Raw genomic sequence first — 288,358 nt, forward strand, 5'->3', positions numbered from 1 at the left:
ACCTCTCCAGCATATGCTGTTGCTTGAGTTTTCCATCTTAGCCATTTTGATAAGTGTAAGTTGAAATCTCAGGGCCTTTATAATTTGCATTTCCCTAATGGCTAATGATATTGAGCTTTTTTTTTTTTTTTTTTTTTTTATCAATGCAGTTTATTCAGGATCTTGAAAAATCATCTGACCCTGGGGAAAGCCAGCCCACAGCTTAAATAGCCTCTGGGTAGCCAACCCCAGCATGCCATGTGGGCAATGCAGATAGGTCCACAGACATGGAAGGAAGCCAGATCCTCAGCCTTAGCCAAATGTGGAATTGTTCGTGACAAAGAGCACTCACTATCGGGAAGGTGGAAGGCAGAAACCAGCTCCATCTTTAAGGCATAGCATTTCTTTAAATGTTCTCTGCCATTCTCTATTTCCCTGCAGAGAATTCTCTGTTGAGCTCTGTTCCCTAGTTTTCAATTGGATTATGTGGTTTGCTTCTTTTCAGCTTCTTTATTTCTTTATATATACAGTATATTAGCGGTCTGTCAGAAATAAAGTTTGGTGAAGATTTTTTTCGAATCTGGAGGCAGTCATTTTGTTTTGATGACAGTGTTCTTTGATTTAGAAAAGCTTTTTTCAGTTTCATGATGTCCACTTTATTGATTGTTGTTCTTAGAGCCTATGCTGTTGGTGTTCTTTTCAGGTAGTTCAAATCTCTATAAGCCACAAAATTTGAAAATCTAAATGAAATGGACAATTTTCATGATCGATTCCACTTAGGGAAAACTGAATCAACCCAGGTAAATCTATTAAATAGTGCTATATCCCCCATGAAAATAAAAGCTCTCATCAAAATCTCCCATCCAAAAGAAGACCAGGGTCACATATTTTCAGTGCAGAATTCTACCAGAATTTCAAAGAAGACCTAACTCCAGTTCTCTACAAAATATTCTACAAAACTATAACAGAAGGAGCACTACCAAACTCATTCTATGAAGCCACTTCAGAATTTAAACCTGTCAAAGACCTGACAAAGAAAGAGAATTTCAGGCCAATCTCCCTTATGAACATTGCTGTGAAAATACTCAACAAAATCCTTTCAAACTGAATACAAGATCACACCAAAGATGTCATTCCCTATGACCAAGTAGGCTTCATCCCAGATATGCAGGGGTGGTTCAATATGTGGAAATCCATCAATGTGACCATCCATAATAACAAATTGAATGAAAAAAACAAAACAAAACAAAACATGATAATCTCCTTAGATGCTTAAAAAGCATTTGAGAAAATCAAACATCCATTCATGTTTAAAGTCTTGGAGAGATTAGGGATAAAAGGCATATATATAAACATAGTATAGGCAATATACATCAAACTGAACAGGGAGAAACTTAAAGCATTCCCACTGATATCAGAGACAAGTCAAGGCTGCCCACTCTCTCTATATCTCTTCAACATAGTTCTGAAATTCCTTGCTAGAATAATAACAGAGTTGAAGGAGATCAAGGGAATGCAAATTAGAAAGTAAGAACTCAAATTATCACTATTTGCAGATGATATGATAGTTTACATGAGTGACCCCAAAAATCCTTCCAGGGAACTCCTACAGCTGATAAACACCTGTACCAAAGTGGCCTGATAACAAATATATCAAACCATTCAGTAGCCCTCCTGTACACAAAAGATAAAATGGCTGAGAAAGAAATTAGGAAAACAACACCCTTCACAATAGCCACAAGTGACATAACCAAGCAAGTCAAAGACTTGTTTGAAAAAAATTCAAGTCTCTGAAGAAAATATTAGAAGAGATCAGAAGATGGAAAGATCTCCCATGCTCATGCTTGGCAGGATTAACATAGTAAAAATGGCCATCTTACCAAAAGCAATGTACAGATTCAATGCAATTCCCATCAAGTTACCAACACAATTCTTTACAGACCTGGAAAGATAAATTCTCAATGTCCTATGGAATAACAAAAAACCCAGAATTACTAAAACAATCCTCTACAATAACAGCTCTTCTGGAGGTATCTCCTTCCCTGATCTGAAGCTGTACTATAGAGCAACAGTAATAAAAACTGCATGGTACTGGCATAGAAACAGGATGGTGGATCAAATGGACCGAACAGAAAAAGCAGAAATAAACCCACATACACACTTATGGACACCAGATGTTTGACAAAGATGCCAAAACCATACACTGGAATAAGATAGCATCTTCAAGAAATGGTGCTGGTCAACCTGGATGTCTACATGTAGAAAAATGCAAATAGGTCCATATTTATTAGACTGCACAAAACAAAACCTCCATTGGATCAAAGACCTAAAAATAAAACCAGACACATTAAATCACTTAGAAAAAAGAGTGGGGGAGGCCATAAAACACATTGGTATAGGAGACAACTTTCTGCAGTTCTTTAAGTCGTGTTAAATGCTCTCCTTTCTTTTGACGTAGATTCCCTGAGGGATTTGACCTTCTGACTGAGTTCAGTTTTAGTGTACTGAGCTGCATCCTCTATGTCAGAATCAAAAGGTAAGGCTGGTGCACAGAAAGGAGGAACTTTAATATATGGAGTCAATAAAAAGGGGGCAGCTGCCAGAGCCAGGAAAGATGGGAGGCGTTGCCAGTCTACATTACAGTATCTGACAGCTTTTTCCTCAAGGAAAGTGGCCTTTTCAGGGAAAAGGACTGTCCTGTTTCTGCAAGTGAAGAGTTGTAAAGGAAGGGTAAAGAAAATGGGCTGCAGGCTGAACTAGGACTGCAGCCTCTGGTTCTGGCATAGGTATGGCGATAGGGAGGGAGCTCGGGAAGGTTGGGGTATTGCAGCCTTTTTCCTACCTACTTCAACATAATTGGGACTGCCTCTAGAATCCTATTTGAGGAACTTTCCATTTTGAGAAACTACCTCAGACAAGTCAGGTTGGGACTGTCTGACCTGAAGAATATCATTAATCAAATTCCAGTAATAAAATGTCTGGACAGGCACCTTTTGTGGATCAGAAGAATCAATTTTTTTAAGACAATTTCCAACTTTCTGCCAATGTCTTACATCAATACTGACTTCTTGTGGAAACCAGGGGCAAATATTAGTAATTGAATGAATGAAGGTAACGAAATCCTGAAATCCTTTTTCTTAACCCTTAGTGAAGGAGTCTGGTAATTGGAATTCTGCCTCTTGTCCTTGGCAGATTCTGGTCTTATCCATCACTGTCCTTGGTGGTCAGTCTCTGCAGGCTGGGTGCTCTGAGTCTGAGAAGTACATAGCGAGCTCCCTGCAACCTTAAGAAACAGACTGTAAACTTTGTGCAACCTCAAGTGAGACCTCTCATGTTTTGGCTAAGTAAAATTGCCTGCGTGAGAAACTGCCTACACAATTTGCCTATGTTAAGTGTTAAACTTACACTCATTAAATCAGCATGTAGACTAGGTGTCCTTCTCTGTGTCGCCCTGTCTCTCTCTCTGTCCAGCTTTATCTCAGGTGGTATTTAGCTGTCACTGTTGGCAGGTGACATCCAGCCTTTTTAAATGAAGAATGTATTTCATAGTTTTTGTTTGTTTGTTTTTTTACATGATATATTGTTATAACTGCGGTTTTTATTTACTTGGCTCAAACAGCATGGATTGATTTTTACTTCTCAAAGTTCATAAAATAAATACCAAGGTCTTTTGACCTTACCTAAATGTTTGAGAAACTTATTTAAGCTTCTTTTTAGACTGACCAAAGGTTATTGTTTTAAAATACCTGATAAATTTTAAAATGTATTGTAAAATTTAACTCTGATGGTCCAGGACCAAACTCAGAGGTGTTGAGTCAAACTGTCTCATGTGTAAAAATATTAATATCATCAGCCAGATTTCAAAATATCATCTGTTTGTCCACAAATAAGCATAAGCACACATTAAGACATAGCTAAGGAACATAGAAATCCTCCATTGTCACCTTGGAGTAACCAGAATACTCAAATACCAGGGCTTGACTAGCATTTACTGGACACAAGTACCACAAATTCCAGAAGGAGTGGACCTTCTCACGAGTCCCCTCCACACACATAGATACCAGAAGGAGCAGAGCACCCAGGGCCATCTCCACAGCTTCCAAATGGAGAGTGGGCTCCAGCAGCCCTATTATCACACAAAATACATTCTCAGCAACCCTTTCTCCTGGTGCCAAAAAATGTAGAGATGTATAAACCTCTTCCCAGGGAATTGGAGAGTCCTTCATATTCCCTTGACCAGATTGCAAACTCTCCCAGTTTCCCCAGACTTGGAGAGCAAATCAAAACCAGAAATCAAAGCAGACAGCCAGCACAAAAAAACAGAGACAAGAGAAAGAACAATGGTGGTCCTTGCTTTTTAAATATTTACCTATTTTTTAAAACCTGTTTTTGTAATATTAAAAGAAAGCATGCCCTTTAGGAGTGAAATCATAAAGCACATTTATAATTTTAAAAGTAAACCAACTTTAAAATTTACCAGTACAAACAATCCAATTTTCTTGTTATTATTATTTATTATTACTATTACTATTACTTTTATTATTATAATTATTACTATTGTTTTTATTTTAATTTTTCTAATTCTCTTAATACCTGTACTTGTTTCCTTTCCAATTGCACTTTCTCTTGAAGAACAGTAATGTCTTCCTGCAGTGGTCATGTATCTCCTGCAGAGATGGCAGGGAAAGCCATGGGGGGAGGGGACAGCCAGTCTGAATTATGAGACTAGGAAGTTTCTTCCTCTTACTCCCTTTCATCCTCACTATCTAGCTCTTAAATTATTTTCTGCTCTCAAATTACACAGATCTGTTTGAGCTCCTTTATGAACATTTGAAATCACATTAGAAGTACTTTTTTTTTTTTTTCCTGCCTGTTTGGCTGCTCCATTTTCTTTAAGTCATTCTTTAGCTTGTGAGATCAAAATTTTTCATTTTATCATTCTCATGCCTAGGATCCAACACATCTCTAATTAGATTCCACAGAGGAAAAGATATAACATGTACCTTTTCAGGACCATTATTTTTGTAATACTCTTGCAATCATTTCCCTACAGTCTCCATGTTTCCATATTTACATACCTTACACTGGGAAGGAGGGACATACTTCATTTACAAACTAAAGGGTATAAGGGAATTTCTCCCAACTCATCCTGTTTATTTTAACACTGACTTTAAAGTCCCATAAATAACTCCCTGCTACTGTTCTGCCCAACAATTGAGCTGCCTACCTACCATATCTTCCTCTGTATGATGGGCAGTATCAAAAAGCACTGTTTTTACTTAGGCATCTGTAGCTCCAAAAACCAATGTTTCTCACTTTTGCCCCCTTTTTTCAAGGTCCCTTTTTTGGCCACCAACTGACCCATCCCACAGGCTAGCTGAACAGATTCCACATGAAAGGGGAAAATTGAGAGACAGAGATGTAAAGAATAGAGGCAAGACAGATTCCTGATCAAGTTTCAATTTACTGAATGTGCAAACAACACTTATAAAGCATAGGGTTCAAGAAATTTTTTTCACAGTAGTAACATATCTGTGCCACCTGGCAAGGCATGCAGAATTAACTCAAGGTTATACAAAGTTTGCTGTCTGGTTCCAAAGGGTGCAGGGAGCTTGCTATCTACTTCTCAGGCTCAGAAAAGTCCACCTGCAGAGACTGAGTGCCAAGGAAAATATCTGAGAAATGGAACTATAGATAAGACGAGCATCTGCCAATGCCAAAAGGCAGTAATCCAGTTACCAGACTCCTTCCCCTTACTCCTCCCATCCTGAAGAACTCCTTGAGACCCTGTAAAAATAAGTCATACTTACTCTTATAATTCATCATTCTGACTTGCCTCTTACTAATTCACTGCTGCAGAAGATTGCAAACTGTTTTATGGTTTGAGATACCTCCTGCAAGATATCTCAAGAATGTTTCCTTAAGATATCTCAAAGATGATCCAAGACTGAGGAGCAGATGTTCTCTCCTAAATCTATCATCCATAACCTAGGGTCCTAGTGCGGATTTTGGTAACTTTTCCACTAATTGGCATTGGCTCCATTAAATGGCTTTGGCTCACTAATTGGCTTTGGCTTCAGTAAATAGCTTTGTGTCCAGGCATGCCTGTAGTTCCCACCCTCAGGAAGCTACAGCAGGAGGATCACAGAAAGCTTGAGAACAGCCTGGACTTGATGGCAGGATTCTGTTTCAAAAATGGTAAGAATTATGGTGGTCGGGTGGTAAACTATCAAGGGAAATGTCTCAGTAATAGCTACTTGCCCCATCTGCACAAGACTCTCACCTCCACCAGCCCCTCCTCTTTCTACTTTCCTCTCTTTCTCCTTCTCACTCTACACCCCCTCTCACACACACACAGAAAGAGAGAGAGAAAACTATTTATGTAAAATTGCCTGTCGTTGTAGTTTTATCAAGCAAAGCATTTTGCAGGCAAATTCAGGTCACTGGAGTATAGTAGACTTAAGGTTCTCAGGATAAACATAGAAATAACAAAAGTTAATGGAATTTTTAAGGGATTTCGTGGCTGGATCCATGACGTATTTTTTAAAAGATAAAATTTTCTCTAAATGGAAAATAAAATTAAGAGAAAGAATTAAGATTGAACTAACATTTCAAAGTTCCTTCTAGCCTTGTCAGTTTGCATCCTGGAATAACTTCCTTGGTAAATAAAACGTTTTCCCTCAATTCTTTTAACTGGACAAAGAAGCCAGACAGACTTCCAATAGTGAACAGCAAATGGTACCAAAATTTGCTAACTAGAAATCTGGGGCTTCTTTTCCCAGTGCTGCTTTCTCAAAGAGGTCTAAGTGGCTCCTTACCAATTCTACTCATGTGACTGGACCAGTTGCTTTCCTATTCCATCTTCCAAGGCGGCATCATTGTAAGTAATATGATCTCTGAAAAATCATTTTGACAAGCTATCTAGGAAGGAGGGTCCCCTCATTGTCTAGCCTGTCTTTGCAGCAATACAATTAGGCAAATGCAATTGAGGCTGCAGGTGCTTACCCAGTGTTTGCTCCAAACAATGAGGCCATCAAGAAGTATGTCAGGGAGAAGAAAGCCACAACTCTAGTAAGTGTCAACAGCAATATTCAACATTTTGTCTTTAAGATTTCTTATTAGAGTCAGATGCAATGGTGCACACCTGTAATGCCAGCACTTATGAAGGAAATGGCATGAGGATCTCTGTGTGTTCCAGGACAGCCTGGTCTACAAAGTGAGTCCAGGACAACCAGAAACACTCTCTTTCAAAATCCAAACTAAAAAGATTTTTAATTTTTGTGTGCTTTTAAATTTTTTTATTAATTATTTGTTACATTTTCTTTCACTTTGTATCCCAGTTGAGGGCCCCTCCATCATCTCCTCCCAATCTCTCTCTTGCCTTTCGTCTTCTCACCCTATGCCCCTCTCCTAGTCTACTGTTAGGGGAGATCCTCCCCCACTTCTATCTGATCCTAGCCTAGCAGTTGTCATTAGGAGTGGATGCATTGTCTTCCTCTGTGGCCTGGCAAGGCTGCACTCACCCCCACCCCCCTCAGGGGGAGTGATCAGAGAGTCAGCCCATGAGTTCACATCAGAGAGAGTCCCTGTATTGCATACTAGTGAACACCCTTGGAGACTGAGTCTATTGGCTACATCTGAGCAGGGGGGTTAGGTCTTCTTCGTTCATGGGCCTTCTGAGGTAGGAAAAGGAACTTCCCCAAACTTTTATCTGAAAGAGGGAGGGTTACTATCCAGAATACATGAAGAACATAAGATGTTAATCACCAACAAATCAAGTCATCCAATTTAAAAGTGGGGTTCAGAGCTAAACACAGAATTTTCAATAGAGGAAAATCAAATTGCACAAAAACACTTAGAGAAATCTTCAACATCCTTACTAATGAGGGAGATGCAAATTAAAAAAAACCTGAGATTTTACATTACCCCCATCAGAATGGCTACAAAATAAAAATCTCCTGTGACAACACATGCTGGAGAAGACATGGAGAAAGAGGAACCCTCCCCCATTGCTGGGGGTAATGTAAACTTGCACAACCACTTGGGAAATCAATCAGGTGCTTTCTTGGGCCATTAGGACTAGTCCTTCCTCAAGATCCAGCTATACCACTCATAGGCATATAACCCTTTAATTTTATTTTTGGTGGTGCTTGGGTGTGCATGTGTGTGTGCATGCCTGCATGAGTTTGTGTGTGTATATGAGTACAGATGGTCACAGAAGCCAGAGGTATAAAATCCAAAAGTGTTATACCTCCCAAGAGTTCCAATATTCATACCAGGAACTGAACTAGCATCCTCATTCCCTCAAATACCAATCTTTAACCAGTGAGCCAGCTGTCAAGATTCATCTACATTTCAATTTTTCAGTCATATGCCATTTAAATTTTTGTCAAAACCTCTTCATTCAGTGCTGCCTACTGAATAGAAAGACCCAAGCATGTCAGAAAACTTCCCATGTCACAGCTACTGTGAAAACAAAGAGAGAAACTAAAATATTAAAAAAAAAAGTTTCAATATGTACAGCCAAGGTCAAGATCCTCTCCTGCAAACAAATGTTGAATGACCTGAAGGGATACAGAAGACAGTGTCTCTATGAAATATTTATGAAATCAAATAAGCCCCATCTATGATTGCCTTCAATCAGCCACAGTTGATTTGGAAGTTTGTTGGCAAGTCCAATGAATACTGACTTCAAATTCTGTGAATATAGAGACAAGCCATGTTTGGATCAAATGTTAAAAGAGTTAAGATTGGGCCATAGAGGTTCTGTGCCAACAACCAGAGGAAATTAGCTCTAGCCTATAAGCTTGTATTCTGCTATGCAAAGGGTGTGCTTAGGTTTCACATGGTTATAAAATATTATACACTGTTATATAAAATATACACACTTGCCTTACAAAGCTCACATAGCAGGTGTCACTGTTACAGTGAAAATTAATACAATGGATGGTCTTACTCTTCTTACCTCACCTGAATAGTATGATATCAGACCCAACTGGGGTGTGTTAGACCTTCAGAATCCATCCTCAACATTGTTTCTCCAACTAGACATTCTTCTTCTTTACCTCTGTGTTTCTCTTGTGATATTTTTCCTTAGTTTGAATGCCTTCCCCAGCTGTCTAGTCCTCCCTCAAGGCACACAGTGTCCCATTTCATAAAGCACATTCTCAGAACATTCTAAGCCCACTCCACCCCTTTGGAACAGTAGCCCATTTGTCATATTTTATATGAACACAGCTGGCATTTGCAGGTCCTTACATGTTTGGTGGGTTCCTCCTTTTCCCAGGGTGCAGCAGAATTTATTGGGCAATTTCTATACACAGATCAGTTCTGAAAAACTTTTGTTTCCCAACTTGTCTTAGACTTCCCAAGTGAGCAACTGATCTCCCTATGCAGGGCTGTATGGGATAGCTGTCAGAGCTCCCCTTTGGGTTCCATGGACTCCTATGGGGTACCCAGAACATCCTGGATTTACTCATGTTGATTGAGTTGTGTGTTTTTGTGTATGTGTGTGTGTGTGTGTGAATGTGTGTGTGTGAGTGTGTGTGTGTGTATGTGCTCATCTTGATTGAGGTGTGTTCCCATGCATGTGTACATGTGTGCTCACATGCAAATGCCTACTGTATAGCAGGTACTTTCTAGGTCCTTTATGAAGTAGCATCACATTTAAAACTCACCACAGTTGTCTGGGTTTAGTGCTATTATGATCCCCATTCCACAGGTCAGTAACCAGAGGCTATGAACACTTACTCCCCTCAGTGTTGGTGTCTCTCCATGTGCTAGGCCCAACAATTAATCACCAACATAGAGTGTTTTATCTGTGTGGTATGGGTCATGCCCAGCTGTCACTACCTCTCCATCTCTTTCTCCCACAGAATAGTTCTCTAATCTCAAGAAGGAGCATCTTCACCTTACTCCTTTGTCACATGTAAGCCTACAGAAATTCTGGGTTTCAACACCAGATGACTGAGAGGAAAGAAAAAAGAAACAAGAAGGACAAGACTACTACTAAGTATGGTAGAACAAGAAGAAGGACAAGACTGCTTCTAAGTATAGTAGAGAAGAAGTTTTATTGTAGATAAAAGGTTAAATAGAGCCAGAGGCTGAGACATCTGGGAGAGTCCACAGTGAACAAGGCCAAGCTGAGCAGGGTCATTTGAGGGGGGAGGAGAAGGGAGAACAAGAGAGGAGACAGTCATAAACCAAGAGCAGCTGCCTGGGCCAGGAGACTGACCAAGAGATAAAAGGGCCAGAACAACCACCCTAGCCAAAATAACTGGATTATATAGGGATAAGCAGCTGGCAGAATGGCAGGCTAGTTCCTGGGCTTTAGGTTTCAGGGTATGGGCAGGATATGCAAGCCAGGAGTACCCTGCAACAGCTAGAAATGGAGGGATGCTTGGAGCACTTGGCTAGCCAGCCTCAGCTTTGATGTATTAACAAGTACAACACTTAGTATTTTGTCCAGGGTTTGACACCTGACACTGTGATGATTTCTTTCAACACCTTTTTTTTTTTTTAACACAGTCCAGTTCTTATGCATCTTCTCCTACATAACTTTAAATCTAGAAATTGCCTAGGACCCTAATCCTGGCAACCAAAAGCCACTCCAGTGCTTGTCCCCAGGATGCTGTGACTCCCCCCCCCCCCGAAGCCCAAACACACACACCCTTGCTGTGTGCCTGGAGGTCCCATGATTTGCTTCTCATTGGCACTCATTGTAACTGACCCCACCCTGGAGGTTGGACTCTTCCAACTGTAGTTTATGACCCCAAAACCTCCAGCACCACCAACTCCCATGTTCCTGTCTTCCCATGTAAATAAACTAACTTTCAATGCCTCTGCCCATCCCTGATGAGACTTCCACCAGGCTTACTCATTTCAATCCAAAGATGTTTTCTATAGGCTATGGCAAAACCACAGTACAAGTCTTGGCATGTTAGCCACATGCCTCAGTATGGGGCTTCTTCCAAATGGACCCTGACTGTTTGCTTTAGGACCCTCATTAAGGCCTAGGTGTGCAAAATCTGCACTCCCGGTGCAGGGTCCGTACCGCTCCCTCCCCCAAAGAGACTCACAGCTTGCATTTCAATGCAAAAGCAAGAGGCAGTTTATTCCGATTGCAATGGGGGTCGTCCCTTCAAAGCAGGAGACTGAGCATACTAAGCACAGAGTTTTTATTCCTAAAAAAAATCAGAACTTTACATTGATTAGTCAGCAGAAAAGATAGCAGTAATGTGGGCTGGCAGCTGTAGCAGGGAGCTCAAAGCTCCAAGGACAGTCCTCCCCTAAATTGCCTGACTTGTTCTTCTTTCTTTTTAGCTAGCCCTTATTCAAGGTCCAGTTGTTTTTCTTTCTAATATGGGATGGTCCCATTTCTCAGGTGTCTAGTAAAGTAGACTTCACCTCAATGGGACAGGAATGTCTTAGCTGTAGCCCATAGGTCTGTACACCCCCAGATTACTATGGTCCAAAATTGTTTTATTTAAAACATTATGAAGCCTGTTTTGCAATTTTCTTTGTAACTGTTCTTTGTTCTATGGTTGCCAAGTGTCAACTTTGTAGACAACAATATGGTTTTGTAGTGGCAATAGGTTGCATATGCCTACCTGTAAAGGAGCAGTTCTCAACCTGTGGGTCTCAACACCTTTGAGGTAGAATGACCCTTTCATGGGACTCTCCAAAGACCATCAAAAAGCACAGTTATTTACCATAGGAAAATTACTGTTATGAAGTAGCAAATAAAATAATTTTTTGTTGTGGGAAGGACAACTGGAAGAACTGTATTAAAGTGTCATGGCACTAGGAAGGTTGAGGACCTCTGCTCTAGAGGAGATTCAGGCCCCTGACTATGGAGGCCACCTGCTGTTTTTGCTTATAGGCTCACATAGGTGGGGCACTGGTTCACATCAGCCTAGAGAGGCCTGCTCTGTAGACAGCACAGGTCAAGTGGGCTATCCAGAAAGAGACTGAGATAAAGTTTCTATGTTCTCTTTCTGCTCTCCCACCCTCCTTGGAATGAATGAATAAGGAATTGTCATTTTTCCCAGAAGCAGCTGTCTTTTGCCAGTAGATAAATGTGAGTCCCTTCCATAGTACACTAGCCCTGACAACATAAATTATTTTAAGATAAGGAGTTTGTGCAAAAGAAAACTGGCAATGTATCTTGGGGGTGGATTGGGTGGAACCTGAGGAGCTGCTTCTCCTCTTTTTCTGCTCTTTACATTCTATCCCACCCCTGGAGACCTTGTTTTAAAGTCAGTGGGGCTTGGTCTGGTCACCAGTGTTAACATGGAGAGCCAAGCTGGAAACTGCAGGTAAAAGGCCAGGTAGCTGAATTCCAAGCAATTCAAATACATAAGAATAGCACTAGCCACCACATGGATTTTAAAGAAATCACATAGCTTTGTCAGAAAGTTTAATGTGACTTACCTCATAATTCACTACAATTTGGACTTACAGTTGTGACCTGGGAACTGCATATGTGTTTATCTCTCTGCTTAACATATTTGTAGAGCTTACTTTCCAACCCAGTAGAGGACAACATAAAAAATTTCATCTCAAGCAGGTTTTGGTGGCATGGCTTTGATCCTAGCCCTCTGGAAGCAGAGGCAGGTGGTTCTCTATGAATTCAAGGCCAGCCTGTTCTACAGAGAGAGTCCAGGATAGCCAGGGCTGTTACACCCAGAAACACTGTATCAAAAGCAAAGCTAAAAGAATCTTGTCTCACCCTGTCCAATTGTCTAGATCTCTGTCCTCTTGGGCTGAATGGATTGGGATGTCTGCCCTAGCCAGACATCATAACAGATTGTCCTTCTATGTAAGTATGTGCCAAAATAGGTCTTCCTCAGACAGCAGTCACTCAGAGAACAGCTCCCTGTATGCTGAAGAACCACTTGTTCTACATTGGAGGCTCAGTACAACTATCTCCATAAAGCAAGGCAGGGAACTACTTCCTCTCTTGGCATGCTGGCTTCCCTGTGGCTATGCCCAGTCTCACCCCTTGCAATGCCAGCCCAGTAGCAGGTTAGAGAGGGCACATTTCCCCACAACCTTCTTTACATGCTTTTGTCTTCAAACTTGAACATCATTCCCAGGAGAATATTCACCAGAAATCAGTAAGTTCTTTGTTGGGTTTTGTTGTTGTTGTTGTTGTTGTTGTTGTTTTGTTTTGTTTTGTTTTGTTTTGTTTTGAGGCAGGGATTTTCTGTCTGGCCTTGGCTGTCCTGAAACCAATTTGTAGACAAGTCTGGTCCCTAATTCACAGAGATGCACCTTCCTATGACTCCCTGAGTGATGGGAATACAGGTACACACCAACATATCTGGCTTCAGTAAGTACGATAAACAAAGATTTAGGGGATTTGGGTTGTTTTTTATGTATTTTTGGTTGAATATTTTTCTATCCAATTGTTGAACATAACAATAACCTTTCTGGGCATGAATGAGACATTGTTGAGTTTGAGACAGGCTTCATTCTCTGCAACCATTTTACACTAAAGACATAGTAGAAGTCACATAGTCCTTTCTACACATTGCAATCACAAACACATATACACACAGACAAGACTGTTTATCTGCCTTTTCATTACAATTTACATGTATGACCCAATCAGGAAAATCTTCACTTTCATAAAGATCCACACATTAAAGAGGAAAAAAAAAAATTCTTAAAAGAGTAATTGAGTCATCAAGCCAAGTTCTGGGTGGAGTGCTAAAGGAAATTCTCGGATCTTCCTAGTGTTACTGTAGTTACATCTCATGGGATGTCATCATCTCTTATATCATGTAATTCTGCCCAGAGAGTAGCTAACATTACTCAGGCCACTTTCTCTCCTCCTGTGACTCAGAATTTTTCCTTGCAGTCCAAGCTGACTACCACCTCAAATCTCACTGTCCTTCTGCCAACCTAGGAAGCCATTGAGGAAATGGAACAGAAAGGGAAACCCTTTTGTCTGTCACAGAACAATAATCCAGCCCTGATAATTGGGTGTCATTTATCTTATCTTCCATGCTATATGACTGTCATCAGGGTGAACATTCCTTAATCCGATGGAGAAAAGGGACAATAGTCTTCACCAGGATGGCACAAGCAACCCTTCCCTGAGTCAGGACAATTTATCTGTTAAGAGCTAACTCTCAACCAGTGGGTCTCAACCTTCCAAATGTAGCACCCCTTTAATATAGTTCCTCATGTGTGGTGACCTAAAACATAAAATTATTTTCATAGCCATGTCATAACTGTAAATTTCCCAGTGTTATGAATTGTCATGTAAATCTGATAGGCAGGGTATCTGATATGTGACCCACAAAGGGTTTGCAACCCACATGAAGAACCATGGGTAAACCAAGCAATGTGCTTTCTATAAAGCTCAGTTAACGCTCCAAACACCTTTGAGATGGTTGTTACACTTGACAGATGTGAAAAGTGAGGCACAAATGGTTAAAGATTAACTCCAGCTAAGGGTCATCACTTCACACTGTGCGTGTGAAGTTTGCATACGGGAGAACATAAAATTTGAATGTCATAATTTGACTTCAGAGCTGATTGTCCTGTTGTATTTCTCCCTGGGACATGGATTTATTTTTTTATTGTGACCCTTATGACTAGGTGCTTTAGATACCACATACTCCCAGGCACTTACAAAGTGGTGGATCTGCAGACCCTGTCATCCTTGCACATGCTAGCAACATCATTGCTGGGAATCTTCCTTCACCTGGACAAGACAGATGGGGTAAGAGCACTGTCATCTTTGGGGAGTGGTACCTTTCTGAAGTGTGATGCAAATTTCCATTTATGTACACAGAGAGAATAGATGCCTGTGTGAACATCTCCCAGTTACAACAATGATCACACATATACACATATTTAAGAGAAGAAATAGAAAGAGAAGAAAACAATGACAACAACAACCAGAAAAAACTAGGCTACACCAATGTATTCATTAATTTATTGCCCATGAAATTAACCAAGTGTCTGACAAAAGCAACTTAAGGGTTTATTCTGGCTCAGAGTTTGAGGAAACTGTTTAAAATAAAGGGGAAGTTACCATGGCAAGAGGGGAAAGTAGATGCTCACATTGCCCACAGTTAGGAGAGCTTAAAAGGGAGGGTGCTTGGCTAGCTTTCCACCTTTGGTGGAGTTCAGGGCTCCATCCCAGGAACTGATATTCCTGAGATTTCAGTTACTTCTTCCTGTTTTCCTTGTGCATGTGCCTTGTGGCTTGTTCCATGGAGAGTATGGAGCTCACTGAGACTTGCTATTACAAAAGGGAAAATTACTTTTATCCAATGGAGTGTCACTGTGTATATTGACCATACTCTAGGGCTGGTCTCATGACTGGAAGTTTATGGTCAGCGCAAAACGAATCCCATGGTTGTATCTCAGGTTTTGTGAGATTTTTTTTTCTCTTTATTTTTTGGTCTTACTGCCTTTTTGTTTGTTTTGATTTTCATTTGTGTGTCTATTTATTTAAGAGAGAAAAAACATAATGTTATGTGGGGAAGAAAGGGGGGAGGATCAGGGAGGAGTTAAGGGAACAGGAAAACATGAACACAATATATTGCATGTGGCTGTAGAGAAGGCTCAGTAGTTAAGAGCACTGGCTGCTCCTCCAGAGTACAATTCCCAGCAACCACATGGTGGCTCCCAGCTGTCTGTATTGCAATCTAATTCCCTCTCCTGGTGGGCCTGAAATCAAATCACTCATATGCATAAAATAAAGGAATCTTTAAAATATATATTATATGAAAAAAATAAGAAAAAAGGAAAAAGAAGAGGATTAGCTCTCTGAAGCAGTAATCCAAAATGCAGAGCAGTAAGCTCCTCCTGACATGACATGGAAAGGGTGAACATATTCAATTCCACACACTTCATTCTGGTGTGTACTGACACAAACATCGCAGTGGTTCCATCACCAGTAACAGGATGTCATGTAAGAAAGCTAAACTACAAGCCTATGGTGAGGGCCAACTCTGCAGACACAGGTATCTTGGTGATAGAGCAAGGGCAATGTCCACAGAAGTATAGAGCTCTAGAGAACCTGGTTGTCACTTTCCAGTTTCCCATAATCTGTCAAGGACTCCCATGCCACTTCAAGGGGTAATTCTGGCTTCCTGCCTATGATTGGTTGGGTATTAAATTCTTTCCATGAGTTGACAAGGTACAAATATGCGAGGGTTCTAGCAAGCAACTACTGTCACAATGACACCTTAGGCAGCAATGGCTCAGAGCATCCCAGCTTCCCCTTCAGCCTATGAGCACTGGGAAAAGAATCTAGTGAGCTGAGCTTACAAAGCAGGGACATGTGCTAGCCTACATATGCTTTCATGGATATCTTACAAATCTTTGGAAATTCCAGGAACACTCATGTTATTTTCTGAATTGTTTAAATACAAATTTGGAGAAAAACAGGGTACTGTGAAAAAAGACTTTAACCTCATCCCTGGAGAAAACAGAGGCAATTGGATCTCTGGAAGCACTTGTGTGGAGGCCTACATGTAATCACTAGAGCTCCCATGAAAATCAATGAAATAGCTGGAACAGAGGATTTGAACATTGTCATCCCAGGAAGAAATAAAGGATGAGGATGACAGAGAGCTTGAGTTTCCTAATTAGACCACTGCATAGTGTGTAAAATTGCAGTGAAACACCACACTGCTCACAAGAGGTAATTATCCTTATTAATTTTCTTAATTTACAGCATGACTTTGGGTACTCATATAATGTGCTTAGAAAATTCATTGGCATTTCAAAACTTCAATTTCAAAACATTAACATCTACCCTGGCATGCTACAGGTTGTACAAATCCCAAAATGAAAAATGCTTAGCCTTAATATAAAATGAGGCTCAGTGTGCTTCACTATTTTTGCTAGAATCTCATGATGCTCTCTCCATTCAATCAGACACTGATCTCTAATTCACCACACCTCTCTGGCAGCAGGGCCTCTGTTTCATGTTGCCTCCTGCATATTCTCTCTCTTGTACATGGAAACATCTTAAGAGGCACAAATCTAAAATCAAGAATAAGGGAGAAAGATATTGGTTATCATTATTCACTCCCCTCCCTGTGCTAAGGTATCCTAAGAAAGAAGAGGTATAGAAGAATCTAATGGAAAGAAAACTAGGAAAATATCCAAAAGATTTTCACTTTTCACCTAAGTTCCAAATCAAAAGTACTCATAGGCATGCAAAAGATGAAAAACGTGGAAAATGGGTTGTCAGCTAACTCATGAGTTCCAGTTACTATGTTAGGATCTTCGTTTTAGAAGAAATTTCCAGCACACAGGAAATATTCATGAGGTGTACATCTAGGGAGAGAATTATTTCCTTGTATTTTCAATAAATTGTTCTCATTTGGCATTTATATCCTCAATTTTTAAAAACCATAACTGGACAATTTCTGTACAAAAGAGTGGATGTTTGGAGGTCTCCATGATATTGAAAGTCCTTCCAATCCTCCTGCATTATCCAGACACTTTTCTCACAGCAGTGTTAGCAAGAGATTTAGCTTTTATGGGAAATTATGATTCCATATAATGCCAAGTGACACTGCTTACCACAGTTTTCTCTCTAGTCTTGCTTTCCAGAGTACTAAAATGCCTATAAAATATGATTAAAAGAACATAAAATTGGACTGTGGAGATGGCAAAGTAGGTAAATTGCTTGTCACACTGAATTCAGACTGAATTCAGAGCTGAATTCAGACTGTTGGTGTCCACGTAAAAAGCTGGTTACACTTTCCTGGATTTGTAACCCCAGCACAGGGGAGAAGAAACAAAATGATCTTTAGCCAGTCAGTCTAGATGAAATACTGAACTCTAGGCTCAGTAAATACAAAATACACACACTCACCTCTTCTCCCTTCTTACATCTTTTGAATAGACAGGGCTTCCTTAGTAAGATGGCACCTCAACCCACCTCTTACCCTGAGCTTATCACCATGGAATAGAGAGTCCCAAAACTTCAGTGTCCTTCCCACACAGTCCATAGCTGCAAAGTATGTTAAAATGATAGAGTCTGCAAGTAACCAGGGCATACCTAACTTTACTAGCATTCCAACATTGGGCAAAAAAGCAAGTATCATTACCACAATTACTTGGCTCTATCTGGCTAATAATGAATAAAAATGGGGGATATAGACAAACAGGTGTGGGCTTATAGGAAATATTATGAGAAGCCTTAACCCCTCCTTGGAACATCCTGCGTCAGTTCTAGAACTAGCAGTGGTGGTGTCCGAGGTCTGAGTAGGTTCAGGAGACCATTGCCCCCAGGGGCGAGACGTGCTCCATGCCAATTGACTAACTCCATGTTTTCCTCCAATTTTGAAAGTCATTTAAGGTTCTTAAATTATTTATTTCCCTTTTTACTTAAATTTTTCGTCAATTACACTTTATTCATTCTGCATCCCCCCTGAAGCCCCTCCCTCCTCTCCTCCCAATCCCACCCTCCCTCCTCCCTCTGCTTGCATGCCACTCCCCAAGTCCACTAATAGGGGAGGTTCTCCTCTCCTTTCTGATCTTAGTCTGTCAGTTCACATCAAAAGTGGCTGTATTGTCCTCTACTGTGGCCTGGTAAGGCTGCTCCCCCCCCCCCCCCAGAGGGAGATGATCAAAGAGCAGGCCAATCAGATTATGTCAGAGGCAGTCCCTCTTCACATGTAACCCATTTGTACTATGTAACCCAATTGGACTCTGAACTGCCATGGGCTACATCTGTGCAGGGGTTCTAGGTTATCTCCATGAATAGTCCTTGGTTGGAGTATGAGTCTCTGGGAAGTTCCCTGTGTTCAAATTTTCTTGTTCTGTTGCTCTCCTTGTGGAGACCCTGTCCTCTCCAGCTCTTACTATTTCCCAGTTCTTACCTAAAATTCCATTCACCTGCCCAACAGTTGCCCATCAGGCTCAGCATCTGCTTTGATAGTCTGAAGGGCAGAGGCTTTCAGAGGCCCTCTGTGGTAGGTTCCTAGGTTTTTTCCTGTTTTCTTCTTCTTCTGATGTCCATCCTCTAAGCCTTTCTGGATGGGGATTGGACTTTTTAGTTAGGGTCCTCTCTCTTGCTTAGTTTCTTTAGATGCACAGGTTTTAGTGGGTTTGTCGCATGCCTTACTGGGTGCCTGTGCCCATTGATGCCCCTCACGCTATGACTCTCTTCAGACAGAAAAGGGATCTTGGAACTGCAGCCACCATTGTTACTACCATCTCATTGACGGCTGTTGGAGCTACCAACAGGGCATTAGCCATGAGTCATACTGGGCAGACTGCTCAGACCCTGAATAATCATTTAGCCAATGTAGCTCATGCCTTAGTTGTACATAAAGGAATTAATGCTCAACTAAAAGGAAGCTTGATGGTGTTCAATCAGAGGATTGACCTCATGCAGGAGCAAATTGATACCCTATGGCAAATCGCTCAACCTGGCTGTCAATGAAAGTATGCTGGACTTTGTGTCACTAGCATACAACATGAGAATTTTCTCTGTGCTGCAAATCTGTCTAAACAATTGTCGAGCTATATTTTAGGTAATTGGACTGGAGAATTCGATACTACGATGGAGCAGCTGAGAGTGGCCATTGTCACAGTAAATTCTACCGGAGTGGACACAGGACTAGCCACAGGATTATCAACATGGATTGCTGCAGCCATGAATCATCTGAAGGAATGGGCGGGCATGGGAGTATTAGCAGGCCTTCTGGTGTTGGTCTCCTTGGTTTGCCTGTGGTATATATGCAAGATTAGATTCTCACAACAGTGTTATGCAGCCATGATCATTCAGACCTTTACAGCCATTGAAGCAGGACATTCTCCCCAAGCATGGTTGGATACCATAAAAAGCTAAAATGATATGCTCAGGATGCGAGGCTAAGCACTGCACTCAGGGTCAACCGCTTTGGACCCAGAGAAGAGCATGTCTGATTGCATGCGGGTTGATGCCCCAGGTCCCCCCTCTGAGAAAAAGGTATTGGACGGGTCTGATGCTCTTTGGGTGGATGACACCTAAATGAACATCAGTACAAAGTCCCAATTTATTTCTAATATCAGAGATCAGACCTCTACTCTTGCCTGATGCGTCTAAAACAAAAAGGGGGAACTGTAGAGATCTGCGGAATGCTATGCCTTAAAGATGGAGCTGGTTTCCGCCTTCCACCTTCCCAATGGTGAGTGCTCTCTGTCACAAACAACTCCACATTTAGCTAAGGCCGAGGATCTGGCTTGTTTCCATGTATGTGGACCTATCTGCATTGCTCCCGTGGCACGCCTGGGTTGGCTACCCAGAGGCTATTTAAGCTGTGGGCTGGCTTTCCCCGGGGTACGAGGATTGTTCAATGTTCCTGAATAAACTGCATTGAAAAAAAAAAAAAAAAACAAAGGGGGTGGTGCTATCATAAAGGCTGATGCCCAGAGTAATCCTCTGTCCTCCACAGGAATGCATGTTAATGATCTACATTAACACATACACACATATATTTATATATACACTCACTCCCCAAGATATATGTTGTTACTTTTGTGTATGTTTTTAGCATATTTTTAAAGCATGATATTCCTCACAGAATAAAATCATTATTGAAGAAAACCATAAAAAAAAAAAAAAAAGATAGAGTCTGAGTTCTTCACTAGCTGAATAATCTTCTGGAAGTCATCTAATCCCTCTAAGTTTCATTTACCTTTCTTTGTGAAGATTAAATAACACCCTCTACTTCAAGGCTTGCCAGTAAAGGACCTTCAATAAATGCTGGCTTGATTCCCTTCTTGCTTTGAACTCCCTTGGGAAATTCTGTTTAGAATGTACTTGGCAGGACCACTATCCATCCTATACATGATGCCTGTTTCATGCTATAATTTAGTGACTCTGTCCTGGAGGCTTCAGAACAAACTCCTTGCCCTATGTATGATAATTGAAACTTCTGTAGGTCCATTAGATTCCACATACCACACCCCCACCTGGTGTTCCATGTGTTTCTTATAATACTAAAATGTGAGTGAGTGCTATATAATCCTCTTGTCACAGATGAGGCAACACTCAAAAATAAGTCAGTGGACTAAGTTCATAATTGTTCTTTTCTTAGCCCCTGGACTGTACTGTTCCCTCATGATCTCTTCTGTCAACAGGGATCATGCCTCCATGGTTAGGATCATTATGTACAGGTATGTGGGCTATGTGCTGAATAAAGGCACTTGGTCAAAGGGTAAGTAGAGGTGAAGTCCAGCCCACAGTACTTGGCTTGCTTTGTACCCATCAGGAGTTAAAAACTTGAAAAGAAGAGGTAGCTTTTTCAAAGTTCAGGCCTACATAAAGGTGGATTTTGTTGTGACATGAATATTAAGCCTTCATGTTCTAGCAGACCATCTCCTCAATGCTCTCCTATCTGTGATGCATATGGAACCTGAAGTTTCCCACCCCACACCCCTTCACGTATGCTTTCCTGTTAAGGAAACTGTAGGTCTAGCTTTTAGGTTGTATCATAACTACACTTTCTATTGCTGTGATGAAACACCATAGTCAAAGAGCCACTTGGGGAGGAAAGGGCTTACTTGGCATAAGCTTCCATATCCCTGTACATCTTATCAAAGGAAGCCATAACAGGAATTTTGAAACAGAGTGAGAACCTGAACAAACACAGGAGCTGATGCAGAGCCCTTGGAGTTGCTGCTTTCTGTCTTGCTTCATATGGCTTGCTCAGTCTGCTACCTTACAGATGTATCAGGAACAAATGGAACTGTTGTGAGGTAAGATATATTGGGAGTTCCTGAAATGGGAATGTTTTAATAATAAAAAAAGAAAACATTTAGTACTGTATAGGCCATAGGCATGATAGTTGTTTTTCAGACACAGCTTTCAAAACAACCCTGAAAACATGAATCAAATTCATAATATGGTAATCAAATACTAACAGGAGTTAATTTCAAAAATGTGTTATTAGAAAGCCATACACATGTCACTGCTCCCATCTCTCAGCACTGCTGTGTCCTGGCTGCTGCATCTAACACTCCAGAAGATGCTGTTATTTTCACCTAAACATTTACAAACAAGAGAAATTTCCTAAAGTGAAAAGACAAGTATTTATAGACTTCTCTTCTTATGATGTAACATGGACAATACTAAGAATAAGGGTTATATGAAATACCAAACTTCATTCTCATGATTTGGAAAAAAAAAAAAAAAACTTTAGTAGTAACTGCTAAAAGACAAAACTAAATCAATCAGTGAAGTGGAGTGACATTTACTTCTTAACCTAAGTATTCCTAAGCCCTTGTAAAATCCATAAAAGCTGCAGAAACCAACATAATAGAGCAAAGGTGGCAACAAATCAGCACAAACTACTGCTTAGGACTTTTGTGGTTCATACTCAAAGTTCAAACTGTGTTTAACATTTTAAAGTTCAGACATATCAAAACCTAGAAGTATTGAGGGTCTATGGTCTTCCATTGCCTTCAAGCAAATATGTATTCTTGTTCCAAAAAACAAAGCCACAGTAATTTTTTCCATCTTCAAGAATAAAGACAACAATTCAACTTCTTTTCTTCTAGGATATGGTTTCTTTTGGAAATAATCTCTAAGAAACTGCTTTTTTTTTTCCTCAGAGGAGTAGTCTTTGCATTCAGTAGGTTCTAATGCTAGGATATGGAGTAAATCATTACTGGCCTTAAGTTCCTTAGTTATGTTTTCATTACTCTGTCTCTTCAAAGTCACAGCACTAGTCCCTTCTTCGGGATCTGATACTTCATTACCCAGTACACACAAGGGACCTTTCCAATCTGTCCTCTGGTCTTCTGGACCCTAATGGCCATCTGGCCATTTTCTTTTGAAGGGACAGGTAGAATCAGTAACGTTTTCCTCACTGGCAAACTGCAGTTCACTGTTCTCCACAAAACTGGACCGAACTGGCAGGTCTGAGCTGTCTTTGGGTGCATGTGCACAATGAAACAAATGAAGAGTGATAGCCTTCACAGTCAAGCTTCCAGGGTAGATCCCACCACAGTGTACACATCTAAAGGTGGGCCTACTGAGGACTGTACAGACCGTAGGAATAATATGGTGTCCTTCCTTCAAGTGTAACATGTAGGCATTGGCTAACATAAATGTTGTCAAACAGAGGGGGCAGGTCAGCTCTTCTATGGGAGCTGAGTTACCAACTCAACCTGAGACCACATCTTAACATAGAAGGGCACCAGTGATGTGGAATATATGCTTGAGAGGATAGCCAGGTGGACCTCCTGTTCTACAATCTCCTCTCTTGGCAGAGTGATGATGGAATCAAGATGGGGGAACAACAGGTTGCCATCAGCATCTAGGCTCAACTGGAAGCCCCTGTTAAGATAATCCAAAAACAGCTTCTTCCTCCCCAGGTGTTTAATTTTTCTGTGCTCCAAGAGACCCTGAATGCTGTGGAAAGTACATGGGGAAAACAGGCACCCCAAGCCATGTGTGAGTAAGTGGTACATTAGCTCCTCCTCTGAGACTAGGCATTTGCAGGAGAGGCAATGCATGGGCCTCTCTCTTGTCCACTTCAGAAACGGTGCACCCACAGCCAGCTCTACAGGTTCAAGTTTCTCACTGGAGTTGAACTCACTTTGTCTGTTGAGCCCCTTCCCTGTGAGCCTTGTAGACACTGGATGGGGAGAACACATTGCAAACAGGGCAGATTTTCCACTGCTTGGCCTGTGTGGCAACCAAATTCATATCCACCTCAGGTGAGGAGACCTGAACAAATATGATCTGGTCTGCATTGCTTACCAGCCCCAGGGAGAAGGACAAGCTGGCTGGAGCACTGGAAATCAGCATACGCACACTGGGGGGTAGGAATTGGGTAGACACCTAGGTTGAAACTGTCATGATGGTAGAGCCCTAAGGAATTGTCAGAGTGGCAGGCATGGGGTCCAGCATGTAAAGGGGTTTCCCCTTGACCTGTGAGCCTGTTGGAAGCAGCTTCCTGAAAACAGAGCCTGACTTGAGGAACAGGGTGTTCTGTGAAGTATCAGCTCTTACTAACTGGCTCTCCAGCAGGAAGCTTGTGCCAACAGACTGACTGAGCTGAAACATGCCAAACCCAACAGATGGACCTGAGTTAACAGGCTGACCAAGCAGAGGAATACCAGTGCTCACACCCTGCTTCACAAGGACATCTGTGACCACCACATTTTGAGTGGGTAGCAACTCAGATGATACCACTTGACCTGTAGGGAAAAGGCTATCAGACATTGTAAGAGGTAAGAACCTGTGAGGAGACTGTCTGACCTATATGGGGAACTGTGGACTGGACTGCTTGACCAGTGGGGAGAACCCCAGAAGCTACACTCTGTGCAGCAATCACAGAAGCAGAGGTCATCTGACCCTCAGGAAGGCCTGCCAATGAAACCAGATCACCAACAGAAATTGTTCCTGGTGGCGTGGTTTGGAGAAACCCAGGGTTGTTTGAATAGCCAGAAGTCAGAGTACCAGGCCTGACCAGTCCACTTGTGGGCTCCAATGGCCTGATTGTAAGCCCCACTGATCTGACTGCAGGGCCTGCTGGTTTGACTTGTAGACCCCAAGGGCTGTGTGGGTGGTAAAATCCCAGGATGGATGGCTTGACTCACTGAGTGATTGCTCACTCCAACAGACATTTCACAGGCCCAAGTGGCTGGCTCACAGATAGTGCAGGAGGGTCTACAAGCTTATTAGGTGAAGCCTTGCCTGAAAAAAGGTCAGTTGAGGGAGATGAAGGCCTCAACTCCAACCAAGTGTGAGGTTGGTCTGACCCACAGGTAGAGGGCTAAAAGCCACATGAAACTGGGCCACATACTTCTGAACTTGTCCAGATTTTCCACAGGCACCTGACACATTCTTAAAATGTTCTGCCCTGCAATAAGAGAGCATTTGCCGAATGGCAAAGAAACACTTAAAGAAATGCTCAACCTCACTAGCCATTAGGGAAATGCAAATCAAAACAACCCTGAGATTTCACCTTACACCCATGAGAATGGCCAAGATCAAAAACTCAAGTGACAACACATGCTGGAGAGGTTGTGGAGAAAGAGGAACTCTTCTCCACTGCTGGTGGGAATGTAAACTGGTAAGGCCACTCTGGAAATCAATCTGGCATTTTCTCAGACAAGTAGGAATAGTGCTTCCCCAAGATCCAGCCATACCACGCCTAGGCATATATCCAAAAGAGGCTCAAGCACACAAAAAGGAAATTTGCTCAACCATGTTTGTAGCAGCTTTATTTGTAATAGCCAGAAGCTGGAAACAACCCAGATGCCCCTCAACTGAAGAATGGATGCAGAAATTGTGGTACATCTACACAATGGAATATTACTCAGCAATGAAAAATAAGGAAATCATGAAATTTGCAGGTACATGGTGGGATCTGGAAAGGATCATCCTGAGTGAGTTGTCCCAGAAGCAAAAAGACACACATGGTATATACTCACTCATAGAGACATACAACATAGGACAAACCCACTAAAACCTGTGCATCTAAAGAAACTAAGCAAGAGAGAGGACCCTAACTAATATGTCCAATCCCCATCCAGAAAGGCAAAGAGGATGGACATAAGAAGAAGAAGAAAATAGGAAACAACCTAGGAACCTACCACAGAAGGTCTCTGAAAGCCTCTGCCCTACAGACTATCAAAGCAGATGCTAAGCCTGATGGGCAACTGTTGGGCAGAGTGAATGGAATTTTCTGTAAGAACTGGGAAATAGTAAGAGCTGGAGAGGACAGGGTCTCCACAAGGAGAGCAAAAGAACAAGAAAATCTGCACACAGGGCACTTCTCAGAGACTCATACTCCAACCAAGGACTATTCATAGAGATAACCCAGAACCCCTGCACAGATGTAGCCCATGGCAGTTTAGAGTCCAATTGGGTTACATAGTAATGTGAAGAGGGATTGCCTCTGACATGAACTGAATGGCCTGCTCTTTAGTCACCTACTCCTGAGGGGGAGCAACATTACCAGGCCATAGTAGAGGACAATGCAGTCACTTTTCATGTGAACTGATGGACTAAGATCAGAAAGGAGAGGAGAACGTCCCCTATCAGTGGACTTGGGGAGTGGCATGTATGCAAAGGGAGGGGAGGGAGGGGCCTATGGGGGGATGCAGAATGAATAAAGTGTAATTGATGAAAAATTTAAAAAAAAAGGGGGGGGGAAATAATTTAAGAACCTTAAATGACTTTCAAAAGTGGAGGAAAACATGGAGTTAATCAATTTACATGGAGCACTTCTCGCCCCTGGGGGCAATGGTCTCTTGAACCTACTCAGACCTTGGACACCACCACTCCTAGTTCTAGAACTGATGCAGGCTGTTCCAAGGAGGGTGTTAAGGCTTCTCATAATATTTCCTATAATCCCACACCTGTTTGTTTAAATCCCCCATTTTTATTCATTATTAGTCAGATAGAGCCAAGTAATTGTGGTAATGATACTTGCTTTTTTGCCCAATGCTGGAATGGTATTAAATTTACTACCTGGTTACTCACATGCCTTACTGGGTGCCTGTGCTTGTTGATGCCCCTCACGCTATGACTCTCTTCAGACAGAAAAGGGATCTTGGAATTACAGCTGCCATTGTTACTGCCATCTCAATGGCGGCTGTTGGAGCTACCACCTCGACATTAGCCATGAGTCATAGTGGGCAGACTGCTCAGACCCTGAATGACCTTTTAGCCAATGTAGCTCATGCCTTAGATGTACAAAAAGGAATTAATGCTCAACTAAAAGGAGGTTTGATGGTGTTCAATCAGAGGATTGACCTCTTGCAGGAGCAAATTGATACCCTATGGCAAATCGCTCAACTTGGCTGTCAATGAAAGTATGCTGGACTTTGAGTCACTAACATACAACATGAGAATTTTCTCTGTGCTGCAAATCTGTCTAAACAATTGTCTAGCTATATTTTAGGTAATTGGACTGGAGAATTCGATACTATGATGGAGCAGCTGAGAGTGGTCATTGTCATGGTAAATTCTACCAGAATGGACACAGGACTAGCCACAGGATTATCATCATGGATTGCTGCAACCATGAATCATCTGAAGGAATGGGCGGGCATGGAGCTTTAGCAGGCCTTCTGGTGTTGTTCACCTTGGTTTGCCTGTGGTATATATGCAAGATTAGAGTCTCACAACAGCGTAATGCAGCCATGAGCATTCAGGCCTTTACAGCCATTGAAGCAGGACAGTCTCCCCAAGCATGGTTGGCTACCATAAAAAGCTAAAATGTTATGCTCAGGATGCGAGGCTAAGCACTGCACTCAGGGACAGCTGCTTTCGACCCAGATAAGAGCATGTCTGATTGCATGCCTGTTTATGCCCCAGGTCCCGCCTCTGAGATAAAGGTATCTGAAGGGGCTGATGCTCTTTGGGTGGGTGACACCTAAATGAACATCAGTACAAAGTCCCAATTTATTTCTAATATCAGAGATCAGACCTCTACTCTTGCCTGATGTGTCTAAAACAAAAAGAGAGAACTGTAATGCCGTAATGCCGTGCCTAAAAGATGGAGCTGGTTTCTGCCCTCCACCTACCCCATGGTGAGTGCTCTCTGTCATGAACAACTCCACATTTGGCTAAGGCCAAGGATTTAGCTTGCTTCCATGTATGTGGACCTATTTGCATTGCCCACGTGGCATGCTGAGGTTGGCTACCCAGAGGCTATTTAAAGTGGGCTGGCTTTACCCAGGGTCAGATGATTGTTCGAGGTTCCTGAATAAACTGCATTGAAAAAAAAATTGGAAAAAAAAAAAGCGGGGTTCTGAGCTAAGCAAATAATTCTCAAAACAGGAATATGAAATGGCACAGAAACACTTAGAGAAATCTTCAACATCCATACTAATGAGGGAGATGCAAATTAAAAAAACCCTGAGATTTTAACTTACCCCCATCAGAATGGCTAAAAAATGAAAATCTCATGTGAAAACACATGCTGGAGAAGACATGGAGAAAGAGGAACTCTCCTCCATTGCTGGTGGGAATGTAAACTTGTACAACTACTTGGTAAATCAATCTGGTGCTTTCTCAGGAAATTAGGACTAGTCATTCCTCAAGATCAAGCTATACCACTCCTAGGCATATAACCTTTTATTTTTATTTTTAGTGGTGCTTGGGTGTGCATGTGTGTGTGCATGCCTGCACGAGTTTGTGTGCATAAATGAGTACACAGAAGCCAGACGTATAAAATCCAAAAGTGTGATGACTCCCAGGATTTCCAATATTCATATTAGGAACTGAAATAGGGTCCTCCTTCACTCTAATACCAATCTTTAACCAGTGACCCAGCTGTCAAGAGTCATCTACATTTCCATTCATCTTTCATATGCCATTTAATTTTATTTTATCAAAACCTGTTCAATTCAGCACTGCCTTGAATCGAAAGACCCAAGCATGTCACAAACCTTCCCATGTCACAGCTACTGTGAAAACAAAGAAAGAGAGAAACTAAAATATTTAACAAAAAAAAAAAATGTTCAATATGTACAGCCAGAGTCTACATTTTCTCCTGCAAACAAAAGTTGAATGAAATGAAGGGATACAGAAGACAGGGTCTCTATGAAATATTTATGAAATCAAATAAGCCCCATCTAAGATTGCCTTGAATCAGCCACAGTTGGTTTGGAAAATTGTTGGCAAGTCAAATGAATACTGATTTTAAATTCTGTGAATATAGAGACAAGCCATGTTTGGATCAAATCATAGAAGTGTTAAGAGTGGGGCCAGAGAGCTGCTATGCCAATAACTAGAATATATTACCTCTAGCCTATAAGCTTGTATTCTGCTATGCACAGAGTGTGCTTGGGTTTCACATGGTTATAAAATATTGTACAATATTATATAAAATATACACACTTGTCTTATAAAGCTTACATAGCAGGTGACACTGTTACAGTGAAAATTCATACAATGGATAGTCTTACTGACATCTTCCCACATGTGAATACTGTTATATCAGCCCCAACTGTTGTATGTTGGACTTTCAGAATCCATCCTAAACATTTTTTCTCCAACTAGAAATGCTTCTTCACCTCTGTTTTTCTCTTGTGATATTTTTCCTCAGTTTGAATGCCTTCCCCAGCTCTCTTGCCCTCCCTCAAGGCCCACAGTGTCCCATTTCATAAAGCACATTCTCAGAACATACTGAGCCCACACCACCCCTTTGGAACACTAGCCCATTTGTCATATTTTATATGAACACAGCTGGCATTTGCAGGTCCTTACATGTTTGGTGGGTTCCTCCTTTGCCAAGGTGCAGCAGAATTTATTGGGCAATTTTTACACACAGAGCAGTCCTGAAAGGCTTTTGTTTGCCAAGTTGTCTCAGACTTCCCAAGTGAGCAACTGATCTCCCTATGCAGGGCTGTATGGGATAGCTGTCAGAGTTCCCTTTGCATTCCATGGACTCTTATGGGGTACCCAGAACATCCTGGATTTATACATGTTGAATGAGGTGTGTGTGTGTGTGTGTGTGTGTGTGTGTGTGTGTGTGTATGTATGTACTCATCCTGATTGAGGTGTGTTCACATGCATATGTACATGTGTGCTCATATGCACATGCAAATGCCTTCTGTATAGCAGGTTCTTTCTAGGTCCTTTATGAAGTAGCATCTCATTCAAAAATCACCACAGTTGTCTGGATTTAGTGCTATTTTAATCCCCATTCCACAAGTCAGTAACCAGAGGCTATGAACACTTACTTGCCTCAGAGTTGGTGTCTGTCCTTGTGCCAGGCCCAACACTTAATCACGAAAATAGAGTATCTTATCTGTGTAGTATGTGTCATGCCCAACTGTCACTAACTCTCCATCTCTTTCTCCCACAGAATTGTTCTCTAATCTCAAGAGGGAGCATCTTCACCTTACTCCTTTGTCACATGTAAGCCTACAGAAATTCTGGGTTTCAACACCAGATGACTGAGAGGAAAGAAAAAAAGAAACAAGAAGGACAAGACTGCTACTAAGTATAGTAGAACAAGAAGGACAAGACTGCTTCTAAGTATAGTAGAGAAGAAGTTTTATTGTAGATAAAAGGTTAAATAGAGCCAGAGGATGAGACATCTGGGAGAGTCCAGAATGAACAAGGCCAAGCTGAGCAGGGTCATTTGAGGGGGGAAGAGAATCGAGAGCAAGAGAGGAGACAGTCATAAACCAAGAGCAGCTGCCTGGGCCAGGCGACTGAAGAAGAGATAAAAGGGCCAGAACAACCAGCCTAGAAAAAATAACTGGATTATATAGGGATGAGCAGCTGGCAGAATAGCAGGCTATTCCCTGGGCTGAAGGTTTCAGGGTAGGGGCAGGATATGCAAGCCAGGAGTACCCTGCAACATCCTTAAATGGAGAGATGCTTGGAGCACTTGGCTAGCCAGCCTCAGTTTTGATGTATTAACAAGTACAACACTTAGCAGTTTGTCCAGTGTTTGAGACCTGACACTGTGATTATTTCTTTCCTCACCTTTTTTTTTCTTTTTAACACAGTCCATTTTTGTGCCTCTTCTCCTACATAACTTTAATTCTAGAAATTGCCTAGGACCCTAAGCCTGGCAACGAAAAGCCACTCCAGTGCTTATCCCCAGGATGCTGTGATGCCCCCACCAGAAGACCCAACACACACACCCCTGCTGTGTGCCTAGAGGTCCCATAGTTTACTTCTCATTGGCACTCAATTGTACCTGACCCCACCCTGGAGCTTGGACTCTTCCAAAACCTCCAGCACCTCCAACTCCCATGTTCCTGTCTTCCCATGTAAACAAACTAACTTTCAATGCCTCTGCCCATCCCTGATGAAAATTCACCCTATGCTTACTCATTTCTATCCAAAGATTTTTTTTGTAGGCTGTGGCAAAACCACAGTATAAGTCCAAGCATGTTAGCCAAAAGCCCCAGTGTGGGACTTCTTCTACATGGGCCCTGACTGGGGGCTGTTTTTTAAGGACCCTCCTTAAGGCCTAGGTGTCTAGTAAGCTAGACCTCACCTCAATCAGACAAGCATATCTTAACTGTAGCCCATAGGTCTGTACACCCCAAGATTACAATGGTCCAAAATTGTTTTATTTAAAACATTATCAAGCCTGCTCTTGCATTTTTCTTTGTAATCGTTCTTTATTCTATGGTTTCCAAGTGTCAACTTTGTAGACAACAACATGGATTTGTAGTAGCAATAGGTTGCACATGCCTACCTGTAAAGGAGCAGTTCTCAACCTGTGGCTCTCAACCCCTTTGAGGTAGAATGACCCTTTCATGGGACTCTCCTAAGACCATCAAAAAGCACAGGTATTTGCCATTGGAAAATTACAGTTAGGAAGTAGCAAAGAAAAGAATTTTTGTTGTGGGGAGTACACCACAACTTGAGGATCTGTATTAAAGTGTCATGGCACTAGGAAGGTTGAGGATTTCTGCTCTAGAGGAGAGTCAGGCCCCTGACTGTGGAGGCCACCTGCAGTTTTTGATTATAGGCTCACATAGGTGGGGCACTGGTTCACATCAGCCTGGGGAGGCCGGCTGTATAGACAGCACAGGCCAAGTGGGCAGGTGTTGGCTATCCAGAGAGAGTCAGAGATAATATTTCTATGTTCTCTTTCTGCTATCCCACCCTCCTTCGAATAAATGAATAAGGAATTGTCATTTCTCTCAGAAGCAGTTGTATTTTACCAGTGGATAAATGTGAGTCCCAGCCTTAGCATGCTAGCCCTGACAACCTAAATTATTTTATAGAGAAGGAGTTTGTTCAATAGAAAACTGGCAATGTACCGTGGGGGTGGAGTTGGGAGGAATCTGCAGAGATGCTTCTCCTCTTTTCCTGCTCTTTAAAATCTATCTCACTCCTGGAGACCCTGATTTAAAAGTCAGTGGGGTTTGGTCTGGTCACCAGTGTTAACATGAATAACCAAGCTGGAAACTGCAGGTAAAGGCCAGGAAATTCAAATAAATAAGAATAGCATTTGAACACAGGGAATTTCCCAGAGACTCATATTCCAAGCAAGGACTATTCATAGAGATAACTCAGAACCCTGTACAGATGTAGCCCAGGGCAGTTCAGAGTCCAATTGGGTTACATAGTAATGTGAAGAGGGACTGCCTTCTACATAATCTGATTGGCCTGCTCTTTGATCACCTCCTCCTGGGGGGGAGCAGCCTTACCAGGCCATAGTAGAGGACAATGCAGTCACTTTTGATGTGACCTGATAGACTAATATCAGAAAGGAGAGGAGAACCTCCACTATCAGTGGACTTGGGGAGTGGCATGCATGCAGAGGGAGGAGGGAGGGTGGTATTTGGAGGGGAGGAGGGAGGGGCTTATGGTGGGATGCAGAATAAATAAAGTGTAATTGATGAAAAATAAAAAAATACATAAAAAAAAGAATAGCACTATCCACCACATGGATTTTAAATAAATCACATAGCTTTCTCAGAAAGTTTAATGTTACTTACCTCTAATTCACTACAATTTGGACTTACAGTTGTCACCTGGAAACTGCATATATGTTTAGCTCTCTGCCTAAAATATTTGTAGAGCTTACTTTCCAACCCCTCGGAGGATCACATAAAAAGAAAAAATTCATCTCAAGCAGGGTTTGGTCACATGCCTTTGATCCTAGCCCTCTGGAGTCTGAGGCAGGTGGTTCTCTATGAGTTCAAGGTCAGTCTGTTCTAAAGAGAGAGTCCAGAATAGCCAGGGCTGTTACACTCAGAAACACTGTATCAAAAGCAAAGTTAAAAGAATCCAGTCTCACCCTGCCCAATTGTCTAGATCTCTTGGGCTGAATGGATTGGTATGTCTGTCCTAGCCAGACATCATAACAGATTGTCCTTCTATGTAAGTATGTGCCAAAATAGGTCTTCCTCAGGCAGCAGTCACTCAGAGAACAGCTCCCTGTATGCTGAAGAACTACTTGTTTCTACAGTGGAGTCTCAGTACAACCCTCTCCATAAAGCAAGACAGGGAACTCCTTCCTCTCTGGGCATGCTGGCTTCCCCGTGGCTATGCCCAGTCTCACCCCTTGCAATGCCAGCCCAGTAGCAGGTTTGATAGGGCACATTTCCCTACAATTCTGCTTTAAATGGTTTTGTGTTCAAAGTTGAAAATCATTCCAAGGAGAATATTGAGCAGAATTCTGTAAGTTCTTTGTTGGGGTTTGTCGTTGTTCTTTTGTTTTATTTTGAGGCAGAGAATTTTTGTGTGGCCTAGGCTGTCCTGAACTCAATTTGTAGATCAGTCTGGTTCGTAATTAAAAGAGATACACCTGCCTCTGACTCCCTGAGTGATGGGAAGACAGGTACACGCCAACATATCTGGCTTCAGTAAGTTGTATTTGGGTTGTTTTTTTATTTATTTTGGGGTGAATATTTTTCTATCCAATTCTTGAACATAACAATAACCTTTCTGGGCATGAATGAGACATTGTTCAGTTTGAGACAGGCTTCATTCTATGCAACCTTCTTACTCTAAAGACATAGTAGAAATCACATAGTCCTTTGTACACATTTGCACTCACAAACATATGCACACACACAAGACTCTTTATCTGCCTTTTTACAGATAATTTACAAGTATGACCCAATCAGGAAAATCTTCATTGTCATAAAGATCCACACATTAAAGAGGAAATAAAGATTGAGTCTCAAAAGAGAAAGTGAGTCATCAAGCCAAGGTCTGTTTGTAGTGGGGAAAGAAAGCCTAGGATCTTCCCAGTGTGCCTGGAGTTACATTGCATGGGATGCCATTATCTCTGATATCCTGTAAGTCTGCCCAGATAGTAGCTAACATTACTCAGGCCATTTTCTCTCTTCCTGTGACTCAGAATGTTTCCTTGCAGTCCATGCTGACTACCACCTCAAATCTCACTTTCCTTGTGCCAACCCAGCAAGCCATTGAGGACATGGACCAGAAAGAGAAAACCTTCTGTTTTTCACAGAACAATAATCCAGCCCTGATGTGATGGGTGTCATTTATCTTATCTTCCATGCTATATGACTATTGTCATGGTGAACATTCCTTAATCTGATGCAGAAAAGGGACAAGATTTTTCACCAGGATGGCACAAGCAACCCTTCCTTGAGTCAGGACAATTTATCTGTTAACAGCTGATTCTCAACCAGTGGTTCTCAACCTTCCAAATGTAGCACTCCTTTAATATAGTTTCTCATGTTGTGGTGACCTGAACCATAAAATTATTTTCATAGCCATGTCATAACTGTAAATTTCCCAGTGTTATGAATTGTCATGTAAATCTGATAGGCAGGGTATCTGATATGGAACCCCCAAAGGGTTTACAAACCACATTTGAAGAACCACTAGTAAACAAAGCAATGTGCTTTCTACAAAGCTAAGTTAACCCATTGAACACCTTTGAGATGGTTCTTACACTTTTATTTCTTTCTTTCTGTTTTTTTTTTTTTGTTTGTTTGTTTTTTTTTTTTTTTTTTTTTTTTTGTTATTCTCAATGCAGTTTATTCAGGAACCTTGAACAATCTTCTGACCCTGGAGAAAGCCAGCCCACTTTAAATAGCCTCTGGGTAGCCAACCCCAGCATGTCTTGTGGGCAATGCAGATAGGTCCAAATACATGGAAGCAAGCCAGATCCTCAGCCTTAGCCAAATATGGAGTTGTTTGTGACAGAGAGCACTCACCATCAGGAAGGTTGAAGGCAGAAACCAGCTCCATCTTTAAGGTGGGGCATTATGCAGCTCTCTACAGTTCCCCCCTTTTGTTTTAGATGCATCAGGCAAGAGTAGAGGTGTGATCTCTGATATAAGAAATAAATTGGGCCTTTGTACCAATGTTCATTTAGGTGTCATCCACACAAAGAGCATCAGCCCTGTCTGATACCTTTTTCTTAGACCTGGGACCTCCGGCATCAACCCGTATGCAATCAGACATGCTCTTCTCTGGGTCAAAAGCAGCTGTCCCTGAGTGCAGTGCTTAGCCTCGCATCCTGAGCATAGGTTGTTACACTTTTGACAGATGTGAAAAGTGAGGCACAAGTGGTTAAAGAATAACTCCAGCTAAGGCTCATCACTGCAAAAGTGAGTGTTAAGTTTGCATACTGGAGAACATGAAATTTGAATGTCATAATTTGACTTCAGAGTTGATATTTTTGTTGCATTTATCACTGGTGCATCAGTTTATTTTTTATTGTGATCCCTATGACTAGGCACTTTAGATACCATACATACCCAGGCACTTACAGAGTGGTCGATCTGCCGACACTGTCATCCTTGCATATGCTAGCAATATCATTGCTGGGAAACTTCCTTCACCTGGACAAGACAGCTGGGGTAAGAGCACTGTCATCTGGCGCTTTGGGGAGTGGTACCTTTCTGAAGTGTTGTGATGCAAATTTCCATTTATGTACACAGAGAGAATAGATGCCTGTGTGAACATCACCCAGTTACAACAATGATCACACATATACACATTTTAAAGAGGAGAAATAGAGAGGAAAACAATGACAACAACAAGAAAAAACAACTAGGCTACAGCAATATATATATTAATTTTCTGCCCAAAAATTAGCCAAGTGTCTGACAAAAGCAACTTAAGGGTTTATTCTGGCTCAGAGTTTGAGGAAACAGTCTCAAATCAAGGGAAAGTTACCATGGCAAGAGCAGAAAGTAGATGCTCACATTGCCCACAGTTAGGAGAGCTTAAAAGGGAGGGTGCTCAGATAGCTTTCTACCTTCTGTGAATCTCAGGGCTCCAGCCCAGGAACTGATATTCCTGAGATTTAATGTACTTCTTCCTATTTCCTTGGGCATGTGCCTTGGGGCTTGATCAATGGCGAGTATAGAGCTCATTGTGACTTGCTTATACAAAAGGGAAAATCACTTTTATCCAATGAAGTGTCACTGTGTATATTAAGCATACTCCAGGGCTGGCCTCATGACTGGAAGTTAATGGTCAGCACAAAACGAATCCCATGGTTGTATTTCAGGTTTTGTGGGGTTTTTTTTCTCTTTATTTTTTTTTTTTTTGTCTTACTGCCTTTTTGTTTGTTTTGATTTTCATTTGTGGGTGTCTGTGTATTTAAGAGAGAAAGAACATAATGTTATGTGGGGAAGAAAGAGGGGAGGATCTGGGTGTAGTTAAGGGAACAGGAAAACATGAACATGACTATGAAGGTTTGGGTGTTAAAGTCTTTCCATGAGTTGACAAAGTACAAATATGCGAGGGTTCTAGCAAGCAACTACTGTCACAATGACTCCTCAGGAAGCAATAGCTCAGAGCATCCCAGCTTCCCCGTCAGCCTATGAGCACTGGGAAAAGAATCTAGGTAGCTGAGCCTACAGAGCAGGGATATGTGATAGCCTACATGTGCTTTCATGGATATTTTACATTTCTTTGGAAATTCCAGGGACAACCATGTTATTTTCTGAATTGTTTAAATACAAATTTGGAGTACAATATGGCACTGTGAAAAAAGACTTTAACCTCAGCCCCAGAGAAAACAGAGGAAAGTGGATCTCTGTGAGCACTTGTGTTAAGTCCCACATGTAATCTCTAGAGCTCCCATGTAAATCAACGGAATAGCTGGAACAGAGGATTTGAATGCTGTCATCCCAGGAAGAAATAAAGGATGAGGATGACAGAGAGCTTAAGTATCCTAATTAGACCACTGCATAGTGTATAAAATTGCACTGAAACACCACACTGCTCACAAGAGGTAATTATCTGTTTTAATTTTCTTAATTTACAGCATGACTTTGTGTACTCATATAATGAGCTTTGTAAATTCATTGGCATTTCAAACCTTCAATTTTCTTTGAAACATTAACATCTACCCTGGCATGGTACAAGTTGTACAAGTCCCAAAATAAATCCAACAAGATCCTGGCCTACAGAAGATAACCATCAAACACAAGTGTTTCTCAAGTTCATTCCTGTGTCTAATACAATAAAATATCCCATTTTAACAAAATGTTACAGATGACCTGTGATACCACCAAGTTTGTACATGGAACTCATGTGCAGGTTTAAGCAAATGTCCCTCCTCTGTAAGATACCAAAAAGTTGTAAACAGAGGTCCCAGTAAAGGAAAAAAGGAAACCAAAAAAAAAAAAAAAAAAAAAAGAAAAATGGAGCTCAGTTTCTCTTGAATGGTAGATAGTCACTGTCTCTATTAGTTTGCAGAGATCTCTGTAAAATGTACCACAAATGAGGGGGCTCTAACAAGAGTTGATATCCTAATAGTGCTGAAGGCCTCTGGCAGGCCAAGATAGGTATTGGCAAGAATTGATTCACGGGCAGGGTAGTGAAGGACGGAGGTGTTCCAGGCTGCCTCCTTGGCTTATTGATTTCCATGGTACTGATCTAAAGGAATCTCCTCGGAATAGTGCTTTGTGTGAATTCCCTCTACATTTCTTTTTAATAAACTCAAAGAGACTGTGTAAACAGAAACTTAATTCAATTGTTTCAATTGTTGACGAGAAGGCTCACTGCCTCCTTCTACTAACCTAGATATGGAAGGCTGTCAACCTCTGAGACTTACTGTTTAATAAGCTCTCCCTTTCTTCATCTTTCTGAGATCTGGGCTGGGTGGTTCAACTCAACTGTTCTGGCTCAAACTCCTCTCCTAGCTGACTGATTCAATCTGGCAATTCTATCAACCCCTGAATTGCTCTGCTTGACCTCAGACTAACTCCAGCAATCTGCTTAATCTTCTCATTATCTGGCTCATTCCTTCTTCACCTCAGTCTAGCTTGTTCTCTCTCTGAAACCTAACTATCACTGTCCCAGGAAAACTGTCTCCTGTCATCTCTCTCGCTCCTCTCTCTTCTATTTCTCTCTCCTCTCTCTCTCTTTTCTCTAAGGATCTTACATTTCCTTTCTTCTCATGAGAGTTGGGCGTATCCTCTTCTGTCAAATCTTTCTCTAATCATCAATGTTGCTGTCACTCAATTGGATATCATTTTCAAAGGTGGGTACTTTTTTTCTACAAACTACAGTCCCTTTCATTGTTTGGGATTGAACAATGAATGTATCACCATACCTGGACCTAAGCTTTCTTTGTTTGCTACTTGGCCTTGAACTCAGATCTGCTTGCCTCTGTCTCCTGGATTAAAGATGCTGTTTGTATTCCAGCCTAGGTGGTGTTTGGATGTGATCTCTTGCCAGAGAAGCCATGTTTTAAATGAAAATTCCTCTGCCAGAGTGGAATAGACTGACAGTCAGAGAATACCACTCATGTAGAATATGATTTTCTATTGGTTTGTGATGTCTAATGGGTCACAATTTAAAGTATTCAATGGCCCAAAACTACATGGGTACAGATGATCAAAAGGCAGAAAACCCAGAGGTAATACAAAATCAAGTGCACTCACTTTCCCATTGACTTTGAACTTGCAAAATATCACAATTGGGGGCATCCATTGTGGACTGAGACAATGCAGCAACAAATGGAGTGATACACATCATTGACAAGGTAAAGATGCCCCCTCTCACCTGGCAGAGTTGCTTCCCCTCTGTGATGTCTTCCTTTAGAGTGCATTTTGGTCAAATACAAAATGCTTAGCCTTAATATCAAATGAGGCTCACTGTGCTACACTATCTTTGCTAGTATCTCATGATGCTCTCTCCATTCAATCAGACACTGCTCTCTAATTCACCCCACCTCTCTGACAGCAGGGCCTCTGTTTCATGTTGCCTCCTGCATATTCTCTCTCTTGTAAATGGAAACATCTTAAGAGGCACAAGTCTAAAATCAAGAATAAGGGAGAAAGGCATTGGTTATCATTATTCACTCCCCTCCCTGTGATAAGGTATCCTATGAAAGAATAGGAATAGAAGAATCTAATGGAAAGAAAACTAGGAAAACATCCTGGAGATTTTCTTTTCACCTAAGTCCCAATTCAAAAGTACTCATAGGCATGCAAAAGAAGAAAAACGTGGAAAATGGGTTGTCAGCTAAATCATGAGTTCCAGTTAGTATGTTAAGATCTTCATTTTAGAAGAAATTTCCAGCACACAGGAAACATTCAGGAGGTTAAGTCTAGAGAGAGAATTATTTCCTTGTATTTTCAATATATTGTTCTCATTTTGCATATACATTATCAATTTTTAAAAACCATAACTGGACAATTTCTGTTCAAAATTGTGGATGTTTGGAGGTCTGCATGATATTGACAGTCCTTCCAATCCTCCTGCATTATCCAGACACTTTTCTCATAGCAGTGTTAAGCAAGAGATTTAGCTTTTATGGGAAATTTTGATTCCATATAATGCCAAGTGACACTGCTGACCACAGTTTTACTTCTAGTCTTACTTTTCAGAGTACTAAAATTCCTATAAAATATGATTAAAAGAATATAAAATTGGACTATGGAGATGGCTCAGTAGGTAAATTGCTTGTCACACTGAATTCAGACTGAAGTCAGAGCTGAATGCAGACTGTTGGTGTCCACATAAAAAGCTGGTTACAGTTTCTTGGATCTGTAACCCCAGCACAGGGGAGAAGAAACAAAATGATCTTTAGCCAGCCAGTCTAAATGAAATGCTGAACTCCAGGCTCAGTGAACACAAAATATACACACTCACCTCTTCTCCCTTCTTACATACTTTGAATAGACAGGGCTTCCTTAGTAAGATGGCACCTCAACCCACCTCTTACTCTGAGCTTATCACCATGGAATAGTGAGTCCCAACATGTCAGAGTCCTTCCCACACAGTCCATATCTACAAAGTATGTTAAAATGATAGAGTATGAGTTCTTCACTAGCTGAATAATCTTGTGGAAATCATCTAATCCCTCCAAGCTTCATTTATCTTTCTTGGTGAAGATTAAATAACACTCTCTACTTCAAGGCTTGCCAGTAAAGGGCCTTCAATAAATACTGGCTTGATTCCCTTCTTGCTTTGAAATCCCATGGGAAATTCTGTTTATAATGTACTTGGCAAGACCACTATCCATCTCCTCACTGCTCTCCTATCTGTGATTCCTATGGAATCTGAAGTTTCCCACCCAACCCCCCTTCACCTATGTTTTACTGTTAAGCAAATTGTAGGTCTAGCTTTTAGGTTGTATCATAACTACACTTTCTTTTGCTGTGATGAAACACCATAATCAAAGAGCCACTTGGGGAGGAAAGGGCTTATTTGGCATAAGCTTCCAAATCTCTGTTCATCTAAATAAGAAAATGCCCTAAAGGCAGGAAAACATGTTTCCTAACTCTGAGAGGATAAAAACATGCAGGGTAGGGAGACTGTAGCTCTTTTGTAGTTGAAGAGAGTCATAAGAAAGAAGGGGAGTTAGTCTGATGGGGAAAGGATAGGAGCTCCACAAGGACCAAATATATCTGGGCACAGGGTCTTTTCTGAGACTGACATTCAACCAAGGACCATGTATGGATATAACCTAGAACCTCCACTCAGATGTAGCCTGTGGTAGCTCAGTAACCAATTGGTTTCCCAAAGTGAGGGGAACAGGGACTATTTCTAACAGGAACTCAATGACTGGCTCTTTGGTCTCCCCACCCCTGAAGGGAGGAGCAGTCCTGTTAGGCCACAGAGGAGGGCTTTGCAGCCAGTCCTGAAGATACCTGATAAAACAGGATCAGATGAATGGGGAGGAGGTCCCCCCTATCAGTGGACTTGGAAAGGGGCACGGTGGAGATGAGGGAGGGAGGGAGGGAGGGACTGGGAGGGAATGAGGGATTGGGACACGGCTGGGATACAGAGTTAATAAAATGTAACTGATAAAAAAAATAAAAAAAAAAGAAGAGAGTCTTTGTCATGGGGGAAATTCTGAGACCAATGAAAAGGTCATACAGCAATGGGAGAGACTTGAATTGATGGGCTGCATCCAATCATGCAATTTCTGTCTGTCTTCCTTCCTCCTCCAAACCTCCCCATGAAAGTGTTTTGTTTTTTTGTTTTATTTTTTTGTGGAACAGCCCTTGGCTGTCCTGGAACTCACTTTGTAAACTAGGCTGGCCATGTCTCCTGAGTACTGGGAATAAGGTATATGCCACCACCCCTGACTGCTGTCTGCATTCTTGAAGAGACTTGGAAAATAGACAGTTAAGAAATCATTTGGTAACAGCATAAAACCATGTGGATTTTCTGAGAAGGTTGAGATATAGGGGGGAAAAAAAAACTAGGTCAGTGAGAGAAAATGGGCATAGAGTTTATTTAGGATGACCATGACTAGTTCCATTGTCAGGGTTGTTGCAACAAAATGAACTAGAAGTAGCAGCAGGGGCTACAGAGCATCAAGAGAAGGGAAGAGGAGAAAATAGAGGACTATTGTAAAGAAGTATATCCATCCTGGGGTGAAAGGGATAAAGGTCTCCACTCTCTTCACAGCATCTACAAGGTCACTTGCAGAAGTATCAGGAACAAATGGAGCTGTTGTGAGGTAAGAGTTACTGGAGAGATTATATGGAACATCTAAATAAAGGGTGAAGTTCAGTAAGTAAAATATTTAACAGATAGGAGAATAATATGAGTATGATGCTAGTAAAGATGAGAAAGTGATCCAGGGGAGAAAGTTTCCAAAAACTCAGAAATGTTTCTGCTTTCCTCTAATCTAGGTGCTGGGAAAAAAATCTGTACAGAAACCAGAAATCGAATATTAAATTTCCAGGTCAGCTGATCTCTATCACTATTCCATTCTACCTTTGTAATATAAAATTGACCTTAGACATTATTTAAAATAAATTTCTGAGACTGTGTTCCAAAACAAAGTTTATTTTTATTTTTTGGCAGTGGTAAAACCAATTTTAATTCACAGCAGACACTCTGAAGAGAGATAACCATAGTAACAACAAAAAAGCCAGACATGGTCTCAGAATTGACAAAAGTTTACCAAGAGTCAAAACAGATTCCAAACTGCTTGGTGCATGTTACAGAAACTACGTGCTAATGTTACAGTTAAAAAAAAAATCCATTTAGTAGCTGAGCTAAGGTGGTACAGGCTTGTAATGCCAGGACTCTGGAGTCAGAAGTGGATCTCTGAGTGGGAGGCCAGCCTGGTCTACAAAGTGTGTTTCAGAACTAGCCAAGGATATACGGAGAATCCCTGTCTCTGAAACAAAACAAAACAAAACAAACAAAAAAAAAAAAACAAAAAAAACAAAAAACAAAAACAAAAACAAAACAAAACAAATAAACAACAACAAAAAAAGAAAAATCCATCTAGCAACACAGTACTGCTTTCTGGAACACCATCTGTGGATGCTTTACCTGAAGGAAACAAGTTCCTCCTTTACACATCAAAGGGCAATACTCCCAATGGAGGTAAATTAATCTCCTGGTCAAAGGAATACCCTTAGGAAGAAGGGGCTCATTTTGAACCATGCTAATGAAATAAATGTAACAATTAATTCTTTGTACTAGGAACCTAACACAGTCAACCATTAATAGCCACAATTGCTAATTATTATTCCAAGATAGAAAAAGAAAAACCAAACATAATGTGTGTGAAGAGTATTTTAAAATAAAGTGGAGAAATATAAAACATGAGTCTTTTCTATCAAATAGGATAAAACTGGTACTTAGGAATTATATTGTTGTCTTCGTCATCTATCTCAAGTCAAACTTTTGTTTATTCAAATGGTCCTATTCCTGTTCTAGAAACTTAATATTAATAAACTTATTAAAAGTGATTCCTTTCTCCTTCCTCCATTTTCCTGTGCATCAATTCCATTCAAATTAGCCAAATGTGTAAGATGGAGGTCAGACCCCAGCCAATACGGAAAAGACAAATTCACCACATTATTCAGAATAAAAAACAGTAGTATACCTTCCTCTGTGTATTCCTTCTTCATGAGCACAGCCACATGATCAGATGTTGTTTGTTCTGCTGGAAAAAAAGTTATTCCAGACATACATTGTCTGATCTGCATCACTGTGCAATCTTCTGTTGCTTATAGCCTGTGGAAAACACAGGGCTTGGAATCCACAGACCAGTAATAAACAGGTTCCTTAGCAGTCCCTCAAATGGATACCTGGGCCAGAGGTAATCCCACCTTCTCGACTCTGACACATATAGTAACATACTCAAAGTAGGAGAGATAATTCCCTGTCTAACCCATTCAACTATTAAGATTGAAACTTGTACTCCATTTCAATGGGGTCCACACACAAGGGCAGAAATGCCATAGATGTGACCATGGTGCTTTCCTCCAACTTGCTTATTGGTAGTTCAAGGAAGATAGAGTTCTGTGTCTTCTCAATGTCTATTCTAAAAATTGTCTTATCTTTTACTGGAGATTAAAGATCTGCATGTAATGGGAAGCCATTTATATGTGGGACCCCAAGGATGTTACTCTGCCTATTCCTCTCCAAAACAGGCACAAGCTATGTGTAAGTAACTCATACTAGAGTCCAGCGCCTTGCATGTCCTATGAAGTTCACAAAGGAATGCATTCCAGTCCTTACAAATACTTCACTTATAAAAGAACTTATTATGAGTTATATACCAGTTCCTGAGATGGGAATCTTTTAATAACAATAAAAAAAAAAAAACATTTAGTACTGTAGAGGCCATAGGCATGAGAGTTGTTTTTCAGATACAGCTTTAAAAACAACACTGGAAACATAAATCAAATTCTTAATATGGTAATCAAATACTAAGAGAAGATGCTATTAATTTCACCTAACCATTTACAAACAAGCAGAAATTTCCTAAAGTGAAAAGACAAATATTTATAGACTTCTTATCATTTAACATGGACAATACTAAGAATAAGGGATATATGAAATACCAAACTTCATTCTCATAATAGGGAAAACTATTTAAGCTGTGGGCTGGCTTTCCCCAGGGTCAGATGATTGTTCAAGGTTCCTGAATAAACTGCATTGAAGAAAAAAAAAAAAAAAAAAAAACAAAAAAACAAAAAAACAAAACAGAAAGCTTAGAAGTAACTCCTAAAAGACACAACTACATCAATCAGTGCATCTGGGGTAGCATTTACTTCATAACCTAAGTATTCCTAAGCCCTTGCAAAATCCAGACAAGCTGCAGAAACCAACACAAGAGAGCAAATGTGGCAGCAAAATCAGCACAAACTACTGCCTAGGACTTTTGTGGTTCATACTCAAAGTTCAGTCTGTGTTTAACATTTTTAAGTTAAAACATATCAAAATCTACAAGTATTGAGGGTCTGTGGTCTTCTATTGCCTTCTATCTTCTTGTTCCAAAAAACAAAGCCACAATAATATTTTCCATCTTCAAGAATAAAGATATTCTTTATTCAACATCTTTTCTGCTAGGATATGGTTTTTTTTGGAAATAATCTCTAAGAAACTGCTTTTTTTTTCCTCAGAGGAGTAGTCTTTGCATTGGGTAGGAACTAATGCTAGGACCTGGAGTAAATCATTACTGCCCTCAAGTTCCTTAGTTGTGCTCTCATTCCTCTGTCTCTTCAAAGTCACATCACTAGTCCCTTCTTCCGGATCTGATGCTTCATTACCCAGTACACACAAGGGACCTTTCCCATCCCTCCTCTGGTCTTCTGGACCCCAATGGCCATCTGGCCATTTTCTTTTGAAGGGACAGGTAGAATCAGTAACCTTTTCCTCACTGGAAAACTGTACTTCACTGTTCTCAACAAAACTGGACCAAACTGGCAGGTGTGAGCTGTCTTTGGGTGCATGTACACAATGCAACAAATGAAGAGTGAAAGCCTCCACAGTCAAACTTCCAGGGTAGATCCCACAACAGTGGACACACCTAAAGGTGGGAGAACTGAGGACTGTACAGGCCGTGGGAATAATATGGTGTCCATCCTTCAAGTGTAACATGTAGACATTGGGTAACATAAATGTTGTCAAACAGAGGGGGCAGGTCAGCTCTCCTTTTCTGAGCTGAGTTACAACATTAACCTGAGACCACATCTTAACATACTAGGGCACCAGAGATGTGGAATATGTTCCTGAGAGGATAGCCAGGTGGACCTCCTGTTCTCCAATCTCCTCTCTTGGCAGAGTGATCATGAAACCAAGATGGGGTAATAATAGTTTGCCATCAGCATCTAGGCTCAACTGGAAGCCCCTATTAAGATAATCCAACAACAGCTTCTTCCTCCTCAGGTGTTTAATTTTGCTGTGCTCCAAGAGACCCTGAATGCTGTGGAAAGTACATGAGCAAAACAGGCACCCCAAGCGATGTGTGAGTAAGTGGTACATTAGCTCCTCCTCTGAGACTAGGAATTTGCAGGAGAGGCAATACATCGGCCTCTTTCTTGTCCACTTCAGAAATGGTGCACACATGGCCAGCTTTACTGGTTCAACTTTCTCACTGGAGTTGAATTCACTTTGTTTGTGAGCCCCTTCCATGTGAGCCTGGTAGACACTGGATGGGAAGAACACAGTGCAAACTGGGCAGATTTTCCACTGCTTGGCCTGTTTGGCAACCAGATTCATATCCACCTCAGGTGAGGAGACCTGAACAAATATGTTCTGGTCTGCATTGCTTACCAGCCCTGGGGAGGAAGACAAGCTGGCTGGAGCACTGGAAATCGGAATACCCACACTGGAGGGTAGGAATTGGGTGGAAACATGGGATGAAACAGTCATGATGGTAGAGCCCTGAGGAATAGGGAGAGTAACAGGCATGAGTAATAGGCAGAGTCCAGCATGTAAAGGGGCTTCCCATTGACCTGTGATCCTGTTGGAAGCAGCTTCCTGAAAACAGAGCCTGACTTGAGGAACAGGGTGTTCTGTGAAGTGTCAGATCTTACTAACTGGCTCTCTGGCAGGATAATGGTGCCACCAGACTGACTGAGCTGAAGAATACTGGGCACAAAAGATGGACCTGAGTTAAAAGGCTGACCAAGCAGAGGAATACCAGTGCTCACACCCTGGTTCACAAGGACATGTGAGACCACCACAGTTTGGGAGGGTAGCAACCCAGATGATACCACTTGACCTGTAGGGAAAACGCTATGAGACATTGTCTGAGAACAGGTAAGAACCTGTGAGGAGACTGTCTGACCTATATGGGGAACTGTGGCCTGGACTGCTTGACCAGTGGGGAGAACTCCAGAAGCTGCACTCTGTGCAGCAATCACAGAAGCAGAGGTCATCTGACCCTCAGGAAGGCCTGCCAATGAGACCAGCTCACCCACAGATATTGTTCCTGGGGGTGTGTTCTGGAGAACCCCAGCAGATAGGTCCCCACACATGGAAGCAAGCCAGATCCTCAGCCTTAGCCAAATGTGGAGTTGTTCCTGACAGAGAGCAATCACCATCAGGAAGGTTGAAGGCAGAAACCAGCTCCATCTTTAAGGCACAGCATTATGCAGCTCTCTACAGTTCCCCCTTTTTGTTTTAGACGCATCAGGCAAGAGTAGAGGTCTGATCTCTGATATTAGAAATAAATTGGGACTTTGTACCAATGTTCATTTAGGTGTCATCCACCCAAAGTGCATCAGACCTGTCCGATACCTTTTTCTCAGAGGCAGGACCTGGGGCATCAACCTGCATGCAATCAGACTTGCTCTTCTCTGGGTCAAAAGCACCTGACCCTGAGTGCAGTGCTTAGCCTTACATCATGAGCGTAACATTTTAGCTTTTTATGGTATCCAACCATGCTTGGGGAGACTGTCCTGCTTCAATGGCTGTAAAAGCCTGAATGATCATGGCTGCATTACGCTGTTGTGAGACTCTAATCTTGCATATATAACACAAGCAAACCAAGGTGACCAACACCAGAAGGCCTGCTAATGCTCCCATGCCGGCCCATTCCCTCAAATGATTCATGGCTGCAGCAATCCATGGTGATAATCCTGTGGCTAGTCCTGTGTCCACTCTGGTAGAATTTACTGTGATAATGGCCACTCTCAGCTGCTCCATCATAGTATCGAATTCTCCAGTCCAATTACCTAAAATATAGCTAGACAATTGTTTAGACAGATTTGATGCACAGGGAAAATTCTCATGTTGTATGCTAGTGACACAAAGTCCAGCGTACTTTAATTGACAGCCCAGTTGAGCCATTTGCCATAGGGTATCAATTTGCTCCTGCACGAAGTCAATCCTCTTATTGAACACCGTCAAGCCTCCTTTTAGTTGAGCATCAATTCCTTTTTGTACATCTAAGGCATGAGCTACATTGGCTAAAAGATTATTCAGGGTCTGAGCAGTCTGCACAGTCTGACTCATGGCTAATGCCAAGGTGGTAGCTCCAACAGCCACCAATGAGATGACAGTAACAATGGTGGCTGTAGTTCCAAGATCCCTTTTCTGTCTGAAGAGACTCATAGCCTGAGGGGCATCAATGGGCACAGGCACCCAGCTAGGCATGCGAGTAACCAGGGCATACCTAAATTCATTAGCATTCCAGCATTGGGCAAAAAAGCAAGTATCATCACCACAACTACTTGGCTCTATCTGGCTAATAATAAATAAAAATGGGGGATATAGACAAACAGGTGTGGGCTTATAGGAAATATTATGAGAAGCCTTAACCTTCTCCTTGGAACATCTTGCATCAGTTCTAGAACTAGCAGTGGTAGTGTCGGAGGTTTGAGTAGGTTCAGGAGACCATTGCCCCCAGGGGAGAGACATGCTCCATGTAAATTGAATAACTCCATGTTTTGCTCCACTTTTGAAAGTCATTTAAGGTTCTTAAATTATTTTCCTCCTTTTTTTAATTTTTCATCAATTACACTTTATTCATTCTGCATCCCCCCATAAGCCCCTCCCTCCTCCCCTCCCAATACCACCCTCCCTCCTCCCTCTGCATGCATGCCACTCCCCAAGTCCACTGATAGGGGAGGTTCTCCTCTCCTTTCTGATCTTAGTCCATCAGTTCACATCAAAAGTGGCTGCATTGTCCTCTACTATAGCCTGGTAATGATTTGCATTTCCCTTATTGCTAATGAGGATGAGCATTTCTTTAAGTGTTTTTCTGCCATTCCATATTCCTCTGTTGAGAATTCTCTGTTTAGCTCTTTTCCCCATTTTTTAATTGGATTACTTGGTTTACTGCTTTTCAGCTTCTTTAGTTCTTTGTATATACTTGATATTAGTCCTCTGTCACATAAAGGGTTAGTGAAGATTCTTTACCAATCTGTAGGCAGTTGTTTTGTTTTGATGACAGTGTCCTTTGCTTTACAGAAACTTTTCAGTTTCATGAGGTCCCATTTATTGATTGTTGCTCTTAGAGCCTGTACTGTTGGTGATCTGTTCAAGAAGTTGTCTCCTGTGCCAATGAGTTCTAGGCTGTTCCCCACTTTTTTTTTCCAATTGATTTAGGGTATCTGGTTTTATGTTGAGGTCCTTGATTCACTTTGACTTTAGTTTTGTGCAGGGTGATAAATATGGATCTATTTTCATTTTTCTACATGTAGACATCCAGATGGTCCAGCACCATTTGTTGAAGATGCTGTCTTTTTTCCATTGAATGGATTTGGATTCTTTGTCAAATATCGAGTATTCATAGATGTGTGGGTTTATTTCTGGGTCTTTAAGGTGGTTCCACTGATCCTCCTTTCTGTTTCTATGCCAATACCATGCAGTTTTTATTACTGTTGCCCTATACTACAGCTTGAGATCAGGGATGGAGATACCTCCAGATGATCTGTTGTTGTACAGGATCCTTTTGGAGATTTTGGGTTTTGTGTTTCTCCATGTGAAGCTGAGAATCTTTTTTTCAAGGTATGTAAAGAATTGACTTGGTATTTTGATGGGAATTGCATTGAATCTGTAGATTGCTTTTGGCAGTATGGCCATTTTCACAATGTTAATCCTACCAATCCATGAGCACGGGAGATCTTTCCATCTTCTGATATCTTCTTCGATTTCTTTCTTCAGAGACTTGAAGTTTTTCTCAAACAGGTCTTTCACTTGCTTGGTTAGAGTCACACCAAGGTACTTTATGTTATTAGTGGCTATTGTGAAGGATGTTGTTTCCCTAATTTTTTTCTCAGCCTTTTTGTCTTTGGTATATAGGAGGGCTTCTGATTTTTTTGAGTTGATTTTGTATCCTGCCACTTTGCTGAAGGTGTTTATCAGCTGAAGAAGTTCTCTGGTGAATTTTTGGGGTTGCTCATGTATACTATCATATCATCTGCAAATAGTGACACTTTGACCTCTTCCTTTCCGATTTGTATCCCCTTGATCTCCTTTAGTTGTCTTATTGCTCTGGCTAGCACATCAAGTACTATGTTGAAGAGATACGGGGACAATGGGCAGCCTTGTCTTGTCCCTGATTTCAGTGAGATTGATTTAAGTTTCTCTCCATTGAGTTTGATGTTGGCTATAGGCTTGCTATATATTGCCTTTACTATGTTTAGGTATGTGCCTTGTATCCCTGATCTCTCTAAGACTGTTAACATGAGTGGGTGTTGGACTTTGTGAAATGCTTTTTTGGCATCTAAGGAGATGATCATGTGTTTTTTCTCCTTCAGTTTGTTTATGTAGTGGATTATGTTGATGGATTTCCGTATGTTGAACCACCCCTGCATACCTGGAATGAAGCCTACTTGGTCATGGCGGATGATATCTTTGATATGTTCTTGATTCAGTTTGCAAGTATTTTATTGAGTATTTTTGTGTCAATGTTCTTAAGAGAGATAGGCCTGAAGTTCTCTTTTTTTGTTGGGTCTTTGTGTGGTTTAGGTATCAAAGTGACTGTGGCTTCATAGAATGAGTTTGGGAGTGTTCCTTCTGTTTCTATTTTGTGGAATAGCTTGAGGAGAATTGGAGGTAGCACTTCTTTGAAGGTCTTGTAGAATTCTGTGCTGAAGCCATCTGGTCCAGGGTTTTTTTTGTAGGGGAGACTGTTAAGGACTGCTTCGATTTCCTTGGGAGATATAGGGCTACTCAGTCTTTCTACCTGATCTTGACTTAGTTTTGGTAGATGGAATCTTTCAGGAAAATTATCCATTTCATTTAGATTTTCAAATTTTGTGGCTTATAGGCTTATGTAGTATGACTTAATAATTATTTGGATTTCCTCAGTGTCTGTGGTTATGTCCCCATTTTCATTTCTGATTTTGCTGATCTGGATGGTTTCTCTCTGCTTTTTAGTTAGTTTGGCTAAGGGTTTGTCTATCTTGTTGATTTTCTCAAAGAACCAGCCTTTTGTTTCGTTGATTCTTTGGATAGTTATATTTGTTTCTAATTGATTGATTTCAGCCCATAGTTGGATTATTTCCAGCTGTCTGCTCCTCTTGGGTGTATCTGCTTCTTTTTTTCTAGGTTTTTCAGTTGGGCCATTAAGTTGTTTGTATGTGATGTTACGAATTTCTTCTTGCAGGCACTTAGTGCTATAAATTTTCCTCTGAGCACTGCTTTCAATGTATCCCATAAATTTGGTTATGTTGTGCCTTCCTTTTCATTGAATTCAAGGAAGTCTTTAATTTCTTTCTTTATTTCTTCCTTAACCCAGCTGTCATTGAGTAGTAAGTTGTTCAGTTTCCATGTGTGTGTTGGCTTTTTGTTGTTTCTGTTGTTGTTGATGTCTAGCTTTAGTCCATGGTGGTCAGATAGTATACAAGGGATTGTTTCAATCCTTTTGTATCTGTTGAGGCTTGCTTTGTGACCCAATATATAGTCTATTTTGGAAAAGGTTCCATGTGGTGCTGAAAAGAAGGTGTACTCTTTTGAGATTGGGTGAAATGATCTGTAGATGTCTATTAGATCCATTTGATTTAGGGATTCTGTGAGTGCTTTTATTTCCCTATTTGGTGTCTGTCTAGTTGATCTATCCCTTGGTGAGAGTGGAGTGTTGAAGTCTCCCACTCTTAAGTATTAGGATCAATGTATGATTTAAGCTTTAATAATGTTTCATTTACGAATGTCGGTGCTCTTGAATTTGTGGCATAGATATTCAAGATTGTGATGTCCTCTTGGTCAATTTTTCCTTTGATGAGAATATAGTCACCCTCCTTATCTTTTTTGATTAACTTGGGTTGAAAGTCTATTTTATTAGATATTAGGATGGCTACTCCAGCTTGTTTTGTTTTCTGGAACCATTTGCTTGCAAAACAGTTTTCCAGCCCTTTACTCTGAGGTAGTGTTTATCTTTGTTGCATAGGTGTGTTTCTTGGATGCAACAGAATGTTGGATCATGTTTCCTTAACCATTCTGTTAGCCTGTGTCTTTTTATTGGTGAGTTGAGTCCATTGATATTGATAGATAATAGTGACCAATACATGTTAGTTCCTTTTGTAATGGAGTGGGTGATCTAACCCTGTTTCATTGCTTGTTTTCTTTTCATTTTTGTTGGGATATTATCTGTATGCCCTGTTTTCTTGGGTGAATTTGTTTTCATCCGATTGGAGTTTTCCTTCTAGTATCTTCTGTAGAGTTGGTTTGCTGTGTAGATATTGTGTAAATTTAGTTTTGTCATGGAATATTTTGTTTTCTCCATCTATGTTGATTGAAAGCTTTGCAGGGTATAGTAGTCTGGGTTGACATTTGTGATCTTTTAGAGTCTCCATGATACTTGCCCAGGCCCTTCTGGTTTTCATAGTTTCTGATGAGAAGTCTGGTGTGATTCTTATAGGTCTACCTTTATATGTTACTTGGTCTTTTTCCCTCGCTGCTTTTAAAATCTTTTCTTTATTCTGTAGATTTAATGTTTTGACTATGATGTGATGTGATGTGTTTATTTTCTGGTCTAGTCTATTTGGAGTTCTGTAGGCCTCTTGTATATTTATGGACATCTCTTTCTTTAAGTTGGGAAAATTTTCTTCTATGATTTTCTTGAAAATATTTTCTGGACCTTGGAGCCTGGAGTCTTCTTTTTCATGAATTCCTATTATTCTTAGATTTTGTCTTTTCATAGCATCCTTGATTTCTTAGATATTTTGTTATTGGAACTTTTCTGATTTTACTTTTTCTTTGAGAGAAGTATCCATTTCTGCAAGTGTGTCTTCAGCTCCAGAGATTCTCTCTTCCATCTCTTGTATTCTGTTGGTGATCTTACTTTTGTGGTTCCTGATCTTTTCTCCAAGTTCTCCAGCTCAAGGGTTTTCTCATTTTGTGTTTTCTTTATTGATTCTAATTCTGTTTTCATGCCTTGCACCATTTCTTTCATGTGTTTGAATTTGGACTCCTGTCTCTTTACGATGGCCTCTATTTATATTTTCATTTCCTTTTAATATGCCACTAATTTTTCCTCTACTTGTGTATCTATTTGTTTATCTATGTTTGACAATAAGGATATTTTCTATTTATTCTTTCTTTGCCTCCAATTGATGGCCATCTCTTTGAAAGACTCGTTCATTTCCTCCTTATGAGCCTCAAATAATTGGGCAACCATGGCTTTAAAATCATTTTCCTGTGCTTCTGCTGAATTGGAATATCCATCGATTTTGGGGTTTGCTGGTGAAGTCTTGATGTCCTGATTTATGTTGGAAGTGTTCTTTCGCCTACCCCTGGCCATTGGCTTATCTGAAACATTCCCTGTTTGTTTTTGGATTCTGCAGATCAGACTGGTGCTGTCTCTCTCTGGCATCTGGACAGTTCTTCAGCAAGCTGAGAACTCTCAGCATGTGCTGAGGACTAGCTGTACTTGTGGGAGGAAAGTACGCAGGAGCAAATGGGGCAAATGGAAGCGTGTGTGTACACGCGCTTGTGGGTTCTGTGTGTATATATGTGTATGTGTGCGTGTGTGTGTCTGTGTAACTGTGTCTTGAGGAACAGAGTGGCCAATATAGGCATGCACTGTCTGTATATAGATGAAAAGGGAAATTTACTAAAATCTGAAAAATTTTAACTCCTGCAAAATGCTCTATAAGTGGTGCTGATTTAAAAGGAGATTGGATAGAATTTTTTTTTCCTTAATAGTATAGGCAGGGACCCCATTATAGGAGCCATCTGTAAACACTAAATGTGCCTCTGATAATGTTTGAGGGGAAGTAATTTTGGAGAAATTGGGAGTGTGGGTTTTAATCATTGAAGTAACTCATTAGTAGGATAATGGTTATCAATTATCCCAGAAAAGGAAGAACAGACAATGGGCCAAATATCTGTAGGTTGCATCAGCCATTCTCACTGACCTTTAGAATAGGGCAGTATTATTTTATCATGAACTTTGCCAAAAAATTGACAGCTTTGTCTGTGTCCCACAAGAATGAGTTCTGCAACCAAAGGAGTATTAGGGGCAAGAACCTTAGTGGAAGAGGTGGAGAGATGAGTCCACAACAGGGGATTATGTTGCCAAAACACCCAGTGTGTTTTTGGGATGAGGTACAGAGGATAAAGAGAAGGGGCTCCTTAGAGGAAATAAAATGTACCTCCCAGATTTTGGATAGTTGTGTCCACAACCTGAAGGGCCTCTGTCCCTGCTATGGTTAGAAATCGAAGGGAAGAAGGTTTAGAGTCTCCCTTGAGAATATAAAAGAGAAGTTTCAGCTCCCTGTAGTGATTTTAAGAAAAGGTCTTATCTGATTGATATTTCCTAGGAGCTTTTGAAAATCATTGAAAGTCTTAAATGGCTAGTTTTTAACTGGATCTTTTGTGTAGTAATTTTTTGACAATGGAGCTCATCTTCTAAATAAAAATGTGTCTTTTAATTGAATTTTATCTAGTGCAAGTTGTAAACCATAATTTATTAATTTTTGTGAAATTTTTTGATAAGAATGAAGCCACAGTGAGCCATCAGGTACAATTAAAAGGATATACTCCATATAACATACTTTAAAAATAGAAGGGTAAAATTTTCTAAAAGGATGAATAATCTGGGATACACACTTTTGACACAGAGTGGGACTTTTAGCCATGTTTGGGGCAAAACTTTCCATTGGAAGCAAGGCATAGGCCCTTTGAAGTTTGTTACTGGCAGGCTTAGAGAAAAGCACTTTTATCCTGGGGATGCAGGGGGATGGTAAAAAAGCAGTCTTTAAGATCCATAACTGTCTTATAAAAGTCAGCAGGGATGTCTACAGGGATAGGCAGTCCTGGTTTTAAAGCACCCATGATAAGCATAGTTTCATTAACTTCTCTTAGGTCTTGCAGTAACCTCCTTTTGCCAGACTTTTTCTTAACAACAAAAAATAGGTTTGTTTCAAGAAGTGGTAGGTTCAATGTGACTAGTGGCAACCTGTTCCTACACTAATGCCATACATGCTGATAACTTTTCTGAGGCTAAAGGCCATTGGTCAACGCAAACAGCTTCATCAGATTTCACAGTGATATTGTCTGCATGGAGCTGAGGGATGCCAAGAATCATTAGGCTAAATTTGTCATGCCTAATCCTGCATGGTCTTGTTTTCAATTACCTGGATAGGTTGTTTTATTCCCTGTGAATGTTTTCATAAGCCTTGTCTGGGAAGGAAGGTCTGTTTTATTTTTAGCATTTGGTGGGTAAAAATTTCATTTGGACTACACATAATGACATTTAACTGGGAAAGAATATCCAAACACCAGAGATTAACTGTTAGGCTATGCACACACTTTATTTCCTTCCTCATCTGTCCATTTGAGGAGTTTAGAACTTTGCTGGGAATTGGACTTTCATCTCTAGACCCTGAGGTGGGTTAAGGAAGCTGAAAGGGGCCAGGAGGGAGGCCATTTGTGTGTGTGTGTATGTATAATTATGGTGGCATCAGAGCTTTTTGCATCCAATTTTAAATTGAGGAAGGGTCTATCCTGAGTAATAGTCTGAATCCAGTAAGCATGGAAGGAACCAAAATTATTGCTGCCTCTGGATTTGGCCTTTCATTCCTTGGCAAAATGTCCTGGTTGTTTGCCCTTAAAGCAAGCTTTAGGGAGGTTGCCCTGAGTTAGTCCGTGGAATGCAGCTCCAACAGCTATGCCAATAGAATGAGCTGAGGTGATGCCTGCACAGTACTTAATCTAAACAGAAATGTCTTTGCCTTCAGAATATGGCCATAAGGCAGCTTGGCAGGGAGGGTTAGTATTTTGGAAAGCCAGAGGTTTTATGAATTCACTCTCATTTGCATGTAAGCCCAGAATCCCTTCCAAAATGTCAGTAAGATGGCTGATGAAATTACATTAGGGCTCCAATGGTGCTTGCTGGATTTTAGCTAGGGAGTTAGTTAGGGCTTCCTTAGAGGTAAGCTCTTCCCAAGCCTTGAGTCCTGCAGTTTGTATTTGATAAAGAAGACCAGGAGGATACTTGACTTGTTGCTTATTGGTGTCATAGGGGTTATTAGCTCATATTTTTGCAAGGTCCAGTGTTTGAATCTCTGCCAAGCCTCTGCGTTACACCATTTGGTTTCCTTGCAAAATTCATTAAAATCTAACTTGTAGAGGACAAAATCACCCCCTGATAATACAGTAGGAAGCAAAAATTACTCATCATTGGGTGTCAGCCACTTTTCACTCAGAATTTCATTCATGGACAGTGTGAAGTGAACAACTGGGCCATATTGTAAAACTGCATTTTTTATTTCTTTTATATATCTCAGCCCAATGTGGAAATACTGTTGTTCATATATTCCATCCCACTACACAGCTGAGGTGGCAGAAAATCTGCAGGGGCCCCTTCACTGGAGGTAAGATTCTCCTCCTCATCCTCTCCTTCAACTACAGGGCCTGAGGTGGACTGGACCTCATTGGCAGGGGGTAGGGCAGGAGCCTGTGCTCTGATAGGAGTTACAGGATAATCCTGCAGGGTATTAGGAACCTTGTTCTTTGTCTTGGGAGAGAGAAAGTCAGCTTCAGTTAGGGGTTGGGTCAATTCAAGATCCAATTCTCTCAGTTCTTCTTTTTTTATTTTTGTATTTCTTTTAATTAATTACACTTTATTCACTTTATATCCACTCATGAGCCCCTCTCTTCTCCCCTCCCTATCTTACCCGCTCACCCCCTTCTTCACATATGATGCTCCCCAAGTCCACTGAGAGGGAAGTTATTCCTCTCTATCCTTCTGATCTTAGTCTATCAGAAGAGCTCATCAGCAGTGACTGCATTGTCATCTTTTGAGGCCTGGTAAGACTTCTCTCCTCTCAGTGGGAGGTGATCTAAGAGCAGGCCAATCAGATTATGTAAAATCAGTCCCTCTTCCCATGACTATGTAACCCACTTGGACACAAAACTGCCAGGAGCTACATCTATGCAGGGGTTCTATGGTATCTCCATACAGGTACTTGATTGGAGTATGAGTCTCTGGGAAGGCCCCTGTGTTCAAATATCTGGTTCTGTTGCTCTCCTTATGGAGTTATTGTCCTCTCCAGATCTTACTATTTCCCACTTCTTACATAAGATTCCATGAACACTGCCCAAAGTATGGCCATAAATCTCAGGATCTGCTCTGACAGTCTGTAGAGAAGAGCCTGTAGAAGTCCTTTGTGGCTGCTTTCTAGTTTGTTTCCTGTTTTCTTCTTCTTCTGATGTCTTTCCTCTTTGCTTTTTGGGATGGGGTGTTAGCATTTTAGTCGGGGTTCTCTCTCTTGTGTAGTTTCATTAGATGTACAGATTTTAAAAGGTTCTTCCTGTATTATATGTCTGAATGCATGAGTATAGACTGTGTGTGTCTTTCTGCTTCTGGAACAGATCACTAGGGATGATTCCAGATCCCACCATTTATGTGCAAGTTTCATGATTTCCTTATTTTTCATTCCTCAGTAATACTCCATTGTGGAGTTGTACCACACATTCTGCATCCATTCCTCATTTGAGGGGCAACTGGCCTGTTTCCAGCTTCTGGCTATTTCAATGAAAGCTGCTAAAAACATGGTTGAGCAAATGTCCTTATGTGTAATTGAGCCTCTTTTGGATATATGCCAAGGAGTAGTATGGCTGGATCTCTAGGAAGCACTATTCCTAGTTGTCTGAGAAAAAGATAGATTCATTAACAGAGTGGTTGATCAAGTTTACATTCCAATCAGCAGTGGAGGATGGTTCCCCTTTCTCCACAACCTCTCCAGCATGTGTTATCACTTGAGTTTTTTATCCGGGCAATTCTGATAAGTGTATAGTGAAATCTCAGGGTCTTTTTGATTTGCATTTCTCTGATGGCTAATGACATTGAGCATTTCTCTAAGTGTTCCTCTTCCATTCTATATTCCTCTGTAGAGAATTCTCTGTTGAGCTCTGTTCCCCAGTTTTCAATTGGATTACATGGTTTGCTTCTTTTCAGCTTCTATATTTCTTTATATATACTGTATATTAGCGCTCTGTCAGAAAAAAGGTTTATGAAGATTCTTTTCAAATCTGTAGGCAGTCATTTTGTTTTGATGACAGTGTCCTTTGATTTACAAAAGCTTTGCAGTTTCATAACATCCACTTTATTGATTGTTGTTCTTAGAGCCTATGCTTTTCTTGTTCTGTTCAGGAAGTTCAAATCTCTATATGCCACAAAATTTGAAAATCTAAATGAAATGGATAATTTTCTTGATCGATTTCACTTAACCAAAACTGAAGCAAGACCAGGTAAATCAATTAAATAGTTTTATATCCCCCAAGGAAACAGAAGCTCTCATCGAAATTCTCCCATCCCAATGAAGGCCAGGGCCAAATGTTATCAGCACAGAATTCTACTAGAATTTCAAAGAAGACCTAACTCCAGTTCTCTACAAGATATTCTACAAAACAGAAACAGAAGGAGCACTACCAAACTCATTCTATGAAGCCACAGTCACTTCAGAACTTAAACCTGTCAAAGACCCAACAAAGAAAGAGAATTTCAGGCCAATCTCCCTTATGAACATTGATGTGAAAATACTCAACAAAAAACTTGTAAACTGAATACAAGATCACACCAAATATATCATCCACTATGACCCAGTAGGCCTCATCCCAGGCATGCAAGGGTGGTTCAATATAAGGAAATCCATCAATGTAATCCACCATAATAACAAACTTAATGAAAAAAAATAATACACATGATAATCCCCTTAGATGATTAAAAAGTATTTGACAAAATCAAACATCCATTCATGTTTAAAGTCTTGGAGAGATCAGGGATAAAAAGGCATATATCTAAACATAGTAAAGGCAATATACATCAAACTGAAAAGAGAGAAACTTAAAGCAATCCCACTGAAATCAGAGACAAGCCATGGCTGACAACTCTCTCCATATCTCTTCAACATAGTTCTGGAAGTCCAATAATAATAATAATAATGGTTAATAACTGGTTAATAATAATAATAATGATTAATAACATTAACTGGATGTCTACATGTAGAAAAATGCAAACAGATCCATACTTATCAGACTGCACAAAACTAAACTTCCAGTGGATCAAAGACCTCAACATAAAATCAGACACATTAAATCAATTGGAAAAAAGAGTTTGGGAGGCCATAGAACTCATTGGTACAGGAGACAACTTGCTGCAGTTCTTTATGACATGTTAAATGTTCTCTTTTCTTTTGAAGCAGTTCCCCTGAGGGATTTGAACTCCTGACTGAGTTTAGTTTTAGTGTACTGAGCTGCATCCTCTATGTCAGAATCAAAAGGTTAGGCTGGTGCACAGAAAGGAGGAACTTTAATATATGGAGTCAATAAAAAGGGGGCAGCTGCCAGAACCAGGAAAGACAGAAGGCAATGCCATTCTACATTACAGTATCTGGCAGCTTTTTCCTCAAGGGAAGAGGCCTTTTCAGGGAATGTTAGGTCATTAGGACCGTCCTGTGTCTACAAGTGAAGAGTTGTAAGGGAGGGGTAAAGGAAATGGGCTGCAGGCTGAACTAGGACTGCAGCCTCTGGTTCTGGCATAGGTATGGAGATAGGGAGGGAACTCAGAAATGTTGGGGTAGTGCAGCCTTGTCCCTACCTACTTGAAGGGTTTGGGACTGCCTCTAGAATCCTTTTTGAGGAACTTTTCAGTTTGAGAACCTACCTCAGCCAAGTCAGGTTGGGAATGTCTGACCTGAAGAATATCATTAATCAAATTCCAGTAATAAAATGTTTGGACAGGCACCTTTTGTGGACAAGAAGAATCATATTTTTTTTAAGACAATTTCCAACTTTCTGCCAGAGTCTTACATCAATAGTGACTTCTTGTGGAAACCAGGGGCAAATATTATTAATTGAAACAAAGAAGTTAACTAAATCCTTTTCCTTAATCCTTACTGAAGGAGTCTGGTAATTGGAATTCTGCCTCTTGGTATTGGCAGATGTGGGTCTTATCCAACATTCAATTTCTCAGAGACTGTCCTTGGGAGTCAGTCTCTGCAGGCAGGATGCTCTGAGACTGAGAAGTAGATAGCAAGCTCCCTACAACCTTGAGAAACAGACTGCAAACTTTGTGCAACCTCGAGTGAGACCTCTCATGTTTTGGCTAAGTAAAATTGCCTGCCTGAGAAACTGCCTGCACACTTTTGCCAATGTTAATTGTTAACCTGACACCCATTAAATCAGCATGTAGACTAGGTATCCTTCTTTGGGTTGCCCTGTCTCTCTCTCTGTCCAGCTTTATCTCAGGTGGTATTTAGCTGTCACTGCTGGCAGGTTCCATCCAGGCTTTTTAAATGAAGAATATATTTCGTAGTTTTTTGTACATGATGTATTGTAATAACTGAGGTTTTTGTTTAGTTGGCTCAAAGAGCATGGCTTGCTTTTTTCTTCTCAAAATTAATAAAATAAATACCAAGATGTTTTGAACTTGCCCAAAGGTTTGAGAAACTGATATAAGTTTCTTGTTAGACTGACCAAGGTTTATTCTTTTAAAATACCTGATAAATTTTAAAATGTATTGTAAAATTTAACTGTGATGGTCCAGGACCAAACTCAGAGGTGTTGAGTCAAACTTCCTCATGTCTAAAAATATTAATATATGTGTAACAATATTAATATCATCAGACAGATTTGAAAATATTATCTGTTTTAGCACAAATAAACATATACACACATAGAGGAATAGCTAAGGAACATAGAAATCCTCCATTGTCACCTTGGAGTAACCAGAATACTCAAATACCAGGGCTTGACCAGCTTGTACTGGACAGAAGTACCATAAATTCCAAACAGATTGGACCCCCTTATGGGTCCCTTCCACACACATAGATACCAGAAGGAGCAGAGCACCCATGGCCTTCTCCACAGCTTCCAAATGGAGAGCTGGCTCCAGCAGTCCTATCATCACACAAAATACGGTCTCACTGACCCTTTCTCCTGGTGCCAAAAAAAAAAGTAGAACTTTTATAAGCCCCTTCTCAGGGAATTGGAGGGTCCTTCATATTCCCTTGACCAGATTGCAAACTCTCCCAGTTTCCCAGACTTGGAGAGCAAACCAAAACTAAAAACCAAAGCAGTAAGCCATTACACAAAAACAAAAAAAAACAGAGACAAAGACAAAGAACAATGGCGGTACCTGCTTTTTAACATTTACATATTTTTTTTAAAACCTGTTTTTGTAATATTAAAACAAAGCATGCTCTTTAGGAGTGAAATCATAAAGCACATTTATAATTTTTTTATGTTTATATTTTTTATTTTATTTTTTATTTTTTATTTATTTATTTTTTTCAATGCTGTTTATTGAGGAACATTGAACAATCCTCGGACCCCGGGGAAAGCCAGCCCACAGCTTAAATAGCCTCTGGGTAGCCAACCCAGGCATGCCACGGGGGCAATGCAGATAGGTCCACATACATGGAAGCAAGCCAGATCCTCGGCCTTAGCCAAATGTGGAGTTGTTCGTGACAGAGAGCACTCACCATGGGGTAGGTGGAGGGCAGAAACCAGCTCCATCTTTTAGGCGCGGCATTACGGCATTACAGTTCTCTCTTTTTGTTTTAGACACATCAGGCAAGAGTAGAGGTCTGATCTCTGATATTAGAAATAAAGTGGGACTTTGTACAGATGTTCATTTAGGTGTCATCCACCCAAAGAGCATCAGACCCGTCCGATACCTTTTTCTCAGAGGCGGGACCTGGGGCATCAACCCGCATGCAATCAGACATGCTCTTCTCTGGGTCCAAAGCGGCTGACCCTGAGTGCAGTGCTTAGCCTCGCATCCTGAGTGTATCATTTTAGCTTTTTATGGTATCCAACCGTGCTTGGGGAGAATGTCCTGCTTCAATGGCTGTAAAGGCCTGAATGATCATGGCTGCATCACACTGTTGTGAGACTCTAATCTTGCATATATACCACAGGCAAACCAAGGAGACCAACACCAGAAGGCCTGCTAATACTCCCATGCCCGCCCATTCCTTCAGATGATTCATGGCTGCAGCAATCCATGTTGATAATCCTGTGGCTAGTCCTGCGTCCACTCCGGTAGAATTTACTGTGACAATGGCCACTCTCAGCTGCTCCATCGTAGTATCGAATTCTCCAGTCCAATTACCTAAAATATAGCTCGACAATTGTTTAGACAGATTTGCAGCACAGGAAAAATTCTCATGTTGTATGCTAGTGACACAAAGTCCAGCATACTTTCATTGACAGCCAGGTTGAGCGATTTGCCATAGGGTATCAATTTGCTCCTGCACGAGGTCAATCCTCTGATTGAACACCATCAAGCTTCCTTTTAGTTGAGCATTAATTCCTTTATGTACAACTAAGGCATGAGCTACATTGGCTAAATGATTATTCAGGGTCTGAGCAGTCTGCCCAGTATGACTCATGGCTAATGCCCTGGTGGTAGCTCCAACAGTCGCCAATGAGATGGTAGTAACAATGGTGGCTGTAGTTCCAAGATCCCTTTTTTGTCTGAAGAGAGTCATAGCGTGAGGGGCATCAACGGGCACAGGCACCCAGTGAGGCATGCGAGTAACCAGGGCATACCTAAATTTACTAGCATTCCAGCATTGGGCAAAAAAGCAAGTATCATTACCACAATTACTTGGCTCTATCTGGCTAATAATGAATAAAAATGGGGGATATAGACAAACAGGTGTGGGCTTATAGGAAATATTATGAGAAGCCTTAACCCCTCGTTGGAACATCCTGCGTCAGTTCTAGAACTAGCAGTGGTGGTGTTTGATGTCTGAGTAGCTTCAGGAGACCATTGCCCCCAGGGGCGAGACGTGCTCCATGGCAATTGACTAACTCCATGTTTTCCTCCCATTTTGAAAGTCATTTAAGGTTCTTAAATTATTTTTTTCCCTTTTTTCTTAATTTTTTCATCAATTACACTTTATTCATTCTGCATCCCCCCATAAGCCCCTCCCTTCTCTCCTCCCAATCCCACCCTCCCTCCTCCCTCTGCTTGCATGCCACTCCCCAAGTCCACTAATAGGGGAGGTTCTCCTCTCCTTTCTGATCTCAGTCTGTCAGTTCACATCAAAAGTGGCTGTATTGTCCTCTACTGTGGCCTGGTAAGGCTGCTCCCCCCCCCCAGAGGGAGGTGATCAAAGAGCAGGCCAATCAGATTATGTCAGAGGCAGTCCCTCTTCACATTACTATGTAACCCAATTGGACTCTGAACTGCCCTGGGCTACATCTGTGCAGGGGTTCTAGGTTATCTCCATGAATAGTCCTTGGTTGGAGTATGAGTCTCTGGGAAGTTCCCTATGTTCAAATTTTCTTGTTCTGTTGCTCTCCTTGTGGAGACCCTGTCCTCTCCAGCTCTTACTATTTCCCAGTTCTTACCTAAAATTCCGTTCACCTGCCCAACAGTTGCCCATCCGGCTCAGCATCTGCTTTGATAGTCTGTATTGTAAAATTTAATTCTGATGGTCCAGGACCAAACTCAGAGGTGTTGAGTCAAATTGCCTCATGTCTAAAAATATTAATATATGTGTAACAATATTAATTTCATCAGCCAGATTTCAAAATATCATGTTTGTCCATCCATCTTCTGGAGCTTCTTCGAGCTGACCGTTGGACTGTAGGCATGAGGGGCTAGGGAGGCTGAAATGCCAGTCAAAGGCTGGGAAATGGGGAAGTCCCAAGCATCTGGTTAGTTGAACCACCCTAAGAGGCAGGGAGCAATCAGGTCAGTTTCCAGGAAGTCCAGATTTCACCTTGCACTCCACAGCTGATCCCGGAACAGAGTTAAACAGGTGAAAGTCTGCTGAGACAAATTTAGACTGGAGACAGATGTTAAAATTTGTCTATTAAATGGGAAAGATCAGGGAAAATCTCATCTGCGATCCTTTTGAGCTATGCCAAAACCAGGTCACATCCTGAAACTCATATGAAATTTTAGTACACAAAAGGAAATATACATAATTTTAAATACTCAGAAAAGTAACATATCAGCAAATCAAACATTTTGAGAGTAACAGGTAAAACTGCATCCCACTGAATGAGTATCAGTTACCTGTTTGTTTTATAACCTTTATATACAACCTAAGTGTGTCCACAGTAACAATTTTTTCTGTGGGCATAGCTGTTGGTAATTAGCCACCAATGGAGCTTGGCCATTTTTATACACTCAGCATATACTTTTAGCTCCCACTTCCATGTTTATGGAAAGTTAGGCAGAAATATCTTATTGGCTTTAGTAGTAAACTCTGGATGCTTGGACTTTTTTTAACAAAGCAACTAGAAGGAATAGATTTAAGATATTTCTGTCTCAAAATCTACCCCCGAAATGGCAGATATTAATAGTAAAAGCTATGACTTTTGGGTCAGATATATACATTAAACAGATGTTCTTAAAATAACGAGAAGCACCTTAATCTATATCTAGAAGCCAACAAAGGAAATTAAAATTTTAACCTGGTGACTGAATAATAAGCAGTTAATGTTCCATTAACTTATCAGAACTCTATTGATCAATGCCAAAACTCTGAACTTCTGAAATCTTATAACATAAGCACAATAGTAGCAAAGAGGGGGGAGATCTAAAGTATCTCCCATCTGCTTTAAAATATTTTTTATCTCCTTATAATTTATAATTATATACCTTAAAAATACCTACTTAGACTCTCTAATCTTTTGCATTTATCAACCCTGAAACATTTTTTTCAAATTAAATAATAACACTCTAGAGTTTTACAACCTAAACTCCTATAACTCCATTTATTTATCTTAAGACACAGGCAACTAACATGAGTCCTTTGAGCAAGGCAAACCTGTCTTTTCTTCTAAATAAGAGATCTAGTACCCAATAGTTTTAGCTAATGAACTGATCAATGAGCTAACAGTCGATCTAATTGTCTTCTCTCTAGCTTCAAAGCTACCATAATCTTAGCATAGCCGTCAAGGTGTTCAGAGTCCTGGGAAGGATAAATTATAAGCTAAATAAATACCAATCTATGTGCCAATCAAAATGACAGGGATGACTAGTTAGTCCATTACCTAGGCAATGTCCCTGGCTCCTGTGTCTCATGGCATCCTGAACAGAGGCAGTTCTGCCAGGCACATAAGATGAGAGACTCTTTCTGTGGAGAAAGAAACGAGAGAATGGTCTCACCTCGCCCTTAGCAATGTGAAACATTGACTCCAGGTATCCACAGTTTTGGCTGGGCACTAACAGTGGGCCAGTTGTGGCAGTATTGTCCAGTGGTTAGCATACCACAATCCAGAGTAGCAGTCATCTGATGTTGTGCCCAAATCTTCTTGGAGACCTTGGGGGAGCTACTGCCAGGATTTCGCGACTTCCTGTCACAATAAGCTTACACATTTTAAAATGCCATATTCAGATCTCTGGCAAGCTTGAGGGCCAGCATATCTGAGTTACTCTGTTTTTATTATCTGCTCTAACCTGTGTCCTATAAAACAGAATGCTATTATCTCTAATTCTAGCATATTTTTGAGGTGTAAGTTCTAGAAGTATCTATTTTAAGACAGATAGGCAAACTTCATAGTTACCCATCCTAGGCTTAACCTTAAAAAAAAACTTGAACAAGGAGACTAGGTAAGGTTCAACTGCAGTATTTAGCATGACTTTAAATCTGCTCTTTCTGAACTAAAATCAAAGCAAGCCTTTTATTCTGATACAGTTCATAGAGAGGCTAGCAAATCTTGTTGCTGCTCCTACCACTTGCATTAAAATTGAACAGTAAAAAGCTTTGCATTAAGCACTAATATGACTAAACATAACTGAGATACCTGAACAAAATGGTGGCAAACTCATAGCTCCACCCTCTTCATCTCCGGACCAGCATGGCAGCTGGCCAAGAGCAACCGAACTCAGCTGGAATCCTTAAGCAAATATGGCAGCCGAACTACAGCTACACATGCTTTCCATTGCTGAACCATCATGGCGGCAGGCCATCTGCTAGCATTAGCACAGGCTGCAACTGACAACACCAAGCACAGCCACTAGGTGCTGCTGATACAGCAAATACTGTGGAGCATCTATAATTCCCCACAACCAAAAGTTCTTAGTGATTAAACAAGCTTTAGCATCAACTGCATAACAGAACAATTTTAAACTGTAAGAATTATTTTAGCCATACCAAACCTATCAGCTAGAATTTTTTCCTTAAAAGAGCATAAAAAACATTTTGTAATGAACAATCACCAGCCCTTTAAATGAATTATATTTAAAATACAGTTTTGTTTTGTTTTTTTAAATCATATTAACTCTCTGGCTTTTTATAACACATCCACTAACCTTCTGCAACATTTTATATACCTTCAGGTTTCTAGCTTTTCTTTTCTGGCTTAACCACACATGCTTACTTTCTTGCTTTTCAGACAACATAAAAAATTTATCAAAATCCTTTTCATTCTGATATAATCCTGCTGGAGCCCAGCATCTATGATTTGCTTTTTAGGCAAAGCAAAAACAAGTTACATTACTATAAAGAGGAGTTCTGAAACTGCCAAATTTTTTCTCTAAAATTACTTCCCTGTAGCAGATGAGATGGTCCAAGGTCACATAAACTCTAAGGAACTTAGAACAAGCTTTAAGGAACTTGGTGAAACTTCCTTTTCTTTGTCTCAAGGTAAAGAACAGGGTGTAAACATGTTTTTCCATAAACAAAGCAGCTTATCAAACAAACAGCTCTCCACAAGATACATTTTTAAAACTGCAATTTTCTCACTCATTGTCATGCCCAAATGCCTGATAAACTTTAAACATTTAATTTTAAACCCATTTTTGCAATATAAAATCAAAGTACCCCTTTTGTAGGAGAGAAGTCACAAGGCACAAACATAATCTCTAAAATCAAAACCAGATTTTAAAACAAGAATTTACCAGTGTAAGCAATTTAATTTCTAAAATAAATTCCAATTTAAAATAAGTCATCTTTTTAACCTAGAAGGAAATGAGAATTATTTGACCAAGTTTGTTTTTTTTTTTTTTTTCCATACCAAGATGGTGGTCACATTATAAAATTACATGGTGAAGTCAAGATGGCGGCGAGACATTGAGACACTTTATACCACGTGGCAACCTATACATATGTATTTATAGATCTAATAAAGTGCATAGGCACACATTTTAAACAAGTTTCATGAGGCCTTTCAGAACAGAAAACAGAAGGTAGACAGACAAATACTGCACAGAGACATTGAGACAAAAACACCCACCAGCTGGCCAAATTTCCCGGGACTAAAACTGACTCTTCAGGCAGGCCGAAAATAGGCCTTACAGAAATTTCTCCAGGATGGGCCCAAGTCCCTTCCTGGGTAATGTACTGTAAAAACAGACCTTCAGATTCCCACTCTGCACCTCTCTCAGAGAAGCCTGAGTGGTGGGTGGTTCTAGACCACCTCCAGATACTGAAGAAGTTGGGGGACGTCTCTCCCAACTTCAGTGACTGTGATTGTTTGACACGTCTGTCCAAATCACATTTAGTCACTCATACAGATGCCTCGAGGCACAACAGAAATCAGAAAACAGGTGCCATGGGAACACTGCACACCACACAAAGCGACAATGATGGATAATGAGACACAGACACCACACTTAGACACCACACTTACCAGCTGGTTATGAGACCCTCTGGATCAGTCCTGAGGTCTTGGGGGGCCCTGCAATCTTGGTGGAACCTCCAAATGTTATACCCAGTTCGAGAGCTCCCAAAAGATCTCCAGGAATCGACTCCATTGCAAAACACGTGAGGGTCTTTTTTTATTGTAAATTACAAGCTGCAGCTTGGGCTACACAGCCCCACCACCTAAGCAGTGGGAGCTGAGCGAGCTGCCCCAGGTTAGTTGGGTGATTTGTAGATTTTAGTCCCTCCCAGCATGCCCAAGGTAGGAGCGATTCCTGCCTGGCAAGCATCTATTGGTCAAAATGCTACATTTTTAATTGATTGGTTATAGGAAGGTCCCTAGACCATAATGACCTGGTGTCCCTCCCTAGAGGGATGGGCCAGTTTCCTAGCAACTGTTATCTCTAGTAGGTGGGGAAAGAATGCAGTGAGGCAGTCCTTCCCCTCAGGGCATCAACAGACTTCTCCACTCACATACTTTAGCCCTTAATAATAGCTGCTAATTTTTAAACTTTTTGGTCTCTCAACTTTGGGGCCTTTGGATCCTGGGTGCCTCCCTAAGCTAGGTAATTTTCCGGGGACCTTTTCAGGCTGGGGGTGTCAGCAGAGTGCTCTGAGATCAGACCAACCATTCCCTCCCTGTGACTTTGCACTCATTCCCTGGAGCCCTGGTGCCCACAGTTCTATCTCAGGTGGGAATCAGGCTCGCAGGCAGGCAGGGCTCTGTGCTGGAGCCTGGGTCCCTGGCTCTGGCTCCGGGCTGGCTCCTGGGGTGCCTGTGGAACCCAAGTCATTTACAGGGGATGTCTGGGTGACCTAAGGCAGGTCCCAATCGTTTCCTGTACCCTGGGGTTATCTCTTGACTGAAAATTTCAGTCTGATAGTGTGGAGCACATGGTTCAATCTGGGAGCATGACCACAGACACTGGCTTTTGGCTCTGGGCTGGGGCTGGGGTTGGTGGCCGGCAGCCAAGCGTCTGGCGGAACCCATACACATATGGACACCTGATCTTTGACAAAGATGCCAAAACCATACAATGGAAAAAAGATAGCATCTTCAACAAATGGTGCTGGGCCAACTGGATGTCTACATGTAGAAAAAAGAAAATAGATCCATACTTATCACCATGCACAAAACTGAATTCCAAGTGGATCACAGACCTCAACATAAAACCAGACACATTAAATCAGCTTGAAAAAAAAAGTGGGAAATAGCCTAGAACTCATTGGTGCAGGAGAAAACCTCCTGAACAGAACACCAACAGCACAGGCTCTAAGAGCAACAATCAATAAATGGGACCTCATGAAATTAAAAAGCTTCTGCAAAGCAAAGGACACCATCATCAAAACAAAGTGACCACCTACAGATTGGGAAAGAATCTTCACCAACCCTTTCTGACAGAGGACTCATATCCTGTATATAGAAAGAACTAAGGAATCTAAAAAGCAGCAAACCAGGTAATCTACTTAAAAAATGGGAAACAGAGTTAAACAGAGAATTCTCTGTAGAGGAATACCAAATGGCAGAGAAGCGCTTAAAGCAATGCTCAACCTCACTAGCTATTAGGGAAATGCAAATCAAAACAACCCTGAGATTTCACCTTACACCCATGAGAATGGCCAAGATCAAAAACTCAAGTGACAACACATGCTGGAGATTGAGGAGAAAGGGGAACCCTTCTCCACTGCTGGTGGGAATGTAAACTTGTACAACCACTCTGGAAATCAATCTGGTGCTTTCTCAGACAACTAGGAATAATGCTTCCTCAAGATCCAGCCATACTACTCCTGGGCATATATCCAAAAGAGGTTCAAGTACACAAAAAAGACATTTTCTCAACCATGTTTCTAGCAGCTTTATTTGTAATAGCCAGAAGCTGGAAACAACCCAGATGCCCCTCAACTGAAGAATGGATGCAGAAATTGTGGTACATCTACACAATGGAATATTACTCAGCAATGAAAAATAAGGAAATCATGAAATTTGTAGGTAAATGGTGGGATCTAGAAAGGATCATCCTGAGTGAGTTGTCCCAGAAGCAAAACAACACACATGGTATATACTCACTCATATAGACATACAACATAGGACAAACCCACTATAACCTGTGCATCTAAAGTAACTAAGCAAGAGAGAGGACCCTAACAAAAATGTCCAATCCCCATCCGGAAAGGCAAAGAGGATGGACATCAGAAGAAGAAGAAAACAGGAAACAACCTAGGAACCTACCCCAGAGGGCCTCTGAAAGCCTCTGCCCTACAGACTATCAAAGCAGATGCTGAGCCTGATGGGCAACTGTTGGGTAGAGTGAATGGAATTTTAGGTAAGAACTGGGAAATAGTAAGAGCTGGAGAGGACAGGGTCTCCACAAGGAGATCAAAAGAACAAGAAAATTTGAACACAGGGAACTTCCCAGTCGAACCAAGGACTATTCATAGAGATAACCCAGAACCCCTGCACAGATCAGGGCAGTTCAGAGTCCAATTGGGTTACACAGTAATGTGAAGAGGGACTGCCTCTGATATAATCTCATTTGCCTGCTCTTTGATCACCTCCCCCTGGGGGGGAGCAGCCCTACCAGGCCATAGTAGAGGACAATGCAGCCACTTTGGATGTGAACTGATAGACTAAGATCAGAAAGGAGAGGAGAACCACCCCTATCAGTGGACTTGGGGAGTGGCATGCATGCAGAGGGAGGAGGGAGAGTGGGATGGGGAGGAGAGGTGGGAGGGGCTTATGGGGGGATGCAGAATGAATAAAGTGTAATTGATGAAAAATTAAAAAAAATAAAGAAAGAAAGAACAATAAAAAAAATAAATAAAAAGTACAGCTAAGTTAACGCTCCAAACACCTTTGAGATGGTTGTTACACTTTTGACAGATGTGAAAAGTGAGGCACAGGTGGTTAAAGACTAATTCCAGCTAAGTCTCACCACTGCAAAAGTGAGTGTGAAGTATGTATATGGGAGAACATGAAATTTGCATGTCATAATTTGACTTCAGAACTGATTTTCCTGTTGCATTTATCTCTGGTGCATGGATTTACTTTTTATTGTGACCCTTATGACTAGGTGATTTAGATACCACACAGTCCCAGGCACTTACAGAGTGGTGGATCTGCAGACCCTGTCGTCTTTGCACATGTTAGCAACATCATTGCTGGGAATCTTCCTTCACCTAGACAAGGCAGATGGGGTAAGAGCACTGTCATCTAGCTCTTTGGGAAGTGGTACCTTTCTGAATTATTGTGATGGAAATTTCCAAGTATGTACACAGAGAAAATAGATGCCTGTGTGAGCATCACCCAGTTACAACAATGATCACATATATACACATATTTAAGAGAAGAAATAGAAAGAGTGGAAAACAATGACAACAACAACAAAAAAACAACTAGGCTACACCAATATATTCATTAATTTTCTGCCCAGGAAATTAACCAAGTGTCTGACAAAAGCAACCTAAGGGTTTATTCTGGCAAAGAGTTTGAGCGAACAGTCTAAAATCAAGGGGAATTTACCATGGCAAGAGCATAAATTAGATGCTCACATTGCACACAGCAGGAGAGCTGAATGGGAGGGTGCTTGGCTAGCTTTTTATCTTCTGTGAAGTTCAGGGCTCCAGCCCAGGAACTGATATTCCTGAGATTTAAGGTATTTCTTCCTATTTTCTTGTGCATGTGCCTTGGGGATTGTTCCATGGCGAGGACAGAGCTCATTGAGACTTGCTATTACAAAAGAAAAAATCACTTTTATCCAATGGAGTGTCACTGTGTATATTAACCATACTCCAGGGCTGGCCTCATGACTGGGAGTTTATGGTCACCCCAAAACAAATCCCATGGTTGTATTTAAGGTTTTGTGAGGTTTTTTTTTTCTTTGCTCTTTATTTTTTTTGTCTTACTGCCTTTTTGTTTGTTTTGATTTTCATTTGTGTGTGTCTGTGTATTTAAGAGAGAAAGAACAAATGTTATGTGGGAAAGAAAGAGGGGAGGATCTGGGAGGAGTTAAGGGAACAGGAAAACATGAACAAAATATATTGTATGTGGCTGTAGAGAATGCTCAGTAGTTAAGAGCACTGGCTGCTCTTCCAGAGTTCAATTCCCAGCAACCACATGGTGGTTCCCAGCTCTCTGTAGTGCAATCTAACTCCCTCTCCTGGTTGACCTGAAAGCAAATCACTCATATGCATAAAATAAGGGAATCTTTAAAATATATATTATATGAAAAGGAATAAAGAAAAAGAAAGAAAAAGAAAAGGATTAGCTCCCTGAAGGAGGAATCCCAAATGCAGACCAGCAAGCTCCTCCTGACATGACCTGGAAAGGGTCAACATATTCAATTCCACACACTTCATTCTGGTGTGTAGTGACACAAACTTCCCAGTGGTTCCATCACCAGTAACAGGATGTCATGTGAGTTAGCTAAACTACAAGCCTATTGTGGGGGCCAACTCTGCAGACACAGGTATCTTGGTGATAGAGCAAGGGCAATGTCCACAGAAGAGCAGAGCTCCAGAAAACCTGTTTTCTCTATCCAGTTTCCTATACTCTGTCAAGGACTCCCATGCCACTTCAAGGGGTAAGTCTGACTTGATGCCTATGAGGGGTTTTGTGTTAGAGTCTTTCCATGAGTTGACAAGGTACAAATATGTGAGGGTTCTAGCAAGCAACTACTGTCACAATGACTCCTTACACAGCAATGGCTCAGAGCATCGCAGCTTCCCAGTCTGCCTATGAGCACTGGCAAAAGAACCTAGTGAGCTGAGCCTACACAGCAGGGACATGTGATAGCCTACATGTGCTTTCATGGATATCTTACAAATCTTTGGAAATTCCAGGGACACTCATGTTATTTTCTGAATTGATTAAATACAAATTTGGAGTACAATAGGGCACTGTGAAAAAAGACTTTAACCTCAGCCCTTGAAAAAACAGAGGCAAGTGGATCTCTGTGAGCACTTGTGTTAAGTCCCACATGTAATCTCTAGAGCTCCCATGTAAATCAACGGAATAGCTGGAACAGAGGATTTGAACATTGTCATCCCAGGAAGAAATAAAGGATGAGGATGACAGAGAGCTTAAGTTTCCTAATTAGACCACTGCATAGTGTATAAAATTGCTCTGAAACACCACACTGCACACAAGAGGTAATTATCCTTATTAATTTTCTTAATTTACAGCATGACTTTGTGTACTCATACAATGTGCTTTGTAAATTCATTGGCATTTCAAACCTTCAATTTTCTTCAAAACATTAACATCTACCCTGGCATAGTACAAATTGTGCAAGTCCCAAAATAAATCCATTAAGATCCTGGCCTACAGAAGATAACCATCAAACACAAGTGTTTCTCAAGTTCATTACTGTGTCTAATACAATAAAATATCCCATTTTAACAAAATGTTACAGATGACCTGTGATACCACAGCCTTTGTACATGAAACTCATGTGCAGGTTTAAGCAAATGTCCCTCCTCTTTAAGATCACAAAGAAATTGCAAACCACGGTCCCAGTAAGGGCAAAAAGGAAACCAGAAAAAAAAAAAAAAAAAGAAAAATGGAGCTCAGTTTCTCTTGAACAGTAGATAGTCACTGTCTCTATTAGTTTGCAGAGATCTCTGTAAAAGCTACCACAAATGAGGGGGCTCTAGCAAGAGTTGATATCCTCATAGTGCTGAAGGCATCTGGCCAGCCAAGATAGGTACTGGCAAGAATTGATTGTCCAGGAGGGTAGTGAAGGACAGAGATGTTCCAGGCTGTCTCCTCGGCTTATTGATTTGCATATTACTGATCTATAGGAATCTTCCCTGAATAATGCTTTGTGTGAATTCCCTCTACATTTTTTTTAAATAAACTCAAAGAGACTTTGTAAACAGAAACTTTATTCAATTGTTTCACTGACTCTTTCTCCTAACCTAGACATGGAAGGCTGTCAACCTCTGAGACTTACTGCTTAATTAGCTCCCCATTTCTTGTTCTTTCTGAGGTCTGGGCTGGATGGTTCAACTCAACTCTTCTGGCTCAAATTCCTCTCCCAGATGACTGATTCAATCTGGCTTTTCTCAGCCCCTGAATTGCTCTGCTTGACCTCAGACTAACTCCAGCAATCTGCTTAATCATCTCATTCTCTACCTCATTTGTTCTTCACCTCAGTCTAGCTTGTTCTCTCTCTAAAACCTACCTATAACTGCCCCAGTAAAACTGTCTCCTGTCATCTCTCTCTCTCTCTCCTCTCTCTTCTCTCTGTCTCTCTTTCTCTTTTCTCTAAGGAAATTCCCTTTCCTCTCTTCTCTTGAGAGTTGGGTGTATCCTCTTCTGTCAAATCTTTCTCTAATCATCAACATTTCTGTCACTCAATTAGACATCATTTTCAAAAGTGGGTGCTTTCTTGTATAAACTACCATTCCTTTCATTGTTTGGGATTAAACAATGAATGTATCACCACACATTGACCTAAGCTCTTCTTCATTTGCTACTTGGCCTTCAACTCATATCTTCTAGCCTCTGTCTCCTGGATTAAAGATGCTGTTTGCATTCCAGCCTAGGTGGTGTTTGGATGTGATCTCTTGCCAGAGAAGTCATGCTTTGAATGAAAATTCCTCTGCAAGAGTGGAATAGACTGACAGTCAGAGAATACCTCTCATGTAGAATATGATTGTCTATTGGTTTGTGATGTACAATGGGTCACAAGTTAAAGTATTTAATGGCCCAAAACTACATGGATACAGATGCTCAAAAGGCAGAAAACTCAGAGGTAACACAAAATCAAGTGCACTCACTTTCGCATTGAGTTTGCACTTGCAAAATATCACAATTGGGGGGCATCCATTGTGGACGGTGACAATACAGCAACAAAGGGAGTGATACACATCATCAACAAGGTAAAGATGTCCCCTCCCACCTGGCAGAGTTTCTTCCCCTCTGTGATGTCTTCCTTTAGAGTGTATTTTGGTCAAAAACATAATGCTTAGCCCTAATATCAAATGAGGCTCACTGTGCTTCACTATCTTTGCTTGAATCTCATGATGCTCTCTCCATTCAATCAGAGACTGCTCTCTAATTCACCCCACCTCTCTGGCAGCAGGGCCTCAGTTTCATGTTGCCTCCTGCATATTCTTTCTCTTGTACATGGAAACATCTTAAGAGGCAAAAGTCTAAAATCAAGAATAAGGGAGAAAGACATTGGTTATCATTATTCACTCCCCTCCCTGTGATAAGGTATCCTAAGAAAGAATAGGAATAGAAGAATCTAATGGAAAGAAAACTAGGAAAACATCCTGAAGATTTTCTTTTCACCTAAGTCCCAATTCAAAAGTACTCATAGGCATGAAAAAGAAGAAAAACGTGGAAAATGGTTTGTTAGCTAACACATGAGTTCCAGTTACTATGTTAAGATCTTAGTTTTAGAAGAAATTTCAAGCACACAGGAAACATTCAGGAGGTGTAAGTCTAGAGAGAGAATTATTTCCTTGTATTTTCAATAAATTGTTCTCATTTGGCATTTATATCCTCCATTTTTAAAAACCATAACTGGACAATTTCTGTTCAAAAGAGTGGATGTTTGGAGGTCTCCATGATTTTGACAGTCCTTCCAATCCTCCTGCATTATCCAGACACTTTTCTCACAACAGTGTTAAGCAACAGATTTAACTTTTATGGGAAATTATGATTCCATATGCTGCCAAATGACACTGCTTACCACAGTTTTCTCTCTAGTCTTGCTTTCCAGAGTACTAAAATGCCTATAAAATCTAAGTAAAATTGGACTGTGGAGATGGCTCAGTAGGTAAATTGCTTGTCACACTGAATTCACACTGAATTCAGACTGTTAGTGTCCACATAAAAAGCTGGGTACAGTTTCATGGATCTGTAACCCCAGCACAGGAGAGAAGAAACAAAATGATCTTTAGCCAGCCAGTCTAGCTGAAATACTGAACTCCAGGCTCAGTGAACACAAAATATACACACTCACTTCTTCTCCCTTCTTACATACTTTGGATAGACAGGGCTTCCTTAGTAAGATGGCACCTCAACCCATCTCTTACTCTGAGCTTATCAACATGAAATAGTGAGTCCCAACACATCAGAGTCCTTCCCACACAGTCCATATCTACAAAGTATGTTAAAATGATAGAGTATGAGTTCTTCACTAACTGAATAATCTTGTGGAAATCATCTAATTGCTCCAAGCTTCATTTATCTTTCTTGGTGAAGATTAAATAACACCCTCTACTTCAAGGCTTGCCAGTAAAGGGCCTTCAATAAATGCTGGCTTGATTTTCTTCTTGCTTTGAAATCCCATTGGAAATTCTGTTTAGAATGTACTTGGCATGACCACTATCCATCTCCTCACTGCTCTCCTATCTGTGATGCCTATCGAATCTGAAGCTTCCCACCCCACCCCCCTTCACCAATATTTTACTGTTAAGCAAACTGTAGGTCTTGCTTTTAGGTTGTATCATAACTACACTTTCTTTTGCTGTGATGAAACACCATAATCAAGGAGCCACGTGGGAAAGAAAGGGCTTATTTGGCATAAGCTTCCAAATCCCTGTTCATCTAAATAAGAAAATGCCTTAAAGGCAGGAAAACATGTTTCCTAACTCTGAGAGAATATAAAAATGCAGGGTAGGGAGACTGTAGCTCTTTTGTAGCTGAATAGAGTTTTTGTCATGGGGGAAATTCTGGGACCAATGAAAAGGACATAGAGCAATGGGAGAGGCTTAAATTGATGGGCTGCATCCAATCACGCAATTTCTGTCTGTCTTCCTCCCTCCTCCAAACCTCCACATGAAAGTTTATTTATTTATTTATTTATTTATTCATTTTGTGGAACAGCCCTTGGCTGTCCTGGAACTAACTTTGTAAACTAGGATGGCCATGTCTCCTGAGTACTGGAATAAGGTATGTGCCACCACCCCTGACTGCTGTGTGCATTCTTCAAGAGATTTGAAAATACAGAATTAAGAGATAATTTGGTAACAGCATAAAGCCATGTGGTTTTTCTGGAAAGGTTGAGATATAAGGAGAAAAAAAAAACTGTGTCAGTGAGAGAAAGTGGGCATAGAGTTTATTTAGGATGACCATGACTAGTTCCATTGCCAGGTTTGTTGTAACAAAATGAACTAGAAGTAGCAGCAGGGGCTACAAAGCATCAAGAGAAGGGAAGAGGAGAAAATAGAGGACTATTGTAAAGAAGTATACCCAGCCTGGGGTGAAAGGGATAAAGGTCTCCTTTAGCCACTCTCTTCACAGCATCTACAAGGTCACTTGCAGATGTATCAGGAACAAATGGAGCTGTTGTGAGGTAAGAGTTATTGGGAGAGATTATATGGAACAACTAAGTAAAGGGTGAAGTTCAGTAAGTAAAATATTTAACAGATAGGAGAATAATATAAGTATGATGCTAGTAAAGATGAGAAAGTGATCCAGGGGAGAAAGTTTCCAAAAACTCAGAAATGTTTCTGCTTTCCTCTAATCTAGGTGCTGGGAAAAAATCTGTACAGAAACCAGAGAGCAAATATTAAATTTCCCGGTCAGCTGATCTCTATCACTATTCAACTCTGCCTTTGTAATACAAAATTGACCTCAGACACCATGTAAAATAAATTTCTGAGACTGTGTTCCAAAACAAACTTTATTTCATTTCAGTGGTACAACCAATTTTAATTCACAGCAGAAACTCTCAAGAGAGATAACAATTGTAACAACAAAAAAGCCAGACAAGGTCTCAAAATTGACCAGAGTTTACCAAGAGTCAAAACAGATTCCAAACTGCCTGAATGCATGTTACAGAAACTACATGCTAATGTTAAAATTTAAAGAAAAAATCCATATTGCAGCTGAGCTATGGTGGCACAGGCTTGTAATGCCAGGACTCTGGAGTCAGAAGTGGATCTCTGAGTGGGAGGCCAGCCTCGTCTACAAAGTGTGTTCCAGAACTAACCAAGGACAGAGAAGCCCTGTCTTAAAAAAAAGAAAGAAAGAAAGAAAGAAAGAAAGAAAGAAAGAAAGAAAGAAAGAAAGAAAGATCCATCTAGCAACACTGTACTGCTTTCTGGAGCCCCATCTTTGGATGCTATACCTGAAGGAAACAAGTTCCTCTATTACACATCAAAGGGCAATATTCCTAATGGAGGTAAATTAGGAATTTAGGAATTCCTTTGCTGGTCAAAGGAATACCCTTAGTAAGAAGGGGCTCATTTTGAACCATGCTAATGAAATAAATGTAACAATTAATTCTTTGTACTAGGAGCCTAACACAGGATAGTTGAGTCAACCATTAATAGCAAAATTGCTAATTCTTATTCCAGATAGAAAAAGAAAAACCAAACATAATGTGTTTGAAGAGTATTTTAAATGAAACGAGAGAAATATAGAACATGAGTCTTTTCTAACAAATACGATAAAACTGGTACTTAGGAATTATATCGTTGTCTTCCTCATCTTATAAGATTTGCAAATGTTATAATCCCTCCCCTATCTCAAGTCAAACTTTCGTTTATTCAAAAGGTCCTATTCCTGTTCTAGAAACATAATATTAATAAACTTAATAAAAGTGATTCCTTTCTCCTTCCTCCATGTTCCTGTGCCCCAATTCCATTCAAATTGGCCAAATGTGTAAGATGGAGGTCAGACATCAGCCAACAGGGAAAAGACACAATCACCACCTTATTCAGAATAAAAACCAGTAGTATACTTTCCTCTGTGTATTCCTTCTTCATGAGCACAGCCTCATGATCAGATGTAGTTTGTTCTGATGAAAAAATATATATATATATTCCAGGGTTAAGCTTGCTGATATGCATTATTGTTCAATCTGCTGTTGATTATAGCCTGTGGAAAACACAGGGCTTGGCATCCACAGACCAGTAATAAACAGGTTCCATAGCAGTCCCTCAAATGGATACCTGGGCCAGATGTAATCCCACCTTCTTGACTCTAACACATATAGTAAGATACTAAAAACTAGGAAGAGAGACTTCCCTGTCTAACCCATTCAACCATTAAGATTGAAACTTGTACTACATTTCAATGGGTTCCACACACAAGGGCAGAAATGCCATAGATGTGACCATGGTACTTTCATCCAACGCGCTTATTGGTAGTTCAAGAAAGATAGAGTTCTGTGTCTTCTCAATGTCTATTCTAAAAATTGTCTTATCTTTTACTGGAGATTAAAGATCTGCCTGTAATGAGAAGCCCATTTTTATGTGGGACCGCAGGGCTGTTACTCTGCCTATTCCTTTCCAAAACAGGTACAAGCTATGTGTAGGTCCAGCACCTTCCATGTCCTATGAAGTTCACAAAGGAATGCATTCCAGTCCTTACAAATACTTCACTTGTAAAAGAACTTATTATGAGTTATATACCAGTTCCTGAAATGGGAATCTTTTAATAATAATAAAAAAACAAATATTTAGTACTGTATAGGCCATAGGCAAATGAGTTGTGTTTTCATACACAGCTTTCAAAACAACCCTGAAAACATAAATAAAATTCTTAATATGGTAATTAAATACTAACAGAAGTTAATATCAAAAATGTGTTAATAGAAAACGAAACACATGACAGTGCTCTGATCTTTCAGCACTGCTGTGTCCTAGCTGCTGCCTCTAACACTCCCGAAGATGCTACTACTTTCATCTAACCATTTACAAACAAGCAGAAATTTCCTAAAGTGAAAAGACAAATATTCATAGACTCCTCTTCTTATCATTTAACATGGACAATACTAAGAATAAGGAATATATGAAATACCAAACTTCATTCTCATGATTGGGAAAAAACAAAACAAAACAAAACAAAACAAAAAACAGAAAGCTTAGAAGTAACTGCTAAAAGACACAACTACATCAATCAGTGCAACTGGGATAGCATTTACTTCTTAAAGTAAGTATTCCAAAACCCTTGCAAAATCCAGAAAAACTGCAGAAACCAACACAAGAGAGCAAAGGTGGCACCAAAATCAGCAAAAACTACTGCCTAGGACTTTTGTGGTTCATTCTCAAAGTTCAGTCTGTGTTTAACATTTTTAAGTTCAGACATATCAAAACCTAGAAGTATTGAGGATCTGTGGTCTTCTCTTGCCTTCAAGCAAATATATCTTCTTGTTCCAAAAAAACAAAGCCACAATAATTTTTTCCATCCTCAAGAATAAAGACAACAATTCAACTTCTTTTTCTGCTAGGATATGGTTTCTTTTGGAAATACTCTCTAAGAAAATGCCTTTTTTCCTGAGAGGAGTAGTCTTCGCATTCAGTAGGATCTAATGCTAGGATCTGGAGTAAATCATTACTGGCCTCAAGTTCCTTAGTTGCACTTTCATTCCTTTGTCTCTTCAAAGTCACAGCACTAGTCCCTTCTTCCGGATCTGATGCTTCATTACCCAGTACACACAAGGGCCCTTTCCCATCCCTCCTCTGGTCTTCTGGACCCAGATGGCCATCTAGCCATTTTCTTTTGAAGGGAGAGGTAGAATCAGTAACCTTTTTCTCACTGGCAAACTGCAATTCACTGTTCTCCACAAAACTAGACCAAACTGGCAGGTCTGAGCTGTCTTTGGGTGCATGTGCACAATGCAACAAATGAAGAGTGATAGCCTTCACAGTCAGTCTTACAGGGTAGATTCCACCACAGTGGACACACCTAAAAGTGGGCAAACAGAGGACTGTACAGGCGATGGGAATAATATGGTGTCCTTAATTCAAGTGTAACATGTAGGCATTGGCTACCATAAAATTGTCAAACAGAGGGGCAGGTCAGCTCTCCTTTTCTGAGCTGAGTTACAACCTTACCCTGAGACCACATCTTAACATACAAGGGCACCAGCGTTGTGGAATATGTGCCTGAGAGGATAGCCAGGTGGACCTCCTGTTCTACAATCTCCTCTCTTGGCAGAGTGATGATGAAATCAAGATGGGGGAACAACAGGTTGCCATCAGCATCTAGGCTCAACTGGAAGCCCTTGTTAAGATAATCCAACAACAGCTTCTTCCTCCTCAAGTGTTTAATTTTGCTGTGCTCCAAGAGACCCTGAATGCTGTGGAAAGTACATGGGCAAAACAGGCACCCCAAGCCATGTGTGAGTATGTAGTACATTAGCTCCTCCTCTGAGACTAGGCATTGGCAGGAGATTCAATACATGGGCCTCTCTCTGTCCACTTCAGAAATCGTGCACCCAAGGCCAGCTTTACTGGTTCAACTTTCTCACTGGAGTTGAACTCACATTGTTTGTGAGCCCCTTCTGTGTGAGCCTGGTAGACACTGGATGGGAAGAACATATTGCAAACTGGGCAGATTTTCCACTGCTTGGCCTGTGTGGCAACCAGATTCATATCCACCTCAGGTGAGGAGACCTGAACAAATATGTTCTGGTCTGCATTGCTTACCAGCTCTAGGGAGGAAGACAAGCTGGCTGGAGCACTGGAAATCGGCATTCCCATACTGGGGGGTAGGAATAGGGTGGACACCTGGGATGAAACACTCATGACAGTAGAGCCCTGAGGAATAGGCAGAGTGACAGGCATGGGGTCCAGAATGTAAAGGGGCTTCCCCTTGACCTGTGAGCCTGTTGGAAGCAGCTTCCTGAAAACAGAGCCTGACTTGAGGAACAGGTCAGCTCTTACTAACTGTCTCTCCGGCAGGATGCTGGTCCCAACAGCCTGACTGAGCTGAAACATGCCAGACAAAACAGATGGTCCTGAGTTAACAGGCTGACCAAGCAGAGGAATACCAGTGCTCACACCCTGCTTCACATGGACATCTGAGACCACCACAGTTTGGGGGGGTAGTAACCCATCTGATACCACTTGACCGGTAAGTAATACCCTATCAGACATTGTCTGACAAGAGGTAAGAACCTGTGAGGAGACTGTCTGATCTATATGGGGAACTCTGGAATGGACTGCTTGACTAGTGGGGAGAACCCCAGAAGCTACATTCTGTGCAGGAATCACAGAAGGAGAGGTCATTTGACCCTCAGGAAGGCCTGCCAATGAGACCAGCTCACCCACAGAAATTGTTCCTGGTGGCATGGTCTGGAGAACCCCAGAGTTGTTTGAAAAGACAGAAGTCAGAGTACCATGCCTGACCAGTCCACTGGCCTACTTGTAAGCCCCATTGATCTGACTGTAGGTCTCACTGGTCCACTTGTAGCCCCCTTGGGCTCTGTGGGTGATAACATCCCAGACTGGATGGCTTGACTCATGGAGTGATTGCTCACTCCAACAGTCTTATTCACAGGCCCAAGTAGCTGGCTCATAGATAGTGCAGGAGGGTCTACAGGCTTCTTAGGTGAAGCTTTGTGCCTGAGAAAAGGTCAGTTGAGGGAGACGAAGGCCTCAGTGTGAGGTTGGTCTGGCTCATGGGTAGAGGGCTAAAAGCCATGTGGGACTCAGCAGTATCAAAATGAGAATAGGTGAGGCTCCAGGAAGTGCCTGGGACCCCCTTTAGGGTGGCTGTACATTGGTGGAGATCACAGGTTGTGCTAAGGCTGTACAGTGGCTGGACTTGGGGTCTTCTCTGTCAAGGCACAGTGAGACCAAGGGGGCTTGGCTGGAGCAGCTGTGTGTGAAGCCCTGCTCTTTGGTGGTCTGGACAAGCCTGCCTTTGCAACAATAGGCCTTTGCTCCAGAAGCCCCGACCTCTTTTTGTCTTCTGAAATTATAGACCTCAACTTATTCTCCAAATCCTTGTGTATATCTGATGTCAAAATATGGGTCATTAGATCATCCTGGCTGCTCATCCTGGTACTACACTTTTTACAAAAGTATCTTTCAGGTGGTAGAGTGCTTGCCACAGAAAGAATATCACTGGCTCTTAATTGTTTCTGGACTTCCTTAGTGTGAAAGCCAACATAAGCATTAAGTAGAGAGTGAAAATGGATGATCAGCACATGCTTCTTCATGCTTCCAGAAGGAAGCTACATTCCTTCATGCTCCAGAAGGAAAAGTTACATTTTAAACATGTGAAATGTTTTATACAACCCTTCAGTGGCTTCCCATTGCCCAGAACCTTGTCGTTGGGGCTGTGAACTTTCACAGCAGCCTCATGGAACAACTGGAAGTGTTTGCTCACCACATCAGGCCGTGAAACAAATGAGCAATCTGGACACTGTATCTGCAATTCTTGGTCAGCCTCATCTTCATGGCAACGATGCAAATGATTTTTCAGAGATGTAAGCACATCTGCTGAGTATTTGCACAGACTACAGCAGTATGGCTTGCTTCAGTATCTCCTTTGCTTTCTGAAAAATTCCCCTGGAGAAACATCTGGCCAAGATGTATCATAAAAGTATCTGTCACTTTGGTCAAAGCCTTTAAGGCCCTTCAGCAATTCTTTGCTTTTGTCAAGTCCAGTCTTCAGAAGCATGCTCTTTACCCATGGCCACATACTTCTGACCTTCTCCAGATTTTCCACAGGCACTTCAAACATTCTTAAAATGTTCTGTCCTGCAATAAGAGAGCATTTGCTTAAGACACAGCTCTCAGCCAGTACCTGCCTCCTTCAACCTCAGCTGGCCATGTCTTCAGCCCTCCATTCCACTCCCCACACCCAGCTCAGTATCACACTGCCATCCCTGCTACAGTCCTTCCTGGGCTTTTAGTCACACACAGTCCTTGCATCACAGTCTTCACCTGTGGCTTCACTTCACACCAGAGCCTCCAGCAACAGTCCTTCCCAGGCCTCGGGTCACACCTGTGCCTAGAGACACAGTCCTCCCCTGTCCTCCATCACACCCAGGCCTGCCATCAGAGCCCTCCAGAATCATTCCCTGTCCTCCTGTCACCATCAGGCTGCCACAGCCCTCCAAGTCCTCCCCAGGCCACAGGTCATACACAGCCCTGCATAGGTCTACCCCAGACTCCAGTCACAAACAGACCTCCACAGTCCTCCTCTGTCCTCAATTAAACACAGGCCTGCAGTCACAGTCTGCCACAGTCCTCCCCCAGCCTCAGGTCACCCACAACCCTCCACAGCCCTACACAGTCCTCCCTCAGCCTCCAGTAACAAACAGCCCTCCACAGTCCTCCTCTGCTTCCATCACACAAAGGCCTACCATCACAGTCCTCCACAGTCCTACCCAGGCCTCAGGTTACCCACAGGCCTCCACAGTCCTCCCCTGGCCTCCAGTTACACACAGCCCTCTACATCCCTCCACAGTCCTCCCCCAGCCTCCTGTCACACACAGCCGTCCACAGTCCTCCCCCAGCCTCCATTCCCACACCGCCCTCCACAGCCCTCCACAGTCCTCCCATGGCTTCACATCACACACAGCCCTCCACAGTCCTCTCCTGTCCTCTCCTGTCCTCTGGTCACACAGTGGCCTGACATCTCAGCCTTCCCCTGTGGCCTCCAGTCACAGTAGGTCCTTGTCCTTCCCCGCGTCCTCCAGTCTCACACCAACCTTCTAGCACCCAAGACCCGAAGAAATCACTTACACTGGGAGGCCCTCAGGCCTCTCCTCTGCCTGCTACTTGGCAAGGCTCACTACCCACAAGCCTTCCTGCAGGGGCTTTGGAAGACAGCGCCTGAAGACACCTTCCAACCAGCATATATAGGAAGTGACATTTCTTCATTTGCATATTCGCACCAGGAAGCCAATGACATCAAGCGTTCTTGAGGGTCCTCCGTGGCCTCACCTTTTCCCATTCTGCTCACCCTTCCTCCAGGCAGTGATCTCATGCTGCCTGTCATATCTCTTCAAAGGTGAGATACAGACCTCATCCACTTCCTGGCTCCACATCCTGAGTCATACTGGGCACCCACTAAATGTCAATTCAAGACTGAAGGAAGAAGGAAACAAAAGGCTACAGCGTTGAGGGTTTCTGTTTGACCAGGTTCTAGAAGGAGAAGATTGCACCAGATACTTTGCCCAAGGATTTTCCATGCTAGGGTAGGAAATGGTAGTGTCCCTGAGGACCCAATAGGGCCTGGTTGAGATGGGGAAGAGCAGCAACATATAACTGCTGCTGCTCCCCCTTACAGAAGAATGACCTTTATGACAAATGAGACTCAAAAATCTCAGACTGAGTGTGGTAATACATGCCTGTGTTCGGACCCGCGGGGGTTCAATGACTTTCAAAATGGGGGTCCGGGTATGTGTGTGGGGAAAGAATGGGTAGGAAATTTTTTCACAACTATATAAGACTAGGCGGGAAAGGGGGGAAGGCTAATTTACTGCTGCAGAAGATAGCAAAAGTGTTTTAAGGTTTGAGTAACCTTCTGTAAGTTACCTCAAGAATGTTTCCTTAAGATATCTCAAGGATGTTCCAAGACTGAAGAGTAGATGTTCTCACATAAATCTATCACCCATGACCTATGATCCTAGTGCAGCTGTTGGTAACTTCCAGCATTGGCTGGAATAAATGGCTTTGGTTCACTAATTGGCTTTGGATTCAGTAAATAGCTTTGGATCCCAGCATCTCCTCCCTTTTAAACAATTTAATAGTCTAGTAGGTAGGCTTTGACCTCATAAAGTCTTTTGCAGATGGTTGCCCCTGACCAGCAGGGACTCTGAGGTGGAGTGATCAAGGAGGACACATACCTGTAAAATGAGAATAGGCAGGAGAAGAAAAGGAGACCAGGCAGTAATGATTATTGTCGAGGTCTCAACTTTATTGAAACAGTTTAGGCTTTTTATAGGTTTGAAGGACAGGGTATAGGAGGGAATGGAGAGACCACCACAAGTGGTGGGAAAATACCAGAGGCTTCAGAGGGGAGGGGAAGTAGATCAGATAAGCCTGTTGGCAGTTGCAATAAGCCTGTCACAGGAACACATTGTGACTCTTCTCAGGATTGTGTCCTGGGGGGGTCATAATTCTGTGGGAAAGTCCCACTGAGCTCTTTCCCAGAGCAAACTCTCATTGGGGCCTTCATACGTCCCGCAACAGATGGTGGGCATTAAACAGAGGGGGAAGTATTGACCTGATCCTCCAAAGGCATTTTATACCCTTTATGAGTATCTTTTTGGGAAGGAGAAATAGACCCCATCAACACCTGAGGGCATCAGCAGCAGGCTGTGTTTAGGGGTAATCAGACACAAACATCAATGCAATTAGGTTTCATTGTCAGGGGACTCAGAAACTGGCAATTGGGCGCTCCCCTTGCCCTACCTCATCTTGTACCCCTTACAGGTACCCAAGATACATCAAGCAAGCATTTATCTGAGTTTTATGATTTTTTCATGAGAGCCAAATGCAGGCAGTCAAGACCCTTGAGACAGACTCTCAGCAGTTTCCCTGGGGCTCATCTAAGACTGTGTCAGCCAAACCAAATCTGTGATAATGAACTTGTAAGGGTTTAGATGCCAGGGAATCAATTTGCTGGTTATAAAGCTAGTTAAGTCTTTTAATGTCCCACGGGCCAATACATATGAGGAGAAGGAACACCCAATGGGTCCCACAATTGAAGGAACAAGATTGGTGATCCAGGGAGATATTGATAACCAATTATGAAACCAACTTTTCTCTTGTTCTCTCTATCTCTTTCTCTCTTCTAAGCCTTCCCTAACCTTAGCCATGCTGTGCCTTACAATCCCAGTATAAAGCAGCACTCTTCCCTTCAGGGCAGCACAGCAACTCCCTTGCTGGAAGACAATCAAGTCTAGTCCTCTTCAATTTGTAGGACAACTTCAGACTGTGAAAGGAGGGATTTCTCTAATTGGTAATGCCAATCTCCAATCTCTCAATATCCTTCTCAGTTTTCAGGTGAGGGTCAGAGTAATGCTTATTGGAGAGAATGAAAGAGGTGATACCTGTCCCAGACCAGCAACTCTGCTCAGAGTGCAAGGAGGACAGTTAGTGTAACAGCAATTATGGCCTCTATTTTTGTTCTGAGCAATGCATGGTCATTAAAGGGGTCACAAAACTGGCAAAATCTTCCCAAGAATAATAAGTTATGTGGGGAATTAATGGGACAATGACACAAATGTCATAGTATTGCTTTTGAGGTGAGGGGTGTATATATACAGGGAGTAATGCCATCACTGCAATTCCATCAGCTATTGTCTCCTGGGAGGATATAATTGGTAAAGTGGCTTGAGTGTGTAATGGTTCCATTACAAAGATGTCTGTATCTGAGGAATACTATTGCCTATGCATAACCCAAGGCCAGAAACAGAAGGTAGTGTCAATCTAGCCTCATCTTGTTGTGACTATCTGCATTTAGAATGGTCAGAGGAGTAGATTTCCTCAGTGACAGAAATGCATTCATAAAAGGGAGGGGCAGCATCATAAAAAAAACAATAGGATTCAGTAAGCTCAGGTATGTATGAATCAGGGCTAATAAGTTATGATTAACAAGGTATAAAATAATATAGATTGTATCAATCCCATCTTCAAATAAGAAGGGGAAGGCTTATCATCAAAGGAAGGAGTTGGGGAGGCAGGGACAGTTTATTTAGGCTCTGTCTGTGTGGGAAAAATCATTTTTCCTGAGTTCTATCTATGTGGGTAAGGAGAAGACAGGATTGGGTCCAATAGCTACAGGTGGAATACCTGATTCTTTCCTTAGGGTGAGGGAAATGATAACTCCTGGACCATTCTTGGTAGTTTGCATCAGCCATACTAACTGACCTTTAGAATAGGGCAGTATTATTTTATCATGAACTTTGCCAAAAAATTGACAGCTTTGTCTGTGTCCCACAAAGATGAGTTCTGCAACCAAAGGAGTATTACGGGCAAGAACCTTAGTGGGAGAAGTGGAGAGATGAGTCCACAACAGACGATTATGTTGCCAAAACACCCCAGTGTGCTTATGGGATGAGGAACATAAGACAAAGAGAAGGGGTTCCTTAGAGGAAATAAAATGCACCTAGCTTGTTTTGGATAGTTGTTTCCACAGCCTGAAGGGCTTCTGTTGCCACTGGGGTTAAGGAGCGAAGAGAATAAGGGTTAGAATCTTTCTTGAGAATATAAAAAAGAAGTTTAAGCTCCCTGTAGTGAGTTTAAGAAAAGGTTTTATCTGATTGATATTTCCTAGGAGCTTTTGGAAATCACTGAAAGTCTTAAATGGCTAGTTTTTAATTGGATCTTTTTTGTAGTAATTTTTTGACAATGGAGCTCAACTCCTAAATAAAAATATATGTCTTTTAATTGAATTTTATTTAGTGCAATTTGTAAACCATAATCTATTAATTTTTGTGAAAATTTTTACAAGAATGAAGCAACAGTGAGCCATCAGGTACAACTAAAAGAATATCATCCATATAACATACTATATAAATAGAAGGCCAAAATGTTCTCAAAGAATCAGTTTTCTGGGCTACACACTTTTGACACAGAGTGGGATTATTAGCAATGCCTTGAGGCAAAACTTTCCATTGCAAGCAAAGCATAGGCCCTTTGAAGTTTGATACTGGCAACCTTAATGAAAAGCACTTTTACCCTGGGGATGCAGGGTGGATGATAAAAAAGCAGTTTTTAAGATCCATAACTGTCTTATAAAAGTCAGCAGGAATGTCTGTAGGGGTAGGCAGTCCTGGTTGTAAAGCACCCATTGTAGGCATAGTTTCATTAACTTCTCTTAGGTCTTGCACTAACCTCTATTTGCCAGACTTTTCGTAACAAAAAAAAAATACGTTTATTCCAAGGAGGAAGAGTAGGTTCAATGTGAGCAGTGGCAACCTGTTCCTGTACTAATGCCATACATGCTGATAACTTTTCTGAGGCTAAAGGCCATTGGTCAACCCAAACAGCTTCTTCAGATTTCAAAGTGATTTTGTCTGCATGGAGTTGAGGGATGCCAACCACCATTAAGCTAAGTTTGTCATGCCTAATCCTGCATAGTCATGTTTTCAATTACCTGGATAGGTTATTTTATTCCATGAAAATATTTTCCTAAGCCTTGACTGGGAAGGAAGGTATGTTTTATTTTTAGCATTTGGTGGGTAAAAATTTCATTTGGACTACACATAATGTGATTGAACTCAGAAAGAATATCCCAACCCCAGAGATTAGCTGGTAGGCCAGGCACACACAGTATTTCCTTCCTCAGCTGTCCATATGAGGAGTTTAGAACTTTGCTTGGGATTGGACTTTCATCCCAGGACCCTGATGTGGATTAAGGAAGCTGAAATGGGCTAGGAGAAAGGCCACTTGTTTGTGTGTGTGTGTGTGTGTGTGTGTGTGTGTGTGTGTAATTATGGTGGCATCAAAGCTTTTTCCATCCAATTTTAAATTGCAGAAGGGTCCATCCTGAGTAATAGTCTAAATCCAGTAAGCATGGAAGGAACCAAAATTATTGCTGCCTCTGGATTTTCAAAAGTTTTTCTGGTTAAAATGGGTGAGGGGAAGCAGTAACAGCTGAGCAACTCTTTGTCCCTGGTTACTAGTTAAGGGACCAGAAGTAGAAGAAACTAGAATCTTTATCTCTCCTGTATAATCATTGTCAATAACTCTGGAAGAGATATGAAGTCCCTGGAGAATTGAACTAGCGAGAAGAAGAAGTAGAACAAAGGTGCCAGGAAGCAAGGGGCCAAAAACTCCCCTATGCAAGACCTGAATTCCCAGTGTTAGGATTGTGCTGTTGTCCACAAGTACAACCCTGTGCTTCCTGCCTGTTGTTATGTGTAGGGAGGGATGTCCTGATTGTTTGGGAATGGGGGAAATGTTTGAGATAACTGAGCATGAGGGGTTGATGTTTGGGGGACAAACCCAGTAGCCCCAGAGGTTTGTTTCATGTTTGGGGCCAGAGATAGGCCCCTTAACAAGTTTCCCTGCTTTGGTAAAGGATTGCCTTGAGTATCCTTTTTAGAGATACAATCTGAGGGCCAGTGTTGCAGGGACCTCAAGTAGAAGCCGGCTGGTGCTCAGTTTTATTGGCCTTTCATTATTTGGCAAAATGCCCTGGTTGTTTGCAAATAAAGGAAGCTTTAGGGAGGGTGCCCTGTGTTAGGCCCTGGAATACAGCTCCAACAGCTACGCCAATAGTATGAGCTTACCTGATGCCTTCACAGTACTTGACATAAACAGAATGTCTTTGCCTTCAGGGTATGGCCATAAGGCAGCTTGGGGTTAGTATTTTGGAAAGAAGAGGTTTTATGAATTCACTCTCATTTTCATGTGAGCCCAGAATCCATTCTGAAATGTCAGTAAGATGGCTGATGAAATTACAGTAGGGCTCCAATGGTACTTACTGGATTTTAGCTAGGGAGTTTGTTAGGGCTTCCTTAGAGGGAAGCTGTTCCCAAGCCTTGAGTCCTGCAGTTTGTATTTGATAAAGAAGACCAGGAAGATACTTGACTTGTTGCTTATTGGAGTCATAGGGGCTATTAGCTCATAATTTTTGCAAGGTCCAGTGTTTGGATTCGCTGCCAAGCCACTGTGTTACACCATGTGGTTTCCTTGCAAAATTCTTTAACTCTGACTTCTAGAGGACAAAATCGCCCCTTGATAATACAGCAGGAATCAAAAATTACCCATCATTGGGTGTCAGCCCCTTTTCACTCAGAGTTTCATTTATGGACAGTGTGAAAAGAACAACTGGGTCATATTATGAAACTGCATTTTTTAGTTCTTTTATATATCTAAGCCTATTGCAGCAGTACTGTTGTTCATATGTTCCATCCCATTACCCAGCTGAGGTGGCAGAAATTTCATTTTCATCTGCAGGAGCCCCTTCACTGGAGGTAAGATTCTCCTCCTCATCCTCTCGTTTAACTACAGGGCCTGAGGTGGACTGGACCTCTTTGGCAGGGGGTAGGGCAGGAGCCTGTGCTCTGCTAGGAGTTACAGTAAAATCCTACAGAGTATTAGGAACCCTGTTCTTTGTCTTGGGAGGGAGGGTGGCAGCTTCAGTTAGGGGTTGGGTCAATTCAAGATCCAATTCCCCCAGTTCTTCTTTTTTTATTTTTATATTTCTTTTAATTAATTACACTTTATTCACTTTGTATCCCCTCATAAGCCCCTCTATCCTCCCCTTCCTATCTTACCCTCTTGCCCCCTTCTTCACACATGCCCCTCCCAAGTCCACTGAGAGGGAAGATCCTCCTGTCTTTCCTTCTGAACTTAGTCTATCAGAGCTCATCAGGAGTGAATGGATTGTCATCTTTTGAGGCCTGGTAAGACTTCTCTCCCCTCAGTGGGTAGTGATCCAAGAGCTGGCCAATCAGATTATATAAAAGGCAGTCCCTCTTCCCGTGACTATGTAACCCAATTGGACACGAAACTGCCATGGGCTACACCTGAGCAGTGGTTCTAGTTTAGCTCCATGCATGGTACTTGATTGGAGTACAAGTCTCTGGGAAGACCCTTGTGTTCAAATCTCTGGTTCTGTTGCTCTCCTTGTGGAGTTATTGTCCTTTCCAGATCTTACTATTTCCCACTTCTTACATAAGTTTCCATGAACACTGCACAAAGTTTGGCCATATGTCTCAGCATCTGCTCTGATAGTCTGTAGAGAAGTGCCTTTCAGAGGCCCTCTGTGGCTGCTTTCTAGTTTGTTTCTGGTTTTCTTCTTCTTCTGATGACCTTTTTCTTTGCTTTTTGGAATAGGGTGTTAACATTTTAGTTAGGGGCCTCTCTCTTGTGTAGGTTCTTTAGATGTACAGATTTTAAAAGATTCTTCCTATATTACATGTCTGAATGCATGAGTATAGACTGTGTGTGTCTTTATGCTTCTAGAACAGCTCACTCAGGATGATTCCAGATCCCACCATTTACCTGCATGTTTCATGATTTTTCATCGCTGAGTAATACTCCATTGTGTAGTTGTAGCACAAAATCTGCATACATTCTTCAGTTGAGGGGCAACTGGCCTGTTTCCAGCTTCTGGCTATTACAAAGAAAGCAGCTAGGAACATGGTTGAGCAAATGTCCTTATGTGTAATTGAGCCTCTTTTGGATATTTGCATTGGAGTGGTACGGCTGGATCTTCAGGAAGTGCTATAACTAGTTGTCTGAGAAAAAGACAGATTCATTACCAGAGTGGTTGTACAAGTTTACATTCGAATCAGCAGTGGAGGATGGTTTCCCTTTCTCCACAACCTCTCCAGCATATGCTGTTGCTTGAGTTTCCAACTTGGCCATTCTAATAAGTGTAAGGTGAAATCTCAGGGCCTTTTTATAATTTTCATTTCCCTGACGGCTATTGACATTGAGCATTTCTTTAAATGTTCTCAGCCATTCTATATTCCTCTGTAGAGAATTCTCTGTTGAGCTCTGTTCTCTAGTTTTCAATTGGATTACATGGTTTGCTTCTTTTCAGCTTCTTTATTTCCTTATATATACTGTATATTAGCGCTCTGTCAGAAAAAAGGTTGGTGAAGATTATTTTCAAATCTGGAGGCAGTCATTTTGTTTTGATGACAGTGTCCTTTGATTTACAAAAGCTTTGCAGTTTCATGACATCCACTTTATTGATTGTTGTTCTTAGAGCCTATGCTGTTGGTGTTCTTTTCAGGAAGTTCAAACCTCTATAAGCCACAAAATTTGAAAATCTAAATGAAATGGACAATTTTCTTGATTGATTCCACTTAACCAAAACTGAATCAACCCAGGTAAATCTATTAAATAGTGCTATGTCCCCCATGGAAATAGAAGCTCTCATCTAAATCTCCCATCCAAAAGAAGGCCAGGGTCAGATGTTTTCAGCACAGAATCCTACCAGAATTTCAAAGAAGACCTAACTCCAGTTCTCTACAAAATATTCTACAAAACAGAAACAGAAGGAGCACTACCAAACTCATTCTATGAAGTCACAGTCACTTCAGAATTTAAACCTGTGAAAGACCCAACAAAGAAAGAACCCAGATGTCCATCAATGGAGGAATGGGTATAGAAATTGTGGTATTTTTACACAATGGAATACTACTCAACAATCAAAAAGAGGAGGAAATCATGAAATTTGCAGGCAAATGGTGGGATCTAGAAAAGATCATTGTGAGTGAAATATCCCAGAAGGAGAAAGACAAACATGGGATATACTCACTTATATAGACCTATAAGATATGATAAACATAATGAAATCTATACACATAAAAAAGATAATCAATTGAGCGGACATGGGGTAAGATGATCAATCCTCATTTAGAAAGATAGATGGGATGTGCATTGAATGTATGACAGGAGTCTACTGAGGGCATCTGAAAGACTCTAACTAGCAGTGTTTTCAAAGCAAAGACTCATGACCAAACCTTTGGCAGAGTACAGGGAATCATAAGAAAGAAGGGGAGTTAGTCTGATGGGGAAAGGATAAGAGCTCCACAAGGACCAAATATGTCTGGACACAGGGTTTTTTCTGAGACTGACATTCAACCAAGGACCATGTATGGATATAACCTAGAACCTCACTCAGATGTAGCCTGTGGTAGCTCAGTAACCAATTGGTTTCCCAAAGTGAGGGGAAAAAGGACTATTTCTAACAGGAACTCAATGACTGGCTCTTTGGTCTCCCCACCCCCGAAGGGAGGAGCAGTCCTGTTAGGCCACAGAGGAGGGCTTTGCAGCCAGTCCTGAAGATACCTGATAAAACAGGATCAGATGAATGGGGAGGAGGTCCTCCCTATCAGTGGACTTGGAAAGGGGCACTGTGGAGATGAGGGAGGGAGGGAGGGCCTGGGAGGGAATGAGGGATCGGGACACGGCTGGGATACAGAGTTAATAAAATGTAACTGACAAAAAAAAAAAAAAAATAAAAGAATGGAAAGAGAAAAAAAAATAAAACATGATAATCTCCTTAGATGCTTAAAAAGCATTTGAGAAAATCAAACATACATTCATTTTTAAAGTCTTGGAGAGATCAGGGAAAAAAGGCATATATCTAAACATAGTAAAGGCAATATACATCAAACTGAACAGAGAGAAAAGCATTCCCACTGAAATTAGAGACAAGGCAAGGCTGTCCACTCTCTCCATATCTCTTCAACATAATTCTGGAATTCCTTGCTAGAGTAATAACAGAGTTGAAGGAGTTCAAGGGGATGCAAATTAGAAAGTAAGAACTCAAATTATCACTAGGTGCAGATGATATGATAGTTTACATGAGTGAACCCAAAAATCTTTCCAGGGAACTCCTACAGCTGTTAAACACCTTTACCAAAGTGGCTGGATAACAAATATCTCAAAAAGTTCAGTAGCCCTCCTGAATACAAAAGACAAATTGGCTGAGAAAGAAATTAGGAAAACAACACCCTGCACAATAGCCACAAGTGACATAAGCAAGTCAAAGACTTGTTTGAAAAAAATTTAAGTCTCTGAAGAAAGAATTAGAAGAAGAGATCAGAAGATGGAAAGATCTCCCATGCTCATGCTTGGCAGGATTAACACAGTAAAAATGGCCATCTTAGCAAAAGCAATGTACAGATTCAATGCAATTCCCATCAAAATACCAACACAATTTTTTACAGACCTGGAAAGATAAATTCTCAATGTCCTATGGAATAACAAAAAACCCAGAATTGCTAAAACAATCCTCTACAATAACAGCTCTTCTGGAGGTATCTCCTTCCCTGATCTTAAGCTGTACTACAGAGCAACATTAATAAAAACTGCATGGTACTGGCATAAAAACAGAATGGTGAATCAAATGGACCGAACATGAAAGGCAGAAATAAACCCACACACTCACTTATGGACACGTGATCTTTGACAAAGATGCCAAAGCCATACAATGGAATAAGATAGCATCTTCAAGAAATGTTGCTGGTCAACCTGGATGCCTACATGTAGAAAAATGCAAATAAATCCATACTTATCAGACTGCACAAAACTAAACTTCCAGTGGATCAAAGACCTCAACATAAAACCAGACACATTAAATCCCTTAGAAAAAAGAATGGGGGAGGCCTTAAAACACATTGGTACAGGATACAACTTCCTGCAGTTCTTTAAGTTGTGTTAAATGCTCTCCTTTCTTTTGAAGTAGATTCCCTGAGGGATTTGACCTCCTGACTGAGTTCAGTTTCAGTGTACTGAGCTGCATCCTCTATGAAAGAATCAAAAGGTAAGGCTGGTGCACAGAAAGGAGGAACTTTAATATATGGAGTCAATAAAAAGGGGGCAGCTGCCAGAACCAGGAAAGACAGAAGGCGATGCCAGTCTACATTACAGTATCGGGTAGCTTTTTCCTCAAGGGAAGTGGCCTTTTCAGGGAAAGTTAGGTCATTAGGACCATCCTGTGTCTGCAAGTGAAGAGTTGTAAAGGAAGGGCAAAGGAAATGGGCTGCAGGCTGAACTAGGACTGCAGCCTCTGGTTCTGGCATAAGTATGGAGATAGGGAGGGAACTAAGAAATGTTGGGGTAGTGCAGCCTTGTCCCTACCTACTTCAAGGGATTTGGGACTGCCTCTAGAATCCTTTTTGAGGAACTTTCCAGTTTGCGAAACTACCTCAGCCAAGTCAGGTTGGGACTGTCTGACCTGAAGAATATCATTAATCAAATTCCAGTAATAAAATGTCTGGACAGGCACCTTTTGTGGACCAGAAGAATCATAAATTTTTTAAAGACAATTTCCAACTTTCTGCCTGAGTCTTACATCAATAGTGACTTCTTGTGGAAACCAGGGGCAAATATTAGTAATTGAAACAAAGAAGCTAACTAAATCCTTTCTCTTAACCCTTACTGAAAGAGTCTGGTAATTGGAATTCTGCCTCTTGGCCTTGGCAGATGCTGGTCTTATCCATCATTCCATTTCTCAGAGACTGTCCTTGACATTCAGTCTCTGCAGGCGGGGTGCTCTGAGCCTGAGAAGTAGATAGCAAGCTCCCTGCAACCTTGAGAAATAGACTGCAAACTTTGTGCAACCTGGAGTGAGACCTCTCATGGTTTGACTAACTAAAATTGCCAGTGTGAGAAACTGTTTGCACACTTTTGCCTATGTTAAGTGTTAACCTGACACCCATTAAATCAGCATGTAGACTAGGTGTCCTTCTTTGGGTTGCCCTGTCTCTCTTTGTGTCCCAATGTCTCTCTCTGTGTCCAGCTTTATCTCAGGTGGTATTTAGCTGTCACTGCTGGCAGGTGACATCCAGCCTTTTTAAAGGAAGAATGTATTTCATAGTTTTTTTGTTTGTTTGTTTTTTTAACATGATGTATTGTAATAACTGTGGTTCTTGTTTACTTGGCTCAAACAGCATGGCTTGATATTTACTTCTCATAATTCATAAAATAAATACCAAGGTCTTTTTACCTCACCTAAAGGTTTGAGAAACTGATTTAAGTATCTTGTTAGACTTACCAAAGGTTATTGTTTTAAAATACCTGACAAATTTTAAAATGTATTGTAAAATTAAACTCTGATGGTCCAGGACCACACTCAGAGGTGTTGAGTGAAACTGTCTCGTGTAAAAATATTATTATCATCAGTCAGATTTCAAAATATCATCTGTTTGTCCACAAATAAACATAAACACACATAGAGACATAGCTAAGGAACATAGAAATCCTCCATTGTCACCTTGGAATAACCAGAATACTCAAATACCAGGGCTTGACCAGCCTTTACTGGACACAAGTACCACAAATTTCAGAAGGAGTGGACCCTCTCATGGGTCCCCTCCACACACATAGATACCAGAAGGAGCAGAGCACCCATGGCCTTCTCCACAGCTTCCAAATGGAGAGTGGGCTCCCACAGCCCTATTATCACACAAAATACGGTCTCACTGACCCTTTCTCCTGGTGCCAAAAAATCTAGAGAGGCATAAGCCTCTTCCCAGGGAATTAGAGAGTCCTTCATATTCCCTTGACCAGTTTGCAAACTCTCCCAGTTTCCCCAGACTTCGAGAGCAAGTCAAAACCCGAAACCAAAGCAGACAGCCAGCACACAAAAGCAAAATCAGAGACAAGATAAAGAACAATGGTGGTCCCTGCTTTTTAAACATTTACCTATTTTTGAAACCTGCTTTTGTAATATTAAAACAAAGCATACTCTTTAGGAGTGAAATCATAAAGCACATTTATAATTTTAAAAGTAAACCAACTTTAAAATTTACCAGAGCAAACAATCCAATTTTCTTATTGTTATTATATTTACTATTACTATTACTTTTATTATTATTATTATTATTTTTTACTATTGTTTTTATTGAAGTTTTTCTAATTCTCTTAATACCTGGACTTGTTTCCTTTCCAATTGCACTTTCTCTTGAAGAACAGTAATGTCTTCCTGCAGTGGTCATGTATCTCCTGCACAGCTGGCAGGGAAAGCCATGGGGGGAGAGGGAGGGCAGAGGGCACAGGCGGCCAGTGTGCATTATGAGACTTGGCAGTTCCTTCCTGTGACTCCCTTTCATTCTCACTATCTAGCTCTTAAATTATTTTCTGCTCTCAAATTACACAAATCTGTTTGAGCTCCTTTATGAACATTTAAAATCACATTAGAAGTATTTTTCTTTCCTACTTGTTTGGCTGCTCCATTTTCTTTAAGCCATTCCTTAGCTTGTGAGATCAAAATTTTTTATTTTATCCGTCTCATGCCTAGGATCCAACACATCTCTAATTAGACTCCACAGAGGAACAGATATAACAGGTACCTTCTCTGGACCATTATTGGTGTAATACTCTTGCAATTGTTTCCCTACACTCTCCATGTTTCCATATTTACATACATTACACTGGGAAGGAGGGACATACATCATTTACAAACTAAAGGGTATAAGGGAATTTCTCCCAACTCGTCCTGTTTATTTTAACATTGACTGCTATTGTTCTGAACAAATGATTGAGCTGCCTGCCTAACTTGTCTTGCTCTGTGCGATGGGCAGTATCACAAAGTACTGGTTTTACTTAGGCATCTGGAGCTCCAAATACCAATGTTTCTCACTTTTGCCCCTTTTTTTCAAGGTCCCTTTTTTGGCACCAACTGACCTATCCTGCTGGCTAGCTGAAGAGGATCCACCTGAAAGGGGGAAATTGGGAGACAGAGATGTGAAGAATGGAGGCAAGACAGATTCCTGATCAAGTCTCAATTTACTGAATGTGCAAACAAAACTGATAAAGCATAGGATACAAGCAATTATTTTTTTTAACAGTAGCAACACATCTGTCCACCTGGCAAGGCATGCAGAATTAACTCAAGGCTATACATAGTTTGCTTGTGGTTCCCATGGGTGCAGTGAGCTTGCTATCTACTTCTCAGGCTCAGAAAAGCCCACATGCAGAGACTGACCACCAAGGACAATCTCTTTGAAATGGAACTATTAATAAGACCAGCATCTGCCAAGGCCAGGAGGCAGAATTCCAATTACCAGACTCCTTCACCTTACTTCTCATATCTTAAGGGACTCTTTGAGACCCTGTAAAAATAAGTCATGCTTACTCCCATAATTCATCATTTTGACTTACCTCTTACTAATTTACTGCTGCAGAAGATTGCAAAACTGTTTTATGTTTTGAGATACCTCCTGCAAGATATCTCAATGTTTCCTTAAGATGTCTCAAAGATGATCCAAGACTGACAAGCAGATGTTCTCACCTAAATCTATTACCTATGACCTATGGTCCTAGTGCAGCTTTTGGTAACTTTTTCATTAATTGGCATTGGCTCCACTAAATGGCTTTGGCTCACTAATTGGCTTTGGCTTCAGTAAATAGCTTTGTGTCCAGGCATGCCTGTAGTTCCCACCCTCAGACAGCTACAACAGGAGGATCACAGAAAGCTTGAGAACAGCCTGGACTTCATGGCAGGATTCGGTTTCAAAATGGGAAGAGTTAAGGGGGCCGGGTTGTCAACCATCTAGGGAAATGTCTCAGTAATAGATATGTGCCCCATCTGCACAAGGCTCTGAATTCCAACAGCCCCTCCTCTTTCTACTTTCCTCTCTTTCTCTTTCTCACTCAACACCCCCTTTTATACAAACACAGAAAGAGAGAGAGAAATCTAACTATTTTTGTAAAATTGCCAGTCTTTGTAGTTTTATCAAGCAAAGCATTTTGCAGGCAAATTGAGGTCACTGGAGTACAGTAGAATTAAGGTTCTCAGGATAAGCAACAAAGTAACAAAAGTTAATGGAATTTAAAAGGGATTTTGTAGTTGGATCCATGAAGTATTTTTTATAAGATGAAATTTTCTCTAAATGGAAAATAAAATGAAGTGAAAGAATTAAGATTGAACTAACATTTCAAAGTTCCTTCCAGCCCAGTCAGTTTGCATCCTGGAATAACTTCCTTGGTAAATAAAATGTTTTCCCTCAATTCTTTTAACTGGACAAAGAAGCCAGCAAGACTTCCATAGTCAATAGTGAACAGCAAATGGTACCAAAATTTGCTAAATAGAAATCTGGGGCTTCTTTTCCCAGGTGCTGATCCCAGAAGAGGTCTAAGTGGCTCCTCACCAACCCTACTCATGTGACTGGACCAGATGCTTGCCTATTCCAACTTCCAAGGCAACATCATTGTAAGTAACATGTTCTCTGCAAAACCATTTTGACAAGCTGTCTAGGAAGGAGGGTCCCCTCATTGTCTAGCCTGTCTTTGCAGGAATACAATTAGGCAAGTGCAAACAAGGCTGCAGGTGCTTACCCAATGTTTGCTGTAAACAATGAGGCCATCAAGAAGTATGTCAGGGAGAAGAAACCCGAAACTCTAGTAAGTGTCAACAGCAGCAGTCAACATTTTGTCTTTAAGATTTCTTATCAGAGCCAGATGCAATGGTGCACACCTGTAATGCCAGCACTAATGAAGGAAATGGCATGAGGATCTCTGTGTGTTCAAGGACAGCCTGGCCTACAAAGTGAGTCCAGGACAACCAGAGATACTCTCTTTTAAAAAACAAACAAAAAAGATTTTTAATTTTTGTGTGTTTTTCAATATTTTGATTAATTATTTGTTACATTTTCTTTCACTTTGTATCTCAGCTGAGGGCCCCTCCATCATCTCTTCCCAATCTCTCTCTCCTTTCAGCTTTTCACCCTATGCCCCTCTTCTAGTCTACTGTTATTAGAGATCCTCCCCTGCTTCTATCTGATCCTAGCCTAGCATTTCTCATTAGGAGTGCATGCATTGTCTTCCTCTGTGGCCTGGCAAGGATGCAGTCACCCCTACCCCCCTCAGCGGCAGTGATCAGAGAGCCTCTCTGGGAGTGCACATCAGAGAGAGTCCCTCTATCGCATATTAGTGAACACACTTGGAGACTGAGTCTATGGGCTACATCTGAGCAGTGGGTTTAGGTACTTTTCGTGCATGGGCCCCCCTAGCCCACAGGTAGGGAAAGGATCTTCCCGAAAAGTGTATCTGACAGAGGGAGGGTTACTATCCAGAATACATGAAAAACATAAGATGTTAATCACCAACAAACCAAATCATCCCATTTAAAAGTGGGGTTCAGAGCTAAACAGAGAATTTTCAATAGAGGAAAATCAAATGGAACAGAAACTCTTAGAGAAATCTTCAACATCCTTACTCAAGAGGGAGATGCAAATTAAAAAACCCTGAGGTTTTACCTTATCCCCATCAGAATGGCTAAAAAATAAAAATCTCCTGTGACAACACATTCTGGAGAAGACATGGAGAAAGAGAAACCCTCCTCCATTGCTGGTGAGAATGTAAACTTGTACAACTACTTGGGAAATCAATCTGGTGCTTTCTCAGGCAATTAGTACTAATATTTCCTCAAGATCCAGCTATACCACTCCTAGGCATATAACCCTTTATTTTTATTTTTAGTGGTGCTTGGGTGTGCATGTGTGTGTGTGCATGCCTGCATGAGTTTGTGTGTGTATATGAGTACACAGAAGCCAGAGGTATAAAATCCAAAAGTGTTATAACTCCCAGGAGTTCCAATATTCATACCAGGAACTGAACTAGGGTCCTCCTTCACTCTAATACCAATCTTTAACCAGTGAGCCAGCTGTCAAGAGTCATCTACATTTCAATTTTTCAGTCATATGCCATTTAAATTCTTGTCAAATCCTGTTCATTCAGTGCTGCCTACTGAAGAGAAAGACCCAAGCATGTCACAAACCTTCCCATGTCACAGCTACTGTGAAAACAAAGAAAGAGAGAAACTAAAATATTTATCAAAAAAAAAAGTTTCAATATGTACAGCCAAGGTCTAGATCCTCTCCTGCAAACAAATGTTGAATGAAATGAAGGGATACAGAAGACAGGGTCTCTATGAAATATTTATGAAATCAAATAAGCATCATATAAGATTGCCTTCAATCAGCCACAATTGATTTGGAAGTTTGTTGGCAAGTCAAATGAATACTGACTTTAACTTCTGTGAATATAGAGAAAAGCCATGTTAAGATCAAATGTTAGAAGAGTTAAGAGTGGGGCCACGGGGCCACAGAGGTGCTGTGCCAACAACCAGAGGAAATTAGCTCTAGCCTATAAGCTTGTATTCTGCTATGCAAAGGGTGTGCTTGGGTTTCACATGGTTATAAAATATTGTACACTGTTATATAAAATTTACACACTTGCCTTACAAAGCTCACATATCAGGTGTCACTGTAACAGTGAAAATTCATACAATGAATGGTCTTACTCACTTCTTCCCTCACCTGAATAATATTATATCAGCCCCACCTGGGGTGTGTTAGACTTTCAGAATCCGTCCTCAACATTGTTTCTCCAACCAAACAGGCTTCTTCTTTACCTCTGTTTTTCTCTTGTGACATTTTTCCTTAGTTTGAATGACTTCCCCAGCTCTCTTGCCCTCCCTCAAGGCCCACAGTGTCCCATTTCTTAAAGAACATTCTCAGAACATTCTAAGCCCACTCCACCCCTTTGGAACAGTAGCCCATTTGTCATATTTTATATGAACACAGCTGGCATTTGCAGGTCCTTACATGTTTGGTGGGTTCCTCCTTTCCCAAGGTGCAGCAGAATTTATTGGGCAATTTCTACACACAGAGCAGTCCTGAAAAGCTTTTGTTTGCCAAGTTGTCTGAGACTTAACAATGAGCAACTGATCTCCCTATGTTCGGCTTTATTGAATAGCTCTCAGAGCTCCCCTTTGGGTTCCATGGACTCCTATGGGTTACCCAGAACATCCTGGATTTACTCATGTTGAATGAGGTGTGCGTGTGTGTGTGTGTGTGTGTGTGTGTACTCATCTTGATTGAGGTGTGTTCCCATGCATGTATACATGTGTGCTCATATGCACATGCAAATGCCTTCTGTATAGCAAGTTCTTTCTAGGTCCTTTATATAGTAGCATCACATTTAAAACTCACCACAGTTGTCTGGGTTTAGTGCTATTATGATCCTCATTCCACAGGTCAGTAACCAGAGGCTACTAACACTTACTTGCCTCAGAGTTGGTGTCTGTCCATGTGCCAGGCACAACACTTAATCACCAACATAGAGTATTTTATCTGTGTAGTATGGGTCATGCCCAACTGTCACTACCTCTCCATCTCTTTCTCCCACAGAATAGTTCTCTAATCTCAAGAGGGAGGATCTTCACCTTACTCCTTTATCACATGTAAGCCTACCGAAATTCTGGGTTTCAACACCAGATGACTGAGAGGAAAGAAAAAAGAAACAAGAAGGACAAGACTGCTACTAAGTATAGTAGAACAAGAAGAAGGACAAGACTGCTCCTAAGTATAGTAGAGAAGAAGTTTTATAGTAGATAAAAGGTTAAATAGAGCCAGAGGATGAGACATCTGGGAGAGTCCAGAGTGAACAAGGCCAAGCTGAGCAGGGTCATTTGAGGGGGTAGGAGAAGGGAGAACAAGAGAGGAGACATTCATAAACCAAGAGCAGCTGCCTGGGCCAGGAGACTGAACAAGAGGTAAAAAGGCCAGAACAACCAGCCTAGCCAAAATAACTGGATTATATAGGGATGAGCAGCTGGCAGAATGGCAGGCTAGTCCCTGGGCTGAAGGTTTCAGGGTAGGGGCAGGATATGCAAGCCAGGAGGATCCTGCAACAGCTAGAAATGGAGGGATGCTTGGAGCACTTGGCTAGCCAGCCTCAGCTTTGATGTATTAACAAGTACAACACTTAGCAGTTTCTCCAGGATTTGAGACCTGACACTGTGATGATTTCATTCCTCACCTTTTCAGCCTAGGGAGGCTGGCTCTATAGACAGCACAGGTAAAGTGGGCAGGTGGTGGCTATCCAGAAAGAGACTGAGATAACATTTCTATGTTCTCTTTCTGCTCTCCCACCCTCCTTGGAATGAATGAATGAGGAATTGTCATTTCTCTCAGAAGCAGCTGTATTTTACCAGTGGATAAATTTGAGTCCCATCCTTAGCACACTAGCCCTGGCAACATAAATTATTTTAAGATAAGGAGTTTCTGCAAAAGAAAACTGGCAATGTATCTTGGGGATGGACTTGAGGCGAACCTGAGGAGCTGCTTCTCCTCTTTTTCTGCTCTTTACCATCTATCCCACCCCTGGAGACCTTGATTTAAAGTCAGTGGGGCGTGGTCTGGTCACCAGTGTTAACATGGATAGCCAAGCTGGAAACTGCAGTTAAAGGCCAGGTAGCTGATTTCCAAGCAATTCAAATACATAAGAATAACCCTAGCCACCACATGGATTTTAAAGAAAGCACATAGCTTTCTCAGAAAGTTTAATATGACTTACCTCATAATTCACTACAATTTGGACTTACAGTTGTCACCTGGGAACTGCATATGTGTTTATCTCTCTGCTTAACATATTTGTAGATCTTACTTTCCAACCCAGTGGAGGACGACATGAAAAATTTCATCTCAAGCAGATTTTGGTAACATGCCTTTGATCATAGCCCTCTAGAGGCAGAGGCAGTTGGTTATCTATGAGTTCAAGGCCAGCCTGTTCTACAGAGAGAGTCCAGAATAGCCAGGGCTGTTACACCCAGAAACACTGTATCAAAAGCAAAGCTAAAAGATTCCAGTCTCACCCTGTCCAATTGTCTAGATCTCTGTCCTCTTGGGCTGAATGTATTGGGATGTCTGACCTAGCCAGACATCATAACAGATTGTCCTTCGATGTAAGTATGTGCCAAAATAGGTCTTCCTCAGGGAGCAGTCACTCAGAGAACAGCTCCCTGTATGCTGAAGAACCACTTGTTCTACATTGGAGTCTCAGTACAATGATCTCCATAAAGCAAGGCAGGGAACTCCTTCCTCTCTTGGCATGCTGGCTTCCCTGTGGCTATGCCCAGTCCCACCCCTTGAAATACCAGCCCAGTAGCAGTTTAGATAGGGCACATTTCCCCGCAACCTTCTTTAAATGCTTTTGTCTTCAAACTTGAACATCATTCCCAGGAGAATATTCACCAGAAATCTGTAAGTTCTTTGTTGGGTTTTGTTGTTGTTGTTGTTTTGTTTTGTTTTGTTTTGTTTTATTTTGAGGCAGGGATTTTCTGTGTTGCCTTGGCTGTCCTGAACCCAATTTGTAGACCAGTCTGGTCCCTAATTCACAGAGATGCACATTCCTCTGACTCCCTGACTGATGGGAATACAGGTACACGCCAACATTTCTGGCTTCAGTAAGTTCTATAAACAAAGATTTAGAGAATTTGGGTTGTTTTTTTATGTTTTTTTGGTTTTATATTTTTCTAACCAATTGTTGAACATAACAATAAGCTTTCTGGGCATGAATGAGACATTGTTGAGTTTGAGACAGGCTTCATTGTCTGCAAGCTTCTTTACTCTAAAGCCATAGTAGAAGTCACATAGTCCTTTGTACACATTTGCAATCTCAAGCACATATGCACACACACCAGACTCTTTATCTGCCTTTTCATTCCAATTTACAAGTATGACCCAATCAGGAAAATCTTCACTTTTATAAAGATCCACACATTAAAGAGGAAATAAAAATATTAAGTCTCAAAAGAGAAATAGAGTCATCAAGCCAAGTTCTGGGTGGAGTGGTGAAGGAAATTCTCAGATCTTCCTAGTGTGCCTGGAGTTACATCACATGGGATGCCATCATCTCTGATATCATATATGTCTGCCCAGCTAGTAGCTAACAGTACTCAGGTCACTTTCTCTCCTCCTGTGACTCAGAATGTTTCCTTGCAGTCCATGCTGACTACCACCTCAAATCTCACTGTCCTTGTGCCAACCCAGCAAGCCATTGAGGACATGGACCAGAAAGAGGAACCCTTCTGGTTGTCACAGAACAATAATCCAGCCCTGATAAGGTGGGTGTCGTTCATCTTGTCTTCCATGGTATATGACTGTTGTCAGGATGAACATTCCTTAGTCTGATGCAGAAAAGGGACAAGATCCTTCACCAGGATGGCACAAGCAACCCTTCTCTGAGTCAGGACAATTTATCTGTTAAGAGCTAACTCTCAACCAGTGGTTCTCAACCTTCCAAATGTAGCACCACTTTAATATAATTCCTCATGTTGTGGTGACCTGAACCATAAAATTATTTTTATAGCCATGTCATAACTGTAAATTTCCCAGTGTTATGAATTGTCATGTAAATGTGATAGGCAGGGTATCTGATATGTGGCCCACAAAGGGTTTGCAACCCACATTTGAAGAACCACTGGTAAACCAAGCAATGTGGTTTCTATAAAGCTAAGTTAACACCCCGAAAACCTTTGAGATGGTTGTTACACTTTTGACAGATGTGAAAAGTGAGGCAAAGGTGGTTAAAGACTAATTCCAGCTAAGGCTCATCACGTAACACTGTGAGTGTGAAGTTTGTATATGGGATAACATAAAATTTGAATGTCATAATTTGACTTCAGAGCTGATTTTCCTGTTGCATTTATCCCTGGTGCATGGATTTATTTTTTATTGTGACCATTATGACTAGGAGCTTTAGATACCACACAGTCCCAGGCACTTACAGAGTGGTGGATCTGCAGACCCTGTCATCCTTGCACATGCTAGCAACATCATTGCTGGGAAGCTTCCTTCACCTGGACAAGGCAGAAGGGGTGAGAACACTGTCATCTAGCTCTTTGGGAAATGGTACCTTTCTGAATTATTGTGATGGAAATTTCTAGGTATGTACATGAGAGAATAGATGCCAGTGTGAGCATCATCCAGTTAAAACAATGATCACACATATACACATATTTAAGAGAAGAAATAGAAAGAGAAGAAAACAATGACAACAACAACAACAAAAAACAACTAGGCTAGACCAATGTATTCATTAATTTTTTTGACCATGAAATTAAATAAGTGTGTGACAAAAGCAATTTAAGTGTTTATTCTGGCTCAGAGTTTTAGGAAACACTCTAAAATCAAGGGGAAGTTACCATGGCAAGAGGGGAAATTAGATGCTCACATTGCCCACAGTTAGGAGAGCTTAAGAGGGACTGAGCTGGGCTAACTTTCAACCTTCTGTGAAGTTCAGGGCTCCAGCCCAGGAACTGATATTCCTGAGATTTAAGGTACTTCTTCCTATTTCCTTGTGCATGTGCCTTGGGGCTTGTTCCATGGCGAGTATGGAGCTCACTGAGACTTGCTATTACAAAAGGGAAAAGCACTTTTATCCAATGGAGTGTCACTGTGTATATTAACCATACTCCAGGGCTGGACTCATGACTGGGAGTTTATGGTCAGCACAAAACGAATCCCATAGTTGTATTTCCGGTTTTGTGTCTTTTTTTTTTTTGCTCTTTATTTTTTTGTCTTACTGCCTTTTTGTTTGTTTTGATTTTCATTTGTGTGTGTCTGTGTATTTAAGAGAGAAAGAACATAATGTTATGTGGGGAAGAAAGGGGGGGAGGATCTGGGTGAAGTTAAGCGAACAGGAAAACATGAACAAAATATATTGTATGTGGCTGTAGAGAAGTCACAGTAGATAAGAAAACTGGCTGCTCTTCCAAATTTCAATTCCCAGCAACCACATGGAGGCTCTCAGCTGTCTGTAGTGCAGTCTAACTCCCTCTCTGGTGGGCCTGAAAGCAAATCACTCATATGCATAAAATAAAGGTATCTTTAAAATATATATTATATGAAAAAGAATAAAGAAAAAAGGAAAAAGAAAAGGATTAGCTCTCTGAAGCAGGAATCCTCCTGACATGACCTGGAAAGGGTCAACATATTCAATTCCACACACTTCATTCTGGTGTGTAGTGACACAAACCTCCCAGTGGTTCCATCACCAGTAACAGGATGTCATGTAAGTTAGCTAAACTACAAGCCTATGGTGAGTGCCAACTCTGCAGAAACAGGTATCTTGGTGATAGAGCAAGAGCAATGTCCATAGAAGAGCAGAGCTCCACAGAACCTGGTTGTCTCTTACCAGTTTCTTACAGTCTGTCAAGGACTCCCATGCCACTTCAAGGGGTAAGTCTGGCTTCATGCCTATGATGTGTTGGGTGTTAAAGTCTTTCCATGAGTTGACAAGGTACAAATATGCGAGGGTTCTAGCAAGCAACTACTGTCACAATGACTCCTTAGGCAGCAATGGCTCAGAGCATCCCAACTTCTCTGTCAGCCTATGAGCACTGGGAAAAGAATCTAGTGAGCTGAGCCTACACAGCAGGGACATGTGATAGCCTACATGTGCTTTCATGGATATCTTACAAATCTTTGGAAATTCCAGGGACACTCATGTTATTTTCTGAATTGTTTAAATACAAATTTGGAGTACAATAGGGCACTGTGAAAAAATACTTTAACCTCAGCCCCGGAAAAAACAGAGGCAAGTGGATCTATGTGAGCACTTGTGTTAAGTCCCACATGTAATCTCTAGAGCTCCCATGTAAATCAACGGAATAGCTGGAACAGAGGATTTGAACATTGTCATCCCAGGAAGAAATAAAGGATGAGGATGACAGAGAGCTTAAATATCCTAATTAGACCACTGCCTAGTGTATAAAATAGCAGTGAAACACCACACTGCTCACAAGAGGTAATTATCCTTATTAATTTTCTTAATTTACAGCATGACTTTGTGTACTCATATAATGTGCTTTGTAAATTCATTGGCATTTCTAACCTTCAATTTTTTTCAAAACATTAACATCTACCATGGCATGCTATGAGTTGCACAAATCCCAAAATAAATCCATCAACACCCTGGCCTACTGAAGATAACCATCAAACACAAGTGTTTCTCAAGTTCATTCCTGTGTCTAATACAATAAAATATCCCATTTTAACAACATGTTACAGATGACCTGTGATACCACAGCCTTTGTACATGAAACTCATGTGCAGGTTTAAGCAAATTTCCCTCCTCTCTAAGATCACAAAGAAATTGCAAAATGACGTCCCAGTATGGCAAAAAAGGAAACCAAAAAAAAAAAAAAAAATTGAGCTCAGTTTCTCTTGAACAGTAGATAGTCACTGTCTCTATTAGTTTGCAGAGATCTTTGTAAAAGGTACCACAAATGAGGGGGCTCTAATAAGAGTTGATATCATCATAGTACTGAAAGCCTCTGGCAGGCCAAGATAGGCATTGGCAAGAAATGTTTCCCTGGGAGGATAGTGAAGGAGGGAGATGTTCCAGAATGCCACCTAAGCTTATTGATTTCCATGTTACTGATCTAAAGGAATCTTCTCTGAATAGTGCTTTGTGTGAATTCCCTCTACATTTTTTTTAATAAAATCATAGAGCCTGTGTAAACAGAAAATTTATTCAATTGTTTCAATTGTTGACTAGAAGGCTCACTGCCTCCTTCTGCTAACCTAGACATGAAAGGCTGTCAACCTCTGAGACTTACTGCTTAATAAGCTCCCCCTTTCTTGTTATTTCTGAGATCTGAACTGGGTGGTTTAACTCAGCTGTTCTGGCTCAAATTCCTCTTCCAGCTGACTGATTCAATCTGGCTTTTCTCTCAGCCCCTGAATTGCTCTGCTTGACCTCAGACTAACTCCAGCAATCTGCTTTTTCTTCTCATTATCTGGCTCATTCTTTCTTCACCTCAGTCTAGCTTGTTCTCTCTCTGAAACCAAATTATCACTGTCCCAGTAAAACTGTATCCTGTCATCTCTCTCTCTCCTCTCTCTTCTAATTCTCTCTCTCTCTCTATCTCTTTTATCTAAGGAACTTCCCTTTCCTCTCTTGTCATGAGAGTTGGGCATATGCTCTTCTGTCATATCTTTTTCTAATCATCCATATTTCTGTCACTCAATTAGACATCATTTTCAAAAGTGGGTGCTTTTCTCTACAAAATATAGTATCTGTTCTTCAAGTGTAACATGTAGGCATTGACTAACATAAATGTTGTCAAACAGAGGGGGCAGTTCAGCTCTCCTCTTCTGAGCTGAGTTACAAGCTTAGCCTGAGACCACATCTTAACATACAAGGGCACAAGAGATGTGAAATATGTGCCTTAGAGGATAGCCAGGTGGACCTCCTGTTCTCCAATGTCCTCTGTTGGCAGAGTGATGATGAAATCCTGATGGGGGAACAACAGGTTGCCATCAGCATTTAGGCTCAACAGGAAGCCCCAGTTAAGATAATCCAACAATACGTTCTTCCTCCTCAGGTGTTTAATTTTGCTGTGTTCTAAGAGACCCTGAATGCTGTGGAAAGTAAATGGGCAAAACAGGCACCCCAAGCCATGTGTGAGTAAGTGTACATTACCTCCTCCTCTGAGACTCGACATTTGCAGGACAGGAAATGCATGGCCCTATCTCTTGTCCACTTCAGAAATGGTGCACACAAGGCCAGCTTTACTGGCTCAAGGTTCTCACTGGAGTTGAACTCACTTTGTGAGCCCCTTCTGTGTGAGCCTGGTAGACACTGGATGGGAAGTACACATTGCAAACTGGGCAGATTTTCCACTGCTTGACCTGGGTGGCAACCAGATTCATATCCACCTCAGGTGAGGAGACCTGAACAAATATGTTCTGGTCTGCATTGCTTACCAGCCCTGGGGAGGAAGACAAGCTGGCTGGAGCACTGGAAATCAGCATACCCACACTGGGGGGTAGGAATTGGGTGGACACCTGGGATGAAACAGTCATGATGGTAGATCCCTGAGGAATACGCAGAGTGAGAGGCATGGGGTCCAGCATGTAAAGGGGCTTCTCATTGACCTGTGAGCCTGTTGGAAGCAGCTTCCTGAAAACAGAGCCTGACTTGAGGAACAGGGTGTTATGTGCAGTGTCAGCTCTTACTAACTGGCTCTCCGGCAGGATGCTGGTGCCAACAGACTGACTGAGCTGAAGCATACTGGGCCCAACAGATGGACCTGAGTTAACCAGCTGACCAAGCAGAGGAATACCAGTGCTCACACCCTGGTTCACAAGGACATCTGAGAACACCACACTTTGGGGGGATAGCAACCCAGATGATACCACTTGACCTGTAGGGAAAACCCTATCAGACATTGTCTGACAAGAGGTAAGAACCTGTGAGGAGACTGTCTGACCTATATGGGGAACTGTGGACTGCACTGCTTGACCAGTGGGGAGAACCCCAGAAGCTGCACTCTATGCAGGAATCACAGAAGCAGAGGTCATCTGACCTCAGGAAGGTCTGCCAATGAGACCAGCTCAACCACAGAAATTGTTCCTGGTGGCATGGACTGGAGAACACCAGGGTTGTTTGAATAGCCAGAAGTCAGAGAACCAGGCCTGACCAATCCACTTGTGGGCTCCACTGGCCTACTTGTAAGCCCCACTGATCTGACTGCAGGTCACCCTGGTCGACTTGTAGAGGCCATGGGCTGTGTGTGTGGTAAAATCCCAGGCTGGATGGCTTGACTCACTGACTGACTGCTCACTCCAACAGATTTATTCACAGGCCCAAGTGGCTGGCTTACATATAGTGCATGAGGTTCTACAGGCTTATTAGGTGAAGCCTTGCCTGAGTAAAGGTCAGTTGAGGGAGATGAAGGCCTCAGTGTGAGGTTGGTCTGGCCCACAGGTAGATGGCTAAAAGCCACCTTGGACTGGGCAGTATCAAAATGAGAATTTTTGAGGCTCCAGGAAGAGCCTGGGACCCCCTTTGGTGGCTGTACATTGGTGGAGATCACAGGTTGGGCCAAGGTCACTGGCTGTACCATGGTTGGACTTGGGGTCTTCTCTGTCAAGGCAAAGTGAGAACCAGTGGGCTTGGCTGGAGCAGCTGTGTGTGCAGCCCTGCTCTTTGGTGGTCTGGACAAGCCTGCCTTTGCAACAATAGGCCTTTGCTCCAGAAGCCCCGGCCTCTTTTTGTCTTCTGAAATTATAAACTTCAACTTATTCTCCAAATCCTTGTGTATATCTGATGTCAAAATATGGGCCATCAGAACATCCTGGCTGCCCATCCTGGTACTGCACTTTTTACTAAAGTATCTTTCAGGTGGTAGAGTGCTTGCCACAGAAGGAATATCCCTGGCTCTTAACTATTTCTGGTCTTCCTTAGTGTGAAAGCCAACATAGGCATTAAGTAAAGAGTGAAAATGGGTGATCAGCACATGCTTCTTCATGCTCCAGAAGGAAGTGTTGGAAAAGTTACATTTTAAACATGTGAAATGTTTTATACAACCCTTCAGTGGCTTCCCATTGCCCATAACCTTGTCCTTTGGGCTGTGAACTTTCACAGCAGCCTCATGGAACAACTGGAAGTGTTTGCTCACCACATCAAGCCGTGAAACAAATGAGCAATCTGGATACTGGATCTGCAACTCTTGGTCAGCCTCATCTTCATGGCAACGATGCAAATGATTTTTCAGAGAAGTAAGCACATCTGCTGAGTATTTGCAAAGGCTACAGCAATATGGATTGCTTCAGTATCTCCTTTGCTTTCTGAAAAATTCTCCTGGAGAAACATCTGGCCAAGATGTATCATAAAAGTATCTGTCACTTGGGTCAAAGCCTTTAAGTCCCTTCAGCAATTCTTTTTTTGCTTTTGTCAAGTCCAGTCTTCAGAAGCATGCTCTTTACCCATGGCCACATACTTCTGACCTTCTCCAGATTTTCCACAGGCACTTGCAACTTTCTTAAATTGTTCTGCCCTTTATTAAGAGAGCATTTGCTGAAGACACAGGTCTCAGCCAGTACCTGCCTCCTTCAACCTCAGCTGGCCATGTCTTCAGCCCTCCATTCCACTCCCCACCCCCAGCTCAGTCACACACTGCCACCCCTGCTACAGTCCTTCCCAGACTTTTAGTCACACAAAGGCCTTGCATCATAGTCTTCCCCTGTGGCTTCAGTTAACACCAGAGCCTCCAGCCACAGTCCCTCCCAGGCTTCGGGTCACACCTGGGCCTAGAGACACAGTCCTCCCCTTTCCTCCTTCACACAGAGGCCTGCCCTCATAGCCCTCCACAGTAGTTCCCTATCCTCCAGTCACCATAGTACCACCACAACCCTCTTCAGTCCTCCCCAGGCCCCCGACCCCACCCAGAACTCTGCAGTACTCCCCTGTCCTTCAGTCACACAGTGGATGCCACAGCCCTCAACAGACCTCCCCAGGACTCAGGTCACACACAGCCCTGCATAGGCCTACCCAGACTCCAGTCATAAACAGCCCTCCACAGTCCTCCCCTGTCCTCCATTAAACACAGGCCTGCAGTCATAGTCCTCCACAGTCCTCCCCCAGCCTCAGGTCACCCACATGCCTCCACATTCCTGCCCTGGCCTCTGGTCACACACAGCCCTCCACAGCCCTCCACAGCCCTCCACAGCCCTCCACAGCCCTCCACAGCCCTCCTCAGTCCTCCCCCGCCCTCCTGTCACACACAGCACTCCACAGTCCTCCCCTGGCCTCAGGTCACACACAGCCCTCCACAGCACTCCAAAGTCCTCCCCCAGCCTCCAGTCACAAACAGCCCTCCACAGTCCTCCTCGGCCTCCATCAAAAACAGGCCTGCCTTCACAGTCCTTCACAGTCCTCCCCCAGCCTCAGGTCACCCACAGTCCTCCAAAATCCTACCCCTGCAAAATCCTGTGCCTGCTCCCTGGTGATTTTAAAAAGCCGTCAAAACGTATGGGAATTTAAATGATGCAGGGCACAATTTTTTTTCTGGCCTGCTCAACAGGGTTTTACTGAAAGGGGAATGCCAAACATGTGGAAGCATAGGCACATGAATTTTCCAAAGAGAGAAGCCCTGGAATTTCTGAGTGCTCTAGGAGGTAACCAAGATAAAAGGGTTGACTTCTAGAGTTTATTAATTCCTGGAACTTGACAAAAAGAGGAGCAACATTTTTAGACGGTCTAATATAGGAAACCCTTTCAAGAAGTGGAACAGAGTGGCCAATATAGGCAGGCACTGTCAGTATATAGATGAAAAGGTGAATTTTCTAGAATCAGAAAAACCTTAACTACTGCAAAAATCTGTACAAGGTGCGCTGATTTAAAACGAGACTGGATAGAATTAGTTTTTTTCATTAATAGTACAGGCAGGGTCCCCATTCCAGGAGCCATCTGTAAACAATAAATGTGCCTCTGATAATGGTTGAGGGGAAGTAATTTTGGGGAAGATGAGAGTGTGGGTTTTAATAATTGAAGTAACTCATTAGCAGGATAAGTGTTATCAATTATCCCAAAAAAGGAAGAAAAGACAATGGGACAAATATCAGTAGTTTGCATGAGCCATTCTAACAGATCTTTAGAGTAGGGTAGTTTTATTTTATCATGTATTTTGCCAAAAAAATTACAGCATTGTTTGTGTCCCACAAGGATGAGTTCTGCAAACAAAGTAGTATAAAGAGCAACAACCTTAGTGGGAGAGGCAGAGAGATTGGTCCACAACAGGGTATTATGTTACCAAAACACCCCAGTGTGAGTTTGGGATGAGATACACAGGACCAAGAGAAGGGGTTCCTTAGAAGAAATAAAATGTAACTCCCTGATTTTGGATAGCTGTTTCCACAACCTGAAGGTCCTCTGTCTCTGCTGGGGTTAATGAGCAAAGGAAAGAAGGGTTAGGGTCACCCTTGAGAATATAAAAGAGAAGTTTAAGCTCCCTGTAGTGAGTTTAAGAAAAGTCTTATCTGATTGATATTTCCTAGGAGCTCCTGAAAATCATTGAAAGTCTTAAATGGCTAGTCTTTAACTGGATATTTTGTGTAGTAATTTTTTGACAATGGAGCTCAACTCCTAAATAAAAATATGTATCTTTTAATTGAATTTTATCTAGTTCAAGTTGTAAACCATAATCTATTTTTGTGAAAGTTTTGACAAGAAGGAAGCAACAGTGAGCTATCAGGTATAACTAAAAAGATATCATCCATATAACATACTATATAAATAGAAGGCCAAAATGTTCTAAAAGGATCTATAATCAGGGCTGCACACTTTTAACACAGAGTGGGACTATTAGCCATGCCTTGGGCAAAACTTTCCATTGGAAGCAAGGCATAGGCCCTTTGAAGTTTGTTACTGGCAGGCTGAAAGAAAAGCACTTTTACCCTGTGGATGCAGGTGGATGGTATAAAAGCAGTCTTTAAGATCCATACCTGTCTTATAAAAGTCAGCAGGGATGTATACAGGGGTAGGCAGTCCTGGTTGTAAAGCACCCATGGTAAGCATAATTTCATTAACTTCTCTTAGGTCTTGCACTAACCTTCATTTGCCAGACTCTTTCTTAACATCAAAAAATAGGTTTGTTCCAAGGAGAAGTAGTAGGTCCAATGTGACCAGTGGCAACCTGTTCCTGTACTAATGCCATATATCCTGATAACTTTTCTGAGGATAAGGCCATTGGTCAATCCAAACAGCTTCATCAGATTTCCAAGTGATTTTGTCTGCATGGAGTTGAGGGATGCCAACAACCATTAGGCTAAATTTGTCATGCCTAATACTGCATAGTCATGTTTTCAATTACCTGGATAGGTTCTTTTATTCCCTGCTAATGTTTTCATAAGCCTTGTCTGGGAAGGAGGGCCTGTTTTATTTTTAGCAGTTGGTGGGTAGCAATTTCATTTGAACTACACCTAATGAGATTTAACTCGGGAAGAATATCCCAACCCCAGAGATTAACAGGTAGACCAGGCACACACTTCCTTTCTTATCTGTCCATGTGGGGACTTTAGAACTTTGCTGGGATTGGACTTTCTTCCTATGACCCTGAAGTTGGACAAGGAAGCTGAAATGGGCCAGGAGGGAGGACATTGGTGTGTGTGTATGTGTGTGTGTGTGTGTGTGTGTGTGTGTGTGTGTGTGTAATTATGGTGGCATCAAAACTTTTTCTATCTAATTTTAAATTAAGGAAGGGTTGATCCTGAGTAATAGTCTGAATCCAGTAAGCATGGAAGGAACCAAAATTATTGCTGCCTCTGGATTTTCCAAACTTTTTCTGGTTAAAATGAGTGAGGGGAAGCAATAACAGTTGGGCATTTTTTTGTCCCTGGTAACTAGTTAAGGGACTAGTAGTGGAAGAAGCTAGAATCTTTATCTCTCCTGTATAATCATTGTCAATAACTCTGGGAGAGATATGTAGTCCCTGGAGAAATGAACTAGTGAGACCAAGAAGTAGTACAAAGGTGCCAGGAAGCAAGGGGCCAAAAACTACCCTATGCAACACCTGAATTCCCAGTGTTAGGATTGTGCTGTTGGAGGGACACAAGTCTAACCCTGTGTTTCCTGCCTGTTGCTATGTGTAGGGAGGGATGTCCTGATTGTTTGGGAATGGGGGAAATGTTTGAGATTACTGAGCTTGAGGGGTTGATGTTTGAGGGACAAACCCAGTAGCCCCAGAGGTTTGTTTCATGTTTGGGGCCAGAGATAGGCCCCTGAACAAGTTTCCCTGCTTTGGTAGGGGATTGCCTTGAGTACCCTTTTTAGAGGCAAGGGACCAAAAACTACCCTATGCAACACCTGAATTCCCAAGTGTTAGGATACTGCTGGTGGATAAAGACAACTCCAACCCTGGGCTTCCAGCCTGTTGCTATGGGTAGGGAGGGATGCCCTGATTGTCTGGGAATGGGGGAAATATTTGAGATGCCTGAGCTTGAGGGGTTGATGTTTGGGGGACAAACCCTGTATCCCCAGAGGGACCTCAATTAGAAGCCAGCTGGTGCTCAGTTTTATTGGCCTTGCAGTCCATGGCCAAATGTCATGGTTGTTTGCAAATAAAGCAAGCTTTAGGGAGGGTGCCCTGAGTTAGGCCCTGGAGTGCAGCTCCAACAGCTATGCCAATAGATTGAGCTGAGCTGATGCCTTCCCAGTACCTGATATAAACAGAAATGTCTTTGCCTTCAGGGTATGGCCATCAGGGAGCTTGGCAGGGAGGTTTGGCAATTTTGAAAGCCAGACCTTTTATGAGATCACTCTCCTTTTCATGTGAGCCCAGAATCTGTATGGACATGCCAGTAAGATGGCTGATGAAATTATTATAGAGCTCCTCTGGTTCTTGCTGGATTTTAGTTAGGGAGTTTGTTACAGCTCCCTTAGGGGGATGCTGTTTCCAAGCCTTGAGTTCTGCAGTTTATATTTGATAAAGAAGACCAGGAGGGTAATTGACTTGTTGCTTATTGTTGTCATAGGGGCTATTAGCTCATAATTTTTTCAAAGTCCAGTGTTTGGAATCTCTGCCAGGTACCTCTTTACACCATGAGGTTTCCTTGAAAAATTCATTAAAATCTGACTTCCAGAGGACAAAATCGCCCCCTGATAATACAGCAGGTATCAAAAATTACCCATCATTGGGTGTCAGCCACTTTTCACTAGGAGTTTCATTTATGGACAGTGTGAAGGGAACAACTGGGTCATATTGTGAAACTGCATTTTTTAGTTCTTTTATATATCTAAGCCTATTGCAGCAATACTGTTGTTCATATGTTCCATCCCTCTACCCAGCTGAGGTGGCAGAAATTTCATTTTCATCTGCAGGAGCCCCTTCACTGGAGGTAAGATTCTCCTCCTCATCCTCTCCTTCAACTACAGGGCCTGAGGTGGACTGGACCTCTTTGGCAGGGGGTAGGGCAGGAGCCTGTGCTCTGCTAGGAGTTACAGGAAATCCTGCAGTGTATTAGGAACCTTGCTCTTTTTCTTGGGAGGGAAGGTGGCAGCTTCAGTTAGGGGTTGGGTCAATTCAATGTCCAATTCCATCAGTTCTTCTTTTGTATTTTTATATTTTTTTTAATTAATTATACTTTATTCACTTTGTATCCCCTCATAAGCCCCTCTATCCTCCCCTCCCTATCCTACCCTCTCACCCCCTTCTTCACATATGCCTGTCCCCAAGTCCACTGAGTGGGAAGTTCCTCCTCTCTATCCTTCTGAACTTAGTCTATCAGAGCTCATTAGGAGTGACTGCATTGTCATCTTTTGAGGCCTGGTAAGACTTCTCTCCCCTCAGGGGGAGGTGATCAAAGACCAGGCCAATCAGATTATGTAAATGGCAGTCACTCTTCCCATAACTATGTAACCCAATTGGACAAGAAACTGCCATGGACTACATCTGTGCAGGGGTTCTAGGTTATCTCCATGCATGGTATTGGATAGGAGTATGATTCTCAGGGAAAACCCCTGTGATCAAATTTCTGGTTTTGTTGCTCTCCTTGTGGAGTTATTTTCCTCTCCAGATCTTAATATTTCCCCCTTCTTACATAAGATTCCAGGCACACTGCCCAAAGTTTGGCCATAAGTCTCAGCATCTGCTCTGATAGTCTGTAGAGAAGAGCCTTTCAGAAGCCCTCTGTGGATGCTTTTTAGTTTGTTTCAGGTTTCTTCTTCTTCTGATGTCCTTCCTCTTTGCTTTTCAGGATAGGGAGTTAGCATTTTAGTCAGGGTCCTCTCTCTTGTGTAGTTTCTTTAGATGTACAGATTTTAAAAGTTACTTCCTAAATTACATGATGGAATACATGAGTATAGACTGTGTGTGTCTTTCTGCTTCTGGTACAGCTCACTCAGGATGATTGCAGATCCCACCATTTACCTGCAAATTTCATGATTTCCTTATTTTTCATTGCTGAGTAACACTCCATTGTGTAGATGTACCACAAATTCTGCATCCGTTCTTCAGTTGAGGGGCACCTGGGATGTTTCTAGCTTCTGGCTATTACAAAGAAAGCTGCTAAAAATACGGTTGAGCAAATGTCCTTATGTGTAATTGAGCCTCTTTTGGATATATGCCTAGGAGTGGTATGGCTGGATCTTGAGGAAAGGCTATTCCTAGTTGTTTGAGAAAAAGACAGATTCATTACCAGAGTGGTTTTACAAGTTTACATTCCAATCAGCAGTGGAGGATGGTTTCCCTTTCTCCACAACCTCTCCAGCATGTGTTTTTGCTTGAGTTTTTCATCTTGGCCATTCTGATAAGTGTAAGGTGAAATCTCATGGACTTTTTGATTTGCAATTCCCTGATGGCTAATGACATTGAGCATTTCTTTAAGTGTTTCTCTGCCATTCTATATTCCTTTGCAGAGAATTCTCTGTTGAGCTCTGTTCTCTAGTTTTCAATTGGATTACATGGTTTGCTTTTTTCAGCTTCTTTATTTCTTTATATATACTGTATATTATTGCTCTGTCAGAAAAAAGGTTGTGAATGTCTGACCTGAAGAATATCATTAATCAAAATCCAGTAATAAAATGTCTGGACAGGCACCTTTTGTGGACCAGAAGAATCATAAATTTTTTAAAGACAATTTCAAACTTTCTGCCCAAGTCTTACATCAATAGTGCCTTCTTGTGGAAACTAGTGGTAAATATTAGTAATTGAAACAAAGAAGCTAACTAAGTCCTCTTTCTTAACCCTTACTGAAGGAGTCTGGTAATTGGAATTTTGCCTCTTGGCCTTGGCAGATGCGGGTTTATCCATCATTCTATTTCTCAGAGACTGTCCCTGGGAGTCATTCTCTGCAGGCAGGATGCTCTGATCCTGAGAAGTAGATAGCAAGCTCCCTGCAACCTTGGGAAACAGACTGCAAACTTGTGCAACCTAGAGTGAGACCTCTCATGGTTTGGCTAACTAAAATTGCCTGTGTGAGAAACTGCTTGCACACTTTTGCCTATGTTAAGTGTTAACCTGACACCCATTAAATCAGCATGTAGACTAGGTGTCCTTCCCTGTGTCACCCTGTCTCTCTCTCTGTCCAGCTGTATCTCAGGTGGTATTTAGCTGTCACTACTGGCAGGTGATATCCAGCCTTTTTAAATAAACAATTTCATAGTTTTTTTTTCACACAATATATTGTAATATCTGTGGGTTTTGTTAAGTTGGCTCAAACAGCATGGCTTAATTTTACTTTTAAAAATTAATAAAATAAATACCAAGGTCTTTTGACCTCACCCAAAGAAAGGTTTGAGAAACTGATTTAAGTTTATTGTTAGACTGACCAAGGATTATTGTTTTAAAATACCTGATACATTTTAAAATGCATTATAAAATTTAACTCTGATGGTCCAGGAGCAAACTCAGAGTTGTTGAGTCTAAAAATATTAATATCATCAGCCAGATTTGAAAATATCATGTTTGTCCACAAATAAACATATACACAAATAGAGATATAGCTAAGGAACATAGAAATCCTCCATTGTCATCTTGGAGTAACTAGACTATTCAAATACGAGGGCTAGACCAGCCTCTACCGGACACAAGTACCACAAATTCCAAAAGGATTGGATGCCATCATGGTTCCCCTCCACCCACATAGATACCAGAAGGAGCAGAGCACCCATTACCTCTCCAAAGCTTCCAAATGGAGACCAGGCTTCAGCAGCCCTTTTATCACACAAAATATGGTCTCCTAAACCCTTTCTCCTGGTGCCAAAAAAAAGTAGAGCTTTTATAAGCCCCTTCCCAGGAAATTGGAAGGTCCTTCATATTCCCTTGACCAGAATGCAAACTCTCCAAGTTTCGCCAGACTTGGAGAGCAAACCAAAACCAAAAACCAAAGCAGAAAGCCAGCACACAAAAACAAAAAAACAAAGACAAAGAGAAAGAACAATGGCAGTACCTGCTTTTTAAACATTTACCTATTTTTTTAAAACCTGTTTTTGTAATATTAAAACAAAGCATGCTCTTTACGAGTGAAATCATAAAGCAGACTTTTAATTTTAAAAGAAAACCAGACTTTAAAATTTACCAGTGCAAACAATCAAATTTTATTATAGTTATTTTATTTATTATTACTATTACTATTATTATTTTTAGTACTATTAATATTTTTATTTTAATTGTTCTAATTCTCTTAATAACTGAACTTGTTTCCTTTGCAATTGCACTTTCTCTTGAAGAACAGTAATATCTTCCTGCAGTGGTCCTGGATCTACTGCATAGATGGCAGGGAAAGTCATGGCGGGGAGGGGGAGGGCAGAGGGCACAGGCAGCCCGTCTGAATTATGTGACTTGGCAGTTTCTTCCTCTGACTCCCATTCATCCTCACTATCTAGCTCTTAAATTAATTTCTGCTCTCAAATTACACAAATCTGTTTGGGCTCCTTTATCAACATTTGAAATAACCTTAGAAGTACTTTTTCTTTTCACTTACCTCTTTGGCTGCTCCATTTTCATTAAGCAATTCTTTAGCTTGTGAGATGAAAATTTTTCATTTTATCTGTCTCATGCCTAGGATCCAACACATCTCTAATTAGATTCCACAGAGGAACAGATATAACAGGTACCTTCTCTGGACCATTATTGGTGTAATACTCTTGCAATCATTTCCCTAAACTTTCCCATGTTTCCATATTTACAAACCTTACACTAGGAAGAAGGGACATACTTCATTTACAAACTAAAGTGTATAAGGGCATTTCTCCCAATTCGTCTTGTTTATTTTAACTTTGACTTTAAAGTCCCATAAATAACTCCCTGCTACTGCTCTGCCCAATGATTGAGCTGCCTGCCTAGCTTGTCTTCCTCTGTGCAATGGGCGGTATCACAAAGTACTGTTTTTACTTAGGCATCTGGAGCTCCAAAAACCAGTGTTTCTCACTTTTGACCCTCTTTTTCAAGGTCCCTTTTTTGGGCACCAACTGACCCATCCCACAGGCAAGATGAACAGGATCCACCTGAAAGAGGGAAATTGAGAGACAGAGATGTGAAGAATGGAGGCAAGACAGATTCCTGATCAAGTCTCAATTTACTGAACGTGCAAACAACACTTATAAAGCAAAGGGTACAAGCATTTTTTTTTTTTTTCACGGTAGCAACACATCTGTGCCACCTGGCAAGGCATGCAGAATTAACTCAAGGTTATACAAAGTTTGCTGTCTGGATACCAAAGTTGAAGGGAGCTTGCTATCTACTTCTCAGTCTCAGAGAAGCCCACCTGTAGAGACTGACCACCAAGGACAATCTCTGAGCAATAGAACTATTGATAAGACCAGCATCTGCCAAGGCCAGGAGGCAGAATTCCAATTACCAGACTCCTTCACCTTACTTCTCACATCTTGAGGGACTCCTTGAGACCCTGTAAAAATAAGTAATGATTACACCCATTATTCATCATTCTGACTTACCTCTTACTAATTTACTGCTGCAGAAGATTGCAAAACTGTTTTATGGTTTGAGATACCTCCTGCAAGATATCTCAATGTTTCCTTAAGATATCTCAAAGATGATCCAAGACTGAGGAGCTGATGTTCTCACCTAAATCTATCACCCATGACCTAGATTCCTAGTGTAGTTTTTGGTAACTTTTCCAGTAATTGGCATTGGCTCCACTAGTTGCCTTTGGCTTCAGTAAATAGCTTTGTGTTCAGGCATGCCTGTAGTTCCCACCCTCAGGAAGCTACAAACAGGAGGATCACAGAAAGCTTGAGAAGAGCCTGGACTTCATGGCAGGATTCGGTTTCAAAAATGGGAAGAATTCAGGTGGGCGGTTGGTCAACTATCAAGGGAAATGTCTCAGCAATAGCTACTTGCCCCATCTGCACAAGACTCTGACCTCCACCAGCCCCTCCTCTTTCTACTTTCCTCTCTTTCTCCTTCTCCTTCTACACCCCCTCTCACACAAACACAGAAAGAGAGAGAGAAATCTAACTATTTATGTAAAAATTGCCTGTTGTTGTAGTTTTATCAAGCAAAGCATTTTGCAGGTAAATTCAGGTCACTGAAGTATAGTAGAATTAAGCTTCTCAGGATAAGCAAAGAAGTAACAAAAGTTAAAGGAAGTTGGAAGGGATTTCGTAGTCTTATAAAGTCTTCTGTATAAGATGAAATTTTCTGTAAATGGAAAATAAAATTAAGAGAAAGAATTAAGATTGAACTAACATTTCAAAGTTCCTTTCACCCTAGTCAGTTTGCATCCTGGAATAACTTCCTTTGTAAATAAAATGTTTTCAGTCAATTCTTTTAACTGGCCAAAGAAACCAGCAGGACTTCCATAATCATCAGTGAACTGCATATGGTACCAAAATTGGCTAACTAGAAATCTGAGGCTTCTTTTCCCAGGTGCTGATCCCAGAAGAGGTCTATGTGGCTCCTTACCAAACCTTCTCATGAGACTGGACCAGATGCTTGCCTATTCCATCTTCCAAGGCGACATCATTGTAAGTAACATGTTCTCTGCAAAACCATTTTGACAAGCTGTCTAGCAACAAGGGTCCCCTTAATGTCTAGCCTGTCTTTGCAGGAATACAATCTGGCAAATGCAATCAAGGCTGCAGTTGCTTACCCAGTGTTTGATCCAAAGGATGAGGCCATCAAGAAGTATGTCATGGAGAAGAAAGCCATAACTCTATTAAGTGTCAACAGCAGCAGTCAACATTTTTACTTTAAGATTTCTTTTCAAAGCCAGATGCAATGGTGCACACCTGTAATGCCAGCACTTATGAAGGCAATGTCATGAGTATCTCTATGTGTTCAAGGACAGCCTGGTCTACAAAGTGAGTCCAGGACAACCAGAGACACTCTCTTTCAAAAGACAAACAAAATTTTTTTTTTTGTGTGTGTGTGTGTTTTTAAATTTTTTTATTAATTTTTGTTACATTATTTTTTCACTTAGTATCCCAGCTATGGGCCCCTCCATCATCTCCTCCCAATCTCTCTCTCCTTTCCTCTTCTCTCTCTATGCCCCGCCCCTAGTCTACTGTTAGGGCAGATCTTCATACCCTTCTATCTGATCCTAGCCTAGCAGTTGTCATTAGGAGTGGATGCATTGTCTTCCTCTGTGGCCTGGCAAGGCTGCACTCACCCCCACCCCCCTCAGTGGCAATGATCAGAGAGGCTGCCCATGAGTTCACATCAGAGAGAATCCTTGTATTGCATACTAGTGAAAACACTTGGAGACTGAGTCTATGGGCTACATCTGAGCAAGGGGGTTTAGGTCCTCTTCGTGCATGGGACCTCAGAGACCAGGTAGGGAAAGGATCATCCCCAAACCTGTATCTGACAGAGGGAGGTGCTTTCTCAGGAAATTAGGACTATTCCTTCCTCAAGATCCAGCTATACCACTCCTAGGCATATAACCCTTTATTTTTATTTTTAGTGGTGCTTATGTGCGCATGTGTGTGTGCATGCATGCATGAGTTTGTGTGTGTATATGAGTACAGATAGTCACAGAAGCCAGAGGTATAAAATGCAAAAGTGGTATAACTCCCAGGAGTTCCAATATTCATACCAGGAGATGAACTAGCATTCTACTTCACACTAATACCAACATTTAACCAGTGAGCCAGCTGTCAAGTGTCATCTACATTTCAATTTTTCAGTCATATGCCATTAATTTTTTTGTCAAAACCTGTTCATTCAACACTGCCTACTGAATAGAAAGACCCAAGCATGTCACAAACCTTCCCATGTCACAGCTACTGTGAAAACAAAGAAAGAGAGAAACTAAAATATTTAACAAAAAAAAAAAAAAAAAAAGGTTCAATATATACAGCCAAGGTCTAGATCCTCTCCTGCATACAATTGTTGAATGACCTGAAGGGATACAGAAGACAAGGTCTCTATGACATATTTATGAAATCAAATAATCCCCATCTATGATTGCCTTCAATCAGCCACAGTTGATTTGGAAGTTTGTTGGCAAGTCAAATGAATACTGCCTTTAAATTCTGTGAATATAGAGACAAGCCGTGTTTGGATCAAATGTTAGAAGTGTTAAGATTGGGGACCTAGAGGTGCTGTGCCAACAACCACAGGAAATTAGCTCTAGCCTATAAGCTTGTATTCTGCTATGCACAGGGTGTGCTTGGGTTTCACATGGTTATAAAATATTGTACACTGTTATATAAAATATACACACTTGCCTTATAAAGCTCACATAGCAGGTGACACTGTAACAGTGAAAAGAAGTGGTCTTACTCACTTCTTCCCTCACCTCAATAGTGTTATATCAGCCCCAACAGGGGTGTGTTAAACTTTCAGAATCCATTCTCAACATCGTTTCTCCAACTAGATATGCTTCTGCTTTACATCTATTTTACTCTTGTGGTATTTTTCCACAGTTTGAATGCCTTCCAAGCTCTCTTTCCCTCCATCAAGGCCCACAGTGTCCCATTTCTTAAAGAACATTCTCAGAACATTCTAAGCCCACTCCACCCCTTCGAAACAGTAGCACATTTTTCAGATTTTATATGAAGACAGCTGGCATTTTCAGGTCATTACATGTTTGGTGGGTTCCTACTTTTCCCAGGGTGCAGTAGAATTTATTGGGAAATTTCTACACACAGAACAGTCTTTAAAAGCTTTTGTTTGCCAAGTTGTCTCAGACTTCCCTAGTGAGCAACTGATCTCCCTATGAAGGGCTCTATGAAACAGTTGTCATTGCTCCCCTTCAGATTCCATGGACTCTTATGGGGTACACAGAACATCCTGGATTTACTCATGTTGAATGAGATGTTTGTGTGTGTGTGTTTGTGTGTGTGTGTGTGTGAGTGTGAGTGTGCTCATCCTGATTAGGTATGTTCACATGCATGTGTACATGTGTGCTCATATGCACATGCAAATGCCTTCTGTATAGCAGGTTCTTTCTAGGTCCTTTATAAGTAGCATGACATTTAAAACTCACCACAGTTGTCTGGGTTTAGTGCTATTGTGATACTCATTCCACAGGTCAGTAACCAGAGGCTACGAACACTTATGTGCCTCAGAGTTGGTAGGCCCAACACTTAATCACAAACATAGAGTATTTTATATGAGTTTTATGGGTCATGCCCAACTGTCACTACCTCTCCATCTCTTTCTCTCACAAAATAGCTCTCTAATCTCAAGAGGGAGCATCTTCTCCTTCTCCTTTCTCATAACAGGTACTCTGAAACAGAGTGAGAACCCGAACAAACACAAGAGCTGATGCAGAGGCCATGGAGGGTTGCTGCTTCCTGTCTTGCTTCATATGGCTTGCTCAGTCTGCTTCCTTATAGAACCAAGAACCACCAGCCCATGGATGGCACTACCACAGATGGACTGAGCCCTGCCCCATCCATCACTAAATAAGAAAATGCCCTAAAGGCAGTACTACACCCTGACCTTATGGAGGCATTTCCTTAATTGAGACAGGCACCTCCTCACATGACATAACTTGTCAAGTTGAGATAAAATAGCTACCACAGTTAGGACAAGGTTTATTCACGGCACAGGGCTACCTTATCAGCCACTTGTATGGATGCCCAAATGTTTCATATGAGCAACTGCAGACCTTTATGTGGATGGAAACTATTAGTACATCATAGTCCCTTGCTTCTGCAGCTCCTTGGTCTGGCCACAGGGGAAAGAGGGAAGTGTAATCTTTTAGCAGGAAACCATCTTTCCTAACTCTGAGAGGATATAAAAATGTAGGGTATGGACACTGTAGCTGTTTTGTAGCTGAAAAGAGTCTTTGTAATGATAGAAATTCTGGGTCCAATGAAAAGGTCATAGGGCTGGCCATGTCTGCTGAGTACTGGGAATAAGGTATGTGCCACCACCCACGACTGCTGTCTGCATTCTTGAAGAGACTTGGAAAATAGAGAGTTAAAAGATCATTTGGTAACAACCTAAAACCATGTGATTTTTCTGGGAAGGTTGAGATATAGGGAGAAAAAAAAAACTGGGTCAGTGAGAGAAAGTGGGCATAGAGTTTATTTAGGATGACCATGACTAGTCCCATTTTCAGGGTTGTTGTAACAAAATGAACTAGAAGTAGCAGCAGGGGACTACAGAGCATCAAGAGAAGGGATCAAGAGAAAATAGAGGACTATTGTAAAGAAGTATATCCAGCATGGGGTGGAAAGGATAATGGTCTCCTTTAGCCAGTTTCTTCACAGCATCTACAAGGTCACTTGGAGATGTATCAGGAACAAATGGAGCTGTTACGAGATAAGAGATATTGGGAGAGATTATATGGAACATCTGAGTACAGGGTAAAGTTCAGTAAGTAAAATATTTAAAAGATAGAATAATAATATGAGGCTAGTAAGGATGAGAAAGTGATTGAGGGGAGAAAGTTTCCAAAAACTCAGAAATGTTTCTGCCTTCCTCTAATCTAGTTGCTGGGAAAAAATCTGTACAGAAACCAAAAAGCAAATATTAAATTTCCAGGTCCACTGATCTCTATCACTATTCAACTCTGCCTTTGTAATAAAAAAAAAAAAAAATGACCTCAGACACCATGTAAAATAAATTTCTGAGACTGTGTTCCATAACACACTTTATTTTTTGGTAGTGGTAAAACGAATTTTAATTCACAGCAGACACTCTGTAGAGAGATAACAACAGTAAAAACAAAAAAGCCAGACAAGGTCTCAGAATTGACCAGAGTTTAGCCAGAGTCAAAACAGATTCAAAACTTCCTGAATGCATGTTACAGAAATTACATGCTAATGTTAGAGTTTAAAAAAAATCCATAAAGCACCTGAGCTATGGTGGCACAGGCCTGTAATCCCAGCACTCTGGAATCAGAGGTGGATCTCTGAGTGGGAGGCCAGCCTGGTCTACAAAGTATGTTCCAGACCTAGCCATGGCTAAACAGAGAAGCCCTGTCTGTGGAAAGAAAATAACAAAGAAAAATCCATCTAGCAAAACTGTACTGCTTTCTGGAGCCCCTTTCTGTTGGTGTTATACCTGAAGGAAACAAGTTACTCCTTTACACATCAAAGGGCAATACTCCCAATGGAGGTAATTTGTTCTCCTGGTCAAAGAAATACCCTTAGGAAGAATGGGCTCATTTTGAACCATGCTAATGAAATAAATGTAACAATTAATTCTTTGTACTAGGAGCCTAACACAGGATAGTTGAGTCAACCATTACTAGCCCCAATTGCTATTTCTTATACCAAGATAGAAAAAGAAAAACCAAACATAATGTATTTGAAGAGTATTTTAAAAGAAAACAGAGAAATAAAAAACATGAGTCTTTTCTATCAAATACGATAAAACTGGTACTTAGGAATTATATTGTTGTCTTCCTCATCTTACAAGATTTGCAAATGTTATAATCTCTCCCCTATCTCAAGTCAAATTTTCATTTATTCAAAAGGTCCTATTTCTGTTCTAGAAACTTAATATCCTTAGGCAGTGATTCCTTTCTCCTTCGTCCATTTACCTGGGCATCGATTCCATTCAAATTCGCCAAAAGTGTAAGATGGAGGTCTGACCCCAGCCAAAGGGAAAAGACACAATCACCACCTTATTCAGAATAAAAAACAGTAGTATGCTTTCCTCTGTGTATTCCTTCTTCATGAGCACAGCCTCATGATCAGATGTAGTTTGTTCTGCTGGAAAAAAAAAATTGTGACCTAAGCTGGCTGATCTGCATTACTGTGCAATCTGCTGGTGCTTATAGCCTGTGGAAAACACAGGGCTTGGCATCCACAGACCAGTAATAAACAGGTTCCTTAGCAGTCCTCAAATGGATACCTGGGCAAGAGGAAATCCCACTTTTTCAACTCTAACACATATAGCAAGATTCTCAAACTAAGAGAGCGATATACCTGTCTAACCCAATCAAACATTAAGATTGAAACTTGTACTCCATTTCAATAGGGTCCACACACAAGGGCAGAAATGCCATAGATGTGACCATAGTGTTTTCCTCAAACTGCTTATCAGTAGGTCAAGTAAGATAGAGTTCTGTGTCTTCTCAATGTCTTATCTTTTACTGGAGATTAAAGATCTGCATGTAATGGGAAGCCCATTTATATGTGGGAATCCATGGCTGTTACTCTGCCTATTCTTCTGCAAAACAGGCACAAGCCATGTGTAAGAAACTCATACTAGAGTCCAGCGCCTTGCATGTCCTATGAAGTTCACAAAGGAATGCATGCCAGTCCTTACAAATACTTCACTTATAAAAGAACTTATTATATTATGTGTTATATACCAGTTCATGAAATGGAAATCTTTTAAGAATAATAATAAAAAAAATCATTTAGTACTGTATAGGCCATAGGCATATGAATTGTGTTTTCAGACACAGCTTTCAAAACAACCCTGAAAACATGAACCAAATTCATAATATGGTAAGCAAATATTAACAGAAGTTAATTTCAAAAATGTCTTCTTAGAAAGTAAAACACATGACAGTGCCCCCATCTCTCAGCACTGCTTTGTCCTGGCTGCTACTTCTTACACTCCAGAAGATGATTTTATTTTCATCTAACCATTTACAAACAAGGTGAAATTTCCTAAAGTGAAAAGACAAGTATTTAAAGACTTCTCTTCTTATCATTTAACATGGACAATACTAAGAATAAGGGTTATATGAAATACCAAATTTAATTCTCATGATTGGGAAAAAACAAACAAACAGAAACCTTACAAGTAACTGCTAAAAGACACAACTACATCAATCACTGCATCTGTGGTAGCATTTACTTCTTAAACTAAGTATTCCTAAGCCCTGGCAAAATCCAGAAAAGCTGCAGAAACCAATGCAAGAGAACAATGGTGGCACCAAAATCAGCACAAACTATTGCCTAGGACTTTTGTGGTTCATTTTCAAAGTTCAGTCTGTGTTGAACATTTTTAAGTTCAGACATATCAAAACCTAGAAGTATTGAGGGTCTGTGGTCTTCTCTTCCCTTCAAGCAAATATATCTCCTTGTTACAAAAAAACAAAGCCACAATAATTTTTTCCATCTTCAAGAATAAAGACAACAATTCATCTTCTTTTGTACTAGGATATGGTTTCTTTTGGAAATAATCTCTAAGAAACTGCCTTTTTTCCTGAGAGGAGTAGTCTTTGCATTCAGTAGGATCTAATGCTAGGATCTGGAGTAAATCATCACTGGACTCAAGTTCCTAAAAGCCACATGGGACTGGGCCACATACTTGTGACCTTGTCTAGATTTTCCACAGGCACTTGAAAGATTCTTAAAATGTTCTACCCTGCAATAAAGAGAGCATTTGCTTAAGACACACCTCTCAGGCATGAGAACGCACCCCGTACCTGCCAATTTCAACCTCAGCTGGCCATGTTTTCAGCCCTCCATTCCACTCCCCACCCCCAGCTCAGTCACACACTGCCTCCCCTGCTTCATTCCTTCCCTGGCTTTTAGTCACATACAAGCCTTGCATCACAGTCTTCCCCTGTGGCTTCACTTCACACCAGAGCCTCCAGCCACAGTCGTTCCCAGGCCTCGGGTCATACCTGGGCCTAGAGACACAGTCCTCCCCTGTCCTCCATCACGCACAGGCCTGCCATCACAGCCCACCACAGTCGTTCCCTATCCTCCTGTCACCCTAGAGCCACCATAGCCCTCCGCAGTCCTCCCCCGGCACCCTGCCCCCGATCCCACACAGACCTCCTCATTCCTCCCCTGTCCTTCAGTCACACATTGGACGCCACAGTTCTCCACAGTCCTCCCCCTGCCTCAGGTTGCACACAGCCCTGCCCAGGCCTCCCCAAGCCTCCAGTCACAAACAGTCCTCCACAGTCCTCCCCCCTCCTCCATCAGACACAGGCCTGCAGTCACAGACCTCCACAGTCCTCCCGTGACCTGCTGTCACACACAGTCCTCTCCTATCCTCTGGTCACACATTGGCCTGACATCTCAGCCTTCCCCTGTGGCCTCCAGTCACAGTAGGTCCTCCTCCTTCCCCGCCTTCTCCAGTCTCACACCAGCCTTCTAGCGCCAGAGACCTCAAGAAATCACATATACTGGGAGGCCCTCAGGCCTCTCCTCAGCCTGCTACTTGGCGTGGCTTACCACACACAAGCCGTCCTGTAGGGGCTCTAGAAGACAGAGCATGAAGATGCCTTCCAAACAGCATATATAGGAAGTGACGTTTCCTTATTTGCATATTCTCAGCAGGCAGCCAATGGCATGAAGAGTGCTTGAGGGTCATCTTCTGCCCCGCCTTTCCCATCATGCCCAACCTTCCTCCAGGCACTGATCTCATGCTGCCTGTCAGTGTTGTCTGGTCTCCAGTCATATCTCTTCAAGGGTGAAATACATACCTCATCCACATTCGTGCCTCACATCCTGAGCCATACTAGGCACCCACTAAATGTCAGTTTAAGACTGAAGAAAGAAGGAAACAAAAGGCTACAGCGTTGAATATTTCTGCTTGACACGGTTCTAGAAGGAGAAGCTTGCACCAGTTACTTTGCCCAAGGATTTTCCATGCTAGGGTAGGAAATGGTAGTGTCCCTGAGGACCCAATAGAACCTGGTTGAGATGGGGAGGAGCAGCAACATATAACTACTGCTGCTACCTCTTACAGAAGAATGACCTTTAGGACAAAGGAGACTCAAATAACTCAGACTGAGTGTGGTAATACATTCCTGTGTCCTGACCCGCGGGTGTTCAATGGCTTTCAAAATGGGGGGGCCGGGTATGTGTGTGGGGCAAGAATGGGTAGGACACAGAGACACAAGGAGGGAGACTCTGTCTGTTTGTCCGATCAAAGCCTTGTTTATTGGAAATTTTTACACAACTATGTAAGAGAAGGCAGGAAAAGGGGGAAGGCTAATTACTGCTGCAGAAGATAGCAAAGGTGTTTTATGGTTTGAGGAACCTCCTGCAAGTTACCTCAAGAATGTTTCCTTAAGAAATCTCAAGGATGTTCCAAGACTGACGAGCAGATGTCCTCACATAAATCTATCACCCATGACCTAGTGTCCTAGTGCAGCTGTCGGTAACTTTCCACTAATAGGCATTGCCTCCACTAAATGGCTTTGGCTCACTAATTGGCTTTGGCTTTAGTAAACAGCTTTGGATTCCAGCATCTCCTCCCTTTTAAACAGTTTAAGAGTCTAGTAGGTAGGCTTTAACCTCATAATGTCTTTTGCAGATTGTTGCCGCTGAGCAGTGTGGACTCTTTAGTACCCTTACAGGTACTAAAGCTATATCAGGCAAGCATTTATCTGGGTATTCTGATGTTCTCATGAGAGCCAAGCACAGGCAGTCAAGACCCTTGAGATAGAAACTCAGCAGTTTCCCTGAGGCTCATCTAAGCCTCTGTCAGCCAAACCAAGTCTGTGATAAGGAACTTGTAAGGGTTTAGATGCCAGAGAATCAATTTGCTGTTTTATACAGCTAGTTAAGTCTTTAATGTCCCATGGGCCAATAGATATCAGGAGAAGGAAACCCCCAATGGGTCCCACAATTGAAAGAAGGATATTGGTGATCCAGGGAAACATTGAAAACAAATTATGAAACCAACCTTCCTCTTGTTCTCTCTATCTCTTTCTCTCTTCTAAGCCTTCCCTAACCTTAGCCATGCTGTGCCTTACAATCCCAGTATAAAGCAGCATTTTCCCCTTCAGGGCAGTACAGCAACTCCCTTGCTGGAAGACAAGCAAGTCTAGTCCTCTTCAATTAGTAGGACAACTTCAGACAGTGAGAGGAGGGATTTCTCCAATTGGTAATGCCAATCTCCAATCTCTCAACATCCTTCTCAGTTTTCAGGGAAAGGTCAGAGTAATGCTTGTTGGAGAGAATGAAAGAGGTCATACCTGTCCCAGCACCAGCAGCTCAGAGTCCAAGGAGCACAGTTAGTGTAACAGCAATTATGGCCTCTATTTTGTTCTGAGCAGTGCATGGTCATTAAAGGTGTCACAAAACTGGCAAAAACATCCCAAGAATAATAAGTTATGTGGGGAATTAATGGGACAATGGCACAGAATGTCATAGTATTGCTTTTGAGGTGAGGGGTATATATATATATATACACACACACACAAAGGGAGTAATGCCATCACTGCAATTCCATCAGCTATTGTCACCTGGGAGGATATAATTGGGAAAGTGGCTTGACTATGTAATGGTTCCATTACAATGATGTCTGTATCTGAGTAATACAATTCCCTATGCATAACCCAAGGCCAGAAACAGAAGGCAGTGTCAATCTAGCCTCAGCTTATTGTGACCATCTGCATTTAGAATGGTCAGAGGAGTAGATTTCCTCAGTGACAGCAATGCCTTCATAAAAGGGAGGGGATGCTTCATAAAAGCCAATGGGACTCAGTAAGCTCATGAATGTATGAATCAAGGCTAAAAAGTTATGATTAACAAGGTCTAAAATTATATAGTATGTATCAATCCCATCTTCATATAAGGGGGGATAGGCTTATCAGCAAAGGAAGGAATCAGGAGTTGGGGAGGCAGGGACAGTTTCTTTAGGCTCTGTCTGTGTGGGAAAATAATTTTTCCTGGGTTCTATCTATGTGGGTGGGGAGAGGACAGGATTCGGTCCAATAGCTCCAGGTGGAATACCTGATTCTTTCCTTAGGGTGAGGTAAATGATAACTCCTGGAGCATTCTTGGTACACCAGTACTATAGGTGTAGTCCCCAAGTCAGGCCCCTATGCCAAAGAAATGATATTTTTTTTTTTAGAAGTGAAAGACAGATCTAAGATGGGGACCTGGAGCTGTTGCCAGCTCCAGCACCATCTTAGCCTGTCACAGGAATTTGTCAAATCATAATGTGATTTCCAGGAGGCAATAGCAATCTTAGATGTATTAGTTATCAAAATGCAATCATCACTATTAAGGTGTCCCCAGCTTCCTGTGGCAATTACAGCTTAGGGTTCATATCCCCAGGAGGTACAGTAAAAGGGTCCTGCACCTCCACTTCCCGTAATCCTCTTATAATCTGGGCAGGCATAAATCCCATTTACATGTTCCCATTGGTAACAGGTGAAGAGTGACTCAGGGGCAAGAAAGGACATGTTAGGGTACCACTCAGTATCCAAAGTGACTTATGATTTTACATAATATACATCACCAGTTCTTCAAGAAACTTTCCAAGTATATTTATAGGGTTGGTGGACATTGTTCTTCTGGTCCTTAATCACCTTCTGGCCTTGCATTATCACTCCCAGGAATAGTATCCAAAGTGGTTACATCTGTACAAAAAAAAAAAAAAAAAAAAAAGAAGAAGAAGAAGAAGTAGTATATCAGTAGGGCTTGCCTCCCTGGATGTCTGGAGTCCATGGTTGTTCTCAGGTTAGTTTTATTTTTTTCTGCTGTTTAGAGGAGGGCCTTCTATTTGTTTTATTAGCCCTTCTGGCAGCCATCTGGCTGCTCCTTCCTTGGTGTCAAACAGGCGCCCTGATCCTTAACCCCAGATGTGTCTGTACCATTCAGTTTGTATGTGAGGGCGTCTTTCCACATGACTGTGACATAATTTAAGATATTTAAGATTGCCAAATTCAGGTAAGTGAGTAACATCCATCTGCCACATGTCATTTGGGAAGAGGCCACTGGGATTAACTCCCAAATGGGGAGTGGGCAAAAGAGTGACACTGGGGGGACATTGTTTGACAATTTGGCAGGCATGCTCCCTGGTGGTTTTAAAAAGCAGTCAAAACAAATGGGAATTTAAATGATGCAGGGCACAATTCTTTTTTCTGGCCCGCTCAACAGGGTATACTGAAATGGAGAATGCCAAACATGTGGCAGCATATGCACATGAATTTCCGAAAGACAGAAGACCTGGAAGGTCTTAATGCTTGAGGAGTTGACCAAGATAAAAGGGTTGACTTCTAGAGTTCATTAACTCCTGGAACTTGACAAAAAGATGAACAACATTTGTAGAAGGTCTAATATAGGGAACCCTTTCAAGAAGTGGAACAGAATGGCCAATATAGGCAGGCACTGTCAGTATATAGTTGAAAAGGGAAATTTACTAAAATATGAAAAAAAAATTGATTTGCATTGTATTTTTCTTTTAATTTATTGCATTTTTTTATCCATTACATTTTATTAACTCTGTATCCCAGCCCTGTCCCAATCCCTAAATTCCCTCCCAGTCCCTCCCTCCCTCCCTCATCTCCACCGTGTCCCTTTCCAAGTCCACCTCCCTATTCATCTGATACTGTTTTATCAGGTATCTTCAGGACTGGCTGCAAAGCTGTCCTCTGTGGCCTAACAGGACTGCTCCTCCCTTTGGGGGTGGGGAGACCAAAGAGCCAGTCATTGAGTTCCTGTTAGAAATAGTCCTTGTTCCCCTCACTTTGGGAAACCAATTGGTTACTGAGCTACCACAGGCTACATCTGAGTGGAGGTTCTAGGTTATATCCATACATGGTCCTTGGTTGAATGTCAGTCTCAGAAAACACCCTGTACCCAGATATATTTGGTCTTTGTGGAGCTACTATCCTTTCCCCATCAGACTAACTCCCCTTCTTTCTTATGATTCCCTGGACTCTGCCACAGGTTTGGTCATGAATCTTTGCTTTGAAAACACTGCTACTTAGAGTCTTTCAGATGCGCTCAGTAGACTCCTGTAATATGTTCAATACACATCCCATCTGTCTTTCTAAATGAGGATTGATCATCTTACCCCATGTCTGTTCAATTGATTATCTTTTTTATGTGTATAGATTTCATTATGTTTATCATATCTTATAGGTCTATATAAGTGAGTATATCCCATGTTTGTCTTTCTCCTTCTGGGATATTTCAATCAGAATGATCTTTTCTAGATCCCACCATTTGCCTGCAAATTTCATGATTTCCTCCTTTTTTTGATTGCTGAGTAGTATTCCTTTGTGTAAAAATACCACAATTTCTGTACCCATTCCTCCATTAATGGACATCTGGGTTGTTTCCAGGTTGTGGCTATTACAAATAAAGCTGCTATACACATGGTTGAGCAAGTATCCCTGTTGTGTACTTGAACGAACTTTGTGTATATACCTAGGAGTGGTATAGCTGGGTCTTGAGGATGCAGTATTCCTAATTGTCTTAGAAAGGGTCACATAGCTTTCCAGAGTGGTTGTACCAGTTTACATTCCCACCAGCAGTGGAGCAGGGTTCCCCTTTCTCCACAACCTCTCCAGCATGTGTTTTTGCTTGAGTTTTTCATCTTGGCCATTTGGATGGGTGTAAGGTGATATCTCAGGGTTGTTTTGATTTGCATTTCCCTGCTGGCTAATGAGGATGAGCATTTCTTTAAGTGTTTCTCTGCCATTCGATATCCCTCCTTTGAGAATTCTGTGTTTAGCTCTGTTCCCCATTTTTTAATTAGATTACTTGGTTTGCTGCTTTTCAGCTTCTTTAGTTCTTTGTATATACTGGATATTAGTCCTCTGTCACATAAAGGGTTAGTGAAGATTCTTTCCCAATCTGTAGGCAGTCGTTTTGTTTTGATGATGGTGTCCTTTGCTTTACAGAAGCTTTTCAGTTTCATGAGGTCCCATTTATTGATTGTTGCTCTTAGAGCCTGTGCTGTTGGTGTTCTGTTCAGGAAGTTTTCCCCTGTACCAATGAGTTCTAGGGTATTTCCCACTTGTTTTTCAAGCCGATTTAATGTGTCTGGTTTTATGTTGAGGTCCTTGATCCACTTTTACTTTAGTTTTGTGCAGGGTGATAAATATGGATCTATTTTCATTTTTCTGCATGTAGACATCCAGTTGGTCCAGTACCACTTGTTGAAGATGCTGTCTTTTTTCCATTGAATGGATTTGGATTCTTTGTCAAATATCGAGTATTCATAGGTGTGTGGGTTTATTTCTGGGTCTTCTATGCGGTTCCATTGATCCTCCTTTCTGTTTCTATGCCAATACCATGCAGTTTTTATTACTGTTGCCCTGTAGTTCAGCTTGAGATCAGGGATGGAGATACCTCCCGATGATCTGTTGTTGTACAGGATCGTTTTGGAGATTCTGGGTTTTTTGTTTCTCCATATGAAGCTGAGAATCTTTTTTTCAAGGTCTATAAAGAATTGCATTGGTATTTTGATGGGAATTGCATTGAATCTGTAGATTGCTTTTGGCAGTATGGCCATTTTCACAATGTTAATCCTACCAATCCATGAGCACCGGAGATATTTCCATCTTCTGATATCTTCTTCGATTTCTTTCTTCAGAGACTTGAAGTTTTTCTCAAACAGGTCTTTCACTTGCTTGGTTAGAGTTATACCAAGGTACTTTATGTTGTTAGTGGCTATTATGAAGGATGTTGTTTCCCTAATTTATTTCTCATCCTTTTTGTCTTTGGTATATAGGAGGGCTTCTGATTTTTTTGAGTTGATTTTGTATCCTGCCACTTTGCTGAAGGTGTTTATCAGCTGAAGGAGTTCTCTAGTTGACTTTTTGGGGTTGCTCATGTATGCTATCATATCATCTGCAAGTAGTGACACTTTGGCCTCTTCATTTCCGATTTGTATCCCCTTGATCTCCTTTAGTTGTCTTATTGCTGTGGCTAGGACTTCAAGTACTATGTTGAAGAGATATGGGGACAATGGGCAGCCTTGTCTTGTCCCTGATTTCAGTGGGATTGATTTAAGTTTCTCTCCATTGAGTTTGATGTTAGTATAGGCTTGCTGTATATTGCCTTTACTATCTTTAGATATGTGCCTTGTATCCCTGATCTTTGCAAGACTTTAAACATGAATTGGTGTTGGACTTTGTGTTGGACTTTGTGAAATGCTTTTTCAGCATCTAAGGAGATGATCATGTGGCTTTTCTCCTTCAGTTTGTTTATGTAGTGGATTATGTTGATGGATTTCCGTATGTTGAACCACCCTTGCGTGCCTGGGATGAAGCCTACTTGGTCATGGTGGATGATATCTTTGATTCTTGGACTCCGTTTGCAAGTATTTTATTGAGTATTTTTGCGTCAATGATCATAAGAGAGATAGACCTGAAGTTCTCTTTTTTTGTTGGGTCTTTGTGTGGTTTAGGTATCAAGGTGACTGTGGCTTCATAAAATGAGTTCGGTAGTGTTCCTTCTGTTTCTATTTTGTGGAATAGCTTGAGGAGGGGAGACTGTTAAGGACTGCTTCGATTTCCTTGGGAGATATAGGGCTATTCAGTCTTTCTACCCAATCTTGACTTAGTTTTGGTAGATGGAATCTTTCAAGAAAATTATCCACTTCATTTAGATTTTCAAATTTTGTGGCATATAGGCTTTTGTAGTATGACCTAATAATTGTTTGGATTTCCTCAGTGTCTGTGGTTATGTCCCCATTTTCATTTCTGATTTTGCTGATCTGGATAGTTTTTCTCTGCTTTTTAGTTAGTTTGGCTAAGGGCTTGTCTATCTTGTTGATTTTCTCAAAGAACCAGCTTTTTGTTTCATTGATTCTTTGGGTAGTTTTATTTGTTTCTAGTTGATTGATTTCAGCCCTTAGTTTGATTATTTCCAGCCATCTGCTCCTCTTGGGTGTATCTACTTCTTTTTTTTTCTAGGTTTTTCAGTTGGGCCATTAAGTTGTTTGTATGTGATGTTACAAATTTCTTCTTGCAGGCACTTAGTGCTATAAATTTTCCTCTGAGCACTGCTTTCAATGTTTCCCATAAATTTGGGTATGTTTTGCCTTACTCTTCATTGAATTCTAGGAAGTCTTTAATTTCTTTCTTTATTTCTTCCTTAACCCAGCTGTCATTGAGTAGTAAGTTGCTCAGTTTCCATGTTTCTTTTTTGTTGTTTCTGTTGTTGTTGATGTCTAGCTTTAGTCCATGGTGGTCAGATAGCATACAATGGATTATTTCAATCCTTTTGTATCTCTTAAGGCTTGCTCTATGACCCACTATATGGTCTATTTTGGAAAAGGTTCCATGTGGTGCTGAAAAGAAGGTGTACTCTTTTGAGTTTGGGTGAAACGATCAGTAGACGTCTATTAGGTCCATTTGATTTAGGGATTCTGTGAGTGCTTTTATTTCCCTATTTGGTGTCTGTCTAGTTGATCTGTCCCTTGGTGAGAGTGGAGTGTTGAAGTCTCCCACTATTAAGGTATTAGGATCAATGTATGATTTAAGCTTTAATAATGTTTCATTTACGAATGTCGGTGCTCTTGTATTTGGGGCATAGATATTCAAGATTGTGATGTCCTCTTGGTGGATTTTTCCTTTGTTGAGAATATAGTGGCCCTCCTTATCTTTTTTGATTAACTTGGGTTGAAAGTCTATTTTATTAGATATTAGGATGGCTACTCCAGCTTGTTTTCTGGAACCGTTTGCTTGAAAAACAGTTTTCCAGCCCTTTACTCTGAGGTAGTGTTTGTCTTTGTTGCATAGGTGTGTTTCTTGGATGCAACAGAATGTTGGATCCTGTTTCCTTAACCATTCTGTTAGCCTGTGTCTTTTTATTGGTGAGTTGAGTCCATTGATATTGATAGATAATAGTGACCAATGCATGTTAGTTCCTTTTGTAATGGAGTCGATGATGTAACCCTGCTTCATTGCTTGTTTTCTTTTCATTTTTGTTGGGACATTATCTGTATGCCCTGTTTTCTTGGGTGAATTTGTTTTCATTGGATTGGAGTTTTCCTTCTAGTATCTTCTGTAGGGATGGTTTGCTGTGTAGATATTGTATAAATTTAGTTTTGTCATGGAATATTTTGTTTTCTCCATCTATGTTGATTGAAAGCTTTGCAGGGTATAGTAGTCTGGGTTGACATTTGTGATCTCTTAGAGTCTCCATGATACTTGCCCAGGCCCTTCTGGTTTTCATAGTTTCTGATGAGAAGTCCGGCGTGATTCTGATAGGTCTACCTTCATATGTTACTTGGCCTTTTTCCCTTGCTGCTTTTAATATCTTTTCTTTGTTCTGTAGATTTAGTGTTTTGACTATGATGTGACGTGATGTGTTTCTTTTCTGGTCTAGTCTACTTGGAGTTCTGTAGGCCTCTTGTATATTTATGGACATCTCTTTCTTTAAGTTGGGAAAATTTTCTTCTATGATTTTCTTGAAAATATTTTCTGGACCTTGGAGCCTGGAGTCTTCTTTTTCATGAATTCCTATTATTCTTAGATTTTGTCTTTTCATAGCATCCTTGATTTCTTGGATATTTTGTGATTGGAACTTTTCTGATTTTACTTTTTCTTTGAGAGAAGTATCCATTTCTGCAAGTGTGTCTTCAGCTCCAGAGATTCTCTCTTCCATCTCTTGTATTCTGTTGGTGATGCTTACTTTTGTGGTTCCTGATCTTTTCTCCAAGTTCTCCAGCTCAAGGGTTTTCTCATTTTGTGTTTTCTTTATTGATTCTAATTCTGTTTTCATGCCTTGCACCATTTCTTTCATGTGTTTGAATTTGGATTCCTGTCTCTCTACGATGGCCTCTATTTCTTTTTTCATTTCCTTCTTATATGCCACTAATTTTTCCTCTACTTGTGTATCTATTTGTTTGGCTATGTTTGCCTGTGTTTCTTTAAGGATATTGTCTATTTCTTCTTTCTTTGCCTCCAATTGACTGGCCATCTCTTTGAAAGACTTGTTCATTTCCTCCTTATGAGCCTCAAATAATTGGGCAAGCATGGCTTTAAAATCATTTTCCTGTGCTTCTGCTGAATTGGTGTATCCATCGATTTTGGGGTTTGCTGGTGAAGTCATGATGTCCTGATTTATGTTGGAAGTGTTCTTTCGCCTACCTCTGGCCATTGGCTTATCTGAAACCTTCCCTGTTTGTTTTTGGATTATGCAGATCAGACTGGTGCTGTCTCTCTCTGGTGTCTGGAGAGTTCTTCAGGAAGCTGAGCACTCTCAGCGTGTGCTGAGGACTAGCTGTACCTGTGGGAGGAAAGTACGCAGGCGCAAACGGGGCAAATGCAAGCGTGTGTGTGTGTGCGGGCGCGCGTGTGTGTCTGTGTGTGTAAGTGTGCGTGGATGAGTTTCTCGAGGGACAGAGTGATGGCTAATGTTGAACCCTTGAGTGTGTGGGAGGGGCTCTGTACTGTATATGTCGCAGGCGCTAATGATGATCGCAGCGCAATTTCTGGTATTAACTGTCTTAGCTCCTCGATCAGGCCCACAGGGTAGGAACTTCAATGTCCTTAGTGCCCCTCTGTTTCCCAAAGTGGGTATGTGGGTGGGAGGGGGGTTCGATGCCTGGCTTCTGATTTAGAAGGACCCAGGATCTGGGGAACTGCAGATTCTCAAGGGTGCACTCACTTACAGGCAGGTCTCTTGGCCGAGATCGTGGTATCCAGGGCTCTCTGCTCTCTGGTTTGGCCCTGCTTCTTTGATGTGTTCCGCCAGTTCTGTGCTGCTGTCACTGCCAGGTTCTGAGGTCTTGCTGCAGCTGGAGATTTCAGGGTGGTCACTTCAGCAGGGATGGGGTAATCAGGCTCGCTGTTCTCTGGTTTGGCCCTGGTTAGTCTTAAACTGGAGGGCTGTGGTGCCCTGCCAGTTCAGTACTGCTCCGCTGCCACGTCCTGCTGTAACTGGAGACTGGCTTGCTAGTCCCAATGCTTTCTGGGAAGTCCTGGGATCTCTTCGTTGTGCTCTCCAAGCTTGGGCGGCCCAGTGCCTGGTGTGTCCAGGTTGTATGACGTTTCTGCCTGGTTTCGGTGAGTATATAGCGTATTCTCTGTCACTGTGGGATTGGGTGGGTCGTACCGTCAGTGATGGCGATCCTGCGGAGCTAGTATGGTGTCTAGCAGATTCGAGCCCTGGGAGGATGGTGCAGCCGCTGTGCGAATCTGGGACTCCGGGGTACGTACTGCTGGCTTTTGTCTGCCGCTAAAGTGGTTGGGGCTCCGTCTCAGCGGTTGTATACCCCAGGCAGTTAGGTCTGCGCTGAGAAAGATGAGTCCGCTGTGCGGCTGTGCCGTGGAGGAAGGAGGTCTGGGGGAAGGGAGTGCAGCAAGAACAAAGGATCTTTTCTCTCCCTCCCCAAGCAAGTCTCCGGGTGACCAGAGGCCAAAGTTTTCACCTCCTGCGATGTTCTCTGGTGTTCAGAAAGCCTCGCTGTGGTTTTCCTGGGTTGGGGGTCCTTCCATTCTCCAACTCAGAAGATCAGGTATCCCACTGATCAGAAACTGTGTGTGCTAGTCGCCATCTTGGCTCCCTCATTGAAGTCTTAAATGGCTAGTTTTTAATTGGATATTTTATGTAGTAATTTTTTGACAATGGAGCTCAACTCCTAAATAAAAAATATGTGTCTTTTAATTGAATTTTATCTAGTGCAAGTTGTAAATCATAATCTATTAATTTTTGTGAATTTTTGACAAGAATGAAGCAGCAGTGAGCCATCAGGTATAACTAAAAGGATATCATCCATATAACATACTATATAAATAGAATGCCAAAATGTTCTAAAAGGATGAATAATCTGGGCTACACACTTGATACAGAGTAGGACTATTAGCCATGCCTTGGGGTAAATCTTTCCATTGGAAGCAAGGCATAGGCCCTTTGAAGTTTGTTACTGGCAGGCTTAAAAAAAAGCACTTCTACCCTGTGGATGCAGGGGGATGGTAAAAAAGCAGTCTTTAAGATCCATACCTGTCTTATAAAAGTCAGCAGGGATGTCTACAGGGGTAGGCAGTCCTCATTGTAAAGCACCCATGGTAAGCATAGTTTCATTAACTTCTCTTAGGTCTTGCACTAACCTCCATTTGCCAGACTTTTACTTAACAACAAAAAATAGGTTTGTTCCAAGGAGGAGGAGTAGGTTCAATGTGAACAGTGGCAACCTGTTCCTGTACTAATGCCATACATGCTGATAACTTTTCTGAGGCTAAAGGCCATTGGTCAACCCAAACAGCTTCATCAGATTTCCAAGTGATTTTGTCTGCATGGAGTTGAGGGATGCCAACCACCATTAGGCTAATTTTGTCATGCCTAATCCTGCATGATCATGTTTTCAATTACCTGGATAGGTTCTTTTATTCCCTGCTAAATTTTCAAGAACCTTGTCTGGGAAGGAAGGTCTGTTTTCTTTTTAGCATTTGGTGGGTAAAAATTTCATTTGGACTACACATAATGACATTTAACTCAGAAAGAATAACCCAACCTCAGAGATTTAGCTGGTAGGCCAGGCACAAACTGTATTTCTTTCCTCATCTGTCCATGTGAAGAGTTAAGAACTTTGCTGGGGATTGGACTTTCATCCCATGATCCTGATGTTGGTTAGGAAGCTGAAAGGGGCCAGGAGGAAGACCATTTATGTGGGGTGTGTGTGTGTGTGTGTGTGTGTGTGTGTGTGTGTGTAATTATGGTGGCATCAATGCTTTTTCCATCCAATTTTAAATTGAGGAAGTTTCGATCCTGAGTAATAGTCTGAATCCGGTAAGCATGGAAGGAACCAAAATTTTTTCTGGTTAAATGGATGAGGGGAAGCAGTAAAAACTGAGCAATTCTTTGTCCATAGTTACTAGTTAAGAGACCAAAAGTGGAAGAAGCTAGAATCTTTATTTCTCCTATATAATCATTGTCAATACCTCTGGCAGAGATATGTAGACCCTGGAGAATTGAACTAGAGAGACCAAGGAGTAGTACAAAGGTGCCAGGAGGCAAGGGGCCATAAACTCCCCTATGCAAGACCTGAATTCCCAGGTGTTAGGATTGTGCTGGTTGAGACACATGAGTCCAACCCTGTTCTTCCTGCCTGTTGCTATGGGTAGGGAGGGATGGCCTGATTGTTTGGGAATGGGGGAAATGTTTGAGATAACTGAACTTGAGGGGTTGATGTTTGGGAGACAAACCCTGTAGCCCCAGAGGTTTGTTTCATGTTCGGGGCCAGAGACAGGCCCCTTAAGAAGTTTCCCTGCTTTGGTAGGGGATTGCCTTGAGTATCCTTTTTAGAGTGACAATCTGAGGCCCAGTGTTGTGGGGACCTCAAGTAGAAGCCGGCTGGTGCTTAGTTTTATTGCCCTTGCATTCCTTGGCAAAATGTCCTGGTTGTTTGCAAATAAAGCAAGCTTTAGGGAGGGTGCCCTGAATTAGGCCCTGGAATGCAGCTCCAACAGCTATGCCAATAGTATGAGCTGAGCTGATGCCTGCATAGTACTTGATATAAACAGAAATGTCTTTGCCTTCAGGGTATGGCCATAAGGCAGCTTGGCAGAGAGGGTTAGTATTTTGGAAAGAAGAGGTTTTTTGAATTCACTCTCATTTTCATGTGAGCCCAAAATCCATTCTGAAATGTCAGTAAGATGGCTGATGAAATTACATTAGGGCCCCAATGGTCCTTGCTGGATTTTAGCTAGGGAGTTTGTTAGGGCTTCCTTAGGAGGAAGTTGTTCCCAAGCCTTGAGTCCTGCAGTTTGTATTTGATAAAGAAGACCAAGAAGATACTTGACTTGTTGCTTTTTAGTGTCATAGGGGCTATTAGCTCATAATTTTCGCAAGGTACATTGTTTGAATCTCTGCCAAGCCACCGCGTTACACCATGTGGTTTCCTTGCAAAATTCTTTAAAATCTGACTTCTAGAGGACAAAATCGCCCCCTGACAATACAGCTGGAATAAAAAATTACCCATCATTGGGTGTCAGCCCCTTTTCACTCAGAGTTTCATTTATGGACAGTGTGAAGGGAACAACTGGGTCATATTATGAAACTGCATTTTTTAGTTCTTTCATATACCTAAGCCTATTGCAGCAATACTGTTGTTCATATGTTCCATCCCTCTACCCAGCTGAGGTGGCAGAAATTTCATTTTCATCTTCAGGGGCCCCTTCTCTGGAGGTAAGATTCTCCTCCTCATCCTCTCCTTCAACTACAGGGCCTGAGGTGGACTGGACCTCATTGGCAGGGGGTAGGACAGGAGCCTGTGCTCTGCTAGGAGTTACAGGAAATCCTGCAGGGTATTAGGAACCTTGTTCTTTTTCTTGGGAGGGAGGGTGGCAGCTTCATTTAGGGGTTGGGTCAATTCAAGATCCAATTCCCTCAGTTCTTTTTTCTTTTTATATTTCTTTTAATTAATTACACTTTATTCACTTTTAATCCCCTCATAAGCACCTCCTCCTCCCATCCCTATCCTACACTCTCACCCCATTCTTCACACATGCCCGTCCCCATGTCCACTGAGAAGGAAGTTCCTCCTCTGTATCCTGCTGATTTTAGTCTATCAGAGCTCATCAGGAGTGAAAGGATGGTCATCTTTTGAGGCCTGGTAAGACTTCTCTCTGCTTGGGGGGTAGTGAATCAAGACCAGGCCAATCAGATTATGTAAAAGGCAGTCCCTATTCCCGTGACTATGTAACCCAATTGGACACAAAACTGCCATGGGCTACACCTGAGCAGTGGTTGTAGTTTAGCTCCATGCAAGGTACTTGATTGGAGTATGAGTCTCTGGGAAGACCCCTGTGTTCAAATTTCTGGTTCTGTTGCTCTCCTTATGGAGTTATTGTCCTTTCCATATCTTACTATTTCCCACTTCTTACATAAGTTTTCATGAACACTGCCCAACGTTCGGCCATATATCTCAGCATCTGCTCTGATAGTCTGTAGCGAAGAGTCTTTCAGAAGCCCTCTGTGGCTGCTTTCTAGTTTGTTTCCTGTTTTCTTCTTCTTCTGATGTCCTTCCTCTTTGCTTTTTGGGATGGGGAGTTAGCATTTTCATTAGGGGCCTCTCTCTTGTGTAGGTTCTTTAGATGTACAGATTTTAAAAGATTCTTCCTACATTACATGTCTGATTGCATGAGTATAGACTGTGTGTGTCTTTCTGCTTTCTGGAAAAGCTCACTCAAGATGATTCCAGATCCCCCAATTTACCTGCAAGTTTCATGATTTCCTTATTTTTCATCGCTGAGTAATACTCCATTGTGTAGATGTACCACACATTCTGCATCCATTCTTCAGTTGAGGGGCAACTGGCCTGTTTCTAGCCTCTGGCTATTACACAAAGCTGCTAAAATCATGGTTGAGCAAATGTCCTTATGTGTAATTGAGCCTCTTTTCGATATATGCCTAGGAGTAGTATGGCTGGATCTTGAGAAAGCACTATTCCTAGTTGTCTGAGAAAAAGACAGATTCATTACCAGAGTGGTTTTACAAGTTTACATTCGAATCAGCAGTGAAGGATGGTTTCCCTTTCTCCCTTTCTCCACAACCTCTCCAGCATATGCTGTTGCTTGAGTTTTCCATCTTAGCCATTTTGATAAGTGTAAGGTGAAATATCAGGGACTTTATAATTTGCATTTCCCTAATGGCTAATGATATTGAGCATTTCTTTTTTCTTTTTTTTTTTTTTTATCAATGCAGTTTATTCAGGATCTTGAAAAATCATCTGACCCTGGGGAAAGCCAGCCCACAGCTTAAATAGCCTCTGGGTTGCCAACACCAGCATGCCATGTGGGCAATGCAGATAGGTCCACATACATGGAAGGAAGCCAGATCCTCAGCCTTAGCCAAATGTGGAATTGTTTGTGACAGAGAGCACTTACTATCGGGAAGGTTGAAGGTGGAAACCAGCTCCATCTTTAAGGCATAGTATTTCTTTAAATGTTCTCTGCCATTCTCTATTTCCCTGCAGAGAATTCTCTGTTGATCTCTGTTCCCTAGTTTTCAATTGGATTATGTGGTTTGCTTCTTTTCAGCTTCTTTATTTCTTTATATATACTGTATATTAGCGTTCTGTCAGAAATAAAGTTTGGTGAAGATTCTTTTCGAATCTGGAGGCAGTCATTTTGTTTTGATGACAGTGTCCTTTGATTTAGAAAAGCTTTTTCAGTTTCATGATGTCCACTTTATTGATTGTTGTTCTTAGAGCCTATGCTGTTGGTGTTCTTTTCAGGTAGTTCAAATCTCTATGAGCCACAAAATTTGAAAATCTAAATGAAATGGACAATTTTCTTGATCGATTCCACTTAAGGAAAACTGAATCAACCCAGGTAAATCTATTAAATAGTGTTATATCCCCCATGAAAATAAAAGCTCTCATCGAAATCTCCCATCCAAAAGAAGACCAGGGTCACATATTTTCAGCGCAGAATTCTACCAGAATTTCAAATAAGACCTAACTCCAGTTCTCTACAAAATATTCTACAAAACTATAACAGAGGGAGCACTACCAAACTCATTCTATGAAGCCACAGTCACTTCAGAATTTAAACCTGTCCAAGACCCAACAAAGAAAGAGAATTTCAGGCCAATCTCCCTTATGAACATTGCTGTGAAAATACTCAACAAAATCCTTCAAACTGAATACAAGATCACACCAAAGATATCATCCCCTATGACCAAGTAGGCTTCATCCCAGATATGCAGGGGTGGCTCAATATGTGGAAATCCATCAATGTGATCCTCCATAATAACAAACTGAATGAAAAAACAAAACATGATAATCTCCTTAGATGCTTAAAAAGCATTTGAGAAAATCAAACATCCATTCATGTTTAAAGTCTTGGAGAGATTAGGGATAAAAGGTACATATATAAACATAATATAGGCAATATACATCAAAATGAACAGGGAGAAACTTAAAGCATTCCCACTGAAATCAGAGACAAGTCAAGGTTGCCCACTCTCTCTATATCTCTTAAACATAGTTCTGAAATTCCTTGCTAGAGCAATAACAGAGTTGAAGGAGATCAAGGGGATGCAAATTAGAAAGGAAGAACTCAAATTATCATTATTTGCAGATGATATGATAGTTTACATGAGTGACCCCAAAAATCCTTCCAGGGAACTCCCAAAGCTGATAAACACCTGTACCAAAGTGGCCTGATAACAAATATATCAAACCATTCAGTAGCCCTCCTGTACACAAAAGATAAAATGGCTGAGAAAGAAATTAGGAAAACAACACCCTTCACAATAGCCACAAGTGACATAACCAAGCAAGTCAAAGACTTGATTGAAAAAAATTCAAGTCTCTGAAGAAAATATTAGAAGAAGAGATCAGAAGATGGAAAGATCTCCCATGCTCATGCTTGGCAGGATTAACATAGTAAAAATGGCCATCTTACCAAAAGCAATGTACAGATTCAATGCAATTCCCATCAAGTTACCAACACAATTCTTTACAGACCTGGAAAGATAAATTCTCAATGTCCTATGGAATAACAAAAAACCCAGAATTGCTAAAACAATCCTCTACAATAACAGCTCTTCTGGAGCTATCTCCTTCCCTGATCTTAAGCTGTACTATAGAGCAACAGTAATAACAAGTGCATGGTACTGACATAGAAACAGAATGGTGGATCATATGGACTGAACAGAAGAAGCAGAAATAAACCCATATACACGCTTATGGACACCAGATGTTTGACAAAGATGCCAAAACCATACACTGGAATAAGATAGCTTCTTCAAGAAATGGTGCTGGTCAATCTGGATGTCTATATGTAGAAAAATGCAAATAGGTCCATATTTATTAGACTGCACAAAACAAAATCTCCATTGGATCAAAGACCTAAAAATAAAACCAGACACATTAAATCACTTAGAAAAAAGAGTGGGGGAGGCCATAAAACACATTGGTATAGGAGACAACTTTCTGCAGTTCTTTAAGTCGTGTTAAATGCTCTCCTTTCTTTTGACGTAGATTCCCTGAGGGATTTGACCTCCTGACTGAGTTCAGTTTTAGTGTACTGAGCTGCATCCTCTATGTCAGAATCAAAAGGTAAGGATGGTGCACAAAAAGGAGGAACTTTAATATATGGAGTCAATAAAAAGGGGGCAGCTGCCAGAGCTAGGAAAGATGGGAGGCGTTGCCAGTCTACATTACATGATCTGACAGCTTTTTCCTCAAGGGAAGTGGCCTTTTCAGGGAAAAGGACTGTCCTGTTTCTGTAAGTGACGAGTTGTAAAGGGAGGGTAAAGGAAATGGGCTGCAGGCTGAACTAGGACTGCAGCCTCTGGTTCTGGCATAGGTATGGCGATAGGGAGGGAGCTCGGGAAGGTTGGGGTATTGCAGCCTTTTTCCTACCTACTTCAACATAATTGGGACTGCCTCTAGAATCCTATTTGAGGAACTTTCCATTTTGAGAAACTACCTCAGACAAGTCAGGTTGGGACTGTCTGACCTGAAGAATATCATTAAACAAATTCCAGTAATAAAATGTCTGGACAGGCACCTTTTGTGGATCAGAAGAATCAATTTTTTTAAGACAATTTCCAACTTTCTGCCAGTGTCTTACATCAATAGTGACTTCTTGTGGAAACCAGGGGCAAATATTAGTAATTGAATGAAAGAAGGTAACGAAATCCTTTTTGTTAACCCTTAGTGAAGGAGTCTGGTAATTGGAATTCTGCCTCTTGGCTTTGGCAGATTCGGGTCTTATCCATCACTGTCCTTGGTGGTCAGTCTCTGCAGGCTGGGTGCTCTGAGTCTGAGAAGTACATAGTGAGCTCCCTGCAACCTTAAGAAACAGACTGTAAACTTTGTGCAACCTCAAGTGAGACCTCTCATGTTTTGGCTAAGTAAAACTGCCTGCGTGAGAAACTGCCTACACAATTTGCCTATGTTAAGTGTTAAACTTACACTCATTAAATCAGCATGTAGACTAGGTGTCCTTCTCTGTGTCGCCCTGTCTCTCTCCGTCAAGCTTTATCTCAGGTGGTATTTAGCTGTCACTGTTGGCAGGTGACCTCCAGCCTTTTTAAATGAAGAATGTATTTCATAGTTTTTGTTTGTTTGTTTTTTTTACATAATATATTGTAATCACTGCGGTTTTTGTTTACTTGGCTCAAACAGCATGGCTTGATTTTTACTTCTGAAAGTTCATAAAATAAATACCAAGGTCTTTTGACCTCACCTCAATGTTTGAGAAACTTATTTAAGCTTCTTTTTAGACTGACAAAAGGTTATTGTTTTAAAATACCTGATAAATTTTAAAATGTATTGTAAAATTTAACTCTGATGGTCCAGGACCAAACTCAGAGGTGTTGAGTCAAACTGTCTCATGTGTAAAAATATTAATATCATCAGCCAGATTTCAAAATATCATCTGTTTGTCCACAAATAAACATAAGCACACATAAAGACATAGATAAGGAACATAGAAATCCTCCATTGTTACCTTGGAGTAACCAGAATACTCAAATACCAGGGCTTGACCAGCTTTTACTGGACACAAGTACCACAAATTCCAGAAGGAGTGGACCTTCTCACGAGACCCCTCCACACACATAGATACCAGAAGGAGCAGAGCACCCAGGGCCATCTCCACATCTTCCAAATGGAGAGTGGGCTCCAGCAGCCCTATTATCACACAAAATACATTCTCAGCAACCCTTTCTCCTGGTGCCAAAAAATGTAGAGATGTATAAACCTCTTCCCAGGGAATTGGAGAGGCCTTAATATTCCCTTGACCAGATTGCAAACTCTCCCAGTTTCCCCAGACTTGGAGAGCAAACCAAAACCAGAAACCAAAGCAGACAGCCAGCACAAAAAAACAGAGACAAGAGAAAGAACAATGGTGGTCCCTGCTTTTTAAATATTTACCTATTTTTTTAAAACCTGTTTTTGTAATATTAAAACAAAGCATGCCCTTTAGGAGTGAAATCATAAAGCACATTTATAATTTTAAAAGTAAACCAACTTTAAACTTTACCAGTGCAAACAATCCAATTTTATTATTGTTATTATTATTTATTATTACTATTACTATTACTTTTATTATTATAATTATTACTATTGTTTTTATTTTAATTTTTCTAATTCTCTTAATACCTGTACTTGTTTCCTTTCCAATTGCACTTTCTCTTGAATAACAGTAATGTCTTCCTGCAGTGCTCATGTATCTCCTGTACAGATGGCAGGGAAAGCCATGGGGGGAGGGGGCAGCCAGTCTGAATTATGAGACTTGGAAGTTTCTTCCTCTTACTCCCTTTCATCCTCACTATCTAGCTCTTAAATTATTTTCTGCTCTCAAATTACACAAATCTGTTTGAGCTCCTTTATGAACATTTGAAATCACATTAGAAGTACTTTTTTTTTTTTCCTGCCTGTTTGGCTGCTCCATTTTCTTTAAGTCATTCTTTAGCTTGTGAGATCAAAATTTTTCATTTTATCAGTCTCATGCCTAGGATCCAACACATCTCTAATTAGATTCCACAGAGGAAAAGATATAACATGTACCTTCTCAGGACCATTATTTTTGTAATACTCTTGCAATCATTTCCCTACAGTCTCCATGTTTCCATATTTACCTACCTTACACTGGGAAGGAGGGACATACTTCATTTACAAACTAAAGGGTATAAGGGAATTTCTCCCAACTCATCCGGTTTATTTTAAAATTGACTTTAAAGTCCATAAATAACTCCCTGCTACTGTTCTGCCCAACAATTGAGCTGCCTACCTACCATGTCTTCCTCTGTGTGATGGGCAGTATCAAAAAGCACTGTTTTTACTTAGGCATCTGTAGCTCCAAAAACCAATGTTTCTCACTTTTGCCCCTTTTTTTCAAGGTCACTTTTTTGGGCACCAACTGACCCATCCCACAGGCTAGCTGAAAAGATTCCACATGAAAGGGGGAAATTGAGAGACAGAGATGTGAAGAATAGAGGCAAGACAGATTCCTGATCAAGTTTCAATTTACTGAATGTGCAAACAACACTTATAAAGCATAGGGTTCAAGAAATTTTTTTTCACAATAGTAACACATCTATGCCACCTGGTAAGGCATGCAGAATTAACTCAAGGTTATACAAAGTTTGCTGTCTGGTTCCAAAGGGTGCAGGGAGCTTGCTATCTACTTCTCAGGCTCAGAAAAGTCCACCTGCAGAAACTGAGTGCCAAGGAAAATATCTGAGAAATGGAACTATAGATAAGACCAGCATCTGCCAATGCCAAAAGGCAGTATTCCAGTTACCAGACTCCTTCCCCTTACTCCTCCCATCCTGAAGAACTCCTTGAGACGCTGTAAAAATAAGTCATTCTTACTCTTATAATTCATCATTCTGACTTGCCTCTTACTAATTTACTGCTGCAGAAGATTGTAAACTGTTTTATGGTTTGAGATACCTCCTGCAAGATATCTCAGGAATGTTTCCTTAAGATATCTCAAAGATGATCTAAGACTGAGGAGCAGATGTTCTCTCCTAAATCTATCATCCATAACCTAGGGTCCTAGTGCGGATTTTGGTAACTTTTCCACTAATTGGCATTGGCTCCATTAAATGGCTTTGGCTCACTAATTGGCTTTGGCTTCAGTAAATAGCTTTGTGTCCAGGCATGCCTGTAGTTCCCACCCTCAGGAAGCTACAACAGGAGGATCACAGAAAGCTTGAGAACAGCCTGGACTTGATGGCAGGATTCTGTTTCAAAAATGGGAAGAATTACGGTGGTCGGATGGTAAACTATCAAGGGAAATGTCTCAGTAATAGCTACTTGCCCCATCTGCACAAGACTCTCACCTCCACCAGCCCCTCCTCTTTCTACTTTCCTCTCTTTCTCCTTCTCACTCTACACCCCCTCTCACACACACACAGAAAGAGAGAGAGAAAACGAAGTATTCATGTAAAATTGCCTGTCATTGTAGTTTTATCAGGCAAAGCATTTTGCAGGCAAATTAAGGTCACTGGAGTATAGTAGATTTAAGGTTCTCAGGATAAACATAGAAATAACAAAAGTTAATGGAATTTTTAAGGGATTTCGTGGCTGGATCCATGACGTATTTTTTAAAAGATAAAATTTTCTCTAAATGGAAAATAAAATTAAGAGAAAGAATTAAGATTGAACTAACATTTCAAATTTCCTTCTAGCCTTGTCAGTTTGCATCCTGGAATAACTTCCTTGTTAAATAAAATGTTTTTCCTCAATTCTTTTAACTGGACAAAGAAGCCAGCAAGACTTCCATAGTCAATAGTGAACAGCAAATGGTACCAAAATTTGCTAACTAGAAATCTGGGGCTTCTTTTCCCAGTGCTGCTTTCTCAAAGAGGTCTAAGTGGCTCCTCACCAAACCTACTCATGTGACTGGACCAGTTGCTTTCCTATTCCATCTTCCAAGACGACATCATTGTAATTAATATGATCTCTGAAAAATCATTTTGACAAGCTGTCTAGGAAGGAGGGTCCCCTCATTGTCTAGCCTGTCTTTGCAGGAATACAATTAGGCAAATGCAATTGAGGCTGCAGGTGCTTACCCAATGTTTGCTCCAAACAATGAGGCCATCAAGAAGTATGTCAGGGAGAAGAAAGCCACAACTCTAGTAACTGTCAACCACAGTAGTCAACATTTTGTCTTTAAGATTTCTTATCAGAGCCAGATGCAATGGTGCACACCTGTAATACCAGCACTTATGAAGGAAATGGCATGAGGATCTCTGTGTGTTCAAGGACAGCCTGGTCTACAAAGTGAGTCCAGGACAACCAGAGACACTCTCTTTCAAAATCCAAACAAAAAAGATTTTTAATTTTTGTGTGCTTTTAAATTTTTTTATTAATTATTTGTTACATTTTTTTTCACTTTGTATCCCAGCTGAGGGCCCCTCCATCATCTCCTCCCAATCTCTCTCTCCCCTTTCCTCTTCTAACCCTATGCCCCTCTCCTAGTCTACTATTAGGGGAGATACTCCCCCTCTTCTATCTGATCCTAGCCTAGCAGTTGTCATTAGGAGTGGATGCATTGTCTTCCTCTGTGGCCTGGCAAGGCTGCACTCACCCCCAACCCCCTCAAGGGGAGTGATCAGAGAGTCAGCCCATGAGTTCACATCAGAGAGATTCCCTGTATTGCATACTAGTGAACACACTTGGAGACTGAGTCTATTGGCTACATCTGAACAGTGGGATTAGGTCCTCTTCATGCATGGGACCTCAGAGCCCACAGGTAGGAAAAGGATCTTCACCAAACCTGTATCTGACAGAGGGAGGGTTACTATCCAGAATACATGAAGAACATAAGATGTTAATCAACAGCAAATCAAGTCATCCAATTTAAAAGTGGGGTTCAGAGCTAAACAGAGAATTTTCAATAGAGGAATATCAAATGGCACAGAAACACTTAGAGAAATCTTCAACATCCTTACTAATGAGGGAGATGCAAATTAAAAATCCTGAGATTTTACCTTACCCCCATCAGAATGGCTACAAAATAAAAATCTCCTGTGACAACACATGCTGGAGAAGACATGGAGAAAGAGGAACCCTCCCCCATTGCTGGTGGTAATGTAAACTTGCACAACCACTTGGGAAATCAATCTGGTGCTTTCTTGGGCCATTAGGACTAGTCCTTCCTCAAGATCCAGCTATATCACTCCTAGGCATATAACCCTTTATTTTTATTTTTAGTGCTGCTTGGGTGTGCATGTGTGTGTGCATGCCTGCACGAGTTTGTGTGTGTATATGTGTACACAGAAGCCAGAGGTATAAAATCCAAAAGTGTTATGACTCCCAGGAGTTCCAATATTCATACCAGGAACTGAACTAGCATCCTCATTCACTAAAATACCAATCTTTAACCAGTGACCCAGCTGTCAAGATTCATCTACATTTCAATTTTTCAGTCATATGCCATTTACATTTTTGTCAAAACCTCTTCATTCAGTGCTGCCTACTGAATAGAAAGACCCAAACATGTCACAAAACTTCCCATGTCACAGCTACTGTGAAAACAAAGAAAGAAACTAAAATATTAAAAAAAAAAATGTTCAATATGTACAGCCAAAGTCAATATCCTCTCTTGCAAACAAATGTTGAATGACCTGAAGGGATACAGAAGAAAGTGTCTCTATGAAATATTTATGATATCAAATAAGCCCCATCTATGATTGCCTTCAATCAGCCACAGTTGATTTGGAAGTTTGTTGGCAAGTCCAATGAATACTGACTTTAAATTCTTTGAATATAGAGACAAGCCATGTTTGGATCAAATGTTAAAAGAGTTAAGATTGGGCCATAGAGGTTCTGTGCCAACAACCAGAGGAAATTAGCTCTAGCCTATAAGCTTGTATTCTGCTATGCAAAGGGTGTGCTTGGGTTTCACATGGTTATAAACTATTATACACTGTTATATAAAATATACACACTTGCCTTACAAAGCTCACATAGCAGGTGTCCCTGTAACAGTGAAAATTCATACAATGGATGGTCTTACCCTTCTTACCTCACCTGAATAGTGTGATATCAGACCCAACTGGGGTGTGTTAGACTTTCAGAATCCATCCTCAACATCGTTTCTCCAACTAGACAGGCTTCTTCTTTACCCCTGTTTTTCTCTTGTGATATTTTTCCTCAGTTTGAATGCCTTCCCCAGCTCTCTTGCCCTCCCTCAAGGCCCACAGAGTCCCATTTCATAAAGAACATTCTGAGAACATTCTAAGCACACTCCACCCCTTTGGAACAGTAGCCCATTTGTCATATTTCATATGAACACAGCTGGCATTTGCAGGTCTTTACATGTTTGGTGGGTTTTTCCTTTTCCCAGGGTGCAGCAGAATTTATTGGGCAATTTCTACACACAGAGCAGTCCTGAAAAGCTTTTGTTTGCCAACTTGTCTCAGACTTCCCAAGTGAGCAAATGATCTCCCTATGCAGGGCTGTATGGGATAGCTGTCAGAGTTCCCTTCAGGTTCCATGGACTCCTATGGGGTACCCAGATCATGCTGGATTTACTCATGTTGACTAAGGTGTGTTTGTGTGTGTGTGTGTTTGTGTGTGTGTATGTGCTCATTCTGATTGAGGTGTGTTCCCATGCATGTGTACATGTGTGCTCACATGCAAATGCCTTCTGTATAGCAGGTTCTTTCTAGGTCCTTTATGAAGTAGCAACACATTCAAAACTCACCACAGTTGTCTGGGTTTAGTGCTATTATGATCCCCATTCCACAGGTCAGTAACCAGAGGCTATGAACACTTACTTCCCTCAGAGTTGTAGTCTCTCCATGTGCCAGTATCAACACTTAATCACCAACATAGAGTATTTTATCTGTGTAGTATGGGTCATGCCCAACTGTCACTACCTCTCCATCTCTTTCTCCCACAGAATAGTTCTCTAATCTCAAGAGGGAGCATCTTCACCTTACTCCTTTGTCACATGTAAGCCTACAGAAATTCTGGGTTTTGACACCAGATGACTGAGAAGAAAGAAAAAAGAAACAAGAAGAAGTACAAGACTGCTACTAAGTATAGTAGAACAAGAAGAAGGACAAGACTGCTTCTAAGTATAGTAGAGAAGAAGTTTTATTGTAGATAAAAGTTAAATAGAGCCAGAGGATGAGACATCTGGGAGAGTCCAGAATGAACAAGGCCAAGCTGAGCAGGGTCATTTGAGGGGGGAGGAGAAGGGAGAACAAGAGAGGAGACAGTCATAAACCAAGAGCAGCTGCCTGGGCCAGGAGACTGAACAAGAGGTAAAAGGGCCAGAACAACCAGCCTAGCCAAAATAACTGGATTATATAGGGATAAGCAGCTGGCAGAATCACAGGCTAGTTCCTGGGCTTTAGGTTTCAGGGTATGGGCAGGAAATGGAAGCCAGGAGTACCCTGCAACAGCTAGAAATGGAGGGATGCTTGGAGCACTTGGCTAGCCAGCCTCAGCTTTGTTGTATTAACAAGTACAACACTTAGTATTTTGTCCAGGGTTTGACACCTGACACTGTAATGATTTCTTTCAACACCTTTTTTTTTTTAAAAAACACAGTCCATTTCTTATGCATCTTCTCCTACATAACTTTAAATCTAGAAATTGCCTAGGTCCCTAATCCTGGCAACCAAAAGCCACTCCAGTGCTTGTCCCCAGGATGCTGTGACTCCCCCACCCGAAGCCCAAACACACACACCCTTGCTGTGTGCCTGGAGGTCCCATGATTTGCTTCTCATTGGCACTCATTGTACTTGACCCCACCCTGGAGGTTGGACTCTTCTAACTGTAGTTTATGACCCCAAAACCTCCAGCACCACCAACTCACATGTTCCCGTCTTCCCATGTAAACAAACTAACTTTCAATGCCTCTGCCCATCCCTGATGAGACTTCCACCAGGCTTACTCATTTCAATCCAAAGATGTTTTCTATACCACAGTACAAGTCTAGGCATGTTAGCCACATGCCTCAGTGTGGGGCTTCTTCCAAATGGACCCTGACTGTTTGCTTTAGGACCCTCATTAAGGCCTAGGTGTGCAAAACCTGCACTCCCGGTGCAGGGTCTGTACCGCTCCCTCCCCCAAAGAGACTCACAGTCTACAGTTCAATGCAAAAGCAAGAGGCAGTTTATTCCAATTGCGATGGGGGTCGTCCCTTCAAAGCAGGAGACTGAGCATACTAAGCACAGAGTTTTTATTCCTAAAAAAAATCAGAACTTTACATTGATTAGTCAGCAGAAAAGATAGCAGTAATGTGGGCTCGCAGCTGTAGCGGGGAGCTCACAGCTCCAAGGACAGTCCCCCCTTCTTCTCCCATCTCTCGGTTTTGTAGCAGGCCACTTACAGCTTCAAGGACAGTCCTCCCCTAAATTGCCTGACTTGTTCTTCTTTCTTTTTAGCTAGCCCTTATTCAAGGTCCAGTTGTTTTTCTTTCTAATTTGGGATGGTCCCATTTCTCAGGTGTCTAGTAAAGTAGATTTCACCTCAATGGGACAGGCATGTCTTAGCTGTAGCCCATAGGTCTGTACACCCCCAGAATACTATGGTCCAAAATTGTTTTATTTAAAACATTATCAAGCCTGTTTTGCAATTTTCTTTGTAACTGTTCTTTGTTCTATGGTTTCCAAGTGTCAACTTTGTAGACAACAACATGGTTTTGTAGTGGCAATAGGTTGCACATGCGTACCTGTAAAGGAGCAGTTCTCAACCTGTGGGTCTCAACACCTTTGAGGTAGAATGACCCTTTCATGGGACTCTCCAAAGACCATCAAAAAGCACAGTTATTTACCATAGGAAAATTACGGTTATGAAGTAGCAAATAAAATAACTTTTTGTTGTGGGAAGGACAACTGGAAGAACTGTATTAAAGTGTCATGGCACTAGGAAGGTTGAGGACCTCTGCTCTAGAGAAGATTCAGGCCCCTGACTATAGAGGCCACCTGCAGTTTTTGCTTATAGGCTCACATAGGTGGGGCAATGGTTCACATCAGCCTAGAGAGGCCTGCTCTGTAGACAGCACAGGTCAAGTGGGCAGGTGTTGGCTATCCAGAAAGAGACTGAGATAAAGTTTCTATGTTCTCTTTCTGCTCTCCCACCCTCCTTGGAATGAATGAATAAGGAATTGTCATTTTTCTCAGAAGCAGCTGTATTTTGCCAGTGGATAAATTTGAGTCCCATCCATAGTACACTAGCCCTGGCAACATAAATTATTTTAAGATAAGGAGTTTGTGCAAAAGAAAACTGGCAATGTATCTTGGGGTGGATTGGGTGGAACCTGAGGAGCTGCTTCTACTCTTTTTCTGCTCTTTACATTGTATCCCACCCCTGGAGACCTTGATTTAAAGTCAGTGGGGCTTGGTCTGGTCACCAGTGTTAACATGGAGAGCCAAGCTGGAAACTGCAGGTAAAAGGCCAGGTAGCTGATTTCCAAGCAATTCAAATACATAAGAATAGCACTAGCCACCACATGGATTTTAAAGAAATCACATAGCTTTGTCAGAAAGTTTAATATGACTTACCTCATAATTCACTACAATTTGGACTTACAGTTGTCACCTGGGAACTGCATATGTGTTTATCTCTATGCTTAACAAATTTGTAGAGCTTACTTTCCAACCCAGTAGAGGATGACATAAAAAATTTCATCTCAAGCAGGTTTTGGTGGCATGCCTTTGATTCTAGCCCTCTGGAGGCAGCTGCAGGTTGTTCTCTATGAGTTCAAGCCAGCCTGTTCTATAGAGAGAGTCCAGGATAGCCAGGGCTGTTACACCCAGAAACACTGTATCAAAAGCAAAGCTAAAAGAATCCAGTCTCACTGTGTAAAATTGTCTAGATCTCTGTCCTCTTGGGCTGAATGGATTGGGATGTCTGACCTAGCCAGACATCAAAACAGATTGTCCTTCTATGTAAGTATGTGCCAAAATAGGTCTTCCTCAGACAGCAGTCACTCAGAGAACAGCTCCCTGTATGCTGAAGAACCACTTGTTCTACATTGGAGGCTCAGTACAACTATCTCCATAAAGCAAGGCAGGGAACTACTTCCTCTCTTGGCTTGCTGGCTTCCCTGTGGCTATGCCCAGTCTCATCCCTTGCAATGCCAGCCCAGTAGCAGGTTAGAGAGGGCACATTTCCCCACAACCTTCTTTAAATGCTTTTCTCTTCAAACTTGAACATCATTCCCAGGAGAATATTCACCAGAAATCAGTAAGTTCTTTGTTGGGTTTTGTTGTTGTTGTTTTGTTTTGTTTTGTTTTATTTTGAGGCAGGGATTTTCTGTCTGGCCTTGGCTGTCCTGAACCCAATTTGTAGACAAGTCTGGTCACTAATTCATAGAGATGTACCTTCCTTTGACTCCCTATTCAGGGAATACAGGTATATGCCAACATATCTGGCTTCAGTAAGTACTATAAACAAAGATTTAGGGGATTTGGGTTGTTTTTTTTATCTATTTCTGGTTGAATATTTTTCTATCCAATTGTTGAACATAACAATAACCTTTCTGAACATGAATGAGGCATTGTTGAGTTTGAGACAGGCTTCATTCTCTGCAACCATTTTACTCTAAAGACATAGTAGAAGTCACATAGTCCTTTGTACACATTGCAATCACAAACACATATACACACAGACAAGACTCTTTATCTACCTTTTCATTACAATTTACATGTATGACCCAATCAGGAAAATCTTCACTTTCATAAAGATCCACACATTAAAGAGGAAATAAAAAGATTAAGTCTTAAAAGAGTAATTGAGTCATCAAGCCAAGTTCTGGGTGGAGTGGTAAAGGAAATTCTAGGATCTTCTCAGTGTTCCTGTACTTACATCTCATGGGATGCCATCATCTCTGATATCATGTAATTCTGCCCAGAGAGTAGCTAACATTACTCAGGCCACTTTCTCTCCTCCTGTGACTCAGAATTTTTCCTTGCAGTCCAAGCTGACTACCACCTCAAATCTCACTGTCCTTCTGCCAACCCAGGAAGCCATTGAGGAAATGGAACAGAAAGGGAAACCCTTTTGTTTGTCACAGAACAATAACCCAGCCCTGATAATTGGGTGTCATTTATCTTATCTTCCATGCTATATGACTGTCGTCAGGGTGAACATTCCTTAATCCTATGGAGAAAAGGGACAAGATTCTTCACCAGGATTGCACAAGCAACCCTTCCCTGAGTCAGGACAATTTATCTGTTAAGAGCTAACTCTCAAACAGTGGGTCTCAACCTTCCAAATGTAGCACCCCTTTAATATAGTTCCTCATGTGTGGTGACCTAAAACATAAAATTATTTTTATAGCCATGTCATAACTGTAAAATTCCCAGTGTTATGAATTGTCATGTAAATCTGATAGGCAGGGTATCTGATATGTGACCCACAAAGGGTTTGCAACCCACATGAAGAACCACGGGTAAACCAAGCAATGTGCTTTCTATAAAGCTCAGTTAACGCTCCGAACAACTTTGAGATGGTTATTACACTTGACAGATGTGAAAAGTGAGGCACAAATGGTTAAAGATTAATTCCAGCTAAGGGTCATCACTTCACCCTGTGAGTGTGAAGTTTGCATATGGGAGAACATGAAGTTTGAATGTCATAATTTGACTTCAGAGCTGATTTTCCTGTTGTATTTCTCCCTGGGACATGGATTTATTTTTTTATTGTGACCCTTATGACTAGGTGCTTTAGATACCACATACTCCCAGGCACTTACAGAGTGGTGGATCTGCAGACCCTGTCGTCCTTGCACATGCTAGCAACATCATTGCTGGGAATCTTCCTTCACCTGGAAAAGGCAGATGGGGTAAGAACACTGTCATCTAGCTCTTTGGGAAATGGTACCTTTCTGAATTATTGTGATGGAAATTTCTAGGTATGTACACAGAGAGAATAGATGCCTGTGTGAGCATCACCCAGTTACAACAATGATCACACATATACACATATTTAAGAGAATAAATAGAAAGAGAAGAAAACAATGACAACAAAAAAAACTAGGCTACACCAATGTATTCATTAATTTTTTGCCCATGAAATTAACCAAGCTGAAGGAAACAAGTTACTCCTTTACACATCAAACGAAAATAATTCCAATGGAGGTAATTCAATCTCCTGGTAAAATAAATACCCTTAGGAAGAAGGGGCTCATTTTGAACCATGCTAATGAAATAAATGTAACAATTAATTCTTTGTACTAGGAGCCTAACACAGGATAGTTAAGTCAAACATTAATAGCCCCAATTGCAATTTCTTATTTCAAGATGGAAAAAGAAAAACCAAACATAATCAGTTTGAAGAGTATTTTAAAAGAAAAGAGAGAAATATAAAACATGGGTCTTTTCTATCAAATACTATAAAACTGGTACTTAGGAATTATATTGTTGTCTTCTTCATCTTATAAGATTTGCAAATATTATAATCCCTCCCCTATCTCAAGTAAAACTTTTGTTTATTCAAAAGGTCCTATTCCTGTTCTAGAAATTTAATATGCTGTGGCAGTGTTTCCTTTCTCCTTCCTCCATTTTCCTGTGTACCAATTCAATTCAAATTAGCCAAAAGTGTAAGATGGAGGTCAGAACCCAGCCAACAGGAAAAAGACACTATCACCTCCTTATTCAGAATAAAAAACAATAGTATACATTCCTCTGTGTATTCCTTCTTCATGGGGACAAACTCATGATCAGATGTTGTTTGTTCTGCTGGAAAAAAAATTATTCCAGACCTAAGCTGGCTGATCTGGATTACTGTGCAATCTGCTGGTGCTTATAGCCTGTGGAAAACACAAGGCTTGGCATCTACAGACCAGTAATAAACAGGTTACTTAGCAGTTCCTCAAATGGACACCTGGGCAAGAGGAAATACTACTCTTTCAATTCTAACACATATAGTAAGATACTCAAACTAGGAAGAGAGACTTCCCTGTCTAACCCATTTCACCATTAAGATTGAAACTTGTACTCCATTTCAATAGGTTCCACACAAGGGCAGAAATGCCATATATGTGACCATGGTGCTTTCCTTCAACCTGCTTATTGGTAGTTCAAGAAAGATAGAGTTTTGTGTCTTCTCAAAGTCCATTCTAAAAATTGTCTTATCTTTTACTGGAGATTAAAGATCTGCATGTAATGGGAAGTGCTTTTATATGTGGGACCCAATGACTGTTACTCTGCCTATTCCTCTGCAAAACAGGCAGAAGCCATGTGTAAGTAACTCATAGTAGAGTCCAGTACCTTGCATGTCCTATGAAGTTCACAAAGGAATGCATTACAGTCCTTACAAATACTTCACTTATAAAAGAACTTATGAGTTATATACAAGTTCCTGAAATGGGAATGTTTTAATAATAAAAAAAGAAAACATTTAGTACTGTATAGGCCATAGGCATGAGAGTTGTTTTTCAGATACAGCTTTCAAAACAATCCTGAAAACATGAATCAAATTCATAATATGGTAATCAAATACTAACAGAAGTTAATTTCAAAAATGTGTTATTAGAAAGCCATACACATGTCAGTGCTCCCATCTCTCAGCACTGCTGTGTCCTGGCTGCTGCATCTAACACTCCAGAAGATGCTGTTATTTTCACCTAAACATTTACAAACAAGAGAAATTTCCTAAAGTGAAAAGACAAGTATTTATAGACTTCTCTTCTTATGATGTAACATGGACAATACTAAGAATAAGGGTTATATGAAATACCAAACTTCATTTTCATGATTTGGAAAAAAAAAAGAAAAGAAAAGAAACTTTAGTAGTAACTGCTAAAAGACAAAACTAAATCAATCAATGAAGTGGAGTGACATTTACTTCTTAACCTAAGTTTTCCTAAGCCCTTGTAAAATCCAGAAAAGCTGCAGAAACCAACATAAGAGAGCAAAGGTGGCAACAAATCAGCACAAACTACTGCTTAGGACTTTTGTGGTTCATACTCAAAGTTCAATCTGTGTTTAACATTTTTAAGTTCAGACATATCAAAACCTAGAAGTATTGAGGGTCTATGGTCTTCCATTGCCTTCAAGCAAATATATCTTCTTGTTCCAAAAAACAAAGCCACAATAATTTTTTCCATCTTCAAGAATAAAGATAACAATTCAACTTCTTTTCTGCTAGGATATGGTTTCTTTTGGAAATAATCTCTAAGAAACTGCTTTTTTTTCCTCAGAGGAGTAGTCTTTGCATTCAATAGGATCTAATGCTAGGATGTGGAGTAAATCATTACCTGTCTTAAGTTCCTTAGTTATGTTTTCATTACTCTGTCTCTTCAAAGTCACAGCACTAGTCCCTTCTTCGGGATCTGATACTTCATTACCCAGTACACACAAGGGACCTTTCCAATCCCTCCTCTGGTCTTCTGGACCCTAATGGCCATCTGGCCATTTTCTTTTGAAGGGACAGGTAGAATCAGTAACCTTTTCCTCACTGGCAAACTGCAGTTCACTGTTCTCCACAAAACTGGACCGAACTGGCAGGTCTGAGCTGTCTTTGGGTACATGTGAACAATGCAACAAATGAAGAGTGATAGCCTTCACAGTCAAGCTTCCAGGGTAGATCCCACCACAGTGTACACATCTAAAGGTGGGCCTACTGAGGACTGTACAGACCGTAGGAATAATATGGTGTCCTTCCTTCAAGTGTAACATGTAGGCATTGGCTAACATAAATGTTGTCAAACAGAGGGGGCAGGTCAGCTCTTCTATGGGAGCTGAGTTACCAACTCAACCTGAGACCACATCTTAACATACAAGGGCACCAGTGATGTGGAATATATGCTTGAGAGGATAGCCAGGTGGACCTCCTGTTCTACAATCTCCTCTCTTGGCAGAGTGATGATGGAATCAAGATGGGGGAACAACAGGTTGCCATCAGCATCTAGGCTCAACTGGAAGCCCCTGTTAAGATAATCCAAAAACAGCTTCTTCCTCCCCAGGTGTTTAATTTTTCTGTGCTCCAAGAGACCCTGAATGCTGTGGAAAGTACATGGGCAAAACAGGCATCCGAAGCCATGTGTGAGTAAGTAGTACATTAGCTACTCCTCTGAGACTAGGCATTTGCAGGAGTGGCAATGCATGGGCCTCTCTCTTGTCCACTTCAGAAACGGTGCACACACGGCCAGCTTTAGTGGTTCAAAGTTCTCACTGGAGTTGAACTCACTTTTTAGCCCCTTACATGTGAGCCTGGTAAACACTGGATGGGAATAACACATTGCAAATTGGGCAGATTTTCCACTGCTTGGCCTGTGTGGCAACCAAATTCATATCCACCTCAGGTGAGGAGACCTGAACAAATATGATCTGGTCTGCATTGCTTACCAGCCCCGGGGAGAAGGACAAGCTGGCTGGAGCACTGAAAACGGCATACCCACACTGTGGGGTAGGAATTAGGTGGACACTTAGGTTGAAACTGTCATGATGGTAGAGCCCTAAGGAATTGTCAGAGTGACAGTCATGGGGTCCAGCATGTAAAGGGGCTTCCCATTGAACTGTGAGCCTGTTGGAAGCAGCTTCCTTAAAACAGAGCCTGACTTGAGGAACAGGGTGTTCTGTGAAGTATCAGCTCTTACTAACTGGCTCTCCAGCAGGAAGCTGGTGCCAACAGGCTGACTGAGCTGAAACATGCCAAGCCCAACAGATGGTCCTGAGTTAACAGGCTGACCAAGCAGAGGAATACCAGTGCTCACACCCTGCTTCACAAGGACATCTGTGACCACCACAGTTTGGGTGGGTAGCATCCCAGATGATACCACTTGACCTGTAGGGAAAACCCTATCAGACATTGTAAGAGGTAACATCCTGTGAGGAGACTGTCTGACCTATATGGGGAACTGTGGACTGGACTGCTTGATCAGTGGGGAGAACACCAGAAGCTGCACTCTGTGCAGCAATCACAGAAGCAGAGGTCATCTGACCCTCAGGAAGGCCTGCCAATGAAACCAGCTCACCCACAGAAATTGTTCCTGGTGGCGTGGTTTGGAGAAACCCAGGGTTGTTTGAATAGCCAGAAGTCAGAGTACCAGGCCTGACCAGTCCACTTGTGGGCTCCACTGGCCTACTTGTAAGCCCCACTGATCTGACTGCAGGTCCTGCTGGTTGACTTGTAGACCCCATGGGCTGTGTGGGTGGTAAAATCCCAGGATGGATGGCTTGACTCACTGAGTGATTGCTCACTCCAACAGACTTATTCACAGGCCCAAGTGGCTGGCTCACAGATAGTGCAGGAGGGTCTACAAGCTTATTAGGTGAAGCCTTGCCTGAAAAAAGGTCAGTTGAGGGAGATGAAGGCCTCAACTCCAACAAAGTGTGAGGTTAGTCTGACCCACAGGTAGAGGGCTAAAAGCCACATGAAACTGGGCCACATACTTCTGACCTTGTCCAGATTTTCCACAGGCACCTGAAACATTCTTAAAATGTTCTGCCCTGCAATAAGAGAACATTTCCTTAAGACACATCTCGGGCATGAAAACCAGCCCTTACCTGCCTCCTTCAACCTCAGCTGGCCATGTCTTTAGCCCTCCATTCCACTCCCCTCCCCCAGCTCAGTCACACACTGCCACCCCTGCTTCAGTCCTTCCTGGGCTTTTAGTCACACACAGGCCTTGCATCACAGTCTTCCCCTATGGCTTCACCTCACATCAGAGCCTCCAGCCACAGTCCTTCCCAGGCCTCGGTTCATACCTGGGCCTAGAGACACAGTCCTCCCCTGTCCTCCATTACACCCAGGGCTGCCATCAGCACCCTCCACAGTTGTTCCCTCTCCTCCAGTCACCCTAGAGCCACCACAGCCCTCCACAGTCATCCCCCGGCTCCCGGCCCCCGGCCCCCAAACCCACACAGACCTCCGCATTCCGCCCCTGTCCTTCAGTCACACACTGGACGCCATAGCCTTCCACAGTCCTCCCCAGGACTAAGGTCGCACACAGCCCTGCACAGGCCTCCCCCAGCCTCTAGTCACAAACAGCCCTCCACAGTCCTCTGTCCTCCATCACACACAGGCCTGCCTTCACAGTCCTCCACAGTCCTCCCTTGTCCTCAGGTCACTCACAGGCCTCCAAAGTCCTTCCGTGGCCTCTGGTCACACAGAGCACTCCACAGCCCTCCACAGTCCTCCATAGTCCTCCTTCTGTCTCAGGTCACACACAGCTGTCCACAGTCCTCCCCAGGTCTCCATTCACACACAGCCCTCCAAAGCCCTCTATAACCCTCCACAGTCCTCCCCCGACCTCCAATCACACACAGCCCTCAACAGCCCTCCACAGTCCTCCCTCAGCCTCATATCACACACAGCCCTCCACAGTCCTCCCCCTGCCTCCAGTCACACACAACTGTCCATAGCCGTCAACAGCCCTCCACAGTCCTCCCCTGGCCTCTGGTCACACACAGCCTTCCACAGTCCTCCCCTGGCCTCCATTCACACACAGCCATCCACAGTCCTCCATAGTCCTCCAGTGGCCTCACATCACACACATCCCTCCACAGCCCTCCATAGTCCTCTCCTGTCCTCTGGTCACACAGTGGCCTGACATCTCAGCCTTTCCCTGTGGCCTCCAGTCACAGTAGGTCCTCGTCCTTCCCTGCCTCCTTCAGTCACACAACAGCCTTCTAGCCCCCGAGACCCCAAAATTCACTTACACTGGGAGGTCCTCAGGCTTCTCCTCTGCCTGCTACTTGGCACAGCTCACCACCCACAAGCCTTCCTGCAGGGGCTCTAGAAGACAGCACCTGAAGATGCATTCCAAACAGCATATATAGGAAGTGATGTTTCCTCATTTGCATATTTGCACCAGGCTACCAATGGCATGAAGTGTGCTTGAGGGTCCAAACTGGCCTTGCCTTTTCCCGTTCCGCCCACCCTTCCTCCAGGCATTGACCTCATGCTTCCTGTCAGTGTTGTCTGGTATCCTGTCATATCTCTTCAAGGGTGAGATACAGACCTCATCCACATTCGTGGCTCCACATCCTGAGCCATAGTAGGCACCCACTAAATGTCAGTTCAAGACTGATGGAAGAAGGAAACAAAAGGCTACAACATTGAGGGTTTCTGTGTGACAAGTTCCTAGAAGTAGAAGATTGCACTAGTTACTTTGCCCAAGGATTTCCATGCTAGGCTCAGAAATGGTAGTGTCCCCTGAGGACCCAATAGGGCCTGGTTGAGATGGGGGAGGAGCAGCAACATATACCTGCGGCTGCTTCTCATTACAGAAGAATGATCTTTATGACAAAGGAGACTCAAAGAGCTCAGACTGAGTGTCGTAATACATGCCTGTGTCCGGACCCATGGGGGTTCAATGGCTTTCAAAATGGAGGGCCGGGTATGTGTGTGGGGAGAGAATGGGTAGGACACAGAGACATAAGGAGGGAGCCTAAGTCTGTTTGTCTGATCAAAGCCTCTTTTATTTGAAATTTTTACACAACTATATAAGAGAAGGTAGGAAAAGGGGGAAGGCTAATTTACTGCTGCAGAAGATAGCAAAGGTGTTTTGTGGTTTGAGGAACCTTCTGTAAGTTACCTCAAGAATGTTTCTGTAAAATATCTCAAGGATGTTCCAAGACTGACTAGAAGATGTTTTCACATAAATCTATCACCCATGACCTAGGGTCCTATTGCAGCTGTTGGTAAATTTCCACTTATGGGCATTGGCTCCACTAAATGGCTTTGGCTCACTAATTGGCTTTGGCTTCAGTAAATAACTTTGGATCCCACCATCTCCTCCCTTCTTAAACAATTTAAGAGTCTAGTAGGTAGGCTTTGACCTCATAAGGTCTTTAGCAGATGGTTGCCCCTGAATAGCGAGGACTCTGAGGTGGAGTTATCAAGGAGGACACCTACCTGTAAAATAAGAATGGGTGGGAGAAGAAATGGAGACCAGGCAGTAAGGATTCTTGTCGAGGTCTCAACAATATTGAAACAGTTTAGGCTTTTTATAGGTTTGGAGGACAGGGGGTAGCAGCGGTGGAGAGACCACCACAACTGGTGGGAAAATACCAGAGGCTTCAGAGAGGAGGTGAAGTGTAAGATAAGTATAAGCTTATCAGATAAGCTTGTTGGCAGTTGCAATAAGCCTATCACAGGCACACATTGTGACTCTTCTCAGGACCTTGTCCTGGGGGGTCGTAATTCTGTATGAAAGTACCCTTGTGCACTTTCCCAGAGCAGACTCTCCTTGGGGCCTTCATATGGTTCCAACATAGGGGGAAGTGTTGACCTGATCCTCCAAAGGCATTTTATATCCTTTTTGGGTATCTTTTTGGGGAAGAGAAGTAAACCCCATCAACACCTGAGGGCGTCCCCAGCAGGTTGTGTTTAGGGGTAATCAGACACCAACCTCAATGGTTTGATTCTCAGGGGACTCAAAAACTGGCAATTGGGTCCTCCCACTGCCCTACCTCATCTTGTACCCCTTAGAGGTACCCAAGTTACTTCAGGCAAGCATTTTCTGAGTTTCATGCTCTTCTCATTAGAGCCAAATGCAGGCAGTCAAGACCCTTGAGATAGACTCTCAGCAGTTGCCCTGGGGCTCATCTAAGCCTCTGTCAGCAAAACTAAGTCTGTGATAATGAACTTGTAAGGGTATAGATGCCAGGGAATCAATTTGCTGTTTTATAAATCTACTTAAGTCTTTTAAATCTACTTAAGTCCCATGGGCCAATAGATATGAGGACGAGGAAACCCCCAATGGGTCCCACAATTGAAAATAGGAGATTGGTGATCCAGGGAGACATTGAAAACGCATTATAAAACCAAATTTCCTCTTGTTCTCTCTATCTCTTCCTCTCTTTTAAGCCTTCCCTAACCTTAGCCATGCTGTGCCTTACAATCCCAGTATAAAGCAGCACTCTTCCCTTCAGGGCAGCATGGCGTCCCCCTTGCTGGAAGACAACCAAGTTTAGTCCTCTTCAATTTGTAGGACAACTTCAGACGGTGAGAGGAGGGATTTCTCCAATTGGTAATGCCAATCTCCAATCTCTCAACATCCTTCTCACTTTTCAGGCGAAGGACAAAATAATGCTTATTGGAGAGAATGAAAGAGGTGATACCTGTCCCAGCACCAGCAGCTCAGAGTCCAAGGAGGACAGTTAATGTAACAGCAATTATGGCCTCTATTTTTGTTCTGAGCAATGCATGGTCATTAATGGGGTCCCCAAACAGGCAAAATCTTCCCAAGAATAATAAGTTATGTGGGGAATTGATTGGACAATGACACAGAATGTCATAGTATTGCTTTTGAGGTGAGGGGTGTGTATATACAGGGAGTAAGGCCATCACTGCTATTCCATCAGCTATTGTCACCTGGGAGGATATAATTGGTAAAGTGTCTTGACTGTGTAATGGTTCCATTACAAAGATGTCTGTATCTGAGGAATACAATAACCTATGCATAACCCAAGGCCAGAAACAGAAGGCAGTGTCAATCTAGCCTCATCTTGTTGTGACCATCTGCATTTAGAATGGTCAGAGGAGTAGATTTCCTCAGTGACAGCAATGCCTTTATAAAAGGGAGGGGCACCATCATAACAAAACCAACAGGACTCAGTAAGCTCAGGAATGTATGAGTCGGGGATAAAAAGTTATGATTAACAAGGTCTAAAATAATACAGCATCTATCAATCCCATCTTCAAATAAGGAGGGGATAGGCTTATCAGCAAAGGAAGGAGTCGGGGAGGCAGGGACAGTTTATTTAGGCTCTGTCTGTATGGGAAAATCATTTTTCCTGGGTTCTGTCTATGTGGGTGGGGAGAGGTCAGGATTGGGTCCAAAAGCTACAGGTGGAATACCTGATTCTTTCCTTAGGGTGAGGTAAATGATAACTCCTGGATCATTCTTGGCACACCAGTACTATAGGTGTAGGCCCCAAGTCAGGCCCCTTAGCCAGAGAAGTGATTTTTGTTTTCTTTAGAAGTGAAAGAGAGCTCTAAGATGGGGACCTGGAACTGCTTCCAGCTCCAGCACCATCTTAGCCTGTCACAGGTATTTTTCAAATCATAATGTGATTTCCAGGAGTTAATATCAATCTTAGATATATTAGTTATCACAATATAATCATCACTATTAAGGTGTCCCCACCTTCCTGTGGCAATTACAACTGAGGGTTCACATCCCCAGGAGGCACAGTAAAAGGCTCCAGCACCACCACATCCTTTAATCCTCTTATAAGCTGGGCAGGTATAAAGCCCATTTGCCTGTTCCCATTGCTAACAGGTGAAGAGTGACTCAGGGGCAAGAAAAGACATGTCAGGGTACCACTTGGTATCCAAAGTGACTTGTGATTGTGCATAATATACCTCACCATTTTCTCCAGAAACTTTCCAAGTATATTTATAGGGTTGGTGAACATTGTTCTTCTGCTCCATAATCACCTTCTGGCCTTGCATTATCACTCCCAGGAATATTATCCAAAGTGGTTTCATCTGAACAACAACAAAAAAAAGAAGAAGTAGGATTGCAGAGGGCTGGCTACCCTGGATGTCTGGAGTCCATGGTTTGTCTCAGGCTAGTTTTATTTTTTTCTGGTGTTTAGAGGAAAGCTGTCTATTTGTAATATTAGCCTTTCTGGCAGCCATCTGTCTGCTCCCTCCTTGGTGTCAATCAGGCAAACTGATCCTCAACACTGGATGTGTCTGGACCAGTCCATTTGGATGTGAAGGGATCTTTCCACATGACTGTGGCATAATTTTTGTTTCAGGACTCCAAACGTGATAAGCAGGTTACTTGCCATAGGCAGGCAAGCTTATGAAATTAAGAGCAAACAGTGCATGATAAAGAATATTTCTTGGGGATGTGTTTAATTTGTAATTGATGGCAAAATTACTGAAATGTTTTTCCAGAGTAAGCAGGACCATTATGTGTTCTTAAAACCTTAGTTTTGCCCATAAATGAGATGCATTTTAAAACATGAGCTATAACATTTTTTGAGGCTTCTCCTGTATGTAAACTGGCAAAAACGAATCCACTGAAGATATCTACTGTTTCACTAAGATATTTAACATTGCCAAATTCAGGTAAGTGAGTAACATCCATCTGCCACATGTCATTTGGGAAGAGGCCTCTGGGATTAACGCCCAAATAGGGAATGGGCAAGAGAGTGACACTGGGGGGACAGTGTTTGACAATTTGGCATGCCTGCTCTCAGGTGATTTTAAAAAGCAGTCAAAACATATGGGAATTTAAATGATGCAGGGCACATTTTTTGTTTCTGGCCTGCTCAACAGGGATAACTGAAATAGGGAATGCCAAACATGTGGAAGCATAGGCACATGAATTTCCCAAAGAGAGAAGAACTGGAAGTTCTGAGTGCTCTAGGAGGTGACCAAGATAAAAGGGTTGACTTCTAGAGTTCATTAATTCCTGGAAATTGAAAAAAAGAGGAGCAACATATGTAGAAGGTCTAATATAGGGAACCCTTTCAAGAAGTGGAACAGAGTGGCCAATATAGGCAGACACTGTCTGTATATAGATGAAAAGGGAAATTTACTAGAATCTGAAAAATTTTAACTACTACAAAATGCTCTATAAGTGGTGCTGATCTAAAAGGAGATGGGATAGAATTAGTTTTGTCATTAATAGTATAGGCAGGTACCCCATTGTAGGACCCATCTGTAAACACTAAATGTGCCTCTGATATTGGTTGAGGGGAAGTAATTTTGGATAAGATGAGAGTGTGGGTGTTTTATAATTGAAGTAACTCATTAGCAGGATAATGGTTATCAATTATCCCAGAAAAGGAAGAACAGACAATGGGCCAAATATCAGTAGTTTGCATCAGCCATTCTCACTGAACTTTAGAATAGGGCAGTATTATTTTATCACAAACTTTGCCAAAAAATTGACAGCTTAGTCTGTTTGCCACAAAGATGATTTCTGCAAGCAAAGGAGTATTAGGGGCAAGAACCTTAGTGGGAGAGGTGGAGAGATTAGTCCACAAAAGGGGATTATGTTGCCAAAACACCCCAGTGTTCTTATAGGATGAGGTACACAGGACAAAGAGAAGGGGTTCCTTAGAAGTAATAAAATGTACCTCCCAGATTATGGATAGTTGTTTCCAAAACCTAAAGGGCCTCTGTCCCTGCTGGTGTTAAAGAGCAAAGGGAAGAAGGGAGAGAGTCTCCCTTGAGAATATAAAAAAAGTTTAAGCTCCCTGTAGTGAGTTTAAGAAAAGGTCTTCTCTGATTGATATTTCCTAGGAGATTGTGAAAATCATTGAAAGTCTTAAATGGCTAGTTTTTAACTGGATCTTTTGTGTAGTACTTTTTGACAAAGGAGCTCAACTCCTAAATAAAAATATGGGTCTTTTAATTGAATTTTATCTAGTGCAAGTTGTAAAAGTTTTTGACAAGAATGAAGCAACAGTGAGCCATCAGGTACAGCTAAAAGGATATAATCCATATAACATACTTTAAAAATAGAAGGGCAAAAATTTCTAAAAGGATGAATAATTTGGGCTACACACTTTTGACACAGAGTGGGACTATTAGCCATGCCTTGGGGCAAAACTTTCCATTGGAAGCAAGGTAGAGACCCTTTGAAGTTTGTTACTGGCAGGCTTAAAGAAAAGCACTTTTTACCCTGTGGATGCAGGGGGATGGTAAAAAAGCAGTCTTTAAGATCCATAACTGTCTTATAAAGTCAGTAGGAATGTCTCCAGGGGTAGGCAGTCCTAGTTGTAAAGCACCATGGTAAGCATATTATCATTAACTTCTCTAAGGTCTTGCACTAATCTCCATTTGTCAGACTTTTCTTAACAACAAAAATAGCTTTTTTTTTCCAGGGAGGAGGAGTAGGTTCAATGTGATCAGTGGCAACCTGTTCCTGTACTAATGCCATACTTGCTGCTAACATTTCTGAACCTAAAGGCCATTGGTCAATTCAAACAGCTTCAACACATTTCCAAGTGATATTGTCTGCATGAAACTGAGGGATTCCAAGAACCCTTAGGCTAAATTTGTCATGCCTAATCCCACATGGTCTTGTTTTCAATTACCTGGATAGGTTGTACAGAGTTTAAAAGGTTTTTCCTATATTACATATCTGAATGCATGAGTATAGACTGTGTGTGTCTTTCTGCTTCTGGAACAGCTCACTCAGGATGATTCCAGATTCCACCATTTACCTGCAAGTTTCATGATTTCCTTATTTTTCATTGCTGAGTACTCTATTGTGTAGTTGTACCACACATTCTGCATCCATTCTTCAGTTGAGGGGCAACTGGCCTGTTTCCAACTTCTGGCTATTACAATGAAACCTGCTAAAAACATGGTTGAGCAAATGTCCTTATGTGTAATTGAGCCTCTTTTGGATATATGCCTAGGAGTGGTATGGCTGAATCTTGAGGAAGCGCTATTCCTAGTTGTCTGAGAAAAGGACAGATTGATTACCAGAGTGGTTGAGCAAGATTACATTCCAATTAGCAGTAGAAGATGGTCCTCCTTTCTCCACAACCTCTCCAGCATGTGTTGTCTATTGTTTCATTTTTCATCTTGGCCATTCTGATAAGTGTAAGGTGAAATCTCAGAGTCTTTTAAATTTGCATTTCCCTGATGGCTAATAACATTGAGCATTTCTCTAAGTGTTTCTCTGCCATTCTATATTCCTCTGCGGAGAATTCTCTGTTGAGCTCTGTTCTCCAGTTTTCAATTGGATTACATGGTTTGCTTCTTTTAAGCTTCTTTATTTCTTTATATATACTGTATATTAATGCTCTGTCAAAAAAAAAGGTTAGTGAAGATTCTTTTCAAATCTGGATGCAGTCATTTTGTTTTGATGACAGTGTTCTTTGATTTACATAATCTTTGCAGTTTTCGTGACATCCACTTTATTGATTGTTGATTTTAGAGCCTATGCTGTTGGTGTTCTTTTCAGGAAGTTCAAATCTCTATATGCCACAAAATTTGAAAATCTAAATGAAATGGACAATTTTCGTGATCAATTTCACTTAACCAAAACTGAAGCAAGACCAGGTAAATCAATTAAATTATGCTATATCCCCCAGGAAAATAGAAGTTCTCATGGAAAGTCTCCCATCCCAAAGAAGGCCAGGACCAAATGTTATCAGCACAGAATTCTTCCAGAATTTCAAAGAACACCTAACACCAGTTCTCTACAAAAGATTCTACAAAAGAGAAACAGAAGGAGCACTACCAAACTCATTCTATGAAGCCACAGTCACTTCAGAAAGTAAACTTCTCAAACACCCAACAAAGAAAGAGTATTTCAGGCCAATGTCCCTTATGAACATTGATGCGAAAATACTCAAAAAAAACCCTTGCAAACTGAATACAACATCACACCAAAGATATCATCCACTATGACCAAGTAGACTACATCCCAGGCATGCAAGGGTGGTTCAATATAAGGAAATCCATCAATGTGATCCACCATAATAACAAACTGAATGAAAAAAAAATAATAATACACATGATAATCTCCTTAGATGTTTAAAATGTATTTGACAAAAACAAACATCCATTCATGTTTAAAGTCTTGGAGAGATCAAGGATAAAAGGCACATAACAAAACATCAAACTGAACAGAGAGAGAAACTTAAAGCAATCCCACTGAAATTAGAGACAAGGCAAGGCTGCCCACTCTCTCTTCAACATAGTTGTGGAATTCCTTGCTCAAGGAATAACAAAGTTGAAGGAGTACAAGGGGATGCAAATTAGAAAGGAAGAACTCAAATTATCACTATGTGCAGATGATATGATAGTTTACATGAGTGACCCCAAAAATCCACCCAGGGAACTCCTACAGCTGATAAACACCTGTACCAAAGTGGCCTGATAACAAATATATCAAAAAATTCAACAGCCCTCCTGTATACAAAAGATAAAATGGCTGAGAAAGAAATTAGGAAAACAACATTCTTCACAATAGCCACAAATGACATAACCAAGCAAGTCAAAGACTTCAAGTTTCTGAAGAAAGAATTAGAAGAAGAGATCAGAAGATGGAAAGATCTCCCATGCTCATGGCTTGGCAGGATTAACATAGTAAAAATGGCCATCTTACCAAAAGCAATGTACAGATTCAATGCAATTCCCATCAAATTACCAACACAATTCTTTACAGACCTGGAAAGATAAATTCTCAATGTCCTATGGAATAACAAAAAACCCAGAATTGCTAAAACAATCCTCTACAATAACAGCTCTTCTGGAGCTATCTCCTTCCCTGATCTTAAGCTGTACTATAGAACAACAGTAATAACAACTGCATGGTACTGGCATAGAAACAGAATGGTGGATCATATGGACTGAACAAAAGAAGTAGAAATAAATCCACACACACACACTTATGGACCCCTGATCTTTGACAAAGATGCCAAAACCATACAATGGAAAAATATAGCATCTTCAAGAAATGGTGCTGGTCAAACTGGATATCTACATGTAGAAAAATGCAAATAGATCCATACTTATCAGACTGCACAAAACTAAACTTCCAGTGGATCAAAGACCTCAACATAAAACCAGACACATTAAATCAATTTGCTAAAAGAGTTTGGGAGGCCATAGAACTCATTGGTACAGGTGACAACTTCCTGCAGTTCTTTATGACATGTTAAATGCTCTCTTTTCTTTTGAAGCAGTTCCCCTGAGGGATTTGACTCCTGACTGAGTTTAGTTTTAGTGTACTGAGCTGCATCCTCTATGTCAGAATCAAAAGATAAGGCTGGTGCACAGAAAGGAGGAACTTTAATATATGGAGTCAATAAATAGTGGGCAGCTGCCAGAGCCAGGAAAGACAGAAGGCGATGCCAGTCTACATTACAGTATCTGGCAACATTTTCCACAAGGGAAGTGGCCTTTTCAGGAAAAGTTAGGTCATTAGGACTGTCCTGTGTCTACAAGTGAAGAGTTGTAAAGGAGGGGTAAAAGAAATGAGCTGCAGGCTGAACTAGGACTGGAGCCTCTTGTTCTCACATAGCTATAGAGATAGGGAGGAAACTTGGGAATGTTGGGGAATTGCAGCCTTGTCCCTACCTACTTCAAGGAATTTGGGACTGCCTATATAATCCTTTTGAGGAACTTTTCAGTTTGAATAACTACCTCAGTCAAGTCAGCTTGGGAATGTCTGACCTGAAGAATATCATTAATCAAATTCCAGTAATAAAATGTCTGGACAGGCACCTTTTGTGGACCAGAATAATCATACATTTTTTAAAGACAATTTCCAACTTTCTCCAAGAGTCTTACATCAATAGTGCCTTCTTGTGGAAACCAGGGGAAAATACTAGTAATTGAAACAAAGAAGTTAACTAAATCCTTTTCCTTAACCCTTACTGAAATAGTCTGGTAATTGGAATTCTGCCTCTTGGCCTTGGCAGATGTGGCTCTTATCCATCATTCCATTTCTCAGAGACTGTCCTTGGTGGTCAGTCTCTGCAGGCGGGATGCTCTGAGCCTGAGAAGTAGATAGCAAACTCCCTGCAACTTTGAGAAACAGACTGCAAACTTTGTGTAACCTCGAGTGAGACCTCTCATGTTTTGGCTAAGTAAAATTGCCTGCGTGAGAAACTGTTTACACACTTTTGCCTATGTAAATGTTAACCTGACACCCATTAAATCAGCATGTTGACTAGGTGTCCTTCTCTGTGTCACCCTGTCTCTCTCTGTGTCCAGCTTTATCTCAGGTGGTATTTGGCTGACACTGCTGGCAGGTTCCATCCAGGCTTTTTAAATGAAGAATATATTTCATAGTTGTTTTTTTTTTTTTTTACATGATGTATTGTAATAACTGAGGTTTTTGTTTAGTTGGCTCAAAGAGCAAGGCTTGATTTTTACTTCTCAAAATTAATAAAATAAATACCAAGATATTTTGACCTCGCCCAAAGGTTTAAGAAACTGATTTAAGTTTCTTGTTAGACTGACCAAGAGTTATTGTTTTAAAATACCTGATAAATTTTAAAATGTAATGTAAAATTTAATTCTGATGGTCCAGGACCAAACTCAGAGGTGTTGGGTCAAATTGCCTAATGTGTAAAAATATTAATATATGTCTAACAATATTAATTTCATCAGCCAGATTTGAAAATATCATGTTTGTCCACAAATAAACATATACACACATAGAGGCATAGCAAAGGAACGTAGAAATCCTCCATTGTCACCTTGGAGTAACAAGAATACTCAAATATCAGGACTTGACCAGCTTGTACTGGACACAAGTACCATAAATTCCAGAAGGACTGGACCCCCTCATGGGTCCCTTCCACACACATAGATACCAGAAGGAGCAGAGAACCCATGGCCTTCTCCACAGCTTCCAAATGGAGAGCAGGCTCCAGCAGCCCTTTCATCACACAAAATATGGTCTCAGCGATCCTTTCTTTTGGTGCCAAAAAAAAAGTAGAGCTTTTATAAGCCCCTTCCCAGGGAATTGAAGGATCCTTCATATTTCCTTGACCACATTGCAAACTTTCCTAGTTTCCCCAGACTTCGAGAGCAAACCCAAACCAGAAACCAAAGTACACAGCCAGCACACAAAAACAAAAAAACAGAGACAAAGAGAAAGAATAATGGCGGTACCTGCTTTTTAAACATTTACATATTTTTTTAAACCTGTTTTTGTAATATTAAAACAAAGCAATCTCTTTAGGAGTGAAATCATAAAGCACATTTATAATTTTAAAAGTAAACCAACTTTAAAATATACCAGTGCAAACAATGCAATTTTATTATTGTTATTATTTACTATTATCATTATTATTATTACATTTTTATTTTAATTTTTCTAATTCTGTTAACTGAGTTTGTTTTCTTTCCAACTGGACTTTCTCTTGAAGAACAGTAATATTTTCCTGCAGAGGTTCTGTATATCCTGCACATATGGCAGGGAAAGCCATGGGGGGAAGGGGGCGGGCAGAGGACAAAGGCAGCCAGTCTGAATTATGAGACTTGGCAGTTTCTTAGGCTGACTCCCTTTCATCCTCACTATCTAGCTCTTAAATTATTTTCTGCTCTAAAATAACACAAATCTGTTTGAGCTCCTTTATGAACATTTGAAAGAACATTAGAAGTAATTTTTTTTTTTTTCCTCAGTGTTTGGCTGCTCCAATTTCTTTAAGCCATTCTTTAGCTTGTGAGATCAAAATTTTTCATTTTATCAGTTTCAGGCCTAGGATCCAACACATCTCTAATTAGATTCCACAGAGGAACATATATAACAGGTACCATCTCAGGACCATTATTAGTGTAATACTCTTGCAATCCTTTCCCTACACTTTTCGTGTTTCCATATTTACATACTTTACTATGGGAAGGAGGGATATACTTCAATTACAATCTAAAGGGTATAAGGGCATTTCTCCCAATTTGTCCTGTTTATTTTAACATTGATTATTTATTTATTTTTTTAATGGTCAAATAAGTACAACCAGTATATTTAGCATAATTTAGCATATATACACCCAATATTACATTAAAATGAGATTGTTCAATAGTAGATTGCAATTCATGAGCAGACATTAAAAAGAATAGAATATCACTTTTTAACCTTCAAAATTTTAAATTGTTATTAATGATTCTAATGATAATATTATACTAGAATCCTAAAATTAGAATTAGAAAATGCAGTTGTGGTGATCAGTTTCTTGGATTTCTGAATGTACTTACTGGTATTTTCCTGTTAATTTCCATGACAAAATTTTTAGGCTTACTGTTTCTTATTTTCAACTCTAAAGTTTCATGCGTAAGATTTTTTAAAGTCCCATAAATAACTCCCTGATACTGCTCTGCCCAATGATTGAGCTGCCTGCCTACCTCATCTTCCTCTGTGTGATGTGCGGTATCATGAAGCACTGTTTTTACCTAGGAATCTGGAGCTCCAAAAACCAGTGTTTCTCACTCTTGCCCCTCTTTTTCAAGGTCCCTTTTTTGGGCACCATCTGACCCATCACACAGGCTAGATGAACAGGATCCACATGAAAGGGGGAAATTGGGAGATAGAGATGTGAAGAATGGAGGCAAGACAATTCCTGATCGGGTCTCAATTTACTGAATGTGCAAACAACACTTATAAAGCAAAGGATCAAGCATTGTTTTTTAACTATCAACACATGTGTGCCACCTGGCAAGGCATGCAGAATTAACTCAAGGTTATACAAAGTTTGCTCCTTGGATACCAAGGGTGCAGGGAGCTTGTTATCTACTTCTCAGTCTCAGAGAAGCCCACCTGCAGAGACTGAGTGTTAAGGACAATCTCTGAGCAATGGAAGTATTGATAAGACAAGTATCTGCCAAGGCCAAGAAGAAGAATTCCAATTACCAGACTCCTTCACCTTACTCCTCACATCTTGAGGGACTCCTTGAGACCCTGTAAAAATAAGTCATGCTTACTCCCATAATTCATCATTTTGACTTACCTCTTACTAATTTACTGCCGCAGAAGATTGCAAAACAGTTCTATGATTTGAAATACCTCCTGCAAGATATCTCAAGAATTTTTCTTTAAGATGTCTCAAAGATGCTCCAAGACTGACAAGCAGATGTTCTCACCTGAATCAATCACCCATGACCTAGGGTCCTAGTGCAGCTTTTGGTAACTTTTCCAATAATTGGCATTGGCTGCACTAAATGACTTTGGCTCACTAATTGGCTTTGGCTTCCATAAATAGGATCAAATAAAAAATTTCATCTCAAGCAGGTTTTGGTGGCATGCCTTTGATTCTAGCCCTCTGGAGGCAGCTGCAGGTTGTTCTCTATGAGTTCAAGCCAGCCTGTTCTATAGAGACAGTCCAGGATAGTCAGGACTGTTACACCCAGAAACACTGTATCAAAAGCAAAGCTACAAGAATCCAGTCTCACCCTGCCCAATTGTCTAGATCTCTGTCATTTTGCGCTGAATGGATTGGGATGTCTGACCTGGCCAGACATCATAACAGATTGTCCTTCTATGTAAGTATGGGCCAAAATTGGTCTTCCTCAGCAGCAGTCACTCAGAGAACAGCTCCCTTTATCCTGAGGAACCACTTATTTCTACAGTGGAGGCTCAGTACAACCCTCTCCATAAAGCAAGGCAGGGAACTCCTTCCTCTCTGGGCATGCTGGCTTCCCTGTGGCTATGCACAGTCTCACCTTTTGCAATGCCAGGCCAGTAGCAGGTTAGATAGGTCACATTTCCCCACAACGTTCTTTTTTTTTTTTTCAATGCAGTTTATTCAGGAACCTTGAACAATCCTCGGACCCTGGGGAAAGCCAGCCAACAGCTTAAATAGCCTCTGGGTAGCCCACCAAGGCGTGCCACGTGGGCAATGCAGATAGGTCCACATACATGGAAGCAAGCCAGATCCTCAGCCTTAGCCAAATGTGGAATTGTTCATGACAGAGAGCATTCACCATCGGGAAGGTGGAAGGCGGAAACCAGCTCCATCTTTAAGGCATAGCATTCCGCAGCTCTCTACAGTTCCCCCTTTTTGTTTTAGACACATCAGGCAAGAGTAGAGGTCTGATCTCTGATATTAGAAATAAATTGGGACTTTGTACCGATGTTCATTTAGGTGTCATCCACCCAAAGAGCATCAGACCTGTCCGATACCTTTTTCTCAGAGGCAGGACCTGGGGCATACAGTGGAGGCTCAGTACAACCCTCTCCATAAAGCAAGGCAGGGAACTGCTTCCTCTCTGGGCATGCTGGCTTCCCTGTGGCTATGCACAGTCTCACCTTTTGCAATGCCAGGCCAGGAGCAGGTTAGATAGGTCAAATTTCCCCACAACTTTCTTTAAATGCTTTTATGTTCAAACTTGAAAATCTTTCCAAGGAGAATATTCACCAGAAATCAGTAAGTTCTTTGTTGGGTTTTGTTGTAGTTGTTTTGTTTTGTTTAGTTTTGAGGCAGGGATTTTCTGTGTGGCCTAGGCCACCTGAACCCAATTTGTAGACCAGTCTGGTCCCTAATTCACAGAGATGCACCTGCCTCTGACTCCCTGAGTGATGGGAATACAGGTACACACCAAAATATATGGCTTCAGTAAGTTCTATAAACCAAGATTTAGGGGATTTGGGTTGTTTTTTATTTATTTTTGGTTGAATATTTTTCTATCCAATTGTTGAACATAACAATAAACTTTCTGGGCATGAATGAGACATTGTTGAGTTTGAGACAGGCTTCATTCTCTGCTACCTTCTTACTCTAAAGACATAGTAGAAGTCACATAGTCCTTTGTACACATTTGCGCTCACAAACACATATGCACACACACCAGACTCTTCATCTGCCTTTTTACAGATAATTTACAACTATGACCCAATCAGGAAAATCTTCTCTGTCATAAAGATCTACACATTAAAGAGGAAATAAAGATTGAGTCTCAAAAGTGAAAGTGAGTAATCAAGCCAAGGTCTGTTTGTAGTGGAGAAGGAAAGCCTAGGATCTTCCCAGTGTGCCTGGAGTTACATATCATGGGATGCTATTATCTCTGATATCCTGTAAGTCTGCCCAGATAGTAACTAACATTACTCAGGCCACTTTCTCTCCTCCTGTGACTCAGAATGTTTCCTTTCAGTCCATGCTGACTACCACCTCAAATCTCACTTTCCTTGTGCCAACCCAGCAAGCCATTGAGGACATGGACCAGAAAGAGAAACCCTTCTGGTTGTGACAGAACAATAATCCAGCCCTGATAAGGTGGGTGTCCTTTATCTTATCTTCCATGCTATATGACTGTAGTCTGGAGAATCATTCCTTAATCCGATGCAGAGAAGGGACAAGATCCTTCACCAGGATGGCACAAGTAATCCTTCCCTGAGTCAGGACAATTTATATGTTAACAGCTGACTCTCAACCAGTGGTTCTCAACCTTCCAAATGTAGCACCACTTTAATATAGTTCCTCCTGTTCTGGTGACCTGAAGCATAAAATTATTAGCATAGCCATGTCATAACTGTAAGTTTCCCAGTGTTATGAATTGTCACGTAAGTCTGATAGGCAAGGTATCTCATATGGGACCCCCAAAGGTTTTGCAACCCACATTTGAAGAACCACTGGTAAACCAAGCAATATGCTTTCAATAAAGCTCAGTTATCTTTTCATATTTTCTTCGATTTCTTGGACGGTCTGTGTCAGGAATTTTTCGGATTTAACATTTTCTTTGACAGATACATCGATTTCTTCCATTGTATCTTCTACACCTGAGATTCTTTCTTCCATCTCTTGTAGTCTGTTGGTTATGCTTACCTCTGTAGTGCCTGTTTCCTTCCCGAGATTCTTCCTTTTCATTATTTCTTCCATTTGTGTTTTCTTTAATTTTTCCAATTCTATCTTTCAGGACTTGAGTTGTTTTGTTTACTTCCTTCACCTGTCTGATTGTACTTTCCAGTTTTTCTTTTAGTTCATTCAACTCTGTTTCTTTCGTTTTTTATTTTTATTTTATTTTTTTTATCATTTACATTTTATTAACTCTGTATCCCAGCCGTGTCCCAATCCCTCATTCCCTCCCAGTCCCTCCCTCCCTCATTTCCACCGTGCCCCTTTCCAACTCCACTGATAGGGGGGACCTCCTCCCCATTCATCTGATCCTGTTTTATCAGGTATCTTCGGGACTGGCTGCAAAGCCCTCCTCTGTGGTCTAACAGGACTGCTCCTCCCTTTGGGGGTAGGGAGACCAAAGAGCCAGTCATTGAGTTTCTGTTAGAAATAGTCCTTGTTCCCCTCACTTTGGGAAACCAATTGGTTACTGAGCTACCACAGACTACATCTGAGTGGAGGTTCTAGGTTATAACCATACATGGTCCTTGGTTGAATGTCAGTCTCAGAAAAGACCCTGTGCCCAGATATATTTGGTCCTTGTGGAGCTCCTATCCTTTCTCCAACAGACGAACTCCCCTTCTTTCTTATGATTCCTGTACTCTGCCAAACTAGCAGAGATTTCAAAGCAAAGACTCATGACCAAACTCTGTTTCTTTCATTTCATTCAGTGCTTTAAGCATTTCCTTTCTAAAGGTCAAAAACTGTTTGGCTGCAGCTTCCTCTATTTCTTTATGGATGGCAATATTCTGTTTGAGTTTATCTTCCTCTATGTCTTTACGTTTCTTATTTGTTTCCTCTGTTATCATCTTCATGATCATAGTTGTCAGGTCATCTACTTGGATTTCAGTTATGCTGGGGTGTCCAGGGCTACTTGCCCCTGGGTAACTGGGTTTTGGAGATGCCATATCGCTCTGTCTTTTGTTGCTTGAGCTTTTATGCTGGCCTCTACCTATTGTGCTATCTTAGGTATTTGGGGTTATTTTCTGGTGGTTCCTGGGGATCCTGTGGTGGAGAGAATCCCTTTGTAGAAAGCTGGTTTTTCCTGAAGGATGTCTTCTCAGCTTTTTGGGTATAGTCCCTGGATGGCTGGTGTTTTCTCAGGAGTTGCTCACCTCAGGCATATAGACCTGAGTGGTAACTGTGGTCTTTGTTCGTCGAGAGGGTTCTCCTCTCACCCAGGGAAGTCCTGAGGGCAGCTTCCCTGTTTCTGGGTTTCTTGTTGTAATTTTAATGATCAGTTGCTGTGACCCAGTTGGATATCAGGTGCACAGCAACTGTTTGTGCCTGTGTCTGGAGCATAGCTGAGTGTTGGCTCCTCGGCACCACTGGTCTGCGAGACTTTTTCTAGGGAAGGATTGAGTGTTTTAAGTCGGTACAGTTTCCTTTCTTCCCTGTGGATTCTCTGGAGACACGGACTCCCAGTGTCTTTTTTTTTTTTTTTTTTTTTTTTTTGCCCTGGTGCACACTGCTTAGTGTCTGCCAGCTGGCTGGCCACAGAAACTGCCTGTTCCTGGAGCACAGCTGAGAGATGGCGGCTCTCAGTTTCTGCCAGCTGTCTGGTGGGCAGAAACTGCCTGTGTCTGACTTTGTTACACCCAGTTTGAGAGCCCCCAAAAGATCTCCAGAAATCGACTCCATTGCAAAACACATGAGGGTCTTTTTTTATTGTGAATTACAAGCTGCAGCTTGGGCTACACAGCCCCACCACCTAAGCACTGGGAGCTGAGCGAGCTACCCCAGGTTAGTTGGGTGATTTATAGATTTTGGTCCCTCCCAGCATGCCCAAGGCAGGGGTGATTCCTGCCTGGCAAGCATCTATTTGTTAAAATGCTATATTTTGAATTGATTGGCTATAGGAAGGTCCCCAGACCATAATGACCTGGTGTCCCTCCCTAGAGGGATGGACCAGTTTCCTAGCAATTGTTATCTCTAGTAGGTGGGGAAAGAATGCAGTGAGGCAGTCCTTCCCCTCAGGGCATCAACAGACTTCTCCACCCACATACTTTAGCCCTTAATAATAGCTGCTAATTTTTAATCTTTTAGGTCTCTCATTTCCCCCTTTCCCATGATCATTTGAAGACCCAATCTTGGGTCTTCCAGATATGACCCCTTGTATCTTATAGATTTATTTTTTTATAATGGGATCTGGGGTCCCTTCAGGGTGGATATAGGGTAGTAAGCCAAGGAGAAATATTATAGGGTCTCTGTAGGCTTTTAGCCCAGTTGCTGCAATATTAGTGTCCATTTCAGCTATGCAGATGTCCAAGATAATACCTAATGCCAGGGATCCCCTTTTGACTTAGCATTTCAACCTGCTAGGGGGGATTTGGGCGAAGATCCATCTTCTGGAGCTTCTTCGGTCTGACCTTTGGACTGTAGGCATGAGGGGCTAGGGAGGCTGAAATGCCAGTCAAAGGCTGGGCAATGGGGAAGTCCCAAGCATCTGGTTAGTTGAACCACCCTAAGAGGCAGGGAGCAATCAGATCAGTTTCCAGGAAGTCCAGATTTCAGCTTGCACTCCACAGCTGATCCCGGAACAGAGTTAAACAGGTGAAAGTCTGCTGAGACAAATTTAGACTGGAGACAGATGTTAAAATTTGTCTATTAAATGGGAAAGATCAGGGAAAATCTCATCTGCGATCCTTTTGAGCTATGCCAGAACCAGGTCACATCCTGAAACTCATATGAAATTTTAGTACACAAAAGGAAATATACATAATTTTAAATACTCAGAAAAGTAACATATCAGCAAATCAAACATTTTGAGAGTAACAGGTAAAACTGCATCCCACTGAATGAGTATCAGTTACCTGTTTGTTTTATAATCTTTATATACAACCTAAGTGTGTCCACAGTAACAATTTTTTTCTGTGGGCATAGCTGTTGGTAATTAGCCACCAATGGAGCTTGGCCATTTTTATACACTCAGCATATACTTTTAGCTCCCACTTCCGTGTTTATGGAAAGTTAGGCAGAAATACCTTATTGGCTTTAGTACTAAACTCTGGATGCTTGGACTCTTTTTAACAAAACAACTAGAAGGAATAGATTTAAGATATTTCTGTGTCAAAATCTACCCCCGAAATGGCAGATATTAAGAATAGTAAAAGCTATGACTTTTGGGTCAGATATACACATTAAACAGATGTTCTTAAAATAACGAGAAGCACCTTTAGTCTATATCTAGAAGCCAACAAAGGAAATTAAAATTTTAACCTGGTGACTGAATAATAGGCAGTTAATGTTCCATTAACTTATCAGAACACTATTGATCAATGCCAAAACTTTGAACTTCTGAAATCTTATAACATAAGCACAACAGTAGCAAAGAGGGGGGAGATCTAAAGTATCTCCCATTTTTAATCTGCTTTAAAATATTTTTATCTCTTTATAATTTATAATTATATACCTTAAAAAACCTACTTAGACTCTCTAATCTTTTGCATTTATCAACTCTGAAACATTTTTTTTTAAATTAAATAATAACACTCTAGATTTTTACAACCTAAACTTCTATAACTCCATTTATTTATCTTAAGACACAGGCAACTAACATGAGTCCTGTGAGCAAGGCAAACCTGTCTTTTCTTCTAAATAAGAGATCTAGTACCCAGTAGTTTTAGCTAATGAACTGATCAATGAACTAACAGTCAATCTAATTGTCTTCTCTCTAGCTTCAAAGCTACTGTAATCTTAGCATAGCCATCAAGGTGTTCAGAGACCTGAGAAGGATAAATTATAAGCTAAATAAATACCAATCTATGTGCCAATCAAAATGACAGGGATGACTAGTTAGTCCATTACCTAGGCAGTGTCCCTGGCTCCTGTGTCTCACGGCATCCTGAACAGAGACAGTTCTGCCAGGCACATAAGATGAGAGACTGTTTCGGTGGAGAAAGAAACGAGAGAATGGTCTCACCTCGCCCTTAGCAATGTGAAACATTGACTCCAGGTGTCCACAGTTTTGGCTGGGCCCTAACAATGGGCCAGTTGGGGCAGTATTGTCCAGTGGTTAGTATACCACAATCCAGAGTGGCAGTCATCTGTCGTTGTGCCCAAATCTTCTTGGAGACCTTGGGGGAGCTACTGCCAGGATTGCGGGACTTCCTGTCACAATAAGCTTACACATTTTAAAATGCCATATTCAGATCTCTGGCAAGCTTGAAGGCCAGCATATCTGAGTTACTCTGTTTTTATTATCTGCTCTAACCTGTGTCCTATAAAACAGAATGCTATTATCTCTAATTCTAGCATATTTTTGAGGTGTATGTTCTAGAAGTATCTATTTTAAGACAGATAGGCAAACTTCATAGTTACCCATCCTAGGCTTAACCTTAAAAAAAAAAAAAAACTTGAACAAGGAGACTAGGTAAGGCTCAACTGCAGTATTTAGCATGACTTTAAATCTGCTCTTTCTGAACTAAAATCAAAGCAAGCCTTTTATTCTGATACAGTTCATAGAGAGGCTAGCAAATCTTGTTGCTGCTCCTACTAAAATTGAACAGTAAAAAGCTTTGCATTAAGCACTAATATGACTAAACATAACTGAGATACCTGAACAAAATGGTGGCAAACTCATAGCTCCACCCTCTTCATCTCCGGACCAGCATGGCAGCTGGCCAAGAGCAACCGCACTCAGCTGGAATCCTTAAGCAAATATGGCAGCCGAACTACAGCTTCACATGCTTTCAATTGCTGAACCATCATGGCGGCAGGCCATCTGCTAGCATTAGCACAGGCTGCGACTGACAACACCAAGCACAGCCACTAGGTGCTGCTGATACAGCAAACACTGTGGAGCATCTATAATCCCCCACAACCAAAAGTTCTTAGTGATTAAACAAGCTTTAGCATCAACTGCATAACAGCTCTGGCTCCGGGCTGGCTCCTCGGGTGCCTGTGAAAGCCAAGTAGTTTACAGGGGATGTCTGGGTGACCTAAGGCAGGTCCCAATCGTTTCCTGTACCCTGGGGTAATCCCTTGACTGAAAATTCCAGTCTGATAGTGTGGAGCACATGGTTCAATCTGGGAGCGTGACCACAGACACTGGGTTGTGGCTCTGGGCTGGGGCTGAGCCTGGTGGCCGGCAGCCAAGCGTCTGGCGGAACCCACACACTTATGGACACCTGATCTTTGACAAAGATGCCAAAACCATACAATGGAAAAAAGATAGCATCTTCAACAAATGGTGCTGGGCCAACTGGATGTCTACATGTAGAAAAATGAAAATAGATCCATACTTATCACCATGCACAAAACTGAAGTCCAAGTGGATCACAGATCTCAACATAAAACCAGACACATTAAATCAGCTTGAAAAAAAAGTGGGAAATACCCTAGAACTCATTGGTGCAGGAGACAACTTCCTGAACAGAACACCAACAGCACAGGCTCTAAGAGCAACAATCAATAAATGGGACCTCATGAAAATAAAAAGGTTCTGCAAAGCAAAGGACACCATCATCAAAACAAAGTGACCACCTACAGATTGGGAAAGAATCTTCACCAACCCTTTCTGACAGAGGACTCATATCCAGTATATATAAAGAACTAAAGAAGCTGAAAAGCAGCAAATCAAGTAATCTACTTAAAAAATGGTAAACAGAGTTAAACAGAGAATTCTCTGTAGAGGAATACCGAATGGCAGAGAAGCACTTAAAGAAATGCTCAACCTCACTAGCCATTAGGGAAATGCAAATCAAAACAACCCTGAGATTTCAACTTACACCCATCAAAATGGCCAAGATCAAAAACTCAACTGACAACACATGCTGGGAGGTTGAGGAGAAAGGGGAACACTTCTCCACTGCTGGTGGGAATGTAAATTTGTACAACCACTGTGGAAATCAATCTGGAGCTTTCTCAGACAGCTAGGAATAATGCTTCCTCAAGATCCAGCCATACCACTCCTGGGCATATATCCAAAAGAGGTTCAAGTACACAAAAAGGACATTTGCTCAACCATTTTTGTAGCAGCTTTATTTGTAATAGCCAGAAGCTGGAAACAACCCAGATGCCCCTCAACTGAAGAATGGATGCAGAAATTGTGGTACATCTACACAATGAAATATTACTCATCAATGAAACAAAAGGAAATCATGAAATTTGCAGGTAAACGGTGGGACCTAGAAAGGATCATCCTGAGTGAGTTGTCCCAGAAGCAAAAAGACACACATGGTATATACTCTCTCATAGAGACATACAACATAGGACAAACCCACTATAACCTGTGCATCTAAAGTAACTAAGCAAGAGAGAGGACCCTAACAAAAATGTCCAATCCCCATCCGGAAAGGCAAAGAGGATGGACAGCAGAAGAAGAAGAAAACAGGAAACAACCTAGGAACCTACCCCAGAGGGCCTCTGAAAGCCTCTGCCCTAAAGACTATCAAAGCAGATGCTGAGCCTGATGGGCAACTGTTGGGCAGAGTGAATGGAATTTTAGGTAAGAACTGGGAAATAGTAAGATCTGGAAAGTACAGGGTCTCCAAAAGGAGATCAACAGAACAAGAAAATTTGAACACTGGGAACTTCCCAGAGACTCATACTCCAACCAAGGACTATTCATAGAGATAACCCAGAACCCCTGCACATATGTAGCCCAGGGCAGTTCAGAATCCAATTGGGTTACATAGTAATGTGAAGAGGGACTGCCTCTGACATAATCTCAATGGCCTGCTCTTTGATCACCTCCCCCTGGGGGGGAGCAGCCTTACCAGGCCATAGTAGAGGACAATGCAGCCACTTTTGATGTGAACTGATAGACTAAGATCAGAAAGGAGAGGAGAACCTCCTATATCAGTGGACTTGGGGAGTGGCATGCATGCAGAGGGAGGAGGGAGAGTGAGATGGGGAGGGAAGATGGAGGGGCTTATGGGGGGATGCAGAATGAATAAAGTGTTATTGATGAAAAATTTAAAAAAATAAATAAAGAAAGAACGATGAAAAAAATTAAAAAAATACAGCTAAGTTAACGCTCCTAACACCTTTGAGATGGTTGTTACACTTTTGACAGATGTGAAAAGTGAGGCACGGTGGTTAAAGACTAATTCCAGCTAAGGCTCACCACTGCAAAAGTGAGTGTGAAGTTTGTATATGGGAGAACATGAAATTTGCATGTCATAATTTGACTTCAGAGCGGATTTTCCTGTTGCATTTATCCCTGGTGCATGGATTTATTTTTTATTGTGACCCTTATGACTAGGTGCGTTAGATACCACACAGTCCCAGGCACTTACAGAGTGGTGGATCTGCAGACCCTGTAGTCCTTGCACATGTTAGCAACATCATTGCTGGGAATCTTCCTTCACCTGGCCAAGGCAGATGGGGTAAGAGCACTGTCATTTGGCTCTTTGGGAAATGGTACCTTTCTGAATTATTGTGATGGAAATTTACAGGTATGTACACAGAGAAATTAGATGCCTGTGTGAGCATCACCCAGTTACAACAATGATCACACATATACACATATTTAAGAGAAGAAATAGAAAGAGAGGAAAACAATGACAACAACAACAACAAAACAACTAGGCTACAGCAATATATTCATTAATTTTCTGCCCAAGAAATTAACCAAGTGTCTGACAAAAGCAACTTAAGGGTTTATTCTGGCTCAGAGTTTGAGGAAACAGTCTAAAATCAAGGGGAAGTTACCATGGCAAGAGCAGAAATTAGATGCTCACATTGCACACAGCAGGAGAGCTGAATGGGATGGTGCTTGGCTAGCTTTCTACCTTCTGTGAAGTTCAGGGCTCCAGCCCAGGAACTGATATTCCTGAGATTTAAGGTATTTCTTCCTATTTCCTTGTGCATGTGCCTTGGGGATTGTTCCATGGTACAGAGCTCATTGAGACTTGCTATTACAAAAAAAAAAAAATCACTTTTATCCAATGGAGTGTCACTGTGTATATTAACCATACTCCAGGGCTGGCCTCATGACTGGGAGTTTATGGTCACCGCAAAACAAATCCCATCGTTGTATTTCAGGTTTTGTGAGATTTTTTTTTCTTTGCTCTTTATTTTTCTTGTCTTACTGCCTTTTTGTTTGTTTTGATTTTCATTTGTGTGTGTCTGTGTATTTAAGAGAGAAAAAACAAATGTTATGTGGGGAAGAAAAGGAGGAGGATCTGGGAGGAGTTAAGGGAACAGGAAAACATGAACAAAATATATTGCATGTGGCTGTAGAGAATGCTCAGTAGTTAAGAGCACTGGCTGCTCTTCCAGAGTTCAATTCCCAGCAACCTCATGGTGGTTCCCAGCTCTCTGTAGTGCAATCTAACTCCCTCTCCTGGTGGGCCTGAAAGCAAATCACTCATATGCATAGAATAAGGGAATCTTTAAAATATATGTTATATAAAAAGGATTAAAGAAAAACATAAAAAGAAAAGGATTAGTTCCCTGAAGCAGTAATCCAAAATGAAGAGCAGCAAGCTCCTCCTGACATGACCTGGAAAGGGTGAACATATTCAATTCCACACACTTCATTCTGGTGTGTAGTGACACAAACCTCCCAGTGGATCCATCACCAGCAAGAGGATGTCATGTGAGTTAGCTAAACTACAAGCCTATGGTGAGTGCCAACTCTACAGACACAGGTATCTTGGTGATAGAGCAAGGGCAATGTCCACAGAAGTGTTGAGGTTCAGAGAACCTGTTTTCTCTTTCCAGTTTCCTATAGTCTGTCGAGGACTCCCATGCCACTTCAAGGGGTAAGTCTGACTGGATGCCTATGAGGGGTTGGGTGTTAAAGTCTTTCCATGAGTTGACAAGGTACAAATATGCGAGGGTTCTAGCAAACAACTACTGTCACAATGACTCCTTAGGCAGCAATGGCTCAGAGCATCCCAGCTTCCCTGTCTGCCTATGAGCACTGGCAAAAGAATCTAGTGAGCTGAGCCTACACAGCAGGGACATGTGATAGCCTACATGTGCTTTCAACGATATCTTACAAATCTTTGGAAATTCCAGGGACACTCCCGTTATTTTCTGAATTGTTTAAATACAAATTTGGAGTACAATAGGGCACTGTGAAAAAAGATTTTAACCTCAGCCCCGGAAAAAACAGAGGCAAGTGGATCTCTGTGAGCACTTGTGTTAAGTCCCACAAGTAATCTCTAGAGCTCCCATGTAAATCAACGGAATAGCTGGAACAGAGGATTTGAACATTGTCATCCCAGGAAGAAATAAAGGATGAGGATGACAGAGAGCTTGAGTTTTGTAATCAGACCACTGCATAGTGTATAAAATTGCTCTGAAACACCACACTGCTCACAAGAGGTAATTATCCTTATTAATTTTCTTAATTTACAGCATGACTTTGTGTACTCATATAATGTGCTTTGTAAATTCATTGGCATTTCAAACCTTCAATTTTCCTCGAAACATTAACATCTACCCTGGCATGCTACAAGTTGTGCAAGTCCCAAAATAAATTAATTAAGATCCTGGCCTACAGAAGATAACCATCAAACACAAGTGTTTCTCAAGTTCATTCCTGTGTCTAATACAATAAAAATATCCCATTTCAAAAAGATGTTAGAGATAACATGTAATACCACAGCCTTTGTACATGGAACTCATGTGCAGGTTTAAGCAAATGTCCCTCCTCTATAAGATCACAAAGAAATTCAAACAGAGGTCCCAGTAAGGGAAAAAAGGAAACCAGAAAAAAAAAAAAGAAAGAAAAATCTAGCTCAGTTTCTCTTGAACAGTAGATAGTCACTGTCTCTATTAGTTTGCAGAGATCTCTGTAAAAGCTTCCACAAATGAGGGGGCTCTAGGAAGAGTTGATATCCTCATAGTGCTGAGGGCCTCTGGCAGGCCAAGATAGGTATTGGCAAGAATTGATTCTCCAGGAGGGTAGTGAAGGCCTGAAATATTCCAGGCTGTCTCCATGGCTTATTGATTTGCATATTACTGATCTATAGGAATCTCCCCTGAATAATGCTTTGTGTGAATTCCCTCTACATTTTTTAAAATAAACTCAAAGAGACTTTGTAAACAGAAACTTCATTCAATTGTTTCACTGCCTCCTTCTCCTAACCTAGACATGGAAGGCTGTCAACCTCTGAGACTTACTGCTTAATAAGCTCCCCCTTTCTTGTTCTTTCTGAGGTCTGGGCTGGATGGTTCAACTGAACTCTTCTGGCTCAAACTCCTCTCCCAGCTGACTGATTCAATCTGGCTTCTCTCTCAGCCCCTGAATTGCTCTGCTTGACCTCAGACTAACTCCAGCAATCTGCTTAATCTTCTCATTCTCTACCTCATATGTTCTTCACCTCAGTCTAGCTTGTTCTCTCTCTGAAACCTACCTATAACTGTCCCAGTAAAACTGTCTCCTGTCATCTCTCTCTCTCTCTCTCTCTCCTCTCTCTTCTCTCTGTCTCTCTTTCTCTTTTCTCTAAGGAAATTCCCTTTCCTCTCTTCTCATGAGAGTTGGGCGTATCCTCTTCTGTCAAATCTTTCTCTAATCATCAACATTTCTGTCACTCAATTAGACATCATTTTCAAAAGTGGGTGCTTTCTTGTATAAACTATCATTCCTTTCATTGTGTGGGATTAAACAATGAATGTATCACCACACATTGACCTAAGCTTTTCTTTATTTGCCTCTTGGCCTTCAACTCATATCTGCTGGCCTCTGTCTCCTGGATTAAAGATGCTGTTTGCATTCCAGCGTAGGTGGTGTTTGGATGTGATCTCTTGCCAGAGAAGCCATGTTTTGAATGAAAACATCTGCAAGAGTGGAATAGACTGACAGTCAGAGAATACCTCTCATGTAGAATATGATTGTCTATTGGTTTGTGATGTACAATGGGTCACAAGTTAAATTATTTAATGGCCCAAAACTACATGGACAAGGATGCTCAAAAGGCAGACAACCCAGAGGTAATACAAAATCAAGTGCACTCACTTTCCCATTGAATTTGCACTTGCAAAATATCACAATTGGGGGGAATCCATTGTGGACGGTGACAATGCAGCAACAAAAGGAGTGATACACATCATCAACAAGGTAAAGATGCCCCCTCCCACCTGGCAGAGTTTCTTCCCCTCTGTGATGTCGTCCTTTATAGTGCAGTTTGTCAAATGAGTCTGACTGTGCTTCATTATCTTTGCTAGAATCTCATGTTGCTCTCTCCATTCAATCAGACACTGCTCTCTAATTCACCCCACCTCTCTGGCAGCAGGGCCTCTGTTTCATGTTGCCTCCTGCATATTCTCTCTCTTGCATATGGAAACATCTTAAGAGGCACAATCTAAAATCAAGAATAAGGGAGAAAGACATTGATTATCATTATTCACTCCCCTCCCTGTGATAAGGTATCCTATGAAAGAATAGGAATAGAAGAATCTAATGGAAAGAAAACTAGGAAAACATCCAAAAGATTTTCACTTTTCAACCTACATCCCAATTCAAAAGTACTCATAGGCATGAAAAAGAAGAAAAACGTGGAAAATGGGTTGTCAGCTAACACATGAGTTCCAGTTACTATGTTAAGATCTTCGTTTTAGAAGAAATTTCAAGCACACAGGAAACATTCAGGAGGTGTAAGTCTAGAGAGAGAATTATTTCCTTGTATTTTCAATAAATTGTTCTCATTTGGCATTTATATCCTCCATTTTTAAAAACCATAACTGGACAATTTCTGTTCAAAAGAGTGGATGTTTGGAGGTCTCCATGATTTTGACAGTCCTTCCAATCCTCCTGCATTATCCAGACACTTTTCTGACAACAGTGTTAAGCAACAGATTTAACTTTTATGGGAAATTATGATTCCATATGCTGCCAAGTAACACTGCTTACCACAGTTTTCTCTCTAGTCTTGCTATCCAGAGTACTAAAATGCCTATAAAATATAATTAAAAGCACATAAAATTGGACTGTGGAGATGGCTCAGTAGGTAAATTGCTTGTCACAATGAATTCAGACTGAATTCAGAGCTGAATTCAGACTGCTGGTGTCCACATAAAAAGCTGGTTACAGTTTCCTGGATCTATAACCCCAGCACAGAGGAGAAGAAACAAAATGATCTTTATCCAGCCAGTCTAGATGAAATACTGAACTCCAGGCTCAGTGAAGACAAAATATACACACTCACCTCTTCTCCCTTCTTACATACTTTGGATAGACAGTGCTTCCTTAGTAAGATGGCACCTCAACCCATCTCTTACTCTGAGCATATCACCATGGAATAGTGTGTCCCAACACATCAGAGTCCTTCCCACACAGTCCATATCTACAAAGTATGTTAAAATGATAGAGTCTGAGTTCTTCACTAACTGAATAATCTTGTGGAAATCATCTAATTGCTCCAAGCTTCATTTATCTTTCTTGGTGAAGATTAAATAACACCCTCTACTTCAAGGCTTGCCAGTAAAGGGCCTTCAATAAATGCTGGCTTGATTCCCTTCTTGCTTTGAATTCCCATTGGAAATTGTGTTTAGAATGTACTTGGCATGACCACTATCCATCTCCTCACTGCTCTCCTATCTGTGATGCCTATCGAATCTGAAGTTTCCCACCCCACTACCCTTCACCAATGTTTTACTGTTAAGCAAACTGTAGGTCTAGTTTTTAGGTTGTATCATAACTACACTTTCTTTTGCTGTGATGAAACAGCATAATCAAGGAGCCACGTGGGGAGGAAAGGGCTTTTTTGGCATAAGCTTCCAAATCCCTGTTCATCTAAATAAGAAAATGAGCTAAAGGCAGGAAAACATGTTTCCTAACTCTGAGAGGATATAAAAATGCAGGGTAGGGACACTGTAGCTCTTTTGTAGCTGAAGAGAGTTTTTGTCATGGGGGAAATTCTGGGACCAATGAAAAGGACAAAGAGCAATGGGAGAGGCTTGAATTGCTGGGCGGCATCCAATCATGCAATTGCTGTCTGTCTTCCTCCCTCCTCCAAAACTCCACACGAAAGTTTATTTATTTATTTATTTATTTATTTATTTATTTATTTATTATTTATTTTTGTGGAACAGCCCTTGGCTGTTGTGGAACTCACTTTGAAACTAGGCTGGCCATGTCTCCTGAGTACTGGGAATAAGGTATGTGCCACCACCCCTGACTGCTGTGTGCATTCTTCAAGAGATTTGAAAATAGAGAATTAAGAGATAATTTGGTAACAGCATAAAGCCATGTGGTTTTTCTGGGAAGGTTGAGATATAAGGAGAAATAAAAAAAAAAAAAAAAAAAAAACTGGCTCAGTGAGAGAAAGTGGGCATAGAGTTTATTTAGAATGACTGTGACTAGTTCCATTGCCAGGTTTGTTGTAACAAAATGAACTAGAAGTAGCAGCAGGGTACTACAGAGCATCAAGAGAAGGGAAGAGGAGAAAATAGAGGACTATTGTAAAGAAGTATACCCAGCCTGGGGTGAAAGGGATAAAGGTCTCCTTTAGCCACTCTCTTCATAGCATCTACAAGGTCACTTGCAGATGTATCAGGAACAAATGGAGCTGTTGTGAGGTAAGAGATATTGGGAGAGATTATATGGAACATCTAAATAAAGGATGAAGTTCAGTAAGTAAAATATTTAACAGATAGGAGAATAATATAAGTATGATGCTAGTAAAGATGAGAAAGTGATCCAGCGGAGAAAGTTTCCAAAAACTCAGAAATGTTTTTGCTTTCCTCTAATCTAAGTGCTGGGAAAAAATCTGTACAGAAACCAGAGAGCAAATATTAAATTTCCCGGTCAGCTGATCTCTATCACTATTCAACTCTGCCTTTGTAATACAAAATTGACCTCAGACACCATGTAAAATAAATTTCTGAGACTGTGTTCCAAAACAAACTTTATTTCATGGCAGTGGTAAAACCAATTTTAATTCACAGCAGAAACTCTCAAGAGAGATAACAATTGTAACAACAAAAAAGCCAGACAAGGTCTCAAAATTGACCAGAGTTTACCAAGAGTCGAAACAGATTCCAAACTGCCTGAATGCATGTTACAGAAACTGCATGCTAATGTTAAAATTAAAAAAAAAAAATCCATGCAGCTGAGCTATGGTGGCACAGGCTTGTAATGCCAGGACTCTGGAGTCAGAAGTGGATCTCTGAGTGGGAGGCCAGCCTGGTCTACAAAGTGTGTTCCAGAACTAACCAAGGCCTTAGAAGCCCTGTCTTACAAAAAAAAAAAAAAAAAAGGAAGAAAGAAAGAAAAATCCATCTAGCAACACTGTACTGCTTTCTGGAGCTCCATCTGTGGATGCTATACCTGAAGGAAACAAGTTCCTCCTTTACACATCAAAGGGCAATATTCCTAATGGAGGTAAATTAATCTGCTGGTCAAAGGAATACCCTTAGTAAGAAGGGGCTCATTTTGAACCATGCTAATGAAATAAATGTAACAATTAATTCTTTGTACTAGGAGCCTAGCACAGGATAGTTGAGTCAACCATTAATAGCAAAATTGCTAATTCTTATTCCAGATAGAAAAAGAAAAACCAAACATAATGTGTTTGAAGAGTATTTTAAATGAAACGAGAGAAATATAGAACATGAGTCTTTTCTAACAAATACGATAAAACTGGTACTTAGGAATTATATCGTTGTCTTCCTCATCTTATAAGATTTGCAAATGTTATAATCCCTCCCCTATCTCAAGTCAAACTTTTGTTTATTCAAAAGGTCCTATTCCTGTTCTAGAAACTTAATATTAATAAACTTAATAAAAGTGATTCCTTTCTCCTTCCTCCATATTCCTGTGCCCCAATTCCATTCAAATTGGCCAAATGTGTAAGATGGAGGTCAGACATCAGCCAATAGGGAAAAGACACAATCACCACCTTATTCAGAATAAAAACCAGTAGTATACTTTCCTCTGTGTATTCCTTCTTCATGAGCACAGCCTTCTGATCAGATGTAGTTTGTTCTGCTGGAAAAAAAAATATATATATACATATTCCAGAGTTAAGCTGGCTGATATGCATTATTGTTCAATCTGCTGTTGATTATAGCCTGTGGAAAACACAGGGCTTGGCATCCACAGACCAGTAATAAACAGGTTCCATAGCAGTCCCTCAAATGGATACCTGGGCAAGATGTAATCCCACCTTCTTGACTCTAACACATATAGTAAGATACTAAAAACTAGGAAGACTAGAGACTTCCCTGTCTAACCCATTCAACCATTAAGATTTAAACTTGTACTACATTTCAATGGGTTCCACACACAAGGGCAGAAATGCCATAGATGTGACCATGGTGCTTTCATCCAATGTGCTTATTGGTAGTTCAAGAAAGATAGAGTTCTGTGTCTTCTCAATGTCTATTCTAAAAATTGTCTTATCTTTTACTGGATATTAAAGATCTGCCTGTAATGAGAAGCCAATTTATATGTGGGACCTCAGGGCTGTTACTCTGCCTATTCCTCTCCAAAACAGGCACAAGTTATGTGTAGGTCCAGCGCCTTCCATGTCCTATGAAGTTCACAAAGGAATGTATTCCAGTCCTTACAAATACTTCACTTGTAAAAGAACTTATTATGAGTTATATACCACTTCCTGAAATGGGAATCTTTTAATAATAATAAAAATACAAACATTTAGTACTGAGAGGCCATAGGCAAATGAGTTGTGTTTTCATACACAGCTTTCAAAACAACCCTGAAAACATAAATCAAATTCTTAATATGGTAATTAAATACTAACAGAAGTTAATATCAAAAATGTGTTAATAGAAAGACAAACACATGACAGTGCTCCGATCTCTCAGCACTGCTGTGTCCTAGCTGCTGCCTCTAACACTCCGGAAGATGCTATTACTTTCATCTAACCATTTACAAACAAGCAGAAATTTCCTAAAGTGAAAAGAGAAATATTTATAGACTCCTCTTCTTATCATTTAACATGGACAATACTAAGAATAAGGGATATATGTAATACCAAACTTCATTCTCATGATTGGGAAAAAACAAAACAAAACAAAACAAAACAAAAAAAAAAAAAACAGAAAGCTTAGAAGTAACTGCTAAAAGACACAACTACATCAATCAGTGCATCTGGGGTAGCATTTACATCTTAAACTAAGTATTCCTAAACCCTTGCAAAATCCAGAAAACTGCAGAAACCAACACAAGAGAGCAAAGGTGGCACCAAAATCAGCACTAACTACTGCCTAGGACTTTTGTGGTTCATTCTCAAAGTTCAGTCTGTGTTTAACATTTTTAAGTTCAGACATATCAAAACCTAGAAGTATTGAGGGTCTGTGGTCTTCTCTTGCCTTCAAGCAAACATATCTTCTTGTTCCAAAAAAACAAAGCCACAATAATTTTTTTCCATCCTCAAGAATAAAGACAACAATTCAACTTCTTTTCTGCTAGGATATGGTTTCTTTTGGAAATAATCTCTAAGAAAATGGCTTTTTTCCTGAGAGGAGTAATCTTTGCATTCAGTAGGATCTAATGCTAGGATCTGGAGTAAATCATTACTGGCCTCAAGTTCCTTAGTTGCACTTTCATTCCTTTGTCTCTTCAAAGTCACAGCACTAGTCCCTTCTTCCGGATCTGATGCTTCATTACCCAGTACACACAAGGGCCCTTTCCCATCCCTCCTCTGGTCTTCTGGACACAGATGGCCATCTAACCATTTTCTTTTGAAGGGAGAGGTAGAATCAGTAACCTTTTTCTCACTGGCAAACTGCAATTCACTGTTCTCCACAAAACTAGACCAAACTGGCAGGTCTGAGCTGTCTTTGGGTGCATGTGCACAATGCAACAAATGAAGAGTGATAGCCTTCACAGTCAGTCTTACAGGGTAGATTCCACCACAGTGGACACACCTAAAAGTGGGCGAACTGAGGACTGTACAGGCGATGGGAATAATATGGTGTCCGTCCTTCAAGTATAACATGTAGGCATTCGCTAACATAAATATTGTCAAACAAATGGGGCAGGTCACCTCTCCTTTTCTGAGCTGAGTTACAACCTTACCCTGAGACCACATCGTAACATACAAGGGCACCAGCAATGTGGAATATGTGCCTGAGAGGATACCCAGGTGGACCTCCTGTTCTACAATCTCCTCTCTTGGCAGAGTGATGAAGAAATCAAGATGGGGGAACAACAGGTTGCCATCAGCATCTAGGCTCAACTGGAAGCCCCTGTTAAGATAATCCAACAACAGCTTCTTCCTCCTCAAGTGTTTAATTTTGCTGTGCTCCAAGAGACCCTGAATGCTGTGGAAAGTACACGGGGAAAACAGGCACCCTAAGCCATGTGTAAGTATGTAGTACATTAGCTCCTCCTCTGAGACTAGGCATTGGTAGGAGAGGCAATACATGGGCCTCTCTCTGTCCATTTTAGAAATAGTGCACACAAGGCCAGTTTTACTGGTTCAACTTTCTCACTGGAGTTGAACTCACATTGTTTGTGAGCCCCTTCCATGTGAGCCTGGTACACACCTGAGGTGAAGAGCACATTGCAAACTGGGCAGATTTTCCACTGCTTGGCCTGGGTGGCAACCACATTCATATCCACCTCAGGTGAGGAGACCTGAACAAATATGTTCTGGTCTGCATTGCTTACCAGCCCTAGGGAGGAAAACAAGCTGGATGGAGCACTGGAAATCAGCATACCCACACTGGGGGGTAGGAATAGGGTGGACACCTGGGATGAAACAGTCATGACAGTAGAACCCTGAGGAATAGGCAGAGGGACAGGCATGGGGTCCAGAATGTAAAGGGGCTTCCCCTTGACCTGTGACCCTGTTGGAAGCAGCTTCCTGAAAACAGAGCCTGACTTGAGGAACAGGTCAGCTCTTACTAACTGGCTCTTTGGCAGGATGCTGGTCCCAACAGACTGACTGAGCTGAAACATGCCAGACAAAACAGATAGTCCTGAGTTAAGAGGCTGACCAAGTAGAGGAATACCAGTGCTCACACCCTGCTTCACATGGACATCTGAGACCACCACAGTTTGGGGGGGTAGTAACCCATCTGATACCACTTGACCTGTAAGTAATACCCTATCAGACATTGTCTGACAAGAGGTAAGAACCTGTGAGGAGACTGTCTGACCTATATGGGGAACTCTGGAATGGACTGCTTGACTAGTGGGGAGAACCCCAGAAGCTACATTCTGTGCAGGAATCACAGAAGCAGAGGTCATCTGACCCTCAGAAAGGCCTGCCAATTAGACCAGCTTACCCACAGAAATTGTTCCTGGTGGCATGGTCTGGAGAACCCCAGGGTTCTGAAAAGACAGAAGTCAGAGTACCATACCTGACCAGTCCACTTGTGGGCTCCACTGGCCTACTTGTAAGCCCCACTGATCTGACTGCAGGTCTCACTGGTCGACTTGTAGACCCCATGGGCTCTGTGGGTGATAACATCCCAGACTGGATGGCTTGACTCATTGAGTGATTGCTCACTCCAACAGTCTTATTCACAGGCCCGAGTGGCTGGCTCACAGATAGTGCAGGAGGGTCTACAGGCTTCTTAGGTGAAGCCTTGTGCCTGAGAATAGGTCAGTTGAGGGAGACGAAGGCCTCAGTGTGAGGTTGGTCTGGCCCATGGGTAGGCTAAAAGCCATGTGGGACTCAGCAGTATCAAAATGAGAATAGGTGAGGCTCCAGGAAGAGCCTGGGACCCCATTTAGGGTGGCTGTACATTGGTGGAGATCACAGGTTGTGCTAAGGTCACTGGCTGTACAGTGGCTGGTCTTGGGGTCTTCTCTGTCAAGGCACAGTGAGACCAAGGGGGCTTGGCTGGAGCAGCTGTGTGTGCAGCCCTGCTCTTTAGTGGTCTGTACAAGCCTACCTTTGCAACAATAGGCCTTTGCTCCAGAAGCCCCGACCTCTTTTTGTCTTCTGAAATTATAGACCTCAACTTATTCTCCAAATCCTGTGTATATCTGATGTCAAAATATGGGTCATTAGATCATCCTGGCTGCTCATCCTGGTACTACACTTTTTACAAAAGTATCTTTCAGGTGGTAGAGTGCTTGCCACAGAAAGAATATCACTGGCTCTTAACTGTTTCTGGACTTCCTTAGTGTGAATGCCATCATAAGCATTAAGTAGAGAGTGAAAATGGGTGATCAGCACATGCTTCTTCATGCTTCCAGAAGGAAGCTACATTCCTTCATGCTCCAGAAGGAAAAGTTACATTTTAAACATGTGAAATGTTTTATACAACCCTTCAGTGGCTTCCCATTGCCCAGAACCTTGTCCTTTGGGCTGTGAACTTTCACAGCAGGCTCATGGAACAACTGGAAGTGTTTGCTCACCACATCAGGCCATGAAACAAATGAGCAATCTGGACACTAGATCTGCAACTCTTGGTCAGCCTCATCTTCATGGCAATGATGCAAATGATTTTTCAGAGAAGTAAGCACATCTGCTGAGTATTTGCACAGGCAACAGCAGTATGGCTTGCTTCAGTATCTCCTTTGCTTTCTGAAAAATTCCCCTGGAGAAACATCTGGCCAAGATGGATCATAAAAGTATCTGTCACTTGGGTCAAAGCTTTTAAGGCCCTTCAGCAATTCTTTTTTGCTTTTGTCAAGTCCAGTCTTCAGAAGCATGCTCTTTACCCATGGCCACATACTTCTGACCTTCTCCAGATTTTCCACAGGCACTTCAAACATTCTTAAAATGTTCTGCCCTGCAATAAGAGAGCATTTGCTTAAGACACAGCTCTCATCCAGTACCTGCCTCCTTCAACCTCAGCTGGCCATGTCTTCAGCCCTCCATTCCACTCCCCACCTCCAGCTCAGTCACACACTGCCACCCCTGCTACAGTCCTTCCCAGGCTTTTAGTCACACACAGGCCTTGCATCACAGTCTTCACCTGTGGCTTCACTTCACACCAGAGCCTCCAGCCACAGTCCTTCCCAGGCCTCGGGTCACACCTGGACCTAGAGACACAGTCCTCCCCTGTCCTCCATCACACCCAGGCCTGCCATCAGAGCCCTCCAGAATCATTCCCTGTCCTCCTGTCACCACCGTCAGGCTGCCACAGCCCTCCAAAGTCCTCCACTGGCCCCCAACCCCACATAGACCTCTGAAGTCCTCCCCTGTCCTTCAGTCACACACTGGATGCCACAACCCTCCAAGTTCTCCCCAGGCCTCAGGTCACACACAGCCTTGCATAGGCCTACCCCAGACTCCAGGCTCAAACAGCCCTCCACAGTCCTCCTCTGTCCTCAATTAAACACAGGCCTGCAGTCACAGTCTGCCACAGTCCTCCCCCAGCTTCAGGTCACCCAAACCCTCCACAGCCCTACACAGTCCTCCCTCAGCCTCCAGTCACAAATAGCCCTCCACAGTCCTCCTCTGCTTCCATCACACAAAGGCCTACCATCACAGTCCTCCACAGTCCTACCAAGGCCTCAGGTTACCCACAGGCCTCCACAGTCCTCCCCTGGCCTCCATTAACACACACCCCTCCACATCCCTCTGCAGTCCTCCACAGTCCTCCCCCGGCCTCCTGTCACACACAGCTGTCCACAGTCCTCCCCCAGCCTCCATTCCCACACAGCCCTCCACAGCCCTCCACAGTCCTCCCGTGGCTTCACATCACACACAGCCGTCCACAGTCCTCTTCTGTCCTCTCCTGTCCTCTGGTCACACAGTGGACTGACATCTCAGCCTTCCCCTGTGGCCTCCAGTCACAGTAGGTCCTCCTCCTTCCCCCATCCTCCAGTCTCACGGCAACCTTCTAGCACCCAAGACCCGAAGAAATCACTTACACTGGGAGGCCCTCAGGCCTCTACTATGCCTGCTACTTGGTGAGGCTCACTACCCACAAGCCTTCCTGCAGGGGCTCTAGAAGACAGCTCCTGAAGACACCTTCCAACCAGCATATATAGGAAGTGACATTTCTTCATTTGCATATTCGCACCAGGAAGCCAATGACATCAAGTGTTCTTGAGGGTCCTCCGTGGCCTCGCCTTTTCCCATTCTGCTCACCCTTCCTCCAGGCAGTGATCTCATGCTGCCTGTCATATCTCTTCAAAGGTGAGATACAGACCTCATCCACTTCGTGGCTCCACATCCTGAGCCATACTAGAAACCCACTAAATGTCAATTCAAGACTGAAGGAAGAAGGAAACAAAAGGCTACAGTGTTGAGGGTTTCTGTTTGACCAGGTTCTAGAAGGAGAAGATTGCACCAGATACTTTGCCCAAGGATTTTCTATGCTAGGGTAGGAAATGGTAGTGTCCCTGAGGACCCAATAGGGCCTGTTTGAGATCGGGAGGAGCAGCAACATATAACTGCTGCTGCTACCCCTTACAGAAGAATGACCTTTATGACAAATGAGACTCAAAAATCTCAGACTGAGTGTGGTAATACATGCCTGTGTCCGGACCCGCGGGGGTTCAATGGCTTTCAAAATGGGAGGCCGGGTATGTGTGTGGGGAAAGAATGGGTAGGAAATTTTTTCACAACTATATAAAACTAGGCGGGAAAGGGGGGAAGGCTAATTTACTGCTGCAGAAGATAGCAAAAGTGTTTTAAGGTTTGAGTAACCTTCTGTAAGTTACCTCAAGAATGTTTCCTTAAGATATCTCAAGGATGTTCCAAGACTGAAGAGTAGATGTTCTCACATAAATCTATCACCCATGACCTATGATCCTAGTGCAGCTGTTGGTAACTTCCAGCATTTGCTGGAATGAATGGCTTTGGTTCACTAATTGGCTTTGGATTCAGTAAATAGCTTTGGATCCCAGCATCTCCTCCCTTTTAAACAATTTAAGAGTCTAGTAGATAGGCTTTGACCTCATAAAGTCTTTTGCAGATGGTTGCCCCTGATCAGCAGGGACTCTGAGGTGGAGTGATCAAGGAGGACACATTCCTGTAAAATAAGAATAGGCAGGAGAAGAAACGGAGACCAGGCAGTAATGATTATTGTCGAGGTTTCAACTTTATTGAAACAGTTTAGGCTTTTTATAGGTTTGAAGGACAGGGTATAGGAGGGAATGGAGAGACCACCACAAGTGGTGGGAAAATACCAGAGGTTTCAGAGGGGAGGGGAAGTAGATCAGATAAGCCTGTTGGCAGTTGCAATAAGCCTGTCACAGGAACACATTGTGACTCTTATCAGGACTGTGTCCTGGGGGGGTCATAATTCTGTGGGAAAGTCCCACTGAGCTCTTTCCCAGAGCAAACTCTCCTTGGGGCCTTCATACGTCCCCCAACAGATCGTGGGCATTAAACAGAGGGGGAAGTATTGACCTGATCCTCCAAAGGCATTTTATACCCTTTATGAGTATCTTTTTGGGAAGGAGAGATAGACCCCATCAACACCTGAGGGCATCAGCAGCAGGCTGTGTTTAGGGGTAATCAGACACAAACATCAATGCAATTAGGTTTCATTGTCAGGGGACTCAGAAACAGGCAATTGGGCGCTCCCCTTGCCCTACCTCATCTTGTACCCCTTACAGGTACCCAAGATACATCAAGCAAGCATTTATCTGAGTTTTATGATTTTTTCATGAGAGCCAAATGCAGGCAGTCAAGACCCTTGAGATAGACTCTCAGCAGTTGCCCTGGGGCTCATCTAAGACTCTGACAGCCAAACCAAATCTGTGATAATGGACTTGTAAGGGTTTAGATGCCAGGGAATCAATTTGCTGGTTATAAAGCTAGTTAAGTCTTTTAATGTCCCACGGGCCAATACATATGAGGAGAAGGAACACCCAATGGGTCCCACAATTGAAGGAACAAGATTGGTGATCCAGGGAGACATTGATAACCAATTATAAAACCAACTTTTCTCTTGTTCTCTCTATCTCTTTCTCTCTTCTAAGCCTTCCCTAACCTTAGCCATGCTGTGCCTTACAATCCCAGTATAAAGCAGCACTCTTCCCTTCAGGGCAGCACAGCAACTCCCTTGCTGGAAGACAATCAAGTCTAGTCCTCTTCAATTTGTAGGACAACTTCAGACTGTGAAAGGAGGGATTTCTCTAATTGGTAATGCCAATCTCCAATTTCTTAATATCCTTCTCAGTTTTCAGGTGAGGGTCAGAGTAATGCTTATTGGAGAGAATGAAAGAGGTGATACCTGTCCCAGACCAGCAGCTCTGCTCAGAGTGCAAGGAGGACAGTTAGTGTAACAGCAATTATGGCCTCTATTTTTGTTCTGATCAATGCATGGTCATTAAAGGGGTCCCCAAACAGGCAAAATCTTCCCAAGAATAATAAGTTATGTGGGGAATTAATGGGACAATGACACAGAATGTCATAGTATTGCTTTTGAGGTGAGGGGTGTGTATATACAGGGAGTAATGCCATCACTGCAATTCCATCAGCTATTGTTTCCTGGGAGGATATAATTGATAAAGTGGCTTGACTGTGTAATGGTTCCATTACAAAGATGTCTGTATCTGAGGAATACTATTGCCTATGCATAACCCAAGGCCAGAAACAGAAGGCAGTGTCAATCTAGCCTCATCTTGTTGTGACTATCTGCATTTAGAATGGTCAGAGGAGTAGATTTCCTCAGTGACAGAAATGCATTCATAAAAGGGAGGGACAGCATCATAAAAAAACCAATAGGATTCAGTAAGCTCAGGTATGTATGAAGCAGGGCTAATAAGTTATGATTAACAAGGTATAAAATAATATAGATTGTATCAATCCCATCTTCAAATAAGGAGGGGATAGGCTTATCATCAAAGGAAGGAGTTGGGGTTGCAGGGACAGTTTATTTAGGCTCTGTCTGTGTGGGAAAAATCATTTTTCCTGAGTTCTATCTATGTGGGTAAGGAGAAGACAGGATTGGGTCCAATAGCTACAGGTGGAATACCTGATTCTTTCCCTAGGGTGAGGGAAATGATAACTCCTGGACCATTCTTGGTAGTTTGCATCAGCCATTCTAACTGACCTTTAGAATAGGGCAGTATTATTTTATCACGAACTTTGCCAAAAAATTGACAGCTTTGTCTGTGTCCCACAAAGATGAGTTCTGCAACCAAAGGAGTATTACGGGCAAGAACCTTAGTGGGAGAGGTGGAGAGATGAGTCCACAACAGACGATTATGTTGCCAAAACACCCCAGTGTGCTTATGGGATGAGGAACATAAGACAAAGAAAATGGGTTCCTTAGAGGAAATAAAATGTACCTAGCTTGTTTTGGATAGTTGTTTTCACAGCCTGAAGGGCTTCTGTTGCCACTGGGGTTAAGGAGCGAAGAGAATAAGGGTTAGAATCTTTCTTGAGAATATAAAAAAGAAGTTTAAGCTCCCTGTAGTGAGTTTAAGAAAAGGTCTTATCTGATTGATATATCCTAGGAGCTTTTGGAAATCATTGAAAGTCTTAAATGGCTAGTTTTTAATTGGATCATTTGTGTAGTAATTTTTTGACAATGGAGCTCAACTCCTAAATAAAAATGTATGTCTTTTAATTGAATTTTATTTAGTGCAATTTGTAAACCATAATCTATTAATTTTTGTGAAAATTTTTACAAAAATGAAGCAACAGTGAGCCATCAGGTACAACTAAAAGAATATCATCCATATAACATACTATATAAATAGAAGGCCAAAATGTTCTCAAAGAATCATTTTTCTGGGCTACACACTTTTGACACAGAGTGGGATTATTAGCCATGCCTTGAGGCAAAACTTTCCATTGCAAACAAGGCATAGGCCCTTTGAAGTTTGTTACTGGCAACCTTAATGAAAAGCACTTTTTACCCTGGGGATGCAGGGGGATGATAAAAAAGCAGTTTTTAAGATCCATAACTGTCTTGTAAAAGTCAGCAGGAATGTCTGTAGGGGTAGGCAGTCCTGGTTGTAAAGCACCCAAAGTAGGCATAGTTTCATTAACTTCTCTTAGGTCTTGCACTAACCTCCATTTGCCAGACGTTTCTTAACAACAAAAAATAGGTTTATTCCAAGGAGGAAGAGTAGGTTCAATGTGAGCAGTGGCAACCTGTTCCTGTACTAATGCCATACATGCTGATAACTTTTCTGAGGCAAAAGGCCATTGGTCAACCCAAACAGTTTCATCAGATTTCAAAGTGATTTTGTCTGCATGGAGTTGAGGGATGCCAACCACCATTAAGCTAAATTTGTCATGCGTAATCCTGCATAGTCATGTTTTCAATTACCTGGATAGGTTATTTTATTCCATGAAAATATTTTCCTAAGCCTTGACTGGGAAAGAAGGTCTGTTTTATTTTTAGCATTTGGTGGGTAAAAATTTCATTTGGACTATGCATAAAGAGATTGAACTGGGAAAGAATATCCCAACCCCAGAGATTAGCTGGTAAGCCAGGCACACACAGTATTTCCTTCCTCAGCTGTCCATGTGAGGAGTTTAGAACTTTGCTTGGGATTGGACTTTCATCCACCCTGATGTGGATTAAGGAAGCTGAAATGGGCTAGGAGAAAGGCCACTTGTGTGTGTGTGTGTGTGTGTGTGTGTGTGTGTTATTATGGTGGCATCAAAGCTTTTTCCATCCAATTTTAAATTGAAGAAGGGTCCATCCTGAGTAATAGTCTGAATCCAGTAAGCATGGAAGGAACCAAAATTATTGCTACCTCTGAATTTTCAAAAGTTTTTCTGGTTAATATGGGTGAGGGAAGCAGTAACAGCTGAGCAACTCTTTGTCCCTGGTTACTAGTTAAGGGACCAGAAGTAGAAGAAACTAGAATCTTTATCTCTCCTGTATAATCATTGTCAATAACTCTGGAAGAGATATGAAGTCCCTGGAGAATTGAACTAGCAAGAAGAAGAAGTAGAACAAAGATGCCAGGAAGCAAGGGTCCAAAAACTCCCCTATGCAAGACCTGAATTCCCAGTGTTAGGATTGTGCTTTTGGAGGGACATAAGTCTAACCCTGTGCTTCCTGCCTGTTGCTATGTGTAGGAAGGAATTTCCTGATTGTTTGGGAATGGGGGAAATGTTTGAGATAACTGAGCTTGAGGGGTTGATGTTTGGGGGACAAACCCAGTAGCCCCAGAGGTTTGTTTCATGTTTGGGGCCAGAGATAGGCCCCTTAACAAGTTTCCCTGCTTTGGTAAGCGATTGCCTTGAGTATCCTTTTTGGAGATACAATCTGAGGGCCAGTGTTGCAGGGACCTCAAGTAGAAGCCGGCTGGTGCTCAGTTTTATTGGCCTTTCATTATTTGGCAAAATGCCCTGGTTGTTTGCAAATAAAGGAAGCTTTAGGGAGGGTGCCCTGTGTTAGGCCCTGGAATACAGCTCCAACAGCTGCGCCAATAGTATGAGCTGACCTGATGCCTTCACAGTACTTGACATAAACAGAATGTCTTTGCCTTCAGGGTATGGCCATAAGGCAGCTTGGGGTTAGTATTTTGGAAAGAAGAGGTTTTATGAATTCACTCTCATTTTCATGTGAGCCCAGAATCCATTCTGAAATGTCAGTAAGATGGCTGATGAAATTACAGTAGGGCTCCAATGGTACTTACTGGATTTTAGCTAGGGAGTTTGTTAGGGCTTCCTTAGAGGGAAGCTGTTCCCAAGCCTTGAGTCCTGCAGTTTGTATTTGATAAAGAAGACCAGGAAGATACTTGACTTGTTGCTTATTGGAGTCATAGGGGCTATTAGCTCATAATTTTTGCAAGGTCCAGTGTTTGGATTCGCTGCCAAGCCACTGTGTTACACCATGTGGTTTCCTTGCAAAATGCTTTAACTCTGACTTCTAGAGGACAAAATCGCCCCTTGATAATACAGCAGGAATCAAAAATTACCCATCATTGGGTGTCAGCCCCTTTTCACTCAGAGTTTCATTTATGGACAGTGTGAAAAGAACAACTGGGTCATATTATGAAACTGCATTTTTTAGTTCTTTTATATATCTAAGCCTATTGCAGCAGTACTGTTGTTCATATGTTCCATCCCATTACCCAGCTGAGGTGGCAGAAATTTCATTTTCATCTGCAGGAGCCCCTTCACTGGAGGTAAGATTCTCCTCCTCATCCTCTCGTTTAACTACAGGGCCTGAGGTGGACTGGACCTCTTTGGCAGGGGGTAGGGCAGGAGCCTGTGCTCTGCTAGGAGTTACAGTAAAATCCTACAGAGTATTAGGAACCCTGTTCTTTGTCTTGGGAGGGAGGGTGGCAGCTTCAGTTAGGGGTTGGGTCAATTCAAGATCCAATTCCCCCAGTTCTTCTTTTTTTATTTTTATATTTCTTTTAATTAATTACACTTTATTCACTTTGTATCCCCTCATAAGCCCCTCTATCCTCCCCTTCCTATCGTACCCTCTTGCCCCCTTCTTCACACATGCCCCTCCCAAGTCCACTGAGAGGGAAGATCCTCCTGTCTTTCCTTCTGAACTTAGTCTATCAGAGCTCATCAGGAGTGAATGGATTGTCATCTTTTGAGGCCTGGTAAGACTTCTCTCCCCTCAGGGGGTAGTGATCCAAGAGCTGGCCAATCAGATTATATAAAAGGCAGTCCCTCTTCCCGTGACTATGTAACCCAATTGGACACGAAACTGCCATGGGCTACACCTGAGCAGTGGTTCTAGTTTAGCTCCATGCATGGTACTTGATTGGAGTACAAGTCTCTGGGAAGACCCTTGTGTTCAAATCTCTGGTTCTGTTGCTCTCCTTGTGGAGTTATTGTCCTTTCCAGATCTTACTATTTCCCACTTCTTACATAAGTTTCCATGAACACTGCACAAAGTTTGGCCATATGTCTCAGCATCTGCTCTGATAGTCTGTAGAGAAGTGCCTTTCAGAGGCCCTCTGTGGCTGCTTTCTAGTTTGTTTCTGGTTTTCTTCTTCTTCTGATGACCTTTTTCTTTGCTTTTTGGAATAGGGTGTTAACATTTTAGTTAGGGGCCTCTCTCTTGTGTAGGTTCTTTAGATGTACAGATTTTAAAAGATTCTTCCTATATTACATGTCTGAATGCATGAGTATAGACTGTGTGTGTCTTTATGCTTCTAGAACAGCTCACTCAGGATGATTCCAGATCCCACCATTTACCTGCACGTTTCATGATTTGCTTATTTTTCATCGCTGAGTAATACTCCATTGTGTAGTTGTAGCACAAAATCTGCATACATTCTTCAGTTGAGGGGCAACTGGCCTGTTTCCAGCTTCTGGCTATTACAAAGAAAGCAGCTAGGAACATGGTTGAGCAAATGTCCTTATGTGTAATTGAGCCTCTTTTGGATATTTGCGTAAGTGTGGTACGGCTGGATCTTCAGGAAGTGCTATTCCTAGTTGTCTGAGAAAAAGACAGATTCATTACCAGAGTGGTTGTACAAGTTTACATTCGAATCAGCAGTGGAGGATGGTTTTCCTTTCTCCACAACCTCTCCAGCATATGCTGTTGCTTGAGTTTTCCATCTTGGCCATTCTAATAAGTGTAAGGTGAAATCTCAGGGCCTTTTTATAATTTGCATTTCCCTGATGGCTATTGACATTGAGCATTTCTTTTAATGTTCTCAGCCATTCTATATTCCTCTGTAGAGAATTCTCTGTTGAGCTCTGTTTCCTAGTTTTCAATTGGATTACATGGTTTGCTTCTTTATTTCTTTATATATACTGTATATTAGCGCTCTGTCAGAAAAAAGGTTGGTGAAGATTATTTTCAAATCTGGAGGCAATTATTTTGTTTTGATGACAGTGTCCTTTGATTTACAAAAGCTTTGCAGTTTCATGATGTCCACTTTATTGATTGTTGTTCTTAGAGCCTATGCTGTTGGTGTTCTTTTCAGGAAGTTCAAATCTCTATAAGCCACAAAATTTGAAAATCTAAATGAAATGGACAATTTTCTTGATTGATTCCACTTAACCAAAACTGAATCAACCCAGGTAAATCTATTAAATAGTGCTATGTCCCCCATGGAAATAGAAGCTCTCATCTAAATCTCCCATCCAAAAGAAGGCCAGGGTCAGATGTTTTCAGCACAGAATCCTACCAGAATTTCAAAGAAGACCTAACTCCAGTTCTCTACAAAATATTCTACAAAACAGAAACAGAAGGAGCACTACCAAACTCATTCTATGAAGTCACAGTCACTTCAGAATTTAAACCTGTGAAAGTCCCAACAAAGAAAGAACCCAGATGTCCATCAATGGAGGAATGGGTATAGAAATTGTGGTATTTTTACACAATGGAATACTACTCAACAATCAAAAAAAGGAGGAAATCATGAAATTTGCAGGCAAATGGTGGGATCTAGAAAAGATCATTCTGAGTGAAATATCCCAGAAGGAGAAAGACAAACATGGGATATACTCACTTATATAGACCTATAAGATATGATAAACATAATGAAATCTATACACCAAAAAAGAATCTATTGAGCGGACATGGGGTAAGATGATCAATCCTCCTTTAGAAAGACAGATGGGATGTGCATTGAACATATTACAGGAGTCTACTGAGGGCATCTGAAAGACTCTAACTAGCAGTGTTTTCAAAGCAAAGACTCATGACCAAACCTTTGGCAGAGTACAGGGAATCATAAGAAAGAAGGGGAGTTAGTCTGATGGGGAAAGGATAGGAGCTCCACAAGGACCAAATATATCTGGGCACAGGGTCTTTTCTGAGACTGACATTCAACCAAGGACCATGTGTGGATATAACCTAGAACCTCCACTCAGATGTAGCCTGTGGTAGCTCAGTAACCAATTGGTTTCCCAAAGTGAGGGGAACAAGGACTATTTCTAACAGGAACTCAATGACTGGCTCTTTGGTCTCCCCACCCCCGAAGGGAGGAGCAGTCCTGTTAGGCCACGAGGAGGGCTTTGCAGCCAGTCCTGAAGATACCTGATAAAACAGGATCAGATGAATGGGGAGGAGGTCGTCCCTATCAGTGGACTTGGAAAGGGGCACTGTGGAGATGAGGGAGGGAGGGACTGGGAGAGAATGAGGGATCGGGACACGGCTGGGATACAGAGTTAATAAAATGTAACTGACAAAAAAAAATAAAAGAATGGAAAGAGAAAAAAAATAAAACATGATAATCTCCTTAGATGCTCAAAAAGCATTTGAGAAAATCAAACATACATTCATTTTTAAAGTCTTGGAGAGATCAGGGATAAAAGGCATATATCTAAACATAGTAAAGGCAATATACATCAAACTGAACAAAGAGAAAAGCATTCCCACTGAAATTAGAGACAAGGCAAGGCTGCCCACTCTCTCCATATCTCTTCAACATAATTCTGGAATTCCTTGCTAGAGTAATAACAGAGTGAAGGAGTTCAAGGGGATGCAAATTAGAAAGTAAGAACTCAAATTATCACTAGGTGCAGATGATATGATAGTTTACATGAGTGAACCCAAAAATCTTTCCAGGGAACTCCTACAGTTGTTAAACACCTTTACCAAAGTGGCTGGATAACAAATATCTCAAAAAGTTCAGTAGCCCTCCTGAATACAAAAGATAAAATGGCTGGGAAAGAAATTAGGAAAACAACACCCTGCACAATAGCCACAAGTGACATAAGCAAGTCAAAGACTTGTTTGAAAAAAATTTAAGTCTCTGAAGAAAGAATTAGAAGAAGAGATCAGAAGATGGAAAGATCTCCCATGCTCATGCTTGGCAGGATTAACACAGTAAAAATGGCCATCTTAGCAAAAGCAATGTACAGATTCAATGCAATTCCCATCAAATTACCAACACAATTTTTTACAGACCTGGAAAGATAAATTCTCAATGTCCTATGGAATAACAAAAAACCCAGAATTGCTAAAACAATCCTCTACAATAACAGCTCTTCTGGAGGTATCTCCTTCCCTGATCTTAAGCTGTACTACAGAGCAACATTAATAAAAACTGCATGGTACTGGCATAAATACAGAATGGTGAATCAAATGGACTGAACATAAAAGGCAGAAATAAACCCACACACTCACTTATGAACACGTGATCTTTGACAAAGATGCCAAAGCCATACAATGGAATAAGATAGCATCTTCAAGAAATGTTGCTGGTCAACCTGGATGTCTACATGTAGAAAAATGCAAATAAATCCATACTTATCAGACTGCACAAAACTAAACTTCCAGTGGATCAAAGACCTCAACATAAAACCAGACACATTAAATCCCTTAGAAAAAAGAACGGGGGAGGCCTTAAAACACATTGGTACAGGAGATAACTTCCTGCAGTTCTTTTTGTGTTAAATGCTCTCCTTTCTTTTGAAGTAGATTCCCTGAGGGATTTGACCTCCTGACTGAGTTCAGTTTCAGTGTACTGAGCTGCATCCTCTATGTCAGAATCAAAAGGTAAGGATGGTGCACAGAAAGGAGGAACTTTAATATATGGAGTCAATAAAAAGGGGGCAGCTGCCAGAGCCAGGAAAGATGGGAGGCGTTGCCAGTCTACATTACAGGATCTGGCAGCTTTTTCTTCAAGGGAAGTGGCCTTTTCAGGGAAAGTTAGGTCATTAGGACCGTCCTGTGTCTGCAAGTGAAGAGTTGTAAAGGGAGGGTAAAGGAAATGGGATGCAGGCTGAACTAGGACTGCAGCCTCTGGTTCTGGCATAAGTATGGAGATAGGGAGGGAACTCAGAAATGTTGGGGTAGTGCAGCCTTGTCCCTACCTACTTCAAGGCATTTGGGACTGCCTCTAGAATCCTTTTTGAGGAACTTTCCAGTTTGAATAAGTCAGCCAAGTCAGGTTGGGAATGTCTGACCTGAAGAATATCATTAATCAAATTCCAGTAATAAAATGTCTGGACAGGCACCTTTTGTGGACGAGAAGAATCATAAATTTTTTTAAGACAATTTCCAACTTTCTGCCAGAGTCTTACATCAATAGTGACTTCTTGTGGAAACCAGGGGCAAATATTAGTAATTGAAACAAAGAAGCTAACTAAATCCTTTTTCTTAACCATTTCTGAAAGAGTCTGGTAATTGGAATTCTGCCTCTTGGCCTTGGCAGATGCGTGTCTTATCCATCATTCCATTACTCAGAGACGGTTCTTGGCAGTCAGTCTCTGCAGGCTAGGTGCTCTGAGACTGAGAAGTAGATAGCAATCTCCCTGCAACCTTGAGACACAGACTGCAAACTTTGTGCAACCTGGAGTGAGACCTCTCATGTTTTGGCTAAGTAAAATTGCCTGCGTGAAAAATGCTTGCACACTTTTGCCTATGTTAAGTGTTAACCTGACACCCATTAAATCAGCATGTAGACTAGGTATCCTTCTTTGGGTTGCCCTGTCTCTCTTTGTGTCCCAATGTCTCTCTCTGTGTCCAGCTTTATCTCAGGTGGTATTTAGCTGTCACTGCTGTCAGGTGATATCCAGCCTTTTTAAATGAAGAATGTATTTCATAGTTTTTTTTTTTATTTGTTTTTTTAACATGATGTATTGTAATAACTGCGGTTCTTGTTTACTTGGCTCAAACAGCATGGCTTGATTTTTACTTCTCATAATTCATAAAATAAATACCAAGGTTTTTTTTACCTCACCTAAAGGTTTGAGAAACTGATTTAAGTATCTTCTTAGACATACCAAAGGTTATTGTTTTAAAATACCTGACAAATTTTAAAATGTATTGTAAAATTAAACTCTGATGGTCCAGGACCAAACTCAGAGGTGTTGAGTCAAACTATCTCATGTAAAAATATTATTATCATCAGCCAGATTTCAAAATATCATCTGTTTGTCCACAAATAAAAATAAACACACGTATAGACATAGCTAAGGAACATAGAAATCCTCCATTGTCACCTTGGTGTAACCAGAATACTCAAATACCAGGGCTTGACCAGCCTTTACTGGACACAAGTACCACAAATTCCAGAAGGAGTGGACCCTCTCATGGGTCCCCTCCAAACACATAGATACCAGAAGGAGCAGAGCACCCATGGCCTTCTCCACAGCTTCCAAATGGAGAGTGGGCTCCCACAGCCCTATTATAACACAAAATACGGTCTCACTGACCCTTTCTCCTGGTGCCAAAAAATGTAGAGATGTATAAGCCTCTTCCCAGGGAATTAGAGAGTCCTTCATATTCCCTTGACCAGATTGCAAACTCTCCCAGTTTCCCCAGACTTTGAGAGCAAGTTAAAACCAGAAACCAAAGCAGACAGCCAGCACACAAAAGGAAAATCAGAGACAAGAGAAAGAACAATGGTGGTCCCTGCTTTTTAACATTTACCTATTTTTTTAAAACCTGTTTTTGTAATATTAAAACAAAGCATACTCTTTAGGAGTGAAATCATAAAGCACATATATAATTTTAAAAGTAAACCAACTTTAAAATTTACCAGACCAAACAATCTAAATTTCTTATTGTTATTATTATTTACTATTACTATTACTTTTATTATTATTATTATTGTTTTTACTATTGTTTTTATTGAAGTTTTTCTAATTCTCTTAATACCTGGACTTGTTTCCTTTCCAATTGCACTTTCTCTTGAAGAACAGTAATGTCTTCCTGCAGTGGTCATGTATCTCCTGCACATGTGGTAGTGAAAGCCATGGGGGGAGGGGGAGGGCAGAGGGCACAGGCCACCAGTGTGCATTATGAGACTTGGCAGTTTCTTCCTGTGACTCCCTTTCATCCTCACTATCTAGCTCTTAAATTATTTTCTGTTCTCAAATTACACTAATCTGTTTGAGCTCCTTTATGAACATTTAAAATCACATTAGAAGTATTTTTCTTTCCTACCTGTTTGGCTGCTCCATTTTCTTTAAGCCATTCCTTAGCTTGTGAGATCAAAATTTTTCATTTTATCCATCTCATGCCTAGGATCCAACAAATCTCTAATTAGATTCCACAGAGGAACAGATATAACAGGTACCTTCTCTGGACCATTATTGGTGTAATACTCTTGCAATTGTTTCCCTACACTCTCCATGTTTCCATATTTACATACATTACACTGGGAAGGAGGGACATACATCATTTACAAACTAAACGGTAAAAGGGAATTTCTCCCAACTCGTCCTGTTTATTTTAACATTGACTGCTATTGTTCTGAACAAATGATTAAGCTGCCTGCCTACCTTGTCTTTCTCTGTGCGATGGTCAGTATCACAAAGTACTGGTTTTACTTAGGCATCTGGAGCTCCAAATACCAATGTTTCTCACTTTTGCCCCTTTTTTTCAAAGTCCCTTTTTTGGGCACCAACCAACCCATCCCACAGGCTAGTTGAACAGGATCCACCTGAAAGGGGGAAATTGGGAGACAGAGATGTGAAGAATGGAGGCAAAACAGATTCCTGATCAAGTCTCAATTTACTGAATGTGCAAACAACACTGATAAAGCATAGGATACAAGCAATTTTTTTTTAACAGTAGCAACACATCTGTCCACCTGGCAAGGCATGCAGAATTAACTCAAGGCTATACATAGTTTGCTTGTGGTTCCCAAGGGTGCAGGGAGCTTGCTATCTACTTCTCAGGCTCAGAAAAGCCCACCTGCAAAGATTGACCACCAAGGACAATCTCTTTTAAATGGAACTATTAATAAGACCAGCATCTGCCAAGGCCAGGAGGCAGAATTCCAATTACCACACTCCTTCACCTTACTCCTCCCATCTTGATGGAGTCTTTGAGACCCTGTAAAAATAAGTCATGCTTACTCCCATAATTCATCATTTTGACTTACCTTTTACTAATTTACTGCTGCAGAAGATTGCAAAACTGTTTTATGGTTTGAGATACCTCCTGCAAGATATCTCAAGAATATTTCCTTAAGATGTCTCAAAGATGCTCCAAGACTGACAAGCAGATGTTCTCACCTAAATCTATCACCTATGACCTAAGGTCCTAGTGTGGCTTTTGGTAACTTTTTCATTAATTGGCATTGGCTCCACTAAATGGCTTTGGCTCACTAATTGGCTTTGGCTTCAGTAAATAGCTTTGTGTCCAGGCATGCCTGTAGTTCCCACCCTCAGACAGCTACAACAGGAGGATCACAGAAAGCTTGAGAACAGCCTGGACTTCATGGCAGGATTCGGTTTCAAAATGGGAAGAGTTAAGGGGGACGGGTTGTCAACCATCTAGGGAAATGTCTCAGTAATAGATATGTGCCCCATCTGCACAAGGCTCTGAATTCCAGCAGCCCCTCCTCTTTCTACTTTCCTCTCTTTCTCTTTCTCACTCAACACCCCCTTTCACACAAACACAGAAAGAGAGAGAGAAATCTAACTATTTTTGTAAAATTGCCAGTCTTTGTAGTTTTATCAAGCAAAGCATTTTGCAGGCAAATTGAGGTCACTGGAGTATAGCAGACTTAAGGTTCTCAGGATAAGCAAAGAAGTAACAAAAGTTAATGGAATTTAGAAGGGATTTTGTAGTTGGATCCATGAAGTATTTTTTATAAGATGAAATTTTCTCTAAATGGAAAATAAAATGAAGTGAAAGAATTAAGATTGAACTAACATTTCAAAGTTCCTTCCAGCCCAGTCAGTTTGCATCCTGGAATCACTTCCTTGGTAAATAAAATGTTTTCCCTCAATTCTTTTAACTGGGCAAAGAAGACAGCAAGACTTCCATAGTCAATAGTGAACAGCAAATCGTACCAAAATTGGCTAACTAGAAATGTGGGGCTTCTTTTCCCAGGTGCTGATCCTCAAAGAGGTCTGAGTGGCTCCTCACCAACCCTACCCATGTGACTGGACCAGATGCTTGCCTATTCCATCTTCCAAGGCGACATCATTGTAAGTAACATGTTCTCTGCAAAACCATTTTTCAAACTGTCTAGCAACAAGGGTCCCCTCATTGTCTAGTCTGTCTTTGCAGGAATACAATCTGGCAAATGCAATCATGGCTGCAGGTGCTTACCGAGTGTTTGCTCCAAAAAAGGAAGCCATCAAGAAGTATGTCAGGGAGAAGAAACCCGAAACTCTAGTAAGTGTCAATAGCAGCAGTCAACATTTTGTCTTTAAGATTTCTTATCAGAGCCAGATGCAATGGTGCACACCTGTAATGCCAGCACTTATGAAGGAAATGGCATGAGGATCTCTGTGTGTTCAAGGACAGCCTGGCCTACAAAGTGAGTCCAGGACAACCAGAGATACTCTCTTTTAAAAGACAAACAAAAAAGATTTTTAATTTTTAATTTTTAATTTTTGTGTGTTTTTAAATATTTTGATTAATTATTTGTTACATTTTATTCCACTTTGTATCTCAGCTGAGGGCCTCTCCTTTCCTCTTTTCACCCTATGCACCTCTTCTAGTCTACTGTTAGGGGAGATCCTCCCCTGCTTCTATCTGATCCTAGCCTAGCATTTCTCATTAGGAGTGCATGCATTGTCTTCCTCTGTGGCCTGGCAAGGCTGCACTCACCCCCACCCCCCTCAGGGGGAGTGATCAGAGAGTCAGCCCATGAGTTCACATCAGAGAGAGTCCCTGTATTGCATATTAGTGAACATACTTGGAGACTGAGTCTATGGTCTACATCGGAGCAGTGGGTTTAGGTACTTTTCGTGCGTGGGCCCCCCTAGCCCACAGGTAGGGAAAGGATCTTCCCCAAAAGTGTATCTGACAGAGGGAGGGTTACTATCCAGAATACATGAAAAACATAAGATGTTAATCACCAACAAACCAAGTCATCCCATTTAAAAGTGGGGTTCAGAGCTAAACAGAGAATTTTCAATAGAGGAAAATCAAATGGAACAGAAACTCTTAGGGAAATCTTCAACATCCTTACTCAAGAAGGAGATGCAAATTAAAAAACCCTGAGGTTTTACCTTATCGCCATCAGAATGGCTAAAAAATAAAAATCTCCTGTGACAACACATGCTGGAGAAGACATGGAGAAAGAGGAACCCTCCCCCATTGCTGGGGGTAATGTAAACTTGCACAACCACTTGGGAAATCAATCTGGTGCTTTCTTGGGCCATTAGGACTAGTCCTTCCTCAAGATCCAGCTATACCACTCCTAGGCATATAATCCTTTATTTTTATTTTTAGTGGTGCTTGGGTGTGCATGTGTGTGTGCATGCCTGCACAACTTTGTGCTTGTATATGAGTACAGATGGTCACAGAAGCCAGAGGTATGAAATCCAAAAGTGTTATGACTCCCAGGATTTCCAATATTCATACCAGGAACTGAACTAGGGTCCTCCTTCCCTCAAATACCAATCTTTAACCAGTGAGCCAGCTGTCAAGAGTCATCTACATTTCAACTTTTCAGTCATATGCCATTTAATTTTTTTGTCAAAACCGGTTCATTCAGCACTGCATACTGAATAGAAAGACCCAAGCATGTCACAAACCTTCCCATGTCACAGCTACTATGAAAACAAAGAAACAGAGAAACTAAAATATTTATCAAAAAAAAAAAAAGTTTCAATATGTACAGCCAAGGTCTGGATCCTCTCCTGCAAACAAATTTTGAATGAAATGAAGGGATACAGAAGACAGGGTCTCTATGAAATATTTATGAAATCAAATAAGCCTCATATAAGATTGCCTTCAATCAGCCACAATTGATTTGGAAGTCTGTTGGCAAGTCAAATGAATACTGACTTTAACTTCTGTGAATATAGAGAAAAGCCATGTTAAGATCAAATGTTAGAAGAGTTAAGAGTGGGGCCACAGAGGTGCTGTGCCAACAATCAGAGGAAATTAGCTCTAGCCTATAAGCTTGTATTCTGCTATGCAAAGGGTTTCACATGGTTATAAAATATTGTACACTGTTATATAAAATATACACACTTGCCTTACAAAGCTCACATATCAGGTGTCACTGTAACAGTGAAAATTCATACAATGAATGGTCTTACTCACTTCTTCCCTCACCTGAATAGTGTTATATCAGCCCCACCTGGGGTGTGTTAGACTTTCAGAATCCATCCTCAACATTGTTTCTCCAACCAAACAGGCTTCTTCTTTACCTCTGTTTTTCTCTTGTGACATTTTTCCTTAGTTTGAATGCCTTCCCCAGCTCTCTTGCCCTCCCTCAAGGCCCACAGTGTCCCATTTCTTAAAGAACATTCTCAGAACATTCTAAGCCCACTCCACCCCTTTGGAACAGTAGCCCATTTTTCAGATTTTATATGAACACAGCTGGTGTTTGCAGGTCCTTACATGTTTGGTGGGTTCCTCCTTTCCCAAGGTGCTACAGAATTTATTGGGCAATTTCTACACACAGAGCAGTCCTGAAAAGCTTTTGTTTGCCAAGTTGTCTGAGATTTAACAATGAGCAACTGATCTCCCTATGCTGGGCTCTATTGAATAGCTGTCAGAGCTCCCCTTTGGGTTCCATGGACTCCTATGGGTTAGCCAGAACATCCTGGATTTACTCATGTTGAATGAGGTGTGCGTGTGTGTGTGTGTGTGTGTGTGTGTGTGTGTGTGTGTGTGTGTATGTGCTCATCTTGATTGAGGTGTGTTCCCATGTATGTATACATGTGTGCTCATATGCACATGCAAATGCCTTCTGTATAGCAGGTTCTTTCTAGGTCCTTTATGAAATTACATCTCATTCAAAACTCACCACAGTTGTATGGGTTTAGTGCTATTATGATCCTCATTCCACAGGTCAGTAACCAGAGGCTACTAACACTTACTTGCCTCAGAGTTGGTGTCTGTCCATGTGCCAGGCCCAACACTTAATCACCAACATAGAGTATTTTATCCGTGTAGTACGGGTCATGCCCAACTGTCACTACCTCTCCATCTCTTTCTCCCACAGAATAGTTCTCTAATCTCAAGAGGGAGGATCTTCACCTTACTCCTTTGTCACATGTAAGCCTACAGAAATTCTGGGTTTTGACATCAGATGACTGAGAGGAAAGAAAAAAGAAACAAGAAGAAGGACAAGACTGTTACTAAGTATAGTAGAACAAGAAGAAGGACAAGACTGCTTCTAAGTACAGTAGAGAAGAAGTTTTACAGTAGATAAAAGGTTAAATAGAGCCAGAGGATGAGACATCTGGGAGAGTCCACAGTGAACAGGGCCAAGCTGAGCAGGGTCATTTGAGGGGGGAGGAAAAGAGAGAGCAAGAGATGAGACAGTCATAAACCAAGAGCAGCTGCCTGGGCCAGGAGACTGACCAAGAGGTAAAAGGGCCAGAACAACCAGCCTAGCCAAAATAACTGGATTATATAGGGATGAGCAGCTGGCAGAATGGCAGGCTAGTCCCTGGGCTGAAGGTTTCAGGGGAGGGGCAGGATATGCAAGCCAGGAGGACCCTGCAACAGCTAGAAATGGAGGGATGCTTGGAGCACTTGGCTAGCCAGCCTCAGCTTTGATGTTTTAACAAGTACAACACTTAGCAGTTTGTCCAGGATTTGAGACCTGACACTGTGATGATTTCATTCCTCACCTTTTCATCCTAGGGAGGTTGGCTCTATAGACAGCACAGGTAAAGTGGGCAGGTGTTGGCTATCCAGAAAGAGACTGAGATAACAATTCTATGTTCTCTTTCTGCTCTCCCACCCTCCTTGGAATAAATGAATGAGGAATTGTCATTTCTCTCAGAAGCAGCTGTATTTTACCAGTGGATAAATTTGAGTCCCATCCTTAGCACACTAGTCCTGGCAACATAAATTATTTTAAGATAAGGAGTTTGTGCAAAAGAAAACTGGCAATGTATCTTGGGGGTGGACTTAAGAGGAACCTGAGGAGCTGCTTCTCCCCTTTTTCTGCTCTTTACCATCTATCCCACCCCTGGAGACCTTGATTTAAAGTCAGTGGGGCGTGGTCTGGTCACCATTGTTAACATGGATAGCCAAGCTGGAAACTGCAAGTAAAAGGCCAGGTAGCTGATTTCCAAGCAATTCAAATACATAAGAATAACCCTAGCCACCACATGGATTTTAAAGAAAGCACATAGCTTTCTCAGAAAGTTTAATATGACTTAAATAATAATTCACTGCAATTTGGACTTACAGTTGTCACCTGGGAACTGCATATGTGTTTATCTCTCTGCTTCACATATTTGTAGATCTTACTTTCCTACCCAGTGGAGGACAACATGAAAAATTTCATCTCAAGCAGATTTTGGTAACATGCCTTTGATTGTAGCCCTCTAGAGGCAGAGGCAGTTGGTTATCTATGAGTTCAAGGCCAGCCTGTTCTACAGAGAGAGTCCAGAATAGCCAGGGCTGTTACACCCAGAAACAAATGTATCAAAAGCAAAGCTGAAAGATTCCAGTCTCACCCTGTCCAATTGTCTAGATCTCTGTCCTCTTGGGCTGAATGGAGTGGGATGTCTGACCTAGCCAGACATCATAACAGATTGTCCTACTATGTAAGTATGTGCCAAAATAGGTCTTCCTCAGGGAGCAATCACTCAGAGAACAGCTCCCTGTATGCTGAAGAACCACTTGTTCTACATTGGAGGCTCAGTACAATGATCTCCATAAAGCAAGGCAGGGAACTACTTCCTCTCTTGGCATGCTGGCTTTCCTGTGGCTATGCCCAGTCTCACTCCTTGAAATACCAGCCCAGTAGCAGGTTAGATAGGGCACATTTCCCCACAACCTTCTTTAAATGCATTTGTCTTCAAACTTGAACATCATTCCCAGGAGAATATTCACCAGAAATCTGTAAGTTCTTTGTTGGGTTTTGTTGTTGTTGTTGTTGTTTTGTTTTGTTTTATTTTGAGGCAGGGATTTTCTGTGGTGCCTTGGCTGTCCTGAACCCAATTTGTAGACATGTCTGGTCCCTAATTCACAAAGATGCACCTGCCTCTGACTCCCTGACTGATGGGAATACAGGTACACGCCAACATATCTGGCTTCAGTAAGTTCTATAAACAAAGATTTAGAGAATTTGGGTTGTTTTTTATGTTTTTTTGGTTTTATATTTTTCTAACCAATTGTTGAACATAACAATAACCTTTCTGGGCATGAATGAGACATTGTTGAGTTTGAGACAGGCTTCATTGTCTGCAACCTTTTTACTCTAAAGCCATAGTAGAAGTCACATAGTCCTTTGTACACATTTGCAATCTCAAACACATATACACACAAGACTCTTTATCTGCCTTTTCATTCCAATTTACAAGTATGACCCAATCAGGAAAATCTTCACTGTCATAAAGATCCACACATTAAAGAGGAAATAAAAATATTAAGTCTCAAAAGAGAAATCGAGTCATCAAGCCAAGTTCTGGGTGGAGTGGTGAAGGAAATACTCAGATCTTCCTAGTGTGCCTGGAGTTACATCACATGGGATGCCATCATCTCTGATATCATATATGTCTGCCCAGCTAGTAGCTAACAGTACTCAGGTCACTTTCTCTCCTCCTGTGACTCAGAATGTTTCCTTGCAGTCCATGCTGACTACCACCTCAAATCTCACTGTCCTTGTGCCAACCCAGCAAGCCATTGAGGACATGGACCAGAAAGAGGAACCCTTCTGGTTGTCACAGAACAATAATCCAGCCCTGATAAGGTGGGTGTCGTTCATCTTGTCTTCCATGGTATATGACTGTTGTCAGGATGAACATTCCTTAGTCTGATGCAGAAAAGGGACAAGATCCTTCACCAGGATGGCACAAGCAACCCTTCTCTTAGTCAGGACAATTTATCTGTTAAGAGCTAACTCTCAACCAGTGGTTCTCAACCTTCCAAATGTAGCACCACTTTAATATAGTTCCTCATGTTGTGGTGACCTGAACCATAAAATTATTTTTATAGCCATGTCATAACTGTAAATTTCCCAGTGTTATGAATTGTCATATAAATGTGATAGGCAGGGTATCTGATATGTGGCCCACAAAGAGTTTGCTACCCACATTTGAAGAACCACTGGTAAACCAAGCAATGTGGTTTCTATAAAGCTAAGTTAACACCCCGAAAACCTTTGAGATGGTTGTTATACTTTTGACAGATGGGAAAAGTGGGGCACAGGTGGTTAAAGACTAATTCCAGCTAAGGCTCATCACTTAACACTGTGAGTGTGAAGTTTGTATATGGGATAACATAAAATTTGAATGTCATAATTTGACTTCAGAGCTGATTTTCCTGTTGCATTTATCCCTGGTTCATGGATTTATTTTTTATTGTGACCATTATGACTAGGAGCTTTAGATACCACACAGTCCCAGGTACTTACAGAGTGGTGGATCTGCAGACCCTGTCATCCTTGCACATGCTAGCAACATCATTGCTGGGAAGCTTCCTTCACCTGGACAAGGCAGATGGGGTGAGAACACTGTCATCTAGCTCTTTGGGACATGGTACCTTTCTGAATTATTGTGATGGAAATTTCCAGGTATGTACATGAGAGAATAGATGCCAGTGTGAGCATCATCCAGTTAAAACAGTGATCACACTTTTTCTTGTTCTGTTGCTCTCCTTGTGGAGACCCTGTCCTCTCCAGCTCTTACTATTTCCCAGTTCATAGGGAACTTCCCAGAGACTCATACTCCAACCAAGGACTATTCATGGAGATAACCTAGAACCCCTGCACAGATATAGCCCAGGGCAGTTCAGAGTCCAATTGGGTTACATAGTAATGTGAAGAGGGACTGCCTCTGACATAATCTGATTGGCCTGCTCTTTGATCACCTCCCTCTGGGGGGGGGGGGACAGCCTTACCAGGCCACAGTAGAGGACAATACAGCCACTTGTGATGTGAACTGATGGACTAAGATCAGAAAGGAGAGGAGAACCTCCCCTATCAGTGGACTTGGGGAGTGGCATGCAAGCAGAGGGAGGTGGGAGGGTGAGATTGGGAGGGGAGGGAGGGCCTTATGGGGGGATGCAGAATGAATAAAGTGTAATTGATGAAAAATTAAAAAAAAAAAACAATGATCACACATATACACATATTTAAGAGAAGAAATAGAAAGAGAAGAAAACAATGAAAACAACAACAACAACAACAACAAAAAAAAAAAACAACTAGGCTAGACCAATGTATTCATTAACTTTTTTTGCCCATGAAATTAAATAAGTGTCTGACAAAAGCAATTTAAGGGTTTATTCTGGCTCAGAGTTTTAGGAAACACTCTAAAATCAAGGGGAAGTTACCATGGCAAGAGGAGAAATTAGATGCTCACATTGCCCACAGTTAGGAGAGCTTAAGAGGGACAGATCTTGGCTAACTTTCAACCTTCTGTGAAGTTCAGGGCTCCAGCCCAGGAACTGATATTCCTGAGATTTAACGTACTTCTTCCTATTTCCTTGTGCATGTGCCTTGGGGCTTGTTCCATGGCGAGTATGGAGCTCACTGAGACTTGCTATTACAAAAGGGAAAAGCACTTTTATCCAATGGAGTGTCACTGTGTATATTAACCATACTCCAGGGCTGGACTCATGACTGGGAGTTTATGGTCAGCACAAAACGAATCCCATGGTTGTATTTCCGGTTTTGTGTTATTTTATTTTATTTTTTTTACTCTTTATTTTTTTGTCTTACTGCCTTTTTGTTTGTTTTGATTTTCATTTGTGTGTGTCTGTGTATTTAAGAGAAAAAGAACATAATGTTATGTGGGGAAGGAAGGGGGGAGGATCTGGGTGAAGTTAAGCGAACAGGAAAACATGAACAAAATATATTGTATGTGGCTGTAGAGAAGGCTCAGTAGATAACAACACTAGCTGCTCTTCCAGAGTTCAATTCCCAGCAACCACATGGTGGCTCCCAGCTGTCTGTATTGCAATCTAACTCCCTCTCCTGGTGGGCCTGAAAGCAAATCACTCATATGCATAAAATAAAGGAATCTTTAAAATATATATTGTATGAAAAAAAATAAGAAAAAAGGAAAAAGAAAAGGATTAGCTCCCTGAAGCAGTAATCCAAAATGCAGACCAGCAAGCTCCTCCTGACATGAACTGGAAAGGGTCAACATATTCAATTCCACACACTTCATTCTGGTGTGTAGTGACACAAACCTCCCAGTGGATCCATCACGAGTAACAGGATGTCATGTAAGTTAGCTAAACTACAAGCCTATTGTGAGTGCCAACTCTGCAGACACAGGTATCTTGGTGATAGAGCAAGCACAATGTCAACAGAAGTGCAGAGCTCCAGAAAACCTGGTTGTCTCTTACCAGTTTCTTACAGTCTGTCAAGGACTCCCATGCCACTTCAAGGGGTAAGTCTGGCTTCATGCCTATGAGGTGTTGGGTGTTAAAGTCTTTCCATGAGTTGACAAGGTACAAATATGCAAGGGTTCTAGCAAGCAACTACTGTCACAATGACACCTTAGGCAGCAATGGCTCAGAGCATCCCAACTTCCCTGTCAGCCTATGAGCACTGGGAAAAGAATCTAGTGAGCTGAGCCTACACAGCAGGGACATGTGATAGCCTACATGTGCTTTCATGGATATCTTACAAATCTTTGGAAATTCCAGGGACACTCATGTTATTTTCTGAACTGTTTAAATACAAATTTGGAGTACAATACGACACTGTGAAAAAAGACTTTAACCTCAGCCCCAGAGAAAACAGAGGCAAGTGAATCTCTGTGAGCACATGTGTGGAGTCCCACAGGTAATCTCCAGAGCTCCCATGTAAATCAACCAAATAGCTGGAACAGAGGATAAGAACATGTTCATCCCAGGAAGAAATAAAGGATGAGGATGACAGAGAGCTTAAGTTTCCTAATTAGACCACTGCATAGTGTATAAAATAGCACTGAAACACCACACTGCTCACAAGAAGTAATTATCCTTATTAATTTTCTTAATTTACAGCATGACTTTGTGTACTCATATAATGTGCTTTGTAAATTCATTGGCATTTCAAACCTTCAATTTTCTTCGAAACATTAACATGTACCCTGGCATGCTACAAGTCCTACAAGTCTCAAAATAAATCCAACCAGATCCTGGCCTACAGAAGTTAACCATCAAACACAAGTGTTTCTCAAGGTCATTCCTGTGTCTAATACAATAAAAATATCCCATTTTAACAAGATGTGACAGATGACATGTGATACCACAGCCTTTGTACATTGTGCAGGTTTAAGCAAATTTCCCTCCTCTGTAAGATCACAAAGAAATTGCAAAATGACGTCCCAGTATGGCAAAAGAGGAAACCAAAAAAAAAAAAAAAAAATTGAGCTCAGTTTCTCTTGAGCAGTAGATAGTCACTGTCTCTATTAGTTTGCAGAGATCTTTGTAAAAGGTACCACAAATGAGGGGGCTCTAGCAAGAGTTGATATCCTCATAGTGCTGAAAGCCTCTGGCAGGCCAAGATAGGCATTGGCAAGAAATGTTTCCCTGGGAGGATAGTGAAGGACAGAGATGTTCCAGAATGCCACCTAGGCTTATTGATTTCCATGTTACTGATCTAAAGGAATCTTCTCTGAATAGTGCTTTGTGTGAATTCCCTCTACATTTTTTTTATTTTTTATTTTTTATTTTATTTATTTATTTATTTATTTTTTCAATGCAGTTTATTCAAGAACATTGAACAATCCTCGGACCCCGGGGAAAGCCAGCCCACAGCTTAAGTAGCCTCTGGGTAGCCAACCCAGGTGTGCCACGTGGGCAATGCAGATAGGTCCACATACATGGAAGCAAGCCAGATCCTCGGCCTTAGCCAAATGTGGAGTTGTTCGTGACAGAGAGCACTCACCATTGGCAAGTTGGAAGGCGGAAATCAGCTCCATCTTTAAGGTATAGCATTCCGCAGCTCTCTACAGTTCCCCCTTTTTGTTTTAGAAGCATCAGGCAAGAGTAGAGGTCTGATCTCTGATATTAGAAATAAATTGGGACTTTGTACAGAAGTTCATTTAGGTGTCATCCACCCAAAGAGCATCAGACCCGTCCGATACCTTTTTCTCAGAGGCGGGACCTGGGGCTTCAACCCACATGCAATCAGACATGCTCTTCTCTGGGTCCAAAGCGGCTGACCCTGAGGGCAGTGCTTAGCCTCGCATCCTGAGCGTATCATTTTAGCTTTTTATGGTATCCAACCATGCTTGGGAGAATGTCCTGCTTCAATGGCTGTAAAGGCCTGAATGATCATGGCTGCATCACACTGTTGTGAGACTCTAATCTTGCATATATACCACAGGCAAACCAAGGAGACCAACACCAGAAGGCCTGCTAACACTCTACATTTTTTTAAATGAAATCAAAGAGACTGTGTAAACAGAAAATTTATTCAATTGTTTCAATTGTTGACTAGAAGGCTCACTGCCTCCTTCTGCTAACCTAGACATGAAAGGCTGTCAACCTCTGAGACTTACTGCTTAATAAGCTCCCCCTTTCTTGTTCTTTCTGTGATCTGAGCTGGGTGGTTCAACTCAGCTGTTCTGGCTCAAATTCCTCTTCCAGCTGACTGATTCAATCTGGCTTTTCTCTCAGCCCCTGAATTGCTCTGCTTGACCTCAGACTAACTCCAGCAATCTGCTTTTTCTTCTCATTATCTGGCTCATTCTTTCTTCTCCTCAGTCTAGCTTGTTCTCTCTCTGAAACCAAAATATCACTGTCCCAGTAAAACTGTATCCTGTCATCTCTCTCTCTCCTCTCTCTTCTAATTCTCTCTCTCTCTATCTCATTTATCTAAGGAACTTCCCTTTCCTCTCTTGTCATGAGAGTTGGGCATATGCTCTTCTCTCATATCTTTTTCTAATCATCAATATTTCTGTCACTCAATTAGACATCATTTTCAAAAGTGGGTGCTTTTCTCTACAAAATATATTATCTGTTCTTCAAGTGTAACATGTAGGCATTGACTAACATAAATGTTGTCAAACAGAGGGGGCAGTTCAGCTCTCCTCTTCTGAGCTGAGTTACAAGCTTAGCCTGAGACCACATCTTAACATACAAGGGCACAAGAGATGTGAAATATGTGCCTTAGAGAATAGCCAGGTGGACCTCCTGTTCTCCAATGTCCTCTGTTGGCAGAGTGATGATGAAATCATGATGGGGGAACAACAGGTTGCCATCAGCATCTAGGCTCAACAGGAAGCCCTAGTTAAGATAATCTAACAATACAGGTGTTTAATTTTGCTGTGTTCTAAGAGACCCTGAATGCTGTGGAAAGGAAATGGGCAAAACAGGCACCCCAAGCCATCTGTGAGTAAGTGTACATTACCTCCTCCTCTGAGACTAGACATTTGCAGGAGAGGCAATGCTTGGCTCTATCTCTTGTCCACTTCAGAAATGGTGCACACAAGGCCAGCTTTACTGGCTCAAGGTTCTCACTGGAGTTGAACTCACTTTGTTTGTGAGCCCCTTCTGTGTGAGCCTGGTAGACACTGGATGGGAAGTACACATTGCAAACTGGGCAGATTTTCCACTTCTTGACCTGGGTGGCAACCAGATTCATATCCACCTCAGGTAAGGAGACCTGAACAAATATGTTCTGGTCTGCATTGCTTACCAGCCCTGGGGAGGAAGACAAGATGGCTGGAGCACTGGAAATTGGCATACCCACACTGGGGGGTTGGAATTGGGTGGACACCTGGGATGAAACAGTCATGATGGTAGATCCCTGAGGAATAGGCAGAGTGAGAGACATGGGGTCCAGCATGTAAAGGGGCTTCTCATTGACCTGTGAGCCTGTTGGAAGCAGCTTCCTGAAAACAGAGCCTGACTTGAGGAACAGGGTGTTATGTGCAGTGTCAGCTCTTACTAACTGGCTCTCCGGCAGGATGCTGGTGCCAACAGACTGACTGAGCTGAAGCATACTGGGCCCAACAGATGGACCTGAGTTAACAGGCTGACCAAGCAGAGGAATACCAGTGCTCACACCCTGGTTCACAAGGACATCTGAGAACACCACACTTTGTGGAGATAGCAACCCAGATGATACCACTTGACCTGTAGGGAAAACCCTATCAGACATTGTCTGACAATAGGTAAGAACCTGTGAGGAGACTGTCTGACCTATATGGGGAACTGTGGACTGCACTGCTTGACCAGTGGGGAGAACCCCAGAAGCTGCACTCTATGCAGGAATCACAGAAGCAGAGGTCATCTGACCTCAGGAAGGCCTGCCAATGAGACCAGCTCACCCACAGAAATTGTTCCTGGTGGCATGGACTGGAGAACACCAGGGTTGTTTGAATAGCCAGAAGTCAGAGAACCAGGCCTGACCAATTCACTTGTGGGCTCCACTGGCCTACTTGTAAGCCCCACAGATCTGACTGCAGGTCCTGATTTTCAACTTGTGGACGCCATGGGCTGTGTGTGGTAAAATCCCAGGCTGGATGGCTTGACTCACTGACTGATTGCTCACTCCCACAGATTTATTCACAGGCCCAAGTGGCTGGCTTACATATAGTGCATGAGGGTCTACAGGCTTATTAGGTGAAGCCTTGCCTGAGTAAAGGTCAGTTGAGGGAGATGAAGGCCTCAGTGTGAGGTTGGTCTGGCCCACAGGTAGATGGCTAAAAGCCACCTTGGACTGGGCAGTATCAAAATGAGAATTTTTGAGGCTCCAGGAAGAGCCTGGGACCCCCTTTGGTGGCTGTACATTGGTGGAGATCACAGGTTGGGCCAAGGTCACTGGCTGTACCATGGTTGGACTTGGGGTCTTCTCTGTCAAGGCAAAGTGAGAACGAGGGGGCTTGGCTGGAGCAGCTGTGTGTGCATCCCTGCTCTTTGGTGGTCTGGACAAGCCTGCCTTTGCAACAATAGGCCTTTGCTCCAGAAGCCCCGGCCTCTTTTTGTCTTCTGAAATTATAGACCTCAACTTATTCTCCAAATCCTTGTGTATATCTGATGTCAAAATATGGGCCATCAGAACATCCTGGCTGCCCATCCTGGTACTGCACTTTTTACAAAAGTATCTTTCAGGTGGTAGAGTGCTTGCCACAGAAGGAATATCACTGGCTCTTAACTATTTCTGGTCTTACTTAGTGTGAAAGCCAACATAGGCATTAAGTAAAGAGTGAAAATGGGTGATCAGCACATGCTTCTTCATGCTCCAGAAGGTAGTGTTGGAAAAGTTACATTTTAAACGTGTGAAATATTTTATACAACCCTTCAGTGGCTTCCCATTGCCCAGAACCTTGTCCTTGGGGCTGTGAACTTTCACAGCAGGCTCATGGAACAACTGGAAGTGTTTGCTCACCACATCAGGCCGTGAAACAAATGAGCAATCTGGACACTGGATCTGCAACTCTTGGTCAGCCTCATCTTCATGGCAACGATGCAAATGATTTTTCAGAGAAGTAAGCACATCTGCTGAGTATTTGCACAGGCTACAGCAGTATGGCTTGCTTCAGTATCTCCTTTGCTTTCTGAAAAATTCCCCTGGAGAAACATCTGGCCAAGATGTATCATAAAAGTATCTGTCACTTGGGTCAAAGCCTTTAAGGCCCTTCAGCAATTCTTTTTTGCTTTTGTCAAGTCCAGTCTTCAGAAGCATGCTCTTTACCCATGGCCACATACTTCTGACCTTCTCCAGGTTTTCCACAGGCACTTCAAACATTCTTAAAATGTTCTGCCCTGCAATAAGAGAGCATTTGCTTAAGACACAGCTCTCAGCCAGTACCTGCCTCCTTCAACCTCAGCTGGCCATGTCTTCAGCCCTCCATTCCACTCCCCACCCCCAGCTCAGTCACACACTGCCACCCCTGCTACAGTCCTTCCCGGGCTTTTAGTCACACAAAGGCCTTGCATCATAGTCTTCCCCTGTGGCTTCAGTTAACACCAGAGACTCCAGCCACAGTCCTTCCCAGTCTTCGGTTCACACCTGGGCCTAAAGACACAGTCCTCCCCTTTCCTCCTTCACACAGAGGCCTGCCCTCATAGCCCTCCACAGTAGTTCCCTATCCTCCAGTCACCGTAGTGCCACCACAACCCTCCTCAGTCTTCCCCAGGCCCCCGACCCAACCCAGAACTCTGTAGTACTCCCCTGTCCTTCAGTCACACAGTGGACACCACAGCCCTCAACAGACCTCCCCAGGACTCAGGTCACACACAGCCCTGCATAGGCCTACCCAGACTCCAGTCTCAAACAGCCCTCCATAGTCCTCCCCTGTCCTCCATTAAACACAGGCCTGCAGTCATAATCCTCCACAGTCCTCCCCCAGCCTCAGGTCACCCACATGCCTCCACATTCCTGCCCTGGCCTCTGGTCACAAGCAGCCCTCCACAGCCCTCCACAGCCCTCCCCCGCCCTCCTGTCACACACAGCACTCCACAGTCCTCCCCTGACCTCAGGTCACACACAGCCCTCCACAGCCTTCCAAAGTCCTCCCCCAGCCTCCAGTCACAAGCAGCCCTCCACAGTCCTCCTCGGCCTCCATCAAAAACAGGCCTGCCTTCACAGTCCTTCACAGTCCTCCCCCAGCCTCAGGTCACCCACAGTACTCCAAAATCCTACCCCTGCAAAATCCTGTGCCTGCTCCCTGGTGATTTTAAAAAGCAGTCAAAAAGTATGGGAATTTAAATGATGCAGGGCACAATTTTTTTTTTCTGGCCTGCTCAACAGGGTTTTACTGAAAGGGGAATGCCAAACATGTGGAAGCATAGGCACATGAATTTTCCAAAGAGAGAAGCCCTGGAATTTCTGAGTGCTCTAGGAGGTAACCAAGATAAAAGGGTTGACTTCTAGAGTTTATTAATTCCTGGAACTTGACAAAAAGAGGAGCAACATTTTTAGACGGTCTAATATAGGAAACCCTTTCAAGAAGTGGAAAAGAGTGGCCAATATAGGCAGGCACTGTCAGTATATAGATGAAAAGGGAAATTTTCTAGAATCAGAAAAACCTTAACTACTGCAAAAATCTGTACAAGGTGCGCTGATTTAAAACGAGACTGGATAGAATTAGTTTTTTTCATTAATAGTACAGGCAGGGTCCCCATTCCAGGAGCCATCTGTAAACACTAAATGTGCCTCTGATAATGGTTGAGGGGAAATAATTTTGGGGAAGATGAGAGTGTGGGTTTTAATAATTGAAGTAACTCATTAGCAGGATAAGGGTTATCAATTATCCCAAAAAAGGAAGAACACACAATGGGACAAATATCAGTAGTTTGCATGAGCCATTCTAACAGATCTTTAGAATAGGGTAGTTTTATTTTATCATGTATTTTGCCAAAAACATTACAGCATTGTTTGTGTCCCACAAGGATGAGTGCTGCAAACAAAGTAGTATAAAAGAGCAACAACCTTAGTGGGAGAGGCAGAGAGATAGGTCCACAACAGGGTATTATGTAACCAAAGAACCCCAGTGTGAGTTTGGGATGAGGTACACAGGACAAAGAGAAGGGGTTCCTTAGAAGAAATAAAATTTAACTCCCTGATTTTGGATAGCTGTTTCCACAACCTGAAGGTCCTCTCTCTCTGCTGGGGTTAATGAGCAAAGGAAAGAAGGGTTAGAGTCTCCCTTGAGAATATAAAAGAGAAGTTTAAGCTCCCTGTAGTGAGTTTAAGAAAAGGTCTTATCTGATTGATATTTCCTAGGAGCTCCTGAAAATCATTGAAAGTCTTAAATGGCTAGTTTTTAACTGGATATTTTGTGTAGTAATTTTTTGACAATGGAGCTCAACTCCTAAATAAAAATATGTATCTTTTAATTGAATTTTATCTAGTTCAAGTTGTAAACCATAATCTATTTTTGTGAAAGGTTTGACAAGAAGGAAGCAACAGTGAGCTATCAGGTATAACTAAAAGGATATCATCCATATAACATACTATATAAATAGAAGGCCAAAATGTTCTAAAAGGATCTATAATCAGGGCTGCACACTTTTAACACAGAGTGGGACTATTAGCCATGCCTTGGACAAAACTTTCCATTGGAAGCAAGGCATAGGCCCTTTGAAATTTGTTACTGGCAGGCTTAAAGAAAAGCACCTTTTACCCTGTGGATGTAGGGGGGATGGTATAAAAGCAGTCTTTAAGATCCATACCTGTCTTATAAAAGTCAGCAGGGATGTCTACAGGGGTAGGCAGTCCTGGTTGTAAAGCACCCATGGTAAGCATAATTTCATTAACTTCTCTTAGGTCTTGCACTAACCTTCATTTGCCAGACTTTTTCTTAACATCAAAAAATAGGTTTGTTCCAAGGAGAAGTAGTAGGTCCAATGTGACCAGTGGCAACCTGTTCCTGTACTAATGCCATATATCCTGATAACTTTTCTGAGGATAAGGCCATTGGTTAATCACAGCTTCATCAGATTTCCAAGTGATTTTGTCTGCATGGAGTTGAGGGATGCCAAGAACCATTAGGCTAAATTTGTCATGCCTAATACTGCATAGTCATGTTTTCAATTACCTGGATAGGTTCTTTTATTCCCTGCTAATGTTTTCATAAGCCTTGTCTGGGAAGGAGGGCCTGTTTTATTTTTAGCAGTTGGTGGGTAGCAATTTCATTTGAACTACGCCTAATGAGATTTAACTTGGGAAGAATATCCCAACCCCAGAGATTAACAGGTAGTCCAGGCACACACTTCCTTTCTTATCTGTCCATGTGGGGACTTTAGAACTTTGCTGGGGATTGGACTTTCTTCCTATGACCCTGAAGTTGGATAAGGAAGCTGAAATGGGCCAGGAGGGAGGACATTGGTGTGTGTGTATGTGTGTGTGTGTGTGTAATTATGGTGGCATCAAAACTTTTTCTATCTAATTTTAAATTAAGGAAAGGTTGATCCTGAGTAATAGTCTGAATCCAGGAAGCATGGAAGGAACCAAAATTATTGCTGCCTCTGGATTTTCAAAACTTTTTCTGGTTAAAATGAGTGAGGGGAAGCAATAACAGTTGGGCAATTCTTTGTCCCTGGTAACTAGTTAAGGGACCAGTAGTGGAAGAAGCTAGAATCTTTATCTCTCATGTATAATCATTGTAAATAACTCTGGGAGAGATATGTAGTCCCTGGAGAATTGAACTAGTGAGACCAAGAAGTAGTACAAAGGTGCCAGGAGGCAAGGGGCCAAAAACTACCCTATGCAACACCTGAATTCCCAAGTGTTAGGATACTGCTGGTGGATAAAGACAACTCCAACCTTGGCTTCCAGCCTGTTGCTATGGGTAGGGAGGGATGGCCTGATTGTCTGGGAATGGGGGAAATATTTGAGATGCCTGAGCTTGAGGGGTTGAAGTTTGGGGGACAAACCCTGTATCCCCAGAGGGACCTCAATTAGAAGCCAGCTGGTGCTCAGTTTTATTGGCCTTGCAGTCCATGGCCAAATGTCATGGTTGTTTGTAAATAAAGCAAGCTTTAGGGAGGGTGCCCTGAGTTAGGCCCTGGAATGCAGCTCCAACAGCTATGCCAATAGAATGAGCTGATCTGATGCCTTCCCAGTACCTGATATAAACAGAAATGTCTTTGCCTTCAGGGATATGGCCATCAGGGAGCTTGGCAGGGAGGTTTGGCAATTTTGAAAGCCAGACCTTTTATGAGATCACTCTCATTTTCATGTGAGCCCAGAATCAGTATGGACATGTCAGTAAGATGGCTGATGAAATTATTATAGAGCTCCTCTGGTTCTTGCTGGATTTTAGGTATGGAGTTTGTTACAGCTCCCTTAGGGGGATGCTGTTTCCAAGCCTTGAGTTCTGCAGTTTATATTTGATAGAGAAGACCAGGAGGATACTTGACTTGTTGCTTATTGTTGTCATAGGGGCTATTAGCTCATAATTTTTTCAAAGTCCAGTGTTTGGAATCTCTGCCAGAGACCTCATTACACCATGAGGTTTCCTTGAAAAATTCATTAAAATCTGTCTTCCAGAGGACAAAATCGCCCCCTGATAATACAGCAGGAATCAAAAATTACCCATCATTGGGTGTCAGCCACTTTTCACTAGGAGTTTCATTTATGGACAGTGTGAAGGGAACAACTGGGTCATATTATGAAACTGCATTTTTTAGTTCTTTTATATATCTAAGCCTATTGCAGCAATACTGTTGTTCATATGTTCCATCCCACTACCCAGCTGAGGTGGCAGAAATTTCATTTTCATCTGCAGGAGCCCCTTCACTGGAGGTAAGATTCTCCTCCTCATCCTCTCCTTCAACTACAGGGCCTGAGGTGGACTGGACCTCTTTGGCAGGGGGTAGGGCAGGAGCCTGTGCTCTGCTAGGAGTTACAGGAAAATCCTGCAGGGTATAAGGAACCTTGTTCTTTGTCTTTGGAGGGAGGGAGACAGCTTCAGTTAGGGTCCATCAGTTCTTCTTTTTTTATTTTTATTTTTTTAATTAATTATACTTTATTCACTTTGTATCCCCTCATAAGCCCCTCTATCCTCCCCTCCCTATCCTACCCTCTCACCCCCTTCTTCACACATGCCCTTCCCCAAGTCCACTGAGAGGGAAGTTCCTCCTCTCTATCCTTCTGAACTTAGTCTATCAGAGCTCATTAGGAGTGACTGCATTGTCATCTTTTGAGGCCTGGTAAGACTTCTCTCCCCTCAGGGGGAGGTGATCAAAGACCAGGCCAATCAGATTATGTAAATGGCAGTCACTCTTCCCATAACTATGTAACCCAATTGGACAAGAAACTTCCATGGACTACATCTGTGCAGGGGTTCTAGGTTATCTCCATGCATGGTATTGGATAGGAGTATGATTCTCAGGGAAAACCCCTGTGATCAAATTTCTGGTTTTGTTGCTCTCCTTGTGGAGTTATTTTCCTCTCCAGATCTTAATATTTCCCCCTTCTTACATAAGATTCCAGGCACACTGCCCAAAGTTTGGCCATAAGTCTCAGCATCTGCTCTGATAGTCTGTAGAGAAGAGCCTTTCAGAAGCCCTCTGTGGATGCTTTTTAGTTTGTTTCAGGTTTCTTCTTCTTCTGATGTCCTTCCTCTTTGCTTTTCAGGATAGGGAGTTAGCATTTTAGTCAGGGTCCTCTCTCTTGTGTAGTTTCTTTAGATGTACAGATTTTAAAAGTTTCTTCCTAAATTACATGATGGAATACATGAGTATAGACTGTGTGTGTCTTTCTGCTTCTGGTACAGCTCACTCAGGATGATTGCAGATCCCACCATTTACCTGCAAATTTCATGATTTCCTTATTTTTCATTGCTGAGTAACACTCCATTGTGTAGATGTACCACAAATTCTGCATCCGTTCTTCAGTTGAGGGGCACCTGGGATGTTTCTAGCTTCTGGCTATTACAAAGAAAGTGCTAAAAATATGGTTGAGCAAATGTCCTTATGTGTAATTGAGCCTCTTTTGGATATATGCCTAGGAGTGGTATGGCTGGATCTTGAGGAAAGGCTATTCCTAGTTGTCTGAGAAAAAGACATATTCATTATCAGAGTGGTTGTACAAGTTTACATTCCAATCATCAATGGAGGATGGTTTCCCTTTCTCCACAAACTCTCCAGCATGTGTTTTTGCTTGAGTTTTTCATCTTGGCCATTCTGATAAGTGTAAGGTGAAATATCATGGACTTTTTGATTTGCATTTCCCTGATGGCTAATGACATTGAGCATTTCTTTAAGTGTTTCTCTGCCATTCTATATTCCTTTGCAGAGAATTCTCTGTTGAGCTCTGTTCTCTAGTTTTCAATTGGATTACATGGTTTGCTGTTTTCAGCTTCTTTATTTCTTTATATATACTGTATATTATCGCTCTGTCAGAAAAAAAAAAAGTTTGTGAATGTCTGACCTGAAGAATATCTTTAATCAAAATCCAGTAATAAAATGTCTGGACAGGCACCTTTTGTGGACCAGAAGAATCATAAATTTTTTAAAGACAATTTCCAACTTTCTGCCTAAGTCTTACATCAATAGTGCCTTCTTGTGGAAACTAGTGGTAAATATTAGTAATTGAAACAAAGAAGCTAACTAAGTCCTCTTTCTTAACCCTTACTGAAGGAGTCTGGTCTCCTAAACCCTTTCTCCTGGTGCCAAAAAGTAGAGCTTTTATAAGCCCCTTCCCAGGAAATTGGAAGGTCCTTCATATTCCCTTGACCAGATTGCAAACTCTCCAAGTTTCACCAGATTTGGAGAGCAAACCAAAACCAAAAACCAAAGCAGAAAGCCAGCACACAAAAACAAAAAAACAAAGACAAAGAGAAAGAACAATGGCAGTACCTGCTTTTTAAACATTTACATATTTTTTTAAAACCTGTTTTTGTAATATTAAAACAAAGCATGCTCTTTAGGAGTGAAATCATAAAGCAGACTTTTAATTTTAAAAGAAAACCAGACTTTAAAATTTACCAGTGCAAACAATCAAATTTTATTATGGTTATTTTTATTTATTATTACTATTACTATTATTATTTTTATTACTATTAATATTTTTATTTTAATTGTTCTAATTCTCTTAATAACTGAACTTGTTTCCTTTGCAATTGCACTTTCTCTTGAAGAACAGTAATATCTTCCTGCAGTGGTCCTGGATCTACTGCATATATGGCAGGGAAAGTCATGGTGGGGAGGGGGAGGGCAGAGGGCACAGGCAGCCCATCTGAATTTTGTGACTTGGCAGTTTCTTCCTCTGACTCCCATTCATCCTCACTATCTAGCTCTTAAATTAATTTCTGCTCTCAAATTACACAAATCTGTTTGGGCTCCTTTATCAACATTTGAAATAACCTTAGAAGTACTTTTTCTTTTTACTTACCTCTTTGGCTGCTACATTTTCAATAAGCAATTCTTTAGCTTGTGAGATCAAAATTTTTCATTTTATCTGTCTCATGCCTAGGATCCAACACATCTCTAATTAGATTCCACAGAGGAACATATATAACAGGTACCTTCTCTGGACCATTATTGGTGTAATACTCTTGCAATCATTTCCCTAAACTTTCCCATGTCTCCATATTTACATACCTTACACTAGGAAGAAGGGACATACTTCATTTACAAACTAAAGTGTATAAGGGCATTTCTCCCAATTCGTCTTGTTTATTTTAACTTTGACTTTAAAGTCCCATAAATAACTCCCTGCTACTGCTCTGCCCAATGATTGAGCTGCCTGCCTACCTTGTCTTCCTCTGTGCAATGGGCGGTATCACAAAGTACTGTTTTTACTTAGGCATCTGGAGCTCCAAAAACCAGTGTTTCTCACTTTTGACCCTCTTTTTCAAGGTCCCTTTTTTGGGCACCAACTGACCCATCCCACAGGCTAGATGAACAGGATCCACCTGAAAGAGGCAAATTGAGAGACAGAGATGTGAAGAATTGAGGCAAGACAGATTCCTGATCAAGTCTCAATTTACTGAACGTGCAAACAACACTTATAAAGCAAAGGGTACAAGCAATTTTTTTTCAGGGTAGCAACACATCTGTGCCACCTGGCAAGGCATGCAGAATTAACTCAAGGTTATACAAAGTTTGCTGTCTGGATCCCAAAGTTGAAGGGAGCTTGCTATCTACTTCTCAGTCTCAGAGAAGCCCACCTGTAGAGACTGACCACCAAGGACAATCTCTGAGCAATAGAACTATTGATAAGAACAGCATCTGCCAAGGCCAGGAGGCAGAATTCCAATTACCAGACTCCTTCACCTTACTCCTCACATCTTGAGGGACTCCTTGAGACCCTGTAAAAATAAGCCATGATTACACCCATTATTCATCATTCTGACTTACCTCTTACTAATTACTGCTGCAGAAGATTGCAAAACTGTTTTATGGTTTGAGATACCTCCTGCAAGATATCTCAATGTTTCCTTAAGATATCTCAAAGATGATCCAAGACTGAGGAGCTGATGTTCTCACCTAAATCTATCACCCATGACCTAGATTCCTAGTGTAGCTTTTGGTAACTTTTCCACTAATTGGCATTGGCTCCACTAGTTGCCTTTGGCTTCAGTAAATAGCTTTGTATCCAGGCATGCCTGTAGTTCCCACCCTCAGGAAGCTACCATCAGGAGGATCACAGAAAGCTTGAGAAGAGCCTGGACTTCATGGCAGGATTCTGTTTCAAAAATGGGAAGAATTCAGGTGGGCGGTTGGTCAACTATCAAGGGAAATGTCTCAGCAATAGCTACTCGCCCCATCTGAACAAGACTCTGACTTCCACCAGCCCCTCCTCTTTCTACTTTCCTCTCTTTCTCCTTCTCCTTCTACACCCCCTCTCACACAAACACAGAAAGAGAGAGAGAAATCTAACTATTTAGGTAAAAATTGCCTGTTGTTGTAGTTTTAACAAGCAAAGCATTTTGCAGGCAAATTCAGGTCACTGAAGTATAGTAGAATTAAGCTTCTCAGGATAAGGAAAGAAGTAACAAAAGTTAAAGGAAGTTAGAAGGGATTTCGTAGTCTTATAAAGTCTTCTGTAAAAGATGAAATTTTCTGTAAATGGAAAATAAAATTAAGAGAAAGAATTAAGATTGAACTAACATTTCAAAGTTCCTTTCACCCTAGTCAGTTTGCATCCTGGAATAACTTCCTTTGTAAATAAAATGTTTTCAGTCAATTCTTTTAACTGGCCAAAGAAACCAGCAGGACTTCCATAATCATCAGTGAACTGCATATGGTACCAAAATTTGCTAACTAGAAATCTGAGGCTACATTTCCTAGGTGCTGAATGTGGCTCCTTACCAAACCTACTTATGTGACTGGACCAGATGCTTGCCTATTCCATCTTCCAAGGCGACATCATTGTAAGTAACATGTTCTCTGCAAAACCATTTTGTCAAGCTGTCTAGCAACAAGGGTCCCCTCATTGTCTAGCCTGTCTTTGCAAGAATACAATCTGGCAAATGCAATCACGGTTGCAGTTGCTTACCCAGTGTTTGATCCAAAGGATGAGGCCATCAAGAAGTATGTCATGGAGAAGAAAGCCATAACTCTATTAAGTGTCAACAGCAGCAGTCAACATTTTTACTTTAAGATTTCTTTTCAAAGCTAGATGCAATGGTGCACACCTGTAATGCCAGCACTTATGAAGGAAATGTCATGAGTATCTCTATGTGTTCAAGGACAGCCTGGTCTACAAAGTGAGTCCAGGACAACCAGAGACACTCTCTTTCAAAAGACAAACAAAAACTTTTTTTTTGTGTGTGTGTTTTTAATTTTTTTTTATTAATTTTTGTTACATTATTTTTTCACTTAGTATCCCAGCTCTGGGCCCCTCCATCATCTCCTCCCAATCTCTCTCTCCTTTCCTCTTCTCTCCCTATGCCCCACCCCTAGTCTACTGTTAGGGGAGATCCTCATAACTTTCTATCTGATCCTAGCCTAGCAGTTCTCATTAGGAGTGGATGCATTGTCTTCCTCTGTGGCCTGGCAAGGCTGCACTCACCCCCACCCTCCTCAGTGGCAGTGATCAGAGAGGCTGCCCATGAGTTCACATCAGAGAGAATCCCTGTATTGCATACTAGTGAAAATACTTGGAGACTGAGTCTATGGGCTACATCTGAGCAGGGGGTTTAGGTCCTCTTCGTGCATGGGACCTCAGAGCCCACAGGTAGGGAAAGGATCTTCCCCAAACCTGTATCTGACAGAGGGAGGTGCTTTCTCAGGCAATTAGGACTATTCCTTCCTCAAGATCCAGCTATACCACTCCTAGGCATATAACCCTTTATTTTTATTTTTAGTGGTCCTTATGTGCGCATGTGTGTGTGCATGCATGCATGAGTTTGTGTGTGTATATGAGTACAGATAGTCACAGAAGCCAGAGGTATAAAATCCAAAAGTGGTATAACTCCCAGGAGTTCCAATATTCATACCAGGAGATGAACTAGCTTCCTACTTCACACTAATACCAACATTTAACCAGTGAGCCAACTGTCAAGTGTCATCTACATTTCAATTTTTCAGTCATATGCCATTTAATTTTTTTGTCTAAACCTGTTCATTCAGCACTGCCTACTGAATAGAAAGACCCAAGCATGTCACAAACCTTCCCATGTCACAGCTACTGTGAAAACAAAGAAAGAGAGAAACTAAAATATTTAACAACAACAAAAAAAAGGTTCAATATGTACAGCCAAGGTCTAGATCCTCTCCTGCATACAATTGTTGAATGACCTGAAGGGATACAGAAGACATGGTCTCTATGACATATTTATGAAATCAAGTAATCCCCATCTATGATTGCCTTCAATCAGCCACAGTTGATTTGGAAGATTGTTGGCAAGTCAAATGAATACTGACTTTAACTTCTGTGAATATAGAGACAAGCCGTGTTTGGATCAAATGTTAGAAGTGTTAAGAGTGGGGACCTAGAGGTGCTGTCCCAACAACCAGAGGAAATTAGCTCGAGCCGATAAGCTTGTATTCTGCTATGCACAGGGTGTGCTTGGGTTTCACATGGTTATAAAATATTGTACACTGTTATATAAAATATACACACTTGCCTTATAAAGCTCACATAGCAGGTGACACTGTTACAGTGAAAAGAAGTGGTCTTACTCACTTCTTCCCTCACCTGAATAGTGTTATATCAGCCCCAACAGGAGTGTGTTAAACTTTCAGAATCCATCCTCAACATCGTTTCTCCAACTAGATATGCTTCTGCTTTACCTCTGTTTTACTCTTGTGGTATTTTTCCTCAGTTTGAATGCTTTCCAAGTTCTCTTGCCCTCCATCAAGGCCCACAGTGTCCCATTCCTTAAAGAATATTCTCAGAACATTCTAAGCCCACTCCACCCCTTCGAAACAGTAGCACATTTTTCAGATTTTATATGAAGACAGCTGGCATTTGCAGGTCCTTACATGTTTGGTGGGTTCCTCCTTTTCCCAGGGTGCAGCAGAATTTATTGGGAAATTTCTACACACAGAACAGTCCTTAAAAGCTTTTGTTTGCCAAGTTGTCTCAGACTTCCCTAGTGAGCAACTGATCTCCCTATGAAGGGCTCTATGGAATAGTTGTCATTGCTCCCCTTAGGATTCCATGGACTCTTATGGGGTACACAGAACATCCTGGATTTACTCATGTTGAATGAGATGTTTGTGTGTGTGTGTTTGTGTGTGTGTGTGTGTGTGTGTGTGTGTGTGTGTGTGTGGTGTGTGTGTGTGAGTGTGCTCATCCTGATTAGGTATGTTCACATGCATGTGTACATGTGTGCTCATATGCACATGCAAATGCCTTCTGTATAGCAGGTTCTTTCTAGGTCCTTTATAAGTAGCATCACATTTAAAACTCACCACAGTTGTCTGGGTTTAGTGTTATTGTGATACTCATTCCACAGGTCAGTAACCAGAGGCTACGAACACTTATGTGCCTCAGAGTTGGTAGGCCCAACACTTAATCACAAACATAGAGTATTTTATATGAGTTTTATGGGTCATGCCCAACTGTCACTACCTCTCCATCTCTTTCTCTCACAAAATAGCTCTCTAATCTCAAGAGGGAGCATCTTCTCCTTCTCCTTTCTCATAACAGGTACTCTGAAACAGAGTGAGAACCCGAAGAAACACAAGAGCTGATGCAGAGGCCATGGAGGGTTGCTGCTTCCTGTCTTGCTTCATATGGCTTGCTCAGTCTGCTTCCTTATAAAACCAAGAACCACCAGCCCATGGATGGCACTACCACAGATAGACTGAGCCCTACCCCATCCATCACTAAATAAGAAAATGCCCTAAAGGCAGTACTACACCTTGATCTTATGGAGGAATTTCCTTAATTGAGACAGGCACCTCCTCACATGACATAACTTGTCAAGTTGAGATAAAATAGCTACCACAGTTAGGACAAGGTTTATTCAAGGCACAGGGCCACCTTATCAGCCACTTGTATGGATGCCCAAGTGTTTCATATGAGCAACTGCAGACCTTTATGTGGATGGAAACTATTAGTACATCATAGTCCCTTGCTTCTGCAGCTCCTTGGTCTGGCCACTGGGGAAAGAGGGAAGTGTAATCTTTTAGCAGGAAATGATCTTTCCTAACTCTGAGAGGATATAAAAATGTAGGGTATGGACACTGTAGCTGTTTTGTAGCTGAAAAGAGTCTTTGTAATCATAGAAATTATGGGTCCAATGAAAAAGTCATAGGGCTGGCCATGTCTGCTGAGTACTGAGAATAAGGTATGTGCCGACACCCCTGACTGCTGTCTGCATTCTTGAAGAGACTTGGAAAATAGAGAGTTAAAAGATCATTTGGTAATAGCCTAAAACCATGTGATTTTTCTGGGAAGGTTGAGATATAGGGAGAAAAAAAAAAACTGGGTCAGTGACAGAAAGTGGGCATAGAGTTTATTTAGGACGACCATGACTAGTCCCATTGCCAGGGTTGTTGCAACAAAATGAACTAGAAGTAGCAGCAGGGGACTACAGAGCATCAAGAGAAGGGATCAAGAGAAAATAGAGGACTATTGTAAAGAAGTATATCCAGCGTGGGGTGGAAAGGATAATGGTCTCCTTTAGCCACTTTCTTCACAGCATCTACAAGGTCACTTGCAGATGTATCAGGAACAAATGGAGCTGTTATGAGATAAGAGATATTGGGGGAGATTATATGGAACATCTGAGTACAGGGTAAAGTTCAGTAAGTAAAATATTTAAAGGATAGAATAATAATATAAGTATGAGGCTAGTAAGGATGAGAAAGTGATTGAGGGGAGAAAGTTTCCAAAAACTCAGAAATGTTTCTGCCTTCCTCTAATCTAGTTGCTGGGAAAAAAATCTGTACAGAAACCAAAAAGCACATATTAAATTTCCAGGTCCACTGAACTCTACCACTATTCATCTCTGCCTTTGTAATAAAAAAATTGACCTCAGACACCATGTAAAATAAATTTCTAAGACTGTGTTCCATAACACACTTTATTTTTTGGCAGTGGTAAAACCAATTTTAATTCACAGCAGACACTCTGTAGAGAGATAACAACAGTAACAACAAAAAAGCCAGACAAGGTCTCAGAATTGACAAGAGTTTAGCCAGAGTCAAAACAGATTCAAAACTTCCTGAATGCATGTTACAGAAATTACATGCTAATGTTAGAGTTTAAAAAAAAATCCATAAAGCACCTGAGCTATGGTGGCAAAGGCCTGTAATCCCAGCACTCTGGAGTCAGAGGTGGATATCTGAGTGGGAGGCCAGCCTGCTCTACAAAGTGTGTTCCAGACCTAGCCATGGCTAAACAGAGAAGCCCTGTCTCTGGAAAAAAAAAAATAACAAAGAAAAATCCATCTATCAAAACTGTACTGCTTTCTGGAGCCCCTTTCTGTGGGTGCTTTACCTGAAGGAAAGAAGTTCCTCCTTTACACATCAAAGGGCAATACTCCCAATGGAGGTAATTTGATCTCCTGGTCAAAGAAATACCCTTAGGAAGAAGGGGCTCATTTTGAACCATGCTAATGAAATAAATGTAACAATTAATTCTTTGTAGTAGGAGCCTAACACAGGATAGTTGAGTCAAACATTACTAGCCCCAATTGCTATTTCTTATACCAAGATAGAAAAAGAAAAAACAAACATAATGTATTTGAAGAGTATTTTAAAAGAAAACAGAGAAATAAAAAAACATGAGTCTTTTCTACCAAATACGATAAAACTTGTACTTAGGAATTATATTGTTGTCTTCCTCATCTTACAAGATTTGCAAATGTTATAATCTCTCCCCTATCTCAAGTCAAATTTTCATTTATTCAAAAGGTCCTATTTCTGTTCTAGAAACTTAATATCCTTAGGCAGTGATTCCTTTCTCCTTCGTCCATTTACCTGGGCATCAATTCCATTCAAATTCGCCCACAGTGTAAGATTGAGGTCTGACCCCAGCCAAAAGGAAAAATACACAATCACCACCTTATTCAGAATAAAAAACAGTAGTATACTTTCCTCTGTGTATTCCTTCTTCATGAGCACAGCCTCATGATCAGATGTAGTTTGTTCTGCTGGAAAAAAAAAAAAATTGTGACCTAAGCTGGCTGATCTGCATTACTGTGCAATCTGCTGGTGCTTATAGCCTGTGGAAAACACAGGGCTTGGAATCCACAGACCAGTAATAAACAGATTCCTTAGCAGTCCCTCAAATGGATACCTGGGCAAGAGGAAATCCCACTTTTTCAACTCTAACACATATAGCAAATTCTCAAACTAAGAGAGAGATATCCCTGTCTAACCCATTCAACCATTAAGATTGAAACTTGTACTCCATTTCAATAGGGTCCACACACAAGGGCAGAAATGCCATAGGTGTGACCATGGTGTTTTCCTCAAACTGCTTATCAATGTCAAGTAAGATAGAGTTCTGTGTCTTCTCAATGTCTTATCTTTTACTGGAGATTAAAGATCTGCATGTAATGGGAAGCCCATTTATATGTGGGAATCCATGGCTGTTACTCTGCCTATTCTTCTGCAAAACAGGCACAAGCCATGTGTAAGAAACTCATACTAGAGTCCAGCGCCTTGCATGTCCTATGAAGTTCACAAAGGAATGCATGCCAGTCCTTACAAATACTTCACTTATAAAAGAACTTATTATGTGTTATATACCAGTTCATGAAATGGAAATCTTTTAAGAATAATAATAAAAAAAATCATTTAGTACTGTATAGGCCATAGGCATATGACTTGTGTTTTCAGACACAGCTTTCAAAACAACCCTGAAAACATGAATCAAATTTATAATATGGTAAGCAAATATTAACAGAAGTTAATTTCAAAAATGTCTTCTTAGAAAGCAAAACACATGACAGTGCCCCCATCTCTCAGCACTGCTGTGTCCTGGCTGCTACCTCTTACACTCCAGAAGATGATTTTATTTTCATCTAACCATTTACAAACAAGCTGAAATTTCCTAAAGTGAAAAGACAAGTATTTAAAGACTTCTCTTCTTATCATTTAACATGGACAATACTAAGAATAAGGGATATATGAAATACCAAATTTAATTCTCATGATTGGGAAAAAACAAACAAACAGAAACCTTACAAGTAACTGCTAAAAGACACAACTACATCAATCACTGCATCTGTGGTAGCATTTACTTCTTAAACTAAGTATTCCTAAGCCCTGGCAAAATCCAGAAGAGCTGCAGAAACCAACTCAAGAGAACCATGGTGGCACCAAAATCAGCACAAACTACTGCCTAGGACTTTTGTGGTTCATTCTCAAAGTTCAGTCTGTGTTGAACATTTTTAAATTCAGACATATCAAAACCTAGAAGTATTGAGGATCTCTGGTCTTCTCTTGCCTTCAAGCAAATATATCTCCTTGTTACAAAAAAACAAAGCCACAATAATTTTTTCCATCTTCAAGAATAAAGACAACAATTCATCTTCTTTTGTACTAGGATATGGTTTCTTTTGGAAATAATCTCTAAGAAACTGCCTTTTTTTCCTGAGAGGAGTAGTCTTTGCATTCAGTAGGATCTAATGCTAGGATCTGCAGTAAATCATTACTGGCCTCAAGTTCCTAAAAGCCACATGGGACTGGGCCGCATACTTGTGACCTTGTCTAGATTTTCCACAGGCACTTGAAAGATTCTTAAAAAGTTCTGCCCTGCAATAAAGAGAGCATTTGCTTAAGACACACCTCTCGGGCATGAGAACACAGCCCATACCTGCCAATTTCAACCTCAGCTGGCCATGTCTTCAGCCCTCCATTCCACTCCCCTCCCCCAGCTCAGTCACACACTGCCTCCCCTGCTTCATTCCTTTCAGGGCTTTTAGTCACATACAGGCCTTGCATCACAGTCTTCCCCTGTGGCTTCACTTCACACCAGAGCCTCCAGCCACAGTCCTTCCCAGGCCTCGGGTCATACCTGGGCCTAGAGACATAGTCCTCCCGTGTCCTCTATCACACACAGGCCTGCCATCACAGCCCTCCACAGTAGTTCCCTATCCTCCTGTCACCCTAGAGCCACCATAGCCCTCCGCAGTCCTCCCCCGGCGCCCTGCCCCCGATCCCACACAGACCTCCTCATTCCTCCCCTGTCCTTCAGTCACACATTGGACACCAGAGTTCTCCACAGTCCTCCCCCTTGCCTCAGGTTGCACACAGCCCTGCCCAGGCCTCCCCAAGCCTCCAGTCACAAACAGTCCTCCACAGACTTCCCCCCTCCTCCATCACACACAGGCCTGCAGTCACAGACCTCCACAGTCCTCCCGTGACCTGCTGTCACACACAGTCCTCTCCTATCCTCTGGTCACACATTGGCCTGACATCTCAGCCTTCCCCTGTGGCCTCCAGTCACAGTAGGTCCTTCTCCTTCCCCGCCTTCTCCAGTCTCACACCAGCCTTCTAGCGCCAGAGACCTCAAGAAATCACATACACTGGGAGGCCCTCAGGCCTCTCCTCAGCCTGCTCCTTGGTGTGGATTACCACACACAAGCCTTCCTGCAGGGGCTCTAGAAGACAGAGCATGAAGATGCCTTCCAAACAGCATACATAGGAAGTGACGTTTCCTCATTTGCATATTCGCAGCAGGCAGCCAATGGCATGAAGAGTGCTTGAGGGTCATCTCCGGCCCCGCCTTTCCCATCATGCCCAACCTTCCTCCAGGCACTGATCTCATGCTGCCTGTCAGTGTTGTCTGGTCTCCAGTCATATCTCTTCAAGGGTGAGGTACAGACCTCATCCACATTCGTGGCTCCACATCCTGAGCCATACTAGGCACCCACTAAATGTCAGTTCAAGACTGAAGGAAGAAGGAAACAAAAGGCTACAGCGTTGAATATTTCTGCTTGACACGGTTCTAGAAGGAGAAGATTGCACCAGTTACTTTGCCCAAGGATTTTCCATGCTAGGGTAGGAAATGGTAGTGTCCCTGAGGACCCAATTACCTGGTTGAGATGGGGAGGAGCAGCAACATATAAGTACTGCTGCTACCCCTTACAGAAGAATGACCTTTAGGACAAAGGAGACTCAAATACCTCAGACTGAGTGTGGTAATACATGCCTGTGTCCGGACCCACGGGTGTTCAATGGCTTTCAAAATGGGGGGGCCGGGTATGTGTGTGGGGAGAGAATGAGTAGGACACAGAGACACAAGGAGGGAGACTCTGTCTGTTTGTACGATCAAAGCCTTGTTTATTGGAAATATTTACACAACTATGTAAGAGAAGGCAGGAAAAGGGGGAAGGCTAATTACTGCTGCAGAAGATAGCAAAGGTGTTTTATGCTTTGAGGAACCTACTGCAAGTTACCTCAAGAATGTTTCCTTGAGAAATCTCGAGGATGTTCCAAGACTGACGAGCAGATGTTCTCACATAAATCTATCACCCATGACGTAGTGTCCTAGTGCAGCTGTTGGTAAATTTCCACTAATAGGCATTGACTCCACTAAATGGCTTTGGCTCACTAATTGGCTTTGGCTTTAGTAAATAGCTTTGGATTCCAGCATCTCCTCCCTTTTAAACAGTTTAAGAGTCTAGTAGGTAGGCTTTAACCTCATAATGTCTTTTGCAGATTGTTGCCGCTGAGCAGTGTGGACTCTTTAGTACCCTTACAGGTACTAAAGCTATATCAGGCAAGCATTTATCTGGGTATTATGATGTTCTCATGAGAGCCAAGTGCAGGCAGTCAAGACCCTTGAGATAGACACTCAGCAGTTTCACTGGGGCTCATCTAAGCCTCTGTCAGCCAAACCAAGTCTGTGATAAGGAACTTGTAAGGGTTTAGATGCCAGGGAATCAATTTGCTGTTTTATACAGCTAGTTAAGTCTTTTAATGTCCCATGAGCCAATAGATACAAGGAGAAGAAAACCCCGAATGGGTCCCACAACTGAAGAAAGGAGATTGGTGATCAAGGGAGACATTGAAAACCAATAATGAAATCAACTTTCCTCTTGTTCTCTCTATATCTTTATCTCTTCTAAGACTTCCCTAACCTTAGCCATGCTGTGCCTTAAAATCCCAGTATAAAGCAGCACTCTTCCCAAGAAGAGTGCAAAAACATCCCAAGAATAATAAGTTATGTGGGGAATTAATGGGACAATGGCACAGAATGTCATAGTATTGCTTTTGAGGTGAGGGGTATATATACACACACACACACACACAGGGAGTAATGCCATCACTGCAATTCCATCAGCTATTGTCACCTGGAGGATATAATTGGGAAAGTGGCTTGACTATGTAATGGTTCCATTACAATGATGTCTGTATCTGAGGAATACAATTCCCTATGCATAAAACAAGGCCAGAAACAGAAGGCAGTGTCAATCTAGCCTCAGCTTATTGTGACCATCTGCATTTAGAATGGTCAGAGGAGTAGATTTCCTCAGTGACAGCAATGCCTTCATAAAAGGGAGGAGATGCTTCATAAAAGCCAACGGGACTCAGTAAGCTCATGAATGTATGAATCAGGGCTAAAAAGTTATGATTAACAAGGTCTAAAATTAACTAAGTCAGGATCAGGTAGAAAGACTGAATAGCCCTATATCTCCCAAGGAAATCGAAGCAGTCATTAACAGTCTCCCCTCCAAAAAAAGCCCTGGACCAGATGGCTTCAGCGCAGAATTCTACAAGACCTTCAAGGAAGTGCTAACTCCAATTCTCCTCAAGCTATTCCACAAAATAGAAACAGAAGGAACACTACCAAACTCATTCTATGAAGCCACAGTCACCTTAATACCTAAACCACACAAAGACCCAACAAAAAAAGAGAACTTCAAGCCTATCTCTCTTATGAACATTGACGCAAAAATACTCAATAAAATACTTGCAAACCGAATCCAAGAACACATCAAAGATATCATCCACCATGACCAAGTAGGCTTCATCCCAGGCATGCAAGGGTGGTTCAACATACGGAAATCCATCAATGTAATCCACTACATAAACAAACTGAAGGAGAAAAACCACATGATCATCTCCTTAGACGCCGAAAAAGCATTTGACAAAGTCCAACACCCATTCATGTTTAAAGTCTTGGAGAGATCAGGGATACAAGGCACATACCTAAACATAGTAAAGGCAATATATAGCAAGCCTATAGCTAACATCAAACTCAATGGAGAGAAACTTAAATCAATCCCACTGAAATCAGGGACAAGACAAGGCTGTCCATTGTCCCCATATCTCTTCAACATAGTACTTGAAGTCCTAGCCAGAGCAATAAGACAACTAAAGGAGATCAAGGGGATACAAATCGGAAAGGAAGAGGTCAAAGTGTCACTATTTGCAGATGATATGATAGTATACATGAGCGACCCCAAAAATTCAACCAGAGAACTCCTTCAGCTGATAAACACCTTCAGCAAAGTGGCAGGATACAAAATCAACTCAAAAAAATCAGAAGCCCTCCTATATACCAAAGACAAAATGGCTGAGAAAGAAATTAGGGAAACAACACCCTTCACAATAGCCACTAATAACATAAAGTACCTTGGTGTGACCCTAATCAAGCAAGTGAAAGACCTGTTTGAGAAAAACTTCAAGTCTCTGAAGAAAGAAATTGAAGAAGATATCAGAAGATGGAAAGATCTCCCGTGCTCATGGATTGGTAGGATTAACATTGTGAAAATGGCCATACTGCCAAAAGCAATCTACAGATTCAATGCAATTCCCATCAAAATACCAACTCAATTCTTTACAGACCTTGAAAAAAAGATTCTCAGCTTCATATGGAGAAAGAAAAAACCCAGGATCTCCAAAACGATCCTGTACAACAACAGATCATCTGGAGGTATCTCCATTCCTGATCTCAAGCTGTACTACAGGGCAACAGTAATAAAAACTGCATGGTACTGGCATAGAAACAGAAAGGAGGATCAATGGAACCGCATAGAAGACCCAGAAATAAATCCACACACCTATGAATACTCGATATTCGACAAAGAAGCCAATTCCATTCAATGGAAAAAAGACAGCATCTTCAACAAATGGTGCTGGACCAACTGGATGTCTACATGCAGAAAAATGAAAATAGATCCATATTTATCACCCTGCACAAAACTAAAGTCAAAGTGGATCAAGGACCTCAACATAAAACCAGATACCCTAAATCAATTGGAAAAAAAAGTGGGGAACAGCCTAGAACTCATTGGCACAGGAGACAACTTCCTGAACAGAACACCAACAGCACAGGCTCTAAGAGCAACAATCAATAAATGGGACCTCATGAAACTGAAAATTTTCTGTAAAGCAAAGGATACCGTCATCAAAACAAAACGACTGCCTACAGATTGGGAAAGAATCTTCACTAACCCTTTATGTGACAGAGGACTAATATCCAGTATATACAAAGAACTAAAGAAGCTGAAAAGCAGCAATCCAAGTAATCCAATTAAAAAATGGGGAACAGAGCTAAACAGAGAATTCTCGACAGAGGAATATCGAATGGCAGAAAAACACTTAAAGAAATGCTCATCCTCATTAGCCATCAGGGAAATGCAAATCAAAACGACCCTGAGATATCACCTTACACCCATCAGAATGGCCAAGATGAAAAACTCAAGAGATAACACATGCTGGAGAGGTTGTGGAGAAAGGGGAACCCTGCTCCACTGCTGGTGGGAATGTAAACTGGTACAACCACTCTGGAAAGCAATCTGGCGCTTTCTAAGACAAATAGGAATAGTGCTTCCTCCAGACCCAGCTATACCACTGCTAGGTATATACCCAAAGTTTGTTCAAGTACACAAAAAGGACACTTGCTCAACCATGTTTATAGCAGCTATATTTGTAATAGCCAGAACCTGGAAACAACCCAGATGTCCATCAACGGTGGAATGGGTACAGAAATTGTGGTATTTTTATACAATGGAATACTACTCAGCAATCAAAGAGGAGGAAATCATGAAATTTGCAGGCAAATGGTGGGATCTAGAAAAGATCATTCTGAGTGAAATATCCCAGAAGGAGAAAGACAAACATGGGATATACTCACTTATATAGACCTATAAGATATGATAAACATAATGAAATCTATACACCTAAAAAAGATAATTGAGCGGACATGGGGTAAGATGATCAATCCTCATTTAGAAAGACAGATGGGATGTGCATTGAACGTATGACAGGAGTCTACTGAGCGCATCTGAAAGACTCTAACTAGCAGTGTTTTCAAAGCAAAGACTCATGACCAAACCTGTGGCAGAGTACAGGGAATCATAAGAAATAAGGGGAGTTCGTCTGATGGGGAAAGGATAGGAGCTCCACAAGGACCAAATATATCTGGGCACAGGGTCTTTTCTGAGACTGACATTCAACCAAGGACCATGTATGGACATAACCTAGAACCTCCACTCAAATATAGCCTGTGGTAGCTCAGTAACCAATTGGTTTCCCAAAGTGAGGGGAACAAGGACTATTTCTAAAAGGAACTCAATGACTGGCTCTTTGGCCTCCCCACCCCCAAAGGGAGGAGCAGTCCTGTTAGGCCACAGAGGACAGCTTTGCAGCCAGTCCTGAAGATACCTGATAAAACAGGATCAGATGAATGGGGAGGAGGTCCCCCCCCATCAGTGGACTTGGAAAGGGGCACTGTGGAGATGAGGGAGGGAGGGAGGGAGGGACTGGGAGGGAATGAGGGATCGGGACATGGCTGGGATACAGAGTTAATAAAATGTAACTGATAAAAAAAAAAAAAAAAAAAAAAACAAGGTCTAAAATTATATAGTATGTATCAATCCCATCTTCATATAAGGGGGGGATAGGCTTATCAGCAAAGGAAGGAATCAGGAGTTGGGGAGGCAGGGATAGTTTCTTTAGGCTCTGTCTGTGTGGGAAAATCATTTTTCCTGGGTTCTATCTATGTGGGTGGGGAGAGGACAGGATTGGGTCCAATAGCTACAGGTGGAATACCTGATTCTTTCCTTAGGGTGAGGTAAATGATAACTCCTGGAGCATTCTTGGCACAGCAGTACTATAGGTGTAGGCCCCAAGTCAGGCCCCAATGCCAAAGAAATGATTTTTTTTTTTCCTTTAGAAGTGAAAGACAGATCTAAGATGGGGACCAGGAGCTGTTGCCAGCTCCAGCACCATCTTAGCCTGTCACAGGAATTTGTCAAATCATAATGTGATTTCCAGGAGGCAATAGCAATCTTAGATGTATTAGTTATCAAAATGTAATCATCACTATTAAGGTGTCCCCAGCTTCCTGTGGCAATTACAGCTTAGGGTTCATATCCCCAGGAGGTACAGTAAAAGGGTCCTGCACCTCCACTTCCCATAATCCTCTTATAATCTGGGCAGCCATAAATCCCATTTACATTTTCCCATTGGTAACAGCTGAAGAGTGACTCTGGGGCAAGAAAAGACATGTTAGGGTACCACTCAGTATCCAAAGTGACTTATGATTTTACATAATATACATCACCAGTTCTTCAAGAAACTTTCCAAGTATATTTATAGGGTTGGTGGACATTGTTCTTCTGGTCCTTAATCACCTTCTGGCCTTGCATTATCACTCCCAGGAATAGTATCCAAAGTGGTTCCATCTGTACAAAAAAAAAAAAAAAAAAAGTAGGATATCAGCAGGGCTCGCCTCCCTGGATGTCTGGAGTCCATGGTTGTTCTCAGGTTAGTTTTATTTTTTCTGCTGTTTAGAGGAGGGCCTTCTATTTGTTTTATTAGCCCTTCTGGCAGCCATCTGGCTGCTCCTTCCTTTGTGTCAAACAGGCACACTGATCCTTATCCCCAGATGTGTCTGTACCATTCAGTTTGTATGTGAGGGGGTCTTTCCACATGACTGTGACATAATTTAAGATATTTAAGATTGCCAAATTCAGGTAAGTGAGTAACATCCATCTGCCACATGTCATTTGGGAAGAGGCCTCTGGGATTAACTCCCAAATGGGGAGTGGGCAAAAGAGTGACACTGGGGGGACATTGTTTGACAATTTGGCAGGCCTGCTCCCTGGTGGTTTTAAAAAGCAGTCAAAACAAATGGGAATTTAAATGATGCAGGGCACAATATTTTTTTCTGGCCTGCTCAACAGGGTATACTGAAATGGAGAATTCCAAACGTGTGGCAGCATAGGCATATGAATTTTGAAAGACAGAAGACCTGGAAGGTCTTAATGCTTGAGGAGTTGACCAAGATAAAAGGGTTGACTTCTAGAGTTCATTAACTCCTGAAACTTGACAAAAAGATGAACAACATTTTAGAAGGTCTAATATAGGGAACCCTTTCAAGAAGTGGAACAGAATGGCCAATATAGGCAGGCACTGTCATTATATTGTTGAAAAGGGAAATTTACTAAAATATGAAAAAAAAATTGATTTGCATTGTATTTTTCTTTTAATTTATTTCATTTTTTTTATCTGTTACATTTTATTAACTCTGTATCCCAGCCCTGTCCCAATCCCTAAAGTCCCTCCCAGTCCCTCCCTCCCTCCCTCATCTCCACCTTGTCGCTTTCCAAGTCCACTGATGGGGGGACCTCCTCCCTATTCATCTGATCCTGTTTTATCAGGTATCTTCAGGACTGGCTGCAAAGCTGTCCTCTGTGGCCTAACAGGACTGCTCCTCCCTTCGGGGGTGGGGAGACCAAAGAGCCAGTCATTGAGTTCCTGTTAGATATAGTCCTTGTTCCCCTCACTTTGGGAAACCAATGGTTACTGAGCTACCACAGGCTACATCTGAGTGGAGGTTCTAGGTTATATCCATACATGGTCCTTAGTTGAATGTCAGTCTCAGAAAACACCCTGTGCCCAGATATATTTGGTCTTTGTGGAGCACCTATCCTTTCCCCATCAGACTAACTCCCCTTCTTTCTTATGATTCCCTGTACTCTGCCACAGGTTTGGTCATGAGTCTTTGCTTTGAAAACACTGCTACATAGAGTCTTTCAGATGCGCTCAGTAGACTCCTGTCATATGTTCAATGCACATCCCATCTGTCTTTCTAAATGAGGATTGATCATCTTACCCCATGTCTGTTCAATTGATTATCTTTTTTTATGTGTATAGATTTCATTATGTTTATCATATCTTATAGGTCTATATAAGTGAGTATATCCCATGTTTGTCTTTCTCCTTCTGGGATATTTCACTCAGAATGATCTTTTCTAGATCCCACCATTTGCCTGCAAATTTCATGATTTCCTCCTTTTTTTTGATTGCGGAGTAGTATTCCTTTGTGTAAAAATAGCACAATTTCTGTACCCATTCCTCCATTGATGGACATCTGGGTTGCTTCCAGGTTCTGGCTATTACAAATAAAGCTGCTATACACATGGTTGAGCAAGTATCCCTTTTGTGTATTTGAACGAACTTTGGGTATATACCTAGCAGTAGTATAGCTGGGTCCTGAGTTAGCAGTATTCCTAATTGTCTTAGAAAGGGTCACATAGCTTTCCAGAGTGGTTGTACCAGTTTACATTCCCACCAGCAGTGGAGGAAGGTTCCCCTTTCTCCACAACCTCTCCAGCATGTGTTGTTGCTTGAGTTTTTCATCTTGGCCATTCTGATGGGTGTAAGTTGATATCTCAGGGTTGTTTTGATTTGCATTTCCCTGCTGGCTAATGAGGATGAGCATTTCTTTAAGTGTTTCTCTGCCATTCGATATCCCTCCTTTGAGAATTCTGTGTTTAGCTCTGTTCCCCATTTTTTAATTGGATTACTTTGTTTGCTGCTTTTCAGCTTCTTTAGTTCTTTGTATATACTGGATATTAGTCCTCTGTCACATAAAGGGTTAGTGAAGATTCTTTCCCAATCTGTAGGCAGTCGTTTTGTTTTGATGATGGTGTCCTTTGCTTTACAGAAGCTTTTCAGTTTCATGAGGTCCCATTTATTGATTGTTGCTCTTAGAGCCTGTGCTGTTGGTGTTCTGTTCAGGAAGTTGTCCCCTGTACCAATGAGTTCTAGGGTATTTCCCACTTGTTTTTCAAGCCGATTTAATGTGTCTGGTTTTATGTTGAGGTCCTTGATCCACTTTTACTTATTTTTGTGCAGGGTGATAAATATGGATCTATTTTCATTTTTCTGCATGTAGACACCCAGTTGGTCCAGCACCATTTGTTGAAGATGCTGTCTTTTTTCCATTGAATGGATTTGGATTCTTTGTCAAATATTGAGTATTCATAGGTGTGTGGGTTTATTTCTGGGTCTTCTATGCGGTTCCATTGATCCTCCTTTCTGTTTCTATGCCAATACCATGCAGTTGTTATTACTGTTGCCCTGTAGTACAGCTTGAGATCAGGGATGGAGATACCTCCCGATGATCTGTTCTTGTACAGGATCATTTTGGAGATTCTGGGTTTTGTGTTTCTCCATACGAAGCTGAGGATCTTTTTATCAAAGTCTGTAAAGAATTGAGTTGGTATTTTGATGGGAATTGCATTGAATCTGTAGATTGCTTTTGCCAGTATGGCCATTTTCACAATGTTAATCCTACCAATCCATGCGCATGGGAGATCTTTCCTTCTTCTGATACCTTCTTCAATTTCTTTCTTCAGAGACTTGAAGTTTTTCTCAAACAGGTCTTTCACTTGCTTGGTTAGAGTCACACCAAGGTACTTTATGTTATTAGTGGCTATTGTGAAGAATGTTGTTTCCCTAATTTCTTTCTCAGCCTTTTTGTCTTTGATATATAGGAGGGCTTCTGATTTTTTTGAGTTGATATTGCATCCTGCCACTTTGCTGAAGGTGTTTATCAGCTGAAGTAGTTCTCTGGTTGAATTTTTGGGGTAGCTCATGTATACTATCATATCATCCGCAAATAGTGACACTTTGACCTCTTCCTTTCTGATTTGTATCCACTTGATCTCCTTTAGTTGTCTTATTGCTCTGGCTAGGACTTCAACTACTATTTTGAAGAGATATGGGGAAAATGGACAGCCTTGTCTTGTCCCTGATTTCAGTGGGATTGATTTAATTTTCACTTCATTGAGTTTGATGTTAGCTATAGGCTTCCTGTATATTGCCTTTACTATGTTTAGGTATGTGCCTTGTATCCCTGATCTCTCCAAGACTTTAAACATGAATGGATGTTGGACTTTGTGAAATGCTTTTTCGGCATCTAAGGAGATGATCATGTAGTTTTTCTCCTTCATTCTGTTTATGTAGTGGATTAAATTGATGGATTTCTGTATGTTGAACCACCCTTGCATGCCTGGGATGAAGCCTACTTGGTCATTGTGGTGATATCTTTGATATGTTCTTGGATTCGGTTTTCAAGTATTTTATTGAGTATTTTTGCGTCAATGTTCATAAGAGAGATAGGCTTGAAGTTCTCTTTTTTTGTTGGGTCTTTGTGTGGTTTAGGTATCAAGGTGACTGTGGCTTCATAGAATGAGTTTGGTAGTGTTCCTTCTGTTTCTATTTTGTGGAATAGCTTGAGGAGAATTGGAGGTAGCACTTTTTTGAAGGTCTTGTAGAATTCTGCGCTGAAGCCATCTGGTCCAGGGCTTTTTTTGGAGGGGAGACTGTTAAGGACTGCTTCGATTTCCTTGGGAGATATAGGGCTATTCATTCTTTCTACCTGATCTTGACTTAGTTTTGGTAGATGGAATCTTTCAAGAAAATTATCCATTTCATTTAGATTTTCAAATTTTGTGGCATATATGCTTTTGTAGTATGACCTAATAATTGTTTGGATTTCCTCAGTGTCTGTGGTTATGTCCCCATTTTTATTTCTGATTTTGCTGTTCTGAATAGTTTCTCTCTGCTTTTTAGTTAGTTTGGCTAAGGGTTTGTCTATCTTGTTGATTTTCTCAAAGAACCAGTTTTGTGTTTCATTGATTCTTTGGATAGTTTTATTCTTTTCTAATTGATTGATTTCAGCCCTTAGTTTGATTATTTCTAGCCGTCTGCTCCTCTTGGGTGTATCTGCTTCTTTTTTTTCTAGGTTTTTCAGTTGGGCCATTAAGTTGTTTTTATGTGATGTTACGAATTTCTTCTTGCAGGCACTTAGTACTATAAATTTTCCTCTGAGCACTGCTTTCGATGTGTCCCATGAATTTGGTTATGTTGTGCCTTCCTTTTCATTGAATTCAAGGAAGTCTTTAATTTATTTCTTTATTTCTTCCTTTACCCGGCTGTCATTGAGTAGTAAGTTGTTCAGTTTCCATGTGCATGTCGGCTTTTTGTTGTTTCTGTTGTTGTTGATGTCTAGCTTTAGTCCATGTTGGTCAGATAGTATTCAAGGGATTATTTCAATCCTTTTGTATCTGTTGAGGCTTGCTCTGTGACCCACTATATAGTCTATTTTGGAAAAGGTTCCATGTGGTGCTGAAAAGAAGGTGTACTCTTTTGAGTTTGGATGAAATGATCTGTAGACGTCTATTAGGTCCATTTGATTTAGGGATTCTGTGAGTGTTTTTATTTCCCTATTTGGTGTCTGTCTAGTTGATCTGTCCCTTGGTGAGAGTGGAGTGTTGAAGTCTCCCACTATTAAGGTATTAGGATCAATGTATGATTTAAGCTTTAATAATGTTTCATTTACGAATGTCGGTGCTCTTGTATTTGGGGCATAGATATTCAAGATTGTGATGTCCTCTTGGTGGATTTTTCCTTTGATGAAAATATAGTGTCCTTCCTTATGTTTTTTTTTTTTTTTTTGTGTGTGTGTGTGTGTGTGTGTGTGTGTGTGTCTTGAGGAACAGAGTGGCCAATATAGGCATGCACTGTCTGTATGAGATGAAAAGGGAAATTTACTAAAATCTGAAAAATTTTAACTCCTGCAAAATGCTCTATATGTGTTGCAGATTTAAAAGGAGATTGGATAGAATTAATTTTTTCATTAATAGTATAGGCAGGGACCCCATTTTAGGAGCCATCTGTAAATACTAAATGTGCCTCTGATAATGTTTGAGGGGAAGTAATTTTGGAGAAGATGGGAGTGTGGTTTTTAATAATTGAAGTAACTCATTAGTAGGATAATGGTTATCAATTATCCCAGAAAAGGAAGAACAGACAATGGGCCAAATATCTGTAGTTTCCATCAGCCATTCTAACTGACAAATAGAATAGGGCAGTATTATTTTATCATGAACTTTGCCAAAAAATTGACAGCTTTGTCTGTGTCTCACAAGGATGAGTTCTGCAACCAAAGGAGTATTAGGGGCAAGAACCTTAGGGGGAGAGGTGGAGAGATGAGTCCACAACAGGGGATTATGTTGCCAAAACACCCAGTGTGCTTTTGGAATGAGGTACAGAGGACAAAGAGAAGGGGCTCCTTAGAGGAAGTAAAATGTACCTCCCAGATTTTGGATAGTTGTGTCCACAACCTGAAGGGCCTCTGTCCCTGCTGGGGTTAAAAATTGAAGGGAAGAAGGTTTAGAGTCTCCCTTGAGAATATAAAAGAGAAGTTTAAGCTCCCTTTAGTGAGTTTAAGTAAAGGTCTTATCTGATTGATATTTCCTAGGAGCTTTTGAAAATCACTGAAATTCTTAAATGGCTAGTTTTTAACTGGATCTTTTGTGTAGTAATTTTTTGACAATGGAGCTCATATCCTAAATAAAAATGTGTCTTTTAATTGAATTTTATTTAGTGCAAGTTGTAAACCATAATCTATTAATTTTTGTGAAAATTTTTGATAAGAATGAAGCCACAGTGAGCCATCAGGTACAACTAAAAGGATATACTCCATATAACATACTTTAAAAATAGAAGGGTAAAATCTTCTAAAAGGATGAATAATTTGGGCTACACACTTTTGACACAGAGTGGGACTATTAGCCATGCCTTGGGGCAAAACTTTCCATTGGAAGCAAGGCATAGGCCCTTTGAAGTTTGTTACTGGCAGGCTTAAAGAAGAGCACTTTTACCCTGGGGATGCAGGGGGGATGGTAAAAAAGCAGTCTTTAAGATCCATAACTGTCTTATAAAAGTCAGGAGGGATGTCTACAGGGATAGGCAGTTCTGGTTTTAAAGCACCCATGATAAGCATAGTTTCATTAACTTCTCTTAGGTCTTGCGTTAACCTCCATTTGCCAGACTTTTTCTTAACAACAAAAAATAGGTTTGTTCCAAGGAGAAGTGGTAGGTCCAATGTGACCAGTGGCAACCTGTTCCTATACTAATGCTATACATGCTGATAACTTTTCTGAGGCTAAAGGCAATTTGTCAACGCAAACAGCATCATCAGATTTCAAAGTGATATTGTCTGCATGTATCTGAGGAATGCCAAAAATCATTAGGCTAAATTTGTCATGCCAAATCCTACATGGTCTTGTTTTCAATTACCTAGATAGGTTGTTTTATTCCCTGTGAATGTTTTCATAAGCCTTGTCTGGGAAGGAAGGTCTGTTTTATTTTTAGCATTTGGTGGGTAAAAATTTCATTTGGACTACACATAATGACATTTAATGGGAAAGAATATCCAAACACTAGAGATTAACTGTTAGGCTATGCACACACTTTATTTCCTTCCTTATCTGTCCATTTGAGGAGTTTAGAACTTTGCTGGGGATTGGACTTTCATCCCATGATCCTGATGTTGGTTAAGGAAGCTAAAAGGGGCCAGGAGGGAGGCCATTTGTGTGTGTGTGTGTGTGTGTGTGTGTGTGTGTGTAATTATAGTGGCATCAAACCTTTTTCCATCCAATTTTAAATTGAGGAAGGGTCCATCCTGAGTAATAGTCTGAATCTAGTAAGCATGGAAGGAATAAAAACTATTACTGCCTCTGGATTTGGCCTTGCATTCCTTGGCAAAATGCCCTGGTTGTTTGCAAATAAAGCAAGCTTTAGGGAGGGTGCCCTGAGTTAGTCCCTGGAATGCAGCTCCAACATCTATTCCAATTGAATGAGCTGAGCTGATGCCTGCACAGTACTTGATATAAACAGAAATGCCTTTGCCTTCAGGGTATGGCCATAAGGCAGCTTGGCATGGAGGGTTAGTATTTTGGAAAGCCAGAGGTTTTATGAATTCACTCTCATTTTCATGTAAGCCCAGAATCCATTCCAAAATGTCAGTAAGATGGGTGATGAAATTACAATAGGGCTCCAATGTTCCTTGCTGGATTTTAGCTAGGGAGTTTGTTAGGGCTTCCTTAGGGGGAAGCTGTTCCCAAGCCTTGAGTCCTGCAGTTTGTATTTGATAAAGAAGGCCAGGAGGATACTTGACTTGTTGCTTATTGGTGTCATAAAGGTTATTAGCTCATAATTTTTGCAAGGTCCATTGTTTGAATCTCTACCAAGCCTCTGTGTTACACCATTTGGTTTCCTTGCAAAGTTCATTAAAATCTGACCTGTAGAGGACAAAATCACCCCCTGATAATACAGCAGGAATCAAAAATTACCCATCATTGGGTGTCAGTCACTTTTCACTCAGAGTTTCATTTATGGACAGTTTGAAGGGAACAACTGGGTCATATTATGAAACTGCATTTTTTGTTTCTTTTATATATCTAAGCCCAATGTGGCAATACTGTTGTTCACATGTTCCATCCCACTACACAGCTGAGGTGGCAGAAAATCTGCAGGGGCCCCTTCACTGGAGGTAAGATTCTCCTCCTCATCCTCTCCTTCAACTACAGGGCCTGAGGTGGACTGGACCTCTTTGGCAGAGGGTAGAACAGGAGCCTGTGTTCTGATAGGAGTTATAGGAAAATGCTGCAGGGTATTAGGACCCTTGTTCTTTGTCTTGTGAGAGAGAAAGGCAGCTTCAGTTAGGGGTTGGGTCAATTCAAGATACAATTCCCTCAGTTCTTCTTTTTTTTATTTTTGTATTTCTTTTAATTAATTACACTTTATTCACTTTATATCCACGCATAAGCCCCTCTCTTCTCCCCTCTCTTACTCTCTCACCCCCTTCTTCACATATGACCCTCCCCAAGTCAACTGAGAGGGAAGTTACTCCTCTGTATCATTCTGATCTTAGTCTATCAGAAGAGCTCATCAGGAGTGACTGCATTGTCACCTTTTGAGGCCTGGTAAGACTTCTCTCCTCTCAGTGGGAGGTGATCTAAGAGCAGGCCAATCAGATTATGCAAAAGGCAGTCCCTCTTCCCATGACTATGTAACCCAATTGGACACAAAACTGCCAGGAGCTACATCTATGCAGGAGTTCTATGGTATATCAATGCAGGTACTTGATTGGAGTATGAGTCTCTGGGAAGACCCCTGTGTTCAAATATCTGGTTCTGTTGCTCTCCTTATGGAGTTATTGTCCTCTCCAGATCTTACTATTTTCCACTTCTTACATAAGATTCCACGAACACTGCCCAAAGTTTGGCCATAAATTTCAGCATCTGCTCTGATAGTCTGTAGAGAAGAGCCTTTCAGAGGTCCTTTGTGGCTGCTTTCTAGTTTGTTTCCTGTTTTCTTCTTCTTCTGATGTCTTTCCTCTTTGCTTTTTGGGATGGGGAGTTAGCATTTTAGTCGGGGTTCTCTCTTGTGTAGTTTCATTAGATGTACAGATTTTAAAAGGTTCTTCATATTTTACATGTGTGAATGCATGAGTATAGACTGTGTGTGTCTTTCTGCTTCTGGAACAGCTCACTTAGGATGATTCCAGATCCCACCATTTACCTCTAAAATTCATGATTTCCTTATTTTTCATTGCTGAGTAATACTCCATTGTGGAGTTGTACCACACATTCTGCATCCATTCCTCAGTTGAGGGGCAACTGGCATGTTTCCAGCTTCTGACTATTATAATGAAAGCTGCTAAAAACATGGTTGAGCAAATGTCCTTATGTGTAACTGAACCTCTTTTGGATATATGCCTAGGAGTAGTATGGCTGGATCTTGAGGAAGCACTAATCCTAGTTGTCTGAGAAAAAGATAGATTCATTACCAGAGTGGTTGATCAAGTTTACATTCCAATCAGCAGTGGAGGATTTTTCCCCTTTCTCCACAACCTCCCCAGCATGTGTTGTCACTTGAGTTTTTTATCCTGGCAATTCTGATAATGTAAGGTGAAATCTCAGGGTCTTTTTATTTGCATTTCCCTTATGGCTAATGACATTGAGCATTTCTCTAAGTGTTTCTCTGCCATTCTATATTCCTCTGCAGAGAATTCTCTGTTGAGCTCTGTTCCCCAGTTTTCAATTGGATTACATGGTTTGTTTCGCTCTGTGTCCAGCTTTATCTCAGGTGGTATTTAGCTGACACTGCTGGCAGGTTACATCCAGGCATTTTAAATGAAGAATATATTTCATAGTTTTTTTTTTTACATGATGTATTGTAATAACTGAGGTTTTTGTTTAGTTGGCTCAAAGAGCATGGCTTGATTTTTACTTCTCAAAATTAATAAAATAAATACCAACATCTTTGAACTTGCCCAAGCGTTTGAGAAACTGATATAAGTTTCTTTTTGGACTGACCAAGGTTTATTGTTTTAAAATACCTGATAAATTTTAAAATGTAATGTAAAATTTAACTGTGATGGTCCAGGACCAAACTCAGAGGTGTTGAGTCAAACTTCCTCATGTCTAAAAATATTAATACATGTCTAACAATATTAATATCATGAGCCAGATTTGAAAATATCATCTGTTTGTCCACAAATAAACATATACACACATAGAGGCATAGCTAAGGAACATAGAAATCCTCCATTGTCTCCTTGGAGTAAACAGAATACTCAAATACCAGGGCTTGACCAGCCTCTACCGGGACACAAGTACCAAAAATTCCAGAAGGATGGGACCCTCTCATGGGTCCCTTCCACACACATAGATACCAGAAGGAGCAGAGGACCCAGGGCCTTCTCCACAGCTTCCAATTGAAGAGCTGGCTCCAGCAGCCCTGTTATCACACAAAATACGGTCTCACTGACCCTTTCACCTGGTGCCAAAAAAAGTAGAGCTTTTATAAGCCCCTTCCCAGGGAATTGGATGGTCCTTCATATTTCTTTGTCCAGATTGCAAACTCTCCAAGTTTCCCAGACTTGGAGAGCAAACCAAAACCAAAAACCAAAGCAGAAAGCCATCACACAAAAACAAAAAAACAGAGACAAACAAAGAACAATGGCGGTGCCTGCTTTTTAAACATTTACATATTTTTTAAAACCTGTTTTTGTAATATTAAAACAAAGCATGCTCTTTAGGAGTGAAATCATAAAGCACATTTATAATTTTAAAAGTAAACCAACTCTAAAATTTACCAGTGCAAACAATCTTATTTTATTATTGTTATTATTATTTACTATTATTATTATTTTATTTTAATTTTTCTAATTCTCTTAACTGAATTTGTTTCCTTTCTAATTGGACTTTCTTTTGAAGAACAGTAATATCTTCCTGCAGAGGTCCTGTATCTCCTGCACATATGTCAGGGAAAGCCATGGGGGAGAGGGGGCGGGCACAGCATAAAGGAAGCCAATCTGAATTATGAGACTTGGGAATTACTTAGTATGACTCCCTTTCATTCTCACTATCTAGCTCTTAAATTATTTTCTACTCTCAAATAACACAAATCTTTTGAGCTCTTTATGAACATTTGAAAGAACATTAGAAGTATTTTTTTTTCCTCCCTGATTGCCTGCTCCAATTTCTTTAAGCCATTCTTTAGCTTGTGAGATCAAAATTTTTCATTTTATCAGTTTCATGCCTAGGATCCAACACATCTCTAATTAGATTCCACAGAGGAACATATATAACAGGTACCATCTCATGACCATTATTAGTGTAATACAATTGCAATCTTTTCCCTAGACTCTCCATGTTTCCATATTTACATACCTTACACTGGGAAGGAGGTACATACTTCAATTACAATCTAAAGGGTATAAGAGCATTTCCCCCAATTTGTCCTGTTTATTTTAACATTGACTTTAAAGTCCCATAAACAACACGCTGCTACTGCTCTGTCCAATGATTGAGCTGCCTGCCTACCTTATCTTCCTCTGTGCAATGGGTAGTATCATGAAGCACTGTTTTTACTTAGGCATCTGGAGCTCCAAAAACCAGTGTTTCTCACTTTTGCCCCACTTTTTCAAGGTCCCTTTTTTGGGCACCAACTGACCATTCCCACAGGCTAGATGAACAAGATCCACCTGAAAGAGGGAAATTGTGAGACAGAGATGTGAAGAATGGAGGAAAGACAGATTCCTGATCAAGTCTCAATTTACTGAACATGCAAACAACACTTATAAAGCAAAGGGTACAAGCAAATTTTTTTTCACAGTAGCAACACATCTGTGCCACTTGGTGAGGCATGCAGAATTAACTCAAGGTTATACAAAGTTTGCTGTCTTGTTCCCAAGGGTGCGGGGAGCTTGCTATCTACATCTCAGTCTCAGAGAAGCCCACCTGTAGAGACTGAGTGCCAAGGACATTCTCTGAGCAATAGAACTATTGATAAGACCAGTATCTGCCAAGGCCAAGAGGCAGAATTCCAATTACCAGACTCCTTCACCTTACTCTTCCCATCTTGAGGTACTCCTTGAGACCCTGTAAAAATAAGTCATGGTTACTCCCATAATTCATCATTTTGACTTACCTCTTACTAATTTACTGCTGCAGAAGATTGCAAAAATGTTTTATGGTTTGTGATACCTCCTGCAAGATATCTCAAGAATGTTTCCTTAAGATGTCTCAAAGATGCTCCTAGCCTGACAAGCAGATGTTCTCACCTAAATCTATCACCCATGACCTAGGGTCCTAGTGCTGCTTTTGTTAACTTTTTCATTAATTGGCATTGGCTCCACTAAATGGCTTTGGCTCACTAATTGGCTTTGGTTTCAGTAAATTGCTTTGAATCCATGCATGCCTGTAATTCACACACTCAGAAATCTACAACAGGAGGATCACAGAAAGCTTGAGAACAGCCTGGACTTCATGGCAGGATTCTGTTTCAAAAATGGCAAGAATTAAGGTGGGCAGGTTTTCAACTAGTCAGGGAAATGTCTCTCCAATAGCTTCTTGCCCCATCTGCACACAGCTCAAAACCAGCTCTCACACAAACACAGAAAGAGAGAGAGAAAATAACTATTTATGTAAAGTTGCATGTCGTTGTAGTTTTATCAAGGAAAGCATTTTGCAGGCAAATTCAGGTCACTGGAGTATAGATGACTTAAGGTTCTCAGAATAAGCAAAGAAGGAACAAAAGTTAATGGAATTTAGAAGGGATTTCGTAGCTGAATCCATAAAGTCTTTTGTATAAGATGGAATTTTCTCTAAATGGAAAACAAAATTAAGAGAAAGAATTAAGAATGAACTAACATTTCAAACTTCCTTCCACCCTAGTCAGTTTGCATCTTGGAATAACTTCCTCTGTCCTTCCCTGATGAGACTTCACCCAGGCTTACACATTTCTATCCAAACATGTATTCTGTAGGCTGTGGCAAAACCACAGTACAAGTCCAGGCATGTTAGCCTCATGCCCCAGTGTGGGGTTCTTCCACATGGGCCCTGACTGGGGACTGTTTGCTTTAGGACCCTCCCTAAGACCTAGGTGTCTAGTAAGCGAGACTTCACCTCAATCAGACAGGCATGTCTTAACTGTAGCCCATAGGTCTGTAAACCCCCAGATTACAATGATCCAAAATTGTTTTATTTAAAACATTATCAATCCTGCTCTTGCATTTTTCTTTGTAATTGTTCTTTGTTCTATGGTTTCCAAGTGTCTACTTTGTAGACAACAACACAGTTTTGCAGTGGCAATAGGTTGCACATGCCTACCTGTAAAGGAGCAGTTCTTAACCTGTGGGTCGCAACCCCTTTGATGTAGAATGACCCTTTCATGGGACTTTCCTAAGACCATCAAAAAGTGCAGGTATTTACCATAGGAAAATTATGGTTATGAAGTAGAAAAGAAAATAATATTTTGTTGTGGGGTGGACACCACAATTTGAGGAACTGTATTAATATGTCATGGCACTAGGAAGGTTGAGGACAGCTGCTCTAGAGGAGAGTCAGGCCCTTGACTGTGGAGGCCACCTGCAGTTTTTGCTTATAGGCTCACATAGGTGGGACACTGCTTCACATCAGCCTGTGGAGGCCTGCTCTGTAGACAGCACAGGCCAAGGGGGCAGGTGTTGGCTATCCAGAAAGAGACTGAGAAAATGTTTCTATGTTCTCTCTCTGCTCTCCCACCGTCCTTGGAATGAATGAATCAGAAATTGTCAATTCTCTCAGAAGCAGCTGTATTTTACCAGTGGATAAATGTGAGTCCCAGTCTTAGCACACTAGCCCTGACAACATAAATTATTTTACAGAAAAGGAGTTTGTACAATAGAAAACTGGCAACGAATCTTGGGGTTGGATTTGGGATGAACTTTAGCAGCTGCTCCTCCTCTTTTTCTGCTCTTTACAATCTATCCCACCCCTGGAGACCCTGATTTAAAAGTCAGTGGGGCTTGGTCTGGTCACCAGTGTTAACATGGATAGCCAAGGTGGAAACTGCAGGTAAAGGCCAGGTAGCTGATTTCCAAGCAATTCAAATACTTAAGAATAGCACTGGCGTATTTCCCACTTTTTTTTCAAGCCGATTTAATGTGTCTGGTTTTATGTTGAGGTCTTTGATCCACTTGGACTTCAGTTTTGTGCAGGGTGACAAGTATGGATCTATTTTAATTTTTCTACATGTAGACATCCAGTTAGACCAGCACCATTTGTTGAAGATGCTATCTTTTTTCCATTGTATGGTTTTGGCGTCTTTGTCAAAGATCAGGTGTCCATAAGTGTGTGGGTTTATTTCTGGGTCCTCTGTTCGGTTCCATTGATCCACCATTCTGTTTCTATGCCAGTACCATGCAGTTTTTAAAACTGTTGCTCTATAGTACAACTTAAGATCAGGGATGGAGATACCTCCAGAAGATCTTTTATTGTAGAGGATTGTTTTAGCAATTCTGGGTTTCTTGTTATTCCATATGAAGTTGAGAATTTTCCTTTCCAGGTCTGTAAAGAATTGTGTTGGTAATTTGATGGGCATTGCATTGAATCTGTAGATTGCTTTTGGTAAGATGGCCATTTTTACTATGTTAATCCTACCAAGCCATGAGCATGGGAGATCTTTCCATCTTCTCATATCTTCTTCTAATTCTTTCTTCAGAGATTTGAAATTTTTTTCATACAAGTCTTTGACTTCCTTGGTTAGGGTTACTCCGAGGTACCTTATGTCATTTGTGGCTATTGTGAAGGGTGTTGTTTCCTTAATTTCTTTCTCAGCCCTTTTGTCTTTTGTATACAGGAGGGCTACTGATTTTTTTGAGTTAATTTTGTATCCTGCCACTTTGCTGAAGGTGTTTATCAGCTGTAGGAGTTCCCTGGTAGAGTTTTTGGGGTCACTCATGTATACAATCATATCATCTGCAAATAGTGATAATTTGACTTCTTCCTTTCCGATTTGTATCCCCTTGATCTCCTTCAACTGTCTTATTGCTCTAGCAAGGACTTCCAACACTATGTTGAAGAGATATGGAGAGAGAGGGCAGCCTTGTCTTGTCCCTGATTTCAGTGGGATTGCTTTAAGTTTCTCTCCATTCAGTTTGATGTTGGCTATAGGCTTGCTGTATATCGCCTTTACTATGTTTAGATATGTGCCTTGTATCCCTGATCTCTCCAATACTTTGAACATGAATGGATGTTGGATTTTGTCAAAGGCTTTTTCAGCATCTAGGGAAATTATCATGTGTTTTTTTTCTTTCAGTTTGTTAATATGGTGGATCACATTGATGGATTTCCGTATATTGAACCACCCCTGCATACCTGGGATGAAGCCTACTTGGTCATAGTGGATAATATCTAGAACTCATTGGTACAGGGGGAAACTTCCTGAACAGAACACCAACAGCACAGGCTCTAAGAGCAACAACCAATAAATGGGACCTCATGAAACTGAAAAGCTTCTGTAAAGCAAAGGACACCGTCATCAAAACAAAGCGACCACCTACAGACTGGGAAAGAATCTTCACCAACCCTTTATCGGACAGAGGACTCATATCCAGTATATATAAAGAACTAAAGAAGCTGAAAAGCAGCAAACCAAGTAATCCACTTAAAAAATGGGGAACAGAGCTAAACAGAGAATTCTCTGTAGAGGAATACCGAATGGCAGAGAAGCACTTAAAGAAATGCTCAACCTCATTAGCCATTAGGGAAATGCAAATCAAAACAACCCTGAGATTTCACCTTACACCCATGAGAATGGCCAAGATCAAAAACTCAAGTGACAACACATGCTGGAGAGGTTCTGGAGAAAGGGGAACCCTTCTCCACTGCTGGTGGGAATGTAAACTTGTACAACCACTCTGGAAATCAATCTGGCGCTTTCTCAGACAACTAGGAATAGAGCTTCCTCAAGATCCAGCCATACCACTACTGGGCATATATCCAAAAGAGGCTCAAGTACACAAAAAGGACATTTGCTCAACCATGTTTGTAGCAGCTTTATTTGTAATAGCCAGAAGCTGGAAACAACCCAGATGCCCCTCAATTGAAGAATGGATGCAGAAATTGTGGTACATCTACACAATGGAATATTACTCAGCAATGAAAAATAAGGAAATCATGAAATTTGCAGGTAAATGGTGGGATCTGGAAAGGATCATCCTGAGTGAGTTGTCTCAGAAGCAAAAAGACACACATGGTATATACTCACTCATATAGACATACAACATAGGACAAACCCACTAAAACCTGTGCATCTAAAGAAACTAAGCAAGAGAGAGGACCCTAACTAAAACGTCCAATCCCCATCCAGAAAGGCAAAGAGGATGGACATTAGAAGAAGAAGAAAACAGGAAACAACCTAGGAACCTACCACAGAGGGCCTCTGAAAGCCTCTGCCCTTCAGACTATCAAAGCAGATGCTGAGCCTGATGGGCAACTGTTGGGCAGAGTGAACGGACTTTTAGGTAAGAACTGGGAAATAGTAAGAGCTGGAGAGGACAGGGTCTCCACATGGAGAGCAACAGAACAAGAAAATTTGAACATAGGGAACTTCCCAGAGACTCATACTCCAACCAAGGACTATTCATGGAGATAACCTAGAACCCCTGCACAGATGTAGCCCAGGGCAGTTCAGAGTCCAATTGGGTTACATAGTAATGTGAAGAGGGACTGCCTCTGACATACTCTGATTGGCCTGCTCTTTGATCACCTCCCTCTGGGGGGTGGGGGGAGCAGCCTTACCAGGCCATAGTAGAGGACAATGCAGCCACTTTTGATGTGAACTGACAGACTAAGATCAGAAAGGAGAGGAGAACCTCCCCTATTACTGGACTTGGGGAGTGGCATGCAAGCAGAGGGAGGAGGGAGGGTGGGATTGGGATGGGAGGAGGGAGGGGCTTATGGGGGGATGTAGAATGAATAAAGTGTAATTGATGAAAAATTTAAGAAAAAAGGGAAAAAAATAATTTAAGAACCTTAAATGACTTTCAAAATTGGAGGAAAACATGGAGTTAGTCAATTGGCATGGAGCACGTCTCGCCCTGGGGGCAATGGTCTCCTGAACCTACTCAGACCTTGGACACCACCACTGCTATTTCTAGAACTGACGCAGGATGTTCCAACGAGGGGTTAAGGCTTCTCATAATATTTCCTATAAGCCCACACCTGTTTGTCTATATCCCCCATTTTTATTTATTATTAGCCAGATAGAGCCAAGTAATTGTGGTAACGATACTTGCTCTTTTGCCCAATGCTGGAATGCTAGTAAAGTTAGGTATGCCCTGGTTACTCGCATGCCTCACTGGGTGCCTATGCCCATTGATGCCCCTCATGCTATGACTCTCTTCAGACAGAAAAGGGATCTTGGAACTACAGCCACCATTGTTACTACCATCTCACTGAAGGCTGTTGGAGCTACCACCAGGGCATTAGCCATGAGTCATACTGGGCAGACTGCTCAGACCCTGAATAATCATTTAGCCAATGTAGCTCATGCCTTAGTTGTACATAAAGGAATTAATGCTCAACTAAAAGGAAGCTTGATGGTGTTCAATCAGAGGATTGACCTCTTGCAGGAGCAAATTGATACCCTATGGCAAATCGCTCAACCTGGCTGTCAATGAAAGTATGCTGGACTTTGTGTCACTAGCATACAACATGAGAATTTTTCCTGCGCTGCAAATCTGTCTAAACAATTGTCGAGCTATATTTTAGGTAATTGGACTGGAGAATTCGATACTACGATGGAGCAGCTGAGAGTGGCCATTGTCACAGTAAATTCTACCAGAGTGGACACAGGACTAGCCACAGGATTATCAACATGGATTGCTGCAGCCATGAATCATCTGAAGGAATGGGCGGGCATGGGAGTGTTAGCAGGCCTTCTGGTGTTGGTCTCCTTGTTTTGCCTGTGGTATATATGCAAGATTAGAGTCTCACAACAGTGTGATGCAGCCATGATCATTCAGGCCTTACAGCCATTGAAGCAGGACATTCTCTCCAAGCATGGTTGGATACCATAAAAAGCTAAAATGATACACTCAGAATGCGAGGCTAAGCACTGCACTCAGGGTCAGCCGCTTTGGACCCAGAGAAGAGCATGTCTGATTGCATGCGGGTTGATGCCCCAGGTCCTGCCTCTGAGAAAAAGGTATCGGACGGGTCTGATGCTCTTTGGGTGGATGACACCTAAATGAACATCTGTACAAAGTCCCAATTTATTTCTAATATCAGAGATCAGACCTCTACTCTTGCCTGATGCGTCTAAAACAAAAAGGGGGAACTGTAGAGAGCTGCGGAATGCTATGCCTTAAAGATGGAGCTGGTTTCCGCCTTCCACCTTCCAGATGGTGAGTGCTCTTTGTCACGAACAACTCCACATTTGGCTAAGGCCAAGGATCTGGCTTGCTTCCATGTATGTGGACCTATCTGCATTGCCCCTGTGGCACGCCTGGGTTGGCTACCCAGAGGCTATTTAAGCTGTGGGCTGGCTTTCCCCGGGGTCCGAGGATTGTTCAATGTTCCTGAATAAACTGCATTGGAAAAAAAAAAAAAAAAAGATATAAATAATAGAATGTGGGAAAAAAAAAAAAGAATGATTGTTTGGTTAGCTTCCTTCTTTACATCTTTACATTCTTTCTTTGTATTTGAAACATTTTTTAATTTTGTTTTATGATGTCGGTTTTGAAACCTTCAATGGTCATCTTGAAATTCCATATTTTCTGTTGCTATAGTAAAGTAAATTGGTATATTAATTAAATCGTGATCATGAAACAGTTATTGATATTAAAATATCATTTATGCCCACTTATAACACTCAGCTGTGGGAAGGCAAAAAACAGAGATTTCAATGTTCTAATGTAATTTATGCATTTTGCTCTGAGTCTACAAATTATTTCATTAAAAATATTAAACTAAAAAAAAAAAAAAAAAAAAAAGAATAGCACTGGCCACTACATGGATTTTAAAGAAATCATATAGCTTTCTCAGAATGTTTAATGTGACTTAAATAATAATTCACTACAATTTGGACTTACAGTTGTCACCTGGGAACTGCATATATGTTTAACTCTCTGCCTAACATATTTGTAGAGCTTACTTTCCACTCCCATGGAGGATCACTTAAAAAATTTCATCTCAAGCAGGTTTTGGTGGCATGCCTTTGATCCTAGCTCACTGAAGGCAGAGGCAGGTGGTTCTCTGTGAGTTCAAGGCCAGCCTGATCTACAGAGAGAGTCCAGGATAGCCAGGGCTGTTACACCCAGAAACACTGTATAATAAGCAAAGCTAAAAGAATCCAGTCTCACCCTGCCCTATTGTCTAGATCTCTGTCCTCTTGGGCTGAATGGATTGGGATGTCTGACCTAGCCAGACAGCATAACAGATTGTCCTTCTATGTAAGTATGTGCCAAAATAGGTCTTCAGCAGCAATCACTCAGAGAACAGCTCCCTGTATCCTGAAGAACCACTTGTTTCTACATTGGAGGCTCAGTACAACTCTCTGCATAAGGCAAGGCAGGAAACTGCTTCCTCTCTGGGCATGCTGCCTTCCCTGTGGCTATGCCCAGTCTCACCCCTTGCAATGTCACCCCAGTAGTAGGTTAGATAGGGCACATTTCCTCACAACCTGCTTTAAATGCTTTTTTCTTCATACTTGAACAACATTCCCAGGAGAATATTAACCAGAAATCAGTAAGTTCTTTGTTGGGTTTTGTCTTTGTTGTTGTTTTGTTTGGTTTTGAGGCAGGGATTTTCTGTGTGGCCTTGGCTGTTGTTAACTCACTTTGTAGACCAGTCTGATCTCTAATTCACAGAGATACACCTTCCTCTGACTCCCTGATTGATGGGAATAGAGGTACAAACCAATATATCTAAGTTCTATAAACTAAGAATTAGGGTATGTGGGTTGTTTTTTCTTTATTTTTGGTTGAATGTTTTTCTATCCAATTGATGAACACAACAATAACCTTTCTGGGCATGAATGAGACATTGTTGAGTTTGAGACAGGCCTTCATTCTCTGCAACCTTCTTACTCTAAAGACATAATAGAAGTCACATAGTCCTTTGTACACATTTGCACTCAAAAACCCATATGCACACACACAAGACTCTTTATCTGCCTTTTCATTTAAATTTACAAGTATGACCCAATTGAGAAAATCTTCACTGTTATAAAGATCCACAGATGAAGGAGGAAAAACAGATTGAGTCTCAAAAGAGAATGTGAGTCATCAAGCCAAATTCTGGGTGGAGTGGGGAAGGAAATTCTAGGATCTTCCCAGTGTGCCTGGAGTTACATCACATGGGATGCCATCATCTCTAATATCATATAAGTCTTTCCAGCTAGTAGCTAATAGTACTCAGGCCACTTTCTCTACTCTTGTGACTCAGAATGTTTCCCTGCAGTCCATGCTGACTACCACCTCAAATCTCACTGTCCTTGTACTAACCCAGCAAGCCATTGAGGACATGGACCAGAAAGAGAAACCCTTCTGGTTGTCACAGAACAATAATCCAGCCCTGATAAGTTGGGTGTCCTTTATCTTATCTTCCACGTAATATGACTGTTGTCAGAGTGAACATTCCTTAATTCTGATGCAGAAAAGAGACAAGATCCTTCACCAGGATGGCACAAGCAACCCTTCCCTCAGTCAGGATAATTTGTTAACAGCTGACTCTCAACCAGTGGTTCTCAACCTTCCAAATGAAGCACCCCTTTAATATAGTTCCACATGTTGCAGTGACCTGAACTATAAAAATATTTTCATAGCCATGTCATAATGGTAAATTTTTCAGTGTTATGAATTGTCATATAAGTCTGATAGGCAGGGTATCTGATATGGGACCCCCAAAGTGTTTGCAACCCACATTTGAAGAACCACTGTTAAACCAAGCAATGTGCTTTCTATAAAGCTCAGTTAACCCTCGGAACACCATTGAGATGGTTGTTAAACTTTTGACAGATGTGAAAAGTGAGGCACAAATGGTTAAACACTAATTCCAGCTAAGGGTCATTAATCAAAAGTGAGTGTAAAGTTTGCATACAGGACAGCATGGAATTTGAATGCCAAAACTGACTTCAGAGCTGATTTTCCTGTTGCATTTATCCCTGGTGCATGGATTTATTGTTTTATTGTGACCCTTATGACTACGTGCTTTAGATACCACACAGTCCCAGGCACTTACAGAGTGGTGGATCTGCAGGCACTGTCATCCTTGCATATGCTAGCAACATCATTGCTGGGAATCATCCTTCACGTGGACAAGGCAGATGGGGTAAGAGTACTGTCATCTGGCTCTTTGGGAAGTGGTACATTTCTGAAGTGTTGTGATGCAAATTTCCAGGTATGTACACAGAGAGAATAGATGCCGGTGTGACCATCACCCAGTTACAACAATGATCACACATATACACATTTTAAAGAGAAGAAATAGAGATGAAAACGATGACAACAACAACAAAAAACAAGTAGGCTACAGCAATATATTCATTAATTTTCTGCCCAGGAATTTAACCAAGGGTCTGACAAAAGCAACTTAAGGGCAGAGTTTGAGGGAACAGTCTCAAATCAAGGGGAAGTTACCATGGCAAGAGCAGAAAGTAGATGCTCACATTGCCCACAGTCAGGAGAGCTTAATGGGAGGGTGCTTGGCTAGCTTTCTACCTTTTGTGAAGTTCAGGCCTCCAGCCCAAGAACTGACATTCCTGAGATTTAGGTACTTCTTCCTATTCCCTTGTTCATGTGCCCTGGGGCTTGTTCCATGTGGACTCCAGAGTTCATTGAGACTTTGTATTACAAAAGAGAAAATTACCTTTATTCAATGGAATGTCATTGTGTATATTAACCATACTCCAGGGATGGCCTCATGGCTGGGAGTTTATGGTAAGCACAAAACTAATTGAATGGTTGTATTTCAGGATTTCTGGGATTTTTCTTTCTCTTTATTTTTTTGTCTTACTGCCTTTTTGATTATTTTGATTTTCATTTGTGTGTGTGTATGTATTTAAGAAAGAAAGAACATAATGTTATGTGGGGAAAAAAGGGGGGAGGATCTGGGAGGAGTTAAGGGAACAGGAAAACATGAACAAAATATATTGTATGTGGCTGTAGAGAAGGCTCAGTAGTTAAGAACACTGACTGCTCTTCCAGAGTTCAATTCCCAGCAACCACATGGTGGTTCCCAGCTGTCTGTAGTGCAAACCAACTCCCTCTCTGGTGGGCCTGAAAGCAAATAACTCATATGCATAAAATAAAGGAATCTTTAAAATATATATTATATGAAAAAGAATAAGAAAAAAGGAAAAAGAAAAGGATTAGCTCTCTGAAGCAGTAATCCAAAATGCAGAGCAGCAAACTCCTCCTGACATGACCTGGAAAGGGTCAACATATTCAATTCTACACATTTCATTCTGGTGTGTAGTGATACAAACCTCCCAGTGGATCCATCATCAGTAAAAGGATGTCGTGTAAGTTAGCTAAACTACAAGCCTATTGTGAGTGCCAACTCTGCAGACACAGGTATCTTGGTGATAGAGCAAGAGCAATGTCCACAGAAGTGTAGAGCTCCAGAAAACCTGGTTGTCTCTTACCAGTTTCCTATAGTCTGTCAAGGACTCCCATGCCACTTCAAGGGGTAAGTCTGGCTTGATGCCTATGATTGGTTGGGTGTTAAATTCTTTCCATGAGTTGACAAGGTACAAATATGCAAGGGTTCTAGCAAGCAACTACTGTCACAATGACTCCTTAGGAAGCAATGGCTCAGAGTATCACAACTTCCCTATCAGCCTATGAGCACTGGGAAAAGAATCTAGTGAGCTGAGCCTACACAGCAGCTACATTGATAGCCTACATGTGCTTTCATGGATATCTTACAAATCTTTAGAAATTCCAGGAACACTCATATGTTATTTTCTGAATTGTTTCAATACAAATTTGGAGTACAATAGGGCACTGTGAAAAAAGACTTTAACCTCAGCCCTGGAGAAAACAGAGGCAAGTGGATCTATGTGAGCACTTGTGTGGAGTCCCACAGGTAATCTCCAGAGCTCCCCTGTAAAGCAACCAAGTAGCTGGAACAGAGGATTTGAACATTGTCATTCCAGGAAGAAATAAAGGATGAGGATGACAGAGAGCTTAAGTTTCCTAATTATTCCACTGTATAGTATATAAAATAGCACTGAAACACCACACTGCTCACAAGAGGTAATTATCCTTATTAATTTTCTTAATTTCCAACATGACTTTGTGTACTCATATAATGTGCTTTGTAAATTCATTGGCATTTCAAACCTTCAATTTTCTTCAAAACATTATCATCTACCCTGGCATGCTACAAGTCCTACAAGTCTCAAAATAAATCCAACAAGATCCTGGCCTACAGAAGATAACCATCAAAAACAAGTGTTTCTCAAGTTCATTCCTGTGTGTAATACAATAAAAATATCCCATTTTAACAAAAGAAGATGTGACAGATGACATGTGATACCAAGGCCTCTGTACATTGTGCAGGTTTAAGCAAATGTCCTTCCTCTGTTAGATCACAAAAAAATTGCAAACAAAGGTCCCAGTAAGGGAAAAAAGGAAACCAAAAAAGAAAAATGGAGCTCAGTTTCTCTTGAATGGTAGATAATCCCGGTCTCTATTAGTTTGCAGAGATCTCTGTAAAAGGTACCACAAATGAGGGGGCTCTAAGAAGAGTTGATATCCTCATAGTGCTGAAGGCCTCTGGAAGGCCAAAATAGGTATTGGTAAGAAATGATTCCCTGGGTGGGTAGTGAAGGACGGAGATGTTCCAGAATGCCACCTTGGCTTATTGGAATCTTCTCTGAATAGTGCTTTCTGTGAATTCCCTCTACATTTTTTTTAATAAAATCAAAGAGACTGTGTAAACAGAAAATTTATTCAATTGTTTCAATTGTTGACGAGAAGGCTCACTGCCTCCTTCTGCTAACCTAGACATGGAAGGCTGTCAACCTCTGAGACTTACTGCTTAGTCAGCTCCCCTTTTCTTGTTCTTTCTGAGATCTGGGCTGGGTGGTTCAACTCAACTCTTTTGGCTCAAACTCCTCTCCCAGCTGACTGGTTCAATCTGCCTTCTCTCTCAGCCCCTGAATTGCTCTGCTTGACCTCAGTCTATCTCCAGCATTCTGCTTTTTCTTCTCATTATCAGGCTCATTCCTTCTTCACCTCAGTCTAGCTTGTTCTCTCTCTGAAACCTAACTATCACTGTCCCAGGAAAACTGTCTCCTGTCATCTCTCTCTCTCTCCTCTCTCTTCTATTTTTCTCTCTCTCTTTTCTCTAAGGAACTTCCCTTTTCTCTCTTCGCATGAGAGTTGGGTGTATCCTCTTCTGTCAAAACTTTCTTTAATCATCAAAGTTTCTGTCACTCAATTAGACATCATTTTCAAAAGTGGGTGCTTTTTTTCTACAAACTACAGTTCCTTTCATTTTTTGGAATTAAACAATGAATATATCACCACACCTGGACCTAAGCTTTTCTTTATTTGCTACTTGGCCTTCAACTAAGATCTGCTTGCCTCTGTCTCCTGGAATAAAGATGCTGTTTGTAGTCCAGCCTAGGTGGTGTTTGGATGTGATCTCTTGCCAGAGAAGCCATGTTTTAAATGAAAATTCCTCTGCAAGAGTGGAAAAGACTGACAGTCAGAGAATACCCCTCATGGAGAATATGATTGTGTATCAGATTGTGATGTCAAATTGCTCACAATTTAAAATATTTAATGGCTCAAAACTACATGGATTCTGATGTTCAAAAGGCATAAAACCCAGAGAAAATAAAAAATCAAGTGCACTCACTTCCCCATTGAATTTGCACTTGCAAAATATCACAATTGGGGGGCATCCATTGTGGACTGTGACAATGCAGCAACAAATGGAGTGATACACATCATCAACAAGGTAAAGATGCCCCCTCCCACCTGGCAGAGTTGCTTCCCCTCTGTGATGTCTTCCTTTAGAGTACAGTTTGGTCAAAAACACAATGCTTAGCCTTAATATCAAATGAGTCTGCCTGTGATTCACTATCTTTGCTAGAATCTCATGATGCTCTCTCCCTTCAATCAGACACTGCTCTCTAATTCACCCCACCTCTCTGGCAGCAGGGCCTCTGTTTCATGTTGCCTCATGCAAATTCTTTCTCTAGTACATGGAAACATATTAAGAGGCACAAGTCTAAAATCAAGAATAAGGGAGAAAGACATTGGTTATCATTATTCACTCCCCTCCCTGTGATAAGATATCCTAAGAAAGAAGAGGATTAGGAGAATCTAATGGAAAGAATACGAGGAACACATCCAGAAGATTTTCACTTTTCAACCTACTTCCCAATTCAAAAATACTCATAGGCATGAAAAAGAAGAAAAACATGAAAAATGGGTTGTCAGCTCACTCATGAGGTCCAGTTAGTATGCTAGGATCTTCATTTTAGAAGAAATTTCCAGCATACAAGAAACATTCAGGAGGTGTAAGTCTAGGGGGAGAATTATTTCCTTGTATTTCCAATAAATTGTTCTCATTTGGCATTTACATCCTCAATTTTTAAAAATCATAACTGGACAATTTCTGTTCAAAATTGTGGATGTTTGGAGGTCTCCATGATATTGACAGTCCTTCCAATCCTCCTGCATTATCCAGACACTTTTCTCACAGCAGTGTTAAGCAAGAGAATTAGCTTTATGGGAAATTATGATTCCATATAATGCCAAGTGACACTGCTTACCACAGTTTTCTCTCTAGTCTTACTTTCCAGAGTACTAAAATGCCTATAAAATATGATTAAAAGCACATAAAATTGGACTGTGGAGATGACTCAGTAGGTAAATTGCTTGTCACACTGAATTCAGACAGAATTCAGAGCTGAATTCAGACTGTTGGTGTCCACATAAAAAACTGGTTACAGTTTCCTGGATCTGTAACCCCAGCACAGGGGAGAGGAAAGAAAATGATCTTTAGCCAGCCAGTCTAGATGAAATACTGAACTCCAGGCTCAGTGAACACAAAATACACACACTCATGTCTTCTCCCTTCATACATCTTTTGAATAGACAGGGCTTCTTTAGTAAGACGGCACCTCAACCCACCTCTTACTCATAGCTTATCACCATGGAATAGAGAGTCCCAACACTTCAGTGTCCTTCCCAAACAGTCCATATCTACAAAGTATGTTAAAATGATAGAGTCTGAGTTCTTCACTAGCTGAATAATCTCGTGGAAGTCATCTAATCCCTTCAAGCTTCATTTATCTTTCTTGGTGAAGATTAAATAACAACCTCTACTTCAAGGCTTGCCAGTAAAGGGCCTTCAATAAATGCTGGCTTGATTCCCTTCTTGTTTTGAAATCCCATGGGTAATTTTGTTTAGAATGTACTAGGCATGACCAATATCCATTCTATACATGATGCCTGTTTCCTGCTATTCTTTAGTGACTCTGTCCTGGAGGCTTCAGAACACATTCCTTGCCCTGTGTATGATAATTGGAACTTCTGAGTGTCCAGTAGATTCCTCATATCACACCCCCACCTGGTGTTCCTTGTTTTTCCTATAATGCAAAAATGTGAGTGAGTGCTATATCATCCTCCTGTCACACATGAGGCAACACTCAAAAATAAGTCAGTGGACTAAGTTCATGATTGTTGTTTTCTTAGCCACTGGACTGTACTGCTCCTGCATGAAATCTTATGTCAACTGGAATCATGCCTCCATTGTTAGGATCATTATGTAGAGGTATGTGGGCTGTGTGCTGCATAAAGGCATTTGGTCAAAGGGTGATTGGAGGTGAAGTCCAGCCCACATTACTTGGCTTGCTTTGTACCCATCAGGAGTTAAAAACTTGAAAAGAAGAGGTTGCTTTTTCAAAGTTCAGGCCTACATAAATATGTATTTTGTTGTGACATGAATATTAAGCCTTCAAGGTCTAGCAGAACATTTCCTCACAGCACTCCTATCTGTGATGCTTATGGTACCTGAAGTTTCACACCCCACCCCCCTTCATCTATGTTTTACTGTTAAGGAAACTGTAGAACTAGCATTAGGTTGTATCATAATTACACTTTCTATTGCTGTGATGAAACACCATAATCAAAGAGCCACATGGGGAGGAAATGGCTTGTTTAGCATAAGCTTCCCTATCCCTGTTCATCTTATCAAAGGAATAGATATCAGGAACTCTGAAACAGAGTGAGAACCTGAACAAACACAGGAGCTGATGCAGAGGCCATGGAGGGTTGCTGCTTTCTGCCTTGCTTCATATGGCTTGCTCAGTCTGCTACCTTATAGAACCAAGAACCACCAGCCCAGGGATGGCACAACCACAGATTGACTGAGCCCTGCCCCATCCATCACTAAATTAGAAAATGCCCTAAAGGCAGTACTACAACCTGATGTTATGGAGGCATTTCCTTAATTGAGAGGAGGTACCTCCTCACATGACTTTAGCTTGTCAAGTTGAGATAAAATATCTAGCACAGATAGGACAAGATTTGATCAAGACACAGGGCCATCTCATCAGCCACTTGTATGGATGCCCAAATAGTTCATATGAGCAAATGCAGACCTTTATGGTGATGGAAACTATTAGCACATCATAGTCCCTTGCTTTGGCAGCTGCTTGGTCTGGCCTCAAGGGAAAGAGGGAAGTGTAATCTTTTAGCAGGAAACCATCTTTCCTAACTCTGAGAGGATATAAAAATGTAGGGTAAGGACACTGTAGCTTTTTTTTTAGCTGACGAGAGTCAGCTATTTTGAAGGAGAAGAGAGTCTTTGTCATGGGGGAAATTCTGGGCCCAATGAAAAGGTCATAGGGTAATGGGAGAGTCTTGAATTGATGGGCTGCATTCAATCATGCAATTGCTGTCTGTCTTATTCCCTCCTCCAAACCTCCCCATGAAAGTGTTTTTCTGTGAAACAGCCCTTGGCTGTCCTGGAACTCACTTTGTAAACTAGGCTGGCCGTGTCTCCTGAGTACTGGGAATAAGGTATGTGCCACCACCCATGACTGCTGTCTGCATTCTTGAAGGGACTTGGAAATAGAGAGTTACAAGATCATTTGGTAATAGCATAAATCCATGTGGTTTTTCTGGGAAGGTTGAGATATAGAGAGAAAAGAAAAAAACAAAAAACAAAAAACAAAAACTGGATCAGTGAGAGAAATTGGGCATACAGTTTTTTTAGGATGACCTTGACTAGTCCCATTGCCAGCATTGTTGCAACAAAATGAACTAGAAGTAGCAGCAGGTGACTACAGAAGATCAAGAGAAGTGAACAGGAGAAAATATAGGACTATTGTAAACAAGTATATCGAGCCTGGTGTGGAAAGGATAATGGACTCATTTAGCCACTTTCTTCACAGCATCTACAAGGTCACTTGCAGATGTATCAGGAACAAATGGAGCTGTTGTGAGGTAAGAGATATTGGGAGAGATTATATGGAACATCTGAGTAAAAGGTGAAGTTCAGTAAAAAAAATATATATATATATTTAACAGACAGGAGAATAATATAAGTATGAGGGTAGTAAGGATGAGAAAGTGATCCAGGGGAGAAAGTTTCCAAAAACTCAGAAATGTTTCTGCCTTCCTCTAATCTAGGTGCTGGGAAAAAATCTGTACAGAAACCAGAAAGCAAATATTAATTTTGCAGGTCCACTGATCTCTATCACTATTCGACTCTGCCTTTGCAATACAAAATTGACCTCAGACACCATGTAAAATAAATTTCTAAGACTGTGTTCCACAATAAACTTTATTTTTATTTTTTTGGCAGTGGTAAAACCAATTTTAATTCACAGCAGACACTCTCAAGAGAGATAACAACAGTAACAACAAAAAAGCCAGACAAGGTCTCAGAATTGACAAGAGATTACCAAGAGTCAAAACAGATTCAAAACTGCCTTAATGCATGTTACAGAAACTACATGCTAATGTTACAGTTAAAAAAAAGTCCATGTAACAGCTGAGCTATGGTGGCACAGGCTTGTAATCCCAGCACTCTGAAGTCAGAGCTGGATCTCTGGTGGAAGGCCATTCTGATCTACGAAGTGTGTTCTAGAACTAGAAAAGGCTATATAGAGAAGCCCTGTCACTGAAAAAAAAAAAAAAGAAAAATCCATCTAGCAACACTGTACTCCTTTCTGGAGCCCCATTCTGTGGGTGCTTTACCTGAAGGAAACAAGTTCCTCCTTTACACATCAAAGGGCAATACTCCCAATGGAGGTAATTTAATCTCGTGGTCAATGAAATGCACTTAGGAAGAAGGGGCTCATTTTGAACCATGCTAATGAAATAAATGTAACAATTAATTCTTTGTACTAGGAGCCTAACACAGGATAGTTGAGTCAACCATTAATAGTCCCAATTGCTAATTCTTATTCCAAGATAGAAAAATAAGAACCAAACATAATGTGTTTGAAGAGTATTTTAAAAGAAAGAGAGAAATATAAAACATGAGTCTTTTCTATCAAATATCAGAAAACTGGTACTTAGGGATTATATTGTTGTCTTCTTCATCTTATAAGATTTGCAAATGTTATAATCCCTCCCCTATCTCCAGTCAAACTAATGTTTATTCAAAAGGTCTGCTTCCTGTTCAAGAAACTTAATATCCTGAAGCAGTGATTCCTTTCTCCTTCCTTCATTTTTCTGTGCCCCAATTCCATTCAAATTAGACAAATGTGTAAGATGGAGGTCAGACCCCAGCCAACAGAGAAAAGACACAATCACCACCTTATTCAGAATAAACAGCAGTGGTATATTTTCCTCTGTGTATTCCTTCTTCATGAGCACAGCCTCATGATCAGATGTTGTTTGTTCTGCTAGAAAAAAATTATTCTGACCTGAGCTGGCTGATCTGCATTACTGTGCAATTTGCTGGTGCTTCTAGCCTGTGGAAAACACAGGGCGTGGCATCTACAGACCAGTAATAAACAGATTCCTTAGCAGAACCTCAAATGTATACCTGGGCCAGAGGTAATCCCACCTTCTCTATTCTAACACATATAGTAAGATACTCAAACTAGGAAGAAATGTCTAACACATTTCACCATTAAGATTGAAACTTGACTCCATTTCCCTAGGTTCCACACACAAGGGCAGAAATGCCATAGATGTGACCATGGTGTTTTCCTCCAACCTGCTTATTGGTAGTTCATTGTGTCTTCTCAATGTCTATTCTAAAAATTGTCTTATCTTTTCCTAGAGATTAAAGATCTGTATGTAATGGGAAACCCATTTAAATGTGGGATCATGGCTGTTACTCTGCCTTATCCTCTGCAAAACAGGCACAAGCCATGTGTAAGTAAGTCATACTAGGTCCAGCACCTTCCATGTCCTATGAAGTTAACAAAGGGATGCATCCCAGTCCTTACAAATACTTCACATATAAATGAACTTATTATGAGTTATATAGCAGTTCCTGAGATGGGAATCTTTTAATAATAATAATAAAGAAAAACATTTAGTACTGTATAGTCCATAGGCATATGAGTATTGTTTTCAGACACAGCTTTCAAAACAACCCTGAAAACATAAATCAAATTCATAATATGGTAATGAAATACTAACAGATGTTAATTTCAAAAAATGTGTTATTAGAAAGCCATACACATGTCAGTGCTCCCTTCTCTCAGCACTGCTGTGTCCTGGCTGCTGCATCTAACACTCCAGAAGATGCTGTTACTTTCACCTAAACATTTACAAACAAGAGAAATTTCCTGAAGTGAAAAGACAAGTATTTATAGACTTCTCTTCTTATGATGTAACATGGACAATACTAAGAATAAGGGATATATGAAATACCAAACTTCATTCTCATGATTTGGAAAAAAAAAAAAGAAACCTTAGAAGTAACTGCTAAAAGACACAACTAAATCAATCAGTGAAGTGGAGGAGCATTTACTTTTTAACCTAAGTATTCCTAAGCCCTTGCAAAATCAAGAAAAGCTGCAGAAACCAACACAAGAGAGCAAAGGTGGCACCAAAATCATCACAAAATACTGCTTAGGACTTTTGTGGTTCATACTCAAAGTTCAGTTTGTGTTTAACATTTTTAACTTCAGACATATCAAAACCTAGAAGTATTGAGGGTCTATGGTCTTCCATTGCCTTCAAGCAAATATATCTTCTTGTTACAAAAAACAAAGCCACAATAATTTTTTCCATCTTCAAGAATAAAGATAACAATTCAACTTCTTTTCTGCTAGGATATGACTTCTTTTGGAAATAATCTCTAAGAAACTGCTTTTTTTCCTCAGAGGAGTAGTCTTTGCATTTGGTAGGATCTAATGCTAGGACCAGGAGTAAATCATTACTGGCCTCAAGTTCCTTAGTTGCTCTTTCATTCCTTTGTCTCTTCAAAGTCACAGCACTAGTCCCTTCTTCTGGATCTGATGCTTCATTACCCAGTACACACAAGGGACCGTTCCCATCCCTTTTCTGGTCTTCTGGACACCGATGGACATCTGGCCATTTTCTTTTGAAGGGACAGGTAGAATCAGTAACCTTTTCCTCACTGGAAAACTGCAGTTCACTGTTCTCCACAAAACTGGACCAAACTTGCATGTCTGAGCTGTCTTTGGGTGCATGTGCACAATGCAACAAATGAAGAGTGATAGCCCCCACAGTCAAGCTTCCAGGGTAGATCCCACCACAGTGGACACACCTATAGGTGGGCAAACTGAGGACTAAACATGCTGTGGGAATAATATCATGTCCTTCCTTCAAGTGTAACATGTAGGCATTGGCTAACATAAATGTTGTCAAACAGAGGGGGCAGGTCAGCTCTCCTTTTCTGAGCTGAGTTACCACATTAACATGAGACCACATCTTAACATACAAGGGCACCAGCGATGTGGAATATGTGCCTGAGAGGATAGCCAGGTGGACCTCCTGTTCTCCAATCTCCTCTCTTGGCAGAGTGATGATGAAATCAAGATGGGGGAACAACAGGTTGCCATCAACATCTAGGCTCAACTGGAAGCCCCTGTTAAGATAATCCAACAACAGCTTCTTCCTCCTCAGGTGTTTAATTTTGCTGTTCTCCAAGAGACCCTGAATACTGTGGAAAGTACATGGGCAAAACAGGCACCCCAAGCCATGTGTGAGTAAGTCGTACATTAGCTCCTCCTCTGAGACTAGGCATTTGCAGGAGAGGCAATGCATGGGCCCCTCTCTTGTCCACTTCAGAAACGGAGCATGCACAGCCAGCTTTACTGGTTCAAGTTTCTCACTGGAATTGAACTCACTTTGTATGTGAGCCCCTTCTGTGTGAGCCTGGTAGACACTGGATGGGAAGTACACATTGCAAACTGGGCAGATTTTCCACTGCTTGGCCTGGGTGGCAACCAGATTCATATCCACTTCAGGTGAGGAGGCCTGAACAAATATGTTCTGGTCTGCATTGCTTACCAGCCCCGGGGAGGAAGACAAGCTGGCTGGAGCACAGGAAATTGGCATACCCACACTGGGGGGTAGGAATTGGGTTGGCACCTGGGATCAAACAGTCATGATGGTAGAGCCCTGAGGAATAGGCAGAGTAACAGGCATGGGGTCCAGCATGGAAAGGGGCTTCCCATTGACCTGTGAGCCTGTTGGAAGCAGCTTCCTGAAAACAGAGCCTGACTTGAGGAACAGGGTGTTCTGGGAAGTGTCAGCTCTTACTAACTGGCTCTCTGGCAGGATGCTGGTGCCAACAGACTGACTGAGCTGAAGCATACCGGGCCCAACAGATGGACCTGAGTTAACAGGCTGACCAAGCAGAGGATTACCAGTGCTCACACCCTGGTTCACAAGGACATTTGAGATCACCACAATTTGGGGAGATAGCAACCCAGAGGATGCCACTTGACCTGTAGGGAAAACCCTATCAGACATTGTCTGACAAGAGGTAAGAACCTATGAGGAGACGTCTGACCTATATGGGAAACTGTGAACTGGACTGCTTGACCAGTGGGGAGAACCCCAGAAGCTGTACTCTGTGCAGGAATCACAGAAGCAGAGGTCATCTGACCCTCAGGAAGGCCTGCCAATGAGACCAGCTCACCCACAGAAATTGTTCCTGGTGGTGTGTTCTGGAGAACCCCAAGGTTGTTTGAATAGCCAGAAGTCAGAGTACCAGGCCTGACTAGTCCACTTGTGGGCTCCACTGGCCTACTTGTAAGCCCCACTGATCTGACTGCAGGTCCTGCTTTTTGACTTGTAGACTCCATGGGCTGTGTGGGTAGTAAAATCCCAGGCTGGATAGCTTGACTCACTGAGTGATTGCTCACTCCAGCAAACTTATTCACAGGCCCAAATGTCTGGCTCACAGATAGTGCAGGAGGGTCTACAAGCTTATTAGGTGAAGCCTTGCCTGAGAAAAGGTCAGTTGAGGGAGATGAAGGCCTCAGTGTGAGGTTGGTCTGACCCACAGGTAGAGGGCTAAAAGCCACATGGAACTGAGCCACATACTTCTGACCTTGTCCAGATTTTCCACAGGCACTTGAAACATTCTTAAAATGTTCTGCCCTGCAATAAGAGAACATTTGCTTAAGACACACCTCTTGGGCATGAGAACCCAGCCCTTACCTGCCTCCTTCAACCTCAGCTGGCCATGTCTTCAGCCCTCCAATCTACTCCCCACCCCCAGCTCAGTCACACACGGCCAACCTCTGCTGCAGTCCTTCCCGGGATTTTAGTCACACACAGGCCTTGCATCACATTCTTACCCTGTGGCTTCACTTCAAACCGGAGCCTCCAGCCACAGTCCTTCCCAGTCCTCGGGTCATACCTGGGCCTAGAGACACAGTTCACCCCTGTCCTCCAGCACACACAGGCCTGCCATCACAGCCCTCCACAGTCGTTCCCTATCCTCCTGTCACCGTAGAGCCATAGCCCTGTGCAGTCCTCCCCCTGTGACCTGCCCCTGATCCCACACAGACCTCCTCATTCCTCCCCTGTCCTTCAGTCACACATTGGACGCCACAGGCCTCCACAGTCCTCCCCCGGAATCCATTCACACACATTCCTTCACAGCCCTCTACAGCCCTCCACAGTCCTTCCCCGCCTGCGGTCACACACAGCATTCCACAGCCCTCCACAGTCCTCCCTGTCCTCACATCACACACAGCCCTCCACAGTCCTCCCCTGTCCTCAGGGTCACACACAGCCCTCCACAGCCCTCCATAGTCCTCCCCCGGCCTCTGGCCACACACAGCCCTCCACAGGCCTCCATAGCACTCCACAGTCCTCCCCCGGCCTCCATTCACACACAGCCCTCCACAGTCCTCTCCTGTCCTCTGGTCACACAGTGGCCTGACATCTCAGCCTTCCCCTGTGGCCACCAGTCACAGTAGGTCCTCCTCCTTCCCCGCGTCCTCCAATCTCACACCAACCTTCTAGTGCCCGAGACCCCAAGAAATCACTTACTCTGGGAGGCCCTCAGGCCTCTCCTCTGCCTGCTATTTGTCGTGACTCACCACAAACAAGCCTTCCTGCAGGGGCTCTAGAAGACAAAGCCCAAAGACACCTTCCAAACAGCCTATATAGGAAGTGACGTTTTCTCATTTGCATATTCGCACCAGGCAGCCAATGACATCAAGCGTTCTTGAGGGTCCTCCCTGGCCTCGCCTTTTCCCGTTCCGCCCACCCTTCCTCCAGGCACTGATCTCATGCTGACTGTCAGTGTTGCCTGGTCTCCTGTCAAATCTCTTCCAGGGTGAGATACAGACCTCGTCCACATTCGTGGCTCCACATCCTGAGCCATACTAGGCACCCACTAAATGTCAGTTCAAGAATGAATGAAGAAGGAAACAAAAGGCTACAGCATTGAGGGTTTCTGTTTGACAAGGTTCTAGAAGTAGAAGATTGCACTAGATACTTTGCCCAATTTTTCCGTGCTAGGGAAGGAAATGGTAAGTGTCCCTGAGGACCCAATAGGGCCTGGTTGAGATGGGGGAGGAGCAGCATCCTATAACTGCTGCTGCTACCCCTTACAGAAGAATGACCTTTAGGACAAAGGAGAGTCAAATAACTCAGACTGATTGTGGTAATACATGCCTGTGTCTGGACCCGCTCTAATTCACCGGGCTTCTAAAATGGGGTCCTGGTATGTGTGTGGGGAAATAATGGGTAGGACACAGAGAAACAAGGAGGGAGCATAAGTCTGTTTGTCCGATCAAAGCCTTGTTCATTGGAAATTTTTACACAACTATATAAGAGAAGGCAGGAAAAGGGGGAAGGCTAATTTCTGCTGCAAAGGTGTTTTATGGTTTGAGGAACCTCCTGCAAGTTACCTCAAGAATGTTTCCTTAAGATATCTCAAGGATGTTCCAATACTGACGAGCAGATGTTCTCACATAAATCTATCACCCATGACCTTGGGTCCCAGTGCAGCTGTTGGTAACTTTCCGATAATGGGCATTGGCTCCACCAAATGGCTTTGGCTCACTAATTGCCTTTCGCTTTAGTAAATAGCTTTGGATCCCAGCATCTCCTCCCTTTTAAACAGTTTAAGAGTCTAGTAGGTAGGCTTTGACCTCCTAAGGTCTTTTGCAGATGGTTGCCCCTGACCAGCTGGGACTCTGAGGTGGAGTGATCGAGGAGGACACCTACCCGTAAAATGAGAATGGGCGGGAGAAGAAACAGAGATCAGGCAGTAATGACTCTTGTCGAGGTTTCAACTTTATTGAAACAGTTTAGGCTTTTCATATGTTTGGAGTACAGCAGGGAGGAGGGGTGTGTTTGACAATTTGGCATGCCTGTTCCCGGGTGATTTTAAAAGCAGTCAAAACATATGGGAATTTAAATGATGCAGGGCACATTTTTTTCTTATGGCCTGCTCAACAGGGTTTACTGAAATGGGGAATGCCAAACATGTGACAGCATATGCACATGAATTTCGCTGGAAGGTCTGAGTGCTCTAGGAGGTGACCAAGATAAAAGGGTTGACTTCTAGAGTTCATTAACTCATGGAACTTGAAAAAAAGAGGAGCAACATTTGTAGAAGGTCTAATATAGGGAACCCTTTCATGAAGTGGAACAGAATGGCCAATATAAGCAGGCACATATAGATGAAAAGGGAAATTTACTAAAATATGAAAAATTTTAACTTCTGCAAAATGCTCTAGAAGTGGTGCTGATTTAAAAGGAGATTGGATAGAATTAATTTTTCCATTAATAATATAGGCAGGGACCCCATTATAGCAGCCATCTGTAAACACTAAATATGCCTCTGATAATGGTTGAGGGAAAGTTATTTTGGAGAAGATGAGAGTGTGGGTTTTAATAATTGAAGTAACTCATTAGCAGGATAATGGTTATCAATTATCCCAGAAAAGGAAGAACAGACAATGGGCCAAATATCAGTAGTTTCCATCAGCCATTCTAACTGACCTTTAGAATAGGGCAGTATTATTTTATCACTAACTTTGCCAAAAAATTGACAGTTTTGTCTCTGTCCCACAAAGATGAGTTCTGCAACCAAAGGAGTATTAGGGGCAAGAACCTTAGTGGGAGAAGTGGAGAGATGAGTCCACAACAGGGGATTATGTTGCCAAAACACCCAGTGTGCTCATGGGATGAGGTACACACAAGAAAGTGAAGGGGTTCCTTAGAGGAAATAAAATGTACCTAGCTTGTTTAGGACAGTTGTTTCCACATCCTGAAGGGCCTCTGTCCCTGTTGGGGTTAAAGAACGAAGAGAAGAAGGGTTAGAGTCTTTCTTGAGAATATAAAAGAGAAGTTTAAGCTCCCTGTATTGAGTTTAAGAAAAGGTCTTATCTGATTAATATTTCCTAGGAGCTTTTGAAAATCATTGAAAGTTTTAAATGGCTAGTTTTTAACTGGATATTTTGTGTAGTAATTTTATGACGATGGAGCTCAACTCCTAAATAAAAATATGTCTTTTAATTGAATTTTATCTAGTGCAAGGTGTAAACCATAATCTATTAATTTTTGTGAAAGATTTGACAAGAATGAAGCAGTAGTGAGCCATCAGGTATAACTAAAAGGATAACGTCCATATAACATACTATATAAATAGAAGGCCAAAATGTTCTAAAAGGATGAATAATATGGGATACACACTTTTGACACAGA

The 288,358-nt window shown here is 41.5% G+C and overlaps 1 protein-coding gene across 1 annotated transcript; it reads right to left on the reverse strand.

The window, feature by feature from the left end:
• Positions 1 to 282,313: 282,313 nt before the first annotated feature.
• On the reverse strand, positions 282,314 to 284,358 carry LOC132651909 (activity-dependent neuroprotector homeobox protein 2-like; the record flags this gene model as incomplete). The annotated part of the gene is given in 2 exon segments (XM_060376857.1): positions 282,314 to 284,166; positions 284,169 to 284,358. Coding segments are annotated over 2 exon segments (2,043 nt in total), but the record flags the coding sequence as incomplete, so codon positions are not given.
• Between the last annotated feature and the right edge of the window lie 4,000 nt (positions 284,359 to 288,358).

This window comes from Meriones unguiculatus (genome assembly GCF_030254825.1).
Source record: "Meriones unguiculatus strain TT.TT164.6M chromosome Y unlocalized genomic scaffold, Bangor_MerUng_6.1 ChrY_unordered_Scaffold_35, whole genome shotgun sequence".
Classification (NCBI taxonomy): Eukaryota; Metazoa; Chordata; class Mammalia; order Rodentia; family Muridae; genus Meriones; species Meriones unguiculatus.